Genomic DNA, 288,358 nt, shown 5'->3' on the forward strand with positions numbered 1-288,358 from the left:
AGCGCTCCAAGCGGCAGGTAAGGTGAACGTCAGACGCGTCGTAAGCATGTTTGTTTGAATCCATTTCCTACGTAATTTCCGAATTATTTGAGTTAGTTTCTTGCCTCCAAGAGTTTGTGTAGTATCAGAAGGCATATATGTTTCTAAAAATGATTCTAAAATAAGCGCAAGTGTGGACAAAAACCATGAATAGAGTGGCAAGCTACAATACATTCGTGAAGAAACACTTGTGACATTGGACAGAATTGCAGCTTACCACGTTGATATCAAAAGAATATAAACACACAGATTCACATGTAAGAAGCACAGACATGTACCTCTACATGCAAAAGCGATGGACAGCTCGTTTATCGTTCTGTAGGCCTACTATTGTCGCCTGTTGCCACAAGTACGACCTTCATCTTTATATTGTTCTAAGTGGGACAAGCAACTAACAAATAGTGGGAGAAATATGTTGAAAACATTATAATGAGCTGATTACATTACATTTCACGAAAAACCAAATATTTGAATAATTTTCATACAATCTGTCTGTAGGCACTTTCCTTGTCCCATAATAGTTTCGCTCGAAGTCTAGCGATCTGCACATTCTGACACTTCACACGCTTTTGTAAGACACGAACAGCTGCACTTAATCTACCCAGTTCATCGTCAAAGTAGGTCTGTGTTGACTATTCTCACGAATCTGGCACTAATACATGGCGAGTTGAACTGGCTGCTTCTGTGTCATAGGACAGTTTTATAGCTCTAGATTGACTGTCAAATCTTTGTGGCAGTTTCCTCTTCATCGTCAGTTGAGGTGGCTTATTTGGAATGTCAAACAGTGTGGGTACTGCATTCCACACGAGTTTGTTATTGTCTGCGTTCATGAACTGGTTTTGTTCGAAATGTAGCGAACAAAACCTAGTATTATTATACAGGTAAACCGGGTCTTTCTTCATAAGGTCTTCTCGTCTGCTATTAACTAGCCATTTTTTGCTCCTAAAACGAAACATTCATCATTTATACACATACATTTGCAAGTGAATCCTGACGATACAGTTTAGTAACATGATGGTATATACCTCTCAGGATCCTTAGGAAACCTAAAAAAAGACAGCTGCCGTGTCTTCTGCCTATTGCTGCTGCAATTTATTGCGCTACAAACGCTCCCGATGGTAAAAACCATTGTATAAATCAAAATAAACAATCACTATTCGCTTTGACGATCGCGCCGAACTCACAGTTCAACCTACCGGCCGCTTGGAGCGCTGCTGGCGCTGAAGGCAACAAAATCGAGGCGAAGTGTCGCGACTGTTATGTTAGACTGTGGTTAGACTGTGAAATATACTGCGCAAGCATCGATTGTTACAAGATCTTTGGTACAACCACAAATTATATTAACTTTGATTTACTGTTGACATAATTTGACGTTTTGGTATGCACAGTGGTATAACACATTGAAAATTTGTGTTTGTTGTTTGTAGGGATATAGTTACAACAGTCGTGATGGGAGCATTTACAAGTAGACAACATGCAGGCGTTGAAGAAGTTGATATTGTATCGAATCACGCATATAAATACCCACCTAGATCAGGTGAAGTGAAAAATTACTTATCGTGGTGAATGTGTACGAAACATCCACAAATAATCTGTTTGCGCTAACTTGTTGTCATGTTCATGTGCAGTAGCAGGAGTTATTGTTAAAAGCAGCTGTTAAGGTTTGAATCGCAAGTAGACAAATTATAGTGTAGACATGTTACGCTGTAGATTCAGAATGTGCATATACTACGTTGATGATTACTACCAGAGTCCCGAAAACTTCGAATAATGTTACCCTTATTGCCTTATATTTGGATGTATGGTCACGTTGCAGTTATCTCCAACTTTCCACTGTTTCAAGTAATTCTTTTCGATGCCGTATCGTTGACAGTACCATGTACTCCCTTATGCATCTTTCCCAGTATGGTGACGTTAAATTTGAATTCCTGTAGAGTTTGTCACGTGAACTTTGTTACTTGCACTTTGGCTTCAATTCAATGATTTGTTTTCAGCTAGGTGAATTTTTCTGCAAAAGAAACGATTTTCTCTGGTATGCCACCATTGTTTTATTAGAGTTCCACAAGAGGAACTGGCACGTTGTGCACTATTTCCGTCGGCATATTTTCATAACTGTTTTATTCTAAACTACACTTAATAAACTAATTTGAAACAGGATTCGTAAAACCATGACCAATAAAATCCTGAGTATTTTAGTTCATAAAGTTGTTATTTGCCTTCTCCACACTTTCCTTATTTATACAGTGGTAAATTAATATGACGCAATCGTTTTCACAGTGGGCTAATCCTTGAAATTATTCTGAAGGTGTTAACGAATTGAAACACTGTAGTGTTGTATTATGTTCAAAGTTAAATGAATTTGTTAGTTTATGAAGATATTCAAACGTACAATGTAAATACTTTGACTTCATTGTGGTTGAATCAAGAAGATAACAGATCCTTGCCCATTACAGAATCCATCGGTTGACATGAGTCCTTGAACAGCCACCTTGTTACACAAAATCCGTTGCAATAAGTTGTTGTTATGCTCACTGGGTATGGAGCCCAGTCAACACAGAATATAGAAGTACTCAGGAGGGAGTAAGGGAGAAATAAACAACAACAGTGACAATTTTCTCATTAGAAATATATTTGATCTAGATAACTAATGGGACACCCAGGAGCATTTAGGAGTTTCTGACAGACACACACTTTACAAATATATCTCCTCAGCCTCAAAATAATCAAATTAATAAAAAAAAGTCTATTAAAATCAAATTACATACCTACCATCCATGAAAAAACAGTATTCATAAATAAACCAAATATTCCGTCAGTACTTCCTCCGAAACAAGCACTTGTACTTATCCCCCCCCCCTCCCCCCCCCCAAAAAAAATGAAAATCTTCTTCTCCAGTAAAAAGCAATAACCAGAAAATATGTAAAAAACATAAAACTTCCTACTTCATAACTTTCCAACCAATAAATAACTGAATGATCAGTCACTTCCTTTGTAGTGGACACAAAACTACACAGATGAGAAGAAACAAAAACAATAAGTCAGATTGACAATAATGGGGGTTACCTTCCCAGATTTATGCAATCCAGTTCCCTGCCTACCATCAATCACCATGGTTTGTCCCTCTGATAGTGCAATACAAAACTGTCACTGATACAGGAAGGACCCACTATAGTAATTTCCATAGGATCTCTACATTTTTGACATTTAGCACATCCCACAAGTACAGCATACTTCTGAAGGGAAGTTATGATGCTACGCATATCACACATCTGCTCTATATCGAACAAGGTGGAGTGGTGGTTAGCAAATGACTTGAATTTGGGAGAACAGTGGTTCAAATCCCGTCTGGCCATCCAGTTTTAGGTTTTCCCTGATTTCCCTAAATTGCTCCAGGAAGATGCTGGGATGGTTCCTTTGAGAAAGGCACTGGGAATTTCCCTTCCCATCCTTTTGTAATCTGAGCTTGTGCTCCTTCTAAAATGACAGCATTCCTGATGGGACGTTAAACTCTGATCACCCTTCCTTCTCCCCCATCAACATATGGCTGTTAAATTTCACTGCTGGATCCACCACACAACCAGCACTCACAATAATGTTTTACAAATAACAACAGGGTCATGATTCTTCTGAAAAGCTTGGAATTCTTAGAGAATTAAATTTTATCTGGACAAATCATGGAAATGTTAGGGAATTTCAGGAATTTGATAAAATCACAGGGAATTCTGCATTTTTAATCTAGCATTGAAATTGGATTGTATTGAGTTTTATAAATCATCAGTTGTAAAAATATTTATTATCTTGAAGTGTGTTAATTATATGAACATAATTCCACATAAATTGTCAGTGTTTAAAAACTGCAGTCAAACTACTGCTTGTGGCTGGTATGTAGCTCAGCTGAGAGAAAAGAAAGGTCATCATTGTGGTATGATTCCCACCCCCTCCCAGCTCACCATTAATTAATCAGGATCTTCTTGACACAAGCTTCCTACTCTCAAGTGGTTTTCTTAGGGATATTCTCTCTCTCTCTCTCTCTCTCTCTCTCTCTCTCTCCCTCTCCCCGCCCCCCTCTCTCTCCCCCCCTCCCTCTCCCTCCATCCCTCCCCCCCCCCCCCCCCCCCCCGCTTCAGGTTTGAGTAGCCATCCTGAATAACTTCACTGACATCCAAATTTATCACGAGAGTACCACTTCAAGCCATGCACCCATGTCGAACCATCTTCTTCTCACATAGAAACTTACAAATACTGTCCATATATGATGTCATTGGCAACAGTATCGTTGTCATGGGCCAAAGCTGACTATCAATTTTGAAAGCTTCAAGTGACTCCTTGTTATTGTTGTTGAGCCATGTGTTGTCTTACTCTGCCATTAGCTATCAGTTTATCAGAAAAAGCTTTAATCGAGCATAGCAGATTTCTGGTTATGTTATTATTACACTTCAGTGTCTTGATGTCTCCTTGGTACAGAAGCTTTGAAACGCTGTCACCGATGTGGTGTACATTTGCAAAGTATTTTTCTTTGCCTTTGCCACTTTTCGGTCAACAGAAGCGTCCGATCCCACGCGTCGGCTTTGACCCGTGACGTAAGGGTGTTGTCGTGTGTGACGTCATGACGGCGCTGAGTTTGGTTTGAGTGTGGCTGTCTCCAGTTCTGTTTTATCTTATTTTATTTACTTTTCTGATCTGTTCGTTCTACCTCGTGAGATTTTTTTTTTTTTAATTTAAAAACACTTATTACTTATTTTAATTATCTGTTTCCTCCAATTTCTGTTTTAGTTTATTATATTTATCTTTCTGATCTGTTCGTTCTATCCCATGAGATTTTTTTTTTAAACACAAAAAACACTAATCAGCTACTGAAGCATCTTTATCTTCTATGGGTTGCAGGGGTTACGACCCCTGGGGAGGTGGGTGGGTCAAAGCAGACGGGTGGGATCGGACGCTTCCGTATTTCCTCACTTTTTATGCAAGTCCCATGTTGTTACCAAATGACTCCATTGCTCTGAAGCTTGACATAGCTTTTGTAATCCAGGTGGCAGACTAATAAATATGAAAGTCATAGAAATAACCGTATTAAAAAGAAAAAAGTTAAGACAAAAACAAGGCATCCCTCTCAAGCACTTATTTGAGTTTAACTTTATAGAAAATGTGCAATGGAGATGGCTACACTTCTAGAACTTGTTTTCCCTGCACTGTTCAAACAGTGATATAAGTGTCAGTTCATGCTAGAATTGTGAAGTATGTTCATTGTTAGACATGAGATTTCGTTAAGCTAAACAACTTTTCTGCTGAAATTGCCATGTGAGTTTGTGTACTTCAGTTAAAGTAGCTTTGTGAATGGACATTCCAGTGGGTGATAGAAGCCAGAAATCAGTCAAACATAGCTCTTTTTCAGTTTCTACATGCTTGTTTTGTTCTTACATGCCGAGACTTTATAATTGAGTTGACTTCTACAAGGTAGAGGGAAAGAGCATGACACAAGATGATTTATATCGATTGCATGAACATGTGGCATGCTGTGTACTAGCTAGCAACTCTATTGCCTACCACTAATTTGTGTCAGTCATGAAGCTATTACATTGTAGGTAGAGGCTTCTACGTATAAAGCATTGAACTTGTGTTTGGGATAAGTATCTGTTTGCATTTCTGGTTAAGATTTCCATGATTTTTGTAAATCAGTGAAGGTGAAAGCTGGCATAGTTCCTTTGGCAAGACTGCTTTACTATCTTTGTCCATCTAAGGAAGTGTTCCATTTGTAAAATTGATGGGCCGTAAACTCCGACACACCTTCCTTCCTTACTCTGCCAAAACTAACATATATTGCAATAGCTATGTGAAACTTAACTAGCCCATTTCACTCTGAATGCCCAGAAGGCTATGGCTGATGAGAGTCAGGTAGACACAACAGACATTATGTACGGAACTTTGTCGTTTAGTGTACAAGAACAAGTGCACTTTCCTTGCACATACTTACAACTGTGTTTCTGCTGGAAAGCGAAGTATGAATTTATCATTGCACATATACTACAGTGGGCATTGACACATCAGCAGTCATTTTAACAATATCACAAACTGTTACAGTTACTAACAGAAAAATGCCTTAATCCTCTGTCATCAGACAAGACTTTTTGTGTGAGTGCTTATAAAAAGGAAATAAAATCAAACAAATGAGCTGATTGAGAATAAGAGGCTACTCATGTTACATGCCTTAATTTTACTTCTCCATTATTACCCTCAAATGTTTAAGGAGACATCACAGTAAATTCGTAAACAGTCCTGTAGTTTGTTCTTGCCCTAAACTTTCCAACCTAACAGTTTGTTTGTATGTAATGTGTTTATTCTCACTGGAAAGTTGACTTCATATATTGTTTTCAGAATTAGTTGTTTCTAATGAGCAATGTTTTGTAGGTAATTATTTTGGCAGTCACTTCATAATGGGTGGAGAAAGATTTGACACTCCTCAGCCAGAAGCTTATCTGTTTGGAGAAAATGCGGATTTGAATTTCCTTGGCAGCAAACCAACACCTGTAAGTAGGCCACTGTGTTTGGCAATCTCATACTTTTGTCAACTATTACTTTTTGCATGAGTGCTTATAACAAAGAAATAAAATGAAATAAATGATTTATTTGCTAAAATAGCCTGAAAAAATTGTTTTTAATGGTATTGATAACAATACTTGTTCTATTCTTGTTTGGGCAACATCATATGTGTTGTAGTATTAATTGCACTGTAGTATATTGCCCATTAACAGAAATATTTGCTTTGTAGTTTCCATATCCACCTCCACAAGCCAATGAACCAACAAAAACTCTGAAGTGCTTGGTGAACATCCGCAAAGAATCTCTTCGATTTGTACGTTCTCCAGAAAGTATTGGTAAATGTGGGGATGTAGATATTGAAGCAGCAAAATCATCCCTTTTCAACATAGAATTTACTTTTGATTGTGATACAAGGTGTGCCATAACTATCTACTACTTCTGTACAGAAGAAGTAACACCAAATGGCATAGTGTGAGTACTTTGAGTATTTTGTCTTTCGTAATTAGGTACCCCTAACATTTATGTATGGCACATGCCAACAGAATTTTGTAATACATACTCATATTTTTCTGTACCAGCATTCCGTAATGAAAAAAAATTACTAACAAAACAGCTAGATCTAAATGTGCATAAAATTTATTTTATCACTGTACTGTCATATCAACATTGTTTATTGGTCAACATAAGTTGTTGTCAAGAAACAGTAAGGTGAAAATGTGAAAGAAAACAAACAATATTCAACAATAGCATTGAACACACATTGTAAGAAGTGAAAAGCACTATCAGAATCAGGTTATACCATAAATTGGCATACAAACAGATGGTCAGTAGAACACCATAGTGAATGACTGATGAATTAAACTAGCACACAAACAACATTTGGTTGGCCTTTTTACTATTTCAGGTGATCACGTGAGTGATCACATACTAGGGACAAAATGTGGCTGCTTTGGTATCAGCTGCAGAATGAAGGCAACCCCTACACAGCACCAGACGTGCCTTGTTGAGATGAGATGTACTCTTTTATATTGTTGGTGGCTTTTATCACATGCTGCCCCATGCCTCCCTCCTCCAGAAAAGTTGAATCAGCATGAGTGGTGATAGTCGGGAAGTGATCACGGTGCCACAGAGGTGCCCAAGTTGTTGCTGGGATATTGATCACAAAATGAGGAGATTTTTAAAATGGTCTGTTTTGGTGTCTGTGCACATGATTACATTGTTGCTGGGACGAGATCACAGCTTAGAGCCAATAGCTGCAAGAGCTGTATCTTCTACAGCAGAGGGTGAAGGCTGTTGCATTTCTCTTTACAGTGCACATTTGATTTGTGCTCTGGTGTTGATGAGACCTGGGTAAAAAAAGCTTTTCTTAATGAACATTGTTTCATCAATGAAGAAGAGTCTCTTGTTGAGGGAGAAAAATTCAGTTATTTTTTCCCCTTGGCAGTTAAATAGCAACCAAGATAAAAAAAATAAAATAAAGAGGTACTATGTAGTTCCTTGTAAATATTGTTTGACATGTTGGTATGTATATATTTTTCGTCCAAATAAATGTTGATGTTTTGAAATATTTGGACAGCATTTTTCATAGTCTTTCATTTCTCATTATAACCCTATGACTGACAGTGTCTGAAATTGAAATTGGGCCAAATGTCGAGAATGGCTAAAGAAATCTGATGAGGCCAGATCAAATGATCTGGAGCCATCAACATTGGATCACCGTGTGGATGCAGAGAAGACAAACAATGAGGAAAAGGACAATTGGAGATGGCACTGCAGATAAAAAAACTCTAACAAGTAATCTAGAGAAAGAGAGAGAGAGAGAGAGAGAGAGAGAGACAACATGATACATAGTGAAAAATAAGACCAACAACCAATGGTGCATTGTGACAGTGAGGCAGTAGCAAAGCGAGTATACCACTGAGTTCCTTACGTGCTGCACAATGGAACTTCTAAGGCAGCCGCGAGCTCCAGGTGGCTGGCAGAATGGCGTGTGACACTTCAGCTGCGTATGCTAGCACTCACAGATGTAACATCTCCACTAAGCACCATAGGTTCAATTCCATGCTGCCTGGTGAGGTTTGAAAGTCTCGGGTTAGCATATTAGATCCCTCCCCCTTGAAATGAACATGTAAGGCCAGAACATCCTGGATGATCTTTTGGAAGGTGAACTAGTGTGTACTTGGTGCCTTGGCACATAAACCTACTTGCTGGGTTGGTGTTCCAGCACTTACTCCCAGCAGCTGGTGTTAGAGACTGGAAACACCTGGCATCGTGCTGGGACACAACAATGTGGGCATCATCGGCTGTAGCTTATGAGAACACAGAAACCTCTGTGCCTATGTCCAATGAAACTGCCTCTGGTTTCCTTGGGTGCAGGTTGTATCTGGGAGTTTGTGGGACTGGCAGTGATAGGCTTTCTACTTCAAGGTGTACCACTGGTGCCACTGCAGTTGTAGGCACAGACACGGTTTGTACATGATGCTCCAAACCCTTTGGTGTGTCGACTCAACGTGAAGAGCTGCTTGTGAGTATTTATCACCATTGCTGGTGCCCCTATGTCCTTTGCTCTGTACAAATGTGCCTGACTGCTGTTTCTAGTGGTATCGGTCCAAGTGCCGAATTGGGCTTGCCTGGAGCTGTGGGGCCAGGAGATGAATTAGCATTTGCAGTTGTCTCCCGTAGAAGAGCTCCATCAAGCTATAATCCTTGATAGGGGTGGTCCTGTAGGTGTTCAGGAACAGTGTGAGTGTGGCTGTTGCAATGGTGGCTCCCACTGCATTCAAAGTTTGCTGTTCAAACATTTCACTATCCACTGCACAGCACCATTGGAGAATGGGTGAAATGGTGTTCTATGAAGGTGTTTTATATCATTTGATGTGCAGAATTATGTGAAAGCTTTTGCCATGAATGGGGGCCTATTGTCCGATATTGTATTTAGGGAAGCCCTTTGATGGCTAGAATCTGGACTAGGGTATATATTGTGGCTTTTGTTGTGGAGGGCATTGTGCTTACCACATTTGAATATTTAGAATAGATGGCGATGACTATTAGCCACATAGAGCCCAGAAGTGTACAGTGCTTCCATAAATGATAACAGGATTTTGGAAATATCTAATTTTTATTATTTTTTTCTTAACATATTTCAAAAAAATTGTGAATATCAGTGTTACAATTTTAAGGCCCTTAATACTGTATGCTTGAATTTAGGGTTACCAAAGGGGAGGTCATTTCTGGAACCAGTCCATGCCAAATGAGTATAGCAAAGCATATCTAATGCAAACTAGACAGACATGATCAACTGTCTTGATGAGGCATTATTTGTGTCAACTGTTATTTCAAACATATTTTGTTCTCTTCACAATAAAATTTTATCGGTGACCTACATTGATTTTGCTTCCGTGCATAATTTGGCCGTTACATTTGCAGTTGCTCTTATCATCATGATATCAGCTTGCATGTAAAATTTTGTTTCTGTTCATGAGAATAATGATTTTACCAACACGTGTGAACTTCTGTATTGCCTTAAACTGATACTGGCTGAGATGGCACAGTGCTTACAACACTGTACCTGCATTTGAGCGAAGTGGGGACCATCTAGTTATAGGTTTCCTGTTGTTTCCCTAAGTCACATAAAGGTAATGCTGGGGTGGATCCTTTCGAAAGAACATAATCAGTCTCCTTCCGCATTCTTATCCAATCTTAACTTTTCGCCTGCCTCTAATAAATCAATCGTTGAAGGCACTTTAATACCTGGTCTTCCTTCCTACTTAAAGATAGTCACCCCTGCATTTTATACAAATGCTCTAGAATGGTCTTATCACAATGACTCGCTCCTAGCACATGTTTTCAGAGTTTGTAGATGTATGTTTAAGAGTATATAAACATAACTGTGGGGTGATACTGATTTGTCGTAACTTTCAGCTATTGCACCTGAAACATATTTATCACGTGTCAAACACTTGCAAAGGAGCATGCTTACTGGGAAGCAGTTCTTCATACCAATATAGAATGACAAGTTTGTTTGAATTATAATATTGGACCATGTTAAATGAAATTAAATGTTTAAATTTTTTTAAAAAATGTAATTCATTTGTAGATAGTACACTGTTATTTTTACATTTTGTGTCAGCTCAGTATGTTTGGAAGAGCTATGATTTTTCATACTTATTGAAGTGAAAAAAAATTAGTAAACATAAATGTCTGATATTATTTTTCCAGTTTTCATCCTCGGAACCCAGGAATGAATTCAGAAACATTTCATTACAAACGTGGAAGCAACCAATTGTTCAGCCAAGCAACTCATGTATTTGACCCCAGCTGTTATTCGGATGAAGAACTTACATACAACACTGACAAAGAAATTATTCCAATTGCAATTCATTGTGTCGCAGAAGATGGGAGTGATGGTAATTACATAATACTTAACAAAATGTTATTTTAATATTGTAGGGAAGTTGACGTAGAAATGAAATACTTTAGGACTAAAGGCGACCACTCACTGAAAAGCAGAAGCATCAAATTGTTGACAGGCACATGAAAAAGATAGAAAACATGCTAGCTTTTGGAGTTATCCTTTGACTGGCTGGAGCAAAGCAGACACACATACGCATGCATGCGCACACACACAGATATGCTTCTACATGCTGCCAGCTAAATTAATGGTGCCAATGCTACTTTGTAGCAGGTGGACTGGTTGTGGTGAGAGTAGAGTAGAGTTGGGGGGGGGGGTGGTTATAGGGACAGGGAAATGGGAGGCAGACAGATGGACTGGGGTTGGACGGCTATTGGCTCGAAGGGAGACATCCAGGAGGATTGCGGGAGGGAGGGGAATAGATATATGGGCTGGCATAATCTTAGCAGCCAGTAGTAAGTGGCACATGCTGAAGGCAGTGTGGGGATATGAATTGGGAGGGGGTGACCGGACAGAGGAAGGGGAAACTGTAGGGTGGAGGGTGTGGAGACAGCGGGTTACCCAAGATCGATGCCAGTACGATTATGGGAGTGGAGGATGTCTGCACAGTTTAGAGAGGCTAGTTGCGGAGGGGATCTAGATGGCTTGGGTTGTGAAGCAGCCATTGAAACTGAGCATTTTGTGCCACAACATGGTCAGCTTTATTCTTGGGAAAAAAAATTGTTGTTTTATTAGTGTGAAACTGTCATTATTGGTTTTAGTAGTGTTACAGATGTATTTACTCAGTGGCATTTGTTGTTGTACTTGTTCCTAGATATGATAAGCAGACATCCATTTTGACACACTCCTCTTTCTAAGACAACATTTTGTGTGTAGCATTTCTTGTTTGTAGTTATTATGTCATCTAATTAACAACAATGGGCTTTCCTTCTGGTTTAGAAACATACAGGCTCATAAATTTATGTATTATCAATGTGGAAAGGAACTAAAAACTGTGCAGTACATGGGAATGAAAGCAGTGCTTTATATGAGTGGAGAAATTTTCTATTTCATCCCCTTATAAATTTCAATACAGGAATGAAATACAAGAAGATCAATAACTATGTAATTGGGCCTGGTACAGCTATCCCTCAACTCTAAGCCTGGTTTGAGTACTGCAATAAACTGCTATTCTTTGTATGGCAAAAAAAGATCTCAGGTAATAGTTCAAAGTGGCCTTAGTTTCACATGCCTTCCGCAACTAATCACACATCATGATTTTGTTTACTTTTCTATGACAACATCACAGTTACAGATGACTATGGCTTTTAAGCAGTCTTTTTAAGCAGTCTTTTGCACCTCATACTTGAAAGCTGATACTCTAATTTCAGAGATCTTGTTTCACCAAATGGAGTATAGCCATGGTCCTATTGTAGGCAGTATGCCCTTGCCTTCTGAACTTTGAACTGACTTACCAGTTAGTTATAGAGAACTTCCAATTTAATGTAAATAATAGTGCAAGTTGAAATTTACCAGAAGTGAAGGAAGCAATTATTGACAGAAAAAATTGTAGGACCAACTGTGGATTGAAACCTGGACTTCAGGATTCATAGTCTGGCAGTTATCCATTATTGTTTTAAGAGTTCAGTACCTTTAAGGAAAATTTGGATGAAAGTCTTAGTTATTTTCCATTTTTTGTTTTTTTGTTTTAATGAGTAGGAGCAGGAATAGGAGGAGGAGCAGGAGGAGAAGATGAATAAGAAGAAGAAGGCTATAGTAACTCCAAGCTCAAGTCTATATTTAATGCATCACGTCCATTGTATTTGTAAAATTACTAACATTTCACAATCATGAAAATCAAAAGTTAATATTAACAATATTATGAGAAGGAGAGTTGCTACTCACCATATAGTGGAGATTCACCCAACAGATAAAGACTTGCAAACAATACACAATATATATGACTACGGTCAAATCAGCTTAATGTGACTTTATCCAAACAGACTCTGTTGGTGCATAGGAACAAGGGCTTTCACTATTTCAGTGTGGATCTCAAAGTTTCAGATCCACAACTGACCTATTTTTATGACTGGCATCTGCTGTCAAGGAGACTTTCATACTTTGTCAGCACATGATAGTGGTCTTCCTTGACATACGAAATGCACACAATACAGCGCTGTGTCACCATCTCTTAATTATGTTACCTGGATGGGGCTTCTGAGGCAGTCTACCAATTTTTATTAAAAAATCCTGTACATAGTAGGAGCTTGTACAGGATTCTTAGGGTTCAGTCTTGAGCACTACTCTCTTCGCACTACTCTCTTCGCACTACTCTCTTCGCACTACTCTCTTCGCGTTTACCGTAAATCAAATTGGTGCCATTGCAGAACCAGATTTATTGCTGGAGTTGTCTGTCACTAACTCAGCAGAATGTCGTCTTCATGCAACCCTTCAGAAGACATGGGTATGGGTCAGTGATGATGAGTATAGTTTTTTGTCCACAAAATTTACAGCTACATCTCATGAGTACTCTGCAAGTCACACTTAAGTGCTTGGCCAAGGTTTCGTAGAACTTTTTAAGACTATATCTTTGCCACTCCACTCGTGAATAGCACCTGTAAAAATAAACACCAAAATCTTTATTTAATATCCAGGATGGAAAGTAATTATTTGTGACTCTTTTTGTTGTGCTTATGTGCGACACAACATCTCCACTATATGATAAGTAGCAACTTTTCGCAATATAGTTAAATATTTTATGTAGAAACAAAGATTTATCATATTTTATTATAATGGTCATTTCTCCCTATATAGGTGGGAGTCTACAAATTATCGTTGCATTCAGAGGAGAAAGTTGGGTGACTGATGTTTTGTGGAAAGATCTCACCGCAACGAAAAACACCTTTGTTTTTTGCCAACTTTCTTATCATGTCCACGACACTCTCTCCCCTAATACAAAATGAGCAACCACTCTTTGAACTTTTTCAACGTCCTCTGTTAATCGTATTTGGTAAGGATCGTCCATCACTCAGCAGTATTCTAGAAGAGGGTGGATGAGTTTAGTGTTGACAGTATCTTTAGTAGATTTGTTGGATTTTCTAAGCATTCTACAGTAAAACAACAGTTTTTGATTCACCTTGCCCACAACATTTTCTGTGTGATGGTTCCAATTTAAGTTTTTCATAATCGTAATTTCTAAGTACTTGGTTGAATCAACAACCTTTAAATTTATGTGATTTAAAGGATTTTGTTATTTACTATGTTGAGGAGCTCACACTTTTTTTGTTGTTTATTATCAGTGTGCCACTTTTCGTATCATAAAGGTATCTTGACTAAATAATTTTGCTTAATTTTGATCTTCTGATGACTTTACTAGAGGGTAAACAAAAGCACATCTGCAAACAATCTAAGAGGTCTGCTCAGATTGTCTCCTGAATTGTTTATATAGATTAGAACCAGCAGAGAGCCCATAACATTTATTTGGGGAACTCCAGATATCACTTCTGTTTACTAGATGACTTATTGTCCGTTACTGCAGACTGTGGCCTTACTGACAAGAAATCCAACCCTACACCTGGGACAATTCACCATAGCCACACAATTTGATTAGAAGCTGGTTGTGAGGAATGAAGCCAAAAACATTCTGGGAATCTAGAAGTACAGAATCAACTTGAGATACCCTGTTGATAACATTTATTACTTCTTGTGAATGAAGAGCCAGTTATGTTTCACAAGAATAATGTTTTATGAATCTGCTCTGACTGTATGTCAATAGATCATTTTCTTTGAAGTATTTCATAATGTTCAAACACAGTATATGTTCCAAAATCCTACTGCAAATTGAAGTCAGTTATATGAATCTATAATTCAGCACATTATTTCTATTTTCTTCCAAGTGCATCAATACGACCTGTGCAACTACTCAGTTTTTAGGTGTAGAGCTTTTGTTGAGCAAGTGGTTATGTGTTACTGCTAAAAATGGAGCTATATCATTAGCATACTGCAGAAAGGACTTAATTGGCATACAGTCTGGATGTTATGGTATTTAGTCTCACTATGACTATCTTGTGGCCACTAATCCCTGCATCCATTATGACTCTTTACTCATGATTGCTTGTTGTTAACAGGCTAAATATCTCATTACCATCATTTACGCTTTCTGTGGGATCCTGAACTAATGGCTCAGAATAATGTTCATATCATTTCAGATGATGTTTTATTCCTACCATCTACATGCATTTTCACCAACATACCAAGGGTGGATTGAAGCTGTTAGCAACTGTCACTGCATGTTTCGGTACCTATTTGAAATAAGACTCAATTTTCTTTGAATATTTCAATTACAACAACATCTAGTTGGGAGGCTTGGTGAAAGGAACTCCCAGTCATGCACTTCTACAGACCTCAGTCCACCCACCCACAGGATGACCAATGTGTATAAATTAAACTCCCTATGGCTCCTTAGAAATGCTTTTAGGGAGCAGCCTGCACATGTTCTAGTAAAATTTTTCCGGTAACGTACAGGTCAGCAGCGCCTTCTCTTTTAGGTGTACTAGACCCTGTGCACCAGAGTTGAGTCCACCTATCGACTGCAGCTTTCCACATGAGTCTCCTTGTGGAAGCTGGTATTCCACTAGTAAAGAGACACTTCCAACAACTCTTAAATTATGTACACTTTTCTGGATCCTCAACATCTTTATTTGTTTGAATCTTTTGAAAACAGTGAGAACAGTAACAATAATAGTAAAAGACATTCATCGGGAGCTCTTTTTCCTCTCACAATAACTGGTCTCTCTACCACACCAATGGAGCTCTCATCATGGTGTATTTCTCAACATGTAATATGAGTGGGCCTCCAGCATGGCATTAAGGTCCACATAAATCCTAATAATCATCACTATAGTTTCTGTTGAGTCCTCTGTGGCTGTGCAATATTTAGCCTGATATATAGTGCTCTCTCCAAGGATGATGAGAAAGTCAGCTATGCATTTATTGATACAAATGTTTGTGAACAACACTCCCTTTTCACGGTATGCAGTGTGCACAGTGAAATTAGTGATAGCACAAAGCGCTCTTACACACATAAAACTTCAGCCTGTCGAAAACATTCTCCAGTGCACTGACTCTCTTAGTAGTTTGAAGGAGATTGAAAATTACTCTCTTATTCATCTATTGGTGTCCACCATTTCCAAACTTTTATATGACCTTGACAGTGCTGGAACCTCCATGGTATTCCTCTGGACACTGGACCATATAGGCATTTCTGACAATGGTTGTTCGTGTACATTAGGTAAGGAAGCGTCCTTGATGGACCTTTTGCCAACAAATCCCAAAAGCCAACTTATGGACACGTATCAGACAGTGTATCTTACAAAAATGGGAAAAATAATGGGTGATCAACATCTGACTCAAAAAACTTCTAATGATAAAAGCTTCTGTCATTGAAATGGAAGATGGTACTTTTCTCCCCTCAAACAGAAGATGTGAAATCCCTATTGATTATACTTACCTCACATATGACTCCATTCTGTGGCGAGAGAACCTTCCTCAGCACACCTGAGGAGTGACACTGATGGTCATCACATTGCATACCCATATGCAGACTCACCTGAGGTACAGCGTATTTTATATCTTTATGAGATACTACTACAGGTCCTAGTTGATAGTGTGGGAAAGTAGATATTACTCCTTGATTTAATACTCTCATTTTTATAGTTGACTTATGGGGTGGAGTTGGGAAGGGGATCACTCCTGCTGCTTGTTTTAGCCCGTGGATGGTCCCGAAATAACTCTACCCAGGCCCAGACATAAACTCCATATCTTACCTCCAAATACTTGAAATTTATTTATCCCTTATTTGTCCTTATCACTGATAATACACTTGGTCACTGTCCTCACCCATCCAGCCCTTTCCCTGTTCCCATTCCAGCATTACACAGCTGTCATTCCACCACCACACCCATTCTTTTTGTTTCTCTTCTTTTCCACTACTATTCCCCTCCCCCTCCCCACCTCTCTGCTGCCCACAGCCTAAACTGCAGCACTTCGCTGTCTGCCATCCCCACCATACTATCCCTCCTCCTCCATGCTCCAGCATCCTCCTTACCCCCACCCAGTCACCACTCCCATCATGCACTGGTGCTGCTGCTTGCAGTGTGGTTTTTAGTTGCCTGAGACTGCAGTCGTGTGTGTGAGTTGCATTTGCTTGAGAGAGAGAGAGAGAGAGAGAGAGAGAGAGAGAGAGAGAGTATTGTTGACAAAGGCCTTAATGGCTGAAAGCTATAATTGTGAGTGTTGTCTTTTTGTTGTGCCTATCTGCGACTCAGCATCTCCGCTATATGATGAGTAGCAACTTTGCTTCTCATAAAATTGTTACGAGGGCAGTTCAATAAGTAATGCAACACATTTGTTTTCTGAAACAGGGGTTGTTTTATTCAGCATTGAAATACACCAGGTTATTCCCCAATCTTTTAGCTACACAACACTATTTTTCAACGTAATCTCCATTCAATGCTACGGCCTTACGCCACCTTGAAATGAGGGCCTGTATGCCTGCACGGTACCATTCCACTAGTCGATGTCGGAGCCAACGTCGTACTGCATCAATAACTTCTTCATCATCCGCGTAGTTCGTCCCACGGATTGCGTCCTTCATTGGGCCAAACATATGGAAATCCGACGGTGCGAGATCGGGGCTGTAGGGTGCATGAGGAAGAACAGTCCACTGAAGTTTTGTGAGCTCCTCTCGGGTGCGAAGACTTGTGTGAGGTCTTGCATTGTCATGAAGAAGGAGAAGTTCGTTCTGATTTTTGTGCCTACGAACACGCTGAAGTCGTTTCTTCAATTTCTGAAGAGTAGCACAATACACTTCAGAGTTGATCGTTTGACCATGGGGAAGGACATCGAACAGAATAACCCCTTCAGCGTCCCAGAAGACTGTAACCATGACTTTACCGGCTGAGGGTATGGCTTTAAACTTTTTCTTGGTAGGGGAGTGGGTGTGGCGCCACTCCATTGATTGCCCTTTTTGTTTCAGGTTCGAAGTGATGAACCCATGTTTCATTGCCTGTAACAATCTTTGACAAGAAATTGTCACCCTCAGCCACATGACGAGCAAGCAATTCCGCACAGATGGTTCTCCTTTGATCTTTATGGTGTTTGGTTAGACAACGAGGGACCCAGCGGGAACAAACCTTTGAATATCCCAACTGGTGAACAATTGTGACAGCACTACCAACAGAGATGTTAAGTTGAGCACTGAGTTGTTTGATGGTGATCCGTCGATCATCTCGAACGAGTGTGTTCGCACGCTCCGCCATTGCAGGAGTCACAGCTGTGCACGGCCGGTCTTGCTTGACCTTGCGGCGATGATGACACATGCTTTGCCCAACAACTCACCGTGCTTTTGTCCACTGCCAGATCACCGTAGACATTCTGCAAGCGCCTATGAATATCTGAGATGCCCTGGTTTTCTGCCAAAAGAAACTCGATCACTGCCCGTTGTTTGCAACGCACATCCGTTACAGACGCCATTTTAACAGCTCTGTACAACGCTGCCACCTGTCGGAAGTCAATGAAACTATACGAGACGAAGCGGGAATGTTTGAAAATATTCCACAAGAAATTTCCGGATTTTTCAACCAAAATTGGCCGAGAAAAAAAATGTGTTGCATTACTTATTGAACTGCCCTCGTACATTCCATCCTGGATTTTCCATTTTTTTGAAGAACTTGTTCTATTCTTTTGGTGTCCTTTCCAGGTATCGCTACAGAGAGGGTAGTGGTGGGGTACATATTCCACACCAGCTCTTACGCTAGATTAATCTTTATCTTCTCTACCTTCATCTGTGCATGTCTTATGTCCTATTTATCAGTACCCTCAATCCACTGTTCTCAGTAAGTCATTTCTTGTAACAGTGTCACAACTCTAGACACAACTGTCTCTACACTTCTCATAAAACTCTTTTATTGGTTAATTGATTACGAGGATAAAAAGACTAATAGGTTGAGTCTTGAAAAACCCCAATCATTGTCATCGTCATCATCATCATCATCACTATGCAGATGACAGCAATAATTATGCATGTAGTGATTTCCATCCTGCTCATGACACTGCAGTATACAGAGAAATGCATACGCTGGACTGTTGGACAATTTAGATGTTGTTTTGCTAGTGCATACCTTCTGTCTACTCCAGCTAACAGTCTTAAGTTAGTACATTTGACAGGTGATATAGTTTTAAAGGTGTTACGTGTTTGTGGTTGAGCAGCACAGTTCCTGTTTTGTCTCGCATGGAAACAGTATTGGCCAGGTTTTACCTTTTGATGTGATTACAATAAAAGTTGAAATATCAGGTTTTCCTGAAAGAACAAAAAATGCTTGTTCACTGTCTTTGTACTTCTTATATAAGAAGCACAACAGTTGACAAATGTAGATGGTGTGGACGATTTTTGGGAGCTAATGATTTGCTACTTTTCTCATAAAAGTAGTAATTTAGGAACTTAATCTCTTCTCCAATTTTTAGTCTGGTTGTACGATTTATAGGTCTGTTTTGCTGGTCATAAAGTTTTGCTTATCACCTTGAAAAAATGAAGTTATGCAATTAATTTTTTGTTTTTGCTGGTATATAGTGAAATTTCTGTGACACAGTAGCATAGCATGCTACTAGAGGAACCAGAAAATAAAAATAAAAAAAGCCTTATCCAAAAAAGGAGTTGTGACAGTATTGGTTTCCTTAACAAACTGGAAACTATTTAATTACCATTTTTAACAGTCAAGACAGTAATAGTGATAGAGTACCTCTTGGGGAAGGGGGATACAACAACAACATGTATAATGATTACTAGTTACTCTAGTTATGGAATGTAAATATCTTTAAGATTGCTAGGCATACTCAAAGCAAACACTGAACTACGTTAATGTCAGCAAGAAACTGCAAGTTCTTGGGAGTTTAAAAGAAGCAGACTGAGATGCTATCAGTGGGAAGAATGATTGATTCATACTCACACTGGCAGGGATAAAAATGGTGTATCTGACTATATGAACTCACTGTTGCGTTAGAGCAAAATTACTCTTTTCAAAATGTGTATATTATTATTTTCTTCTTAGCACTTATAATTTTAATATGTTGTATTTTGATAGATGTGGAGTTCCAATGCCATTTTAGTAAGTTGAAGGGAATCATTCCAAATATTCACTAAGAGTTGTGTCCCTTCTGTGACATTTGTATTTCAGATGATAGCCAGGAATGTTATGTTATTGCACCCTGACTAACATTTCTCCTAAAATTTTATTTTACAGAACCGCATCAATCACACACGACAATAGCTGTTGTAGATCACCATTCAGATGGCACATACGTTTTGAAAGCACTCAAGCAAAAGCTGTATGTTGATGGCCTATGTTACCTATTGCAAGAAATATATGGAATTGAAAACAAAAATAATGACACTGCAAAGGTCTGTATCATTGTTCACTGCTCAACTACAAGAATAAAATTATCTTTTTAAGATTATATACAAAGTGTGAAAAGAGGTTTTGATTTGAAAATTATACACACAGTTCATTATATCATATTTAATGTACATCAAAGAAATAAGTTTATTGCAAATACGTGATAAGATTAACAACTAGCAAATAGTAGTAAGTAGTTTACTAATAGCAGTTAATAGTGGATGCTATGGAATGCTACAATTAGACTTTTAATAAAATCTGCAATAGGAAGTATTTATGTCACTCTTTAGAAGGCAATAGATAATTCTTTTTATGTTAAGCTTTTTTTTGGGGGGGGGCGGGGATTGGGGGGGGGGGGCACTTAATACACTGTAATTTCATGTAAGTGGCACTTTCTTCTTTCAGGCAGCTGGAGATGAAGACACAGAAGATAATGGATCTGAATGTGTAATATGTATGTGTGATGTTAGAGACACTTTAATCTTACCTTGTAGACATTTATGTCTTTGTAACTCTTGTGCAGATTCTCTTCGCTATCAGGTAAGTGCCGTCATACTTTAAATCAAGCCCAGAACTCATGAGATATTCCCTTCCAGCGAGTGCTTCCCTCTTCAAGTGTACTCGTGGTCTTGCCACAGCCATACTGGCCAACTACAAGGATGACTGTTAGATGTACTTGCACAAATATATGTTGGTCCAAAAAAATATTGTGTTGTAAGAGCGAAGTTTGCGAGTTTCGGTTACCGATATTTTGGCATGACCAAAACTGCAACATCTCTTTCTATTATCAATAGCATGAATGGGTCATTTTGTAAACTACACACTTCTTGAAGCTCACTTTTAACAATTCCAAGACTGGTTTTCATTGAATTGTTAACGAAAATGATACCCTGCTGTAGAAATTTAAAATGTTTAAAGTGACTATGAAACTCATTGGAGACATCATCAATAATGAAAGTAAATCTTGAAACTTTTCTTCCGTGTGTTCTCATTTCAGTTCAGAGTAACTCGGAAAATTGCAAATATTTTCCTTGTTTAGTTGCAAATTAAATTGTGTAAGTTTCCATTAATATCTATAAACATATCAGAAACAGTGCTTTCCTTTCCTCTGCAAATGCAAATTCAAATTATTAGATGACTTGTAAAATCTGTTAAAAATGCTAAGTTAATAAAAGAAAAGTGAAATCTGCTGCTTATTTTCAAATTTCTTAGTATCTGATTTTACTTCTTCATTCAAAAACTAGAAAATCTCTTTTCTCTAAGTGTAAATAGTGAGCTGAACATGTTTGCACGGTCAACCAACAAACTTTTGAATGACGAAGTATGTCTCTATAATCTGCGCCAACTTCTTTCACAAATTGTTTAAATTTTTGTTGAGATAGTGATTGATTTTCTTCGCATATTGTATTGGTAATTTTTGACACTTCATTCACTGCGGCAAGTGTTCAGACACTTTTTGCACATAGTGTGCCCAGATGAATAATGTATTGAAAAGTTAAACAATTTATTCAGTTTTTTCTTAATTTACCAGTGAATCGTCTTAACTATGACCACAGCTGGTGCAGCATTGGCACAAATTGCAGAGCATTTTTTAAAACTACCAATTTTGTTAACAAATTTTGTAACAGTGTTAAAATTTCCAATTCACTGTATGAAATACTACAACCAGCCACAAGTGTTTTTTAAATGATTTTATTGTACTGTCAGTACACTATATGATCAAAAACATCTAGACACTCCCAAAAACATAAGTTTTTCATATTAGGTGCATTGTGCTGCCACTTACTGCCAGGTACTCCATATCAGTGACCTCAGTAGTCATTAGTAATCATGAGAGAGCAGAATGGGGCACTCTGTGGAACTCACAGACTTCAAACATGGTCAGGTGACTGGGTGTCACTTGTCATATGTCTATACGCGAGATTTCCACACTCCTAGACATCCCTACGTCCACTGTTTCTGATGTGATAGTGAAGTGGAAATGTGAAGGGACACATACAGCACAAAAGTGTACAGGCTGACCTCGTCTGTTGACTGACAGAGACCACCAACAATTGAAGAGTGTCGTAATGTGTAATAGGCAGACATCTATCTAGACCATCACACAGGAATTCCAAAATTGCACCAGGATTCACTGCAAGTACTATGACAATTAGGTGGGAAGTGAGAAAACTTGGATTTCATGGTCGAGCTGCTACTCATAAGCCACACATCACGCCGGTAAAGGCCAAACGATGTCTCACTTGGTGTAAGGAGCATAAACATTGGATGATTGAACAGTGGAAGAACATTGTGTGGAGTGACAAATCACAGTAAACAATGTGTCAATCCGATGGCAGGGTGTGGGTATGATGAATGCCCGGTGAACGTCATCTGCTAGTGTGTGTAGTGCCAACAATAAAATTCGGAGGTGGTGGTGTTATGGTGTGGACGTGTTTTTCATGGAGGGGGCTTCCACCCCATGTTGTTTTGCGTGTCACTATCACAGCACAGGCCTACATTGATATTTGAAGCACCTTTTTGCTTCCCACTGTTGAAGAGCTCTTTGGGGATGACGGTGGTATCTTTCAACACGACTGAGTACCTTTTTATAATGCACGGCCTGTGGCAGAGTGGCTGTATGACAGTAACATCCCTGTAATGCACTGGCCTGCACAGAGTCCTAACCTGGATCCTAAGAACACCTTTGGTATTTTTTGGAATGCTGACTTCGTGCCAGGCCTCACCGACCGGCATTGATACCTCTCCTCAGTACAGCACTCCATGAAGAATGGGCTGCCATTCCGCAAGAAACCTTCCAGCACCTTTTTGAACGTATGCTTGTGAGAGTGGAAGCTGTCATCAGGGATAAGGGTGGGCCAATACCATATTGAATTCCAGCATTAGCAGTGGAGGGCGCCACAAACTTGTAAGCAATTTTCAGCCAGGTGTCCGGATACGTTTGATCACATAGTGTAGTTTTGGGCCTGAACCCATCATCAGATGGTAATGTTGACTTCACTGCAAGTTTTACAACTGTGTCTTCATAAAAAGCTCTCATTTATGTATTATAAGACAGAGGTTTGACTTTCTTTTACAATCAGTCAGCTGAACTAAATCCAAGATGGATCAAAAACTTTCCAAACCTGTTGTACTTGGCAACATAATGAAAGTGAGTAATTCTTCATGTACAGGAAAGTCGTCCATTATTTAGTGAATAACAATTAGTAGTTATGTAGGATCTGCTTGATCATTACTCTTGTTTGTGCACGAAGAATAGTGCCAACAGTTTTCAATTAAATTATTTAGTTGCTCTTTTATGCTGTGTCCTATATCAAGAATTTTTTACTCTGTTACGTGAAAAGGCAGCTGTTTTATAGTTGACATCATAACCAAATGCTTTTGCCATTTCTGCTGCTCATGCACGATTAAGCCATTGCTGAAACATTTCTTGAGCTTGCTAATTTGAAGCATACCGCATAAAATGCAGTTAAAACTCCCTTGGTTCATTCAGCTCTTGTATCTCTATTTTTATGTTATCCATTAAAATGCAAAATTTGTTTTGAGAGTGATCCGTGTATTACTTCATGGACTGGAGAGAGATGTCCAGCAAGGTTACTACATTTGTTTTGACAGAAGCATTTTTTGTGTGTTAAACATGTTTTTTTTTTTCTGGGAAGTGTGTACAAACAAGTACCTAATTTCCCACTCCTCATTGGAAACATGGCAATCAGTATTCTTCCTTTTCGACTTACTTAAGAACCACAATAGAAAAATAACCACAGCTATAACCAGAATTGAAACCAGATCGATAGGCACAGTAGTAACCATAGTATCAACCTGGGCAACAGCACAACAATAAGGAGAGTAAATGTGAATAAAACATTGAGAGAAACAGTGATGCCTCTTCAGAGTTGGACAGCAAGTGAAGGTATTTGATCCCACAGTTTGAGGAAGCAGTTGAAGAGATACTGCCCCAATCGATTGCTGATAACAAAACTAGCAGAAAGTTGTGGCCAGGCAGTGACAACATCATGCCACTAGAGGTGGAGGGGGAAGTTTCTCTGGAGAGGAATGGCTCATGAGTCACACTTTGCCAGATCTGCTTTAAACTGAAGACCCCTGAAGTACTTGTCATGATTTTCCTTGTTGTTTGAAGTAAACATTGAATTGCCTGATAAAGAATCTATTATTTGTGTAAAATATGTTCAGTAAGCGTGTTCAGCCTTCGTACTATTTGGAGGTAAATGGATTTACCACTGCCACATATTTTCCACAGTTACTAATTGCTTGGAATTATCTGTATACCTCAAATTGAAAAAAATCTGTACAGGAATGTCATCTGTATTCTTGGAATAGTGCTACCGTGGATGGAGCTTTTGTAGTATGCATTTCTACCACTAATGTGTGACAGACAACTCATTGAGAATTCAGTCTGCCTATGGTATAACCCGAGATTTTTGTCTGCCCGTAGTGAATTTTTGACTGCAGTTCTTTTGTCCCACATGGGACAATGATACAGAAATTTTTATGACATTGGAAACTGTTTATAAGGATTACACTTCGGGAAAGCTGATGTGTACAAGTACTTTTCTTGTTTTAAAAATTGTTGACATATTGACTGATGGTAAACCTCATTTTGCACGTCCGTCATCATTCCGGACAGACAAAAATGTTGAGAATATTTCTGAACTTCTGATTGAAGACATATGACAGGAAGTTCAATGTGAAGTGAAATAAATTGAATTGCCTTGCAGCTCAATTTACTGAATTTTTATCAGAAGATTCAGTTTGAAAATGCTTGCTGCCAAATATGTGTCCAGGTTCTGATTGAACATTAAAAAGGGGATTAATTGGAAGTATGCTATGTTTTGATATAACAGTCCAAACTGAATGATTTGCCCAAAAAATTCTTGTCAAATGAAGTGGAACTTCAAGATTTGATTGCATCAGGTAAGAGTTACGTGAATGTAATATATGAAAATAAATTCAGCTCTTCAATCACCACTTTTAGAAGTGGCACAATTTGCAGAAGATGAAAATTGAATATCTGAAACTGCTTTGCTGTCATTGTTACACATCAGACCTTAACCAAATGTTTTAGCCCAAATGAACATCATTTTTCAAGCATCAGTTGTTTTACACGAATAGTATCTGGAAATCCACTGTTTGTATGTGGTCAACACTATATAGTGAAGTTATCCATAGTTTAGTAATGGTTTCAAAAGAAAGTGACTAGTTTTGTGATGGATGTTGGTGAACTTGCGTGGAGGGGGTGATTGTTCTAGAAGATGTAGTAAAAAAAAAATCTTATTAATGTGAATTAATGTGTGTGAGACTTCTTGGATACATCCAGTTACATAATATGCATTATGGAAAAAAGTGTGAAGCGATTTCACCTGTGCTCCAACATTTAGGGAACTGGGAGTAGCCATAAAACTTCTGAATGAGGAAAGAGAGATCCCTATTCCTGTGCACAAAATTAGTATTTTGTCACTAATGTTTTGCCATCTGTACAGATTACAGGGTTGTTGCCAGTCAGTTAGGTTTTGCTAATTCAATGAATATATCAACATTTCTGTATCTCTTTCCTCCGAATAAAGTTAGAAGGCACAACAAAAAGACTACCAAACAAAGCTTCAAAGGTTTTGACCATACAGGCCTTCATCAGAACACACACACACACACACACACACACACACACACACACACACACACACACACACACACGCACAGAGGCTGTAGTCGTGCGTGTGTGTGTGTGTGTGTGTGTGTGTGTGTGTGTGTGTGTGTGTATGCTGTCTGTTCTGATGAAGCCCTGTTTGGTCAAAAGCTTTGTTTGATAGTCTTTTTGTTGTGCCTATCTGCGTCTCTACTATATGGTGAGTAGCAATGATCCTTTGCATAATATAATCATTATTCCATCCTGGATTTCCCATTGTTTAATAAAGATAAAATTTACTTTTCCTCAGTTAAGTAAAGAAAATGAATAACTTACTAATCATTGCAATAGTTCTTATTTTCCGTACTCCACACAGAAGTGAATTGAATTGTCCATTTTTACCAACATTTTGAAGGCATGTAGCAATGTGACAACCAATCACTACTCAAATTCAGTAAGATGTTGGCATGTAGTGAATAGTTATTGTTGGAACTGAAAAATGGCAGCGAAGCGCACAACCAGAATCAATAGTAAAATTTTTACATGTCAGCCAGCTGGAAGGGGTACTGAGATAATGGTTCACAGAACTCCAGATTTAGGAGTTCATGTGAATGTACTGAATGAAATTCAGTATCATATTTTCACTCTGAGTCCAGATGATGGAAATGTCACCAGATGTGGGGCAGGTAATCCCTGCTCTGCAGGAAAGCTGTCTTTAAAAGTGGCCAATCAGAAGCCATAAGGGAGAGGTGTCATAGTTCCCATCACAAAGATCCAGATTGCATTTGTTGCTAGCCTTCAGAATTGTTTTTGGTGATGAGGAGCTGATTGAATTGAATATGGAGGCATTATTTTCTGTTCTTTGGAAGAACTTCTCTGCTGCAAACAGTCATTAGCTTAAGGAGTGTTAAAATGGAGGTAAGTGGCACAGGAGTGATTTACAAGGTGTGCATCAGCAGCAGCAGTAGAGACACACCCTCCTATGGACCTTGCCGTTGTTGGGAAGGCTTGTGTGCTTCAGTGATACAGATAGCGGTACTGTGGATGCAACCACAACGTGGGGGTATCTGTTGAGAGACCAGACAAACTTGTGGTTCCTGAAGAGGAGTAGCAGCCTTTTCAGTTGTTCCAGGGGCAACAGTCTGGACGACTGTCTGATTTGGCCTTGTAACATCAACCAAAATGGCCTTGCTGTGCTGGTACTGCGAACAACAGAAAGCAAGGAGAAATTACAGCCGTAATTTTTCCTGAGACGTGCAGCTTTACTGTATGTTTAAATGATGATGGAATCCTCTTGGGTAAAATATTCTGGAGGTAAAATAATCCCCCATTTGGATCTCTGGGCGGGAACTACTCAGGAGGACATCATTATCAGCAGAAACAAAACTGACGTTCTACGGATCGGAATGTGGAATGTCAGATCCCTTAATCGAGCAGGTAGGTTAGAAAATTTAAAAAGGGAAATCGATATGTAACTGTTAGATATAGTGGGAATTAGTGAAGCTCAGTGGCAGGAGGAACAAGACTTCTGGTTGGGTGAATAAAGGGTTATAAATACAAAATCAAATCAGGGTAATGCAGCAGTAGGTTTAATAATGAATAAGATAGAAATGTGGATAAGCTACTATGAACAGCTTAGTGAATGCATTATTGTAACCAAGATAGACAGAAAGCACAAGTTTACATGCCAACTAGCTCCATACACGATGAAGAGATTGAAGAAATGTATGATGCGATAAAATCAATTTTTCAAATAGTTAAGGGAGATGAAAATTTAATAGTCATGGGGGATTGGAAATAGATTGTAGGAAAAGGAAGAGAAGGAAAAGTAGTAAGTGAATAAGGACTGAGGGTAATGAATGAAAGAGGAAGCTGCCTGATAGAATTTTGCACAGAGCATAACTGATCATAGCTAGCACTCAGTTTAAGAATCATGAAAGAAGGTTGTATACATGGAAGAGGCCTGGAGACACTGGAGAGTTTCAGATTGATTATATAATGGTAAGACAGATTTAGGAACCAGGTTTTAAATTGTAAGACATTTCCAGGGGCAGATGTGGACTCTGACTACAATGTATTGGTTATGAACTGTAGACTAAAACTGAAGAAACTGCAAAAAGGTAGGAATTTAAGGATATGGGACCTGGATAAACTGAAAGAACCGGACACTGTAGAGAGTTTCAGAGGGAGCATTAGGGAATGATTGACAAGAACAGGAGAAATAGATACAGTAGAAGGAGAATGGGTAGCTTTGAAAGATGAAATAGTGAAGGTAGCAGAGGATCAAGTATGTAAAAAGATGAGGGCTAGTAGAAATCCATGGGTAACAGAAAAGAGATTGAATTTAATTGATGAAAGGTGAAAATATAAAAACGCATTAAATGAAGCAGGCAAAAAGGAATACAAATGTCTCAAAAACGAGATCGGCAGGAAGTGCAAAATGGTTAAGCAGGGATGGCTAGAGGACAAATGTAAGGATGTAGAAACATGTATCACTAGGGGTAAGATTGATACTGCCTTCAGGAAAATTAGAGAGACCTTTGTAGAAAAGAGAACCACCTGTATGAATATCAAGAGCTCAGATGGAAAACCAGTCCTAAGCAAAGAAGGGAAAGCAGAAAGGTGGAAGGAGTAGGTAGAGGGTCTTTACAAGGGTGATGTGCTTGAGGGTAGTATTATGGAAATGGAAGAGGATGTAGATGAAGATGAAATGGGAGATATGGTACTGTGTGAAGAATTTGACAGAGCACTGAAAGACCTAAGTTGAAACAAGTCCTCAGGAGTTGACAACATTCCTTTAGAACTATTGATAGCCCAACCCCAAAGAAAGCAGGTGCTAACAAGTGTTAAAATTATTGAACTATCAGTTTAATAGGTTACAGTTGCAAAATACTAACACTAATTCTTTACAGACGAATGAAAAAACTGGTAAAAACCGACCTCGGGGAAGATCAGTTTGGATTCTGTAGAAATGTGGGAACATGCGAGGCAATATTGACCGTATGACTTCTCATAGGAGATATATTAAGGAAGGGCAAACCTGCATTTCTAGCATTTGTAGACTTAGATAAAGCTTTTGATAATGTTGACTGGAATACTCTCTTTCAAATTCTAAAGCTGGCAGGGATAAAATACTGGGAGCAAAAGGCTATTTACAATTTGTACAGAAACCAGATGGCAGTTATAAGAGTTGAGGGGCATGAAAGGAAAGTAGTGATTGGGAAAGGAGTGAGACAGGGTTGTAGCCCGTCTCCGATATTATTGTCTGTATATTGAGCAAGCAGTAAAGGAAACAAAAGAAAAATTTGAAGTAGGAATTAAAATCCATGGAGAAGAAATAAAAACTTTGCGGTTTGCAGATGACATTGTAATTTTGTCAGAGACAGCAAAGGACCTGGGGGAGCATCTAAATGGAATGGACAATGTCTTGGATGCAGGATATAAGATGAACATCAACAGTAGCAAAACAAGGATAATGGAAAGTAGTCGAATTAAATCAGGTGATGTTGGTATTAGATTAGGAAATGAGACACTTAAAGTATTAAATGAGTTTTGTTATTTGGGGAGCAAAATAACTGATGATGGTCGGAGCAGAAGGATATAAAATGTAGGCTGGCTATGGCAAGAAAAGTGTTTCTGAAGAATAGAAACTTTTTAACATCAAGTATAGATCTAAGTGTCAGGAAGTCTTTTCTGGAAGTATTTGTATGGAGTGTAGCTATGTATGGAAGTGAAACATGGACGATAAATAGTTTGGACAAGAAGAGAATAGAGGCTTTCGAAATGTGGTGCTACAGTAGAGTGCTGAAGATTAGATGGGTAGATCACTTAACTAATGAGGAGGTACAGAATAGGATTGGGGAGAAGAGGAATTTGTGGCACAACTTGACTTGAAGAAGGGATTGGCTGATAGGACATGTTCTGAGGAATCGAAGTATCACCAAGTTAGTATTGGAGGGCGGCATGAAGAGTAAAAATCACAAAGGGAGACCAAGAGATGAATACACTAAACAGATTCAGAAGGATGTAGGTTGCAGTAATTATTCGAAGATAAGAGGCTTGCACAGGATAGAGTGGCATGGAGAGCTGCATCAAACCAGTCTCTGGACCGAAGACAACGATAACAGCAATAAGTGACACAGTAGTGATTTGCAAGGTGTGTAGCAGCAGCAGCAGCAGCAGCAGTGGTAGAGGCACAAATTTCAGACAGCAGAAATTGTATTTAGTGTTCTTAATGTATAAACAAAGTTTTATGGTAAATTTGTATGTTTGTCAGTTACCTCGCCTCCTCCGTCCCCCTCCTTCCTTCTCTTCTGGCAATATTTGGTATTTTCTGTCTGGTACTCCATATATATGAAATATGTGTGAAATTTATCTTTCCATTTTCATTTCTCATTTATAATATGTTGTGGGGTCTTGCCCACTCCTCACTAATAGGGTGCCTAAGGGATGCAGTGTTCTCAATATGTTATACAACAATTCAAACAAATAACATTAGTAGCTTTATTTCTAGAAAGCCAATTGGTTACAGCAAATGTCACTAACGAGAGGTGATATGAAAACACTAAAGTTCTTGCTATACACAAAGTCCTAGTAAGGATCACGACAATCTGATAGCGTACCACTAATGTCCATTGCAGATTTGACTGATCTGAGCGGCCGAGGCTGGCAGGAACGGTGCTTTTATTCACGCCTTTCAGATGTCGCTCCTGGCGCTGTGTGGTCCAATTTCGCACACCATTGGCCAACGTTTTCTCACTGCCTTCTCTAGTCTTCCATTTGTCTTCACTCCGGCGCTTGTGGCTATGCCAGAACATTTGTGGTTTTTTGTTTGTCTCTTATTTCCTCTGGCTTCTTCCAAACTACATTTTTCTCCTCCTTTATTGCTCTTCTTTATCTTACCTATGCTTTCAATCGTAATTTCTCTGATTTGTTGCTTCTCCTCTGTTCCATTTTATGTTCCTCAGTGTTTGAAACATCATTTTTCTTCTCCTCATGAACTACCTGAAATCTGATTGACCAGAGGGCTAAGACTTCCCTGCTTAGTCTCTAAATTGTTACATCTTCTCTCAAATGTTGTTCCCTGTTGCCAGAAAAAGAAATCTTTGTTTCTAAAACCCGGCATTTTTGTTATTTTTTATCATACTTGTATTTAATAAGTAGAAGATTTCTTCCATTTTTTTCCCAGATGATCCTTTTCTTTAAAAATGATTCATGCAACAAAAAAATGAATGAGAGGGAAAGTTGGTGATAGTGGCACACGAGATGCAATATGTTAATAACATCAAGGCAAGAAATTGCAATGTCATATTGTATAGCTCAGACTAATTGATGCCTTCTTGTCCTGTCATATTTAATTACCTGATGTCATTTTGTTTTTGCTGAAGAGAGAATAAATTTCACAGCATCTTCAGGCATGTTCCTTTCTCTAAGATTTCCAGAGAAAGCTCTTGTTGTTCCAGGAACATGTCACAGTATTAATTTGTTTTAGTGCCAGGTGTCTTTGTGAAATGTGCAACAATGAGCATGATTTGTGAGTACACCATCTTATTTATGTACATATCTAATAAAGGATAAGACGGGCAATGGAAAAATCAAATACTGCAAGAAGTAGTGCTTTCAATGTGTCTCATAAAGTAGATGTCAGTATAGCTAATTTTATCTGTGTTTCTTTAAAAACATACATGATATGTTTCAGGCAAACAATTGTCCAATATGTCGAGCACCTTTTCGTGCACTGTTACAAATCAGAGCTCTGCAGAAATCTTGTACTGTGCCACAGCCAGCAGCTATTCTTCCACCAGAGGTTGGTAATTGGTCCTAACTTTCACTGTTGTGCAATATCCACTGTAGACAGTTGATCAGTAGTGGTGATTGATATTGGAAACTGATTACAGAACTGTGTGTATGTTAGTTTTAGCAAGGAGGAAAATTAATAAGCTAACTAGTTTATTAGCTCAGTTTGTTTACAAGGCATATTAATGTAAGTTTTCATATTACAAAAGGTACTACTGCCCCAAAGAATTTTCTTGTTAGATATACCACTTTAGAAATTTTCAGGGCTTCACAAGACATGATGTGTTTATTGCAAGTTTCCTACATTTGTGAAGGACAGCTACATGTTGTAAAAGATCCCAGTGATGTCACTACCTTATTCTAAAACTGAAATTTGAAGTGTCTGTATGTTTTAATTCATGCTACATTTCACAAAATAACAAGTAAATACAATTGACTTGTTGAATTATTGCAACTACTTATCAGTTTTGATGTTACAGGGGAGTTGTGAGAACATACCAGCTGGATATGATGCTGTTTCTTTAATAGAAGCCTTAAATGGACCTCCTATTTTACGAGCTCTCCCAATAGCACCTGTTATGGATCTGGCAGAAACTCCTGACCAGGAAGTAGCTGTTCAAGCAGCAGAGGTTCTTAACAGGTATGAAGCGTAACATGTCAAACTTTATTTTTTAAATTGAATCCTATTGCTTCAAGTTCTCTGTGTTCAATGAAGAGAACAGCTACCATTGTCTTCTTTATGGATTGAAATGTTTAGACTGTGACATACAATTATTGTTCTGTGAATGGTTGGTGTGCTGTGCAGATGTAAGGTGAACGTCTTCTAGTCCCATTTCAGGACCTGGTTGAGACTTGAGTATTGTGGTGGGAGAGAGAGGTTGGTGAGCGTCAAAGTGCAGCATAATGTGTGTGGCTCAAGCTCACTGTGAATGAGACTTCCGTGTTCACTGTGGCACTGGGGAAGGATGGGTCGCAGGCGGGCCATGCAGTACTGCAAGCCAGCAGTGAACTTGGGGATCACATCATCTGTGGGCAGCAAGCAACTGGCTGTAAACAAGATTGGCAGCTGATGTCTCAAGATCGGCCTTGTAAGTGACGCGGAGGCTGAGAAGTACCAGTGGCAGGGCAGCGGTCCTCCTGCTGTGGCAGGCGAGGACAGCTTTTAGGGTGTGATGTAGTTGTTTCAACATCCATTGGTGGCTGGATTGCGGCTTGATGTCAGGTGCAGGTCAGTCCTGCACAGATCTGTCAGTGCACAAAAAAGGGCTGATGTAAATTGGTGCCTGCGGTCCATAGTGATGTGGAATCGGAAGCCGAAGTGGGCAATTCATGTGGAGACAAATGTGACCGATACTGTGGTGGCGGTAACATTGGGTATTTGCATTGCTCTGCCAGTGGGTGATCCTGTCCACTGTGCTAAGAAGGTAGCGGCAGCCATCAGATGAAGTTAGGGAGCTAACAATATCCACATGAACGTGGGTGAAGCGATGTCCAACACCTGGGAAAGCCGTGATGGTGTCGTGTACATGGTGATCAATCTTGGCGCACTCACAGGCAGGCAAGTACTGGGCAGTACATCTGAATACTTGGCCACACGAAGCACTGCATTACTAGAGTGGTGGTTGCTCGCATGCTGGTATGCAACAGGCTATGTAAGCGGTTGAATGCGGCGTTGTGGAAGGCAGCGGATAGGAAGGGGCATGATGAGCTCCTGGATACTATGCACGAGATATTGCTGTCTGAGCCAGAAGCCAGTGAGTGCTGAATGCAGAGTCTGCAGATGGTGCCCTTGTGGATTTGGGCACGTTCTTGGTTGTGGGAAGTGCCTCATAGTCCGTTGGTGAAGCATTGGCACAGGTGCAAATGAGATAGTCAGCAGTGACATTGTCAGTTCCAGTGATGTGACATGTCAGTTGTAAATTCTGATGTAAATGACAGCGGCCGGAACTGATGTCTGGAGTGCCAGGCAGGGTCTTTCATAAGGGCAAACGTTATTAGTTTGAGGTTGGTGAAGACCATGAGATGATGGACCTCCACCAGCAGCTGAATGTATGTGATAGACTCGTAGACGGCGAGGAGCTCTCTGTTGTATGTGCTCCAGCATTATTGAGGAGGAGAGAATTTGCTGGAGAAGAAAGCGAGTTGCTTCCAAGTGTTGCCCACTTACTGTTTCACGACAGTGCCAATGGCCGTCTGGCTGGCATTGACCACGACAGCAAGCGGAACAGTTGGATGGGGGTGGGCAAGCAACGTGATGTCTGCTAAGTCGTGCTTGGTGGCCAAGAAGCTGTCTTCCATTTGCAGCGTCCTTGGCACCAGCTTGTTCTCTTTTGTTTTCATACTGCAAAGGGCAGCAGTGAGCAGCATATTTGTCTCAGTGTGATTCCTTAGATGGTGGCGGGAAAAGTTTGACATGCTGAGGAAATGGCATAGGTCCTTGAATGTCTTTGGATGTGGAAAATTGAGTATAGCTTGTATATTGCTGGGCAAGGGACGTGAATTGGTGACAGAGACGGTGTGGCCCACGAATTCCTCCTCGCTGACGCCGAGCATGCATTTTGCTGCGTTGACAATGATGCCTGCATCCTGGAGGTATTCAAAATTACTGCAGAGAGGCTTGTGGTGTTTCTCTGGTGTTGCGGAAAAAATGAGTATGTTGTCCAGGTATGCGATACAGCAGCTCAAGCCTTGCAGGATGTTGCCCAAGAACTGCTGCCATATTTGGGCAGCATTACAGAGGCTAGAGTTCATAAATGAGCTGTCGTGGAGTCCGAATGTCATGATGATGGCTGTCATCTGGATGTTCTCGGATGCGACTGGAATCTGGGTGAAAGCCTTGATGCAGTCTGTCATGCTGAAAATTGTAGCTCCAGCCAGAGCATTTTTGCAGCTGCAGAGAAATGGCAACAGGTACCAGTCACGGATAGTGCATGCATTTAGCTATCCGGTAATACCCACATGGGCACCAGGAGCCATCCTTTTTCTTGGCAAGGGGATAGAAAGATGTCCGTTTGCTCTTCGGTGGATGACGTATGCCCGCAGTGAGCAGCTAGTCAAATTCGGCCTAGGTGATCTTCAGTATATGCGGCACCAGGATACATGGTCGGCAGAAGACCATGATCTCGGGGTGGTATTGATAAAGTGTACAGTTCAATGGCAGACCTCGTGAGGCATGCTGGATGGGCATTTGAGAGAAGGGAATTGCACCAGGAGGTTGGAATATGGGCCAAAATACGCCACGTGCTTCACATTGAAGAGAACAGGGAAACGAGTGGTGCACTTTGTTGATCTCCCAGTGTCACTGTCAATCAGGTGTCAGCCGGCAATGTTAGGGAGTCAGTGATAGTGTTTGATGAAGTACACTCCAATAATGGGAGTGACACTGGTGACTGGTGACGGTGAAGTTCCAGGGCATTTCCTGTTGCAAGTCAAGATCGAGGACGTGATGATGAATGCTGTACCTAGTGACGGTGGAATTACTTGATGCCATCAGGAGAATTGCTAAGGCAGCACCAGTGTTCCACATGAGATGATATAGAAAGATAGACAACTCAGAGCCAGTGTCTATGAGGAATGGCATGGAGGAATCGGCGTTGCAGACGAACAGGCACTGGGAGACGAAGCAGCAGCCAGGCACATGTAATCCCAGTGGTTGGTGGCATTTTGGTGCCGAGAGCAGGGTTCTCTGCAGTTCATGGCATCTGAACCGAAGCACTTGTGATACCTGCAGATGTCGACCCTGTTGTGTGGGGCAGCGGCAGGGAGGCTGGATCTGTAACATTGGTATTGGTCATTGCGCTGAAGGCTGGGCTGAATGGGCTGCAGCAGTCAGAGTCGAGTCGGGCCACGGTCGCTTGCAACGTTGCCACATCAGCACTGAGGCACGCGAGCATGTCATTTACTCCCAGCTGCAGAGCGTTGTGCTGTGGCCGGTGGGGAGACGCGGGGCCGGCGATGTAATTGGTGGCGCATCAAGTGGCGAGGGTAAGCACATGGCAGGGTGGATGGCAAGGTGATGACCACCAGTTTGTACTGAGTGGGGATGAGGTTGGTGCACAGTGGCGGTTTTTGCAGGTAGGGAGGCCAGCATCTCGTGCCCACTGTTGGCGAGGCTGGCAGTATCAATAAGGGAAAGATCAGCGTGTGATGCCACTGTTGTCAGTATTGGGGCTGGGAGGCAAGCCATCCAGATGTTATAAAGAAAACCATCTGAGACCATGTGTGGCTCCATTGACAGCAGAGGCTAGGGTCAGTGCTGGCAGCGAGGCGGAGTCAAGCATAAGGGGCAGGGCCACTGGCACTCGCTTTGCCCCGAGTTGTGCACAGGTCAGCATTACAGTAGTCCAGTTCTGCAAGGTGCATCAGCAATAATGTCATGTGGTGCTGTGGCAACAGCTGCATGTGGTGGGCTGTCGGTTGGGCAGGTGACGGTAGCCATTGGTTGCTAGATTGCACGAGAGGTGGAAAAACATGCATAAAGGAATGAGTTCGTGTTGCAAAGCACGCTAGCGTCCATAGCATGATAATAGAAGATGCTGGGTGTACACATGCAGGAGTCAGAGCATGCACCTAACATGGCAAGGTAGCCCGTAATGTGACGAAATACAATATTAAGTTGACTGAGTACATCGTCAAGTCACCAGTGTAGGAATGTTCCATACTTTATTGAACTAAGTAATACACAAAGCTAAAAACACATAAAGGTCAGGTCTGCACATGGCTGTAGTAACGCAAACGACCTCAAGTTCAAAATGTAATCAGTCACTTACTCGAGACATGAATGCACTAACCGGGCATGGCACAGCAGAAGTGGTGGAGTCGGAGAAATTGTTGCGTCATTCCACTGTTGGTGGCATGATATCTGCCTTTACAACACCCGCACTAAGACAACGGAAGCGAAATTTATATTCTGTACAGGAGTGTGACACAAAAACACAATGTGCTCGGTGATTGTGTGCCAAGTGTAAAGACGGCGTGTTGCGGGTACCTTGCAGCGCCACGAAGGCACCGGCATCAGGTGCATTGCCACGTGACCAGCTCCTCACTGCATCGGCGTGCAGTAGCAACTACATCGGACGCTATGAGGGACAGACAAAGGCTGCTAAAACTTGGTCGGCGGAAGCCTCACTAGCTTCAGCTGTTGTTCTGCACCTTTAGTAAGCAATAAAATGGTGAAGTGCCCTGTCACACAGCAAGATCGTCAGCCGTGAACAGAAGTACTGCGTGAGGGTTGAAACTCGCAGTCGTACCAGATGGCTGTAGCGAGGCGGAGCATATGAAACTGCTAACACAGCTGTGTGGTGAAAGGCCAGCACACTGTTGTTAGACACATTTGTAAACCTTTTTAAATTAGTTTCGTTTGTGAAATGCATTTCAACTAATGAGCACTCACTATGTGAAAGTATTCAGTTTGAGAGCCCTATTCAATGATAGTCAGTGTCATGTTTCCATTTTATAAACATCCTCTCATGTCAGTAGGGTCCCAACAGTGTGAAGATAACGAGCCAGTTCATTCTCAGACTTTTACTTAAAATGCACTTCACCTGAGGAAGTCTGTTTTGTAAAAGTGAGTTACAAATAATAAAATGTTCTGGGTTATTATACCATGGTCGAATGGATTTCACCTGTATGGACGGTGAAATCCATTCAAACACGGCATAACAGCCCAGTACATTTTGTTAATTGTGACATTTCTGGCCGTGAAAGTTTACGTTTTACAAAATGTGAGTTAACACAAGCTAGGCGGCACTCACTGTTTTTCATTTACAAGGGATATGTTTAGGAAGCTTCTTGGAAACAGTCAAAATTCCAAAGCAAAGTCCAGTCCACATTGTACCATAGTTCCACTAATGACTAACAGAGCCCACAACATTAACACCTGTACCAAACAAATAGCACACTTGCTGCACAGATCACAGGTTGCATCAACAACTAAGTCAGACTGGCACATGCTGCCTTATGCGCACAATTCTAGTGTGGTCTTGTCAGTGAGCACTCCTGATGACAAAGCACCATCTGATTATGGCTCCATAGTGGTTGACCAGGTACTCAGTTTACATAGTAACATTAGATGGGGACCTACAACCCAGTCTCCCTCAACAGCAGCCACCAGGGGAGAAGAAGGTAGGTGATGTGTAGTCCAGAGGAGCCATTACCGGTGGTTAAGGCGGCAGATCAGTTACCTTGGGCATCGGTGTAGATACCGTAGCAGAATGACACTCATTGGGAGTTGCACGAGTCATCCTGGGATGGAAGAGTATGGAAAACAAGCAGTTGCTGACCAGGATGGCAGAGGCGAAATTGATGTCAATGTATGACGATACAGGATCCCTCCCTAATTGATCTTCACCAGTAATGACTGTGTTCTTAAGAAATGTTATGAAATTTAATTGATCTGTTAAATAAAAGTGACATCTGGCAAATAATGTTAAACAAAGAGAAATAAACCCAGTTCCTCATAAATGTAACGGGTACAAAATCTGTTGTATGTAATTTTTGAATACCTAAAAAAAAGGCTATTCCCAGAATTTACTAAGTAGTATTCTCATGTACTCTCGCTTGAACTAACATATTTATTGACGCTCATCAGCTCAAGCAGGCAAATTACCAAAGTGGCTCTGGAGTACTCCAGTGTAAGAAGTTTTTATATATAAACAAACTTTGTTCAGTGTGAACCTGTCGTCTACTCAGATTAGTCAAAGCTAATTGCCTTAGTAACAATCACTTTAGGGTACCCATATTTTACAAGCACTTTGAATGAAATACAGTGAAACCTCTATATAACGTTTTTCAAGGGACCACAAATTCTGAACACTGTATAGAGGAAAACACTATAAAGAGGAAGGCTTCCAAATAATAATTATAGGGCATTACTGAAGATCAGGATACCACTAATCAGCTTTGACAAATGGTGCCATAGATGACGTTTTAAATTTTCACAACATATGATATTCATTGCAAGTGATCAATGTATCAACTGATTAGTTTTTTTAATTAAAATATGGGGCTCGGTAGGTGGATGGGTGAAAGTAAATGGATCAGTTTGTACAGTAAAAAGTTATAACAGATTCTTAAGATTGACATCATTCTCCAAAGCTGACAGGTGGTATCCCATTCTTCAGTTGACCCAATTATAGAATATGAGCCAAATTTTGTTTATGATATACTGAACATATTACATAAAAACACAGTAAATGGGACAGATTAAAAAAGAATTAGTTACAAAAAAATTACTTCAATAATTAAATTATCAAATGGAACTTAAATTTGCACAAAACTCTAGGAACCTAAGCAATCTGAAAATAATGTACCTATGATTTTTTAAAATATTCAAGCAGGCTTGCTTGTTTTCTGTTTCTCCTAGACTCTATGGCAATCATTTCTTGCTCCAAATGAGCAAGTTGAACTACTGTTCTGTCCTCAAGTCTGTGGGCTATCATGTACCTCCTGAATGTTTCAAAGGCTTCAGCTGCCTTAGTATATGAGGGCACAGGGTCATCTTCCTTGTCACTGTCACTTTCACTACCACTATTACTCTACAAGCTTCTCTCTGCAGTCAGCTCCTCAATACTTTGTACTCCTGTGGTTGCCACGTTGTCATCCACAGCCACAAAGTCCTCAAAAGTGACAGAATCACCGCCTATTAATTGGTGAAACTCTTGCAAATCACTTGCAACTTCTTCCACAGGAGCTGCCATCTCATTATCACAGAATCCTGCTTTTGTGAAACAGTTTTTAATAGTTTCAGCACTTACTTCCCTCCACGAGTACATAATTAAATTTATTGCCTGTAAAATGTTCAGTTTCAGTTGTGAGCTTTGCTGGCTTCCTGGTTTTCTTTGGTCCATCAAATTCAAGGCCTTTTTTACAAGGGCTGTCCTATATTTAACCTTAAGGGCGTGTATTATGCCCAAGTCCAAAGGTTGCAGATGGCTGGTGCAGTTGAGTGGCAGGAAAATTACTTTAACATTTCTCAGAAAGGGTACGTCTGGTGGATGTGCCGCACATCTATCCACAAACAGCAGCACTTTTCTTGCAGCACTCCCCATTTTGGCGTCAAATTCTCTTAGAAAACATAAAAATATTTCACTCGTCATCCATGCCTTGGCATTTTTTGTATATTTGCATGGAAACGTGGAAATGTTTTTGAAGCACCTCAGATTTTTTGGCTTCCCGATAAACAAAGGTTTCAGTTTTTCACTGCCATCAGCGTTTGTACACAACAAAACGGTAAGATGTTCCTTGCTCTTCTTACCGCCATGGCAATTTTCCCCATGAAAAGTAAATGTCTTATCCGGCATTAAATTGAAAAACATGCCGGTTTCGTCAGCGTTATAAATGTCACGCAGTTTGAAGCCCTGTATCAGATTAGGGAGAGTCTGTATCCACTGAGCTACAGTTGGTTCGTCCACACTTTTACTTTCTCCACATTCCGATTTGTACACAACACCATGATGCTGTCGAAATTCATCAATCCATCCATTGGACGCCTTAAAATTGTCCATTCCTAACTGAAGTGATATTTGAAGCACCTTCTCCTTCAAAATAGTTCCATTTATAGGAATGTTTGCAGCACGTGCTTGCTGAAACCAAGTTAATAAAACTTTCTCCATTTCGTCGTAAGTCGATTGTTTCAAACGCGTACGTTTCGAATTTCCACAATTCTCAAACCCTTCCATTATCGACGATCTGTTTTTCATAATAGTGTTGAGTGTTGAAGGGGCCAGTCCCAATTGCTTCGCTAGCTCCACGTGACTCGCGCCAGGAGATGCCTCCACTTTTTTAATAATAGAAACCTTGTCTTCCAGAGAAATATTCTTCCGCTTTTCACCCATGTCTACTGATGAAAGCTTTAAAAAAAACATTATATCGCAGACACACACTTACTAGGCACACGAACTGTTTGCTGCTCAGCTCAGACAACACGCTACTAAGTACTAATACAAAGCTTCAACTGAAATGGCGCCAAAAAGATCGCAAGCAGAATGTGCGTCACATGTCATGTGACCGGGTTTTGCCGCTGACATATGAAATACGCTGAGCGCGGGCTTTCCGAGCCAGTGCAAACTGTGAAACCACGTAACGGAAAACGATGTGTCTACATCCAGTCACTTAAACATTATAAAGAGGGAAATAATTGACCAGGGTTCCAAAAATATGAGCGTTACATGGAGGAAACTGTAATATAGAGGAAACGCAGTAAAGAGGAAAATTTAACATTGTTTATATGGGCTTTTAGTCGGGTCCGAAAAAAAAACGGACGTAACATTGAGGAAAACATTATACGGAGGAACGTTATAAAGAGGTTTCACTGTATTGTAGAATCCACTGTCTCATGCACATTTTTAATTAGAGCACGTGTTTTGATCAGTCAGGATCAGCTTGAGATCTGAAACAAAGTAATACTGAGTATGTACTATCTAATATTTTACAATAAATAGAAAAAAAGAATTGTACATAAATGTTGAATTTACCTAAGCAGTTGTGTCAGTTACCCGTCTTCTCCATTCTAAACCTGTAATTTTAATATTTTAAATAAAAATATTTATACAATGTTGTTATTTATACATTCTGGCAGAGTAAGACCTTATGGTTTTATACTTTCAAAATTTGACACTTTTGGTAACGTGAGATACTAATTCAGGTTTCACTACTTTATTTCTACTTTTATAATCTATTGTTCTATCCCATTTTATAGTTTTGCTCATCCATTGGTGTATGCTTCTGGTATTTTAACAGGATGCTTTCTTATGTAATTGACTTTTTGCAATTTTAGTATAGACTTTATGTTGTTTACCGAGCGAGGTGGCGCAGTGGTTAGACACTGGACTCGCATTCGGGAGGACGACGGTTCAATCCCGCGTCCGGCCATCCTGATTTAGGTTTTCCGTGATTTGCCTAAAATCACTCCAGGCAAATGCCGGGATGGTTCCTCTGAAAGGGCACGGCCGACTTCCTTCCCCATCGTTCCCTCATCCGATGAGACCGATGACCACGCTGTCTGGTCTCCTTCCGCAAAAACCAACCAACCTTATGTTGTTAAACCCATAATATCCCTGCCATTATACCTCCCTCCCCCCAACCTTCTTTCCCAGCTTGCAATCCCCCTCACTCCATTTTATAAATTAACTATTTTATGCTGTTTTACATTTTGCATGCCCATAGTTCTACACTATTAGTATTGTAACAAGAATGTTTACATAATTATATGTTCTGTAATTTTAGCAAGAGTCCTTGTTAGTGATCAAAATATGTAATCTAATTAAAAATGTGCAATTGAAACTGAGCAATAAATGAGAATTATCTTAAATATCAATACAGTTGCTGACTCTCACAAGACAAATATGATGGCTGTAACAAGAAGTGTTGCTAATCTGATTTTTACTGAAAGAGACTGCTAAAAATTTAAGCTTCTTCTGAGTCGGACCCCAATGCCTTGAGACAGTGGCTGTGGCTGTGTATGAGTGAATTGTGCTAATGTGTGTGTGTGTGTGTGTGTGTGTTTGTTTATATTGTGCCTGTCTGTGACTCAGTGCTTCCTCTATGTTGTGGATAGCTATCTATCCTTTTCATATTGTTGTTATTCCATCCTGGACTTTTCATTCTTTGTTTTAATCCAGATTTATGTATAAGGAGATAATAAAACAATGAAATAGATTCTTTCTTATTGCTGTAGGAAGTCAGGAATGTGTTACACATAATAATGTTAAAAGAATTTAACATAGAGAGATACCATTGTCACTGCAAAAGTGTTGCTCATTGAATTTAGTTTTATTTCAGTTTTTGATAAAGAACTGCAAGAATTATTTAAATGATTTGGTAACAAAGTGTCACATCCCAAGCTTGAGTTTTGACACATATTGAGTGACAGCCTTTTCGTGTTCAAGGCAATTCAGTTGGCTGACCTGAGTGAGAGGGAGACTTTACTGTCTGATGTAAATTCCATGAGAGGATACATTTGACTGGAGGATGAAAAAGAGAATAAGTAGTCAAAAGGTGCAATGAACCTTTAAGTTTATTCTGAATCTTGACTCACAGAGTAACTTTCACGACTGAGGTGCCGCCACTCTAAGGACAAGTCCTTACAAAGAGACAGTGAATGCTTATCACTGTTCCATCTGCTAACTGAAATCCTCGTGTAAATCTAAGATCAATAGAGCTCTGCAGCTATCTGATTCCAGCCTGTAATTCCGGCTACTACTGTCTGACTGCTGATTTGTATAATAACTGAATTTCCCTTCATGCTAGGTCTGCAAGTTTTATTTTGCTTCCCCTTTGACCGTGCCTGTCCCTGACACCCTGACGTGATGTAATATCAAAGGGCTTCATATTGTCTTGCCAACGGCCTTGCCACAGTGGTAACACCGGTTCCCGTCAGATCACCAAAGTTAAGCACTGTCGAGCTGGGCTAGCACTTGGATGGGTGGCCATCCGGTCTGCCGAGCGCTGTTTGCAAGCTGGGTGCACTCAGCCCTTGTGAGGCAAATTGGGGAGCTGCTTGATTGAAAAGTAGCGGATCCGGTCTCGGAAACTGACATACAGCCGGGAGCGCAGTGTGCTGACCACATGCCCCTCCGTATCCGCATCCAGTGACGCCTATGAGCTGAGGATGACATGGCGGCCAGTCAGTATCTTTGGGCCTTCATGGCCTGTTCGGGAGGAGTTTAGTTTTAGTTCATATTGTCTTACTGAGTGACTTGATTAGTTATTTGTCTGAAATGTGTCAGAGGCTGAGTAGAGGGTATAGGAAGTTCTAAATGGCTCTGGAATATGCCCTAAGGTCACATTGGCTTTTCATGACGTAGTGTAGTCCCTGCCACAAGCCCCTCTCTGTTTCTCTCTTACAGCTTTTGCTTTCTGTCTAACAATTATTACCCTTTTATTGCCTGTGGACCTTGCTTTGTAATTTTGTCACCATATTTATCCTGTACTATCCAGATACTTCGCCTGATAGATTCTGCCACCATATTAATTCATTTATCATCTGAGGACTTCACGTCACAAGTCTTGTTGAAAAACTTATTTTTATAAGCCTTCCCCACATTGGCCTCCTGCTTGTTTAGCTGACACTAATGACCTTCGTGCTGTCTTCTGCCATGCCAAAACTTCGTCTTTATTTTGCCAAGTGGGCACAACATAAGTTACGTGAAGTGGATAACAATGCACCATGCATATGTATTCAGCAAAACAAAACTTGGTTTTATGTAACAGAGAATTTCAGAAAAGTGTATTTGTGAGAGTAGAGATCTCAGACATTCTCATTAGGAATGGATTTTTATGTCATAAAAAACTTTAAAATATTTTATTTTTTAGGCAGGAAAAATTTAAAAAGTGTGTATAAAATGCAAAAAGATTTTGTTTCACATTACATGATAACAGTCTTGCGTATTTCATCAAAGCAATGTCACTGGGACACACATTTTCAATTTCATCATCATCTACTTCCACTTCCAAAACCTTGACAATTTTATGAATAGTATGAAATCCACTATTTGTTTTTCAAGCAAATTTTTAAATTTCTGTTTAATAGCTAATGCTTTTGGACCTTTGATTGAATTAATTTTTTCTCAATGTCATGCAATCCATTATGTCTCAATTAACAAGTTGGTTGACGTTTCTAATTTTTTTGATAGAGTGAAACAAAAACTCAAATTTCCGGATATGTAAGGCAATTCATTTTTTAGTGTACTATTGTTGAGTAAGTTCCAAAGAATTTCAGTCAAAGAAGCATCATATTTATTTATTCATTCATCATCAATTTAAAATTTTCAGAATTTAATGCATAATACAGTACACCGCTGCTTCCCTCCATGTTCCCCCAATGAGCAATTATGGGTCTAGGTGGAAGTTCAAGATCCAGATTTTTGCCTCTGAACAAATCAGTTTTTGTTGGTGCTTTCACAGACAGCTTTTGCCATTCGAGATCAATTTGTCCACTTTATGATCTGCTCACATATTCTGTATAAACCATTTACTATACAAATTACGCACGTCACGTGTGAGAAGCTTACAGAAAAGCATCGGCTGCCTTCTTTACGTATGGAGCAGCATCCATAAGTAAAACACTATCAAATTTCACCCCATTCGGCCATAACAACGGCAGACATTCATTGAATAAGTGAGCCATTGTTACGTTATTGGCTGCTGATATTTCTTTACATCGTAATAGAAAACACGGCATAGGAACTATTTATTAACACACCTACCACAATATTTCCCACTTTCCTGGTCTGATGATTTGTCAGTGCTTACCCATTTTGTTTTACATTCTGCTCTTACCTTTCTTAGCTTTTCTTCGTAACAGGCACATATAATTTTCATAATGTTGATTCTTGTGTTGTTTCAAAATTTTTTTTTATTTTGTAAGAAGTGTGCTGTTTCGGTAATTTCTGCCTATCTTACAGATTTTTTTTTTTATAAAAAAAGAAAATTACATAAAAATGTGTTCCCTAGTCATAATATTCAACGAAAGAAACTTACGTTGTTAGCTGTGACAAACAGCGAGTCATCATCAGAACCTGGTAGCCCACATGTACAGTTCAGTTGGAAATTTGTGATAAGTTCCTATGAGATCAAACTCTTGAGGTCATCGGTCCCTACGCTTACACACTACTTAATCTAACTTGAACTAACTTATGCTAAGGACAACACACATGCACCCATGCCAGAGGGAGGACTTGAATCTCCAACAGGGGGAGCTGCGCAAACTGTAGCAAGATGTCTCAGACTGCACGGCTACCATGCCCAGTGGCAGTTCAGTAATGCGATCTTTATTAACTAGAAGTTGTAAATTTCTTTTATTATCACGACTGGTTTCGGGCTCTCATAAGCCCATCCTCAGGTGTTGCAACTGTGCTGTGGCCCCCGAGCACACAGTGCGTGAAGTACACGTTCACCATGGTGCTCAGGGGCCACGGCACAATTGCGACACCTGAGGATGCACTTATGAGAGCCTGAAACCGGTTGTGATAATAAAAGAAATTTACAACTGAAGCGGTATTTTCAAACTCTACTACAATGCTCAGTTGCGGATGTTCTTCCAACAGGATTGTTTGATCTTTATTAAATTACGTTTTCCTCTTACAAGTGGTCGTTAGTCTGAAGATGCTGTAAAAATGCATATGCCCCCTTGATGGTTGAAGTGTTAGTGGTCGACAGTGTAGAACAAATGGGATGCGTTCTTGTAGCCACTGTTTGAATCTTGTAGTTTTTGCATATGGTGCACAGTTCAGATACATGCTCAATATTGAAGTCAGTTCACTGAGTAATCCTGTCTTTCTCACACTATTATTAGTTCAGAATAAGATGAACATCAACTCTGGTACGCAGTTTGGAGCAGTGGCTGAATGCTTAAATCAGTTCATGCAATAAGTCTGTCTTTCTACAGTTCTTGCTTTCGTATTACTCCACAGTATGTTAGTTCACAATGAGAGACACATCAACACATTGGAATTTTAACCTGGCAGTCCACATTGTGCTTCAGAATCAGTGCTGCTAATAGATGGACATCTGCAATATTCATTGTATCAGCTCTTATAGTATTGCATGGAAAATTAACTCAGGATGAGTTAAATCCACTTTGCTCATTGTTTTCACAGTCCACAATATACCAAAAACAATCTACACACTGTAATCTTACCCTCCCACACATCACTGTTAAAATTCTCTGTCTTTGCTGCACAAATTTTGAAAGCTTCAAGAGGCGTAAGATATGCAAAAGATAAACTTTTTATTTATCTTCATTATCTCATTGTTGTTGGCTCCAAGTCTTGCGTCTAGGGTACATTCTCGAGGCTGTAATTTTTATAACATTGCTGGTTCTTGTTGAACTGAATATCTGATGAAGATTTGCCTGTTGCTATGAATATCTTTTTATTTTATCCCATTCTTTTATATCACACCGACTTTACCATTCCACTTCAGAACATTCACATTGTTGTTGACAAGATTAGAAATTCATCTACTTCCATCAGAGGCATGCCCACTACTACTAACGTTCTGTGCTACTCACAATATTCCAAAGAGTTTACAAAGCAAAAGAGTTTACAAACATTCTTAACAAAAGAAGAATCTTCACAAAAATATGTCATTATTTTATAAATGAGTCCAGAAATAAATTTAATAATTATTGTCAGATTGTGCAATTTATAATATGAATTTTAAATGTGCCAGAAATTTTGTAATTTCAAATATTTTTGAAAGAAGAGTAATTTTAACCGCATATACAGATTAGTAAATAACGACTGTAACAAATTAATTTTCTTTTTTATACATTTTAACCCAAAATATAATATATCCTATACAAAATCATATGAATTTCATTCAGTTAAACAGCCAAGAATGCTCACATATATCAGAATCAATAGTATACATGGTGTCAGTTATTTCTGTAAAAAAAAAGGGGGGGGGGGAGGTAATATTAGAGGAGGGTGACACATTACAATATCCCCCTCACAAAATTTGGAAACAGAATGTTTACAATATTTTGTGACAGACCATAAGGTTTGCCAAAAGGTGTACAAAATGATGCATAGGATAGCAGATGGATGTATAGAAGTATCTGATACATAACATATTACAGATAACATGAAAAAAATATCCACTATACAAATCAGAATATATACATATATCAGAATATGTCATTCAGATTTGTTGAACATACTGTCACAAGACAATAATACAAGGTCAAAACTACAACATTACACCACTTAACTATAGAAATAATTACAGAGACAATGTAAATTACTAGAACTTATAAATGTTAAGTTACGATCTATACAATCACACCTTAAAAATCACCAAAAGCAAAGAGAAAAAATTTCAGGGCCTAAGTGTATGATGAGTGAGCCAACTTGAAAAACTCATGATGCTGGGTACATACCAGAAGAATATACTCAATAATGAGTAGGATTCAATCAGCTACATAAATCATAGTATCTAGGGATATGTTGACCCATGAAGGAACAAACTAAGTTTATGATGTGGGGATCGACCCATGAATCCAACCCACAAACGAGCAAAAACATGTTTTGGCACAACAAAATGAATAAAGTTCATAATCAATAAGTTCAATTATATGCAACGAGTAATCGTGAGAAGCATCGAGCTCCAATCAATGGCTGTACGTTCTCCTTGAGTACACACACACAGTTGCGATGCCCAGGTGTACCCAGTACAGAGTTAAGCATGAGTCTGTCCACAACTCAAGATCTTTGACGAATGACACAATGTAGTAACTTGAGATCCAAAATCAATGTATGAAAGCAGAGATGACTACATCATGTTATATTGTTTATACTATAGATGTCTTCCACACTAGTTCCTAACTGACCTTACAACTAACCTATGTACATTAAGACCTAGAAGATTCATTTACAATTCATAAAAAACAATTACATATTGATTTAAAGTTCCATGTTGTTGTTGTTGTTGTTGTTGTTGTTGTGGTCTTCAGTCCTGAGACTGGTTTGATGCAGCTCTCCATGCTACTCTATCCTGTGCAAGCTTCTTCATCTCCCAGTACCTACTGCAACCTACATCCTTCTGAATCTGCTTAGTGTATTCATCTCTTGGTCTCCCTCTACGATTTTTACTCTCCACGCTGCCCTCCAATGCTAAATTTGTGATCCCTTGATGCCTCAGAACATGTCCTACCAACCGATCCATTCTTCTAGTCAAGTTGTGCCACAAACTTCTCTTCTCCCCAATCCTATTCAATACCTCCTCATTAGTTACGTGATCTACCCATCTTATCTTCAGCATTCTTCTGTAGCACCACATTTCGAAAGCTTCTATTCTCTTCTTGTCCAAACTGGTTATCGTCCATGTTTCACTTCCATACATGGCTACACTCCATACAAATACTTTCAGAAATGACTTCCTGACACTTAAATCTATACTCGATGTTAACAAATTTCTCTTCTTCAGAAACGATTTCCTTGCCATTGCCAGTCTACATTTTATATCCTCTCTACTTCGACCATCATCAGTTATTTTACTCCCTAAATAGCAAAACTCCTTTACTACTTTAATTGTCTCATTTCCTAATCTAATCCCCTCAGCATCACCCGATTTAATTTGACTACATTCCATTATCCTTGTTTTGCTTTTGTTGATGTTCATCTTATATCCTCCTTTCAAGACACTGTCCATTCCGTTCAACTGCTCTTCCAAGTCCTTTGCTGTCTCTGACAGAATTACAATGTCATCGGCGAACCTCAAAGTTTTTACTTCTTCTCCATGAATTTTAATACCTACTCCGAATTTTTCTTTTGTTTCCTTTACTGCTTGCTCAATATACAGATTGAATAACATCGGGGAGAGGCTACAACCCTGTCTCACTCCCTTCCCTACCACTGCTTCACTTTCATGTCCCTCAGCTCTTATAACTGCCATCTGGTTTCTGTACAAATTGTAAATAGCCTTTCGCTCCTTGTATTTTATCCCTGCCACCTTCAGAATTTGAAAGAGAGTATTTCAGTCAACATTGTCAAAAGCTTTCTCTAAGTCTACAAATGCTAGAAACGTAGGTTTGCCTTTTCTTAATCTTTCTTCTAAGATAAGTCGTAAGGTTAGTATTGCCTCACGTGTTCCAACATTTCTACGGAATCCAAACTGATCTTCCCCGAGGTCGGCTTCTACCAGTTTTTCCATTCGTCTGTAAAGAATTCGCGTTAGCATTTTGCAGCTGTGACTTATTAAACTGATAGTTCGGTAATTTTCACATCTGTCAACACCTGCTTTCTTTGGTATTGGAATTATTATATTCTTCTTGAAGTCTGTGGGTATTTCGCCTGTCTCATACATCTTGCTCACCAGATGGTAGAGTTTTGTCATGACTGGTTCTCCCAAGGCCATCAGTAGGTCTAATTGAATGTTGTCTACTCCTGGGGCCTTGTTTCGACTCAGGTCTTTCAGTGCTCTGTCAAACTCTTCACGCAGTATCTTATCTCCCATTTCATCTTCATCTACATCCTCTTCCATTTCCATAATATTGTCCTCAAGTACATCGCCCTTGTAAAAACACTCTATATACTCCTTCCACCTTTCTGCCTTCCCTTCTTTGCTTAGAACTGTGTTTCCATCTAAGCTCTTGATATTCATACAAGTGGTTCTCTTTTCTCCAAAGGTCTCTTTAATTTTCCTGTAGGCAGTATCTATCTTACCCCTAGTGAGACAAGCCTCTACATCCTTACATTTGTCCTCTAGCCATCCCTGCTTAGCCATTTTGCACTTCCTGTCGATCTCATTTTTGAGATGTTTGTATTCCTTTTTGCCTGCTTCATTTACTGCATTTTTATATTTTCTCCTTTCATCAATTAAATTCAATATTTCTTCTGTTACCCAAGGATTTCTATTAGCCCCCGTCTTTTTACCTACTTGATCCTCTGCTGCCTTCACTACTTCATCCCTCAGAGCTACCCATTCTTCTTCTACTGTATTTCTTTCCCCCATTCCTGTCAATTGTTCCCTTATGCTCTCCCTGAAACTCTCTACAACCTCTCATTCTTTCAGTTTATCCAGGTCCCATATCCTTAAATTCCCACCTTTTTGCAGTTTCTTTAGTTTCAATCTGCAGTTCATAACCAATAGATTGTGGTCAGAGTCCACATCTGCCCCTGGAAATGTCTTACAGTTTAAAACCTGGTTCCTAAATCTCTGTCTTACCATTATATAATCTATCTGATACCTTTTAGTATCTCCAGGATTCTTCCAGGTATACAACCTTCTTTTATGATTCTTGAACCAAGTGTTAGCTATGATTAAGTTATGCTCTGTGCAAAATTCTACAAGGCGGCTTCCTCTTTATTTCTTCCCCCCAATCCATATTCACCTACTATGTTTCCTTCTCTCCCTTTTCCTACTGACGAATTCCAGTCACCTATGACTGTTAAATTTTCGTCTCCCTTCACTACCTGAATAATTTCTTTTATCTCGTCATACATTTCATCAATTTCTTCATTATCTGCAGAGCTAGTTGGCATATAAACTTGTACTACAGTAGTAGGCATGGGCTTTGTGTCTATCGTGGCCACAATAATGCGTTCACTATGCTGTTTGTAGTAGCTAACCCGAACTCCTATTTTTTTATTCATTATTAAACCTACTCCTGCATTACCCCTATTTGATTTTGTATTTATAACCCTGTAATCACCTGACCAAAAGTCTTGTTCCTCCTGCCACCGAACTTCACTAATTCCCACTATATCTAACTTTAACCTATCCATTTCCCTTTTTAAATTTTCTAACCTACCTCCCCGATTAAGGGATCTGACATTCCACGCTCCGATCCGTAGAACGCCAGTTTTCTTTCTCTCGATAACGACGTCCTCCTGAGTAGTCTCCGCCCGGAGATCCGAATGGGGGACTATTTTACCTCCGGAATATTTTACCCAAGAGGACGCCATCATCATTTAATCATACAGTAAAGCTGCATGTCCTCGGGAAAAATTACGGCTGTAGTTTCCCCTTGCTTTCCATAATGTTTAGGAAAGTCAATCCCCCCAACATGCATTTATGCTGAATAACACTGTCTTTAGTAGTCTTGGTTAATAGTTCACAAATATCAGTCTCAACACAGATCCAGTCAACAGATGCTTAAGTACATTACCCAGCACCCACAATCTCTTGCAAGTTGACCAGCAGGGTACAGCCATACAGCAGTGTGGGGTGTGGATCTGTCCACATCTTTCAGTTTTTTCCTTGGAGTTCTCATCACACGCTCCAACGGATAGGTAACTTCCTGTCTAGCATTCACATCAAATTCTGAAACATTGTTTTGTGTACTAAATATGCTGTTCGATACCTCCTTCATATCACACGAGATGTGTTCGCCTTGGTAACTTTGAAAGTCAGATATATGGGATTTACGTCAGTTGAGATTAAAAAGTGTTCACATATGAAACATTAATAAACAGAGTTAAATGCAATGAAAAGAATGGAATAATAAGGTAATACACTGATGTGCTCAGATATTATTCCTAATCTTTGCAGTACAAGTTATGAATATTGTCCCATTTCAAAATTGTAAACGGATCTACTCATTTAGTCTCATGGCATATATATATTAGATTCTAAAGCACAAATTATTATAGAACATAATTATATAGTGTACCACAGGCTTTAACTCAGTCAACAGATAAGACAGAACTACAAAATTCACGTCATCTTACCTACTAAACTCCAGACAAATGAAACACAGTTATACTAGTATAGTCATATGAATCTACAGATATATTAAACTCAGTCAATGTATAAGACAGAACCCTTGAAATTACAGCATCTTACATACTAAACTTGTACTAAATGATCTTACATACCATCTTCATGGCAAACAAAACACAATTATATAGTCTTAAAAATCTACAAACATAGTGAATATTTTGTTCTAGACTAGGTATCATTATGCATCCATGTTCAAAGGTTTTCCCTTCTATACTAAACGTTAAAAGTACCAGAGATTTTACCAATTGCCTGTAGCTCCTCTTATCTTTACACCTACGACAGGCATTTCCACAAAATTCTTACTATATTTAACCTTGTCTCTAAATTGTTCAGATGTGCCACAAATCAGACTACCTGTATAATCAAACAGTTCCCTTCCCACTAATCAATCTTAATTTTAATGTAAGGACACCCAAAATGTGAATCATCATGTCTGTTATTAGACACTTCATGTAAAACATCATTTGTAGATTCATCAAATGCTACATCCACACTGTCCTTGCAGGGTTTTATCAACTTTAGTGGTATAATAGCATTACTTTGGTTGCATATGTTCTCAGGGAAAGATTGAACATACTGAATGGGTTCCACAGCCCAACTAACATCATTTATTACAGGAGGAACACACGCATGCAGAGTGTGCTGGAGTCACTCGGTGTGGTGCCAGTACGGCCCCCAATCCAGGGTTTTAACCATATGCCACCCTGGTTACTGGAGAGGCCCAGGGTGATCTTAGATTTGGTGCTATTGAGGAGAGAAAGCTCTCCTGCTTCCATTTTTAATGTGGTATCTTCTGACTATCTGTCTTGAGTACCACAACCATGTAGCTGTTTTTATGGGTGGGTCTAAGCAGGGGAACTCTGTTGGTTGCTGTGTCATCTTCCCGGATCGTGTCCTCAAGGTTAGACTGCCTTTAGAATTTACTGTCTTCAACGCAGAATTATATGCGATCTTACGGGCACTGGAGCAAATGAAATGTTCTCCCAGTGTTAGATTTCTCATCTGTTCAGATTCTCTGAGCACCTTTCACACTCTCCAACGTTTGTACCCAGCAGATAAAGTAACCCAGAATATGCGGGATACCCGCCTCCAACTACAATGACTGAGGAAGGAGATGTCTTTATGCTGGGTACCAGGGCACATGGAAATTGCGGGGAATGAAAGGGCAGATCGAGCAGCCAAGGAGGCATTTTGTGACCCTCAGGTATTTCGGTGTGCTATCCCCCTGTATGCTCTTACCTCGCTGTTGAGTTAAAGTCCTGTGTCAATGGGGAGGCGAGTGGCTAAAAGTGACCAACAACAAGCTCTGTGTTGATAAACCCACAACTAGTCCGTGCAGTACTTCCTTACTCATCTTTGCATATGCTGCAGCCCTGTGACACATGGATTCTTACTCCAACGAGAGGACCTTCCAATGTGTGGTGCTTGTGGCATACAGATCCCGGTGTGCCACATTTCATTGGACTGCAGTTTATTTGCTGACCAGTGGACTATGGCGGATTTGCCGTCTTATTTTATGTAATGATCTAGTGAATGTGGTTCGAGTTTTAAAGTTCTATTAATTGTCCAATATTTTTAACAATATTTTAGGGAGATTTTTTAAACGTGTCAGCAGGGTGCCTCATCCAAGTTTTTTGTAAGTGGTCAGCCAATTATATTTCCCTGTGCTTTTCTTTTAGCTCATCTGTGTTTTGTTCTCCTTGTGTTTTAATTTCTTGATTAGTTATCTTCCCTCCTAACTGGTTGTACTGCTTATGAGAGTGCATGTGAGATAGAGTGACTGTGAGGTCATTTCTGAGTGCATGTGTGTACAACAATTTTAGTTCATCTCCACATTTGTTTGTTTTAATAAGTGTAAGGGCGCTGATGACCCCGCCGTTGGGTGCCCAAAAAAAAAAAAAAACACACACACACACACACACACACACACACACACACCTGGCAGGATTCCTTGGAATTGTACTAGCTCGCATGTTGGCTCTGTACCAATGTTATGTGGTAGAGGGTGCTTCATAGCGATATTACATAGCAGAGGGTGCTTCATACTAATGTTGTGTGGTAGATGGTGCATCCATAAATGTTGCGTGGCAGAGGTTGTTTCGTACTGATGTTGCATGGGAGAGCACGCTTCGTACCAAGGTTGCATGGCAGAGGATGCAGTGTACCAAAGTTACATGGCAGACGATGCTTTGTACCAATGTATTGTGATAGAGGTTGCTTCATAGCTATGCTATGTTGCAGAAAGTGCTTTGTACAAATTCTGAGTGACGGAGAGTGCTTCCTGCCAATTTTGTGTGGCAGAGGGTGCTTTGTAATGATATTTTATATGTAGCATGCTTCATACCAACATTGCATGACAGAGCATGCTTTGTACTAATGTTGTGTGGTAGAGGGTGCTTCATACTGATGTTTTGTAGTAGAGGATGCATACTACTAATGTACATGGCAAAAGGTGCTTCCTTATGATGGTATGTTGGGAAATGTGGGAAGAAGCCACACAGAAAATGTAGCTTGCGCAAGACTGTCTCTGGAGACAGTCAGGTGGACCAGGGGCACAGTAGCTCACACCTCACATCATTGCCATGAGATTTCACTCCAAATGTGGAAGAGATAACATTCTTTCCTTCGGAGAACTAATTTGGCCTGTGTTGCTTAAATCATTCAAGTTAAATAAAGGTTGCGGAAGTTGTTCTCTGAATTTTTATCATAACTACACTGTGGCTCGCCAACAAAATTACCACTATGCCAGACAAGTCATCTGAGCGTAGATACTTTATCCTATCTGTGTGAAGCTGGACTGAGTTGCTGGTAAAATTTTAAACAGAACTTACATGTCAGCTAGTAGATAATGCGCTAACCCTCACAGTGAATGAAACCTAGTGACACTGCCTCAGAAATAGATACAGACTGTTGAGGAAACCTTGTGCAAAGTGGAGTACAATGGTATCTGTAAGGCAAAAATGTTGCAAAACAAGCTCAGCATGAAACTTCCTGGCAGATTAAAACTGTGTGCCCGACCGAGACTCGAACTCGGGACCTTTGCCTTTCGCGGGCAAGTGCTCTACCAACTGAGCTACCGAAGCACGACTCACGCCCGGTACTCACAGCTTTACTTCTGCCAGTACCTCAGGCACACAGTTTTAATCTGCCAGGAAGTTTCATATCAGCGCACACTCCGCTGCAGAGTGAAAATCTCATTCTGGAAACATCCCCCAGGCTGTGGCTAAGCCATGTCTCCGCAATATCCTTTCTTTCAGGAGTGCTAGTTCTGCAAGGTTCGCAGGAGAGCTTCTGTAAAGTTTGGAAGGTAGGAGACGAGGTACTGGCAGAAGTAAAGCTGTGAGTACCGGGCGTGAGTCGTGCTTCGGTAGCTCAGTTGGTAGAGCACTTGCCCGCGAAAGGCAAAGGTCCCGAGTTTGAGTCTCGGTCGGGCACACAGTTTTAATCTGCCAGGAAGTTTCATATCAGCGCACACTCCGCTGCAGAGTGAAAATCTCATTCTGGAAGCTCAGCATGATAACTGACTAAAAAGGCCTTGTGAAATTTGTGTGTACTATGTCAAGTCAGCAAAATCACAAGGTTAAAATGTAGTCACAATGCAAGAAAGTCACAAAGGTGCAAGAAATACTGATTTAATAATATCTTTATTGTGCTGTAAAATATAGTAAAAGTCATTTGATCTTTTCCAGGTCCATTTGTTGTTTGACTTTTTCATGGGTTACATGTGTGGTGGTGAGGGTGGAGTTGTATTTAATTCTTATGTGATTATTCTTCTAGCACGTCTTGTATATCATTTCTAGTATCAGATCCAAAATATCCTACAGAAAAGTATTTTTTGATCTTTTTCCTTAATTTTACATTAAAATTATCTATTATGCTGTAATGTAGTTTACTTCTGTGTAATGTATTGTGTTTCCAAATGATCTATTTAGTTTTAAAAATGTTCTAGTTATTTATCAATTCTTCAGTCTCAGTAATTTGATTTTTAATCTTCTTGTTAACAATTGACTATAGCCTTGAATATTTTTCTTATCCCATATACCAGGCGTAACAGACTTTCCATAGTGCAGCTGTATATTTTGGTCTACTTTCTTTTCTCATATTTCTGATCAGTCAGTTAATATTCTTCTGTGAAAGATAATGTAGACAGTCTGGAAGATGTCTAAACTACTTAAAATATGAATTGGGATGGAGCTCATTTATACACTCCTGGAAATGGAAAAAAGAACACATTGACACCGGTGTGTCAGACCCACCATACTTGTTCCGGACACTGCGAGAGGGCTGTACAAGCAATGATCACACGCACAGCACAGCGGACACACCAGGAACTGCGGTGTTGGCCGTCGAATGGCGCTAGCTGCGCAGCATTTGTGCACCGCCACCGTCAGTGTCAGCCAGTTTGCCGTGGCATATGGAGCTCCATCGCAGTCTTTAACACTGGTAGCATGCCGCGACAGCGTGGACGTGAACCGTATGTGCAGTTGACGGACTTTGAGCGAGGGCGTATAGTGGGCATGCGGGAGGCCGGGTGGACGTACCACCGAATTGCTCAACACGTGGGGCGTGAGGTCTCCACAGTACATCGATGTTGTCGCCAGTGGTCGGCGGAAGGTGCACGTGCCCGTCGACCTGGGACCGGACCGCAGTGACGCACGGATGCACGCCAAGACCGTAGGATCCTACGCAGTGCCGTAGGGGACCGCACCGCCACTTCCAGGCAAATTAGGGACAATGTTGCTCCTGGGGTATCGGCGAGGACCATTCGCAACCGTCTCCATGAAGCTGGGCTATGGTCCCGCACACCGTTAGGCCGTCTTCCGCTCACGCCCCAACATCGTGCAGCCCGCCTCCAGTGGTGTCGCGACAGGCGTGAATGGAGGGACGAATGGAGACGTGTCGTCTTCAGCGATGAGAGTCGCTTCTGCCTTGGTGCCAATTATGGTCGTATGCGTGTTTGGCGCCGTGCAGGTGAGCGCCACAATCAGGACTGCATACGACCGAGGCACACAGGGCCAACACCTGGCATCATGGTGTGGGGAGCGATCTCCTACACTGGCCGTACACCACTGGTGATCGTCGAGGGGACACTGAATAGTGCACGGTACATCCAAACTGTCATCGAACCCATCGTTCTACCATTCCTAGACCGGCAAGGGAACCTGCTGTTCCAACAGGACAATGCACGTCCGCATGTATCCCGTGCCACCCAATGTGCTCTAGAAGGTGTAAGTCAACTACCCTGGCCAGCAAGATCTCCAGATCTGTCCCCCATTGAGCATGTTTGGGACTGGATGAAGCGTCGTCTCACGCGGTCTGCACGTCCAGCACGAACTCTGGTCCAACTGAGGCGCCAGGTGGAAATGGCATGGCAAGCCGTTCCACAGGACTACATCCAGCATCTCTACGATCGTCTCCATGGGAGAATAGCAGCCTGCATTGCTGCGAAAGGTGGATATACACTGTACTAGTGCCGACATTGTGCATGCTCTGTTGCCTGTGTCTATGTGCCTGTGGTTCTGTCAGTGTGATCATGTGATGTATCTGACCCCAGGAATGTGTCAATAAAGTTTCCCCTTCCTGGGACAATGAATTCACGGTGTTCTTATTTCAATTTCCAGGAGTGTATAAGTTCACTAAAGGAAAGTTGTACTAGGTCAGCATTATGTGGACCAACTTGAACTGTTGGGACCCAAATGGCTAGGAACACCAGCCAGTACCTGTACTACCATTACCATAGCTTCACTGAACATGTTATGGAAACTCAAACAGTATCAATTTCTGTCAGATGTGCAGATCGAAAGAATCTCATTTTAGAGCTACGTCCATAGAATCTTGTGTCCCATGACTGTGCTTTTTATCTGTTTGTGAAGTCATGGTAAATGCCTTTCTCACTCTGTGGCAACATTTACTAATTGGCATGCCAATACCATTGGTGGAGAATAATGTCAAACTATCAGTTGTTTTTGTTTTTTCTAGATTTGGAACTTCTACTTTATTAAGCTGATGGATGTATCCCTTTTTGTGCCCAATGATAACTCGTGCTATTTTCTTCATGGTAACTGGGCCTGCAACTGCTTTTAGCAAAGTATTTTTGTTCATAGTGTCACATAACTTTTCATTCTTAACTGTCTTTACTGTAAAAGAAAAAATGAATGCCTAATCAGTTATTATTTTCTTACTTATATTTTTCCAGATCTAGTCAGGAGCAGATACAGTGCACAAAACAAATTCTGGAACACGAAGAAAAGAGTCCTAGAGACCGTACTAGCCGTGAAGGTTCTGTTTCATGTACAACTCCAGAAGTAAGTATCTTTATCTTAATATTGGAATGTAAAACTGGCATCTTATTAATGTAGAATTTATTGATATGAAAGAGATGCTGTGTTGCAGAGAGGCACTACAAAAAGACTAACAATTATAGCTTATGGCCATTAAGTCTTTCGTCAACGACACACACACACACACACACACACACACACACACACACACACACACAAACTGCGGTATCCCCACCCTCCCCATCTCTCCACTGCCTTCAGTCTAACCTGCAGCACTTCGCTGTCTGCCACCCCCACCATACTATCCCTCCCCTTCCCCACTCCAGCCTCCTCCTTACCCCCATCCTCTCGCCACTCCCATCATGCACTGGTGCTGCTGCTCGCAGTGTGGTTTCAGTTGCCCGAGGCTGCATTCATGTGTGTGAGTTACATTTGCTTGAGTGTGTGTGTGTGTGTGTGTGTGTGTGTGTGTGTGTGTGTGTGTGTGTCTTGTTAACGAAGGCCTTAACAGCCAAAAGCTATAATTGTGAGAATCTTTTTGTTGTGCCTATCTGCGAATCAGCATCTTTCCTTCTCATAATATTGTTACATTCCTTCCTTCGATTTTCCATTGTTTGGTGATTAATATGAAAGTGATTCAGCAGCGAATAAACTACATAACAACACTTGGTAATACATTGGAAAGAAGAAAACATAAAAACAAACTACTAAAGTGCACACTATACATACATAAATCAAAAGTACATATTTACCAGTCACAGCAATTGGAATGGTTATATTGGTGACGAGATAAATACAAACAAGCTGTCTCTAGTATACACTTTAGTGTAAAACTTAAGGATGAAAGTAACATTCGCATGTTATGTCACTACCAAGAAAAATAGCTCTGTGAAACTTGGGCCATATGTAAAATATATAGTACAGGAGGTAACTGAAAGAAACATGCAATGAGATGAACACAAGTGACACTTTTATACAAAGACAGTAATTAAATTGAAGTCACTGTGATTTATGATGGTCCCCTGGACATTACAAAAGACGGGATCTGGTTCTTAATAAGGTGTGTGATCACCACAGATGGCACTACATGCTGGGCAATGTGCTCCCATTCTTGCCGCAAGGATTTTAAGGAGTTCTTTCAGTAGTTCATTACATACACCTACCAGTGCAGTTGACAACTGCTGGATGTCCGTTAATGCATGCAGGTGTGCTGCAATACATCTCCCCGTGTCATTGCACATGTGCTCTGTGAGATCTAAGTTGGGGGCAGGGATGAGTAGGGGCAGTGGGACAGGCAGAGCAGTTCATTTGCCAAATGTCTTCCTCGTTCCAAGAACTGCTTCACCTGCCATTGTCCTTCATAGAAATGTAGACAGGGCCAAATACACCACCGAAAAGATGCATGTGGGGAAGGAGTACAGTGTCCCAATAATGTTGGCTTGTGAGTGTATCGTGTTCAAAGATTTGCGATGGTATGAAGAACATAGGGACTGGATAAACAAGGACTGGGATTGTGTGCTTTTCTCAGATGAGAACAAGTTGTCTGCATAGTGATTCTAGCTGTACCCTTGTATGATGAGAGGTGGGAACATGTGATGCACCCAGAAACAATGACACTGTAGTCTTTCCCCACATGTCTCTCTTCAGGAGTGTATTCGGCCTGACTTTGCAACTACATTGAACAATGGAGGTGGAGGAGCAATTGGAATGACAGGATATTTGGCAAATGGACTGCCTCCCCTCCCCCTCCTACTTGAATCTTGAATCCCATCAGCACATGTGAGATGTCTCAGTCTCAGGACTGAAGACGACAACAACAACAATAAAAATGTGGTATAATTTATCTGTTTGGTGTTGTTTTTATTATTAGATGATTTTGAGAGAATTTTGATGTCTAACTGTGTGAAAATTTGGAAAAAAGATGAGAAGAAGAAAATGCAAGTGAACGATTTTAGTTAAACTGTGCAATACAAAAATTACATAAAGCAACTAAAGATAATCAAAAAGAGGTGAGTTTGGTACTGTTTCAAATGTAATACATATCGTTAGGGAAGAAAGAATACCCCATCCCTGACAGATTGTTGATTTTGCATCTTTCAGTCAGGTGATGTCCTTGACTTCAGCGCATCTGCTCTTACCACTATAATGCCAGATTTTTTTAATTATTGACAAATAAAATTAACTAAAACAATACTGTGCTTGTGGCACAGTGAAAAAATAGATGGAAATATTGCGTAAGTGCAAAAGAATGAAGTACTGCACAACTAGATTGTTTTGGATGTAGTAAACAATACCGTGTAAATTCAAAAGCACACACAGCCACGGCACATTGTTATTGCTTACAGTGTATCTTCCAGTCTTTGAAAGTGGTTCCTTGGTACTATCTTCAATACATGAAAATGGACAGCATTTTGCAAGATGATCCCTTCTCTGAGGAAAAAATAGTTTTTCAGCTGAACTTAGCACATGAAAGCGAAGAATCCTTCTTGTGAGTGATTGACAGTGGTAAGAAAATTGTTTTGTTATTTACCTCACATTAACAGCAGTCTTCTAAAACTCTAAAATTTATTAGTACCACTGCCACAGCTGCTATATCGTAATGCTACACTTCACTTATTGTGCGCTTCAGTCCTTTCTGCTAAAGATGTTTTGAATACCCACTTTATTATATGTTTTGATGTAAATCCAGAATGAACATCAGGTGATAACAGTAGTAACAGTGAAGTCACATGCACAGAAGAAGAATTAATTTCATATGTGGGTTCTCAGTCACTTTTCCTGAGCCATCTAATGACACAGGTAATTTTTATTGTGACTGTTAGTGATATTAATGATATTGTAATCATTGTTATCATAAAGACATGAATTTGAAATTCAACTTTGGTCTTCTGAAGTTGATTTACAGATATTTGTTGTCTAGAAACTTTGCTGACTGTGTCCAAGAATGGTTAGAATTGTAAAGCAGTCACAGTTGCTACTGCAGACAATAGTACTTTTTCACATTTATTGCCACATGATTGATTTTTTACCAGACATTTTCATATAACTTACCAGAAGTTGACGGAAGCAAGGATGTTGAAAGTAGAGTCCGAGAATCTTGTGGTGACTCAAGCAGTGACAGGAAAAGGAAATCTAAAGCCTGCCGTGAAGTCTGAAAGAAAAATGGCAAAAGTACTCTGAGAATATGCGGACAAGCATATTTTGGATATAAAAGAAGTCGAAGTGTCGAAATTACTCATAATAGTCCAAGAGAGCCATGAAATTTAGGCCCGATGTGTACTTCAAAGAAGTGTCAGAAATCTGTTCAAAAGAAGTGTTATCAAATTTCTGTTGGTGACAGATAGGCAATTTTTAACACTTTCTGGGAAGTGATGTCATGGAATCAGAGGAAGATTTATGTAATCAATTTTGTGGACATAATTCCAACCAAACATTCAGGGAAGATCACTGATGAATCCAAGAGAATTGGCACGCTGGTTTATTATGTGAGGAATGATACAGGAAAACATCAAGTATGCAAAAAAAAATGTTTCTCAATACTCTTGGCTTTAAAGAATGGACAGTGAAATACTGGCTGGATAATTCCACACAAAAGATGAGCCCTGATTCAGATACAAAGCAAAGAACAGCTGTATAGACTCTACACTGAAAAATGTATTAAGAAACGGGTTTCATTGCTAAGTTAGGCTACTTCTAATTTGATTTTTGGAGAGGGTAACCGTAGCTTATTTTCCCCCAAGAAATCGAAGACTCATGGAAGCAGCCATACAATGGAAAAAGCAGGCAAGGGAAGAAAGATACCCAGGCCGTGAACAGTCTACACCATGGGCTTACAGGCTGTGAAAGTAGTACCACTTTTACAGGCTAGTGAGTTTATTATAAAACAAAATTGGCTGTCCATAACTATACACTGTATAATTTAGGAAATCATGATGTCGTGTGTCACTGGTTTGATGAAAAACAAGGTGAATTGGTTGGATCAAGTTGTACCCCATGTATCATGGATGTACTGTTCAAAACGATTAAGGAAAATCTTCTCCCATACATTCTATATTCTGACGTCTGCACATTTCAGAGTAGAAATGTGATTTCATTAAATGTCCTTTTAACGTTAGTAATTGATTCTGGAGTATTTATTACACAAAAATTTTTGGAAAAAGATCCTACTCAGATGGAACAGTTCCATCGAGTGCAAGCTCAAAGGACATGAAGTTACAATTCCTAGCCAATATGCCTTGATATCCAAAGAGGCAAGAAGAAAGCCACGACCTTATGAAGTCTTTTACTCCTTTTTCACTAACTGTGGAGAAAAACGTTTGTGGTTGTATGTCTCATTTAGGCCTGGAAGAGATGCAAAGAATGAGCCAACAGTTACAGACCTTAGGGCAATACAGTACTGTCCAAATGCTATTATTTGCTACAAGTCCACTTTCGACAAAGTGTGGCAAGAAATACCAAGATGTTAGAGAAAAATTTCTGGAGAATTTTGCTTCCCAAAACAATACCAAGAAAAACTGAAAATCAAGAAAGACAAATGGGATCATTTACAACTTAAAGTCATTGTTCTTAAGGATTGTCATTACTATTATGACAACATTCCAGATGAATGATTGTCATCTTGGATGTTACTGTTTCAGGAGTGACAGTGCAATGTAGTTCTTTGTTAGGCAGTTTTTTCCTTGAAGAAATCTGCATAAATTATCAGACCTGTGTGAACCGTGTGTATATTTGAAATTCTTTCTGTGAAGTCTTTCCAAATTGGTGTTGTTACCGCTTTTTCAGCACCAAAAGCAACATAAATGCGGTAAGTTGTACAGGAGACGGGCAAACAAATACCCCGTGAAATAATATTGTGTGTCACTTTGTGTTACAACCTAGAATATCATTATAGTGCAACAACGCAGATTTTGTGTCCTTATGAAATGTATCAGGTATTCTAGACTGTTTTGTGTGTCCCCTGTAAAATTTGTGTTTTGCTACTTATGCGGTATTGTTTCTTCACCAATGATATTCAAAAAAGGATTTAGTCAGAATTTTATTTTTATCACCTGCAGCTTCATGTGATATTGGGAAATCACTAAGTGGTTTAATGTGTTTAGAAACCTGCCAGACAAAATTCTACAAATTTATTTGTGGCAGGATTCCCACTATTTAAATACTCACTTTAATTCCTGTCTAACAACGGAAAAATGCTAGCTGTTACACTCTCAAGTTCTTTGATGTGACCTTTCAAGTCAGTTTTTTTTTTATATAACCTTAATCTCAAGTAGGTAAAATAATTATCTTACTGCCTGTAATTGTTTAGGACATTGTTAAAAAAAATAAGCAAATGCATCTTTTGAAAAGAGAAAAGGCAACTTTCTAGTCAAGGAAAATATTCCAAGACAAAATCCAGCTAATTCAGAGAAGAAGTATGGTGATACGTAAAGTAAGAGTGCTTAATTTTATTACTGTTCCAAGCAAATTAATTTTTGTTTCATTAATAGACAATAAATCATTCCTCTCATTGATTATACCTATTTTCTTGTATAGTTCCGTATGTCAGTCTTGCTAGCCAGAGAGGATGAAAATCATAAAGAACAATCGAAATCGCCACTTCTTGTCCGGCACAGTGTGCGTCCTCACAGTAGAGAAAAGAACTCTACAAGACCTCGTGACACAGTCAGACTGGTTAATGAAAAGACAGTGGATCAAACTGAGGAAGTAAGTGCTTCTGTTCTTTTAAACCTAAAGTGTAGACTTAATGTTTACTTTTTGGGCTGTTGTAAGAATTTTAGATGTATTAAGTATCTACATTCCAGATGTGTTTTTGATTGATAATTTATGCTAAGAACCACATATTCCTCTCTTGTTTGACTCTGCCCTTACATTATATTACTGCCACTAATAAAACAATTAAATCAAATACCTATTCCATAACAGCAAACATAAGTGGCTATTAGATGAGGTTCAGGGACCACTGAGGTCATCACAAGTTCCATTTGATTAAGAACAGGGTACCCTTATGTGCACTCCAAACATTATCTGAAAAGACTAGCTAATTTTTGTATTACATGCCGGCTCATAATTGAAATATTTAAAGGATTAAAGTTTCAAATAGAAATTAAAAATGGCAAGCATGTAAAATGTAAAGTTGTAATGTAATACAGAGAACTGATTTAGATCATTTTGATTTGCATTTTTTTTTTATTATTATGGAGTTGTGCTTTCTGTTAAGTTATTTCTCATTAACGTAATTGATACAAATGAGGAGCATATACTTACCTATTCCTGCAGATGGAACAACTGGAGGTGGACTGACAAACATTTAGAACAGCAGACACGCAGTTTTGTCTTTTTGAACATTTAAAGTTTTTATATATTCAGAAAACATTTTTAAATATGTCATAGCAAGCCTAAAACAACAGTTCTGTAGGTTTCACTTCTGGAGGAGGTCCAGTGGTGGTTACAACATATGTAGAATATTAGTTCAGTTCCAGGAAAATCCTTTAATACAGAATACTTATCTTTGAGACACTGGAAACTCCAAGTAGGAATATCAACAATGTAGAAAAAGATATACTGCTACTTACCGTAAAGAATACACGTCAAGTTGCAGACACACACACACACACACACACACACACACACACACACACACAAAAAGCAAGCACACACAAAAAGCAAGCACACCTTAATGCACACACGATTGCAAACTCCAGCATCTCAGGCCAGAAAGCAATGTCGCATGATATGCAGTCAGCTATCTGGAGGAGGTGGGGAAGGGATAGTAGTGTACAGGTGGGGGAAGAGAGATGGACGCTGTCTTGTGGTGTTTGCTGCTTGCGTCCCACGTCATCTCGCATTCCGGCCCGAGATGCTGGAGTTGGCGGCCATGTGTGTGTGAGGTGTGCTTGCTTTTTTGTGTGTGTGTGGTCGCGCACACATGTGCACACACACTGTGAATGTTGTATGTGTATCCTCGATTTACTGATGAAGGCGGTGGCCGAAAGCTATATGTGGGTGTCATTTAATTTTGCCTGTCTTCAACTTGACGTGTCTTCTTTACGGTAAGTAGCAATCTGTCCTGTACTACATACTTATCTTTAGTAGAAACCTGTGTCCATAAGATGGACGATATACATTACGATCACAGAACACAGTGATAACTGTTATTGTACTGTAGAATTCTGTAATGTAACATCGTGACAGTTTTTGTCTTGTACTGAATGTCAGCCAATTGTCACTTTCATGTAACTATGAACTTTGGTACACGGCTCTGGCTAATGACACTAGCTTGCTGCAAGATCTGAACTACAATGATGCCAGAGTAGGCTGTCAGAGAGTGGACCGAGTTGTGCAGACTTGCAGCAGCAGCAACATAGGGAAACTCATGAGGGCCTGTCTTTGTCAACGTCTTGCATTCATGGCTGTGTCCGACAGTGACTGTGTTCTGTTGTGGGGTACCAACTTTAACATGGGACCTCACTCTTCTCACAACACCTTACTCCCCCTCCCCCATACCTTGTACTATCATCATGTAGTCCTGGGTCATGTGACAATGCGAGGGATGGAGATTGGGGGGGGGGGGGGGGGGAGGCCTGAATGTGCACATTGATGAGGAGATAGGGACAGTAGTGATGGCCAATGGCAGCTCCCTGTCAGCACCCCGATACCCACCTGTGAGTGACCAGGAACACCAGCCAAAAAACCGGTCACAGGGTGCACACTAGCATGCAGACTCTGTGGTTGGAAGGACAGCAGTCTAAATCCAGGAGTGTCTTGATGGCTATCTGGATGCACTGCCTCCGCTGATGTCAGCTCCAGCTGCAGCAGCTGCGGCAAACTGGCAACGGCGGCTCCATTGGCATCACACTGGACAGCAGAGATGATTGTTATTGCAGACTCCAGTGGCGTGCTGTATCTGTGGACAAGCAGATTGTCGCAGAATCATAATTGTGCCACAGATGATTAGGGTGACACTGGTGCAGCCTAGAAGAACATTGTATGACATAAGATGAACAATCTGATACTCGTGTGATGACACCATGCTTCCAACACTGTCCCTTGCCAAAACCTTTGAAGAAAACTGTGTTCTACAGTCAGTACTTTGTCTGACTTGGAAGAATGAACATGTTTCCATAGTGGCCACATGAGATGCAACAGGGTACAGTGATGATAACCATGTAATAATTCTGCTGACGATTTCCCATCATGCAGCAAGGAGTGATAGAAAGAAAGAAAACTTTTAGATTTGCTCCCTTGTGTGGAAGGGAAAGAGTTTCTCCATGTAACTTTTGAATATTCAAGCATATCAGTCAGCTTCGCCATTAGACCGAGGGTGAAACGCCACTGTCGGTACAAAACTCTTGAAAATTGGCTTATGTGAACTGTGGTCCATTGTCAGATACAAGGAACTTGAGAAGACCTTTGAGGCAAAAGGGAGAGAGGGGGGGGGAGAGGGAGAGAGAGAGAGAGAGAGAGCCATTACTGTACCAGCAGTAGAGGTTGGAGAGGTGAGCCAAAATGGAGTGTAATTTATTTATATTGGTTTTACTCCCCGTCATAGTAAAATCAGGATAACCATGCTTCTGCACATGTTAGTGGACTACTTTTCCTTTGCAGTGTCTTCGGTGCTAGAGGCTGGAAGAAACCTGGAATAATCTCTGATTTTATGTATTGACCAACAATATTTCTTCTTTCAGCACCAATCTGTATAAGCTTCTTTACATAATTAGCTAATTTCATCAGATATGTATATTACAATCATATCACTAATTGTTGCAAGAGATATCTTGTACAATGAGAATACTTTTTGACAAGCAAAATAACCAAGAATGTAAGATAGAATGATGGTTGTAAATCTTATTGTGTTTTTATTTCTGTAACATCGCTATTGTTTTTTAAAGAAATTTCTTATAGCCGGGATTGAGCTCAAAATTATTTTTTATTGATCAGTTTCAACAGGTAATACTATCATCTTCAGATCTTCAAAAACTTTTTTGGTTGTGTATCATCTTCCATTGTGCGTTAATTACTCATGCCATGTTAGCATTTTTGGAGGCAGTATGTTGCACAGAGCACACAGATGTGGTTGCAGATAGCACACAGGTTTGTCAAAAATAAAATTACAATCAAGTTTCTCGCAAGTATGTCTATATATGTAGCATTCCTTTGACACTTGTCAGTTGTTAAAATCCACAATATATAGTGAAAATGCATATTAACACAAATTTTTACATTGACATTGTAATTGTAAACTGTCGAAGCTGCATTGGTAAAGTACCGGAACTTCAAGCGCTGATAGAAAGCACCGAAGCTGAAATTGTTATAGGTACAGAAAGCTGGCTGAAGCCAGAGATAAATTCTGCCGAAATTTTTACAAAGGCACAGACGGTGTTTAGAAAGGATAGATTGCATGCAACCGGTGGTGGCGTGTTTGTCGCTGTTAGTAGTAGTTTATCCTGTAGTGAAGTTAGAAGTGGATAGTTCCTGTGAATTATTATGGGTGGAGGTTACACTCAACAACCGAGCTAGGTTAATAATTGGCTTCTTTTACCAACCTCCCGACTCAGCAGCATTAGTGGCAGAACAACTGAGAGAAAATTTGGAATACATTTCACATAAATTTTCTCAGCATGTTATAGTCTTAGGTGGAGATTTCAATTTACCAGATATAGACTGGGACACTCAGATGTTTAGGACGGGTGGTAGGGACGGAGCATCAAGTGACATTATACTGAGTGCACTATCCGAAATTTACCTCGAGCAATTAAACAGAGAGCCGACTCGTGGAGATAACATCTTGGATGTGCTGATAACAAACAGAACCGAACTTTTCATCTCTGTAAGTGCAGAACAGGGAATCGGTGATCATAAGGCCGTTGCAGCATCCCTGAATATGGAAGTTAATAGGAATATAAAAAAAGGAGAAAGGTTTATCTGTTTAGCAAGAGTAATAGAAGGCAGATTTCAGACTACCTAACAGATCAAAACGAAAATTTCTGTTCCGACACTGACAATGTTGAATGTTTATGGAAAAAGTTTAAGGCAATCATAAAATGCGTTTTAGACAGGTACGTGCCGAGTAAAACTGTGCGGGGCGGGAAAAACCCACCGTGGTTCAACACGTGTCCAAGCCACGATTTTTAAGAACAAGCAGCCCACAACAGGTGGAAGCACTAAACTCGTCATCCTGCCTTCCAGAAATGCTGTGTCGATATACTTTGCACCTACACATTATAATAAACCATTTCTCCAACAATATGCCACCTGAAACTTATCTACTAATAAAGATGTCTATTAAATGTCACTAACATCTTTCATTGTTTATTAGGGCCAGGGGTGTTACCCATCATTTTCTGTAAAATGATTTGTTACTTCTCATATCCTCCAATTGATATGTAAGAGTTCATGAAAGTTACTTTCTTAAAATAACTCGTAACAACTTTTTGATTCTTTTCGTGCTGCTTAACATAATAAATAAATGTTAGCACTTTTTTCCTAGTAATCCTTACATACTTTCAACTAGAAAGAAAAAAAAAAAACTTACATTACAGTATAAGAAAAAGAAACAAGAGCTAAGATCTCCTTTCAGTTAGCAACTCCTGCTAATCTCTATTCCTCTCTCCAGTTTGATGATTTGCTCTACAGAGTGCATGTATGTGATTAACCTTATTTTAACCTCTATTAATTTCAGTGTTTCTTTTATAAGTTTTACTTATTTTTATTTAGCACTTATTGTTAATTATTTGTGTAAAATCTCAACTTTACTTTACAAATTATGATAAGATGAATCATTCGCCTTATGCATTTAAACAGTTAATCGGTACCATTTCCACTTGTTAAGTAATTGTTCCATCAATAACATTGCAGTATACGAGAGAACACACATGAGAGAAAAAAAAAATCTTCTTTTTAGTTTTGTACCGCATATAGAATTATCTGTGTTGCATTTTTATGTTTAATGAGTTAATCACTGACGTATTGCATAAGCCATGTCTACTTCTTTTAAACGAGGCTTGCTCCATTGTATCTGGGCAGATACGTGCTCTGAGGGAGTCATAAGCCCATTTTATCAGTAGCAAAGTGCTGACACTTGCTTTTTATGTTCGTGCAGACATGGACACATCTCTTTCACTATAAAGGTAATTCTCCCAATACTGTACTAGTTCCGAGAACTCTTCCCAAATGGGAAACGAAATTCACTGCTGTTCCTTATTCCAGTAAGAACTTGTTAGAGTCCTTCTTCCATAGGATGGTACTTCTCAACCATTTACAATCCTTAAAGTGGTATAGCTGGAGTCATGAATGATAGAAGTTGAGTTTAGGCATGTTCTGCGCACCTATGTCATGCATTCTCTGACAACCAATAAGCATTCAGTACTGTTCTCAGCACTCTGCTGGGAATGTCGTAGCCAATGTGAGCATTAAATGTGACTGTAGTGAGTTGTTTAGTGAAAGTTTAATCCATTTGTTGTGAGCTGTCATGGCTGATGGTGGCAGTAAGTGACAAATTCTGCACTAGCAAGCAAGAGACATAATTTTCAGTATACACATCATTCTTCACGTGCAACACACTTGTACGCACTTACCACAACTGTCGCCTGGAATCAGCACCAATGCGATCCCTGTCTTCGTCTCGAGCTGTGCAAACCGCCATCATTTGTGGATCAGACGATAGTGTTTGTCTCAAAATCTACCTCCTTAACATCCCTTCTATGAGTCCACCTAACTTAGATATAGGTACTCCCTTTCCTGTGTCCAACTAACCTTTTAATCCAACATACAATTTATATGAGGCACACTACACCAATTACAAAAATTTTTTTTCCTTTTCCTTCCGTATTTACATAATTTGAAGAAATTTCTCCTTGTAGGTATGACTTCACCTGATCTATTGAACCTCTTTAAAACCAACATTGTCCTCTCTCTTTTGTACTAGGAAAGCTCCTACCAATGTTGCTCTGTTAATGTTCTGGGTGGATAGTCGTACCATTTTATGTTAATTTTCCGATTTTTTTGTCACACTCTCATTGTACTCCTTGACAAACTGCAACCATTTTGCCTGGATGTTAACATGTAATAACTAAATTTAGGGAATGGGTGTAATTCCCTTCCGTTTCCCTGTTGACATTGCTGACATGCCAAACATTACATTGCTATGATTTATTGCAACTTTCATGCCTTAAAAATCCTAGAATGGTACCTAAAGATTTGAATGGGTGTAATTTGAGCTACTATGGTGTGTGTGTGTGTGTGTGTGTGTGTGTGTGTGTGTGTGTGTGTGTTTTATTCCTTATGCCTTCATGTAAGGACAGGTAGTGAAACTGAACTGAGAAAGGTTTCTGCAATAGAAACTGTTGAATATGGTCAGAGGTATAATAGAGCCAGTAGTCTTGTTGGAGAAGAAAGAAAGAAAAAGAATGATTAGAAGTGTTAGGACTAGAAAAAGATGGGAAACAGTCCCCAGAGACTCATTCCCATACGTCTCCACACACCAGGATTCCCTTCCTGAAAGGTTCTTTGCCGAGGAGACAGAGGATGAAGATGTTTGGCATAGCCTACAGAAGAGACTTCCTGACTTCACCCATGAAGATGCCAGAATTGGTCCTGACATCCCCCTATTGACAGAGTATCAACATAAAAGGAAATGTTCTTGCTAATAGAATATGGTTGGTGTAGTTGTATGCTTACCACCATAAATATTTTTTTGCAGCAGATAAGATCATCTAGGGGTCTAGAGTTACCTGATTACTTACAGTACTTAACCTCCTCCACAAAAATGGTTACAAACCCAATCATAATATCTGTAACAGGAAATGAAAAGTATCAAATTTATGTGTTATAAAATATTATAATTATATTATATGATATTATGTTATGATGTTATGTTGTTGTTGTTGTTGTTGTTGTTGTTGTAGTCTTCAGTTCTGAGACTGGTTTGATTCAGCTCTCCATGCTACTCTATCCTGTGCAATCTTCTTCATCTCCCAGTGCCTACTGCAGCCTCTGTTATATTATTATAAAATATCTTATGCCATTTACTATGTTTCCATCCAAGAACCTAGTCAAGTCATTTTCTCATAAAATTATTTTCAGGGCTCTGTATTTATTGACCCATCATGTAGTATTTAACTGCGTGAAAGTAATTTAATTCCTCGTTTTCACAATGAACTTGATGCTCCACTTGATGACTGCAGCATGAATTAACTTATTACATTGTAAACACCAATAAATTACTAGCTATTTGTAATCAAAGATAGATAATTAAAAATAAATAATGTTTACTCACTAATTAATGAAATTTTACTTTTGTGATTGTGTGTAATAGTCTTTGACAGAATAATCACTTTTGTGATTCTAATTCTCTGCACGTTACATATGGTTTATCTTCCCAGTGTAGTAGGGAAGTTTATTCATGGACGATAGACAAGGCAAGAGTACAGGAAAGTGCAAAAGGGAAAACGAGCTGCGTACTCGGAACCTGGCAGTCATCAACCCATTGAATCTGCGTAATTTGCAGAGTCCCCTGAGGGTTTAAATCTTTTTACCATATCAATATTATATAAACATTTCTCTTGACTCTTCTGGGATCTAGGAGAAACAAAGCTTTACAATGGGTTGTGCCAATTATTTTATATGGTCCATTGTAATGTGGGAAGAACTTGCTGGTTTCCTTTTTCGAGTTGGAATTAGGATGATACTCCCTGACTAATACCAGGTCATCAATGTCAAATACAGGCATAATTGCCCCCCTGTAATGTTTTTGCACTCCAGAGTTCTGTCTGCTTGCTCTGATGTTCTTGCACAAGATTCTGTACGTTGTCAGGTTTTATGTCTTGGTTCTTTAATAGTGGTTCCTCAACAAATATCCTGTTAATTATTTCTACCATAGACAAATTTGGTAATTCATTCAAGATTACCTGAAATTTCTGAATCAACTGTGCCCATGTAGTGTGTTTCATTGAGCAATATGTTCAACGTAATCTCCCTATTTCCTATTTACAATCCTTACAATGCTAATGTTTCTCTCAAAATCTAACTCCCTAACATGATATAGGTTACCATTCTGTGGGTCGACCTAATGCTCTCACAGGGGTCTGATTGTGGATGATGTTTTGAAATGATTGTGTGCGTAATGGCTTCCCAAGCCATTAATTCCTTGATGTTATTACTAGCATACTGTGATTCATTATCTTTTAACACCCTGTTAATTTTGCCTATTTCTATAAAATAAACTCTCAAACAGTTTATAACAGCAGCTGTATTTTATAGGGTAAAGTTTTGTGTAGTTTGACCAACATTCCATTAATACAAGAATATAAGTAGCCCCCAACCTCTACCTTTTGGCAAAGTCTGTGACGGATAGGTCATGTAATGCCTTCGGTATAGTTTGATATAATTGATGTAACACATAACTGTCGTCTTCCTTTATCTTTTGACGCGCTTCACATGTTCTTATCACACTTGTAATCTTCCTACTTAGATTTTTAAGGTAGTAAGAATTTTTCATATGTGTAATGCATTTATGAACGTCAAAATGGTCATAAGCTTGGGAGATGCACAGTTTCTAGTGTACTGAATTTTCATTTGATTCCCAAAATAAGGCATCTTCTTATATAATTCACAAGTGCTTTTCATTAGAAGGAAACAAAGCTCGCTCACATAACTGTAGTTTTTCCCCATAATAGTTATCTGTATGGAGGTCATGTTTTGCTTTTGAAGCTAACTTCCTTACTCCATTGTTAGTGAAACTAATCAATAGAAAATTTATAGCAAAAACAATTCCTGATCCTTTTGTCCCCTTAATTTCATTCATTACTAACGAGTCTTGTTTTGTGACACTTTTATATAGTTTACCTCTGTATGAAATCTTGTAAGAATAAAGCCCATCACATTGATCTACTGTGCAGCAGTTGGCTTTCCATAAGAAGTGCTTGTGCTTGATGTTTGTTACAGTTAATTAACTTTGTCCCCAGTGTTGTGACAGTGCCACGAGATTTAAAAGTGCCTCTATGTCAGTACGCGAACACGGCGATAGAGGCGCTCCGCAGCTCGGCCGGGCGCGGGAGCGCCACCTGGCTATGAACGGCGCCGGCCGCATGTCACGGCATGGCAGTTGAGTGACAGATACAGAGTTGGTAGCATGTAACCCGCTATTGTTTCTACGTTTGTATATCCACGCAATTTATTAGTGATTAAAGGTTATAACACTTTTTGGCGACGAGGTCGGATTTTTTTTTCCTGCGTTGTGGAATTGTGTGTTCGTGTCGGGGCAGACATGGAACAGCTTCTGCAAGCGTTCATTGAACAACAAACACAGCTGACAGCTGCTATTCAGGCATAGTCGACGTCGCTTACTCATCGTCTGTCTTCCTCTTCTCCGCCTCCGTTCCCTCCTTACGACGAGGCCGCTGAAGACTGGGAGGATTATGAGAAGCGTTTGCGGCAACACTTCTTGGCTTTCGGCATTGTCGACACTCCTATGTGTAAGTCGTTATTTCTATCTTGGATTTCCCCACGGATCTATCAGCTGCTATCTCAGTTAGCTCCTCTGCGGGAACCTGCCTCTCTGTCCTTCCAAGAAATGTGTGAATTATTGTCTAATTAGTACCGAAAAAACACCCACGTCGTTGCCGCCCGCGTGGCGTGCTACCGGTGTCGTAAACAGCCCCATCAATCTTACCGGGCTTGGGCGGCGGAGCTACACGGTTTGAGTAGGAAATGTCAGTTTGTCATGGACACTCATCATGAGTCTTATGCTGATTCCATGGTTAGGGACGCTATTCTACAGCTTGCTCCTGATAAAGAAGTTCGGCAACGTGCCTTACAACTGCCAAACCGTCGGTGTCGGAAGTTCTCAGCATCGCTCAATCTTTTGAAGTGTCTCACGCTGCTGGTGCGCAAATAGACGCGTGGTGTGATGTAGGCGCTGTACAGACCACTTTCGACGCGGACAATTTGCCTGTTTCACAGGGGAACGACGATGTGGCGGCGGTTCACTCGCGTCAACAACGTCGCGTTGGGCCGCCACGCTCGCAGCGAAAACAGCAACCACAGAAGCAGGTTTGTTCCGCACTTCCTTCTTGTCCACGTTGTTTCGTACAGCATGACAGGGCCGCGTGTCCAAAACGTTGGGCCACGTGTAATTCATGTAGGAAAAAAGGCCACATTGCTTCTGTGTGTCAGTCCCCTAAAGTTCCTGTCGACGAGGACGAGGCATCGGACATGGATGTTAACTGTGTGCTTTCTCAAACAAATAAGTTGTTTGTTACTGTTCGTGTTCTGGATAAAGACATTCGCATGCAAGTGGACACTGGCTCTGCAGTAACTCTCATTAATTCTTGCACATATTTGGAGTTGGGCTCCCCTCCCTTGTCTCCAGTTACGCGAAATCTGCGAACTTATAATAAGCAGAAAATTCCTATCGTTGGCCAGTTTGATGCTTCCACTGCCTACAAGTCTGTTGTTAGGCCCCTCATGTTTTATGTGGTGGATCATGCAGGCACTGGAAACCTGTTCGGTTATTATGCTTTCCAGTTGTTCGGGTTCTCCATTGATGATGATGTGCACCTCATATCTGAGGATATTCCATATCAACAGCTGGATGGATTGTGTTCTGAATTCTCGTCTGTGTTCTCTGCTGGTCTGGGTCGTGCCAAGGATTTTGAAGCCCACATTACTCTTAAACCTACAGCTCGCCCTAAGTTTTTCCGGGCACGCCCTATTCCGATGGCGTTGCGTGCACCTGTCAAGGCTGAGATAGACAGGTTAACAGCTTCAGGGATTCTCCTTCCTGTTACCTCCAGCGAATGGGCATCGCCAATCGTGGTGGTTTCTAAACCAAATGGGAGTCTGCAATTGTGTGGTGATTTTAAAGCCACTGTCAACGCTCAGAGCCTCATTGACAGTTATCCTCTTCCCCGTCCTGAGGAGTTATTTACCAAGCTCGCTGGGGGCCAGTTGTTTTCCAAACTTAATTTATCGGAGGCGTACCATCAGTTGCCGTTGGATGCGTCTTCCAAGGAATTTCTCGTCATCAACACTCCTTGTGGGTTATATCAGTACCAGTGGTTACCATTTGGCGTCGCTAGCGCGCTGGCCATTTTTCAGCGGTTTTTGGAACAGCTCACGGCTTCCGTTCCCGGCTGCATCAACTTCCTGGATGACATTGTTGTCACGGGGGCGTCCACTGAGGAGCACCTTCGCAATTTGCGTTCACTGTTTCGGGTTCTGCATTCGGCTGGGTTGAAGTGCAATCTGGACAAGTCACAGTTCTTCCAACCCTCCGTTGTGTATCTTGGTTTCCACTTGTCCCGTGAGGGTATACGTCCTCTACGACAGCACGTTGCGGCCATTACCGCTCTACCCCGGCCGTCTACGGTCAAAGAACTTCAGGCGTTTCTAGGCAAGATTGCTTATTATCACACATTCATTCCATCCGCGGCGGCGGTGGCTCATCCTCTGCATCAGCTGTTATGCAAAAACGTTCCTTTCTGTTGGTCCGATGAGTGTGAGCAGGCTTTTGTCCGCCTGAAGGCTCATTTGCAGTCGGCGCCTTGTCTTGCCACATTCCGTCCAGGTCAGCACTTGGTTCTGGCGACTGACGCATCACAGTATGGCCTAGGGGCTGTTCTCGCCCATCGGTATGAGGATGGGTCGGAACGACCCATTGCCTATGCTTCCAAGACCCTCAACGATGCCCAATGGCATTACTCTCAAATAGAAAAGGAGGCGCTCGCTATCATTTATGCTCTAAAGAAGTTCAACGTTTTTTTGTATGTTTCTAAGTTTCACCTCATCACCGACCACAAGCCGCTGGTCTCTCTGTTCAGCCCCTCGGCATCGCTTCCGGATAAGGCAGCTCACCACCTGCAACGTTGGGCCTTATACTTGTCTCGTTTTCACTATGAGATTCACTATCGCCCCACGGCCCAGCACGCCAACGCTGACGCGTTGTCGCGTTTGCCGATTGGCCCCGACCTGGTTTTCGATCGAGATGAAGTACTCTGTTTCCACATCGATGAGGAAGAACGTCGTGTGGTCGAGGGTTTTCCACTTACAGGTTCGCAGGTCGCGTCGGCTACTGCGTGGGACCCGGTCCTGCGTCAGGTGATCGGTTTTGTTCAACAGGGTTGGCCGGACAGGACCAAGATCCGGGCATCGGATCCCCTTCGCAACTACCATGCCTTGCGCCTTCGTCTGTCTGTTCGTGAGGGTGTTGTTCTTCTGGCCACGGATGGCGCATCTCCACGGGTCATGGTGCCAGCCTCTCTTCGCACAGATGTTCTCAAACTATTGCATGAAGGCCATTGGGGGATTTCTCGGACTAAGTCCCTGGCCCGCAGGCACATTTATTGGCCCGGTATTGATTCGGACATCGCCCACATGGTCGCTGCGTGTGGTCAGTGTGCTCAACAACTGGCTGCACCCTGTACAATGCCCTCTCCGTGGCCTGATCTGGCACAGCCATGGGAACGTTTGCACGCTGACTTTTCCGGCCCCTTCCTCGGCACTTATTGGCTACTGTTGATTGATGCCTTCTCGAAGTTTCTGTTTGTTGTTCGATGTCCGTCACCCACCACTGCGGCGACGATGCTGGCTTTGTCCAAAATCTTTGCGCTAGAAGGTCTTCCATCCACGATTGTCACGGACAATGGCCCTCAGTTCTCTTCGCAGGCCTTCCGTGATTTTTGTACTGGACAAGGGATTCATCATGTTACAGCACCGCCCTTCCATCTGCAATCGAATGGGGAGGTCGAGCGCCTTGTCCGCACTTTCAAAAGCCAGATGAAAAAATTCCTTAGTGATTTTTCCACAGATGACGCTCTGTTGCAATTTCTGAGTTCTTATCGCTTCACGCCTCTGGGTGATTGCAGCCCTGCTGAACTCTTGCATGGCCACCAACCGCGCACTCTACTGCACCTGCTTCACCCTGTCAGGCCTTGTACTGTGTCCCCTAGCGCGGGAAAATACTCGGTGGGTGCCGACGTGTGGGCACGAGGGTATGGATCTTGCCCTAAATGGCTTCCAGGGGTGGTCCGGGCTCTTTGCGGCCGCCGACTTTGTGACATACGTACGGACAACGGCATGGTTGTTCGCCATTACGACCAGATGCGCCCACAAGTGGTGGCTACGCCGGTGCCACCGCCCCTTCTTTCGCCTCCACCAGCCCGAGAAGCCAGTCCTGTCGCTGCTGCCGATCTTCCGTGCGTGTTGCTGCAGCCGACTTGGCTACCGCTTCCGAGTACGCCGGAACCGACCCCAGTCACGACGCCGCCTTCTCCGGGACCCATCTCGCTGGAGCACACCCCCAGGTCCACGACACCTATGGATGCTGCTCCGGAGTTTTCACCCATCATCTTGTTCAGGAGGCACGTTCCACACGCAAGCTTCTGTCCTGGACATTTTCGACCATACTCTTGTGTTTCTCCGCGAGATCTTCTCGGGGCCTCCCAAGAGGCCATGGATGTCTCCGCACTGTCCGTGTCTCCAAGGAAGTGAATGTTTTTTTTCAAGGGGGGAAAAGTGTTGTGACAGTGCCATGAGATTTAAAAGTGCCACTACGTCAGTACGCGAACACGGCGATAGAGGCGCTCCACAGCTCGGCCGAGCGCGGGAGCGCCACCTGGCTATGAACAGCGCCGGCCGCATGTCACAGCATGGCAGTTGAGTGACAGATACGGAGTTGGTAGCATGTAACCCGCTATTGTTTCTACGTTTGTATATCCACGCAATTCATTAGTGATTAAAGGTTATAACACCCAGACTTTTAAGTGTGAATTTTTTATTTTCCACACAATAGCCAATAACTGTTATCGGTTGCTGTATAAGTTAGTTCATGTTTATTTAAACTTTTGGTTGCAAAAGCGATTGTGTTGTGTTCTCCTAGTTCTGGGTCCTATTTGCCTTGAAATAATTTGCATGCTATCCCATTTATAGACTGGTTGTGAACTTGAGTGTTTCCTGCATTTCTGGGTATTTTGGTATGGGTACAGCTACCGAAGCTTGTTTAACATTCTGAAATACCTCTTATGTCCCCTCATCCCATGTCCATTTCGATCTTTGTTTTAAAAGGGATAATAATTGTGGATCATTAATGGGTTGACCTCTTATGAAATGCCTATAGAATTCCTCTAGCCTGAGAAATTTCTCAGTTCAGGACAATCTATGATGGCTCTTATACTTTCAGGATCAGGCCCCAACCCTTGTATTCCTACAATATGGACAAAAAAATTTCTGTTTGTCCTGGCCAAAGTATGATTTTGATAATTTAATTGTGAAGCCAATTTTGTAAAATTTATGCAATGTTTTGGTTAGTAAAGAGCAGTGCTCTCCTCATGTTTTCTAAAAAATCAAAATGTCATCCACATACAAGCGCCAGGTCGTTCTACCAGAAATTTCTCTAGTGCTTGTGTGAGTACCACTACTGAGATGTACAAACCAAAGAGAAGTATTAAAAAATGGTACAGTTTACCCTCAAATAAAAGCATGGTACATGATGTAGAGTATTCATGAAGACATACCTGCCAATGTTGGGTTATCAGATCCATCTAGCTAAAATATTTAGCTTACTCAAATCTCAACAACAATTCTCAGATGCAGACCATTGTATTTCTTTCAGTTTCTACATGGTTATTAAGGGTATGAGTGTCGGATTCAAGTCACATGCCTCCAGAAAATTTTCTCACATCTAGTAGAGGATTGTTGCATATGCTTACATTATGTTCTATGATTCCATTCTCAACCATTTTCTGGATTTCTCCCTGCACTGCAGATCTAAGCTTAATGGTGCTGGATAAGGTTTACAAACAAAGGTGTATTATCTTTTACTTTAAATTTACAGATATACTGACTAATTACTCTGGTCTTATCAAAAAATATGTCTCTCTATTGTAGTAAAATATCATGCAGTTCCTGTTTTTGTTTAGTCATTAGACTATTTGACTAACAAGCTTTTATCTTAGGGTGTTCCAGGCTATCATCAACGTTCTCGTATCTAGCCGTTGCTAGTAACTGAGCATTATTCACTGATAAATTTGGCTTAATTGTTAGCTATTGGTCTTGAAGGACACCCTATATATGGAAACTCCACTTGTCCAGTACAGCTCATTAGTTTTGAAACTTAACAATACTTTGTGAGTAAGTAACCAATCTATCCAAAGTAGTATATGCAGATTTATATTAGGTACCACTAATATGATTTACAAAAACTTAAAATTATTTATTGTTTGTTCTGGATTTTTACTAGGAAACCTTGGGATATTAGTGAAACTTCACTTCCAGAATGTATATAAATATCTGTGTTACACCAAATACATTTCAGACTACTATTGTTTTAATTTGCTCTTCATATTTTATTTCGCCTTTTTCCAGTGACCACTTGCGTCCCACAACAGTATGGATAAATGCAATTAGCCTCCCCACAGGCCTAAGGCTGCATTGTAACTTCTTGGATCCTGATTCTTACACCAGGATGTTCCGTGTTTTCTGAATCTGGAATAGGATAGGATCCATTTGAGGAAACCTGATTTTGAAAAAACATACTAAAGGATACATGGTTCTCTAGGTTATTTGTTGTATTGGATATAAATACCTGTGAATAATTATTTGGTTGGCCATTTCTTGTTTTGTTCCCTCAATTATTATTCCTTTTATCTGCAAGACAGAAGTTACTCTCTTTTCTCTGTTGAAATTTTTATGGGTGGCGATCACCGTAATTGTTTTCTTTGGGCAGTTCCCCACCTCCTCACCCGGTCACCCCCCCCCCACCCCCACCCCCCCGGTCCCCATTCTTTATTAGGTATATCCAGGCCTCCTATAAAGGCTCATAGATCGTCAGTAGTGGTCCAGCTCCAGTATCATGTTTCTTTCCTCACATAGTAAAATAGTCTCCTAACGAGGGCCTTCGCCAAAATGTGTTTCAATGGGTTATCTAAATATTTGTATTTAGTTAAGTGCCATTCAGTGTATTACTTGCAACTATCCTATGTACCGTTATAGTATTTGGGATCAAGTAATCGTACAGCCAAATTCTCCTTTGTACTAGGTGAACAGTATTTCCTTTTGAATTTTTTCTGAAAATTGTTCAGAGATTTAAACTCTTCTGAATGAGTGGTTCCCCATTCTGCTGTGTCACCTACCAAGTAACTGAGTGCTAAATCTATTTTTTTAAGAATATTCACACCTCTTTAGTAAAGATATAGTGAACACTCTTAAGAAATAGGTGAGATGTACATCACCGTCTGGTTTACATTTAGGAATCTGTTTGGACAAGTTCATCCCATTTCCATGTTGAAATTCCTCTATTAAGTCTTGTGCTAATCCATTACTCTTTTTTTAATCTGCCTTCTGCTTAATTCTTGTTTTGCTTTCTTCATTTCCACCCAGAGTTTTTGAAATTCCCCTTCATTTTTAACTGACTCTCCTGCAGAATTACGAGTACCTACAGTTGAGTCATTTCTCTCTTGCACCTTCTGCTCAACTAGGTCATGTATTTGTTGCTTCAAACTAGTAAAAGTAGAATGGGCACTAATTGTTACCTTCGAATTCCTATTCTCCTCTATACATTCAGCCTTATTGGGACGTCTGAGATTTACTCTTTACTATTGTTAAATTTCAGCTCACTTAATTCTTTTATTATTGCAAGTTTCTGTTCACCTCTCTAAATTGCTCATTAACTTCATTTTGCACTAGATCACATTGATTGTTGACCTCTGTTTGTAATTCCTGAGTAGAGATGCTATGCTTGTTTGTAAACTTTTTCACTCTTGTCGAAGCTGGAGTGACAGCGATTTGTAGCGAGGCGGTACTTTAGGACTCTATCAGTGAGTCATAACAAAGTTGTGACATTTGGAGGTTGTATGAACTGCTGTCATTGCTCTTCCAAGTCATGGACTGATCAGGCTTGTTCTGATTTTGGATCTGTCATTGTAGTCAAGAATAATTGTTAACTGATTGACTATATATAATTTCCACTCTTCATTTACGAACAGGGTTTTTTAATAGCACCTGCACTGCAAATTATTGGTGGCTGTTGACTCTCATTGTGAAGGACAACGGCGTATAGCTCTAATTTCTTCTCACTAAATTTCTTAAAATCTTCTTATTATTGTTCTGTAGGGGCCACTATTTTGCATCCTGTCACTGCTGCCAAAGTAGAGTGTATGATTGTTACTCAGCCCTGTCACGAAACTGAGCCAAAGTGGAGTGTAATTTATTTATTTTGGTTTTACTCCATTGTGTAACATTCTCCATGGTTGCCCATTTCATACAATTCACTACTATCCAGACATGCTAGTAAAATCCAAATAACTGCGCTTCTGCTCTTGCTAGTGGATTACTACTCCTCAACAGCATCTTCAGTGCTAGAGGCTGGAAGAAAGCTGGAATCCTCCTGGATTTTACATATTGACCAACAATATTTCTTCTTTCAACACTAATCTAATTAAGCTTCTTTATACATTGAAGTAACTGTCATTAGATATGGATATTATGACCGTATCACAGATTTTTGAACACAAATATCTTGTACAACAAGAATACTTTTTGACAAGCAGAGCAACCAAGAAAGTAAGATGCAACCAAGAAAGTAAGACACAGTGATAGTTTAAAAATTTCACTTGTTTTCGCTTCTATGATGTTATTGTTTTTGTTGTGAGAGAAATTGACGGAGTCTCAAAATCAACCGTCGTTGTGGCCACTATACTTTGAGACTCTACAATTGACAGAATTGTTTTCGGATCCGGGTCTGGCAATTTAGGATAGCAGTGCTTATGTGTGCATGTGATAAATTTTGCGTGGTTGCATCACGTAACTTAATATCACTATAATTCTCTTCACAAGAACACTTAAAATTTCTTGTTAGCTCTTGAAATTCAGCTATCCATTGTTTTAATGATTGGTCTTGCCACAGTGACATGAAACTGCATCTTGTAATGCTCATTGATTTCACAATCAACATCTTCCAAAGTCAGGAAACAATTTGAGAGACAGGCGGTACACATTGGCTCTGACAGTGAACAGAAAGAATGCATTGCATGTTACACTTTTATTTCTGTAAGTAGTGAAATGAACTTCCAGTTGAGCATGATGTTCCAACCAATCCTCTTCTATGCTGCTAAACTGGTGAAACTCGAGTGCAGCATCTGGCTGTGGTGCTGCTTGTTTCAACAGTAAGTTTGTCATCTGTTGAACACTTAGAGCAGTCGTACAGTCTGCTGTGCCTGAAACTGAACAGTTTGCCTTAGTGGTAGTTCATTTGAGGGCTTAGATATGGTCAAGCACTTTATACTAAATAGAATACACAAAAACATTACTGCCACTATGACTAGCAGTACACCGAGCACTTCCACACAGGCAGACTGAACATATATGAGAACGTACGTGTTGCCATTTATATATATATATATTGTAGCAAGACAACAATTCAATAAGTTTGACATCTGGAGGAAGTCAAGTGGGGTGTACAACATGTATAGAATATTAATTCAGTTTCAGGAAAACTCTTTAATACAGAATACTTATCTTTAGTAGAAATCCAAGTCCATATGAGGGTCAATATACAATTACAATCACAGTACACGTTAGTAACTGTTCTTACACTGAATAATACTGTCATGTAATGCTGCAACAGTTTTTGTCTTGTACTGAATGACAGTCAAATACTACTTTTATTTAACTATAAACTTCGGTACACAGTTCTGACTAATGACACTAGCTCACTACTGGATGTGAACTACGATGACCCTGCTACCAGAGCAGGCTATCAAAGAGGAGGGGCCGACGTGTGCTGTGCTCTGACATAAGATAAGTAGACTTCCAGCAGTGGAGACATGCAGAACCTCACGAGGGTGTGTCTTCGTCGATGTCTCTCATTCGTGGCTGTTTCTGACAGCGACTGTCCTTAGCTTGTGGTTCCGTAGTGAAGGACCTCACTCTTCAGATGACACCACAAATGTAGGAGACAAATATGCTGGGGAAAAGCATATGTTACTCTAAACACTGGATAAACAGAAAAACAAGGTGCATGAATATAAGTAACAGCCAAAAAACAGAGGAATTTAAATTCCAGAGTGCAGATTGCTGATTAAGATCTGCAAGAATTGAACTAACATTTGAAAGATGTTACTTCTGCAGTCAGAGAATACTACCACTCCCTAAGTCAGTGTTTTAGGTGGGAAAAATTTTGGGGTCTTAGTGTGCCACTTAGGGGACTGTGCACAACCACAATTTAAGAGCAACAATCTGAAATCTTCACCACATAGTTTCTCTCTCTCTATCTCTCTCTCTCTCTCTCTCTCTCTCTCTCTCTCTCTCTCTCTCTCTCCATAATTTTCCCCATGTTGTTGTTGTGGTCTTCAGTCCTGATTCTGGTTTGATGCAGCTCTCCATGCTATTCTATCCTGTGCAAGCTTCATCATCTCCCAGTACCTACTGCAGCCTACATCCTTCTGAATCTGCTTAGTGTATTCATCTCTTGGTCTCCATCTATGGTTTTTACTCTCCACACTGCCCTCCAGTACTAAATTAGTGATCCCTTGATGCCTCGGAACATGTCCTACCAACCGATCCCTTCTTCTAGTCAAGTTGTGCCACAAACTCCTCTTCTCCCCAATTCTGTTCAATACCTCCTCATTAGTTATGTGATCTACCCATCTAATCTTCAGCATTCTTCTGTAGCACCACATTTTGAAAGCTTCTATTCTCTTATTGTCTAAACTATTTATCGTCCATGTTTCACTTCCATACACGGCTACACTCCATACAAATACTTTTACAAATGACTTCCTGACACTTAGATCAATACTCGATGTTAACAAATTTCTCTTCTTCAGAAACGCTTTCCTTCCCATTGCCAGTCTACATTTTATATCCTCTCTACTTCGACCATCATCAGTTACTTTGCTCCCCAAATAGCAAAACTCCTTTACTACTTTAAGTGTCTCATTTCCTAATCTAATTCCATCAGCATCACCAGATTTAATTCAACTACATTCCATTATCCTCGTTTTGCTTTTGTTGATGTTCGTCTTATATCCTCCTTTCAAGACACTGTCCATTCCGTTCAACTACTCTTCCAAGTTCTTTGCTGTCTCTGACAGAATTACGATGTCATTGGCGAACCTCATAGTTTTTATTTCTTCTCCATTGATTTTAATGCCTACTCCAAACTTTTCTTTTGTTTCCTTTACTGCTTGCTCAATATACAGATTGAATAGTATCAGGGAGAGGCTACAACCCTGTCTCACTCCCTTCCCAACAAATACTTCCCTTTCATGTCCCTCGACTCTTATCACTGCCATCTGGTTTCTGTACAAATTGTAAATAGCCTTTCACTCCCTGTATTTTACCCCTGCCACCTTCAGAATTTGAAAGAGTGTATTGCAGTCAGCATTGTCAAAAGCCTTCTCTCAGTCTACAAATGCTAGGAATGTAGGTTTGCCTTTCCTTACTCTATTTTCTAAGATAAGTCATAGGTTCAGTATTGCCTCACGTGTTCTAACATTTCTACGGAATCCAAACTGATCTTCCCCGAGGTCGGCTTCAACCAGTTTTTCCAAGCGTCTGTAAAGAATTCGCGTTAGTATTTTGCAGCTGTGACTTATTAAACTGATAGTTCGGTAAGTTTCACATCTATCAACACCCGCTTTCTTTGGGATTGGAATAATTATATTCTTCTTGAAGTCTGAGGGTATTTCGCCTGTCTCATACATCTTGCTCACCAGATGGTAGTTTTTTGTCAGGACTGGCTCTCCCAAGGCCGTCAGTAGTTCTAATGGAATGTTGTCTACTTCCGGGGCCTTGTTCCGACTTAGGTATTTCAGTGCTCTGCCAAATTCTTCACGCAGTATCATATCTATCATTTCATCTTCATCTACATCCTCTTCCATTTCCATAATATTGTCCTCAAGAACACCGCCCCTGTATAGACCCTCAATATACTCCTTCCACCTTTCTGCTTTCCCTTCATTGCTTAGAACTGGGTTTCCATCTGAGCTCTTGATATTAATGCAAGTGGTTCTCTTTTCTCCAAAGGTCTCTTTAATTTTCCTGTAGGCAGTATCTATCTTACCCCTAGTGATGCGCCTCTACATTCTTACATTTGTCTTCTAGCCATGCCTGCTTAGCCATTTTGCACTTCCTGTCGATCTCATTTTTTAGACGTTTGTATTCCTTTTTGCCTGCTTCATTTACTGCATTTTTGTATTTTCTCCTTTCATCAATTATATTCAGTATCTCTTCTGCTACCCAAGGATTTCTACTAGCCCTCGTCTTTTTACCTACTTGATCCTCTGCTGCCTTCACTACTTCATCCCTCAAAGCTACCCATTCTTCTTCTACTGTATTTCTTTCCCTAATTCCTGTCAATTGTTCCCTTATGCTCTCCCTGAAACTATGTACAACCTCTGGTTCTTTCAGTTTATCCAGATCCCATCTTCTTAAATTCTCACCTTTTTGCAGTTTCTTCAGTTTTAATCTACAGTTCATAATCAATAGATTGTGGTCAGAGTCCACATCTGACCCTCGATATGTCTTACAGTTTAAAACCTGGTTCCTAAATTTCTGTCTTACCATTATATAATCTATCTGAAACCTTCTAGTATCTTCAGGGTTCTTCCATGTATACAAACTTCTTTCATGATTCTTGATTAAGTTATGCTCTGTGCAAAATTCTACCAGGCAGCTTCCTCTTTCATTTCTTAGCCCTAATCCATATTCACCTGCTACGTATCCTTCTCTTCCTTTTCCGACTGTTGAATTCCAGTCACCCATGACTATTAAATTTTCATCTCCCTTCACTACCTGAATAATTTCTTTTATCTCATCATACATTTCATCAATTTCTCCATCATCTGCAGAGCCAGTTGGCATATAAACTTGTACTACTGTATAGGCGTGGGATTCATGTCTATCTTGGCCACAATAATGCATTCACTATGCTGTTTGTAGTAGCTTACCTGCAATCGTATTTTTTTATTCATTATTAAACCTACTCCTGCCATACCCCTATTTGATTTTGTATTTATAACCCTGTATTCACCTGACCAAAAGTCTTGTTCCTCCTGCCACCGAACTTCACTAATTCCCACTATATCTTAGTTTAACCTATCGATTTCCCTTTTTAAATTTTCTAACCTACCTGACTGATTAAGGGATTTGACATTTCACGCTCCGATCCATACTACGCCAGTTTTCTTTCTCCTGATAATGACATCCTCTTGAGTAGTCCCCGCCCAGATATCTGAATGGGGGACTATTTTACCTCCGGAATATTTTACCCAAGAGGATGCCATCACCATTTAATCATACAGTAAAGCTGCATGCCCTCGGGAAAAATTACAGCTGTAGTTTCCCCTTGCTTTCAGCCGTTCGCAGTATCACAACAGGAAGGCCGTTTTGGTTAGCGTTACAAGGCCAGATCAGTCAATCATCCAGACTGTTGCCCCTGCAACTACTGAAAAGGCTGCTGCCCTCTTCAGGAACCACACGTTTGTCTGGCCTCTCAACAGATACCTCTCCGTTGTGGTAGCACCTACGGTATGGCTATGTGTATCGTTGAAGCACGCAAGCCTCCCCACCAACGGCAAGGTCCATGGTTCGTGTAAAGATAAAAATTATGTGATTTGATGCCACAACTTACACATATTAAATCCAAACCTCACCATAGTGCTAAACTAACAGCTACAAGACACATCATGCCACAATTGTTGAAGATACAAATCTTCTTATTTCTTTTCATGCACCTTGTCTTGTAATTTCTGAAATTCAGACTATAGAAAAAAGATACTTTAACATGAATGAGTAACTGCCATTATTTCCAATTTGCTCCTATTCTTCTTTGGCAATTTACATATTGCTAATTCAGATGACAAAACTGTTCACTGACTTGTAGAGCAGCTGCATGCACTCCACTACTTTGTTCAGAGTAACAAGAGGTTGTTCTTTATCCCCCCCCTCCCCCCCCTCTCTCTCTGTAAACCAAAATAATTCTCACAGAACACAGAAATTCATGTGACTGACAGTATACAGGGTATCCCAAAATGTTGGACTTGCGACTTACACAGGGTGTCCAAAATAATAATAATAATAATAATCAGCATACTTTAGTGACAACTTCTTTACAGCAAAACAAGGAAAAAAGTCTAGTAAACAAGGACAGGAAAGTGCATAACTTAAGACATATGAGCATTTGTTTGTCTTTGATACTATGGCACACATCTCTTCCACTCTTTACTTTTCCTATTTTGGGAGGAGGTAGTAGGGACCAAAACAAGCAAAAAATATCTAGTAAACATAGGCTGTAAAATGCATACCTTAGCAGGTATGTATTTCACATTACCGAAGATGAACAAGTGCTCATAGCTCTTACAGTACGCATTTTAGACCCCATGTTTACAAGGCATTTTTTCCTTTTTTGGTCAACACTTCCTCCTCCCAAAATATGGAAAGTGAAAACCTTAACTTAGTGGAGATCTGCTTCATAGTATTGAAAATGAACAGATGCTCATACGTCATAAGATATACATTTTAGAGCCCGTGTTTACTAGGCTTTTTTATTTATTCCTGTATAAGGAACGTGTTCCTAAAGTTTTTGGCACCCTGTGTAAGCCACAAGAAGTCCAACATTTTGGAGAGGAGTGAAACCTGGGTGTGCCCCTCTTTCAGCTACTTTCACCACACATTGAATGGAATGCAAAATTAAACATTACATGAATCTCTTACCACAATGACTTACTGAGAACTGGCAGGCACAATGTTTTACCCAGAAGAAGTGGCAGCACAGAAGCTGACAGTGCCAGGCTCTTGTTGGTGTATTTGTGGCGGGAGTAGTTCAGCTCGCTAGCTGTAAAATGGAAACTGCTTTAAATGAGACTGTAGTGACTTGATCCTTTTTAATTTCTAATTCATCAGAGTATCTGAAGTGTGGCCTTTACCGGGATTTTTATTTTTGTTTGTTTGTACTTTGCAGAATGTTGATGATGATAGTGAAGCAGAGAAGCTTTCACCTTTACTTGAAGTGGCAGGTGTTGTGAGTCCACCAACTACTGTTTCAATAATTGGAAATAATTTGGATGATGAAGATGAAGAAGAAGAAGAAGATGAGGAGGAAGAAGAGGAAGTCATTCATGTTGACAGTCTGCGAACTAAGGATGATCTAGCTACAACGAATGACATGCCAACAAGTAACTATTTTGAGATAATGTCAATTATCACACCTTTCAAGTAATTTAAGAAAGAAATAAGTTGATTTGTGTTGTGATAGTTCTTAGTTTATTTTGTTTAATATTAACAAGCGTTGAATATGTGTGTGTTTGTGTGTGTGTGTGTTTCCTTTACTGAAGATGGTTTCATGGCCAAAAGCTAAATGCATATCAGTCGTTTCATTGTTCCTGTCTGCAACTCAGTGTATCATTTTTATGGCGAGTAATGATCTATCTTTTTCCTTATATTGTTACTGAACATATATACAATATAGCCCCGCTTTTACGTTCCCGGACTTAACGTTTTCTCGCGGTTTACGTCATTTTTTATCACTCCTGTCCAATTTCCTGTCCACAGTGTTTGTTTGAACTCAAATTTGCATCAACATATTTATAATTTTCCCAAGATTACCGCATTACGAAAAAATATTCGTCGAGGAAAAAAAAAATGATGCTGGCATGTTGTTCGTCCAGTAGTGTTTAAAATATTACATGGTTAAGTTTCTTGACTCCAGGGCACTCTGCTCAACAGATTTGAACAAGTAAATGTGTAAAAGTTACAACAATTTGTGCTGTATCTCCCGCTACTGCCAAGCACTACTTGGTGTGATGGCTGATGGGGATAACTAGGCTCATTCGAATAAAGATATCATGACCATTCACAATCATTTCCAAACATTCTACTGCGCAAATGCAGTTTCATGATTGTAGCGAACATTGTGACACCTTTGTTGAACCATATTTAATGTGTTTCGATGCTTGGCCTCTTGTAGTGCTAGTTGACACCGTCATTCGCTTTGCATTGCTCAAATGTTTTTAGTTTAAACACAACACTGGTTACGTTTTTTCCATGCTGAACAAAATGTGTTTCAAGAATTTATTCTCATTGTCAATTTTCTACGTAACTGGGGAGTTACAATACGTGACGGCTGTCAACCTCAAAAACACAATTACAGTGCATGAGAGGCAGAATAACATGTACTCAAGTACCACACAAAATATTTATGTACATATTTGCACTTGACAATGAGAAAAAATTGTGAAACGTGTCATTAAACATTAAAAAATACGTAACTACTGCAGTATTTCATTATTTAAATAATGAATGACAGCTGCAGGCTTTCCAAAGCCGTCGATTATGACGTTTGAAATTAAGTCAGACGTTTCTACTTCCCAGACAGTTACCAATTCCATTTGCATCAATGGTTTTCATTAGATGATAAACATTTATTAGATAATAAAAAAGTCTCTGACAAGACTTTTGATGCCTGTTATGTACATATATCATACACAAAGTGCGAAAATGCGAGGGGTAATCCTATACATAGTGTAAAAGTGGGATTTCACTGTATCTTGCTACTTGTTTTGGTTGTTCTTTGTACTTTGATAATCTTTGGTGCCACAACTGCATCATGGTCACTTATATTAGTTTGCACATGGACATCCTCAAAGAGGTCGTGTCTACTTGTTGTTCCGAACTACATGTTGAAGGTAGTTTTGGGAGAAGGCATTTAGTAATGTTTTGGAGGATGCCGTGTCGTGGTCTCCACTAACAAATTGGTTTTTGGATGATTGCAGTCCCCACCAGTGATTGCAGTATAATTGGGGAACTTATGTTCGAAAGAACTGATGTTTCCTCTGAAGTTTTCAGTTACATCAGGAGGTGATTTTGGTGGTCGATATAAGGATCCAATTACCATTTTACACCCACCTCTAACATTGAGTCTTGCCCACACAATCTCACATGGAGCTTCAATTTCTGTCTCAGTGGATCTGAGTTTCTTGTCTACTGTGATAAATGCACCATGTCCATTTCCTGCTAGCCATCCTTTTCGTAAACACTTAAATTTTCTCTAAAAATCTCACTGTTATCAGTTTCAGTTTCAACCATCTTTCTGTACCTAGCTTATGTGAGCGTCACTGCTTTTCAGAGTGCTTCAAACTCTGTCACTTTGTTGTGAATGCTTCAGCAGTTAACTACTAGGATTTTAATACTCTTGCCTCTAGGAATCATTTTTTTGGACCTTACACTGATACTTCTGGCTTTCCTACAGCTGTCAGGTACCTGGGTGGCAGCCTCTGATATGTTGTGTGCACCTGACCCATTTAGGGAAACTCTACAGCTCTCAGCACTATGGCACAAGTCCAAGAAGTCTCGGTGTTGCTGCTCACGGAACCCTTGAAATCTCTTGTTCAGTCCTTGCACTCGACTCAGAAACACAGGACTACAATCAGATCTGGGGACAATGGTGCAAATTGTGAACTTTGTTGAAACTCCATGTGCAAGGTTTATCAGCTGTCTCTGCCATGCTGGAGTGATCCATGTATGACCTCAGAGTCCAGATGACAGGCATAATTTGTTCCAGTGTTCATCATAACCAGCAGTGTTGCACCGTGTTCCCTCAGTGGCTGCCGAAATAGCTTCTTCAGCATGAATGAGGTCTCCAAGCATACACACTGAGTACACCCGTTGTCCCTTCCTGTCTCTTGCTGCCTTTGCCCTAAGGGGTACTATTATTCATTGTTTGAGCTGCCAACGATTAGTAGGTCCCTATTCTTTTGCGTTTCCTTCATCTTGGCATGAGACTAAGCAGGTTTCCCCAAAACAGGTGAAGTGATCTCTCTCGCTCAGTTTCTGTTTCAGTGAAAGACATCACCTTGAAATTGTTGCTTTTTGGGGGATCCATATAACAACCTGAGTCCTCCCTGGTGCTTGTCTAACCTGTACAGGACGACGAGATTTACCATTGACATGCCACTTGCAGTCAAGTGGATGAGTAATGACAGGTCCCATACTTCCCCCAGAGGAGACAGAATCCACAGGAGAGAATAATCTTTGGTATTACAGGTACATGATTCTCAGGAGCTCTTCCAACACAGCGATTCGCAGCAGCTACCAATAGTTTGACAGTAGTCAGGACAACTTCCAGCTGCTTATGAATATCAGCTTGACTAACCCCATGTTCAAGAACAGCATTCACATTGTGGCAGTATTGTGACTGCTGCAGTGTTTTAAAGGGCAGTGAACATTAAACTAAGCCTGCTGACTATGTTTTAATCAGTTGAGCTAAAAAATTACTAATTCCTCATAAGAATTGAAGCAAAAAAACACAAAACAAGATTTCTATTAAGACAGCAGAAAAACATATGGTAAAAATTACTGGTTTCCTATAACTTTCTGAAGTTAACTTGAAAATTTATGATAAATATAGATAGTACATGCTCCTCTTGAAAAGGAAAGTTAATGTAATGCAATATGCTCATTACAATATCTGATACAGTAACTAAACCACAAATCTCAGTTTAATACTACAGATTAGTTTATGCACAGGACAATGATAACCTGTGAAAATACTCAAAAGTATTTGTGTATTTGCATTCATATATGCCAAAATTCATGATGATCTATTCTTTGGCAGTAATTATCATTTACAGATGCTGATTTGCTATGAAATAAATTATTTACAACTTCTGTAACTTAAAAAAAATTATGAAAATTTTCAAAAATATAGTTTTGAGTCCAAAAATTCTCAGAAATAACCTATTTCTCATGTAGTTATAGAATGAAATTAGCAAATGATTGTTTTCAATGAGGGTAGGCCTACTGTTCTCAAAAATTGTAAAAGAACACAAATAAGTTTTAGCCTACAGTTGACAATAACAGTACAAGTTTAAGACAGTATTCACAAATGTTTGAAATTTCACAGTTTATCACTTTACAAACAACTATTGATACAAATAATGAAAAAGTGCGTAGAAGTGACACAAACAATAAAATATGTGAATTTAGAATTTCAAATCAGTTCACAAATCTGGCACACATGATCTCATACAAAGAAAAATTCCAAAGTTGGTTTTTACATGTAAATAAAAAGGCAAATTGAACGAATTTTTTACTTACAGTTAATTGATTCTGTGACAACTTATACTCAGACGTGCCAGAGGTGAACACTTGGGTGTCATTTTACCTCAGTCAAAATTATGAAAATGTGCAGAACCAACAAAGGACATCTTTTGCCTGGAGCAGCTAGTAGTGCAAAATGCTGGTTAACTTAGGGTATACGCTGATTTGTAGCAGCGAAGAAAAAAAAAATGATATTACAGGAAGTTCATGACATAAGTTTCCCTTTAAATTTATTGAAAAATAAATGTCACTGTGGCAAAGTGTTCATCATACATTGTTCATTACACAAGAACAATTTATGTTACTAACGTTTGTTTGAATAACAATAATGGAACTTCCTTAATGGAGCAATAGGTAAAATAAGGGTAAGTCAGCCTCTGACCTATAGTGGACCGATGGCTGAGACATGTAACAGGAAATAGTATTCACCAAGCTTTCAAGCTCTTGCTCTTTTCCTGGCAAAAGTACGGAATTTCACACACACAACAACACACATGCCCAAAAGTACACTGATACTTGTCGATACTTGGTTATTGAAGGCAGTTGCCTGAGCTGACAGAGGAGGGGAGAGGGTAGGGAAGGCCATAAGAAGGAGTAGTGAGAAAGATGCAGGTGTTTGCAGAGATGACTTCGTGGCCATGCAACAAGACAAAAGGAGTTCAGAGGGTGGAGTGAAAAAAGTTAAAGAAAGAGGAAGAGGAAGAGGGGGAAAGGAGTGGGGAGGTGAAGAAAGTGAAAGTGTACTCCTTTCATCTTGTTGTTCACTGCAGACTTATCTGTGCAAAGACCTGCCTTTTTCCCATTACCCTTTCTTTTGTCCTTCCCCCCCCCCTACCCCCCCCCTACCCCCTCCCACCATCAACTCAGGCAATTGCTTTCAGTAATCGAAAATCAATCCTCAGTCTCACTGTGACCATGGACGTGCGCATTTGGCTGTCTGTGTGGTTGTATGTGTGAATGTGTGTACTGTTGCTAGAGAAAGAGCAAAATCTCAAAAGCCAGTGTGAATGCTGTTTCCTGTTACATGTGTCTATACTGCTCATATCAGTCTGCTATATGTAGGTGGTTACCTCACTGTAAAAAATTATAAATCATAATATAATAAATAAATTTGTATGCAGATGCTCCATATTAAATTTAAAAAAAAGTGGTTACATGTGTGAATGCGTGTACTTTTTATTGAGAAAGGGCAAGAGATTGAAAGCTAGTGTGAGTGCTGTTTCCAGTTATGTGTGTCTATGCTCAATGCATCTGTCTGCTATGGTTGAGTAGTATTCTTTCCCTTATTTTAAGTAATGTTCCTATGGTGACTATCACTCTAGAAATTATAAATCATAATGTAATTAATAAATTTGTAGACACCTGCTGCATATTAAAGAAATAAAAAAAAAATATTTTACTGCTTTATCATCTATTTTGTAACAAATTTAATGAATACAATTCCCAAAAATTAAAGTAGGATGGAAGTAAAGAAAAAGAGGAAAGAAAATTGAAATTCGTATATGATCTGGATCAAAACATGCCCCACAGTGTGAAAGCCTGGAGCTTTACGCACTATGCTGCCATGCTTTTTCTATATTCAGTGGTATTTCAGTGAGTTTTAAACTGATGTCATCCAACTTCTGAGGATGCTGTCTCCTGAACAAAGTCCCACCAGGCAAATGATTTTGGAGTGAAGAAACCTAGCACCTTAAAACTCATCGTCATTCAGTTTGACTATTGTGCCTTTCCCTTGTCAGAGCTTTTTTGTTAGCCTTGAAATCGAATTGGGGGAGACATTAGCTGTGAAGTTCTCACAAAGTTGTTATTCCTTTGTACTGTCCATAATGTCACAGAATTTTCTGCCCAAAACCACATTTATCCATATCTTTAATAGTGTGTGTATTGTGTGCACTTTCCTGTTTTTCTTTTAAATACCGAAACATGGCTGTACTGAGTCATGTGACCTAGTTAGTTCCTGCAGCTGCTGGCTCTAGGGTTTGCTTTGCTGCATTATACTTTTTATGGCATAATAACAAAATTACTCACATTTAATTTTTATGTTTATAAATAAGATGGTGTAACATTATTTGTAATTGAAGTACTGTAGTGAATTACGTAAACAAAACATCTTAACTTCTGCAATCCTGCATCATCTTGAACCCTTTGTCATAGTTCTTGTTTCATCACTGGGATCTGTTTCTCTTGTATTTTCCATCTATTTATTTTCACATTTAATTCTCCTGTCAACACAAAACATCACTTACATTTCTTTTTAACCTTCTGTCCTTCCCTCCCAACATTACAAATTTGAGTCCTTTTTGTATATAATATTTAGATTATCAGTTTGTTTGAAATTAATTCCATTGCTGGTTTTTCATATTCGTTTCCTCTTTCATGACCAGTGCCATATCATTCTCATGAGAGTCACTAATTATTATACACCTCCCAGTTCAGAAGACTCACCTTCATCCTATCAAAACTCTAGTCCCATACACTCTTCCCAAACTCCTGCCTGCCACTTTGTATCCCTCCTAATGGAATTACCATAAAATTTGGGAATGAAAAGTTGTGGTAAAATGTAAGTAATTTGGGAATAAATATAACAATTCACAGAATATTAGAAATATTGAGTCATCTAGAGAACTGAAAACTTTGGTGGACAAATTCTTTTTTTAAGTTAGCATACGCACACAAGCATGTTCATGTACACTGTGTGTGTGTGTGTGTGTGTGTGTGTGTGTGTGTGTGTGTGTACTGTAGCTTGAAAAGGATTCATCTGAAAGATAGCAGAGTTTTCAGTCATATTTGTGTGTGTATCAAAAATTCTGCGCCTTTACTATTCAGTGAGTTGTCACTTTACTCTAAAAGTATACAGTTTACCATAAAAATTTGTAGTCACTGGATGCTACCCATTCTTTAACAAAGATTTTGACTTTTTTGATTCCATCAGTCCATATCCCTAACTACTCTAGTATTACATAATGACACAATTTTTTTTCCAGGTCTTATTTAACTCCATATTTCTTTAGCAGAATTCTTTCCCCATGGTATTAAGTTCCTGCATCACATCTCTGAGAGAGAGAGAGAGAGAGAGAGAGAGAGAGAGAGAGAGAGATATCCTTGTTCTCCAGCAGCTGAAATAACATTCTGAATGCCATATGAGGGAACACTATGAGCCTAGTTATTTCTTACTCTTCCCTGAGGGGACAACTATGCATAAAAAGATGCATCACTCTATCCATCATCCCACAATCTCCTGATTTCTATCTTACTGCTCTCTTCTGCCTCTCACATCCCCAGAAACTTTCTTCACCCTTCATAAGATGCATTATTACTGAAAACTGTCATCAGATTCTCTCAACACTGGTGTTGGCGTATGCCCAAAAGAACCTAATTACTGAAGAAGTCGGCCTCAAAAGGCATGCTCTGGGCTAGACTTGTTAAGAATGTGCTTTCTGTTGTTCTTTGCCTTCAGTGCAAGTATTTCTTCATTATTCATCCTACAGAGCATAGCCAACCAATAACACACATTAAACAATATCTCAAACAGTTTTGACCTACCTCCATCACTTGTACCCCCCCCCCCCCCCCCCCTATAATGACTCCTTTTCTTACTAGGCTAATTACTGTTTAGCTCTACAGGGCCTTTGTACTGAAATGTTTCCCCACACCACCTAGTATTGTCTTTCTATGTGTGTGAGTAACTGTATGTTCACTGTTGTGGGTAAATACATACAGCGTACACAGGGCGGTGTGTGAAACTGATAGCAATTACACGCTTCCGCTGTTGTAGAAATCTGCTCCAGATGCTGCAGATACCGTGTTGAGCTGAAAGTGGTAACCAAAGTACCGAGAAATATTCTTCAGGGTTCTGTTGCATAGCAATCAGATTGCTTTCAGTTCTGAGAAATGTCCAGTTACTATTGTGGATTTGAATGATCCATGGAGTGACTTCTTTTCTGAAGAAAACATCGAACTATTTCACTAGAACTGAACGCTCCTGTCGGAACTGTTCTCAGCTGGTGTTTATTAGTAAATCACAACAGCAGTATATCGCTGGGTGTATAATAAGACGTACCTTCTTGAAATGAACAATATTTTATTGCTCTATTAACTGATTTCCTTCCATATGCACTTATATTTTACAATGTGAATCAAAAACTCGCAATGGCGTCGATTTTTTACATCACAAGAATGGCTCTCCTCCCCTAAAAATTACTCTTAACAAGAACGAAAAAACTCTATATCCTAAGAATAATTATGTGAGCGCTGACCGCCACAGAGTAATAAACAATATCTTTGTCTCTCTCTCTCGCACTGTCACAGCAAGTTACGCTGCATGATACATCATATATGCCCCTCTTGTGGACGAATGTTTTTGGGCAAAAACAAACACGAGCGTTCACACAACACTATATCGGTGATTGTTTATGACGCTATATTAATGTCCACTAGAGTATTAATGTCCACTGTATTTCTTATGATATTTTGGTATTAGTGAATGACTATCTAAATGTAAATTATAGATTTGGGTGCATATACTGCTGACAAAGCCTGTGCTGAATTCCTGATGCAGCATATATGCATCGCTTACATGCTTGCTTTTATTCATTTGTCGAGGATGGCATGAGATGTGATCAGAAACCTTTTTCATCATCACTCAAAGCTTCTGTCACTCGCCTTGGGATGTCTCAAACGGATAATCTAGCCATTCGGCCAAGCCCCACAAAGGAAAACCAAGGAAAACCTCGGGGTAGATTTACAATCCTCGTATTTCTCATTTGCAAAAAAAATTAATTGAATTACAATGGAAAATAAAAAAAATATTTACAATATGGATTTTTTTTTGAATGAATTTAAACACTGTTCACAAAAGAAACACAACACTGTTAATCTTCTGTGTCTTGAGGTGAACCGTCGACGCGTTGGTTTACGTCCATCTACGATTCCCTTCTATCTGTCATCTCCGGGTAACTGATGGAATTCTATTCCCATTTCACCGTCTCCTCGTGGGTGTTATGGTTTTCCGCATATGGTTAACATGAAAATAAGAGTCAGTGTAAGTTCCGTGGAAAAGGTATTTGATCTATGCTGAGCTGAAATAGAATCTAATCTAAAGTTCTTTCTAATTCTCTGTCCTGAATTCGAAATATTCGAAAGTCGTAAGGTGTTCTTCATTTCTATCAACAACCCTAGAATGCATTATACACAAATCCAACTGGTGCTGCCGTGTCAACTTATGCTCGTCATCTTTCAGATGGACTTTAACACTTGTTGATGTGCTTATAACTGAAAGGCATTCGCTCAGTTGGTGACTTCGCGAGCAACAATTGACATAACATAATTTACATACACAGGTATGTTACAACAATAGTACAATTATAAAGACAATGTTCATCACAAAAGATTGAAACAAAGTAATAGGTGTCCTTTTAAAACTGAGAACGGGTTACCCCTTCCGAACAGCATGACTTCAGCTCAGCAAGTAAAAAGGCAAATACAAACGTACACTGACATTGTTAAATTGACATAAGGAAAAATATCTTGCCATAGACCAGATTCATTTGAGTCACTAACCCATGGTCATTATGCATTGTGAAACCTGATTGAAGTTACTATCTACTAAAATAAAAAAAAATTTAAAAGAAATCATTGATACTATAGCTAAATTCTCTGCATACTGAAAAGAAAACTTATCTTTACAGTGGAAAACCAATACATAATGTCTGCATATCTCTCGTACACTATGCCTGAAAAGAAAAACTAACTACTAAATTGCAAAAAAAAAAAAAAAACTATCGTAAGTATGATTCATAGGTTTAATGAAAATTCTCAAATTAATATTATTTGATAAGAATAGTATTTTCAATCTTCAGAATCGTCAGTCATCATGAAATTGCTTTAACAAGTGATGAGGATACATTCCTTTCACCTTTCCATTCTTCACATCCTTCAAAACATGAGTTCCTGGATGGGGTATTTTGGTAATCACAAATGGTCCTTGATACAATAATTGCCATTTTGTGTTCTTCCTATGTATAAGTGAAGCCTTAGGATGAGTTTTTACTAAAACTTGGTCTTTCACTTTATATGTTTTTATTTTTCCAAGTCGATTGTCAAAATATATTTTCCTTTTTCTTGCCTTGTCCATTATATTGAGTAAGGATTGTCGTACTTTATTTTGTAGGTCTATTTTGTTAATAGCTACTTTAGGAATTGGTCGAATCCGGTCATTCTGTTCCTGTTTTCCAAACATCAGTTCGTATTGGGTGTATTCTGTCGTAGTATGTGGCATATTGTTTACAATTTCCTGAAAATCGTGAAGATAATCGATCCATTTGGGTTGCTGGTTGTGGCAATATGTTCTCATGAACCGGTTTAATTCACAAAAAATTTGTTCCACGGGATTCGCCGAAGGGTGGTACACTAATGTTAGAATTTGTTTTATACCACAACTGGCTAATGTTTGCCTCCAACGAAATCCAGTGAACATTGACCCATTGTCAGAAAGAATAGCCTCTGGTTTGCCTACCTTGACTATATAATCCTTGACCAGCTTCTTGGCTATGGATGCAGCAGTAGCTGATTTTAATGGATAAAGTTTGACATACTTAGTGAATATATCAAGAAAAGCTACAATATATTTGCATCCTCCCCTTGATGATGGTAGAGGACCACAGACGTCGACCGAAATGATTGACAGCGGTTTAGTGGGTATAATAGGATGTAGGAAATCTTTCACACAAAAATTTCCTGGTTTGGCTAGCTGACAAATTTTACATTTCCTTAACTGTCTGTGCACTTTCCTGCAAATGTTTGGGAAGTAGCAATATGCTTGAATCTTCCGAGCACACTTTAATAGTCCAAAATGTCCCCAAGTGATGTGCGTGTGCAAAATTAAGTCATTCTCATTCTTCTCGGGAATACACACCTTCCAATTATCTGAATCAAGATGCCCTTTGAAAAATAAGACGTCGTCCTCAACTTTGTACAGTCTCTTCAGATCATCGTTTCCAGGCTTTGCTAAAGTTTCCTTTATTGAATGCCAACGAGGATCTTCATTCTGTAGTTTTTCCATGTTCTTACACATGTCAAGAAAATGTTTCCTATATATTCTATCAGTCATTATAAGAACATTAAATTCGGACGGATTGCCCGTGATGTTGATAGTTGACAAATCTCCATCTGGCATTCTAGACAGTGCATCAGCGATGAAATTATCCTCTCCGCTTAGGTATTTAATTTCAAATTGAAACTCTTGGAGTGAGAGTGTCCATCTTGCTAATCTTGGATGTAATAATTTACATGTTTGCAAAAAACTTAACGCTTTGTGGTCACAGTATACTGTTGTCTTCGCTCCATATAAGTAATAGTAAAATTTATTAAATGACCAGACTACGACCAATGCTTCCCTTTCGGTAGTCGTATATGTTCATTCACAAGCAGTTAAGAGTCGGCTAGCAAAAGCTATTGGACAGAAAGTTGATTTCCTATCTATCATCTTTACTTGGAAGAGGCATGAACCTATTCCAATTTCTGAAGCATCTGCCATTAAACCGAATTCTTGGCTCATATCTGGATGATATAATATTTGTGAATTGACTAAGGCATGTTTTATTGCTTCAAATGCATTCTGACATTGTTGCTTCCACACCCACGGAGTATTTTTGCGCAACAAGCTGTACAACGGTTCTGCATTAACAGAGTGGTCGTGAATGAAACACCTGAAAAAAGAGACAACTCCGAGGAAGCCCTTTAACTGCCTTTTTGTTGTTGGAACTGCAAAGTTTTTGATTGCCTTTAGTTTCTCGGAGTCCGGTAAGATGCCTTTTCCATTTATAAGATGACCCAAAAATTTGATTTTATCTCGAGCAAAATGGGACTTTTGCAGATTTGCGGTTATGCCTGCTTCCTTGAAACGTTCTAACACTCTTCTCAATAAATCAACATGCTCCTTCCATGTGCTCGTAGCTATGAGCATGTCGTCCACAAATAAAGTTAAATTGCTTTGAAGTGCAGGTCCCAATGCATGATCTAGAGCATTTATAAAAACTCCTGAGCTCACGTTTAGCCCGAAAGGTAAAACCTTAAATTGATAGCTTCTACCTGCATGTACAAATGCGGTGTACTTTTTTGATGGTTTGTCTAGAGCCACCTTCCAAAATGAACTTCTCAAATCAATATTTGTTAAGTATTTCATCCCCTCGAACTTTTGAATTAGCTCATCGATATTTTCTGGATGAGTTCGCACGGGCACGATAATCTTATTTATCTGCCATGCGTCTACCATGAGACGAACTTTTCCTCCCTTTTTCGAGACAACATGAAGCAGACTACAGTATGGACTCGTCGAAGGTTCGATCAGATCCCATTCAAGCATCTGGTGGATTTCCGCATCAACTGCCTTTCGTTGGTGCCACGGTACTGGATAAAAAATATGGCAGAAAACTTGGTGTGGTATCACATCTAAATGGCATGTGTATCCCTTGATTACACCAGGTCTTTCTTGAAAGACTTCATGATATTCCTGTAGAAGATCATATTATTGCTTTCTTTGGTGTTGTTGCAAATATTCAGGTTCTTGCACCTTTTCATATACCATATCTTCAGGGTTTAAAACTGGTTGCAAGTAATTAATTTGGTAATACCGTACAGGTTTGCTATGTATCCACTTTATTTGCAGCTTTCGTCCCTGACAATACTTTCCATGGGTACTATATTCCCTGAGAAGATTCAGTTGATGTTTCTGATCCATTATTGTAAAACTGGCACGGCCTAGAGAAAAATTGATATGCCAATTTCTCTCTCTAAATTCATCTATACCCGGGATACAGTCCTCAACCAATTTTTCTATTACAAGGAACGTGCAATTTATAGCTACATTTCCTATATCTAACTGGAGTTGAGTCTGCGCTTTAACCTGAAAAGACTTATGACCAGTAGGACCTACAATTCTACAACATTGAACAGGAAAAATCGGTGGATTTGCTTTCTGAAGTATTCTTTGAAATAACTTCTCAGAAACGACATTTACTGCTGCTCCTGTATCTAAAGTAACTTGCACGGTAATGCCTTCAATCGCCGCCTGAATTTTCGCAACAGGTACAGTGATATGTTCCTCTTGACAAGGCATCATATCCTGCTGAAGTTCTTCTGTTAATAATCTGCCATCATTGTATCGAAAAAAATTGACGCTTGAATTTTCGCCCCTGAAAACTTCCTCGATTGCACCGTCGGGGCTTCTGACAGTCGAGTTTAATTTGACGATTGTCTATTATTAGTAGATGTCTGCCCCGTTACGTCGGTTATTATTGGTAGTTGATTTCTCCATTCATTTGCATTATCATTTGGTACCCAACCTGAAGTTTGTGGTTGGTTGTGATATTCTTGGATTGGTTGCTGATATCGGCGTTTTTGCTGATAATTCCCTTCTTGATAGTATCCTTTCCTCTTCTTATTACTCTTCCTCCATTTCCGTGTATATGTTTGTTCACATTGTTGGTCATGATTACACTGGTCGGGATTTTCGTTACCAAATTTCACGTTTTTCTGGAAATAATTCACCTGTGGGTTTGGTGAATTGTGTGCAAAAGGTTTGTTTCCATACTGTTTGTTGTTACTATTGTATTTGTTAGGTTGGCAACTTGGTTGGTTATAGCGCACACGTGATTCTTCGAACAGAATGTCTATTGAATCCAATGTGGCTAGAAAATCTTCCACATGTTGTTCAGGCACATGTAGAAGTTTTTCCTTAACTTCAAGTGGAAGTTTGCCCTTTAATATTCGAATGATATCCTGCGTCGAGATTGGTTCATTCCAGTATTTACTTTTATTTATATACTTCTCGAAATACTTTCTTAAAGATCCATTTTTGAAAGAAAAAGGTTGTGGGTCAAAAACTTCCTTACGTAGTCTTTCTTGCACTCCCTTATTCCAGTATTTGTGCAAGAAAGCGCGTTCAAATTGGTCATAATCTTGACACCAATCGGATGCTTCTGACGCCCACATCGATCCATCTCCATGTATGAATCCTGCAACGTACATAATTTTTTGTTGCTCAGTCCACATTCGCGGCAATATCCCTTTAAATTGCTTGATAAATACCACGGGATTGATCGACTTCCTTTCGGGAATAAATATCTGGAATTGACGATATTTAAGCATTTTTTCTTCATTCATAGTCACAGGTGTATTCTGGTGGCTACTACGCGGTGAATGATTATCTCGATAATTTGTTTCTGGTTGATTACCTAAATATGCACCAATACATCGATATTGTTGCATGGATTCGGTTTCACTGGTTTCATCAGGATTAATGTCCGCTTTTGATAAACTGCAAGTAGTATGTGCCCCTCTAGTATTAATTAGACCCTGCTGGCATGCTTTTAATGTATTTTCTATCTTTGCTTTCCAAGCAGGAAATTCATCTCCTATGTTCTCCTTAATCTCTTTAACTTCTGCTTTAAGTTGTTCTTGTGCAGCTTCGTTGTTAACTTGCACGTTAGAAACTGTTTCTTTCAAGGTTTTGTCAACATAATTTCACACTGTCTCGGTTTGCTCTTTCGCCCAATCTTCAATGTCCTTAGAGAATGCTATCTTATGTTCATTGAAAAGTTTCTCTATGTGTTTCTCGCCTTCGAGACTGAGAGTGTCTATCCTCCGAGTAAGCTCAATGACAGCTTGCTCGTTATCGTGCTTAATTGTATTCACATCTTGTGCAATAGTGTTCTGTACATGAATAACTTCTTGCACTTGATGATTTAGTGTATCTTGACGACATAAGATGTCTTTGTATTTGTTTGTTAATTCCTGATACTGTTGTTCTTGTGTAACTATGAGTTGTGCCTGACTGGTAATCAAGTGACTCTGCTTTGTTTCCAAACTCTGGAATTTTTCAGTAATCTTATCATTTATTTCTTTTCGTTTATTAGATTGCTCCTGAGCCAAATTAAATTGCGCACTCTCCAATGCCTGGAATCTACGATTCATGTCGTTTGCAAACGTGGATTGTGCCGTTGCAAGATTAGATTGCGTGGTTTCCAATGCTTTAGTCCCTTGTGTTATGACAGTCAAACTTGACATCAGCTGGGATAACAAATCGGTATTCTCAGCAATTGGCGATTGCACTGAGCTTAATGAGGATTGTACCGACACAATTTTCGGTACAGTCATTTCGTTTTCGCACGCGTCTGTGTCAGAGATGAAATTCATGTTGTTTGTTGGTTGCTGCTATGGTTGATGCATATTTCTCTGGACTTCTTTCTACATATGAATGTCGGAACTAGCAACCGTTTGTGTCGACGGCGTGAGCGCATTAATTATTGCTGGTTGCTCAGCCGTAATCGACATATCGCTAACTACGGCGGTATTAAATTCTGTGGCACTAGTTGACGATGCATTCACACTATTTAATTCATTTTGTGGCATTGTAATGCGAGCTTGCTTATTGGCTTTGAACATAGATCTAGTTATCACCATGTAAATGAGCAATTGACAGTTTCTCCTCTAAATAAGTCCTACAAAAGTGACTATTAAACTTTTACACACGCAAAAAACGTTAATGTCCTAGTGCTGTTAATGTACACTTTACAATGTGACACAAAAACAGTGCACAGATAACACATAACATGTTGTCTTACTATATCTACTGAAATACTGGAATTCTAGTAAAAGTAATATAGCAACTCTATTTATACTTAGAAAATTTCTACATGAAGGGTCACTACAATGCATAAATGCTCAAGAAAGCTAGTAATTCAAATGTTCTGGCCTTTTTGAAGTTTCTGCTCAGCTGCTGGGACGGCGCACTCGTTCTCTTCACAAGATACTCCCGCACGTTCAGTTAGCATGAAACATACAAAGGACCATAACGTAGTTACTCTATAAAACTAGACATATATACACACCATGAAACATTAATTACTAAATTACTAACATATTTATATTGCAGGTTCACTATGAGTGTTGTATCAGGATCGTGTCCTGTCTAACGGTAGACATCTATAATGACTCCTTTTCTTACTAGGCTAATTACTGTTTAGCTCTACAGGGCCTTTATACTGAAATGTTTCCCTACACCACCTAGTATTGTCTTTCTATGTGTGTGAGTAACTGTATGTTCACTGTTGTGGGTAAATACATACAGCGTACACAGGGCGGTGTGTGAAACTGATAGCAATTACACGCTTCCGCTGTTGTAGAAATCTGCTCCAGATGCTGCAGATACCGTGTTGAGCTGAAAGTGGTAACCAAAGTACGGAGAAATATTCTTCAGGGTTCTGTTGCATAGCAATCAGATTGCTTTCAGTTCTGAGAAATGTCCAGTTACTATTGTGGATTTGAGTGATCCATGGAGTGACTTCTTTTCTGAAGAAAACATCGAACTATTTCACTAGAACTGAACGCTCCTGTCGGAACTGTTCTCAGCTTGTGTTTATTAGTAAATCACAACAGCAGTATATCGCTGGGTGTATAATAAGACGTACCTTCTTGAAATGAACAATATTTTATTGCTCTATTAACTGATTTCCTTCCATATGCACTTATATTTTACAATGTGAATCAAAAACTCGCAATGGCGTCGATTTTTTACATCACAAGAATGGCTCTCCTCCCCTAAAAATTACTCTTAACAAGAACAAAAAAACTCTATATCCTAAGAATAATTATGTGAGCGCTGACCGCCACAGAGTAATAAACAATATCTTTGTCTCTCTCTCTCTCGCACTGTCACAGCAAGTTACGCTGCATGATACATCATACCCCCCCCCCCCCATCCCACACACACACACACACACACACACACACACACACACACACACACACTCATTGCACTTATCATCTAGGAATTCCTCACCTCCAACCTGTTGTCACCCTCCTTTCTCACATCACTTCCTAGTGATCCCAAGATCACAGTCATTGAATTCACAGCAATCTTTCCACATAGTGCGCTTCACTACCATCACACCATCATGAACCATAGTGATTATGTGACCAGTGGTCTCCACTAGCTTTCCAGAAATCTCTGCTTACAAATATTACCATTGTGATCCTATCCTAAAAATTGAGCATAACTCTGTAGCTTCTCAGAATATTGTTTTCGTCCCCTGACCCTGTCTCCATCCTAACATCAGCAGCACCTCTCCCACCCCATACAACAGCCATTTACCTGCTGCCCCAGCCCCAACTTCACTATATCTCTACTGATCCACCTTATGTATGATTTGTGTGTGTGTGTGTGTGTGTGGTGTGTGTGTGTGTGTGTGTGTGTAAGACTACATCAGGTACCACTGTCATTACTGTTTTTTCTGTTCCATTCACAAATAGTGCATGAGAAGAACGAATGTCAGTAAAACTCTAGGTGTGAACTTGGATTTCTACAATTTTCCCATGATGGTCACACCACAAAATGTATACAGGAGAAAATAATATGTCACCTGACTGTTTTTGGAACATAACCCTCCTGGGGTTTTAAAGGATATCTCTTCATGATGTACAACACCTCTCTTGAAGCATCATTAATGGACTATGAGGAACAACTTTGTGTCAATCTCACACTTCACTAATTTCCACTATTAAACGTGGCAAGTGATATTTAATGAGGATTTTATATTACTATCTCTGTCGTTTATGAATTACATTTCATTGTAGTTGTTCTAGCGAATCTCAGTCTGGTATTTGCTTTTTCTACAGTAACTTAAAATGACTCTGTATCCATTCTCCAAAATATTTTGTGAAGTTGATACTGTTTTCTGTGCTTAATCAAGAAACATGTATCAAGAAGTGATTGGTCTTTCCACGTATTTATGATTTTTAAAGTGGGAGTTTGTGTGCCCATTCAATAGAGCAGTCCCAGATTAGTTTAATCTGATATTCATTTTACTGATATGTATTGAAGGGACAGTAAAATTCAAAGAAAAACCAGTATTCTGGCATCAAAAGCACTGTCCTGGCCTGCGCTGACTTCTGCAGTCAAGCTTGCAGCCCTACTGAATTGCTGCTGGAGCACTGGTTATTCTTCATGTTTTACTGTTAATACATATCGATGAAATGAATTTCAGACTAGATTAATTTGGAAGTTTTCTATCAAATGGGCATGTAAAATTCCAATTTAAAAATTATTTTGTTTGTAATGGGAAACAAAATGACACTATCTGTTGACTCTGGGCGTCACATGGAGAGGTGATGAGCAATATTTGTTTGAGCTGACTCCAACTACAAAATGCGAAACCAAAATTGTAAATATCTGCTGAAATACTTGAGAAAATGTGCTTGATGACTCGCAGGATAGACATCCAGTATATATCATGAACAATAACAACACTGTTTCTCTCATTTGCTATAGTCTCAATTTATATCTTTATTCTGCACTGTTAAGAACATGTTGACCATTGTCTCAAACAAATTGTCCGCAATCACCCTTCTGAAATCTAAGACATTAATCACTTCCTGTACTGTCTTTCCAATTTTTTTGTCCCGTTGCCACCAGATTCCTTGCTTGCCAGTGTAAATTCTATGTCCCTGTACAGCCATGCTCCCACTCCCGTGAAATTGCTACCATGGGATATTATGTGGACCATTGGCCTCCAGGCACCAAAACTACCACCTCCCCCCTAATGCTTTTGAATAGCAACACATTGACTCATAAGCATGTCACCTTTGAAAGCCAAATCATCAAACAAATCCTTGGAGCAACGTTTGTTATCCTACCCAGATACCTACACTCATCGTCCAAAGCAGTGTTATTTGGTTCCATAAAGCTGCAGGAATTCATATCTAACCAAACTTCATCTTCTGCTCATATTTTGGCAGTAAATTGTTCAGCCATCTTTGGAGCTAGCTGTAAAGTCTGATGGTAAAATACTCCCATTTACCTTATATACTGGAGTGTGAGCCGATCATGCATATGTACAGGGAAAATCATAGTGGAAGAAATGGCACGAGGGCTACAGATATATGCTACAAAGGTACCCTCTGTGTAGGATGTTGTGTCACAAATTCTGGTCAATAGAGGGGCAGCACCATTCCTGTGACAGGTAACTATTCACAGTGTTGGATTCCACACTTTATTGTGGTTGAACCCATCATCACCATTAATTGAATCAACCATAAAATGATTTCCATTGGCTTCCTTGAATCCCAGAAGATCCTTATGTGGATGATCCTTATCGATAACCTAGATGCGAGTCCTGTCCCGTAACATTTTTCTGCTACCCCCTATTGCATTCTGGTAACAGTTAAAGATATACTAGTATGGCAGCAGCTGCACCTTATTCTGATTGTGCTGCAATTACTGTGCAAGTTTCTATGTGGACATGATGACTAACCGACTCTCTACCCACACGTATGAGCGTCACCCAGCCTTTAAACCACAAAATCAACCATCTAGTTTCTGAATCAGCTGAACACCATACCACCAATACCTTTAAGAGTTGCCACGGTATCCATGCTATTTGGATTCCTCCATCACCCTCTTCCTCACATGTGAACACTTTGTACTCCCACTTCCCTGGAATCTCCCTCCCTCCCTCCTTCCCTCCCTCGTCTCTCCTCCTCCCTCCCCCCCCCTCCACTCTCATATGAATAACCTTTACTTAAATCAACTGATAGTGAGTGGTTGTCTGTCCTTTCTTTTTTTCATAAATGTATGTATCACAGTTTCTGGAGCTGAAGTATAAGGAGTAATCAAAAAAGTTCCAGTTTGAGGGCAATGCTGTAGCATATGTGTGTGCGGTAAATGCAGAACTGTGAACTTTGGTGACATTATTACCAAATGTGCTCAAAACAGAACCAACATTTTGTTTTCTTGTTTTGGCTGCCAAAGAACAAACACCACTAGGTATCCATCAGAGAATGAAGAATGCGTGTGGAACAACATGTGTCGAAAACCACCATTGTGGAATGGTGTGCCAAGTTCTATGCTGGTCGCGATTTGACAGAAAACACTCACCTGTCACAAATGTCATAACGCAGAAGTTACACCAACGCAAGAGGGAGACACTTGTGTGCCGTCCTATAGTTCTCATCTTTACCCATGTGATTAACATGCATTCAGGCCCCTAAAAAAGACCTTGGTAGGTCAGTGATTCCTGACGGACAAGGATGTGCAGCAGGCTGTTACAGACTTCTACACGCAGCAAGACACGGTGTTTTACCAAATTGGTATCTTCAACAAGGTTTGTTGGTGGGATGTTTGCTTCAGTGTTCACAGTGATTGTGTCTGGTTGGTCATGTGGATTCTGGACTGTAAGGCCTTCAAACAGAAATTTTTTGATTGCCTCTTATAATTAAGACATTCTTAAAACTTAAATTGCTGGCTTCTGTATCTTTAATTGTGGTTTCAGGTGTGGGAGTTTGAAACTTTGTATGTCGCTGATAGAATATCTTCTGTAATTCTTTCAGATTCCTGGAACTTCAATTTACCTGAGTCATCATTTATGATATATGCATAGGAAGTACACACAATAGTTTGTTTCAGTAATAGTACAGTCTTGCAGCACTGTGACTATATTCGCATGAGTTTCTCCAGATAAATTGTAGTTGTGAAAATAACTATCTGGAAATATGATATGTTATCAGAATGATAACATTCATGACTAGATGTTCTTGTCTCACAGTGACATTTCTTGTTTGGTTGTTCGTATGGTGTAATTTTTTATGTACTCTTATTTTGGCATTGTAGCGTAAGTGGAAGTTTATATGTGCAATTCAGTGCTTTATTTAGGAAAGGTATATTAAGCCATTAAAATATTTTTATCCAGGGAAATTTTTTAGGAGGCAGGTGTCTTTAAATATGGTGAGATGGTGGTAGTCTCTATGTATAAAGCATAAGAACACAGTACTTGTCTGTAATGGAAGTTGATTTTAGTTTTTTGACATAACAGTGCAATCTATGGATTAAAAATTTAATGAGAAATATGATATGTCAAAATACAGCTCTTCCTTTATTGTAAGACTGTGCTATTGTATCACTAAAATAACAGGTTCTGGAGTATGGCGTGCTGTGCAATCCACGCTGTCCAATATCTGAAGCCCATGTAAATTTTCTTTTATTTATATAACTAAAAGGGATTCTTTGTGGTTGCAAAATTTTCTTAAACAAATAATATAATTGGTCATAGTACTGACCGTTTTTCTTAGCGACAACTTTCAAGAAATATATGGTATTGATGAATAAATATATAAATCAACAAAAAAGCTTAAAAATTAATAAGAGGCTGCAGTTGTATGTTTAGATTTTAGGCATCAGTTTTTTTCATTTGTTCTCATATCTATGCCACATTTAACAGTTTTCTTGTTTGAATGGCGAGTGTTAAATATTTGTTCAAATGTTCTGAATCTGTATTCAACTTGCATACGTGTTAAAGGTTTTGTAAGTGATGCTGCTCTGCCCACTGATATGGATGGATGTGTAGTTGCTGGTACTGGTGGTGGTGGTGGTGGTGGTGGTGAAGATTCAGACTATTACACACCAGAAGACCCAGCAACAACAATACTCAGTCCTTTGCATTCAGAAAAGGTAAGCCATCTTATACAGAGCAACAGCGTTGCTAGAGTGGGAAAGGGGGAAGGGAGATTGAATGTAATTGGTTTCACAGTACAATGACTTGAATTTACAAATTTATGTACATGAAATGTAAAACTGGTAACTGTGTAGTACTGTAACAATAATAATGTACCTTGCATAACTGCTAGTTGATTCTGTATTTGCTGTTTTTATGTAATTTTTGTACACATGTATTTCTTTGGGGAATGTAGTAACGATACTTGGTGATTTTGAAAACAGCCTCTTAGACAGGGTTGGTTATCTTTCAGATTCACATAAAAATTTTACTATCACTATTTAGAGGTATAACAGGTTTTGAGGGCCATATAATAATTTGTTGTGCTTTTGTGTTTGTGGCTGTACACACGGTTTGCCTACCCTGAAGTAGAAGTAACCTTCATCAGTGATACATATCGCCTCTGTGGTTTACTGGTAGGGATCTAGCGCTACTGATACAGACATTCTGGCTTACATTCCTGATAATTACCTTTTGCTTGTAGTGGAACAGAGTACACTGAGCCTTGGGAGCCTAAATAAGAAGCTTAAATGACCTTTGTCTGTAGTGGAACAGAATACACTCAGTCTTTGAGCCCAAATGAGAAGCTTAAATAAGTAGCAATTATCTCATTGATCTAGCAGCTATTCACGGTAATTATTTATACAATCTTTTCAAGGTTGCCTTATCAGTTTCTCTCTCTCTCTCTCTCTCTCTCTCTCTCTCTCTCTCTCTCTCTCTCACACACACACACACACACAAACAAACACATTGTAACATGCCTTTTGTACATGCATGATCTTAATCTTTCCCAGTGAATCAGTTATTTGTGTTGCTCGGAGATGTCCAGCCAGATACAGTTGTTTACATAAATGACTTCACTCAGTTAGACAGCTGAAATGCAAGTTCATTAGTTACACTGAAGGCAACGCCTCTTTGTTTAAATGCTCTTATCCACTGCTCAGTGGTAATCCTAACAAGAATCAGCACATGAACAGGCACTGCCGTTATACGTGCCCACTGTGCTGGAACATACACTCCTGGAAATGGAAAAAAAGAACACATTGACACCGGTGTGTCAGACCCACCATACTTGCTCCGGACACTGCGAGAGGGCTGTACAAGCAATGATCACACGCACGGCACAGCGGACACACCAGGAACCGCGGTGTTGGCCGTCGAATGGCGCTAGCTGCGCAGCATTTGTGCACCGCCGCCGTCAGTGTCAGCCAGTTTGCCGTGGCATACGGAGCTCCATCGCAGTCTTTAACACTGGTAGCATGCCGCGACAGCGTGGACGTGAACCGTATGTGCAGTTGACGGACTTTGAGCGAAGGCGTATAGTGGGCATGCGGGAGGCCGGGTGGACGTACCGCCGAATTGCTCAACACGTGGGGCGTGAGGTCTCCACAGTACATCGATGTTGTCGCCAGTGGTCGGCGGAAGGTGCACGTGCCCGTCGACCTGGGACCGGACCGCAGCGACACACGGATGCACGCCAAGACCGTAGGATCCTACGCAGTGCCGTAGGGGACCGCACCGCCACTTCCCAGCAAATTAGGGACACTGTTGCTCCTGGGGTATCGGCGAGGACCATTCGCAACCGTCTCCATGAAGCTGGGCTACGGTCCCGCACACCGTTAGGCCGTCTTCCGCTCACGCCCCAACATCGTGCAGCCCGCCTCCAGTGGTGTCGCGACGGGCGTGAATGGAGGGACGAATGGAGACGTGTCGTCTTCGGCGATGAGAGTCGCTTCTGCCTTGGTGCCAATGATGGTCGTATGCGTGTTTGGCGCCGTGCAGGTGAGCGCCACAATCAGGACTGCGTACGACCGAGGCACACAGGGCCAACACCCGGCATCATGGTGTGGGGAGCGATCTCCTACACTGGCCGTACACCACTGGTGATCGTCGAGGGGACACTGAATAGTGCACGGTACATCCAAACCGTCATCGAACCCATCGTTCTACCATTCCTAGACCGGCAAGGGAACTTGCTGTTCCAACAGGACAATGCACGTCCGCATGTATCCCGTGAAACCCAACGTGCTCTAGAAGGTGTTAGTCAACTACCCTGGCCAGCAAGATCTCCAGATCTGTCCCCCATTGAGCATGTTTGGGACTGGATGAAGCGTCGTCTCACGCGGTCTGCACGTCCAGCACGAACGCTGGTCCAACTGAGGCGCCAGGTGGAAATGGCATGGCAAGCCGTTCCACAGGACTACATCCAGCATCTCTACGATCGTCTCCATGGGAGAATAGCAGCCTGCATTGCTGCGAAAGGTGGATATACACTGTACTAGTGCCGACATTGTGCATGCTCTGTTGCCTGTGTCTATGTGCCTGTGGTTCTGTCAGTGTGATCATGTGATGTATCTGACCACAGGAATGTGTCAATAAAGTTTCCCCTTCCTGGGACAATGAATTCACGGTGTTCTTATTTCAATTTCCAGGAGTGTATGTTGTGGAAGTGTGTGTGTGTGTGTGTGTGTGTGTGTGTGTGTGTGTGCGTGTGTGAGCGCGTTCATGCACACAAACACACAACATACACACACAGAGAGTAATTGAGTACTTTGACTACCAACAATTAACTGAAATACAATTTTGATGTCAAATAATTCCACACACTTTCACCAGCTTGTAGTCATTCACAAATTTTATCTTTAAAATGCTATTACCCAACTTCACATCAAAGTGTGAGTGATTTATTTATTTACAGGTGCTCCTTTCCAATTACTGTCATTTGTTTATACTTGGACCTTTCAGTTACTATCATTTCTTTGCTGTAACTGTTTATGTCAGGCCTCCCCTCATCATTATGTGAGAAACTTATTTCAGTAAAGGCACTCCACACTGCTAGTGACAGTTGCTCATTGTTTCTGAGAGCAAGTGAAAATATTTTTCTCGTGGATGTGAAGCCTTGCTGACTGTGATTCCAAAGTTTAGTTTAAATGATTGTGGGCAGAATACTACTATCTGAAGTAAATTGCAACTTACTAAAAATAAATGAGTTAGCTATACTGTAAAGAGACCTTTCACAAGTGGATTTTTTCTTCATAGATGTGTTTACATGCCATTCACGAAATTTGATTATCGTTTAATTAAACTGAAGTTAGATTTCATATCTGGCACAACATAGTTAAGGCTAACCCTGTGTTCTAACAGTGTATATTTGGAATGTTTTAAATTATTTCAAGAGAAGTATCAGATCACTGTTATGCAATTGTACATTGTTAAGTGGATGACAGTCTAACTATAGACCCACATTTTGTGTATAACTCATGATCCTACCAGAATGTCGTTGGTGCTCTGCAGCTTGGAGAAAAAGTACAAAAATGTCATATTAATAATTATATAGTTGACATAAACTGCTTTTTGGTGGTAGTTTTTCATTGGCAGTATCTTGTATACACTACTATTTTGTGTATGCCAAATATGATGTGTCACCGTAAGCATATAATAATATGATTAAAGTAAGCGTATTCATGCAATCAGTACAAGGAATTTTTATGAGAATATGTAGTTGTCATTGGCAATTGCTGTACATCAATTGCCATTGGCAACTACATATCCTCATAAAAATGTTTTCTTGATTGCAGGCCTGTTAAAAAAATTCTGGAACTTTGTCCACAAATTTTTGCTGCACGTACCTTTTACTGATTGTGCATGGTCTCCTTTGAAAAACACCCATCCACAATTGATACATCACTCCCAATGCCATTTTCACTTCCAGAAGCAGTCTTGGTATGGCCCTTGCTGGATCGCGTGAAATGCTGTCTGTGAATTTTCTTTTATCTGATCTATCGTTGCAAATCTTTCTCCTTTCAACAGAGTTTTCAAAAAGTATGAAGGGTGAGGTAGCACAATGATTTTGTTTTTTGTGCAGTCATCACACACCAACAGGGATGAATGTATGGGTGCGTCCTGAATTGTCTCGCAATGTTTGTGGCCGTTTCCTTCTCGCGTTTTCACACAGGTGTCACAACACTTTGCATTAGTACCATTCCTTAACAGTTTGTGCCTGTGGCACAATTCATGATAATCTAGTCCTTCAAAGTCAAAGAAAACAATCAGCACAGCTTTAACATTTTACCTCATCTGACAAGCTTTTTTTGGTCTTGGAGAGCCTTACCTGACCCATTGTGAAGATTGAACCTCGGTCTCAACATCATAACCATAGGCTTATGTCTCATCACCAGTTATGATTCTCTTAAGGAACATCTCACTCTCATTTGCATGATCCAAAAGCCCTTCACAGATTGTGAGGCAAAGGTCTTTTTGGTCTTGACTCGTGAGTTATGGGAAAAACTTGGCATGCACAATTTCATTGACATTGCTGACATGAGCCTCATCAGTAGACGTCGAAGGGCATCCTGAGCAATGATCATCTTTAACTTCTGTCTGGCCATTCTTAAACTATGTGAACCACTCATGACACTGAATACAGCTTAAGCGTTTATCACTGTAGGCTTCCTGCATCATTTAAAGTGTCTCTGTAAATGTTTTCTTCAGTTTCACGCAAAACGTAATGCAGACGTATTGCTCCTTTAGCTCTGCCATCTCGAAATTTGCAAACTGTGTGCCTATTGAATCGATACAGTTGGGAAAACTGTCACCTTGTAACTGCTTGATTGATCCTTTATATTCACCCTTTTTTGCATAAAAGCATCATCAGTGGTTTAATGAAAAATTTGCAAGTAATCAGTTTTGTAATTAAATGTTAATGGGCATATCCATCATCAATTTAGTACTTATACAGGAAACTTAGTTTTGCTGCTCCTATTTTTACTCTCTTTCTGTTCTAATCCTGTTTCCACAGAGAAAGTCAACTTAACTATTCATATATACATGCCAGTTGTGATTGTTTTTATGTGAGAGGAGGTGCAATGTATTCATCATAATTTGATGTCTTCTGCTGTGGTAGTCCTGTTGTTGAATTATTTTATTAATGGCATGCTGCTGAGTGTCCAAGATTTTTTTTTATGCTTCAACAGTCTGCTATGTATTTTACCAGTCTAAACAGAGTAGGATTGTCTCTGTGTGTCTAATAATTGTGTCCTTATTTCTATTGGGTTATAACTGCATACCTGCAACACACACACACACACACACACACACACACACACACACTCACACACAAAAGCACAACTCACCTACACATGATCACTGTCTCTGACCACAGAGACCAGACATCTGGTCCTCGGTCCGGCCTCAGTGGCCAGAGACAGTGGTCATCTGTGTATGAGTTGTGCTTGTGTGTCTGTGTATGTGTTATCTGCTTTAGAAGAAAGCCTTTTGGCTGGAAGCTCACATATTTAGGAGTCTTTTTGTTGTGCCGTGACTCAATATCTCCTCTGTATGGTGAGTATCCTTTTCAAAAAATTGTCATTATTCCATTCTGGATTTTCCATTGTTTGATTCCACAGATCCAGTTAATATTAATTAAACTGTGTAAATAATCCATGAAAAGGCATTTTTTTCTTTTATTACACAAAATCTGTATTCTTTTTATTGTTAATGATATGAGTAAAGCCAATAAGCAACAACAACAAAGTATGTGCAGTGAGTAGCAACATAAAAACAAAGTTGAACACTGTGGCTTGACTTTTGAACATGTGCAGTGCACAAATATAGCACATCCACACTGTGCACATCAATACCCTCTACGTTCCCATTCTCTCCTCCCTCCACTCTGTTCCTTCTCCTCCTCCTCTCTTCCCCCCATACTCTCTCCCTATTGCTGTTCCCCCTTCCCCATCTTTCCTCCATCTCTACCACCCCCCGCCCCCGCAACACACACATAGGCGAACGAACATGCGTGCGTGCACGAGCGCGCGCGCGCGCGCGCGCACACACGCGCGCGCGCGCGCGCGCACACACGCGCGCGCGCGCGCACACGCACACGCACACGCACACACACACACACACACACACACACACACACACACACACACAGAGTGAGAGAGATGCGCGGGGGGGGGGGGGGGGGAGGTGGGAGACCTATTTTCATTCAACACTGTGAAAAGACTTGTATTAATTGGTATGAGCTGTTGTCTTGTACTGCCTTGATAAACATGGAAAAAATGAAGGACAAGAACAGCAAAAAGGAGGGGAGTGAGGGATAGCAAAGAGAACATAGACGTCTTGCCAGTGGTGCAGGTGTGGGTAGTTGCAGCTGTTTAAAAGTTTAGCTACACTGTTTGGATTCGTGTTTATGTTGATATCTATTTCTCAACATTTTCTCCATATGATGAGGGTTAGTCTTTGTTCAAACCAGTATCTGTATTCTTCTTAGGATTTTCAGTTATTGCATGTATATTGTTAATGCTTCTTGTGAGAAGGTTTTACAGTGGCAAACTGTAGAGGGAAAGCTATTGTTACTAACCCTTTTTAATGTACGATTAAGAAGACATGTGCATGTGAAGAAAACTTTATCTTTGTACATTAAAAAAATAAGTTTTTTTACCATACGATAAGATTTATAAATATTGGTGATGATCTCTTATGGTTTTTCATAGTTGGTGAAATACCTATTTTTACTATATGATAAAAATTGTAAATATTGGTACAGTCCACTGCTGGTTTTTCACAGTTGGTGAAATACATCCATGTTCAGACACAAACAGCCTATCACTTCTACTCATATTATTTAGTATTGTTGTGGACCACCTAACAACCATCATTAAAACTTCTAGGTACACTTACTCAATGCAGGGTCATCAGACTACTGGCCTGAGACGAACCTGCCAAATGTCAGTTGTTAACAGGGTGAGAAGTATGTGCAGATTTCTGCTTGATTAATGATTATTTTATTCCTCCTAATGTTTGTTTTCCTGTATGTTGATGCACACATGCTTTCCCAGTGAAATATTTCTGTGTGCTCCTCATTTTAATGCTGAACCTCAAAATATGTCCTGAATGTAAACTGATATGTTGCTTACAGCATGGTGTGTGTGTGTGTATCTTTTTTTCACAACTGTGTTTTTGTTTCCTTTTCTGTCACAGACTGATGCAATCCATTCCCAATCATGTCATTCTGGAAAGCTAACACAAATACATAGTAATGAATTACAGTTCCTTATTTTTCCTAAAAATGTAGTGGATCCACACTACTCTTTTATTACCAGATGATTTTTTTAAATTTAATGACTGATATTCAGCTGAAATATGTTATTGTGTAGTTCAAGATGTTGTTTCTTTGGATCAATTTTTGCATTTCGAACTATCAACAGCATAAACTTGTTTCTATGTTACTTCTTAAAGGTCATGAAATGTAGACACTGGATCCACTACAATATCTTGCACTGTTGCATCATATCCATTCCCTCGGACTTCATCCTGGCTGACATGTACAAGCATGAGCTACATATATCTGGGTGTGTGTAATATGCTATTTGAAATGTTTGAGTTGTTTTTGGCTAGTTTGTCACTTGTTTGCATATGCATGATTTCATGCTGTGGCGCAAATGAGAAACATTATGAAAGTGAAGAAAACAGTAAGGTGTGAGAAGGGGACAGAAGGGTGCAGACAGAAGGAGAACAAATAAAAATGAAAAAGTATATGTTGTTCTCACTGTCTTGTTGGTGGGCTAATCTTATTAATGCTGGAGAGCAATTCAAATACTCATGTGTCTCAACATAATTCAGTGTATTGTAAAATACATTGCTTTCATATTAGGATTAAATATCATGTATAATAATACTCTTTGGAACCATTGTGTTATAAATTTTCTTTGTTATCAGTTTCAAAAACCAAGAGTAGACAAAAATGAAATAATTTTGTGATCTCTCAATTTTTTTGGCACACGTAATTAAAGGTGCACTTCCAGGTATTCTACATTTACATCTGCATGACTACTCTGCAGTTCACATTTAAGTGCTTGGCAGAGGGTTCTTAGAATCACTTTCAGACCATTTCTTGACCTTATCACTCTCAAACCCCACATGGGGAAAATGAATGTCTAAATCTTTCCATGCAAGCTCTGCTTTCTCTTATTTTATCACTATGGTCATTTCTTCCTGTGTAATATGAGTCAGCAAAATATTTTGGCATTTTTAGGATGAAGTTGGTGAACAAAATTTTGTGCAGAGATCTCGCCGCAGTGAAACTCTCTTGTCATGTCCGTGATGCTCTGTCCCCTATTTCATAATAACGCAAAACAAGCTGCCCTTCTTTGAGCTTTTTCAGTGTCTTTCATCAATTCTGTCTGGCAAGAACCACATACTGCACAGCTATATTCCAGAAGAGGATGGACAAATATAGATTTGTTGCATCTTCTAACTGTTCTGCCAATAAAAGGCAGTTGTTGATTCCTCTTCCCCTTAACATTTTCTGTGTGATGGTTCCAATAAAAGTTGTTTGTAAGTGTAATCCACAGTTATTTAGGTGCATTGAATACCTTTAAATTTGTGTGATTTACAGGATAACCAAAATTTAAAAGAATTATTTTTAGTAAGCATGTGGAGGACCTCACACATTTTATTGTTCTAGGCCAATTGCCACTTCTTGCACCATTTAGATATCAGTTTGTTATCATATTGATATTCTGATGAGTTTACTAGGTAGTAAATGACAGCATCATCTGCAGACAATCTAAGAGGGCTTCTCGATCATCTCCTAAATTGTTTGAATAGATTAAGAACAGCAGTGGGACTATAAGACTTCCTTGGGGGACCTCAGCCATCACTTCTGTTTCACTCTTACTGTGAATTGGGACCTTTCTGAAAGGAAATCATGAATACAGTCGTACAACTGAGGAAATACTCCATAGGAACACAATTTGATCAGAATACGCATGTGAAGAATGGTATCAAAATACTTCTGGAAATCTATAAGTATGGAATCTACTTGAGATTTCCTGTTGATTGCACTCATTACTTCTTCCAAGGTTCTCAAGTGTACTGCTGGATCAAATTGTTGAATGTCCACAATATTTCAGCAAATAACTTTTCTGCTGTAGAAGCAGAGCATACACCTGGAAAGCCTCAGATCACATACTCATTACTTTGTGTGGGTATTTCATAATGTTTAAACACAGTATGTATTCCAAAACTCTACTGCAAACTGATGTCAGTAATATGGGTCTATAATTCAATGGACTAATTCTGCTTTCTTTCTTGTCTATTGGTGTGACCTCTGCAATCTCCCAGTCTTTAGATACAAATCTGCCCTCAAGTGATTGGTTAATATGATTGCTAAGTATGGAGTTATTGTAACAGCATCCTCTGAAAGGAACCTGACTGATTTACAAACTATACTAAAGGCCTTTATTAAGGGATTTATGCTGCTTTGCTAAATCAATTACTCGTGTTGACAGCTGTCTTGGTTCAAATTCTGGAATATTTACTGCATCTTCTTTGATGAAGAAATTTCAGTAAGTCGTGTTCAGTAACTTCCTTTTAGTTGCATTTTTGCTAATAACATTATGACTGCTATGTTCAGAGAAGGTATTGATTGTGTCTTGTCACTGGTATATTTCACATACGATTAGAATCTCTTTGGATTTTCCATCAGATTTTGAGACTGAGTTTCATTGTGGAAACCATTAAAAGCATCTCACATTCAAGTCGATCCTTTATTTTTAGCTTAAAACATTTCTACTTTTGGAGATTTCTCTTTCCCTTAAATCTGGCCTGCTTTATTTGCTCTCTCTTCAACAGTGTCCTGACCTGTTTTGTGTACTGTGGGGGATCTGTTCCATCTCATATTAATTTACTTGGTATAACTCTTTCAATCACCATCGATACTTTCTCGTTGAATTTGAGCCACATTTGGCCAGAGCTCACATAATTAATTTGGTAGGAGTGGAGTCTGTCCCTTAGAAAGACAACAAGAAAATTTTTATGGGCTTTCTTAAATGGATATATTTTACATTTATTTTTGATGTGATCCATCAGTTTTTCTCTGCATGATTGATTAATATTGTGCTTTCAGGTATTCAGCTGAGTTTTGAAAAATGGAACCAGCTAGACTGAACACCCAAAAGAAACCTATTGTTTTTGATATATTTGGATTTTATGGTATTCAGTCATGCTGCAACGACCTTGTGGTCACTAATCCTTATATCCATCACAGCACTCAGGACCGTTTTAGGCTAAGCATTCTAGTTTAGCACAACCGTTTACACTTTGTGTGGGCTCCTTAGCTAATTGCTCAAAATAGTTTTCAGAGAAAGCATTTAGTACAAGTTCAGATGATGTTTTGTGCCCACCACCTGCTTTAAACATGTATTTTTGCAAACATATCAAGGGTAGATTGAATCCACACCAACTATAATTTTATGAGTTGGGTACCTATTTGTGGGGCGGCAGGGGGGGGGGGGGACCCGCAGTTTCGCTTGAACCCTTCAGCAACCATATCATTGAGTCCAGGGAACGTTAAATGGAATTAATTGTCAAGTGTAACCTCCACCCTTACTAAATCATAGCAGCTATCTACTTCAATCAAACTACAAAATAAACTGCTTCTCATAGCAAAAAAACTCACCACCACCAACTGAATTTATTCTGTCCTTTCTGACACCATCAGGTTCTATGTAAAAACTTCAGCTTAATTTATCGCCATGTGTTTCCTAGATCTGCCCTTGTCCTGTGTGTTACCTGCTCCCTTCGAACCCCTGTTTGTACTTTTCTGATTCTCTCTAACCTAAAAAAGCTGTCCACTCCACTCCACTCAGGTCCCATTACCTGTGTAACCACTTTTTTTGTGTAATGGACACCAAACCTATTAAGCAGATCCCTACTCTTCTGCACCCTATGGCAAAAGTTAAGAAATCTACAGCCTACATGGTCACAGAACTGTCTGAGCTACAGATTCAGACCCTCCACTTAGCTCTATACCAGTGATCCACATTTGGTCCTCTCAATGATGCTACAGATGGTGAGCTTCACCTTCATCTTGCAAGCAACACTGGCTGTGTAAAGTGATCCAGAAGCAACACACATCAGGAATACTGACATAAGCCACCACCTTCAGCTGGCTGCACCCCGTGCTCTTTATAGTCTCAGGAGAGACCAATTACACATCTAGCACAAAACACTCCTCTTCTCCTGGTGTGTGTACTGAGTTCCCACTGAATTTCTTTCCTCATTGGTAGCCATACACCTTCGGAACTACAGCATGTGCATAACATTGAAGCCCCAACTACCAATAATCCCACACTCTGTGAATGCCCAGACTTTGCAGGTGAAGAGACTTCCTCGGAAGCAGGAGAAGCAACTGCAACTGGCTGAGGATATTTATCAGCCAGTTACTGCCTGAAACTTGTTTGTCAAACAAACCAGGAGGGCTTTTTGATTGGACCCCATAAAGTCTTTTGTTACCTGTCGTACCATGAAATGACCCTGCATTTGACCACAGGTGACCCATTAACCTCAATGTGGACTGTAACCAGGCTGATGACAATAGTTGACTATTTGGAAAATGTGTGGGACCTATTGGACGTCCCTTGGATACTCATGTCTGGCTCCCCTCAGTGGTGCCCATTGGCAGCAGCCTCAAAACTGCTTGACTGAAGCCAGCATCGTCTAAAGCTGTAAACCAAGAGTCTCCAACCTAGCTTGCATCCAAATGCAGCATTCACATTCCCTATCCATACTGAAGACAGTGAACTGTACAGTAAACACACACACACACACACACACACACACACACACACGATAAATTTAGGCCTAAACCACGAAAACATATCGAAATCACTAAATAATTAACTAACTTCTACTTGGAAGCTCATAATATAATACCCAAATAAATTATCTATTTAACTGGTGCTTTATAAATATTAGCTGCCACCAAACTGGCATTATTGCTTCTATTTTATGCCCAATATTAGAACAACTGATCCCTTCGTCTTACTAAGGTGCTATGAGTTATGTTGTTATTTGCACCTGTTGCCTGGACTCTTAACCATACTGAACTACTGTTGGTCTTGCACTACTATTGATAGATGAGTTTTACCCTCAACTCCCATTACAGCCATTTAGCTCTCTTGTTTTTCAAAACCGGCACTGATATTCTGTGAAGCACACACTCTTTGCCACTTCCCAACTCAGGTGTGTGATGGCCAGTGAGATCTTACTGAAATAATTGCTGGACCACAAGCCGTATTTAAATAGACACCTGTACCCCTAGTCGTTAGGTTTTCCAACATATTTATTTCAATAGACTCCTTAATTATGCTGTCCAGAAACCTGACATTTTCACCATGATACTGATGTCGTATTTCATTTCATGATTATATTTGAGGCAGTGCTTTGCGACAACTGATTACTTCGTTCTTTTAGTCGGGTTTGTCGCTGATGTTCCTTGCACCTGTCTTCGACTGTTCTAATGGTCTGCCCATGTGAGACTCCCAAATTTGCATGGAATGCGGTACACAACTGGCTTTCAGAGGCCTACATTATCTTTAAAATTACAAAGACAGCTTTTATTTATGTACACAGGAATAAAATACAATGGATACCATGTTTCCATATGAGTCAACCAATCTTCCTGGGTAGTGGACCAGTTTAAGGTAGATAACTGATTATTGTCTTCTTTTCCTGCATCTTAGTCTCAGCCACTTTTCTAGGTGTTCTTAATTTTGACTGCAAAATCAGCCCAATTTGATGACGTGGATACCAATTCCGTTGAAACACTATTCGCAGGTGTTGTAATTCTTTGTGGATCTCTCCCTGTCTGTAAGTCTGCAGATCAAACTCTTTAACATCAGATTCCTTTATGATGGATGATGATGGCCCAAAGCATACAGAGAGAGATCAGTGTGTGTGGGATTCCAATATACTCTGTGTTTCTGAGATCCATCTGGTGATTTCATAACTAACACATTGAGGAAAGGTAGCTGGCTCTCTTTTTCCAGTTCCATTATGAATTTTGTGTTTGGATGGATAGAGTTTAAATGCTCCATGAACTCTTCAAATTTTTCTGTTCTATACAGATCTCTGGGACAGCCTGTTATGGAAATAATACACACATTGAACTCTGTCTGCATATCATGGGTCACCACCACCATCACAACCATCACAAAAGAATTCAGTGCTAAAGAGGAGTATTAAGAAATGGTAGAAGAGTGCTTGTTTTTACAGTGAGCAACTGTAGTATCCTCCATTGCCATTAGTGTTTGGTTTTTCAGTTTCTATGGCTTCTGCATGCAACATAAGAGAATTAAAATGGACTTGTAATGAAACAATCTGTTTCCCACTTAAGGTTTCTTCATCTGTGCATTTATTTATTTATTTTTTAATCCAATCCTTACTGATGAACGCAGTCAGATAGTGGTTAATCATGTGGAAACATCTTTTGCAGCCTATCAATCAACAGAGAAGCAGGAGAAAGCCATAATGTTTTTATCCAGACCTGATATATGCTTAGATTCTATTATTAATAGCAACAACTTGTAGATTCTATATGTTATAAGTTTGTAGGCAAGTCTGTTTCAATGAATAAAGTGTCACATTTAGGAAGTACTGTTTCTAGTACAGTGACTCAAAAATATGCAGTACTCCTATGTTTGGAAATATGGGTTCTTCAGAGTAGGAGAGTGCAAATAGTTTGGAGTGACTGAGATTTTTGGGAGTGGTAGCGAAGGATGGCAAGTCACTCAAGCCATGTTAAGAGGAACACATCCTGTCTGAACTGGGAATGCGAAAGGTGGCGGGAAGTAGAAGTCAAAAAATAGTACTTCAGTAAGAAGTGTGTCATATTCAGTTTAAATGTGATAGAAGGAAGAGATAGTATGGGGAGTAAAGATGAAAAGTGGAGAAATTTAACAAGTAAGGTGTAATAGATTGAAGAAGGGGGAGATGGATGGTAGTACCTAAACATTTTTTAAAAAGTGGAATAATATCATAAAGTGGAAAACAAAAAATAAAAAGTAACACCAGTGGAGATAGAAAACGAAAGAGGATAGGCTGACATAAGATGAGTGTGGAGGGCTTCGCTTCACTGGAATTAAGAAAAGCTGGTGCCATGTAGAAAGATCCAAGTAGACCTTGTGGTGTGGCAGGCACTAAAGTCTTGTGAGCTGTGCTGCAGAACATAATCAGCAGATAGGTGGTGGATATTCCTTAAAAATAAAATAAATAAAAAAATAAAAACAGTTTATACATTTCTGTTCACACTTTCTGTTATTTAGTGGTGCTCATTCATACATAGAAAGCTTTGCAATAAATATTTCAGTTGGTAAAAGCCAAGAGTTGATACAAATGGAACTCTCCCTCTAATGTTGTATATCTTGGCAGATGTGTGGCTGGATTAGGTAGTAGTGGATGAAGGCATGAGGCAGATTTTACAACATGAATATTTGAGAGTGTAGAAACTTCAGGGAAGTGGTCTGAAAATCTCATATAATTCAGCAAACATGTAGGGAATGTTAGCTAGATTATGGGATCTAATGCTGGGTGGTATCAGGAGAAAATTTAGGACGGACAATCTCGTTTCAGGACTTGCCTTGAGAATGCTGTAGCTCTTGCTCAGTGATCTGTTAAAGTCACAAGGCCTGGATGGTAATGGATAGTGAAGGAGTTGGTTTCAAGTTGTTTTTGAAAATAGAAACCCCACTGCCAGGATGTGTAAGGTAAGGAGATTATTAATATGATTTCATTTTGGATGGTCGATATTATAGTTAGTTGTAAGTTTGGGGAGGTTATCAATCTGTGTGGAGCGAATTCATTTTCCATAGATACTTAACCGAAAGGAAAAGAAACATTTGCTGTGGGTGTGGCAGTTTTCAGAGTGGAAAATTGTTGCTTATACAGCCATGGATCCTTTTCACTACAGATGTGTTGTGTAAACTGTTCTCGGTGCACGTGTCAGATTAATTCTCTATGAAAATCCAAGTAAAGAAACATTTTTCTTCTTTGATTGTCAACTGCTTTCATGATGAAGACAATGTAAGACATCATGAAAATCTTGAATTTTGGTAGAGAATTGACACTAGAAGTGCACCAAGAATAGTTTGTGATATTGGTGCTTCTTGCTTGATTTTAATTAGGCAGAAGTATGAATATGAGCTGTACTGAGTTTGAGGCAAATGTCAGGGAGGTAGTTTGGTATCTGGAAAATGACCCAGTACATTTCAACTGAGAGAGAGAGCCTAACTCTTGCAGGAAGTGAAGCTGTTAGTCTACATTGTGAGTCCAGACCAAAAAGATATGTGGGCGAATCAGGAAGTCATTGCCCATTATTTTTTAGCCGTATTATGGTTGTAAATGCAAAGTCAACATATCTGTTTCCAATGGTGGACCATTCTTGGACCAACGAGCCTTATTGGCTGGTAGCTCCATGGCACCGTGCTGCTGTCAGATGTTGAAGATAACAGTTTTACTTCACTCATCCATGACATATGAGCAATGAAGTTTGATTAGCTTTCCCAGGATCAAGGGGCAAGCACCCATAGAAATCCACAGGCAAATGTAGCACACATATGGGGGAAAATGTCGCGCTTTGAGAAATGTGAGGCGGTGGTGTTGTGATTTCATAAAAGGCTGTGAAGACTTGCATGATAATGAGCATTTTGAGAAGTCTTGTATGTCACTGACAGATGAAAACATTTCCCACGTAGATGCAATGGTGGGAGCAAATTGGTGTATGTACCTCAGGGGCACTTCCCGGGCACTCGATATTTCATCTGGGAGTGTTTATGACATCGTTCATGGGTCCTTAGGGTACCAGGAGCTTTCAGTCAGTGGGTGTTAAAGAATTTGGATTATGTGATGAAAGGCAAGCAAAAGAGTGCTTCATTGAACCAACTGCTGCAGTATGACGAGGGAGGTGACAGTTCTCTGGACTGTATTGTTACAGGTGATGAGACGTGAATACTGCATTTGGCTCCAAAATCAAAGCAGAGAGCATCCTGTGGAAACATCTGGGTTCACCTGTGACAAGAAAATTCTGTTCAGTACCCTCTGTTGGGAAAATGATGCTAATGGTCCTGTGGGATTGCATGTACTTCTTGTGGTGGACTTCATGCCACTAGGTGCAACCATCAATGCAGACAGTTATCGTTCCACACTGTCACATCTGTGGACTGCCATCAGGAAGAAGTGCTGAGGGATTCTTGATGTGGACAGCATGATCATCCTCCACGACAATGTGAGCCCACATGCGGCAATCAGAACTGCCGATAAAGAATGTTTTTCCACTTAATCCACAAAGAATGGCACAGCACAGGGCCTGTAGTGGTTTCCATAGCTGTCCAACTTACTTGTTTGTAGGTCTGGTTTTCAAATTTGAAGAAGTTATGATCAAGGACTAAGTTGCCTTATGTAACAATGTACAGGATTTTGACAACTTTCAATTAGACATTGAGAAAAATTGTGTTTGAGAACAAAGGAGGCAGGTGTGCGTAGTTTGTGAAGGGTGCAAATAAATTTTAGCTCTTCCAGAAAGGGGTAGTGGTTCTGTAGGATGGGAGGGTACCAGTGGTAGGTTGGAGGTATCATCTACCTATATGCTAGATACTGAGCTGTGATCACAAAACACAGAACTTTGATCTGTTCAAGTCTAGCAATTATATTTAAAATTACTTTGAAAACTAAGGTATGTCAAAGATACCTAAACCCAAACTCATAAACTGTCTAGAGGACAGTGTAACATAAGACCCCAAGTGCCCCTACTCACCAGGAACACCTAAATCAAAAGAAACATGCAAAGGGAAAACATTTATTTGACGTAAGAATGTCATTTTCAAAAAAGAATCCACCAAGGTTGCTTTATACAGGGTGGTGCAGAAAGAATGTGTGGATTTCAAACTTGTGTAATTGGCTCTATTTTGATCACATACAAAATTTACTCACATCACTACAACTAGTAATGTATACAATTTATGAATTATCATGTTTCTTGAAGTCTTAAAGATGTCAAGCACATAGCAGCCTTCTTCGTAAGTACACATTATAACTCTTCTATCCAAGTTCGCCATCACTTTCGTCAACATGTCATGTAAACATCAGCAATTTCGTAACATATTGCAACTTTCAGGTCATTGAGTGTACGAGTTTTGTTACAATAGACTTTACTTTTTAGGTAATCCTATAAGAAGATGACACAAATCAACAATTGTGCTGGCCAGTAGACGTCATATTGGGGAAACATTTCTCAAACAATTGCGATGGAATCATTAGCTGTGTGGACTGTGGCTCCTTCTACCATGTTCATCTCCAAAGCGTCAAGTTTGGTCACACGAAATTCGAAATTGCGTAGCATTGCAACATAACATGCAGCATTCACTGTTACATGAACATCACCTTCTTCAAAAAAAGTAAGCCCACTGATTCCCATTTTGGACACTCCCCACCACACTTGTCACTTTTGCACTGTGCAGTAGTTTTTGATGCACTTCTTGTGGACTGTCTGCAGCCCAACAGTGACAGTTTTGTTTGTTTACGTAACTGTCTAAATGAAAGTGCCCTTCATTGCTCATCATCAACATGTCATCAGCAGCAAGAACATCAAGCATTCTCCCACAAAATTACCTCTGTTCATCATAATCATGGCCGTGAATCATCTGTATGATTGTAATTTTGTAAGGATGAAAATGTAACTCATCCTTCGGGTTCCACTGTAATGAATGAATGACAAGACAAGCCCAGAGTTGGGGTACACCACATAGTGGAGTGGTGAGGACTTTGAAGAACAGATGTTCTTACTCCATCAACATTTTTCTGTGTTCACACTGTGTGAGAATGACCAGGCAACATCTAATTCATGAATGACCCAGTTGTGAGGAAAAAGAGGCAACCGAACGCAGTATTGTCTTGCAATCAAATATCGAACAATTTCTGAAACATTGATGTATGCACATTAAAGCCATTCAACTGTGATCACAGAGTCATTAGTTTTGAAGAAATGTTCAACAGTGAAAATGTGATGATGCACAGTCCACTGTTCCTTTGCAATTGAAACTGGACACTCTAACTTACAAAACAACAGACACCCATCCCGCCATTCCACTCCCATCATCAATACTTACAAATTCTGGGTATGCCAATATGCTGTTTGTGTGCAGTGGAAACACTGATCACTGATGCTAATAATAGAGAATATGGTAGCCAATTTTCTAACTGCAGAGTACTAGATTCGGGAGTGTTTACTCATTTTTTTCACTAAACTACATAAGACCATTGTGGTGCCCAGCAGTCATATTTCATCTCAATGTGGAAATGAACAGAGATTGGATGAAGTACAAGACATTATTCAGTTGCTAGAATTAGTCCTTAAAGAAGCAGAGTTCCTATGCACATCTGTGTTCCATGTACAAGAATATGGCAGACGTTACATATGTACAGCATTTACGCTTATCATTTAGAGTGGATAGAGCTTGGAGAAGGAGAAGGTAGGCAACTGCTATTTTGTTCTTAGTTAATTGCAAATGGCTAACTAATCCCAATAATACTGTTTACTGATGAAACCATTTACACTCCTGATGGTATCAATGACACTCATAACTCACTTTTGTGGTCAGTGAAAATCCACATGCCTTTTGACTACATATTTTCAAGTATGCTGCTCTGTAAATTCATGATGTGATATGATGGACAGTTAGGTGATTGGGGCTGTTGTGTTGCCACATCATCTTACAGTGCTCATTTATCCAAACTTTCTTAAAAACAAGCCTCCAGCATTGTTTGAATAGATTCCTTTGGCTGCAAGGATGGGTATGTTCTTCCAGTATGATGGGACCCTGCCGATTCTAGTTTCAGGCAACACAAACTTTCCACAAATGATGAGTTGGGAAAAATGGTCTCTTTTCATGGCCACCCAGGTCTCAGAACCTGCTCGTTCGGATTTTTGCCTCTGTGGAAAGCAAATTCCATAAAGAAAAGGTAAACACGAGAGACATATTGATAACATAGATTATGAATAGTGCTGCCCTCAAAAAAGAATGCCAAGACAATCTCAGAAAATAATTCGAAGGTGCTTTGAAGTAGGAGGTGAAATTTATGTGACTCATTGTAGATCTTAACCATTTGCCTTTACTTAACACCTTCTGTATTTGTTTGGGTTAAATTCTAACAACTCTATCTTTGACCAGCAAAAACTGAACGCATGCTGTACAAGGTAAACATTAATAAAACTGACAAACCAGGCACAGATTCCAACTGTAAACGGGTAAAAAAAAGGTGCTATGAACATATGTCCAGAAATGCATTGTAGCCGTGGTAGATGGCAATGACAAATGAAAGTTTCTCTGACCACGTACGGTGTGTTCCTTGTGTGTTGCAGGCTCTGTGGATGATGCAGCGTATGGTAAGCAGCAGAATGATTAGCTATTCATGTTGAAATGAGCTGAGATGGTGTTCATATAGGGCCAAGCAGTTGGAAATAGCCTAGAGACAGAACCCAGTCCTCCAAGTCTGGTGTTCACACAGTCCGCTGCCTCCTTGCACAATCATTTGTATGAAAGGAGCCATGACACACAAATGACCAAAAAGGGCTTGAAATGTTGTGTGATGCAGTTGGTATCTGAGGGTACTTGTTTCGGTATAGCCGTGCTGCCCCTCTACCGTTTCCATCTGCTTGGCTATATACAGGCAGCATTTCAGCTTGTTCCCGACATGAAAACTGGACCATACTACTGCTTATAGTACACTGTGTCAATCACACAGTCTGCTACACACATGGAACACACCACATATGGTCAGAGGAACTTTCATTCATCAGCATCATCTACCGTGGCAACGATGCATTTCTGGACACATGTTCATGTTATCTTTTTCCTCCATTTCCAGCCAGTATTCCATTCCTGCAGTTTGTCAGTTTTATTAATTTTCACCAGGTATAGAATGTTTTATTCAAATTATTCAATACTACCACCTCCTAAAATATTTAGGCCTATTGTTTTTCCGGAAACATCCTATATACAGCACTGAAAATGACATTCCTGCAAGCTAAAATGTTTTCATCTCTCTCTGAGTGAGGAAAAGGAAACTAACCTCGAATAGAACAGAACTTTGTCACTGAAGATAACCTCATATGTACGGTAGCCACTGCTCTGGTTAACGTTTTCTTAGAGACAGAATTAAATATACCCAGTGAACTTAACTCAGCCACAAAACAGTTTAATTGCAGCTGCATTTTAAATGAGTCAGTAAAACACCTTCACATTCTAATCTATGACCTAAGCAGTGAACTCAACTAATGGCAGAATAAGACTGACCAGATGCTGAACTTCAGAGGTAGAGCGAAAAAAAAAAGACACCTAGGAGTGGGTTTGCTAATGTGAATGTCTTCTGAATTAAACAACACTTATTTGTATAACTTGCTGCTGAAACTCCCCAAAATCTAGACTACATACACCATAGAAAATGTATTCTACTAGCAACAAATGGGTGTACAGCAACAGGAGCTGTAGTCTTCCATAGTAGACCACTATCATTTATTTATGTTAATCAGCCACATGACTATGACTAAGTCCAAGCAGTTGTAACATTGAGACAGATATATAGATTCAATAGCTTGTTTATAGTTGCTCTGTATGCAGTGCCCCATGAAAAACTACAGATAGCCTTTTGAGATTATTTTAAGGGTACTGGACCTTTCACCATCATGAGAGATGTTGATATATGATATTTGGAGATACAGCAACAAACACAAGTGAGAAAACTTCAGTAGCATTTGTATCATGACAAAATAATCAAGTTACAGAATAAAACACTAACTGTACTCAGTTTATTTGTTACTGGTCAATTTCAGCAAAGTTACTTAACTTTTGTCTGTGAGTGATGTTCAGTAGCATTATTTTCAGAATATTATTGATGATATATGACAGGAGTGTTTTTTAACAACATCAACTGAATATAATATTAACATTAAATATACCCTTTGTTTTGTTCCATGTCTACTTATGCATTTACTCCTACAACTCAAGTGTCACAAGGCATTTCATTCTTTTAATAATTTCACACACACGTGTACATGGAATCTGTGAACTTGCTGTCTCTTCATACTTAAGGTGACATTTACCACATGTCCAGTCTGTAAATGATGAACTTCTGCATGCCACAGTACCAGCGGCCACTCGGCCATTGTGTTTCTTCACATTCTTCTTTCAGTTTATTATATTCCTGCAATTGAAGTTCAAGGATATGGTTGGCTGCATTGAAGCTGGAGACAGGCAAGTGTTCATTCCACATTGTGTCCTTTACAGAGTGATAAGCAGTAGCATCAGCTAATATTCATCATTCTGGAAAGAATAAAATGCTTCACGTTTGTTGAGTGATGCTCTACATAAATGTCTACATTTTGAACTTAACACTCGATACCTGTGGAGGCAAATGACCCATAACATGATGCATATTTTGTTACACTAATATACAAGATGACTACTGCTCAAAATTAACGTAAGTTTGAGCCCTATCCAAAGGCCTCATCTTTAGCCCTACACCCAAATTTAAACATACTGGACTTGTCAAAGACCTGTTCGCCTTCTCCCAATCCCTGCATTGGAAGCATTTCTTTGGCACCAGTCCATCCAACCAAAACCAATCTAATTCCAATATTGAACCCTACCTCTCCCAGCTCATACCTCAATCCAACCATGATCCCCCCCCCCCCCCTTCCACCTAATCACCCACTGATCACCTTTCAGGAATTCCTTACCTCTAGCTTAGCCTCAACATCCTTCCCAAGATCACTTCCTTAGAACACCAACCTTTCAGAAGCCTCACCATCCTTCCCCAGGGCCCTTCCTCAGAACTGTTCAGCAGAAGAAAGAGTAGCTATACACAACCTCGAAACAAATCCTGACCTAATCACCCCATCGGCAGACAAAGGTTCCACCACTGTTATGAATCACAGTGACTATTTGGCAGAAAGCCTCTGCCAGTTATCTGGCTCCTCCACTTACAAACTCTGCCAGAGTGATCCTATCCCAAAAGTCCAAAACATCCACCAGTCCCTATTTAAAGCCATAGGCCCTTCCAGAACCTCTCCCCTCACCCCCCATGACACCCCACACAATCTTCTACATGCTCCCCAAAATCCACAAACTCAGCAGTCCTTGATGCCCATTGTGGCTGGTTGTTGTGTCTCACTGAAAGAATTTTGGCCCTCGTTGACCAATACCTCCAACCAATTGACTGTAATGTAGCTTCCCACATCAAAAGATACCACTTCCTACTCTTCACCATGCTCATTCCTTTACATTCTGGACTCGCATTCGGGAGGACGACGGTTCAATCCCGCGTCCGGCCATCCTGATTTAGGTTTTCCGTGATTTCCCTAAACCGCTCCAGGCAAATGCCGGGATGGTTCCTTTCAAAGGGCACGGCTGACTTCCTTCCCTGTCCTTCCCTAATCAGATGAGACTGATGACCTCGCTGTCTGGTCTCCTTCCCCAAAACCAACCAACCTTTACATTCTGGAGTCCTACTCATAACTGTTGATGCCACCTCCCTGTACCCCAATGTCCTTCATGCCCGTGGTCTTGCTGCTATTGAACACTACCTTTCCCAATGTCCTTCACACTCCAAACCCACGACCTTATTCCTCAAACACCTTACTAACTTTATCCTAACCCACAATTACTTCTTTGAAGGGAAGGTATACAACACTTCTATGCCAACCTGTTTGTGGACCATCTAGAGGATATTTTCCTAGGCTCCAAAAAGTGAAATCCCTAGTCTGGTTCAGGTTCAGTGATAATAACCTCATCATCTGAACTCAGGAGCAAGACATGCTTTCTTCATCCCTTCACAACATCAACACCTTCTCTCCTATCTGCTTCAGTTGGTTCTCCTCAACCCAATGTTCCACCTTCCTAGATGTTGACTTCCTCTCATCTGATGGCTCCGTCCACACTTTTGTCCACATTAAACCCATTAACCACCAACAGTACCTGCACTTTTGACAGCTGTCATCCCTTTCACACCAAAAGTCCTTCCCATACAGCCTGGTCACCTGGGGACAGCACTCCATACAAATACTTTCAGAAACGACTTCCTAACACGTAAATCTATACTCAATGTTAACAAAATTCTCTTCTTCAGAAATGCTTTCCTTGTCATTGCCAGTATACATGTTATATCCTCTCTACTTCGACCATCATCAGTTATTTTCCTCCCCAAATAGCAAAACTCATTTTCTACTTTAAGCGTCTCATTTCCTAATCTAATTCCCGCAGCATCACTCGATTTAAGTCGACTACATTCCATTATCCTCGTTTTGCTTTTGTTGATGTTCATCTTAAATCCTTCTTTCAAGACACTGTCTATTCGTTCAGTTGCTCTTCCAGGTCCTTTACTGTCTCTGACAGAATTACAATGTCATCGGCGAACCTCAAAGTTTTTATTCCTTCTCCATGGATTTTAATTCCTACTCCGAATTTTTCTTTTGTTTCCTTTACTGCTTGCTCAATATACAGATTGAATAACATCAGGGATAGGCTACAACCCTGTCTCACTCCCTTCCCAACCACTGCTTCCCTTTCATGCCCCTCGACTCTTACAAATTGTAAATAGCCTTTCGCTCCCTGTATTTTATCCCTGCCACCTTCAGAATTTGAAAGAGAGTACTCCAGTCGACATTGTCAAAAGCTTTCTCTAAGTCCACAAATGATAGAAATGTAGGTTTGTCTTTCCTTAATCTATTTTCTAAGATAAGTCGTAGGGTCAGTATTGCCTCACGTGTTCCAACATTTCTACAGGATCCAAACTGATCTTCCTCGAGGTCGGCTTCTACCAGTTTTTCCATTCATCTGTAAAGAATTCATGCTAGCATTTTGCATCCATGGCTTATTAGACTGATAGTTCGGTAATTTACACATCTGTCAACACCTGCTTTCTTTGGGATTGGAATTATTATATTCTTCTTGAAGTCTGAGGGTATTTTGCCTGTATCATACATCTTGCTCACTAGATGGTAGAGTTTTGTTAGGCCTGGCTCTCCCAAGGCTTTCAGTAGTTCTAATGGAATGTTGCCTACTCCCGGGGCCTTTCTTCGACTTAGGTCTTTCAGTGCTCTGTCAAACTCTTCACACAGTATCATATCTCCTATTTCTTCTTCACCTACATTATCTTCCATTTCTATAATATTGTACTCCAAAACATCACCCTTGTATAGACCCTCTATGTACTCCTTCCACCTTTCTACTTTCCCTTCTTTGCTTAGAACAGGGTTTCCATCTGAGCTCTTGATATTAATGCAAGTGGTTCTCTTTTCTCCAAAGGTCTCTTTAATTTTCCTGTAGGCAGTATCTATCTTACCCCTAGTGATGCGCCTCTACATTCTTACATTTGTCCTCTAGCCATCCCTGCTTAGCCATTTAGCTCTTCCTGTCTATCTCATTTTTGGGATGTTTGTTTTCCTTTTTGCCTGCTTCATTTACTACATTTTTATGTTTCCTCCTTTCATCAATTAAATTCAGTAAATCTTCTGTTACCGAAGGACTTCTACTACCCCTCAACTTTTAACCTACTTGATCCTCTACTACCTTAACTGTTTCATCTTTCAAAGCTACCCATTCTTCTTCTACTGTATTTCTTTCCCCCATTCTTGTCAATTGTTCCCTAATGCTCTCCCTGAAGCTCTCTACAACTTCTGGTTCTTTCAGTTTATCCAGGTCCTGTCTCCTCAAATTCTCACCTTTTTGCAATTTCTTCAGTTTTAATCTACAGTTCATAACCAGTAGATTGCGGTCAGAGTCCACATCTGCCCCTGAAAATGTCTTACAATTTAAAACCTGGTTCCTGATCTCTGTCTTATCATTATATAATCTATCTGAGACCTTCCAGTATCTCCAGGCTTCTTCCACATATACAGCCTTCTTTTATGATTCTTGAACCAAGTGTTAGCTTTGATTAAGTTACGCTGTGTGCAAAATTCTACCAGGTGGCTTCCTTTTTCATTCCTTACTCCCATTCCATATTCACCTACTACATTTCCCTCTCTTCCTTTTCCTACTATCAAGTTCCAGTCACTCATGACTATTAAATTTTCGTCTCCCTTCACTATCTGAATAATTTCTTTTATCTCATCATACATTTCATCAATCTCTTCATCACCTGCGGAGATAGTTGGCATATAAACTTGTACTACTGTGGTAAGGCGTGGGCTTCGTATCTATCTTGGCCACAATAATGTGTTCACTATGCTGTTTGTAGTAGCTTACCTGCATTCCTATTCATTATTATTTTGTATTTATAACCCTGTATTCACCTGACCAGAAGTCTTGTTCCTCCTGCCACCGAACTTCACTAATTCCCACTATATCTAACTCTAACCTATCCATTTCCCATTTTAAATTTTCTAACCTACCTGCCCAATTAAGCGATCTGACATTCCACGATCCGTTCCATAGAACGCCAGGTTTCTTTCTCCTGATAACTATGTCCTCTTGAGTGGTCCCCGCCCAGAGATCCGAATGGGGGACTATTTTACCTCCCGTATATTTTACCCAAGAGGATGCCATCATCATTTAACCATATAGTAAAGCTACATGCCCTTGGGAAAAATCACGGCTTTCAGCCGTTCACAGTACCAGCACAGCAAGGCTGTTTTGGATAGTGTTACAAGGCCAGATCAGTCAATCATCCAGACTGTTGCCCCTGCAACTACTGAAAAGGCTGCTGCCCCTCTTCAGGATATCAACATAGTGTTATAAAATGTAACTCAGCCAAATTTTTTACTCCTTCCTCCTCTAATTTTTTCATTTCCTCACAACATGTTTTGAGTGAACTAATATATTATCAGATTACTGATGTACATCTTAAGCAGGGTAAATCATTTAAGTATTTGGACATAATAAAGAACATTATGAAACAAAATCTTAATGTAAAATCAGTCTTAGGAAAAGTGAATAAGAGACATAGATTTGTTGGAAGGGTACTGGGAAAATGTAGTGCAATATGATGTGTCTGTAAAAGTAGTGCATAAAAAAAGCTAGTGTGACCAATTCTAAAGTATTAGTATAGTGGTTGGAGTCCTTGTCAAGTATGCATGACAACAGTTATTGAATGGATCCAGAGCTGCACAGCTAGGCTTGTACATCCCACATGAAAGTGTAACAGAAATGCGTGAGGAACTTCAGTGGGAATCCTTAGAAGCAAGGCAGCATTGTCCTCACAAAACCTGTTGCTCAAATTTAGGGAACATGTATTGAAAGGAGACTTTGCAACAGTAATATACCTTGTGTAGGGATCAATATCTTATGGTAAGGGCTATTAAGACAAGTACATAGGCAGAGTTGTTGTTCTCTCCCTCGATACATAATGGAATAGAAAATACAAGTGATAATACTGGTGTATTCCATGCCATGCACTGCACTGTGGTTTATGGAGCATATTTGTAGATCAACATATAACTGGAGCAGATTGTTAAAAAGATAACTGAAGTGGTAGCTGGCGTACAGTTACATACTGCCAAGTACCCAGAATGGCTTCAAAAATGGAGGGGAAGTTATGATTATCAAGTAATATCAGCAACTAACACCTTTGTCATTTTCATTCAGCACAGCTTCCTTCTTCTTCGATATTTCAGCTACATATAATAATGTAGAAATTGTTATAGATCTCACAGGCAGTCATTCTAAAATAAATCAATTCCTCTTGTCAGAGCTATTTGTAAGATGTTCACATATATTAGTTCTTTGCATAAACCATTTTTGTGGGTATTGTAAAATAGGCTGGAAGAAAGATAGGGTTTAGTGATGCTGATATTAGAGATGGAAGGCAAGCTTAGTGTAAACAAGGCTTAGAAGAAATTGCCAGTTTGCTTTTCAAAGGAACCATTTCGACATGCCTTTAGGGATTTAGAGAAACTGTGATAAACCTAAATCTGGATGGCCATGTGGGTAATTGAATCCCATTCGTTCTCAATGGAGGTCCAGTGCCTTAACCACTGTGCCACCACACACACTGCATGAGTCATGATAATGTCACAAGTGTGTATGATGAAATGAAATGTCATGTGGCGAGTGCCTCCCAGCGAGTAGACCTGATCGCCTGGTGCAAGCCTTTTGAGGTGACACCACTTCAGCGAAATGCGCGTCGATGAGGCTGAAATGATGACGATGAAGATGATGTGATTGTACACATTTTGCTTTGCAAAAATTTCTCAGATTTCTTCAATGTTATGTCCAAGTTATCATTTGAGATTAAGCATAATGTTACAATCCATTTATAACATATAGGGAAAAATATAGATTGTTACTCACCATAAAGATGACACATTGACCTGCAGACAGGTGCAACGAAAAGACAGTTACACATTTAGCTTTCAGAGGAAGCCATCTTTAGGAAATGTCGCGCGCACACACACACACACACACACACACACACACACACACACACACACACACACACACACATTCATTCGTACAAGGAAGCACAACTCACCACACACATCTCTAGCAGCTCGGATCAGAATGCAGCTGTCATGCTTAATGGAAGCAGCATTCTGGAGGGGTATAGAAGGGAAAGGATAGCAGGGTATGGGTGGACAGAGAGAAGAGCACTGTTTGGCAGAGTGTACAAGGGATAGAAGGAGCCATAACCAGACTGCCAGCAGGCGCAGCATTGGGAGACTGTGGAGCAGAGAGTTGGGGGAGCGATGGGTTGGGAATGGGAAGCAGAAAAGGAGATGAGTGGGGAAGGGGCAATATGGGCAGTTGCGTTGGTTAGGGCAGTACACAAAGAGGGTGACGGGACAGGAATAGGGAGAAGGTGATAGGATCAAGGGAGTGAAGACCGTGTTTAGATTGTGGGGTCAGTAGGTTACCATAGGTTGAGACAGGCATAATTTCAGGAGTGGAGAATGTGTTGTGCAGATAACTCCCATATAAGCAGTTGAGAAAAGCTGGTGTTGTGTGTGTGGTGGGGATCCAGATGGCCTGGGTTTTGAAGCAACCACTGAAATCAGGCTTGCTACTCAGCTGTATATTGTGCCAAAGGGTGGTCTACTTTGCTCTTGTCTACAGTTTTACAGTGACAGTTGATCATGGTGGACAGCTGGTTGGTACTCATATCAATGTAAAAAGCTGTGCAGTGATTGCAGCAGAGCTGCAGGGATACAATCTATGTGGAAAGGGATTCGTATTACGAGTGGCATAGGGATGGACTGGATGTTGTGGAGGTTGGGTGGGCAATAAAACTCCACTTTTGGAGGGGTGGGAAGGATCCTGGATAGGATGTGCCTCATTTCAGGGCTTGATGATAGGTAATCGAAGCCCTGATATAGAATGTGGTTGATATGTTCCAGTTAAGAGCAAAGTAAACCATCCTGTGGAACAACATGGAGCTACACATAGTGTGCTTTATTTCAGTGGCTGTTTCAAAACCTTAAGCCATGTGGATCCTCCCCTCCACAACCAGCTTTTCTGAATTGTGAAGATGGAAGTTATCCTGAAAACACATTATCCACTTCTGAAATTCTTCTGGCCTCAACCTGTGATAATCTACTATCCCCACATCCTCCAAACAACAGTTTCTGCCCTCTCTATTGTATCATCGCCTCCCTATTCTCGTTCCCTCACCCACTTTGTGTGCTGCCACTGCCAATGCACCCATCCATCTTTCCCTTTCATCACTCCTCTCCTTTTCCACTCCCCCCTCCCTCCTCTCTCTCCCTGCCCCACAGCCTCCTGATGTTGCGCCGTTTGGCAGACTGGTCGTACCTTCTTCTAGTACCTGCACTATCCGCAAGACAGCAGTGTTCTCTCCAACATCCTGTGAGCTGCTATCCCTTCCCCTTTCCTGCCTCTTCCAGATTGCTTCTTCCATTCAATGTAACTGTTGCATTCTGGTCTGAACTGCTGGAGATGCGTGTGGTGAGGCATGCTTGCTTGTGTGAATGAATGTGTGTGTTTCCTTTTCTGAAGAAGGCAGTTTTCAAAAGCTAAATGCGTAACTTTCTCTTCATTGTGCATGTCTGCAAGTTGACATGTTGTCTTTACAATGAGTAGCAGTCCATCTTTTTCCTTATATTGTTGTAATTCCAAACCTGGAGTTTCCACTGCTCAGTCTTTTTGTAAGCCATTAGATTCTTAGTGGTAAGATTTCAGTATGGTATTTAATTTCTGGCAGAATGTAAATACTGCAGGTGCTTCACTATCTAGTGAGTTGTTACCTTTACCCCTAAAGTAGTTAAGGATTTCATATACAAATTAACCTCGCACTGTTTTCAGTCCATCTATCATTACTCCCAGAAGCAGTGTTAGAGCATATTTGTGGAGTCTGAAATGAAGAAAATATGTGATGACACATTGAAAGCTTTGAGGATGAGTTTATTTGGTTCATATTGCATAGGATTTTTACGGCTACGGTTTAGATCCCAATCCAAGTTTGCTGTCCACATACGTAGGGTATGTAGAACCCATACAACAATGAATTGCTAAAATAAAACAGACAGAATATCTAGTTAACGTGGCTGCGCTTTGCAGGGAGAATTTAACATTTTTTTCTTCTTTTTATTTAAAAAAAATTCAATTTTTAACTACAAATTAGATTTCATCCATCAAAGCTTGAAAAACTTGCAAGATACCAGATTAAATATGCTGTTATACATGAAACAGTTAAATGAATCAATTTTTAAACTGCCATGACATTCCTGAGTCATAGTCATTGCCATTTCAGTTCCTGGAATGGGAAGAAATTTCCTAGGAGTTACAGTTTTGTGCTGTTGTTTACAGTGTGTAAAAAATTTTCAGATAATATAATAATAAAATATTAATTTCATTGCTGATATTTTTTTGCTCTGAAATATTGGGCTTGAGGATGAAGAGAGATTGATACTGCTTTTATAAATGATAGGTTTTAATTGGATAAGTATTAATGTAACACTTAACTGTTTGTCTGTAAAACATGCAGTGCAAAATAAATACCCACAGTAACAAGCTGTTCAAAAGAAAGAACAAACTACCAAAATAAAAGAACTAAATAGTATTGTTCTTGAAATAAGTGATTTCCATTTGTTAAGAAAGAACCTCTTGCCTGAGCAGTTTTGAGCCTGTTGTCATCAGCATGTGTGTTGGGTGCTTGCCAACTCAATCATTGTTTTATGTTAAATATATTGTGATTTACTTTAAGCAGGATAACTATTATAGCTATGTGCAAGAGCAGATGGGAGTTAAAAGGACTGTTTTACAAATACTGGGAACTGCAACCATTACAATATTTCCAAACTCGTGATATTCTCATTGTTTATGTGTGGAATTTAGTCTCAACTATAAAAAATATATATATAAAATTTCTCATAAATAATTGAATTTTAATCAGTTTTTTTATTGCTTTAACTGTCTGCAAAATTATTCATTCCATTCTTTCCAATCTATTGTATTGCATTGTTTTGTGAATCACATGAAATGGTGATACTTTCCCTCCTTATTAAAGCCACAGACACGAATGTCCCGATTGTGTATACAGCTTGTGACATTTTAACGTGATTCTTATTATATATAATCAACATCCATGATAAAAACAGTCTGTTTTATGCATATGGATTTTTGAATTGTGCTATATTATCAACTTAACCTTTAAAAGTTTTCTATGTCATCTGTGAGCTAAGAAAGAGTGTGTTATTTGTTGTTTAACTATTTATGTGGAAATGGGGTCTAGCTTAGCAGTTGCCTGAATGAGTTGTGGAATATTAAACGAAAATCACAACCAGTTTGTTGGTTAATAATGTCAAGTCAACAATTCTTAATCTGACGCATGGATTACATTGTCTGACTGGCCTTATTGGCTTACAGGTCTTTTTATATGTAATTCCATTTAAGCAGCTTACAAAAGAATATTTGGTATTACTTGCAGTGATGTTTTACTTTTAGGGCACTCAGTAACAGTTTGCATATTCATAGTAATTATTAATTTCTATGATATGTATTTTTTTGTGCTATACTGAGTTTCGAATTATACCTTGTAGATATTTTGAAAATGTGGGTTAATGAAAGTAATTATTTGCCCTTTTTTCTTGTAAACATTAATGTATGCACCTGAATTTGGAATTTGCTTTAAGCTGAGATTATTATCTACTGAACTTTGAATTAAAAGCTTTATTGTGAATGTTGTCTCATCTTCCCAAGCATGCTTATTTAGCTGCATGTGACAAACCTGTACTGTTGTTTAGCTGTCATATGTGTAAGAGTATTATGTAGTATTAATCCATCAAGTAATACCATTATATCTGTCATTTCATGAAGGCAGATACATTGATGACATATACGAGAAATTGGAATGTTATGGTCACTTGCAGTAGCTTCGTGTTTTTGTTTGAGAGGCATATTATGATGGAGTGATGTTTCTCAATTGCCTTTACTATCTCTGATGGTATTCTGACTCAGTTGACCCTGTAGTCATCTTAATAGAACTGTGAACTGCTATGGAAATATGCAAAGTTCTTATTCAGCAATGATTTTATTTCATGTACTGTTCACATAAATATTTTAAAAACCTTAATAATGAACGATCAAATACACAAGGAAGAGTATGCAAACTTTTATACGTAATATCATTTATCTGTAGTGCTTTTGGGGGGAGGGGGGGGGGGACCACAGATAACCTAATTCTGATGACTAAATGAAGATTTGAACCTTGACCCCTTCTGTATGAATCCAGTGTCTTACTATCTGCAACAGCTCACTCGAGATGAGGTTGCACAAAATAATGTGGCTCATATCAGCGCAGCACAGTAGGGGAAGGGATAATGGTGGTAGGGAGGTGAACGGCCATGCGTGGCAGGGGAGATAGTAATCTACCCCCTTCTTCCTACTTCCATCTGTAGTCCACAGTACACAGTGTCTTTTGTGAAGATTTGAGAGGAGCGAAGATTACAATAAACTTTCTAGTTTTCTTAGCTTGTCATGTTGAGTTAGCTCCAGTTCTTCATGTCTAGGGGTCTGATTCTTGAATCTGAAAAATGTCACATCAGGTCCTAACAGTTTGTGTTGAACTAAATGAATCTGAAGATTGTTGTTGCAGAATATTTTTTTATATAAATATATTTTCTCATATTTTAGTATATAATACACTATTTTGATGTTTCACATTAACAAACCTGAAATTACGTTTTTCGCACAAAAATGCAAAAATACATCCATCACACTCTGTGCCAATAACAATATTCCAAAGGGTTTACCATTTTTCTTAACAAATGAATTTGTATTAGCTTCAGTTACGTTATTAATTTTGTTTATTGTTTCATAAATGAATCCAAAAATAAAGATAGTAAACAGTACAGCATTGTAAAGTAATACCTTTTCATAAATTTAGCTCGGAATATAACACACTGTGTATAAAGTTGTATGAAAGTTTTCAGAAAAGCAATTGAGATACTATTGATCTGTCCAATATTTGAAAAATAATACTGGTTTCGACAACTACTGTTAAGGAAAAGTAGTACTAGAGGAGGATGTCGCCTTACAAGATGTAGTTACAACAGCTGAAGCCTTTGCCCAAAGTGTATCTCATAAGTTGTAAGCTACAGTTATATGGTCTGTAAACAGTGGTATTAAATTTTAAGTTAGTACAACCAACAATTTGACAAACACAAAATTTCAAAACAGCACATTAAGAGACCCTCTGGTAAATTTGAGTATTGATTTCTGTTCCAGCCACCTGATACAAAAAAGACAATAATTCAGTCGAACTGAAGTATTGCTTTATGGATGTATTTGAAGTTTTAGCTCATTGATTTCCATGAAAAATTTACAGCAGTTGTCTCTTCAAGCTAATCTGCCATTTTACTCCTTGACTTGAACATCAAAAGAGCACTTGGTATAAAACCAAATTTTTCTCCTGAAGAATAATTTACTTATTTTCAAGATGCAACTAAATTTCTTGTATTCTGCACAACTACAACAGTCTGAAAAGCTTGTAAGTGTGTTGCAGGGTAGATCGTGCTGAGAAATAATTGTAAAGAAAAAGTTTGATTTGTTGTGCCGACTCTGAGTTAGATTGAAGTCAGTCGATCAGGTTGTTATGCCTGCAAATTGAAGCGGCCCGCCAGATGCAATTAGTTTCAGTTGTTCTCATTGTGTAGATGATAGCCTTCAGCTCGGATTCGATCCTTACTATCGTTCCATGTCAGATTTTTTTATTGCTCTCTTGTTTGATTTTAGGAAACAAAGCAAGGAATATGTTTAGTGATGCTGTCTCCGGCAAGCAGTTTGAATTTGTGTGTGCAACAGCCTGATTGATTAACTGGAATGGTAATTAACTCTTAAATAGCATATCGTACCTTTTTCTTAACAGTTATTTCTCAGCACAACCTGCCCCACAGCACACTTACAAGCTTTTCACACTGTTTCTGACCACCAGGTACATTCACATGATATATGATTTTTACCTATATATACTCCAGTGAGGAGTTGTTTTGAAAGTGGCACTCTTATGTTTTCCCTTGATCCAGCTGACTACTCATTGCATCCAATGTGAGACTCGTGAATACGATGTGTGATTGGAAAGTTTTAAGAATGGGCTTGTAATTGTACAATAGTGATACTTACATGCTACTGTGATGCGTCTCCTTCAAAATAGTCCCCTTCTGATTGAACACACTGACTTCAATGGTGTCTCCACTTTTGGAAACATTCCTGGAATTTTTTTCCTGAAGTTTGTTAAGGATGCTCTCCATATTTGCCTGGATGTCTTCAATCGAGTCAAATTGCTTTTCTTTCAGTGAAAATTTCAGTTTAGGAAACAGCTAGAAGTCCACAGGGGCCAAATCATGGGAATATGGCGGTTGTGGAAGCACAGGAATTTCTAATTTAGTCAAAAATTCAATGATGGAGAAGGTACGATGACCCGGAGCATTGTCATGGTGTAGTATCCAACTCCTGTCTTTCTACAGTGCAGGCCTTTAGGCCTTTTCTTCTGCACATTTTTGCGCAAATGCTCAAGGACACATTTGTAGTATTCCTGGTTAATTGTCTGTCCTCCATGGCCAAATTCAGGATGCACAATACCGGTAGAATAAAAAAAAAAAAAAATCACCAAAATTGTCTTCACCTTCGACCGACTTTGCCGTGCTTTTCTCGGTCGTGGTGAACCTGGAGCCTTCCACTGCGAAGACTGCACTTCGGTTTCAGGATCATATCCATATACCCACTATTCATCACCTGTAATTACCCTATTTAACAAATCTGGGCCATTTTTAGACCAATTGATCAGTTCTTGGCACACTAAAAGTCGGTATTGTCTCTGGTCACGTGACAACACTTCTGGAATGAATTTTGTGGACACTCGACGTATGTTCAGATCTTCAGTTAAAATTGCCTGAATTGCATAGAAACTTAAATTAAGTTCATCAGTCATCTTCCTAATTGTAAGTCTACAATCAGAGCACACTAAGTCACAAAGTTTCACAACATTTTCATTCATTTTAGAGGTGGAAGGACAGCCGGACTGTGGTTCATCTTCAAATGATTCACGACCATTTTTAAATCTGTGAACCAGACAGACACATTTCACTGGCTCTTACAATTATCTCCAAAAGCTGTTTTTAATAGTTCATAAGTCTCAGAAGCTGATTTCTCAGTTTTAAAACAAAATTTCACACAAACTCGTTGCTCCGTTTTTACGTCCATTTTCACACAGACAGCCCTAACAGACCAGCACTCAACCAGCTGCCACAATGAAGTGAATAAAGGAAATGCAGTTTCCTGTCGGAGGGCATTCAAGGATAAGGCAATGGCTCACTCCCCACTCTCCGTGTACCTGCCCACCAAACCAGTAAACAGTAGCGGATCCATTCTTAAAACTTTCCAATCACACCTCGTATATCTTTGATCAACATCAATCAGCCTTCTTTATGGTAATTTCTCACCTTATTACCTCATATATCTAAATATTCAACTAACACCTTCGTGTTTCTAATGATCTTCTCTGCCTGGTAAATTATATAAAGTGTGATTTATATGAACATTTAAATATACAAATAGGATAGCATTATCTTAAGAATAACCATTGTTAGCTGCTCCAAGCAGAAGACATAATTTGTTGGTGTTCCACAATTTTCGCAGTTTTTGCCTGACTCTCCATTGTTCATCTTCGGTGTGCCAGTGTAGAAGTTGTCACAGATGCAGCTAAGAAAAATAATAATAATAAAAAAGAACCATGCAATTCACTAATTCAGTTACATATTTAAGCAGACTTCTGAATTTTCCTTTGTGTGAAACAGTGTGTGCCAGATTTGGGTGGTGATTTGAAATTACTGGATTCTAGTATTTTACCCTTTGTTCATTTGTATTATACATTTGCAAGTGCTGAGATACTCTCATACTATTATTGTTAATTGTCAGCCTAAACTTAAATTGTGCTCTATTAGAAATCTTTGACAGCAGTAGGCTTATCCTCATTCACAAACAGATGTTCCCCAATTTCTGTGTATAATTATGTGGGAAATAGGTATGTCTTTGAGAATTTTCTGATGCGTACAAAAGTATATTTTTGGAAATATTTGTCAGTTATTAGTATTGTGGGTAAATTATTTTGTAGAAAGTAATGTTTTTAGCTCAACAGATAAAAAAGAAAATCAGCAGGTGTACTTTAAAATTATTTGTTTGTTTGTTGTTGTTGTTGTTGTTGTTGTTGTTGTTGTCTTCAGTCCTGAGACTGGTTTGATGCAGCTCTCCATGCTACTCATCTCCCATTACTTAGTGCAACGTACATCCTTCTGAATCTGCTTAGTGTATTCATCTCTTGGTCTCCCTCTACGATTTTTACCCTCCACGCTGCCCTCCAATCCTAAATTTGTGACCCCTTGATGCCTCAGAACATGTCCTACCAACCGGTCCCTTCTTCTTGTCAAGTTGTGCCACAAGCTCCTCTTCTCCCCAGTTCTATTCAATACCTCCTCATTAGTTATGTGATCTACCCATCTAATCTTCAGCATTCTTCTGTAGCACCACATTTCGAAAGCTACTATTCTCTTCTTGTCCATGTTTCACTTCCATACATGGCTACACTCCATACAAATACTTTCAGAAACGACTTCCTGACACTTAAATCTTTACGCAGTGTTAACAAATTTCTCTTCTTCAGAAATGCTTTCCTTGCCATTGCCAGTCTACATTTTATATCCTCTGTACTTCACCTATCATCAGTTATTTTGCTCCCCAAATAGCAGAACTCCTTTACAACTTTAAGTGTCTCATTTCCTAATCTAATTCCCTCAGCATCACCCGACTTAATTCGACTACATTCCATTATCTTCCATTCCGTTCAACTGCTCTTCCAAGTCCTTTGCTGTCGCTGACAGAATTACAATGTCATCGGCGAACATCAACGTTTTTATTTCTTCTCAATGGACTTTAATACCTACTCCAAATTTTTCTTTTGTTTCCTTTACTGCTTGCTCAATATACAGATTGAATAACATCGGGGACAGGCTACAACCCTGTCTCACTCCCTTCCCAACCACTGCTTCCCTTTCATGCCCCTCGACTCTTATAACTGCCATCTGGTTTCTGTACAAATTGTAAATGGCGTTCCGCTCCCTGTATTTTACCCCTGCCACCTTTAGAATTTGAAAGAGAGTATTCCAGCCAACATTGTCAAAAGCTTTCTCTAAGTCTACAAATGCTAGAAATGTAGGTTTGCCTTTACTTAATCTAGCTTCTAAGATAAGTCGTAGAGTCAGTATTGCCTCATGTGCTCCAATATTTCTACGGAATCCAAACTGATCTTCGCCGAGGTCAGCTTCTACCAGTTTTTCCATTTGTCTGTAAAGAATTCGCGTTAGTATTTTGCAGTTGTGACTTATTAAACTGATAGTTCGGTAATTTTCACATCTGTTAACACCTGCTTTCTTTGGTATTGGAATTATTATATTCTTCTTGAAGTCTGTGGGTATTTCGCCTGTCTCATACATCTTGCTCACCAGATGGTAGAGTTTTGTCAGGACTGGCTCTCCCAAGGCTGTCAGTAGTTCGAATGGAATGTTGTCTACTCCCGGGGCCTTGTTTCGACTCAGGTCTTTCAGTGCTCTATCAAACTCTTCACGCAGTATCGTATCTCCCATTACATCTTCATCTACATCCTCTTCCATTTCCATAATATTGTCCTCAAGTACATCGCCCTTGTATAGACCCTCTATATATGCCTTCCACCTTTCTGCTTTCCCTTCTTTTCTTAGAACTGGGTTTCCATCTGAGCTCTTGATATTCATACAAGTGGCTCTCTTTTCTCCAAAGGCCTCTTTAATTTTCCTGTAGGCAGTATCTATCTTACCCCTCGTGAGATAAGCCTCTACATCCTTACATTTGCCCTATAGCCATCCCTGCTTAGCCATTTTGCACTTTCTGTCGATCACATTTTTGAGACGTTTGTATTGCCTTTTGCCTTCTTCATTTACTGTGTTTTTATATTTTCTCTTTTCATCAATTAAATTCAATATTTCTTCTGTTACCCAAGGATTTCTACTAGCCCTCGTCTTTTTACCTACTTGATCCTCTGCTGCCTTCACTACTTCATCCCTCAGAGCTACCCATTCTTCTTCTACTGTATTTCTTTCCCCCATTCCTGTCAATTGTTCCCTTATGCTCTCTCTGAAACACTGTACAACGTCTGGTTTAGTCAGTTTATCCAGGTCCCATCTCCTTAAATTCTCACCTTTTTGCAGTTTCTTCAGTTTTAATCTACAGTTCATAACCAATAGATTGTGGTCAAAGTCCACATCTGCCCCTGGACATGTCTTACAATTTAAAACCTGCTTCCTAAATCTCTGTCTTACCATTATATAATCTATCTGACACTTTCTAGTATCTCCAGGCTTCTTCCATGTATACAACCTTCTTTTATGATTCTTGAACCAAGTGTTAGCTACGATTAAGTTACGCTCTGTGCAAAATTCTACCAGACGGCTTCCTCTTTCATTTCTCTCCCCCAATCCATATTCACACACTATGTTTCCATCTCTCCCTTTTCCTACTCTCGAATTCCAGTCAACCATGACTATTAAATTTTTGTCTCCCTTCACTACCTGAATAATTTCTTTTATCTCATCATACATTTCATCAATTTCTTCATCTGCAGAGCTAGTTGGCATATAAACTTGTACTACTGTAGTAGGCATGGGCTTCGTGTCTATCTTGGCCACAATAATGCGTTCACTATGCTGTTTGTAGTAGCTGACCCACACTCCTATTTTTTTATTCATTATTAAACCTACTCCTGCATTACCCCTATTTGATTTTGTATTTATAACCCTGTATTCACCTGACCAAAAGTCTTGTTCCTCCTGCCACCGAACTTCACTAATTCCCACTATATCTAACTTTAACCTATCCATTTCCCTTTTTAAATTTTCTAACCTACCTGCCCTTTTAAGGAATCTGACATTCCACACTCCGATACGTAGAACGCCAGTTTTCTTTCTCCCGATAACGACGTCCTCTTGAGTAGTCCCCGCCCGGAGATCCGAATGGGGGACTATTTTACCTCCGGAATATTTTACGCAAGAGGACACCATCATCATTTAACCATACAGTAAAGCTGCATGCCCTCGGGAAAAATTACGGCTGTAGTTTCCCCTTGCTTTCAGCCGTTCGCAGTACCAGCACAGCAAGGCCGTTTTGGTTAGTGTTGAAAGGCCAGATCAGTCAATCATCCAGACTGTTGCCCCTGCAACTACTGAAAAGGCTGCTGCCCCTCTTCAGGAACCACACATTTGTCTGGCCTCTCAACAGATACCCCTCCATTGTGGTTGCACCTACGGTACGGCCATCTGTATCGCTGCGGCACGCAAGCCTCCCCACCAAGGGCAAGGTCCATGGTTCATGGGGGTAGGATTATTTGTTTACTGTCCCATAAAACATTGCACTAGCTTCAATGTAGCCCCACAGTGAATGCTGTTCTCGAATGGAGAAAGTATGGAACCTGTCACCAATCATCCAATTGACTGTGTGTGTTAAATCCAGCCTAGTTGTCAAATATGGGGTGTCTAGGAAACCTTTCTCAGATTGCTAGACAACATTCAAACAAATCGTGTTAATGTGTTTTATTACAAACTGAAAAAATACAATACCTAACTTTGTGTTACACAGATGTGTTGCAAGCAAAGTGCGACAGACAAAATAAGAAATCTCTTCAGTATAAAATATCTCAAGTCCGTGTTACATAGACAGTACAAGTAAGTGATTAGAGTTGACGGTTCTAACCAAGTTGCTGGTCTTGAAGCTTCTGTAGAACTGGTGTGTGACCAGTGGGGTGTGGCGCTTATGTCCTCTCAACTAGGGTTGCTGCTGTCGTCTTCTCACGGGCCTCTCTGCTCTATCATTCCCGACTGGCGTGCTGGCGCTTGACTTTACGCCATAACAGTGAGTCTCATGTAAGTGGTAGGGCTAGGTGCTTTGAACAGAGAAGGTGGTGACCAACGAGAATTCGGGGCGTTATACCAATCCCCCAAACCAGCAAGTCTTAGATGCTGTCCTTCTCTGAAACTGAGCCAGTGGGATTCACTTCCTATGTTGGGAAACCTGGTGCATCCCGTGTAAAGAGGAAACACCAGGAGCACTCTCAGTCCAATATGGGTAATGGCAGCTGTAGGAGACCTAGATGTATTAGCGTCAGATCCAAAGGAGCGCCCTCCAAGGGTGAGAGCATTAAAATCGTAGTAGTTACTGCCGAAGCATTCAGAAGAAAGTGCTAATGAAGATAGTTACAGGAAGCTGGTTAAAACCTGAAGTTGATAACTGTGAGATATTTGGGTAAAACTGAAGCCTTTGTTGAAAAGATAGCCTAATAGGGAATGGAGGTGGTTTCTTTGTCAGAGTAGACAAGAAATTCGAACCCACTGAGATAGAAACTGGAACTCCATGTGAGAATTCGGCAAATTTTAGTGTCAGGGGGCATACAATTGTAACTGGATCCTTCTGTCACTAACCAGAATCTCTTCCTGGTGTAACCAAAAACTTTAGAGAAAACCTCAGTTCACTAGTGTGTAGAATCCCCCATCATACTGTAATCATCAGTGGATTCTTTAGTCATCCAACAATCACTTGGAAAAATTACACCTTTGTTAGTGGTGGACATGATGAAACAACCAGTGAAACATTGCTAAATGCCTTCTCTGAAAACTAATTAGAGCAGATAACTTGGAACCCAGCTCAAGATGGAAAAATATTAGAGTTACCAGCAACAAAGAGACCTGATATCTTTGAGGATGTCCACGTCAAAACTGGTACCAGTGACCATGAGACAGATGTAGCAGCAATGATCATCAAAGTAGAAAGGACACCTAAAACTAATAGAAAGACTTATATGCAAACTAGATTTTAAAAAAGCAGCAGTGTCATACCTCAATGAGTAGCTTAAAACTTTCAGCACAGGACAGTAGCATCTAAAGAAACTATAGCTTAAGTTTAAAAAAATAGTTTACTGTGCTCTGGATAGACATGTATGCATTGTCCTTGCTCCAGATAGATATTCTAATGTTTTTCGGATGACACGAGGCAGTATGGTACTGAGGTGCAAGACTCACATGTCTCTCACACTTGACTTACATATTGTGTGCAGACAATTCTCTTCTCTGGGTAATCAGCTACATCGATCTCCCAAAAGCTTCTTCTCCGAAGACTATAGCGGATTACAGGAATTTATTAAGCTACTTTTCTATTCTTGAAATAAATGTGTGTACTCATGGCACACTTTGAGTTCATTGTAGGTATATTTCATCTCTCAACACAAAGCAACATTTACTCTTTTTCACATAAGTAAGTAAACTCTGACAAGCCAACTGGTGTCTTTAAACATCAGACTCGATAAAACACAAGTTCAGTATCATAGTAACAATCCAATAATTTATGGACATCACATGTGTCCTGCCTCATGCAGAGCTAAGATGTGACAAAAAGTAAATAAAATAAAATAAAAGTCTAGTCTCAAGCGAGTCCAATACATGAATGTGCATAGAAATCTATATTCAATTGTTCATTAGTCTTTTTTACAATCACCACAGACACTATCACATCAAAGAATACTACATAATTATTACCTGAGTTTTCATCACGTCTTCTGTGGCGCTGGCGGGAAACTCCTGTCGTCATCAGTGACTCGTCCTTCTTACAGTCTTCTAATAACAAACTTCCGACCTGCACATAGAAACAGGTGGATCGGTAGAAACAGTCTCACTCTCCCACACTCGCACCTAAAATATCGGGTGTTCGTGATGGTTCAAGGTCGAGTGTTTCTAGAATTTACACTGAAATTCTTGAGGCACTACATATCCCTCCCCTTAGTTCAAACCCACTACATTTTATACATATTCATTATGTACAATAATATCCCACAAGATAATTCTTTATCTTTTAACAGTTATCTCTTTCTACTAGTAACTGTGCATATTTTACCACAATTATAAAACTTGAACCTTTCAATCCATGTTGGAATTAGCTCTTTTCAATCTCCAAAAATTCATGAGTACCAAATTTTTGTTTTCTATTCATCTTCCAATCTTAAATGGCAGGTGTACATAACTCATGAATTCTCTACTGCTTTGTTCTTACTTCCTGTACTACTTTTCCTACGTATGTACTTATTCATTACTTATTGTAATCTGGAGGTGCTCTGGATAGAATAAAAGTGTTCGCTTCTTCTGAACTTGTAAATATAAAATTTAAAAATGCTATTGCTGCATAGAATTCAAACCTACCAGACTCATCCCTTGAAACATGTGACGTGTCATCATACTGCCCTTGCTCCCTTTAGGAACAGTACCTATATCTTACATGGGCTGATCCTAGGAGTACCCTTTCTCCTTCCGTTTTGGTAGGTATGCCCCTTTCTTATTCCTATCCTCCTATGGTACAGGTCAATCCCCTTCTTGGTGCCCCTGTCCACGCAGTATAGGTCAGCCTTTCATAGTTCTGCCTATCCGCCCTTTTTCTCATCCAATAAATGTCGAGTGCACCCTCTGTATCCTTCTTGAGTAGACCTCCTGGTTCATTGCCCTTGCATACATCTTTATCAATAATATTCTTAAATATTCTCTTGTAAAATTACAACTCTACTTTACACCTTAACTCCACTTTCCAATACTTCCCCTAATACCGTAGAGTCCTCTGTTCACTCCTCACCCCTACTATATAGACAGATACCATGCCCACACATAGTAGATGCTATGTCTACCTGTATTTACCAACTCCCAGTAGATACTTTGCATTTTCTCAAAGGATTAGCACAGCACGTGCATTGATGTTAATCTCATGTCTTTATATACATGTAAATATATATTTGAGAGCAACAGAAAAAAAAGGCCACACCCGATGCAGAACCGTCACATATCAACAATATAATATGTGCATATGTACATATATCTTTATCCCCTATATCCCTTGGCAGTTCTGACATCACTTCAGGTTTCTAATTTGTAATTCTCCTGTTTGTGTTTAAGTATATCTTTGATGCATGGAGATGTGTGTTTGTGTATTCTGATTCTTCGGCCTACTTATATGAAATAAGTTGAAGGTTATTGGAACTCACGGAAAATAAGGAGGACTTCAGTGATGGAAGTATATGCGTATGGAAAGAGGGAAAGATAGACCGGTACTCAGATGAGAAGGAAAAACTAGAAATGGTTGCTAAGATCGAAGAAGAGAAAGAAGATAGCCCCAAACACAGGAAAACCCTTCCCACCCCCCTTCCCCAGGATCCCTACTTCGCCAGTACTTGAGTGAGAAGCCAGAGGAGGTATGATGTTAAACGTCTCCTACAGAACAGACATTCTCACCTTCACCTTTGAAGCCCCCAAAGAAAAAATCTTAGCAACACCTGTGGAATGGCAAATGGTGAAGAATCAGTTACACTTGTCTGCAAGGGTTGTCTGACAGGTGGGGTGTGTGATTAGTGTTAGTCATGCTTGTACTTACTCTACCCACCCGTTCCAAAAGCGATACAAACCCTCCCATTTACATTATATCTTACAAAGGGTTAAAATTATGTATCATGTTATCACAATTATGTAATGATTCATATAAAATTCCATTTTCTATTAATTTAATATGCCTCGATTCCTCTCCAAGAATAGCTTAGCCCAAATTAAGACCTAACTATGCGCTGATGCTGGGATTAGAGACCACCGCTGCCTAGAGCGGAGCGTGTAGGCAACTTAAATACTTATCGGCCACTAACAACTGAGTACTGAGAACCCAGACTGTTCTGGATGTAATTGCAGATATATCAAATCGGAATCCAACTGCTTCTAAGGAGCGTATTATAAAAACAGTAATAGGTGCTTCAATCCTGACTCAATATAACAACAAAATTTATTGAGTTAATGACTAGTGTGGAACAGAAGCCCACATAAACCATTTGAGACCACAAATAGTGATATTATCACTTATTGCTGTTACTATAAGAAGCAGTATGGCCTTGATATCAGTGATATGCAATAGCCATTGCTTGTCAGCCAAGTAAAGACAAGGATGTAGAAGCAAGAGAAAACTGATCAACTTATATGGCCAACTTATATGGCTTTCTAAAGGTGGGTAATAGGATAGTATAAGAATTTGAGAATAGATTACAGAATAGTTTTAAGATTTGAAGGGCATTCAGTGCAGGACAAATAGTAAAGAACAAACATCGAAAACAACTAGGGATCCAACGGTAGTCACTCTGCCCATTAACACATAATGTTAACGTCCCTGGGAGACAGATGTGACTGCCCCCGGATCCCATGGATCTGATATTAACCTCACTTGAGCAAGTGCAAACCAGTACTTCTCGTTGTATGAAAGTCTGCCCACGACAAAACAATCACCACTTTACTAGGTAACACAACATCAGATAAAGTTATTCTGTTTTCTACTTTGTCATGGACAAATTTGAGTTCCTCGCACAAGTCATATATAACCTTGTTAATATCATTAGGTTTGGAAAAAACAAGAGGCGTAACATTTCCGGAGATTATACTCTTGGAAATTTCTCGATCTATAATTAGCTCAAAGGGTGCCCTCCAGACTACTTACATTTATAATGTCCAAGTTGACTATTTTTTTCTTTGAAATTTTGTTCTACATTATTTACTCACAAACTGACAGCTTGTGTAGTAACAGCTTGTATACTAACGAGTGGAATTTTCGATTGAATAATTGGTATTAATTCCTTAGGCTGGTCTGTGCTCTCTTTCAAGATATTCATTTCCTGTCTTACGGAATTAAATTTAATATTACATACATTTTCACAAGATTCTAATTTTTCATTAAGCTCGGGTTCCTTATTATTACTTTTGGCGTCAAATTCTAGTTTCTTTGTAAAATTCTGAAACCGCTCATTCTGTCTATAGTTAAATGCAGTAAATAGTTGATTAACTTGAGTATTGAAAGAACTAGTGAGTTCACTTTTTAAATCTAACTTCAGATCTTCTACCTTATTATTTAAAGAGTCAAATTCAGTCTTTAATTTAACTATATTTGCAGCCTGACTGTTCAAGGTTTCACTTTGAGCATTTAATTTTTCACTTAGTGTGGCTGAATCAGACTTCTGGTCATCCAACTTAGCACTTTGGTCATCTAATCTAGCATTTAACTGAGTATTTACCGAGTCTAGCTTTAGACTTAGTCCTTTGGTTAAATTTGCCACTTCAGCCCAGTCTGGTGTGTCCCTATCCACTTCCATGGCCATGGCTGGTCCTGAAGTTTGTTGCTGTTCTTGATCCATAATTTTATTGATCTGAGACCTAGTAATCATCTAAAAGAAAATTCACCACCAAGTACAGTAACTATAATAACAGTTTATCATTCAACCGTCCCCTCAACTTTTACCAAATAATTATTGGTTCTCACTCACCCGGCATAGAGTTCTAACTGTGTTGGTAAGCGAATGTATAATCAGCGCCGGTGAACAGTACTGGCACAGGTGGCGTCGAACGTCAATTTCAGCATAGTCGTCAGCGAGCGGACTCGGAGTCAGCACCGGTGAGCAGCACCTGGTGCAGACGGCGACGGTGGCTAGTTACTGTGTCAGCGTCAGCACGATGTGCGTGTGTGAAGACTGCTTACTCTCCACACCCAATCTTCTTAGTCAAAAAATTGAGGTCTTCTTTCCAGATTTCTCAGCTATTACTTTCTCAAGTCTTTTACTGCGTTGCACTCGCAACTTTCTTCCATTGGTTTATTGGAGTCAATACGACTATTGGAAACAGTTCTCGTATCTTGTTAGGCCTGGTTGCTATGGCAACACCTAATATCTTCTTTCCATTTTTGTCTTGAAATTCCCGTTTTCTTTGGGTCCTGTCACAGTCGCCACATTCTGACGTTTTTTGGACGACATGAGACAGTGTGGTACTGAGGTGCAAGACTCACACGTCTCTCGCAGTTGAATTACATATTGTGTGCAGTCGATTCTCTTCTCTGGGCAATCAGCTGTGTCGATCTCCCAAAGCTTCTTCTCCAAAGACTATAGCGGATTACAGGAATTTATTAAGATACTTTTCTGTTCTTGAAATAAATTTGTGTACTCATGGAACACTTTCAGTTCATTCTAGGTATATTTTCATCTCTCAACACAAAGCAACATTTTTTCACATAAATAAGTAAACTCTGACAAGCCAACTGGTGTCTCTAAACATCAGACTCGATAAAACACAAGTTCAATATCATAGTAACAATCCAATAATTTATGGACATCACATGCGTTCTGCCTCATGCAGAGCTAAGACGTGAAAAAAAAAAAAAAAAAAAAGTCTCTAGTCTCAAGCGAGTCCAATACATGAATGTGCTTAGAAATCTATATTCAGTTGTTCATTAGTCTTTTTTACAATCACCATACACACTAACACGTCAAAGAATGCTACATAATTATTCCCTGAGTTTTAATCATGTTTTCTGTGGCACTGGCGGGAAACTCCTATCTTTGTGAGTGACTCATCCTCCTCACAGTCTTCTAATAACAACCTCCGACCTGCACATATAAACAGGTGGATCAGCAGAAACGTTCTCACTCTCGCACACTCGTACCTAAAATATCGAGTGTTCGAGAAGGTTGAAGGCCGAGTGTTACTAGAATTTACACCAAAATTCTTGAGGCACTACAGTATGTACACAGTAGAACAGTTCATAGTGGGAGGGATCATCCATGGTATACAATCACTGGAAAAAAAAAAAAAAAAAAAAAAAAAAAAAAAAAAAAAAACAAACCTTCTGAAGAAGCAGAGACTGCTGCATAATAGGTTTAAAACAAAGCATAGGGGTATGGACAGACAAAAGCTGAATGAAACACATTTGGCCATCAAGAAAGCAAAGTGCGCAGCCTTCAGTGACTACTTAGCAGGATATTGTCAGATGATCTATCACGAAATCCAAAGAAATTTTGGTTATACGTAAAGGCTGTTAGTGGCACCTAAATTAGCATCCATTCACTCATGGATGAGACAGGAACTGAAAGTGAGTGTAGCAGAAGAAAAGCAGAAATGCTTTCAAATGTTCCTTTACAAAGCAAAACTCAGGACTGTTGCCCCAATTTAATTCTCATTGCACTGAAAAGATGACTGAAATGGAAATTAATAACATTGGTGTTGAGAAACAGCAAAAATTGTCAAAATTGATCAAAGCTCCAGGGCCCGATGGAATCTCTGTCAGATTCTGTGCTGAATTTGCAACTGAATTACCTCCTCTTCTAACTGTATTCTGTCATAGATACCGCAATCAAAAAATTGTTCTGTCACAGATACCTCGAACAAAAAATCGTGCCCATTACTTGGAAAAAAGGACAGGTCACACCCATCTTCAAGAAGAATAGTAGAAGTCATCCTCAAAACTACCATTCAATATCCTTGACTTCAATTAGTTGTAGAACGTAGAAGATATTCGGAGCTCAAATATAAAGATGTATCTTGAATAAAATTACCTCCTGCATGCCAACCAACATGGATTTCAAAGGCATCGATCATGTGCAACCCAATTCACAATTTTCTCACATGACCAAGGCAGTGAGGTAGATGCAGTATTTACGAATTTCCAAAAAATGTTTGACTCAGTACCAGTTCTTTGCTTATTATCAAAAGGACGTTCGTATGGAGTATCAAGCGAAATTGTTGACTAGAATGTGAATTTTTTGATAGGGTGGATGCAGGAAGTTATCTCGGATGGAGGGTCGTCAAAAGATGTAGAAGTAATTTTGGGTGTGTCTTCGGACCCTTGTTCATTTTCATGTTACTCACTACACAGACAATATTAAAAGTAACATCAAACCTTGCACAAGTGATCCAGTTATATATAGTGAAGTACTGTCTGAAATAAACTGCATAAATATTCAGTCAGGTATTGATAAGATTGCAAAGTGATCCAAAGATTGACAACTTGCTTTAAATATCCAAATATTTAAAATTGTGCACTTCACAAAATGAAATAGAAGTAGTATCTGATGGCTATAATATCAGTGAGTCACAATTGGGCTCGGCCAACTCATACAAATACCTAGGTGTAACACTTTGTAGGGATATGAAATTGAATGATCACATAAAGTATCGCTCAACCGAATTTTGTTGTTGAACTAGATTAGAATGGTAGGCATGTTTGTCAGTACACAGAATCAAAACAAACTGATTCTTCAGGAAGAAAAAAAACATTTGACCTTGCCATGGTTACATGTATTGATTGCTGACGGCTTTAGAAAAAAAGTAGGGTGATTATCGGATCATCCGAAGGCAATCGATGGCTGATTCCAAAAAATCAGCCCAAGTAATACATGATGACCTACAGGTAAAATACGGAATGAAGGTCCATATTTCGACAGTTAAATGTCACTTAGCAGTTGGAGAACTGAAAGGCAGGTGACCTTCTCAGATACCTACAAAAAGTGTGAAAAATAGGAAGGCCAGACTACAGTTTGCTAAGAAGTATGTGTCCTGGACCACTGAAGAGTGGTCAAAACTTCTGTAGAATGATGAAAGCAAGTTTCATCTCTTCTCCTCAGACAGGATACAATATGTTCAACAGCAAAAAAATCCAGAGGAATAACAGAAAGTAATAAGTACCCACCATGAAGAACGGAGGAGGTGCAATACTGTGGGGCTTTTATTCAAGAAGTGGTGTAGGACCTCTCGTTGAAATCCATCGGATAATGTATATTCTGAACTATGATGAAATATTAATGTTAATAGTCCATATGGGAAAGACTAAATATGCCTCGTGACTGGCAATTCCAGCATCACAATGATCGGAAGCATTCTTGTCACAATGTGAAAATGGTTCTGTAGCAGCACAAGTAAAGGTATTCAAATGGCCAAGCTAAAGTCCAAACTTAAAATCCCATAGAACATATTTGGGGCAAGATGGAGAGACATGTTTGCCAACAAAACTGCACTAATAAGGAGGCTTTCTACAAAGAACTGTGTGAGCAATGGAAGAAGATTCCTCGGGTGCAAGTGGCAAAACTCGTGGATTCTATACCATCCAAGTGTGCTGCAGTAATACACACAAAGGGCTGTGCAACCAACTCTTAAGCTGAGAACATGATGGGTCAAGACTTCATTATTCTTTTACTTCTGTTTAGTTTTAAGACTATTTAAGTGGTGTTTTATGCAAAGATCAGTATTGTATAAAGGATGTAAGAGAATAAAGTACACATTATAGAGATTTGGTAATTAAGTTCTTTCATTTAAATTTTCTGCCAAAGAATTTGTTTTCCAATCACCTCGGAAGACCATAACGTGTCCCTCCTCTCAAGAATCAGGTGAACATTCAAATGGCAGATATTGAGATAACCAATCATGAAACTGAAAAGCAGCTACAATCGCTTAGTAGTGGAAAGGCGTCAGGACCAGATGAGATACCAATAAGATTCTATAAAGATTATGCAAAAGAACTTGCTCCCCTTCTAGCAGTAATTTATCATAGATCGCTTGAGCAACGAAAGGTACCTAATGACTGGAAAAAAGCACAGGTCATTCCCGCTTTTAAGAAAGGCCGTAGGACAGATTCACACAATTACAGACCTATATCATTGGCTAAGGAAGATGTTTTATGCTCAAGAATTATGACATTCTTGGAAAATGAACATATCTTTAAAAATCAACATGCATTCTGAAAACAGAGATCCTGCAAAACTCAGCTCACTCTGTTCCTCCATGAGATCCACAGCACAGTGGACAATGGTGCTCAGGTTGATGCTGTGTTCCTTGACTTCAATAAGGCATTTGACAATGTCCCGCATTGCCGTTTAATGAAAAAAATATGAGCTTACAGAGTATTGTAGCAGACATGTGATTGGATTCAAGACTTTCTTGCAGACAGAACTCAACGCGTTGTTCTTAACGGAACTACATTTACAGATGTAAAGGTAATATCCAGAGTGCCACAGGGAAGTATGATTGAACTGTTGCTGTTTATAATATATATAAATGATCTAATAGAAAGCACTGGATGCTCTTTAAGGATTCGCAGATGATGCAGTTGTTTATACCAAAGTAGCAACGCCAGAAGATAGTAAGAATTGCAGAACGACCTCCAGAGAAGTGATGGATGGTGCAGACACTGACAGTTGACCCAGAATGTAAATAAATGTAACATGTTACACATACATAGGAAAAGTGTGCAACTACACTATTGATGACAAACAGTTGGAGTCAGCGTCTGCCATAAAATATCCAGACATAACTATCCAGACCGACCTTAAGTGGAATAACCATATAAAACAGATAGTGGGAAAAGCAGGCACCAGACTCAGATTCAGCGGAAGAATCTTAAGGAAATGTAACTCATCCACGAAAGAAGTGGCTTATAAGGTGCTTGTTCACCCTATTCTTGAGTATTGTTCATCTGTCTGGGATCCCTATCAGGTGGACTGATATAGGAGACAGAGAAGATCCAAAAAAGAGCGACGCATTTCGTCACTGGATCATTTAGTTGGCGAGAGAGCGCTACGGAGATGCTAAACAAACTCCATTGGCAGACATTACAAGAGAGGTGTTGTGCATCACAGAGAGGTTTACTTTTGAAGTTTCGGGACAGCACTTTTCAGGAGGAGTGAGACAACATATTACTTCCCCCAACATACATCTCGCGTATTGACCACAAGGAGAAAATTTGAGAAATTAGAGCCAATACGGAGGCTTACCGACAGTCATTCTTCCCACACACTATTCGTGAGTGGAACAGGGTTGGAGGAATCAGATAGTGGTAACGATAGTACCATCCATCACACACCATGAGGTGGCTTGCCGAGTATGATGTGGATGTAGATTTCATTATCTCTACAAAATACTTTTCAGCAGTAATGTATGCCCAGTCATGGGTAAAGCAGCTGGCAGACTTCATGAAAGAAATGTAATCATTCTACAAAGTAAATTGCTTGCCTATCACTTGTACAACACATCCTAGAATATTTCTCAAGTGTGTGGATCCTGTGCCAAATTGAACTAACGGGAGATATTGAATGTGTACAGAGAATGGCAATATGAATGGTCAAAGATTTTTTTGACCCATGGGAGAGGATCAGAAAGATAGTGAAGAAAAATTGAGCTGGCATATTTCTGAAGATGATGGAAACTATCCCAAGAAAGCCTACTTACGAAGTTTCAAGAACAGCCAGTAAATAAGGACTATAAGAATATACTACAAGCCTCTATGTGCCACTCCCGTAGGAATTGCAAGGACAAAATGAGATTAATTATGCACAGCAGAATTTAAACAATCATTCTTCCCATGCTCCATATGTGAATGGGATGGCCCAAAAAACCTAATAAATGGTACAATGTAATGTGCCCCCTGCCATGCACTTCACTGTGGTTTGCAGTGTTGATGTACAGAGGAACAAAAAAAATTGACATACCTGTAGCCTAATTTGTGTAGCAAGCATTTAATGATGAAATCCCTCCTTCAAATGACATAATTTCCTTGATTAATTGAACTAGTGACTTTAATGTCAGGCACTGTTTATATGTCATACAGAAATTATATATTAGTCTGCTGACAGCCTGCTTATCAAAATTACCGAAATACAAAATTTTTTTTTCTCTCTTCTGCATCCTTCCTGAAGTAGAGAAGCCTTGCTAATTACCTATAACAGTGTCTTCTCCTTCATTTTTTATTCTGTGTATTGTGTGATTAGAAATACCAGTCACTGCTGCAGTCCTCTGTAGTACACTTGTTTATTGGACTTTGACTCTCTCATTTGTCTCTTCTGACATAAATGTTATGATACTGCACAAAATCTCCCATCAATGAAATGAAAAACTTTCCTTCTATCTGCAGTGCACGGAGAGTCCGATGCCATAGTGTGTAGATCAGAGTTATCAACGCGAATGTTTGAAGTACATTGGTCAGCAAACCATTGACATTTAGGTAGCCAGTACTAGCAGGTGAAGTGCACAACTCAGCTGATGACACACTTATAAGGCAGTCACTCTTTTACAATAGGAATGGACTCGCCCAGTAGCCACAAAGAGAATGCATTTCTTTGCAGGAGCCATATTATCATGTGCAACATCTACACAAGAATTTTGCAAGTTGCTGTAAAGCATTCTGGAGTGTCGTTACAAACTGGTGGAAAAGAAAAGAAGATGAAGTATTTGAATGTTTACTGGTGACAATATGTTTATGCTAGTATCTTACAGGAGAAGCTGAAGTCTGCTACACACAACACACCCATTTAGATGCAGGCACAGATACAAGGAGTGGGAAAGGGGGGGGGGGGGGGGGTGATGACACCCTGACAGGCACCCACAGAATAGGTTACTAATAGTGCTTATATTTTTACATATATCAATTTCCAAGTGTCTCTGATAACATTCAGAAAATAAAGTAGCACAAAAACTGTCTCAAATATGGCAAGGAATGCCAGCAGTTAAAAAAACTGAATAACATCCTTTTTGCACAAGGACCAGCTATGTGCATGAACTTGTGGCCTGACTGCCTGCAGAGAATATTGTAGCCAGATAGAGACCATTAACAGGCCGCTGGTGTATCTGCTGCAAATAACAAACCCAACACTATTCTTTTGTCCACAGATACACCCAGTAAAACAGGAAGAGACTGAAGAAATAAAGAAAGGAGGAAAGTGTCCAGTAAGGAAAAAGAAGGGGGGAGGGGGGACCTACAGAAAGACTGAATTTCTCAAACAGAAATGTAAAGGACACAAGCAGGATTTCCTCACTTTCACACTCGCATAACCGTAGTCTACAAATGTGTATTCACAATCACACTGCTAAGTGAAATCGTGATAATGGTGATTGTACACATCAGTGATATTATATAGATTAGACTGTTGTTGAAGAATGTGAATGTTTGTTGCTATTGTAGTGTTTAGAGTAAATGAGTGACAAGAACTTCTCAAGTTTTCAGACAATTACTTTTGAAATGATATATTTTTATGAACTGCAATTTCTTGAAAGTTATAGCAAAGCAATGCACTGAACACTAATAATAATAATAATAATAATAATAATAATAATTTTTATTATTATTATATTTGAAGCATTTCATTGCATCTAAGATCGGAGTTGTATGTTAAAAGTAATGGTGACGTCAAATTACATTTGAGGGAGAGGGCAGAGGAGGAGGAAAACGTGAGAAACTGTGACATCCCACCCCAGAATCCAAATCTTAATTGGCAACTGTTTTGAAGAGCTTTCTCTTACTAGTTGTGGGGCACTCTAAAGTATCATTTCCAGAAATATTTTGGTCACATAAAAAGGTGGTAAATTGTCTTAGCCATTTCAAATCATGTGGAAGGACATAGTGTTAGTGAGGCTCTGCTTCACAGAATCACATAAATTACATATCTAGATGCAACATTTCAAAGCGGTATGAAATGCAATGTGCACATAAGGTCAATTGTAGGAAAGGCGAATAGTTGACTTCAGTTTATTGGGAGAACTTCTAGGAAAGTATGTGTCAGCTATAAAGGAGACCATGCATAGAATATGATTGCAACCAATTCTTGAATATTGCAAGAGGTCGGGATCGCCAGCAGGTTGGATTAAAGGAAGACACCGAAACAATACAGACACTTGTTGTTAGGTTTGTTACTAGTAGGTTTATCAATACATGGTATTATGGGGATGCTTTAATAACTCAGGTGGGAATCACTGGAGGGAAGATGACATGCTTTTTGCAAAACATGATAAAGAAAGTTTAGGGAACAAGCATTTGCGACAGATGTGGAATGATTCTACTGCCACCAACATACATGTCATGCAACAACAACAACAAAGCAAGACAAATCATGTGTCATGCAGCATATGGACAGTCATTTTTCCATCACTTCAGTTGTGAGTGGAACAGGAAAGGGAATGACTAGCAGTGTTACAAGATTCCTTCTACCATGTACCATATGGTGGCTTGCGGAATTTGTATGTAAATTTAAATCTAGATCATTAGAAAACTTAAAAATAAGAAAATTGTATTTACACATATCAGGCATGTAACATAATAATTTCCAAGGAATTGAAAAATTCATTTTTTCAGATCATAACAGATATACCAAGTGTGAAAATTACCGAACTATCAGTTTAATAAGTCACGGTTGCAAAATACTAACACGAATTCTTTACAGACAAATAGAAAAACTGGTAGTTAAGCTGACCTGACCTCAGGGAAGATCAGTTTGAGTTCTGTACAAATGTTGGAACTCACAAGGCAATACTGACCCTATGACATACCTTAGAAGATAGGTTAAGGAAAGGCAAAACTACATTTCTAGCATTTGTAGACTTAGAGTAAGCTTTTGACAATGTTGACTGGAATACTCTCTTTCAGATTCTGAAGGTGGCAGGGGTAAAATACAAGGAGCAAAAGGCTATTTACAATTTGTACAGAAACCAGATGGCAGTTATAAGAGCTGAGGGACATGAAAGTGAAGCAGTGGTTGGGAAGGGAGTGAGACAGGGTTGTAGCCTCTCCCTGATGCTATTCAATCTGTATATTGAGCAAGCAGTAAAGGAAACAAAAGAAAAATTTGGAGTAGGAATTAAAATCCATGGAGAAGAAATAAAAAAATTGAGGTTTGCCAGTGACATTGTAATTCTAAAAACTTTGAGGTTTGACAATGACATTGTAATTCTATCAGACAGCAAAGGACCTGGAAGAGCAGCTGAACAGAATGGACAGTGTCTTGAAAGGAGAATAGAAGGATATAAGAAGAACATCAACAAAAGCAAAATGAGGATAATGGAATGTAGTCGAATTAAATCAGGTGATGTTGAGGGTATTAGATTAGGAAATGAGACACTTAAAGTTTTAAATGAGTTTTGTTATTTGGGGAGCAAAATAACTGATTATGGTTGGAGCAGGAAGGATATAAAATGTAGACTGGCTATGGCAAGGAAAGCGTTTCAGACGAAGAGAAATTTCTTAACATCAAGTATAGATTTAAGTGTCGGGAAGTATTTGCATGGAGTGTAGCCATGTGTAGAAGTGAAACATGGACGATAAACAGTTCAGACAAGAAGAGAATAGAACCTTTCGAAATGTAGTGCTACAGAAGAATGCTCAAGATTAGGTGGATATATCACTTAACTTATGAGGAAGTACGAGGTGCATTCAAGTTCTAAGGCCTCCGATTTTTTTTCTCCAGACTGGAAAGAGATAGAAACATGCGCATTGTTTTAAAATGAGGCCGCGTTCATTGTCAATACGTCCCAGAGATGGCAGCACCGTACGGCAGATGGAATTTTACCGCCAGCGGCGAGAATGAGAACTGTTTTAAATACTTAAAATGGCGACGTTTTCCTTACTTGAACATTCGTTTTCTGAATTTGCATGGTGTGAAACCAATTGAAATTCATCGACAGTTGAAGGAGACATGTGGTGATGGAGTTATGGATGTGTCGAAAGTGCGTTCGTGGGTGCAACGGTTTAATGAAGGCAGAACATCGTGTGACAACAAACCAAAACAACCTCGGGCTCGCACAAGCCGGTCTGACGACATGATCAAGAAAGTGGAGAGAATTGTTTTGGGGGATCGCCGAATGACTGTTGAACAGATCGCCTCCAGAGTTGGCATTTCTGTGGGTTCTGTGCACGCAATCCTGCATGACGACCTGAAAATGCGAAAAGTGTCATCCAGGTGAGTGCCACAAATGCTGACGGACGACCACACGGCTGCCCGTGTGGCATGTTGCCAAGCAATGTTGACGTGCAACGACAGCACGAATAGGACTTTCTTTTCGTCGGTTGTGACAATGGATGAGACATGGATGCCATTTTTCAATCCAGAAACAAAGCGCCAGTCAGCTCAATGGAAGCACACAGATTCACCGCCACCAAAAAAATTTTGGGTAACCGCCAGTGCTGAAAAAATGATGGTGTCCATGTTCTGGGACAGTGAGGGGCGTAATCCTTAACCATTGCGTTGCAAAGGGCACTACGGTAACAGGTGCATCCTACAAAAATGTTTTGAAGAACAAATTCCTTTCTGCACTGCAACAAAAATGTCCGGGAAGGGCTGCGCGTGTGCTGTGTCACCAAGACAACGCACCCGCACATCGAGCTAACGTTAGGCAACAGTTTCTTCGTGATAACAACTTTGAAGTGATTCCTCATGCTCCCTACTCACCTGACCTGGCTCCTAGTGACTTTTGGCTTTTTCCAACAATGAAAGACACTCTCCGTGGCCGCACATTCACCAGCCGTGCTGCTATTGCCTCAGCGATTTTCCAGTGGCCAAAACAGACTCCTAAAGAAGCCTTTGCCGCTGCCATGGAATCATGGCATCAGCGTTGTGAAAAATGTGTACGTCTGCAGGGCGATTACGTCGAGAAGTAACGTCAGTTTCATCGATTTCGGGTGAGTAGTTAATTAGAAAAAAAATCGGAGGCCTTAGAACTTGAATGCACCTTGTACTGAATAGAATTGGGGAGAAGAGGAATTTGTGGCACAACTTGACAAGAAGAAGGGATCGCTTGGTAGAACACATTGTGAGGCATGAAGGTGTCACCAATTTAGTACTGGAGGGAAGTGTGGAGGGTAAAAATAATAGAGGGAGACCAAAAGATGAATACACTAAGCAGATTCAGAAGGATGTAAATTGCAGTAGTTATTTGGAGGTGGAGAGTCTTACACAGGGTAGAGTAGCATGGAAAGCTGCATCAAACCAGTCTCAGGACTGAAAACAACAACAACAACAACAACAACAACAGATATACTAGAAAACTCCTGCTAACTAGAGTAGTGGCCAAGTGTAACCAGAGTGGTGGCCAAGTGTTCTAAAGCCTATGTTATGATAACAGTCAACATTCATTTATATAGGTTAGAACTGCCCTCTTAGAGTATCTTGTGCATAAAAATGCACTGCTTTGTACATAGTGAGCTGTCAAATCCAAAATTTCACATAATGTTGTTATAGAAATGGTAAGCATGAAATTATTTGCCAAGAGAGGGGTCTTCATAATCATAAATCAAGTTTGCAATCCACTGTGTGTGTGTGTGTGTGTGTGTGTGTGTGTGTGTGTGTGTGTGTGTGTGTGTGTGTGTGCGCGCGCGCGCGCGCAGGAAAATTACTTTCACACAATGTACTTGGTGTGGACAATTTCCTTACTTTTTTTTCTCCTCTAATGAATACTGTCTGATGCAGTGTCAATGCTTACCACTGTAGGAAGAAAATAAGTGAGCCCTTGATGAAGAGAAGGAGAGAGTAAGTTTTCAGCAATAACTGCATGACACTTTTAGATGGTTTTTCATCTTCACATTCCCCTACAAAAGATATACTTATTTTAGCTGCTGTTGGTAAACAGGGGAGGGGGGGGGGGCAGTGTCTGCAGTAAACATGAACCATTTGTTTTAGTTAAAAGTTTGTGGGCACATATGCTGATCACTTTAAAATTTATTTAATTTAAAGTAACAATATATAAATTTCACTTCCCAAAGAATAAAAAATATTGCAAGAAGTATGATCTGAAACTATGTGCCATGGAAGTTGACAGTGACCTAAATACCTTGTACAATATGGTTACCTCCCCAGATAGCAGGGGCCTCTTCTCCTTGGGTATATCTGCAATTGATCAAAATCAATAATACTCCAACATCTTGGAAATCATAAAATTATAGGCCTGAGGTGTAAAAATGAAATTTCCTATCTTCATAAACGCACGCAATTCCATCAAGTCTAAATCATTTCTGCATCCTATATCTGACTCTGATTTTGCACAGTTAATTAGTTAGTTACTTGTTCCATACATAAAATTCACAAAACATGTTATGATGTGAAATGTGTCAACAGAACAAATTTAGAAGACTTATATACAACTTACAATTAAAACAAAATTACAAAATATTTATATGGCTACATGCTTACTATTGACAGATTTTTTATGATTAATGATCCCCAATTAAGAAGTCCCCTGTGACAAATAAGAAGCTGTCAGGAAGAAACATATTTATCTACATTTGAAAACACTTCTGCTATCTGTCACACACAGTTTATTTCCATTGGGAGATTGCCAGAGAGTGCTGCAGCTGCATACTTCACTTCTCTCTGTGCCAAAGTTAGATTCATTAGGCCATTTTTCTGTATATTGCTATACTTGTGATTATCACTGTTACTCTCAAACTCAGATGGATTGTTGCTAACATATTTCATGAATGAATCAATATACTGTGAGGCTATGGTTAGCTTTCCCAGCTGCTTAAAGAGATACCTACAAGATGTATATATGTGAACTCTGCACATAATTCTAATTTCTTTCTTCTCTGCAGGGGATACTTTTCATCCAACAAGGATTTGCCCCAGTACATTATCTCATAAGACATCAATGAATGAAAATATGCAAAATACGCTAACTTATACTAACTTCTATATCTCCAAAGCTGGCAATTATTCTTATGTCAAAAGTAACCAAACCTAAATGTTTCAGCAGGTCTGCTATACAATTTTTCCAGTTTAAGTTTTCATCAATAGGCACACCTAAGAACATACGATTTGCTATCTGCTTTATTATTTCCTGTTGGTATGCAAGAATAATAAGGAGTGGGATATTTTTGACAACACCAAACTGGATGAACTGCGTCTTTTCAAAGTTTAAAGCTAATCTATTTGTGCAAAACCAATCAGTAACCATTACATAAGTGACTAAAAGTATTACATATTATAGGTTCCTAACTTTTTAGTGTCTTTGGGATATATAAACCACCCCATATTAACTTTTACTTTTTAGTCACGATGATCTTATTTCAGATTGGGATCTGAGATTACTTTTAAAATGTAATTGTTAAAAACATCTGCTACACATTCACGGTCTTTTACAATGTTCACCATTCTCTTAACAGAAGCAGGGTCATCTTCTATGGCTTCTTTCCCTGTCTCTCTCTCTGTTAACAGTATTCATAATGATGTTATTTTACTATCTGATCTCTCAGTTTCAGACAAGATGGGCATGTTCTCAGTTTTTTTTACAACTTCTCTTAGCATGTTACAGTACTGTTTGTAATAAGAAAGTATTTGTGGGTCATTACTTGTTATTTCTGTTTTGTACAAGTCCTTTTTTATGTCGTGAAGAGACACTGACACCTGTAGTGATCCAAGGTTTCTTTAATGTCTTGTCATTATTACATTTAATTATCTTTTTAGGAAAATTTCTTTCAAAAACGGATATAAACTGATTAAGAAATGTATTAATATTAGAGTTAACATTTCGTTCATATTAAATTTCACCTCAGTCAACATTTTAAATCTTAAGTGATTTTGTCATTAATCAGCCTCTTAGAGTTTTCAAATTGAACACGGGGTTAACTGTACATTGTGATCTGGCAGCCCATTTACCACTGGGCAGGCTTGTGTCTCTTTAAATTCTGGTTGTTGAATGAGTACATTACCTGTATTACCATCTTGAGCAACTCAGGTGGGGAAGTTTACAACTGATACCAAATTATAAGTGGCTAAAAATACCTCTAAATCACTTGCCTTGCCAGATTCTACAAGGAATTTACATTAAAATCACGACAAACCAATAATCCCTTCATTCTGCATGACAGAGACCAGCAAAATTTTTCATGAAAATTCCCCACAGTGGAAAAATGTATACTATAATAATTACAAATATTACATTTCCCACCAGCAACTCACAAACACATTTTTATGTATCCTGATCTATACATAATTTACTTGTTTCTACATTTTTGTATTCATATTTCATTTTTGTGAATGTGACAATTCCTTTATCCAGACTGGTTTACATATTATGCTTACATAAAGATTTTTTTTATCTCTGTGGTTATATAGTGTTCAATCAGACAAATGACATCCGTTTCCTTCTAGCCAGTAAGATCTTGCAGACAAATTAACAACTTCTTTACTTTATTTTTACATCCTGCTAGTATTCTGATGACACAAAGTTAATTTCATTTCTTTGTTCATTATTATAAAGTGGACTTGGAGTCTCTGTCAATTTCATTTGCTTCAATGTAGTCTGTCTGAATTTGTCCTAAAGTCAGTGTCTCACCTGATCCCATTAAGCATAGAAACTTGCCTTTGTGTGTTGGTGGCCCCTCTTATGTTTTCTGCTAACAAATCCGCTAACTTGTCCTAACCTCTGAGAAGTGTATCAGCATCTTCCTATAGCAGCTAACAGAATAGCACTACCCAGCAGCAGAACTATTCATCTTCTATTCTGTTTTTCCACCCAACTTATCTGTAAGTTCCTTACCATTATCTGCTGCACCTTAGCTTACTCTACCTATAGTAGCAAGCAAAATGTATTGATAAACTGAATTTCAAATTTGTTCTCAGAATTTTCCCCTGAACGCCCTTTGCTTGGAACCTTTTCCTTTCCCCTTGCCTCTGCATACTTCAGTTTTTGCAATTTCTAACTCTGCCTGAAGGGCACAAATCTTCGCCTCCTGTTTCTTGATTTTCTGGTATTTCTGGCCTAACCTACAATTCCACGGAAGAGTGACACTGATTACCCCATTCTCTTTCCCCTCTGCAATCACCTCAGTGAAACCGTAACTTACAGTTTTCGCAAAATGCTCCCTGTTTAGCTAACATGCAGCAACGTCTGCACAACACATAGATGATTGATCTCAAGGCTAAATACAATGAAGAAAATGAAAAAGAAATTTATGTTAGACTTTTTGTATGAGTATCATGTGTAAATGTACATCTAAAATTACAACTGTAGATGCAATATGAAAAATACATTTTTACACCAATTTACCTTGTTTCACATGACACTAACACTTACATTAACGTAATTACTCTCGTATTATGGAAACCTATTGACTCCAACCCTTTCAGAGGAGTTATTTTAGAGTGCCTATGGCTAGTAATACCAAAGCTAGCTGAAATCAATAGGTTGCAGGATCTGGCCTCTCCTTGTTACTGATAAAGTAGTGTTGAAGAATTTTAGTGTTATGACTCTGGTAAAAACTATGAATTACCGAATTTCTTACGTATCCAATGTTTCCTTTGTGAATGATGATTAGAGTTCCTGCAGTCATTTACCTGAAAATTGAAAAGTAGCTAGCACTAGTAGTAGGAAAAAGTTTTCAGACCTCTGCGGTGTTTCCAACATGTACCAACTATTTTCTGTCCAGCTTAATTTTATGTATTTTCATAGGAGTATGTGAGTAACCATATACAGTGGACACTTTCTAAAAACCGGTATTACACTATGTTTCGATGTAACAGGTTGTGAAAAGCACATGTTTTCAGACCCGACTTATCTGCTTTTCTTCTTTTGTAAATATGGAACACATGACCACTCGTTTGCTTTTCATGGTGTGTAAAACTTGTAATAACATGGAAAAATACTTACACAAGTTCTTAATTTGATTACATGTTGGCAAGAATATTTGTGTAAAAAATGTTGATGAAATATAATTGCTATCGAAGTGACCAGACAGATGTCAGCAGTAGATGATGCATGAGATATTACTCATTATGTCCTTTTTTGTAAATACATTAACCTTCAGGCAACAAGCAAAAACAAAGTTGGGTTCAACAGTTGTGGTAAACAAAGTAGGCATGCAACTAGACATTTTCTATTAAAATATGCCATTAGAGTTATTGTTTCTTTAATCCGTATCTTTCCTTTCTTCTGTGTGCTCCTCTTTCAACCCTACATGTTTCATTGCCCCTAACATATTCACTTGATTAGGCATACACTTCCCTCAATCCTCTGATATGTTCCTTTTCTTGTGGCATATGCCTCACACAGAATTCTCACTTATTATCATAACTGACAAATGTTCTCTCATCTGTTTCCTCCGATCATTGTGTTATATTGTATGCCTTCCAGGCATTCTCACAATTGTTTAAAATACTATCTAACCAATGTATTGGCCAAATATTTGGTGGTATGCAATAGTAGACCTGAGAATGGACGATTTCTTTTTTCATGAGACTGCAGCAACAGTTAACTGATAACTAGGGTTTCAAGGTGATGCTTTGAAGTGAAATGGTACAACTAAGTTTCATTTTCATGCCTTGGGTATACAAATCTTTATCTTGGTCAGCCTGTACTTACTCACCCAAAGTAAAAATTGTTGCAAGATTTCACTTGGAATGCATCAAGTAATTGTTTGAAAGATTCCATTATGGTGCCGTTTAGAAAGTTGGAAGAAAATCACTATCACAAAACATCCCAACAAGACTCAAATAATACTAGTGCGTGTAAAACTTAAGGATGATGAAAGTAACTTTCACATGATGTGTCACTACCAAGTAACATAGCTCGATTAAACTTGTATCATACATAGAAAGAACTTCTACAGTGTATTGCAGAAGGTAACTGAAAGAAATATGGTGTGAGATGAACATAAATGACACCTTTATTCAAAGAGAATTATTACACTTAAGTCACCACATTTTATGATGGTCCTCTGGACATTACGAAAGGTAGGACATGTTTCCTTATAGATTGTGTGATGCATCCTCTGCAACTTGCAACCATAAAGTTGATAAGGAGTTCATATGGCAGGTCGTTCCATTCCTCCACCAGCATTGTTGATAACTGCTGGATGATCAGTGGTGCATGTGTGTGTACGTGATACAATTGTCTCCCCAGTGCAGCTCTCTTGCGCTTGATGGAATTTAAGTCTGGGGAATGGGCAGACCAGACCATTTCCTGAATATCCTCTCATTTCAAGAGCTCCTCCACCTGCACTGGTCAATGCTGTAATGCTTTGTCATCCATAAAAATGAAGTCAGGGCGGAATGCACCCCTGAAAAGACGCAGTTGGGGAAATAATACAGTGTCACAGTAACTTTGACCAGTGAGTGTACTGTGTTCAAAGATTTCGAGATCAGTAGTTCCAAGCAACCTAATGCCCCCCCCCCCGCCCCCTCGCCCCCCTCCCCCCCCCCCCTCCCCACACACCATAACATACGGTTCGCCAAAATGATAAGTGTTCAACAAGATTTCTTTCTGGGTTCATTTTGTGTTCCCACCTCTTGCCATATAAGGTTATATCTAGCACTGTCAAGCCTAATATGATCATTCTGGTGGTACCTCTTTTTGATTACCTGCATTAATCATTTTGCTTTCTCTTCACAACCATTCAGCTCTTTTGGCTTCCTAGCTTTCATATTGCCTCTTGAGATAGAAATCTGTACTTCTGAAACCTCACATTTTAGTGTGCAATCTTGCTTATTGCTGTCATTAATAGATTGTCTCTCATGAAGCTTCATCATTTGCATATGCTGCTGTAATATTGATATGTTTGTATTTGAAAGTAGAATGACAGTGTAAATGTTCTTGGTGCATAATGGAAAATTGTGAGATATGGTTATGACAAGGATATATTGTTACCATACAGCAGAGCTGAATTTGCAGAAAGGGAAGGGCAGTCAAATAAGTAAGCTTTCGGCCAAAAAGGGCTTCATCAGAATTAGACACCATAGAGATACACATATACACTCCTCATGCAAACACAACTCGCAAGCGCGCGCGCCCCCCCCCCCCCCCCACACACACACACACGTGCGTGTTTGTGTGTGTGTGTTTGTACATTGTCTGGCTATTTTGGCCGAAAGCTTACTTCTTTGACAGTTTTTTTATTGTGCCTGTCTCCGACTCGGCACCTCCCTATATGGTGAATAACGATCTATCCACACACACACACACACACGTGCGTGTTTGTGTGTGTGTGTTTGTACATTGTCTGGCTATTTTGGCCGAAAGCTTACTTCTTTGACAGTTTTTTTATTGTGCCTGTCTCCGACTCGGCACCTCCCTATATGGTGAATAACGATCTATCATTTTCATAATATTGTCAGCATTCCATCCTGGATTTCCCATTGTTAGAAATGTGAGATATGTATGCAGGTGGAAATGTAATATTGCAAATTTGTTTATAGAGAACACAAGTGGAGTTATATGCTTTTTTGTAGCTTGTAAAAGTGCTCTATGGAACTTCAAGTTTTGTAAAGTTCTGTGCTGCTTTCATTCTTAAGGCACTAAAATGATGCTATGGAATTAGTTTCTACAATGTATACCAATTCCATAATGTTCATTTTAGTTCTGTTTGTCGTTATGCTCTTGATAAATTATGACCCTGTTAGTACAGTTTAAGTTTACAATAGCATTGTCTCAAACATCTCTGCCTGTTGTCACATTTGTTCAGATGAAGCTATCCGACATTCATTTTCTAATTACTTTGGGGTATCATTAATTGTTAGATTGAGTAGTCTGAAGGCTGTGCATACATACGGGAAGTTGGGTACTAATCTACACTTTTTCCCTACTGTTATGCTTATGATATTTTACTGTGAAGTTTCTGGTATAAATCTGAACTGTTACACATTTCATAAATCGTAATAATAGTCCAGTCATTCATTCTTCATTCCACTTATTACTGAATTATAAAATATCCACAAAAAAATTACAGCCATCACATTGATGTTCACAAAAACATATTGTAAGTACTTTTTTGTTATTTTCTGTGACTAGGAACGACCACTGACAAACTCTGATGTAATATCATCTGTAGAGAGCACACCTGGACGTTGGACAGGCATTGGTATTTCACTTCCTGGTACGCCTATCAGTCACCTGAGTCACAGATCCAGTGGCGACAGCTACAGTTCCAGCAGCTCAACAAGGCAACTTCTGAATGGTGGTAACCATTGTAGCAGAGAAAAGCAAGACTCTTAGTTCATAAGTCTCTGTGTTAATGAACATTCCAACTTTTATGTTGTGTTTTAATAGTGAGGTCATCAAGTGTAAGATATTTCATGGAGTTACCCGAGGGAATATTTGAGTGGGCACTGCATTACACGCACAATTCTCGAGTAACTCTTCAAGAACACACTAACATTTGCTTCTGGTCAAATTTTCTGTTACACTTGTATTTTTTTCCCTCCTTTGTGTTAATGGGAATGAACATCGTGCCCATAGTTCTCTGTTGAGTAATTTGTTTCCATAAATAACATATTTCAGCTGCTTTAGTACTGGTTGAGGCTTCTAAACTAATTACCACACATTTAAAGATTGAGTAGCAATGAAGTTAAAACAAGGATATGTCAGTGATTCCATTCAGTGCAAAAGTAATGGTATGAGCTATGATTAATAAAAAAATTCAGAATATTGCCAGTCAAAGATAGTCCAAACTATTATCATAATGTAATCTGTATAAAGTAAGTGAATATGGTTTTTCTCTTCTTTTCCCATGACAGAGACCCATGTTTTTATCACGTTTTGGTATAGTAAACATTCATCTCTGCAGTAGTAAAAATTGTCAAAGATAATGTGTAATAGGATTGTTAATATTTGAACCCTATAGTTACTGGCAGTAATTTTCGCAGCCATCGTGTACAAGAGTTTAACATGTAATTGCAATTGCTCTAGCATCAGGACTATTTATAAAAATTTACTGAAATTTTCGGAATTATTAACAGTTAATCTTTATTGTGTTTAAAACAGACATGAACACTCAAAACAGACTTTGAATCTAGTGTCTTTAATGCTACCTTTGAACCAGAGTCCTACCTCTCGGTATCATCTTATGAGTTTCAAACTGTTTTGTTATGAGAGACAGCCTGAAATTAATTTATAAAGATCTTAACTGTGTCAGCACAGAAATCCCTATACTTACAAGAGGAGGCCATGACGTTGAGATCACAGATTTACTTGAAACTTTGTGTGCCTTTAGTAGGCCATTAAAATAACATAATATTTTGTGGCTTATGTACCTGTGTGTGGTCAACTGGTTAGCGCTCAAGCAGCGTAAGACAAACTTCTGTCAGGCAAAAAATGTATTTTTTTCATCACTGGTCATATATTTAGTTTACATGACGTTTGAGAGATAATATAATGAAAGATCACTTGTGTTTGTATGTATGAAGTTTCAATTTATGTTTTCCATGTCTGTGACAAATATCATCCAGCATCGTGTGATGTCGCAAGCACATCTGATGTGTAATTGTACATTACTCTTATGGTCTGGCACATTATGACTCACTATATTACTGATGGTGAATAACTTCAATTGCATCATTATTTATTGAGGTTTGACTTGGGCTTTCCAACCCTGTCTCTCATCCTCGAAAATTTAATTACAAATAGTAAATAGTTAAATAACATATGAAATTCACTACAACTTTATAAAAATGCATGTGGGTTTTTCTCATTATATTACCTCTCAAATATCATGTAAATTACATAATGTGATAAGTGGTGAAAAAATATAGATTAGCAAGTAAATGCTACAGAGATTTGAACTGCCGCCTCTTCCTCAACTCACTTCCCACTCGCAAACACTAATTGCTTGACCACAGTGACATTTTATGACTGGCACCTTCGCACCAATACATCACTTATGTAATAGACACGTAAAATTTCTCGTTATTTTCGCAGAATTTCCAGAGTAGTGCACCTAATTACTTGCACAGTTTTAATATCCCCGTAAAGGTGTAAAAAGTTTGAACTAAATCTGTGATTCCAGTGTCGTGGCCTTCCCTTGTTAGTTAAAGTAAACAGATGGCAGAGCAATATTGTTTTATCTGTGTCATTGCAACTGGCGAGTGTATAGTTAGGTCACTGCCATACTTCCCGCCTTGAAGGATAAGTTAATAATAATAAAACTGGTAGCAATTTTTGAAAGATTCAGAAATGTACATTCCAATTGCCTTATTAGAAATAAGTGTGGGAATAAATGCTGTGCTATGTAGTCACAGGGAATGACGGGCTGTCCACATTTGTATGTGCTTGCCTGTATCTTCGAATGCTAATATAGTTTCAGTGATCAATTAATCAAAATTCATTTAGATTGAAGAGCAAATGTGATTTTGGAAAACGCTTATCACTACTCTTGTAATGTTAAGTTACTGTCATGTAAACTTGATTTTACTTTACATATCGAGGTGTTCTGATTTCGTACACAAACACATTCCATAAATGTATTCCAGCTAACTTCTCTCATGCTTATATTTAAGACCATATTGGATATAAATCTCCATAATACAGTATTAGTTTATACATCCAGAGGTTAAGTGCAAGTAATCCTTAAATATCATTTTTCATTTTAGTGTATGTGTACATACAGAATTTACAAACTAAAAAACCTGTATGCTGTAAAAGAAAGGAAAAGAAACCAAACAATGCCATTGACAAATGAAATAAATGAAGTTTTATTTTGAGTGTATAATTGACTTGAATGGCATTCTTCTCCACAAGATACTTTCTCAATACCCTTTTTGGCATTGGATCAAAGATTCTGAACTTTGTAGATAATTGTTGTGTAAATTGAAGATTAATACTGTTATAATAAAGCACGGTTATGGTACACACATAACTGAATAAAATGAATAGTTTTTGTCTTATTCAACTAATATTTTCCTGTAGTAGATAATAATGTTTTCTCCCACCTCATGTCGTACGTATTATAAGACAGTATCATGACAAATGTTCCAGTGTTTAATCAATTCAGTTCAAACATAATGAGTTGATAATGGATCAGATTTCAGTTTTGCTGAATGACTACAACCAATATGGAGCTCCTAATAAATCTACAAGAATGCTGCCAGTATATCTGACACAGGGTGTCCAGGTCTCTCTCTCTCTCTCTCTCTCTCTCTCTCTCTCTCTGCTCTCTCTCTCTCTCTGTGTGTGTGTGTGTGTGTGTGTGTGTGTGTGTGTGTGTGTGTGTTGCCTTCTCCTTCATCTTAAGGCCAGTTCGCTATAAAATGTTTAGCAGCTCTCAAGATCTTTATTTACTTTTTACGCCAGAATTTCAACAAGTGCCCCACTCATCAGTCATAGAACATATTCAAATTCTGTCAATGTGTGGGTCAACACTGCAGCATCAACAGTTCTGATAGTTGCATTGACTGACTTGTGCACGAAGGGTAGCAATATCATGACTGGTGTACACACAAACCTTGACTCAACTCCACAAAAAGAAGTATAATGGCATGACATTGGGAGAGTGTGGGGGCTATGAGATAGGACCATCACAAACTGCCCATCTCTCAGGAAAAGTCATCCGGCACATTCCACGCATTCAGACTCCAATGGTGGGATGCACCATCATGTTGGACGATGATCGGGGCTGCAGCTCTTTGATCTTTAGCAACAGGAAATGTTCGAGGATGTCCAGGTAAATATTTTTCATTGTGGTCTTCTATGCAAAGAAAAATGGACCTATCACCCCATCTGCATCAGCTTACGCAAAACATTGATGTTTGAACTATTGTGGATGTGTTCTTGTGTGTGTCGTGTGGAAAATCCCAAATCCTAATGTTGTTGTGATTCACATGTCCAGAAATGTGAAACATTGCTTCATCTGAAAACTGACACTTTCTCAAGTTGTCAGCATCTGTTGATAATGATCATTTGACTGAAATGCTTGGACCATTGGCACTTTGTATTTAAAATGATGTAACTGCTTATGTAACACCTTATGGACAGCTGATATTGCTTTCTGCAATCCACTTGATGCACAACGAATTGGCTCCTGGGAGACACACTAAATTGCAGCGTGCTCTTGAGACACACATGCGGACATCCACTTTGAGGAAGATCTTTGACAGTGTCTATCTCCTTAAAGTTTTTGAATCTGCAACAAAGGACAAAGGGGGAAAATTGAGAGCTGCTAAACATTTTACAAAACAACACGATCCTGTCTCTAATAATTTCCAAGTTACGATTTTTTTGCCAAGGAAAGTGTAGGAGTAGTTTAGAGCATTCAGTGTGAAAGAAATAGTCCTAAACAAAGTGTAAACTGAGCCTAAAATATAAAATACACCTAGGAGGGTAAACACGGAAACAGCATGGTGGTGGGGAGAGGGAGGGGAGTTATAGGTTTGGGCAAGGGATGGAGAGAGAGAGAGCACAGAGGCAAGTACAGTATAGGGACTGGCAGATACTATTGCTGGAGGTTTGCAGGATTGAATGTTATGTCAAGGGAGTTACAGCCTGCACAGCTGTATTGTCAATGTTGCATTTGACCACAATTTTACAGTTTGGTGCTTTCATTACTTTAGAGTGACACGTGATTCATGATAGCACTCTGCCAAAAAGCTGCAGAGTGACAGCAGCAAATGTGGTGTGTTACCTGGTGGCTTTCTCAAGTGTCATTTGTCTGTAACTACAAAATTATGATTACTGTATACATTTAATTATGAAAAGTAGATGCATACTGATGGTTCCCATGCTCAAAGAGGTGTACTGAGAAAAATTCAATGAAGACTGCTTCCAGCAGCATCCAGCTCCCTTTATGGCTCTCATTAACTATATGGTGACCACTCATTAACAAAATAGATAAGCACTATAACAATATTAGGAAAAGGATAGATTGCTACTCACTGTAAAGATGACACATTGAGTTGCATCGGTCTCATCAGATTAGGGAAGGAAATCGGCCATGCCCTATCGAAGGAACCATCCTGGCATTTGCCTGAAGCAATGTGGGGAAATCACGAAAACCTAAATCAGGATGGCCGGATGGGGATTGAGCCCTTGTCCTCCCGAATACCAGTGCGCCACCTCGCTTGGTATTCAGTTGCAGACAGGCACAACAAAAAGTATTTTTGTTCTGCTTGTTTATAACCCAATGGATCATCTTTACAGTGAACAGCAATCTATCCTTTTCCTAATACTGATGATAATTGATGATATTTCAATGTGGAGTTTCCATTGTTTAAAATATTATTAAATATTTCATATATGGATGTTGATAAATTTGTAATAATGTCTTTTCTCTTTTATTTTTTTGTCTCCTCCCACCCCTGTCAGTTGTATTCTAGCAGTTTTACTGCCTTGTCCACCCATGGAAGTTGCTACATACATTGTAAAAATTCAAGAAACAAATGTACTAAATTTAACATAACATCGAGCTATTTACACACACATTACGACATATTACTTCCTCTTTAAACCATCTTTACTCTTCAGCCTCTTCTATCATCTCTAAACTAAAGCTGACACAATGCTTATCAGTAAAATTTACTTGACCTTCTACTTTCTCTGTTGCCTCTGTGCACGAAACACTCTGTGGCAAAGCTCCATATTGCGGTTTTTACATGTCGAACAGGTGTTAACTGCCATGTGCTACAGTGGAGGTCCACATTGCCAGACACAGAATGTGCTGAGCATGATACCAGCTGTGTCCACAGCATCTATGCATATTCTCAGTGAAAAGCTGTACGAACTAGCCAGCTGCTCCGAAACACATACTATTTAGTTTTAAGAAAACTAATTCTTTTGTATTTCACAGCCTGATATCTTTGCTCTGTTAGAGGTCTGAATTTCTTTTTGTTATTTGTCATAGATATTATGTTGTATCAGTCTTAAGTAACATATTGCATGAAATTTCAAGAGTTTGTAATAGTAAAAACACATTGTGTAGACCTTGTGATTGGTTCATTATAGGTCATACATTGCTCTGTATGAAATGTAGCCAATGTATCAAAATTGTATTTAAAATTGAGAGGAGAGTGAGATCTCCAGTTCTTGAGGTATTGAAGTTTGTATCTAATGAACAGGTCATGTGCAACGCCCTGGTCTACTCCTCCAAATCAACCTAACGCAACCCACTCTTCTGAGATCCAAACAACATGTATAGTCACTTAGGTTGAAGTATGAATACTAGTAGTAAATTGCTCTAATACCATAAAAAGAGGTAGGAGACTGATAATGGAAGGTAGTGGAATATGACCATTTCCATTTCTACCTACGTCAACATCAAGTAATCTATCTGATCGGAAAGTGTTCAGTATCCTAATGAAATTACAGACTGGATGAAGCAACAATGCTTCACATAAGAGTGAATAGGCAGAACTGAAGGTGAACTCTGAAAAAGACAAAATCATCAAGTGTGCCATCAGGCTGCCAATTAGACATAGAATAACCTAACATGACAGAGAACATCATTAGTTCATAATACACTCCTGGAAATTGAAATAAGAACACCGTGAATTCATTGTCCCAGGAAGGGGAAACTTTATTGACACATTCCTGGGGTCAGATACATCACATGATCACACTGACAGAACCACAGGCACATAGACACAGGCAACAGAGCATGCACAATGTCGGCACTAGTACAGTGTATATCCCCCTTTCGCAGCAATGCAGGCTGCTATTCTCCCATGGAGACGATCGTAGAGATGCTGGATGTAGTCCTGTGGAACGGCTTGCCATGCCATTTCCACCTGGCGCCTCAGTTGGACCAGCGTTCGTGCTGGACGTGCAGACCGCGTGAGACGACGCTTCATCCAGTCCCAAACATGCTCAATGGGGGACAGATCCGGAGATCTTGCTGGCCAGGGTAGTTGACTTACACCTTCTAGAGCACGTTGGGTGGCACGGGATACATGCGGACGTGCATTGTCCTGTTGGAACAGCAAGTTCCCTTGCCGGTCTAGGAATGGTAGAACGATGGGTTCGATGACGGTTTGGATGTACCGTGCACTATTCAGTGTCCCCTCGACGATCACCAGTGGTGTACAGCCAGTGTAGGAGATCGCTCCCCACACCATGATGCCGGGTGTTGGCCCTGTGTGCCTCGGTCGTATGCAGTCCTGATTGTGGCGCTCACCTGCAGGGCGCCAAACACGCATACGACCATCATTGGCACCAAGGCAGAAGCGACTCTCATCGCTGAAGACGACACGTCTCCATTCGTCCCTCCATTCACGCCTGTCGCGACACCACTGGAGGCGGGCTGCACGATGTTGGGGCGTGAGCGGAAGACGGCCTAACGGTGTGCGGGACCGTAGCCCAGCTTCATGGAGACGGTTGCGAATGGTCCTCGCCGATACCCCAGGAGCAACAGTGTCCCTAATTTGCTGGGAAGTGGCGATGCGGTCCCCTACGGCACTGCGTAGGATCCTACGGTCTTGGCATGCATCCGTGCGTCGCTGCGGTCCAGTCCCAGGTCGACGGGCACGTGCACCTTCCGCCGACCACTGGCGACAACATCGATGTACTGTGGAGACCTCACGCCCCACGTGTTGAGCAATTCGGCGGTACGTCCACCCGGCCTCCCGCATGCCCACTATACGCCCTCGCTCAAAGTCCGTCAACTGCACATACGGTTCACATCCACGCTGTCGCGGCATGCTACCAGTGTTAAAGACTGCGATGGAGCTCCGTATGCCACGGCAAACTGGCTGACACTGACGGCGGCGGTGCACAAATGCTGCGCAGCTAGCGCCATTCGACGGCCAACACCGTGGTTCCTGGTGTGTCCGCTGTGCCGTGAGTGTGATCATTGCTTGTACAGCCCTCTCGCAGTGTCCGGAGCAAGTATGGTGGGTCTGACACACCGGTGTCAATGTGTTCTTTTTTCCATTTCCAGGAGTGTATTATACTGTGGCTCCCAGTGGTCTTATATACGCAATATTAAGAAAACGTAACAGTAAAATCAAGACTTGAACAGCTCCAAATGGCCTTGTACTTGGAATACATGCAAATGTTAATAACTAAAACAAGTGCAGAGAAAATATCAAACAGAGGCCGAAGCGGCCTTTCTACATACATAAATGCTGATCTTAGTAGCTATAAAAATGACTGGAGCTTGAAGTGGCCTAGTTTTATATGAAGTAAATGCTGACCTTAATAGCTAAAAGGTGACAAAATCTTCTTTGAGGCTCATAGTGGCCTGGTTGTTCCATGAAATAAATGCTGATCTTAATAGCAAATGTGACAGGAAACATTTTTGTGGCTCAAGGTGGCATAGTTTTACATAGAATAAAAATCAAAGCTGAGAAAGTATCATAAAATATCATTTACTTATAACTTTATATGGCACTCAGAGGCCTTTGCATAATTCATAATAAGAATACATAACTCTGAACACTTTTAAAAGAACAAAGTGCATAAATAGCAGTATTACATAAAAGTGCGGCTCTGCATGGCCTGTATGAATACCTATTAGACAAATAGAAACAGAATCAAAGTATGGTACCATGTGAGAAAAGACACAATATTTATAGGTTGTGTAGCACCCTCAGGGCATCATAAAACTTAATCTGTTAAATGACCTATATCTCTAACACTGTGCATATCTACAGGGAATGATATGGGAATGATTGATAAGGACAGTGTGCTTTATCTGTAAAGAAAACGATTAACAGTCAATCGTGTTGCGTCAAGAACTGCTATGGCCACATCAAAGAAAAATTGTGATTATAGTACATGCAAGCATAAAGACACGAGTACTAAGACCAATATACCTTACTGACTAGATACATTTAACATTACACCGTAAATAAAGAGATAAATATACAAAGTTGAGGGCGAACTGCAGAAATAGTGTAACCTGTAAAAGTGACCTGAAAAAAGGCAGTCAATGCAACCTAACATAAGAAGGCAGTATCATATGCAATCTTATAAGGAATGGTGAAAAAAAAATGTTTTTAGGTGTAACGCTTCTGTGACAGTCTCCCACAAACATCTCCAATTCTGTGTCACCAGGTAAGACACATTTTCCTAGAAAGAAAACAAACAAAATATATATTAACATCATAGAATACCATTAAGAAAAATCATCAATATAATCCTCATTATGGAAGTGCAGCTCAAGGCATGAACACTTATTAAACATCAATGTTCCATCATTATTTAAAAAAAAAAAAACAAAATTGGTGCTGCTCAGAGCGTGAACACTCATTAAATATTTCAATAATACTCTTACATCTAAGACAAAATGCAGAGAAACAGCCGGCCGAAGTGGCCGTGCGGTTAAAGGCGCTGCAGTCTGGAACCGCAAGACCGCTACGGTCGCAGGTTCGAATCCTGCCTCGGGCATGGATGTTTGTGATGTCCTTAGGTTAGTTAGGTTTAACTAGTTCTAAGTTCTGGGGGACTAATAACCTCAGCAGTTGAGTCCCATAGTGCTCAGAGCCATTTGAGCAGAGAAACAAATATCCTTAATCCTAAATCTTTATAGGCAGTCTGCCTAATTTACCTAGTACACTAAGAGAAAACATTTATCAAAGGTGTGCCAGGAAAGAGTGTGAGAAGTGTCAGAGGTGTTTAGAATTCCATATAAGTTGCTTATGTCTTGTTTTCTGTGTACTGCATTTCCTGCACTTTCATGAGCTTCTATTTATGAGCATAATGTCTTGTTTGAATACACTGAGACTTTGGTACATTGGTTCTGCAAAATATACAAAATGGATGAGTGCATTTTGGATTTGGACATGTCTTACAGGGAACATTGATTTCTTAAATCTACATAGGTGAAAGCAAGTAAACTAGTGACATCATCAAGTAAAAGAGATATAGCAAATTAGAGCACAAGACTGAGCATAAATGATACATGGCAAAATTATAAAGTGCAAAGAGTGACTAACCTAACAAAAAATGCACCTAATGAAATGCTGAATAATCGAGGAAACGTGAAAACTAGGTACCAATAGAATTTGTACGATGAACATGGAAAATGCATCAGGTACAAAGATCTGTGTTGCATCATACTATAAATATATAAATCAGAATAAGCATATATAAAATCTGTTGTGGTCTTCAGTCTTGAGACTGGTTTGATGCAGCTCTCCATGCTACTCTATCCTGGGCAAGCTTCTGCACCTCCCAGTACCTACTGCAGCCTACATCCTTCTAAATCTGCTTAGTGTATTCATCTCTTGGTCTCCCTCTATGATTTTTAACCTCTACGCTGTCCTCCAGTACTAAATTGGTGATCCCTTGATGCCACAGAACATGTCCTACCAACTGATCCCTTCTTCTAGTCAAGTTGTGCCACAAGTCCTCCCCAATGCTATTCAATACTTCCTCATTAGTTATGTGATCTACCCATCTAATCTTCAGCATTCTTCTGTAGCACCACATTTCGAAAGCTTCTATTCTCTTCTTCCTGACACTTAGATCAATACTCTATGTTAACAAATTTCTCTTCTTCAGAAACGCTTTCCTTGCCATTGCCAGTCTACATTTTATATCCTCTCTACTTCAACCATCATCAGATAGTTTGCTCCACAAATAGCAAAACTCCTTTACTACTTTAAGTGTCTTATTTCCTAATCTAATTACCTCAGCATCACCCGACTTAATTCGACTACATTCCCTTATCCTCATTTTGCTTTTATTGATGTTCATCTTATACCCTCCTTTCAAGACACTGTCCATTCCATTCAACTGTTCTTCCAAGTCCTTTGCTGTCTCTGATAGAATTACAATGTCATCAGCGAACCTCAAAGTTTTTATTTCTTCTCCATGGATTTTAATACCTACTCCGAATTTTTCTTTTGTTTCCTTTACTGCTTGCTCAATATACAGATTGAATAGAATCGGGGTGAGGCTACAACCCTATCTCACTCCCTTCCCAACCACTGCTTCCCTTTCATGCCCCTCAACTCTTACAACTGCCATCTGCTTTCTGTACAAATTGTAAATAGCCTTTCGCTCCCTGTATTTTACCCCTGCCACCTTCAGAATTTGAAAGAGAGTATTCCAGTCAACATTGTCAAAAGCTTTCTCTAAGTCTACAAATTATAGAAACATAGATTTGCCTTTCCTTAATCTAGCTTCTAAGATAAGTCGTAGGGTCAGTATTGCCTCACATGTTCCAACATTTCTACGGAATCCAAACTGATCTTCTCCGAGGTCGGCTTCTACCAGTTTTTCCATTCGTCTGTAAAGAATTCGTGTTAGTATTTTGCAGCTGTGACTTATTAAACTGATAGTTCGGTAATTTTCACATCTGTCAACACCCGCTTTCTTTGGGATTGGAATTATTATATTCTTCTTGAAGTCTGAGGGTATTTCGCTTGTCTCATACATCTTGCTCACCAGATGGTAGAGTTTTGTCAGGACTGGCTCTCCCAAGGCTATCAGTAGTTCTAATGGAATGTTGTCTACTCCCGGGGCCTTGTTTCGACTCAGGTCTTTCAGTGCTCTGTCGAACTCTTCACGCAGTATCGTATCTCCCATTTCATCTTCATCTACATCCTCTTCCATTTCCATAATATTGTCCTCAAGAACATCGCCCTTGTATAAACCCTCTATATACTCCTTCCACCTTTCTGCTTTCCCTTCTTTGCTTAGAAATGGGTTTCCATCTGAGCTCTTGATATTCATGCAAGTGGTTCTCTTTTCTCCAAAGGTCTCTTTAATTTTTCTGTAGGCAGTATCTATCTTACCCCTCGTGAGATAAGCCTCTGCATCCTTACATTTGTCCTCTAGCCATCCCTGCATAGCCATTTTGCACTTCCTGTCGATCTCATATTTGAGACGTTTGTATTCCTTTTTGCCTGCTTCATTTACTGCATTTTTGTATTTTCTCCTTTCATCAATTAATTTCAGTATCTCTTCTGTTACCCATGGATTTCTACTAGCCCTCGTCTTTTTACCTACTTGATCCTCTGCTGCCTTCACTATTTCATCCCTCAAAGCTACCCATTCTTCTTCTACTGTATTTCTTTCCCCCATTCCTGTCAATTGTTCCCTTATGCTCTTCCTGAAACTCTGTACAACCTCTGGATCTTTCAGTTTATCCAGGTCCTATCTCCTTAAATTCCCACCTTTTTACAGTTTCTTCGGTTTTAATCTACAGTTCATAACCAATAGATTGTGGTCAGAGTCCACATCTGCCCCTGGAAATGTCTTACAATTTAAAACCTGGTTCCTAAATCTCTGTCTTACCATTATATAATCTGCCTGAAACCTTCTAGTATCTCCAGGGTTCTTCCATGTGTACAACCTTCTTTCATGAGTCTTGAACCAAGTGTTAGCTATGATTAAGTTATGCTCTGTGCAAAATTCTACCAGACGGCTTCCTCTTTCATTTCTTAGCCCCAATCCATATTCACCTACTATGTTTCCTTCTCTTCCTTTTCCTGTAGTCGAATTCCAGTCACCCATGACTATTAAATTTTCCTCTCCCTTCACTATCTGAACAATTTCTTTTATTTCATCATACATTTCTTCAATTTCTTCGTCATCTGCAGAGCTGGTTGGCATATAAACTTGTACTACTGTGGTAGGTATGGGCTTCGTGTCTATCTTGGCCACAATAATGCGTTCACTATGCTGTTTATAGCAGCTCACCTGCACTCCTATTTTCGTATTCATTATTAAAGCTACTCTTGAGTAGTCCCCGCACGGAGATCTGAATGGGGGACTATTTTACCTCCGGAATATTTTACCCAACAGGACGCCATCATCATTTAATCATACAGTAAAGCTGCATGCCCTCGGGAAAAATGACGGCTGTAGTTTCCCCTTGCTTTCAGCCGTTCGCAGTACCAAAACAGCAAGGCCGTTTTGGTTAGTGTTACAAGGCCAGATCAGTCAATCATCCAGACAGTTGCCCCTGCAACTACTGAGAAGGCTGCTGCCCCTCTTCAGGAACCACATGTTTTTCTGGCCTCTCAACAGATACCCCTCCGTTTTGGTTGCACCTACGGTACGGCCATCTGTATCGTTGAGGCCCGCAAGCCTCCCCACCAACGGCAAGGTCCATGGTTCATGGGGGGGATATAAAAGCTAGCAATATAAATACGCACATCTGTAAAAAATTTGGTAGTTAGCAGAGTTCCTGAAAAATAGGAAAAAATGTTTATACAAAGCTAAAAGGCGAAAAAAATAAATAGTTGTGGTATGTAATCATCAAAATTCCTTCTAGCTAATTGATATAAACCAAAACAAAAGTTATTTTATAAGTATTTGATGTTGCTAATGTGATGATTGCCTCGCGATTGTGAACCACATTGGGATGGGGAAGATTACGTATCCTACAAGGTCCAGAATACAAAAGTTCAAATTTACTGCATGACACTTTCCTCTGTTGGATAAGTAGTGAGTGTGTACCAATACCTTTTGTCCTATGCAAAATTTCTAGATACTCTCCTGTTTTTGTTGAAGTTTGCGGCCCTGTGCTACATGCTTTATATTGTTATCTGTGATGTCTATAATTTCATGGTGATGTAATCTTCTTGTAGTAGGAAAAGAAACAATGTCACGAATTTTATTAGGTGGACGAATACTTTTCAACACAAGATGCGGCAAGAGCATGGTGGAGTCGTTTGCTATTGAATTGATGATGTCCTGAAAATCTGAAATGTGCTTGTCCCAATCGATATGTATTTCTGACAGTAGATACAACAAAGTTTTCCAATCTCTTTCATGATGTGCTCTGATGGGCTGGAAGAAGCATGGTATCTGGAGATAAAAATGGTATAATATTTCTAACTTGCAATGTGCGGTTCCATGTTACTGATCGAAATTGCAGTCCATTGTCGGAGATTACTTTCTGAACATGTCCAACATGAGGCAAAAAATGTTTAGTAAAAGTGTTAGAAACAGTTGTAGCAGTGGCTTTTCGTAACGGAGTGAAAGATACAAATTCCGAAATTAGTTCTACAGCAATGAATATATAACAGAATCGTCTAGTAGTTCTTGGAATGGGTCCAAATAGATGTACAGCTGCCATCTGCCTTTTGCCTACTTCATTTTCTGCCTTTTTTATATTTCCTCCTGTCAGTTACATTCAATATCTCGTGTGTTATCCAAAGATTTCTACCTTTTTCCCCACTTTCACTCTCTGGTGTCTTCTATTTCACCTCTCAAAGCTATTCATTCGTCTTGCAGCAATTACTTTCCTCTGTTTCAGTCAGTCATCACGTAATGATGGCCTTTGAGATTCTTGATGACCTCCGTGTCTTCACTTAATCCAATTTTCTTCCTTTTTGCTATCTGCTTACTTGCTATCTGCAGTTCATAACCGATAAATTATCATTAGTCTACATCTGCCCTCGGAAATGTTTTACTGTTTAAAATCTGCTTTCAAAAACCTTTATCTTACCATTACATAAAGCATCAGAAATCTTCTAGTTTCTCCAGATCTATTCCATGTATACAACCTTCTTTCATGATTTTTAAACCAAGTGTTAGCAGTGATTGAATTATGCTCTGTGCAAAATACTGCCAGTTGGCTTCCCCTTCATTCCTTTCCCTGGGTCCGTGTTCTATTAGTACTGAAATCCAGTTCCTCATCACAGTTAAATTTTTTCTTCCCTTAACTATCTGAATAATTTTCTTGTCATACATTCTTTCAGTTTCTTCACCATCTGATGTGCTAGTAGGCATATAAACATTTACCACTGGGGTGGATGTTGGCTGTCTCTGTCTTGGCTATGATAATACTAAAGCAGTTTAAAGATGGAGTAGGGTACTGTGTACTACTTCATTCTTGATAACTAATCCTTGCAGATTGGTTAAAATACATGATTTTAATATAGCAATACTGAGGAGCAACTTTACATTTTCAATTATAATTAAATTCCTACTGTATAAAAGTTAATATTCTAATGTTATCGTAAACTGGATTTAGGTACTGCAAATTGATCTATTAAAAACTGTTATGAGAGTCAAAGCAAGTTGTTGTTCGAACCTATTGGTTTTCGAACCTATTGGTTTTCTAAATGCAGACTACATAATGAGATAGGGAACAATCATGAACAGTAATTCATTGAATATGGCGAGGGTAAAATTAGAAATGAATGATGAAATAAGTGAAAGAATGTCGTGAAAACAATAAAAATCTGGTATGTTTTCACCCAATTGTCGGTGCCGTTTGGGAGGACAGCAGTTAAATCCCAGTCTGGCGATCCACATTTAGGTTTTGTGTTGTTCCTGTTAATCATGTAAGCTAAAGACTTCCCAAACAGAAGCTTGTGCTCTGTGTCTAATGAGCTCATTGTCAGTTGTACGTTAAGGTATGCTCTTCCTGTCCTCCAAACTCACAAAGGATTGGTCTTTCTGAATCTGGGATCTAATTGACTTGCCCTTCTTTCCAGCCCTCACCAACATATCCCTCTTTCCTTCCTGATGAGCAAATGTATGTTCCTAAAGCTAGGACTCATGTTTCTATTTTTAAGTGTTTTGTTGGCAGAACTGGCACTCTGCCTCTTGAAGGTAAGTACTGACCAGCTATTGTCTTCTTCTTACTAATATTCTGCACATTTTCATTAATAATAAATGTCAGTTATATAAATTACTAGAATGAGAGATAACTAGAAAAACCAGAAAATACTAGGGACCCAAATTACTGTAATACTTAATTAAGATTTATAAGTAGCAAAGCATGATTTACAATTCAGGTGCCACATTTGATGGCATATGTAAGTGTATCTAAAGGTTAGCAAAGACACTGTTTTTTGTCAGCTGTAGTCCTATGCATACTTGTAGATTTGTTATAGTTATTTTTTGGATAGTATACTGCATCATAAGATATTCACCACCAGCACTGATCTCTGCACAATAAAAGATTATCTTAAAAATACACTCTCTACAACGGACGCAGCCAGGACATCAGTAAAATAGTAGTAGCACAACTGAGGTGCATAGAGCAAGCTAAGCAACAACCAACATGGTTGAGCCCTCAATATCGTATCAATCTTAATATAATTTTGAATTATTATGTCATTATACAATTCATTCATTCATTCATTACATCTACATTGATACTCTGCAAATCACACTTACATGATTCATCAAATCACTTTCTCAATAATTCTGTATTATTCCACTCTCAAACAGTGCACGGAAAAAGCAAACACCTTTATCTTTCTTTCCCGTATTATTTTATTATGATGATCATTTCTCTGTATGTAGGTTGGCATCAACAAAATGTTTTCGTATTCGGAGGAGAAATTTGGTGATTGAAATTTCATGAGAAGATCCCTGCAGTGAGAAACACCTTTGTTTTAATTATGTCCACCCCAAATCCCGTATCAGGTCCATGACACTTTCTCCCCTATTTCTCGATAATACAAAATATGCTGCTCTTCTTTGAATTTTCTCAATGTACTTCATTAATTTTGCCTGGTAAGGATCCCGCACCACACAAGAGTACTCCAAAAGAGGGCAGACAAGCATAGTGTAGGCCATCTCTTGAGTAGATTTGTTGCATCTTCTAAGTGTTCTGCCTGTAAATCACAGTCTTTGGTTAACCTTCCTGTCAACATTTTCGGTGTTCTTTCCAGTTCAAGTTGTTCATAATTGTAATTCTTAAGTATTTAGGTGAATTTGTGGCCTTTAAATTTGAGTGATTTATCGTGTACCTGAAGTTTAATGAATTCCTTTTAGCACTCTTGGATGACCTCATACTTCTCATTATTTAAAGGCAATTGCCAATTTTTGCACATACAGATATCTTTTCTAAATCTGTTCAGCAATTTGTTTTGATCTTCTGAGGACTTACTAGGTAATAAACGACAGCATCATCTACAAACCACCTAAGACGACTGCTCAGGTTGTCTCCTTAATTGTTATATACATGAGGAACAGCAGAGGGCCTATAACGCTACCTTGGGGAATGACAAAAATCACTTCTGTTTTACTCAATGCCTTTTCATCAATTAGTACAAACTCTGACCTATCTGACAGAAAATCACAAATCCAGTGGCATAACTGAGACAACATTCCATAAGCACACAATTTGATTACAACCTGCTTGCGAGGTGTAGTGTCAAAAGCCTTTCGGAAATCTAAAAATAAAAATCAATTTGAAATTCTTTTTGAATAGCACTTGACATACTGTGTGAGTAAAGCACTAGTTATATTCCACAAGAATGATGTTTTCTAAATCCATGTTGACTGTGTGTCAGTAGATCATTCTCTTCTAGGTAATTCACAAGGTTTGAACACAATATATGATCCAGAATTCTACTGCATGTCAATGTAAATAATATGGGCTTATAATTTAATGGATTACTCCCATTGCCTTTCTTGAATACTGGTGTTACCTGTGCAACTTTCCAGTCTTTGGGTACGCATCTTTTGTTGAGCAAGCAGTTGTATATGATTGTTAAGTATGGAGCAATTGCATCAGCATACTCTGAAAGGAATCTAATTGATGTACAGTCTGGACCGAAATACTTGCTTTTATTGAGTGATTTAAGTTGCTTCACTACTCCGATGTCATTTACTTCTAAGTTACTGATGTTGGCAGCTGTTCTTCATTCAAAATCTGGAATATTTAGTTTGTTGCCTATGGTGAAGGAATTTTGTAAAGCTGTGTTCAGTAACTCTGCTTTTGCGGCCTGTCATAGATAGTTGCCATCCCACAGACAAGGCATCGACTGTGTCTTGCTGCGAGCATACTTTCTGTAAGACTAGAATCTCTTTACACTTTCTGCTCATTTTCGATACAAAGTTTCATAGCGGAAATTATTACAAGCATCTCACATTGAAGTCCGTGCTGAATATCAAGCTTCTGTAGAAGATCACCAATCTTGGGGATTTTGCATTCGTTTAAATTTGGAATACCTTTATCATTGTTTCTGCGGCATTCTGACCTGTTTTGTGTACCAAGCGGGATCAGCTCCATTGTTCGTTAATTTATCTGGTATAAATCTCTCAATTGCTGTTGATACTATTTCTTCGAGTTACAGCCATATCTGGTCTACACTTGCATTGTTAATTGGGAAGGAGTGGAGATAGTCTCTCAGGAAGGTGTCAAGCGAATTTTTATGTGCCTTTTTCAATATGTATACTTTTTCATTTATTTTTGGAGGGTTTGGGAGTTATGGTATTCCGTCTCGCTATGACAACCCTGTGTTCACTAATCCCTGTATCCGTTTCGATGCTCGTTATTAGCTCATGATTACTTGTTGCTAAGAGATCAAGTGTGTTTTTGCAACTGTTTACTATTCATGGGGACTCATGAACTGCTCGAAATAATTTTACTATTTCAGAGAATGTATTTAGCACAATTTTGGATGATGTTCTATGTGTACTTCCAGATTTAAACGTGTATTTTCACCAATGTGTCAAGGATAAATTGAAGCCACCACCAACTATAATTGGATTTAAACATGTATTCTCGCCAATGTGTCAAGGGTAAATTGAAGTCACCACCGACTATATATAATTGTTTGAAATTAGACTCAAGTTTTCTTTGAACCTTTCAGCAAGAGCATCGTCTGAGTTGGGAGGACAGTAAAAGTATCCAATTGTTGGTAAGATTGTTGGTAAGAATGACCTCTACTCTTACTAACTCACAGGAACTACCTACTCCAATTTTGCTACAAAATAAACTTCTTGTGGCCTATCCTTTCTTAACACTGTTAGGGCCTTCACAAAAATATCAGCTGAACTTACCTCCAGCTTTAGCCAGTGCCAACGATTTGAACATGAGTACTTCCTATTAGCACTTGGAGCTTTGATACTTTCCCAACACAGCTCTGATGGTTTACAACTACTGTACTGATGGTTCCTAGATCTACGTTTTTCCTGAGTTCAACCTGAACTCTTTGAGACTGAAGCCCCCTTTTGTGTTCCCCAGGTCCTCTAACCAAAAAACAAGCTTTGTCCATGCCACACAGCCCTTTATCTCTGTAACCACCTCCTGGATAATTACTAGTTATTGTCATAAAATGGGATTAGACTCATGCATTTAATAACACTTGTTAATTTTAATTCACTGTAGAAAATAGTCATTTCTAATGTATTAAACTAAATATCTATCCACACTGTCAATGTGATATCTGAACCTACTTAGCTGCACATTGACAACTGATTTGTGGTGAAATCTTCCATTTCATCACTGATGGATTTAAATCTCTCTCTCTGATGTTTTAATTTCAGTCAACATTGAGAAGCTCAGTTCACACAAATATGTAGTTGAAAATGCTGATCACACATTAAGTGCTTTCTCAGATATAGCTGAGTATTCACAGCCTATTGACAACCAAATCCACAGGAACTTCAAAAATGTTGATTCCAATGCTCTGTCTGCTTTCAAATCTGTCAGTTCTGTTTGTAAGCCTAAATCTAAATTAATCGGAATATTTTTTGAATCCACGAATGGGTCACGAATCCAGTCCAAATCTTCAACATTTCCTCAAATTTTATTTCTTTATTTTTTTTTTTTTTTTAATTTTGCCACAAGAGTAATAAATGACCTTTAAGTCCATCAACACATTATTATTATCAGTAAGGGGCCATACCGCACATTATTATTATTATCAGTAAGGGGCCATACCGTTGGGAACATCTAACTTGATCCATTTTTAATTGTCTTTATCCACAAATTTAACTTATTAATAAACCCTTGAATATTATTGATACTAGTCAGAATATTTTTGGTTCTAATGAGAAAGATATGTCACATCATCATCAGCAAATAAATTCACATAGCCACGACTGTACTTACATATTTAAGTACCTCATCTTTAACTTCAAACATTCACATTAACACTTCCGAATAACCATCCTACGTCTGTATGTAGCAGAAGTGTACCGTGTTGTGATCCCATTTCTTCACATAGAACGTTATAAAGCCATAACATTCACTACTGGCCATTAAAATTGCTACACCAAGAAGAAATGCAGATGATAAACGGGTATTCACTGGACAAATATATTATACTAGAACTGACATGTGATTACATTTGCACACAATTTGGGTGCATAGAACATGAGAAATCAGTACCTAGAACAACCACCTCTGGCCGTAATAACGGCCTTGATACGCCTGGCCACAGAGCTTGGATGGCGTGTACAGGTACAGCTGCCCATGCAGCTTCAACATGATACCACAGTTCAACAAGAGTAGTGACTGGTGTATTGGGACGAGCCAGTTGCTCGGCCACCATTGACCAGACGTTTTCAATTGGTGAGAGATCTGGAGAATGTGCTGGCCAGGGCAGCAGTCGAACATTTTCTGTATCCAGAAAGGCCCGGACAGGACCTGCAACCTGCAGTCTTGTGACAGCCAGAGCGAGAGCACCAGCAGCAGCGAGTACTGTTTGTATAAAGCGTTTATTTTGCATTTTGTTTACGACCTTCCACTAAGGAAGGGATTCTATTTGTGTTTATCTGCTCTGCATAGAAACTAACAGTTCTTGATCGTTAGGAGAGAAATTTATTTTGTACTTATTTGCTGTGCTTAGCTTTTAAATAGTTTTTCTGGGAAAACCTAGCGTAGTTTTCGCGTCTCGTATTTCAGTGAGTGTTTCTTGATTATCAGAGTAGCTCATCAGAAGATTATCTTGGGAATTTGTCACCATATAGAGTAGGGTAAACATAGTCATGTGTAGGGACTGTGGTTGTTGTGAGCGGACGCAAGGAGAATTGGCCACTCTTCGGGGGCAGGTGGAGGCTTTGTCTGTTAGGCTCATCGAGCTCGAGGCACAGGCGTCGGCTCGTAGTGGCGTTGGGGCAACTGTGGTGAGACCTATGCCTACTTCGGTGGCCTTGGAATCACATGGAACCCCTGATGTCGCTGCGTCTTCCGGCAGTGAGCATCTTACCGGTCAGCCATCACTCCAGGGTGAATGGCGGACAGTGGTGGGCTCGCGCGTGCCTGGCCGAAAGGCGAAGGTGGGATCTGGCTGCGTGGCAGCTGCCTTACCCCTTTCCAACAGGTACGGGCTGCTTCCTAGTGGTGATGACATCGTTTCCGAGCCACCACAGGATGCCTCGCCTGTTGGGCCAGTGGCCGATTCTCCGGCAAGGTCCCGACAGTCACAGAGGGCGGGCCTATTAGTTATAGGGAGCTCCAACGTTAGGCGGGTTATGGAGCCCCTCAGGAAAATAGCGGGTAGGTCGGGGAAGAATGCCAGTGTGCACTCGGTGTGCTTGCCGGGGGGTCTCGTCCGTAATGTGGAGGAGGCCCTTCCGGCAGCTATTGAACGCACTGGGTGTGACCGGCTGCAGATAGTAGCACATGTCGGAACGAATGACGCCTGCCGCTTGGGTTCTGAGGCCATCCTTGGTTCCTTCCGGCGGCTGGCTGATTTGGTGAAGACAACCAGCATCGCACGCGGAGTGCAAGCTGAGCTTAATATCTGCAGCATAGTGCCCAGAGTCGATCGCGGTCCTCTGGTTTGGAGCCATGTGGAGGGTCTAAACCAGAGGCTCAGACGACTCTGCGACTATAATGGTTGCAAATTCATCGACCTCCGTTATTGGGTGGAGAACTGTAGGGCCCCCCTAGACAGGTCAGGCGTGCATTACACACCGGAAGCAGCTACTAGGGTAGCAGAGTACGTGTGGCATGCACACGGGGGTTTTTTAGGTTAGAGGGACCCCCCCTTGGGCGAAACGATAAAATACCTGACGGCTTACCAGAGAGAACATCATCATCGTTGATAAAGAACGTCCGTCCTCAGAGACCAAAAACAGGAAAAGTTAACGTAATATTGGTAAACTGCAGGAGTATCCAGGGCAAGGTTCCTGAATTAGTATTGCTTATTGAAGGAAATAGTGCGCATATAGTATTAGGAACGGAAAGTTGGTTAAAACCGGAAGTGAACAGTAACGAAATCCTAGACACAGAATGGAATATATACCGCAAGGATAGGATAAACGCCAATGGTGGAGGAGTATTTATAGCAGTAAAGAATTCAATAATATCCAGTGAAGTTATTAGCGAATGCGAATGTGAAATAATCTGGGTTAAGTTAAGTATCAAAGGTGGGTCAGATATGATAGTCGGATGCTTCTATAGACCACCTGCATCAGCAACCGTAGTAGTTGAGCGCCTCAGAGAGAACCTGCAGAACGTCGTGAAGAAGTTTCGTGATCATACTATTGTAATAGGGGGAGACTTCAATCTACCAGGTATAGAATGGGATAGTCACACAATCAGAACTGGAGCCAGGGACAGAGACTCTTGTGACATTATCCTGACTGCCTTGTCCGAGAATTACTTCGAGCAGATAGTTAGAGAACCAACTCGTGAAGCTAACGTTTTAGACCTCATAGCAACAAATAGACCGGAACTTTTCGACTCCGTGAATGTAGAAGAGGGTATCAGTGATCATAAGTCAGTGGTTGCAACAATGACTACAAGTGTAATAAGAAATGCCAAGAAAGGAAGGAAAATATATTTGCTTAACAAGAGTGATAGGGCACAAATCGCAGAATATCTGAGTGACCACCATCAAACGTTCATTTCTGAGGAAGAGGATGTGGAACAAAAATGGAAAAAATTCAGAAACATCGTCCAGTACGCCTTAGATAAGTTCGTACCGACTAAGGTCCAAAGCGAGGGGAAAGATCCACCGTGGTATAACAATCATGTACGAAAGGTACTACGGAAACAAAGAAAGCTTCATCATAGGTTTAAGAGTAGTCGAATCATAGCTGATAAGGAAAAGCTGAACGAAGCGAAAAAGAGCGTAAAGAGAGCAATGAGAGAAGCATTCAACGAATTCGAACATAAAACATTGGCAAACAATCTAAACAAGAACCCTAAAAAGTTTTGGTCATATGTAAAATCGGTAAGCGGATCTAAATCCCCTATTCAGTCACTCGTTGACCACGATGGCACCGAAACAGAGGACGACCGAAGAAAGGCAGAAATACTGAATTCAGTGTTCCGAAACTGTTTCACTGCGGAAAATCGTAACACGGTCCCTGACTTCAGCCGTCGCACGGACGCCAAAATGGAAAATATTGAAATAAACGATATCGGAATTGAAAAACAACTGCTATCACTTAGTAGCGGAAAAGCATCCGGACCAGACGAGATACCCGTAAGATTCTACAGTGATTATGCTAAAGAACTTGCCCCCTTTCTATCAGCAATTTATCGTAGATCTCTGGAAGAACGTAAAGTACCTAGCGACTGGAAGAAAGCGCAGGTCGTTCCCATTTTCAAGAAGGGTCATAAATCAGATGCGAATAATTATAAGCCCATTTCGCTTACGTCAATCTGTTGTAGAATAATGGAACATGTTTTATGTTCTCGTATTATGACGTTCTTAGATAATACAAATCTCCTTCATCATAACCAACATGGATTCCGCAAACAGAGATCATGTGAAACTCAGCTCGCCCTATTTGTCCAAGAAATTCACAGTGCCGTAGACACTGGCGAGCAGATTGATGCCGTATTCCTGGACTTCAGGAAGGCATTTGATACGGTTCCGCACTTACGTTTAGTGAAAAAAATACGAGCTTACGGAATATCGGACCAGGTTTGTGATTGGATTCAGGATTTCCTAGAAGAAAGAACACAACATGTCATTCTTAACGGTTCAAAATCTGCAGATGTAGAGGTAATTTCGGGAGTACCGCAAGGAAGCGTGATAGGACCTTTATTGTTTACAATATACATAAATGACTTAGTTGACAACATCGGTAGCTCCGTGAGGCTATTTGCAGATGACACGGTTGTCTACAAGAAAGTAGCAACATCAGAAGACTCGTACGTACTCCAAGAAGACCTGCAGAGGATTAATGAATGGTGCGACAGCTGGCAGCTTTCCCTAAACGTAGATAAATGTAATATAATGCGCATACATAGGGGCAGAAATCCATTCCAGTACGATTATGCCATAGGTGGTAAATCATTGGAAGCGGTAACGACCGTAAAATACTTAGGAGTTACTATCCGGAGCGATCTGAAGTGGAATGATCACATAAAACAAATAGTGAGAAAAGCAGGCGCCAGGTTGAGATTCATAGGAAGAATTCTAAGAAAATGTGACTCATCGACGAAAGAAGTAGCTTACAAAACGCTTGTTCGTCCGATTCTTGAGTATTGCTCATCAGTATGGGACCCTTACCAGGTTGGATTAATAGAAGAGATAGACATGATCCAGCGAAAAGCAGCGCGATTCGTCATGGGGACATTTAGTCAGCGCGAGAGCGTTACGGAGATGCTGAACAAGCTCCAGTGGCGGACACTTCAAGAAAGGCGTTACGCAATACGGAGAGGTTTATTATCGAAATTACGAGAGAGCACATTCCGGGAAGAGATGGGCAACATATTACTACCGCCCACATATATCTCGCGTAATGATCACAACGAAAAGATCCGAGAAATTAGAACAAATACGGAGACTTACAAGCAGTCGTTCTTCCCACGCACAATTCGTGAATGGAACAGGGAAGGGGGGATCAGATAGTGGTACAATAAGTACCCTCCGCCACACACCGTAAGGTGGCTCGCGGAGTATAGATGTAGATGTAGATGTATCCTGCTGAAATGTACGGTTTCGCAGGGATCGAATGAAGGGTAGAGCCACAGTTTGTAACACATCTGAAATGTAATGTCCACTGTTCAAAGTGCCATCAATGCAAACAAGAGGTGACCGAGACGTGTAACCAATGGCACCCCATACCATCACGCCGGGTGATACGCCAGTATGGCGATGACGGATACACGCTTCCAATGTGCATTCACCATGATGTCACCAAACACGGATGCAACCATCATGATGCTGTAAACAGAAACTGGATTCATCCGAGAAAATGAAGTTTTGCCATTCGTGCACCCAGGTTTGTCGTTGAGTACACCATCGCAGGGGCTCCTTCTGTGATGCTGCATCAAGTGTACCCACAGCCATGGTCTCCGAGCTGATAGTCCATGCTGCTGCAAACGTCGTCGAACTGTTCGTGCAGATGGTTGTTGCCTTGCAAACGTCCCCATCTGTTGACTCAGGGATCGGGACGTGGCTGCACTATCCGTTACAGCCATGCAGATAAGATGCCTGTCATCTCAACTACTAGTGATACGAGGCCATTGGGATCCAGCACGGTGTTCCGTATTACCCTCCTGAACCCACCGATTCCATATTCTGCTAATAGTCATTGGATCTCAACCAACACGAGCAGCAATGTCGCAATACGATAACCCGCAATCACGATAGCCTACAAGCTGACCTTTATCAAAGTCGGAAACGTGATGGTACGCATTTACCCTCCTTACACGAGGCATCACAACAACGTTTCACCAGGCAACGCCCATCAACTGCTGTTTGTATATGAGAAACTGGTTGGAAACTTTCCTCATATCAGCACATTGTAGGTGTCGCCACTGGCGCCAACCTTGTGTGAATGCTCTGAAAAGCTAATCATTTGCATATCACAGCATCTTCTTCCCGTAGGTTAAATTTCGCGTCTGTAGCACTTCACCCTCGTGGTGTAGCAATTTTAATGGCCAGTAGTGTATTTAGAGGCTGTGATTTGAGGAAGATTGTGGCTTTTGCTGTTTATGGTAAAGACTTATTAGCAACAATCGCTACAGTTACTGAGACAATGTTGCAACAATGGCTACACAGTTACTAAGACATTACTGAGACAATGTTGCAACAAGGGCTACATAGTTACTGAGACAATGTTCAGTTCGTAAGTTAGGGCTTACTTCACATATTTTACCCATGAATCCTTTCACTCTGCCTGTCATAGAAGAGGCTCTGTCTGTACCACCACTGACACAATCCTTCCACGTTAATTAATTACAGACCAAATATTCATTAGTTGAACGAAATATTTTTTTCGCAAGTTATTGGTTGTGATAATTCGTCGCAAGAAAATAAATTACTTGCAATTACATCCCCACTAACAAATTTTATAAAGGAAAGAAGTTGTGCATGACTGGCACTATCAGTAGGCTCGTCAATATAAATGAGAACTTACAACTGCTCTTTATGTTCTTCTTCAAAATGTCTTTGTTGTCATTAACTTCGAGCTGATTGTGTCAACAGGGGTTTTTTTGAAATTTTTGGAGCAGCTTCTGAACCAAGCACTATTTTTACCACTTTTTTACATGTGGACATTAACGATTCTGCTATTGTGTGTGGTTTTTTGGCCTTTACGATAAGTTCAGCTATCATACAGCTAGCTTCCTTTTTGTGAAACACGTATTGATGTAGCCATGAACATAACTCTTTTTTATTTAGTCACAACAACTGATGAAAATAATTCACATTTTTAGTAAACAGAGGGGTATGTTTTGTTGACAAATTTCATTTCAATTTACTCGGAAGCATAGCAGTGTTACCATGTTTTTCACAACACACTCAGGAGGACTGGGAATGTTGTCACGTCTAAAGACCCATAAGATAAATAATTATCACTACATTGTCTTTGAACTACTTTCTTTTTTTCTTTGCTTTTCTTCTTGGGATTAATGGTTCCACTACTTGCACGGGACCATGGCCACGAGCACAACCACTCCGTATGATGAACTTAGCCACATGTAGGAAAAAAAAAAAAATAATAATAATAATAGAAAATATTGGTGTAGCAATCACAATGTTCCCACTACTGGAGAGCACAGTAGTGATAAAACTGAAATACTCAAACAACGGAAACTCCAGGATGGAATAACATTGTTGAACTGAAATACTGTATTGTTGTCTGACAATGTGTGGATCCTTCGGCTGTAAACGAAAATAGCACTCAAAGTTTAAGAAACGACTACAAACTGGAGAAAATATCAACACAAGGCAATAAAAATAAGAGGTGGTCATTTTCGCTAATCCTTGGAAATTTAGGGAAGAAGCACATACAGTCAGTCATACACAGAAGATCCAGTGTTACAGAGTAGTCTTACCCTTGCAGGACAGCTGGTGCAGTGGTGCAGGTGAGAATACAATTAAGATAAGCGAAGTATAACAAGCATATTGAGTAAATAAATTACATGTAATTCCTATGAAAATATAACACTCATCAGCATGCATTAAATTATTAAAGAATAAACAAGCACCTTCTTATTTAAAATCAGTTGAAATAAATTACGTCTAATTTATTTAAAAACATAATAGTTCGTAGTATGTCTAAAATCAAAACCCTTAATTGCTTACACTAATATGTGAACGTAGACTCCTGTAGTCAACGGCAGGAGAAGGTACTACTCATACACGACTCAACTCCGCATGAGTCCGCTCGCAACTGCTAGAACGAATCTAATGTCAACAGTTGTGACTTCTTGCTCATCAGAGGCAATTTGTTGTTATGAAGCATTGTATAGTCTTCCTAAAGCCTTTGACATATTTTACTATTGGCAGACGCTTGTATGAGCACTTTTTTGGTATGTGGCGCAGTTTTTGCAACTTAACCCTTGCATGGTATCAGCTCTGGAAAAACATATTGTGTGCCTGAGTCCCTTTCAACCCCAAAGTGATTTTAGCAACTTTATGGCGATAAAATTTGAAATACGTCCACAAAAGTAATTATAATTTATTGAGAAAAATATGCACAATGTTGATATTACAACTGCGTAGTTTCTTAATATAATTGAGATGCATACATAGGTTGTAATTATTAACCCTACATTTGTTTGGAATATGAAAACATTTCATTTAGTTTGTTACGTTCCAAAAATTATTTTAACCCTTTCATGGATAAAATTCATTTTTTACAGATTTTTAAAATATTAAGGTGATAACATTTTCTTTTCAGTCCTATTATTATATTTTCACCACCAAAATATTTTTAAGTTCTCCATTTTTTCACAACAGGAAGTGGGACACATATGTCCCATGAACCAATGCGAGATACCTTTTCTGCTGACTGATTTTGTAATTTTATTTTTGTTAGCCATAAACTGGATTTTGTGGAGAATAAAATACCTACAAATTATACATGAATGTAATCTTTTTATTTGTGTAGAGCCAGTGTAAAAAATATTCATTACATTTCAGTTTTCATGATACATGACCAATACTTACAAAACTTTACATTCCATGAAACTAAGAAAAACATGGTGTGGCACAAAGTGGTACACCACAAGCAGTGCAATCAAATTTTGGTCTCAGAATGAGATTTTCACTCTGCAGCGGAGTGTGCGCTGATATGAAACTTCCTGGCAGATTAAAACTGTGTGCCGGACCGAGACTCGAACTCGGGACCTTTGTCTTTTGCGGGCAAGTGCTCTACCAACTGAGCTGCCCAAGCACAACTCACGCCCCATCCCCACAGCGTTACTTCTGCCAGTATCTCGTCTCCTACCTTCCAGACTTTACAGAAGCTCTTCTGCGAACCTTGCAGAACTAGCACTCCTGCCTTTGCAGTGCAGTCCCGATTTTTTCTCAGGTTCAGTACAGTCGTCCTTAGATGGCAGCACCGTGCAGAGCTGGGTAACATATATCCCGACACTCGAACTGGCGCTCAAAGTTAGTGGGACATATATGACCCATCAACCACGAAAGGGTTAACACAAAATATTCATAACCCACAAATCTACATCATACTCCGCAAGCCATCTAATGGTGTGTGGCGGAGGGTACTTTCGGTACCACTATCTGATCCCTCCAACCCTGTTCCACTCGTGAATAGAGCGTGGGAAGACTGAGTATCGGCAAGCCCCTCTACTGGCTCTAATCTCTCGAATTTTCTCCTCGTGGTCAATACGTGAGATGTATATGGGGGGAAGTGATGTGTTGTCTCACTCCTCCTGAAAATTGCTGTCCTGAAATTTCAATAGTAAATGTCTCCGTGATGCACAACACCTCTCTTGTACCGTCTGTCAATGGAGTTTGTTTAGCATCTCCGTAACGCTCTCTTGCCAGGTAAACGATCCTGTGATCCCAGACAGGTGAACAACACTCAAGAATCGGGCGAACAAGCGCCCTATTAGCCACTTCGTTCGTGGATGAGTTGCATTTCCTTAAGATTTTTCCGATGAATCTGAATCTGGTGTCTGTTTTTCCCCACTATCTGTTTCATATGGTCATTCCTATTAAGGTCGCTCTGGATAGTTTACGTCTAGATATTTTATGCCAGACGCTTTATCCAGCTGCTTGACATCGACAGTATAGCTGTACAGTAGTGGATTTCTTTTGCTATGTAATCGCAATGTGTAACATTTGTTTACGTTCAAGGTCAACTGCCGGAGTCTGCACGATTCATCAATTCTCCGTAGGTCGTTCTGCAAATTCTTGCTATCTTCTGGCGTTGCTACTTTGGTATATCCAACTGCATCATCTGCGTATAGCCTTAAAGATCATCCGACACTTTCTGTTAGATCATTTATATATTTTGTAAACAGCAGCGATCCTATCACACTTCCCTGTGGTACTCTGGATATTGCCTTTACATCTGTCGATTTAGTTCCCTTAAGAGCGACGTGTTAGAGTTCAATCTGCAAGAAAGTCTTGAATCCAATCGCAGGTCTGCTCCGATACTCCGTAAGCTCGTATTTCTTTCTCCATTAAACGGCAATGCAGGACGGTGTCAAATGCCTTACTGAAATCAAGGAACACGTCATCAACCTGAGCGCCGTTGTCCACTGCGCTGTGGATCCCATGGGGGAACAGAGCTGACCGAATTTCGCAGGAGCTCTGTTTGCGGAATCCGTGTTGATTTTTATGGAGGAGATGTTCATTTTCCAAAAGCGTCATAATTTTTGAACAAACATTTCCACAATTCTAAAACAGATTGAGGTCAACGATGTATGTCTATAACTGTATGGGTCTATCTTACGGCCGTTCTTAAAAACGGAAATGATCTGTGCTTTTTTTCCAGTCGTTAGGTACCTTTCGTTGCTCAAGAGATCTACAATAAATTACTGCTAGAAGGGGAGCAAATTCTTTCGTATAATCTATATAATCTTATAGGTATCTCATCTGGTGCTGAAACCTTTCCACTACTAAGCGATCGTAGCTGCTTTTCAGTTCCGCTATCGATTATCTCAATATCTGCCATTTCGATGTTGGTACTATGAAAGGAGGGACAATGTTACTATCTTCCGTTTAGGTGCTGGTGTGGTCGCTGAGAGAATGAATAGATGATTTTGACCCACTTTAATGTTGTGTGTAATCACTTACATGAAATTTTATTAGAAATACACACCTACTCGCTCTCTATGTCATATGACGAACAGTCATTACACAAAACACTTATCGTAGCATGTTCTTTAGACAAGTTTGTGACACCCATCACATCATTGATTCACTTCCTTGGCCTTGGGCAGGAGTCATTCCGACTTTTTAGATTTGGAACATCGACTTCCTGGTTATCGTGTTGTTTTTCCTTTAGAAGATCCTTGAAGCCTGAAGATATTGCTGAACGAATGCGTTGTGTTCTGCACTGGGGCGAGAGGATTCGTCATTCAATGTGATGTTTGACTAGTTCTTTCCTTGTTCTGTGAGGAATTCTCTTCTTGCGTTTTTACTTCTCATATCATGGAAAAATTTTACACTACTGAACGTAAGCACTGGGACAAGCTAAATCTAGTATATCAAAATATAGCGCAAGTTGCCACCTTGTTCCACGTTTCACTGAATAATGTTTAACCATCTCATCGACCCCTGACTTTGTTGTAGAACATTATTTCAACTTTTTTGTACTCATGCCCACTTACATCAAATGCTTGGTGTAGAGTGGACAACAAAATTATTTATTTTGTGCGGGAACATACGAAACCAACATTCTGTGCATAGCCAAAAGTGGTCGATAATGGATGCTACTGTGTTGATGGCAACATTTCGATTGTTATCTCTTTTCAGTTGGCCCAGTGTTCCCACAAGACTCAATTTGTTAGCAAAAAGTTCTTATTCCAAATCAAAACTTGTTACTAATGTATCAGTGGTAATTTTCCTGCCACTAGTTTATCGACTAAATCATGTACCAATCGCTTCCCTTGATTTATTTATCTTCCTTCAGCAGATTTCCCCGTATACACTTGTGCATTTATGACATAATTCGTCTCTCAATCTATAGCAGCCCACACTTATATCCCATACTTTCCAGGTTTCGAAGGAACACCTTCAATGGACCCCATCCCCTGAAAGTGCACAGATGCTCATCAACTTTAATGTAATGTCCAGGGATATAAGACGAAATGCATGCATCAACGATCATTTCAAACACAGCCCTCTATGGGCTTTTGATACAGAAGCAGGTTTTCTTTCTTCCCTTTTAAGTTTTATCATCGAAACCGAGGCACATCGAAATATCACAAGATTTTGGAAAGCTCATTGTGGCTCGAAAAACAGGTAAGCCATACTCTTCTGACCAAACTTAACTCAAAGCCTTCCCACATGCCTTATGCAAGCCAGCTACTAGCTATAGACCAAAGAATGCCTGCAGCTCTGTAGAATCAAGTTCAATCCAGCGTTCTAGACTTGGGTACAGATTATTGGTATGCATTACTATTACACTCTGCATGTGACTGGTGATAAAAAGCCTGAAACAATCTGCTCGTCTGTAATTGTGGTCAAAGGCGACGTGGAATATGTCCAGTTTCATTTATTACATTCCTTGAAACCTGCTTGTGCACACCGGTGGTACTGTGTTATACGTTATCTGTCCACTCCTTACCTGAACACCATTTTCTTTGTCACAGTCACTCACATCCACTTCATCTCCGACCTGTATATCTTCCTCTGGCATATCTCCATCAGTATCACTGTCATCCTCGTTTCCAAAAATTCACTATCACTCTTCTGTAAATTTGGCAAAGCCTGCTCGAGACTGTAGCCCCCTTACATGACGTATATCACCATCCATGACGAATAAACTATTACACGAAGACTTTCTTTCACAAAACTCAATTCCAAACTGAATTTGTCGTAAAATGCACATGAATGTATTTCCTATTCATTGTTTACAACAATGTATAAATGAATGTCGGTTTATAAGGTGCATTGTCGCCAAGATTTAGTTTCGTTACAAAACTTATAACTCTGAAAATCACATATGGTATACTTAGGTATTTTCTGACCCCACTGCAAAAATTTCAAACTGTGGCAAATATTTTACCCAGTTACACTATTTTATCAAAGTATCTGGACACCCCCAAAAACATACGTTTTTCATATTAGGTGCATTGTGCTGCTACCTACTGCCAGGTTCTCCACATCAGCGACATCAGTAGTCATTAGATCTTGTGAGAGAATGGGCACTCCGGAACTCACGGTCAGGTGGTTGGGTGTCACTTGTGTCATACGTCTGTATACCAGATATCCACACTCCGTAACATACCTAGGTCGACTGTTTGCGATGTGATTGTGAAGTGGAAATGTGAAGGGACACGTACAGCACAAAAGTGTAAGGCTGACAGACCGCCGACAGTAGAAGAGGGTCATAATGTGTTAATAGGCAGACATTTCTCCAGTCCATCGCATCGGAATTCCAGACTGCAACAGGATCCACTGCAAGTACTATGCTGCTTAGGCGGGGGGGGGGGGGGGGGGGGGGTGAGAAAACTGATTTCATGGTCGAGCTGCTGCTCATAAGCTACACATCACGCCAGTAAATGCCAAACGTGTCTCGTTTTGTATAGGGAGTATAAACATTGGACGATTGAACAGTGACAAAACATTGTGTGGAGTGACGAATAACAGTACACAATTTGACGATCTGATGGCAGGGTGTCAGTACGACGAATGCCCGCTGAACGCCATCTGCCAGCGTGTGTAGCGCCAATAGTAAAATTGGGAGACGGTGATGATATGGTGTGGTAGTGTTTTTCACGAAGGGGCTTGCACCCCTCGTTTTGCATGGCACTATCACAGCACATGCCTACATTGATGTTTTAAGCACCTTCTTGCTTCCCACTGTTGAAGAGCAATTCGGGGATGGTGATTGCATCTTTCAACACGATCCAGCACCTGTTCATAATGAACGGTCTGTGACGGAGTATTTACACAATACATCCCTGTAATGGACTGGCATGCACAGAGTCCTGACCTGAATCCTATAGAACACCTTTGGGATGTTTTGGAACGCAGACTTCGTGCCAGACCTCAGGGACCGACATCGATACCTCTACTCAATGCAGCACTCCGTGGAAGAATGGGCTGCCATTCCCCAAGAAACATTCCAGCACCTGACTGAACGTATCCCTGCGAGAGTGGAAGTTGTCATCAAGGCTAAGGATGGGCCAACACCATATTGAATTCCAGCATTACCGATGGAGGGCGCCACCAACTTAAGTAATTTTCAGTCAGGTGTCCCGATACTTTTGATTGCATATCCTATACTAAAAAGCCAGTGAATAGTATATCTATAAGATGAGTAGTCTACACCCATATTAAAAACTTTATTTGCAGTTAAATGAGCCTTGGGGTCTAAAAAGACCCAGAGAGCATGCTAGGGTTAACTTATTTTCGTTGTCTCCCATCCATGTTTTATTGCTGCAGTATTATTCTGCAGTAGCGGAATACTGTAAGTATCCTTTTTGTTAGAGTATCAATTCTTACCAGTCAAAATTACAAAAAATTTAACTGAACACTGAAAAATTCCTAGAATTCTAAAAATCGCGCGGGTTTTCCCCAGTATGAAAAAGTTCCCAGGTTTTTCCTGGATCCTATACACCCTGCAACAAGAATAGCCATGACAACCAGTTTTGCATCTGCATGTGAGCCAGTTCAGAATTAACACCTTGTGCTGGCAACTGAAGCATATTGGCTGGAATCAGGTGATTTTTGGATCTCAGCAACTCCATTCCTCAGGATTTTATTTTCGCTTAGCCACTATTGTACTGGGTGATACACAAGACTGCTGGCAAGCAGCATCTTCAGTTGGTGGCACAGAGAAGCAATGTTGGCAGTTCTGAATGTTGATTTGATGTAGCTTCTGTACTGAATGTGGTTCAGATGTTCTCCACTTGTTCACTGTACAGCGTTAAGGATCTTACCAAATTCACTACTACCTCTTTGACCACTTATGAATCTTTAAATATTTGTATGTTCAGTTGCAATTCAGTTTTTCTTCAGCATAGTGATGTGTGTCACTTTGCCTCAATTGTAAACAGCAGTAGTAGTAGCAGCAGCAGCTTCACAGCCATCAACAGCACGCAAAGACAGGCCACTTTCTTGTGCAGTGTGGCCCTGATGAGAATAAACTGATTTTCCCTCTCCCTCATTTCATCAATAGGCCTCCTAATGCATTAATTTGTTCGTCGAGATCTGTTTGGTGTGTGTGTGTGGGGGGGGGGGGGGGGGGGGAATAGTGCCATGCTGACAGCTACCAGCAACTTCCACACCTTGCCTGGAATCTGTCTGCTTTGGCAAATTTGTGCAGCAAAACCAATATTAAGCAGTCCTTGCTCTTTGAATTAGAGAGTAATTTCTCCTGAACATCACAACATTTTGTTATTTTATTTCCACACAGCTGTTTCTTCTGGGATCTTCACTCCCCTCTCCCCCCATAACTTTTTTGTTCATGTACTTTGACACAGTTCATGAACTTAACCATGGTTTTATCCTTCACTTCTTTCAAGAACATTCTTGAAGCCCACTCCAGGAGTGGGAGTCTTCCCAATGTACAGTACACCATCATAGGGATGGGCTATGATCGCGCTCGAGAAACGCGCGACGCGAAGGCAATTTCTCGAGAATTTCTCGGGTACGCTCGAGAAGTTGACAGTGCTGCGCTCTCTGAGAAATTGCGTAAACCTTCGGTACACGAAGCACTGAGCCGCAGCGGTCGTACTCGTCGTACGTACCTGCACGGGAAACTTTGAAATTCTATGATTGATATCAACTGTACTACCGTTATTAATGTTCACTGAAGTATTAGTATATGTCTCATAAGACAAAAATCATAGAATTGTTGTTTAAAACAAAGCACAGAATTCGCATAAAACAGAAGCTTTATTCTTACAAAATAAATTACCTTGTACATTCTGCATGTATGCATGCATGCTTAAACGTAAAAGAGAAGTGCTCTAGCCTTTTATGTACAGAAACTGCGTACATGCGTTTACTTACTGAAGAAAGAAAGGAAACAAAAGTTGTTCAGCAGAAGGCATTTTTACATCGCATTGCTACACTGCCGTCGATTTTTGTTTAGAAATATGATTTTATTAACCAATCGGCCTTTTAGTCTGCTTCTTTGTTTGTTTATAAGTAGTCCTGTTTTCGAAAATATTCTTTCACTGGGAACAAAAGTTGCAGGTATTGCAAGATATTTTTTGGCCACGACAGCTAGACCTGGGTAACTGTTTTCATTTTTTTTCCAGTAGTGTAAAGGATTATCCGCGCGTTGTAGGTACGGTTCTTCCAAATATCGTTGTACTTCCAGGTCTATGCTATCACAACCGCTTTTCATTAGATTTTTATTGGAAACTTCATCGAAAGAAGCCCATAAGGAACTACTGGCGTTTTGTACGACATGGTACTCGTGGTTAGTGTCGTTAGTAGCCGAATGAGTAGATCGTACGGTCTCTACCACGTTTGTGCACTCTGCAATTAGGCTTGCAGCGGCATGTTTTGAATGAATGGGATTCGTAAATGGTAACGTTTTGAATCTTGGGTCGAGAACTGTGGCAATGGCATGTACTTTGTTAAGCCTCACGGGCTCTTAGTGAGCTATGCAGACGTTGCTGTAGCTCTTGCGCTGTCGTGGTAGCCCACTTCCCATTGGATACGGTTATGATTAGCTGTCTGATTATTGGAATAGCTTTCGAAAGAGAGGTGTAGTTTTCAGTTGAGATTTCACTTGTTACCACTTCAAATGGCTCTAGTACACGTAAACATTCGCTCAAAATTCGCCACTCGTCAGCTGTGAGGTTCTCTACACCGGAATACAAAGTTGATAAACAGGCTGCAATGCATTCCTTTTGCTCCACTAGACGTTGTAGCATATAAAACGTACTGTTCCACCGGGTTTCGGTTTCCTGAATCAATTTATGAACAGGTTTTTTCATTAGATCCCGGATCTCATGGAGTTTTTCATTAGCATTGCAACTTGTTTTAAAATAGCTAACAATTTTTCTGGCCTTTTCCCGCATTATGCAGAGCTGACTGTTGCTGTTCAAAGAACTTTTCACAGCTAAATTGATAGTGTGTGCTAAACAACGCACATGTTGCATATCTACGTTACCACTGTGAATAAGTTGTACGGCCGCCGTCATGTTACTGGCGTTGTCAGTTGTGATGCTTACAACTTTGTTTTCAATGTTCCATTTTGAAATCACGTTATCTAACGCCTCACTAATATTTAGCGCTGTATGCTTTTCCGGGAAACGGAATGTCTCGAGAGCTAATGCTTTCAGGCACCAATTAGTGTTAATGAAATGACCAGTTACAGCAATATATGCCTCACTATTGAGTGAGGTCCAAATACCGGTCGTTAAAGAAACACAAGTAGAGTCTTCCACGGCCAAGTTTACAGCCTCTTTCTGTTTATGGTAATCGTCCATGAGGCGCAACTTTTTTCGATTTGGTATCGAGTATTGTGGGTCCAACAGTGAAACAAAACGTCGAAAACCAGTGTCCTCGACGATTGAAAAGCGGTTGAAAATCGTCTGTTATCATGGCCGCTAGTGCTTCATCTAGCTGTTGTTGCCGTTTACTTCCCTCTATGAAGAGAAACGCAAGATTTAGATCAGTGCTCCTGCGAGGGGATACGTTATGCTCAACAACTAGTCCAATAAAATTACATATCGTATCGTGCAAAAGCTAGGATAGTATAGGTTTGATTTTGGGGTATGTTGTGGATTATCGGAGTACGATTAAAAAATCAATTTTTTTAAGCGTGGCGGACCGCTTCGGACACTATCCGAACTTTTGCACGGAATTCACCTTTTGTACCACACGTACCTGGATATTTTGTCTGCCTCGCACTATTGGAAGAATGAGCCTCTGTATCCACGGACGTCGCTGTTTTATTGCTCGATAAGTTGTGCAGTTTAAGATGTCTAATCATGCCCGTTGTATTTTTTGATACATTACGGAGATTTTTACGACAAATGTTGCAAGTAACGTTATCTCCATCCTCCGTAAAGTATTGCCAGCACCATGACGTTCGTTTTCGAGTGTCCATATTGATTTGAATAACAACTTTACTCGAATGAAACCTGAGACATACTAGTGACGAGCACAGCGATCATGTTTGTCTAGCGGCGGCATTCAATTCATAAAACAACAGCGGCGGGGCGTATGTTGTCGCAGCCAACTGGCGCGTAGCGGCAAACGCCGCCGAGCCATTTCTCGTTAGCTTCTCGAGAACTGCTTGAGAACTACAGGCTCGAGAAATTCTCGGTGCGCTCGAGAAATTCTCGGTGCGCTCGAGAAATTCTCGGTGCGCTCGAGAAATTCTCGGTGCGCTCGAGTCGCCGCGCCTCGCCATCCCATCACTGCACCATCACACACTTCTCACTTGAACTCATTGTGTGACTATTTGATACATTTAAAATGAATTTACAGTCTAAGCAAATCTGGGGGTGAACACAACTGCTGGCACAGAAGATTACCACAGAGGACCAACCTTCCTCACCCCACCCATCAGGAGGGGGAGGTCAACGTCATCTTACCCTTCCACCAAAACAAGTATCAGCTACCAACCGCTCTGATATGATGACACTACTACAGCATGAAATTCAGCAAATGTGTGACAAAGTACTGTAAGGATGCAAGGGGAGAGGGGGGTGTAACAGGTCCAGAGATGGCTCATGAAATTGCACTAAGTTCAACACACCATACAGTTAGTCTGGTAAAAAACTCAGCGATACAATTTGAAGGAAATTTTATCCTCTTTACCTTAACAGATAGTCAACTGTGCCTAAAATTGCGTTGTTTCAGAGTTGTAGTCCCATTTTTCATGTATTTCTTTTTGACCCCTTTCCCAGCTGAAATTTTGGTCGGGCATTGAAAATTCAGTCGACACCCTAGAAAACTGTTATTTTACCTTTCTCAGTACCATTTGACTGGACTAAGTTGTGCAGGTCAGTCAGCCTGCACCCATGTTCTGTGAATTATGAATTGACAAGGATCACAAATCCCTTCTGGTGTTTAGAGAGTTATACTTAACCCAATGAAAGACCAGTTTAGACTGTTTGCTTTTTTCAAAATAAGATGAGAAAAAACAACAAAGCAAATCATCATGGATAACATTCTATAACACCAAAACTGCAGTTGCCTGCTTATTTTGCAAAATTGTTAGTTCAGGCCCATTCCCAACCATCCCCTAAAATTGTTACATTATATAGTGTCCACAATTTTGCATGATGGCAACTAGCCAGCAGACAAATGTGTTTGTTCTAAGATGAGTTATGTTGCAATATGTGGCATGTATTTACAGACATTTCTGTCATCCACTATTTGGTGTGGAACCAAAGTGTAACTTACCTGCACATCGATATGTCAGGTCATCCATGCACTGTTTTACTAAGTCATCGAATGATCTCTGGGTGCCATTTATGTAATAAATGTATGCACAGACAAAACAAAATCTCAAAGGTTCCCAGTTGCAAACACTTTTTCCAAGAGAAAGTACATTTTTTCCATGTCAAGTGACATTTTCCCTTTAAGCTGTAAATCTTACCAATTCTTTGAATGGTCAAGGTCTTGTACACCAGCTTCCCCGCACTTTAGGAAACGAACAACTAAAAAAACAATGTTTTGGGAAGATCTTTGATGCATGGCTACGTACGAACTGTTTATTTTTGTATTATGAAAGTATACATACAAATTCAACTAAATACAGCACAGCAGCTTCTGACTTCCAAAGCACTGAAAATGTAAACTCTGATGCAATTTTGTAAGCCAATCACACCTCATGTCACATGATCTCACAAGCCGATGACAGCAGATATTCAGAGCATAGGACATGTGATGTCAGCCAACAGCTGTATCATGTAAGTAGTGCAAACACACAAATGGAAAAGCTACAAGAAAAGCTAAGCTTTCACATATAATACTGGTAACAAAAATTTTATGATTTTTCTGGGGGTGTGAGTGATTAGGTAGGCTCCTATGTGGACAGCTTGAATTGCAGCAGATGAATGTTTCTTACAAGTATGATTACAAATATCACTGTTGTGCACTGAACATTTCACGAGTTACCTGGGGAATACATAGAAAAGCCAATTACATGTGAAATTGCTGAAGATCTCACCTCAGACTTACTGTTTGAGGGATAATTAAACTTTTTCCATCATTATTGTGTAATTTATAATCTATGATAGAACTAAAATAAATATGGAAACTAACCTTGAAGCATGGTCTTATTTAGCCATGTGTTATCCTGTAAGGTATATTGAACAAATGTGCCAGAAAAATTTTAAATAATGGGATATGGCTGGTCTTCTGGGCTCAAAATTTTTCTGAGTGACTGTCCCACAAAGTATGTTTTGAATGAGAGTCAAACACTCCATGATTTAAGAAATTCACTGCACCTTGTCACATGCAACAATTTACTTTGAATAAAAGGAGATTTACTGTAAAATTAACACATATACCACCATTCACAATATTTTCCTGCAATCTATTAAACAGCACATTTTTTGCAATGATTTTATTTTGGGTGTTATACTCTCTTGCTGCAGTATTATTCTGCAGCAGTGAGAAGTGAAATCTTCCATTAGAGTATCAGTTCTTGCTCAAAATTACAAAAATTGAACTGAAAACCAAAACAAAAAAATTCTCAGAATTCTAAAAATCCCCAGTTTGTAATAGGCATATACACATGAATTCTGCAACAAAATGTTTATTCAGAATTACTGGAAATGCAAATATTTTGCACTGTGATTGGCCACTTGGCTAAACAAGATGTTTAGCAGAATTATGGGAAATCATGTCTAGAAGTGTATGAGACTTATGTGATGAAAAAAACTTCCACCAGACTCCCAAGGGGCAAGTGCTCCCTCCTGTGGACACCTACTGACAAGTAAATGGCATCTAATTATACCCACTTTTTCTAGTGTTATCGATTTGTTTACATGGTAGCTCAACAGAATAATGACCCTCCATTTTGAAATTCTCTTACGTCTGCTTAGTTTCGTAGCTATAAATGGTACTCTACTGAGGAAGCAGTAAATGATCTTCCTAATGCAGATCTGATAGTACTGAACACTTAAAATTATATTGTTACAATTTTTCTGAGAATTTGCCACCTGACTGCATACATAATTAAATACTGCTGCAGAAATTTAAAACATTACACCATCTCAGAACCTCTTTAACAAATATCACAGGAATAAAACTAAATTCAAAGTGAGAAAACAAGTATGGAGTTCCATACAGTTAAATACTTGGCAAGTTTCAGTTAATCTAAATATATGATGATTTACCCATGACATTTTCAGACCCATTCAAAAATTGACATTTGTATAGATTTATAAATAAAAGCTTTTGGTTAAGGGTCCAAACACAATCAGTATAATAATACAACACGGATACAAACAGTTAACAGCAACAGCCTAGTTAATCTTACAGACTTATCAAAATAATTTGAGAAAACTAAAATTAGAACAAACAGAACGGCTATCCAGTACTCACCTACAGGATGTGAAAACTACCAGGGCACACATTCACAGGTAGAACAAAGCTTGCAATTTCCTTCCAAAGGAAATTGGAAGGATAGGAAATGGGGGCAGGAACCCACTTCGTATTGTGGTGCTCCGAACAAAAATTAATTACAGGCACCAGAAATAGTGATGGACATACTGAATGTGTGAAAAATGCTATCCACATTAGGGTAGCCCTTACTTTTCAGCAAGTTTTGTTACCATATCTTAAACCAATATGTGTAACACTTTAGCTCAACCAATGGCAATGCAACCCTTAAACATGGAGTTCTGAAATTTTCAATGGGAAGATCATTCAATTTTTTAAATAAATTTCATGTCATTACTTGTGCACCTTAGCAATGGAAATTAACAAACTTCCCATAAATTTAATTAGCATTATCTTCATTTCTGGTAGAACATGTATATACAAATTGAAGTCGCCTACTGTGGTTCTTTAGTATGATCAGGCTAACCTCAAGAAATACTGTAGGGATTTTAATGTTTTTTACCTTAATAAACCAATCCAAGAGTATTTCGTGCACATTGGCCAAACACTGATAACTGAAATCTTCTGCCACTGAAAACAATGTCGTTGCCATCTAGCAGTAAATGTGCCATGCAAGGGGGTGCAAGCTCCTTTGTGAGAAATACGACCACACCATAACACCACCGCCTCCGAATTTTGCTATTGGCGCTACACAAGCTGACAGATGACGTTCAGTAGGAATTCGCCATACCGACACCCTGCCATTTGATCGCCACATTGTGTACCGTGATTAGTCACTCCACAAAATGTTATGCCACAGTTCAACTGTCCAATGTTCATGCTCCTTACACCAATGAGGCATTGTTTGGCATTTAGAAACATGATGTTTAGCTTATAAGCAGCTGCTTGACCATGAAATCAAAAGTTTTCTCGCCTCCCGCCTAAGTGGCATAGTACTTTCAGTGGATCCTGGTGCAGTCTGGAATTCCGGTGTGACTGTCTGGAGAGAAGTCTGCCTATTACACATTATGACCCTTTTCAACTGTCGGTGGTCTGTCGGCCTGTACACTTTTGTGCTGTATGAAGGACATAAGACCACTGAACATTGCCAGTTTTTGCTTCCCTCGGATCAGAGATCACAGTTCATACCCCAGTTCACTGCAAATTTTTAGTTTTTCTAACTTTGAAGTATTGTAATTAATAACAAGAAGATAACCACACATGCGATGGAAGACTTTAAAACACAAAGGAATATAACATTTTTACCAAACAGTTTGAGAACAAATTGTAGCAAAATAGCCAGTCAAAAACATGGTTTTTGATTTCTTATGCAAAAAGTAAAATGTATTATTGGAAGCTCCTTCAGCAAGAAATGTAGTTTTGCTTTCTTTTTTACAATGAAATATGGAACAGGTGACAGTTGTGCCTCCTGAGTTCTGGCCATGCACTGTGTCAATTATTTTATTATACGAAAGTGATTCTGTTACAAAAATGTTCTATTTTTGTTAATAACTCAACACAGTGAACCTTAAACACTACCGCTACAACTGACCCGGCCATAGATACTTAAGTGCTACTTCTGCGAAATCAAGTCACGATGTTCACACATTTTTTAAAGAATCTCCTATTGCTTTGTTATGACAGTAGGAAATTACTCGGCAACAGTAGCAGGAAGTTTCACTCGTTTTATTTTTTACTCTTGATGTGTTGTTTTAGGGCACAAAAACAACTAGGATCATACACACCATGTCAGAACCTTAGAATACCAAGACAAAAAAGTTAAAACAACTACACCTTTAAGCCTACTACTACACCTTTAAGCCCAATCGACAGAAGGAAATACAGCGAAAAACAAGGACTTCTTTGCAGAGAAAGGTCCACAAGATATGCCGTAGAGACAACGGAGATCCTGAACTAAAGGTTAGATGTCCATCATATTGCTACAATAGGAAAAATAAAACATAGTCAACAGCCCATGGATCAGCCAATAACTTAAGATGACAAACATGTATAAGAACGTCGCCAGGAAATGGTGAACCATCAAGATTGATGACAATGAGCACAAAGTGGGGAGGGATCACCACTTACATGGCAATGGCTAAAACGACAGTGCCCAATACACAACCGAATTAAAATGATCTCTCAGCAAGTGGTGGTGGGCCAACCAATTGGGAGAGGTTTAATTCCCCACAGCTTGCTCCCACGAAGGAAGACCAATGTCAGCTGAAGGAGACAAAGAACTAGCGAGTCTATGTAGGACAACTGCAGCCTTGATGGCAGCAGCATCGATGTCCTTGTTTCCCATCAGACTGACATGACCAGGGAACCAAATAATCACAGTGGCTTCCTGAAGAGTGAGGAAATGGATCCATTGCACTAAGGGATGGACTGTGTACACCACACACAGGCTCTGCCGAGCACAGAATCTGAACAGATGTACTGCGTGACCTGATACTGGGCTAAGAGCTCTGCTGCTAATACTGAGCAGTGTTTCAGAAGCAGACCACGAAAATAGTCGGTGCCAATGATGAAGGCGCACCCGACACCATGGTCAGTCAGTCATCAGTGTACACAAGGGTATTTTTGCTAACAAATCACTCATGTGCACAGTTCTAGAATATTGCTCAAGTGTGTGGGACCTGTACCAGATTGGACTAACAGGGGATACTGAACATACATAGAGAAGGGCAGCACAAATGGTCACAGGTTTTATTTACTCCATGGGAGAGTTGCAGAGATACTGAAGGAAGTGAACTGAAAGATTCTTTAAGATAGTTATAAACTATCCCAAGAAAGAAGAATCAGCTTTAAATGATTATTCTAGGAATACACAACCCCTTACTTATCATTGACATAGGGCCCCCTTACTTATCATTGACATAGGGCTCATGATGATGAATTACTGCACACACACACACACACACACACACACACACACACACACACACACACAAAGGTATTCAACCATTCTTCCTGAACTCCATAAGTGAAAAGAACAGAAAGGATCTCTAATAACTGGTACAATCAGATGTACCCTCTGCCTTGCACCTCACGGTGGTAGGCAGAGTGTAGATGTAGATGTCCAATTCACAAGCCAAAAGCCAGAAGCTGACACTGCAAGAGAATTTAATATTTTTTAGGAGACTGCTCAAGTATATGAGCATGCCTTATTTGAATACATCAACAAAAACAGTTTTTCTAAAATTTTTCACCTTAGACTTTTCCAAAAAATCAGCTTATAACTTTAAAAAGTGATGTGGTGGTTTGCGTAAATTTATCTTAGCATTAAAATCAGAAATAGTTGACATCGGGAAGATAATACCACTTTTGAACAAAAGTGATGCATGGTACTTTTCCAAACTTCGAGGTTTAATTTGACACCAACAACTCATCACAAATAAGCTGTAAATGAAACCTTTGACTTGTGATTTCTATAATCCACTTTTTAATTATATGTATTCTATTAAATCCCCATAACCATCACAATAAATTTGAACAATAACCTTAGTGTTTGTACTCAGATACAAATAAAAGATTGCAAACAAAACATTTCAGGTTTCCAAAGATTTTAATCATTCAAAGATCATATAATTTGAGTTAAGCCATCTGTGCCAATTCTACTTGAACTTTCTTCCAAGCATCAAGTGGCCCATGTTCCGGGCGGTATTTCACATTACATCCATCACTGGCAAGCCTTCCTGCATCTCTAAGTTTCTCATAGACTTCACGCTCATATTTAGTGAAACCCCATTTCTTGGAAACATAGATCTGCAAAGTTAAAAGGCATTTAGAACAAGAAACACAGATTATGGTATTAACAAAATGTCAACGTATCACTGAAGTTGTTTTGTTTACCTTCTGGCGACCAGGGAATTTAAATTTGGCACGGCGGAGTGCCTCAATCACAGCAGCTCTGTGACGATCACTTGTCCTCACACTCATTATGGGCTGACCAATTCTTACACGAGCCACTGTGCCCTGAGGTTTTCCAAATGCACCACGCATTCCAGTCTGGAGCCTAAATACAGTTGTTCAATAGTTAGCACATTTAGAGCCTTCTACAACCCAAACAATGCAGTAAAATATAAGACTGCAAAATGTTATTGCCACCCTGCAAGTACGAACTGTAGTTGCCTCATTCACACAACTTCTTGTACGAGTCCATTTTGAAGTATGAATTCAGGACTGGCAGAAACAGCTATTTTGTAAAACTCCAGGGGAGTAAAGATATTATTGTGATTTCCAAGCTCTTTATCAACAAATACATTTATTTTTCACAATTTCTTACACTACTTCCAAAATGAGATTTCACCGTCACAGTAATGCTTTAAAATTTCACAGTACTTGTAAATAATATTTCACAGCACGTACAACTCTATGGATAACTTTCTTAGGTTTCCCAAAAATGCATCAGTGAGAAATATAACCACACAATACTCACTAAAGTTGCCAAACAATATATAAATGTTAAAAAATATGTCCCACTTCAAGAGTATGTAACTGCTCACATGAGAGTCCCAGCTTGCTACCATTTGTCAATTTAGTAGCCATTGATTGCAGCCTACATCCACCTCTACCACATTTAATCCAGTATGTCTCATTACTTGATGTTACATTGTTTTTGCCCTATTATTACACACCTCCTGCCCCATTAGAACTACTGTCACAAAAATTTGATTATGTAATTAAACCACTCTCCCCCTCCAAGAGTACATATCAAAACAGATTCTCTCCCATAGGTCTCAATTCTCTCTACACAATTTCAGCATTAAAACTGATACCTGCGTACACTTGCTGGATAAATGTCTTATTACGGTTAAAGCATAAGAGCTCGGAACATCAATAGCATTCAAATGTGTGTTCCACACATTTATTCTAATTTGTGGAATAGTTTTCTTAATTACGTACACTAGAGTGTTCAGTTGATTTTCCCTTTGCCCATTCCATTGCACACTTCAATATTAATATGTTTCAAAAGGTTCTTTTATTTTAATAAAGTAACACAGTGCAGCAAATACTGAGACAGTGCACCTCTTACATTTGAGACTAGGAGGTAGTATCAGGTTAGACAAACTGAGCAATTGTGTGATTCAGTTCAGATAAATACAGCGACCCTGAAATCATTTAACTCAAACTCTATTCAGTGTTGGAAAATAACATACGGATAATAAATGTAAGTGGAACAAAGCTCATGCAAGGGCAGGGGAGAGTGAAAAATAAGTACAGCAAGCTGCTACTCCTGACCTAATATGATCCAGCTTTGCACTTAGCTTGTGGTGTAGAACACAAAAACCAATTGAGATGAAGCTTTGCTAATGCCACAATCTCTCAAAATTTGTTGAAAAACACTTGGTTGTGATAAACTTACTCAAACGAATCTGATGTTAATTGGGAGGGGGTGACAGGGTGGGGGAAGGGGGGAACTTGCATGGAGAGTGCAGGGACAGTGGGTTACCTGAGACTGAGGTCAGGATGATTATGGGAGCATAGGAAATGCTGTATGGCCACATCATACGTTAAGTGACAGTGCTCAACAACTGGACATGCAAACTTCCAGCTACAAGCAGCAGCATCGAGCAATATGCACTGTCCCCTACGTGCAAAGCACGAACTCCCACTAAATGACAGCTACCAGAGCCATCCAGTTGTTTTACTAGTCAGCACCTATAAATTGTGGAATATTGTAACTCAGCAGTTAAGCAACAAAATAAACTTTACTTTGGAAAATAAGGTGATAAAGGAGCACTGACAAGAAATTTAGGAGGAATCTTCATTGGGAACATAAATATATCAAACTACAAAGGCCACCAGTAAAGTACTTCAAACATACACATATGAAGGGAGATACGTTTGACTATCTCATCAATGAATTAAAAATAAGTGATCAAGAACTTTCAACATAAATGCAGAAAATGAGTGACTAATGTAAATACATAAAACAAATCACTTTTGCCACAGGTTGTTCATGGTATGGAGGAATGACTGGCGTGTAATTTGAATCTTACATCCCGAGTTTGGCCCAACTACTTAAATTTTAAGTGACAAGTACAATCATTGGTTTTGTGTACTATGTTTTCCCAATAGCCTTTACACTGCATCTTAAAGTATATTTTTAGTGTATATGCTACACAGTATTCACACACATCAAATTTCTAATAAATCACACTGAACAATCATGAAATTTTACTGATGATTGTTGGGAATGTAATTCATCACCAGTCAATGTTCATGCCAAGTGTTTAAACTAATCTAAATGGTCAGCATAAATAAGACAAAATTTTTAAAAACAAAAAAATCAATCTTTTTCTTAAATCATTTCTCCAAAAGTGTGAAATAAAACTGATTAAAGAAACATTTGATGCACCTTATTTGATCTACATGATTTCAAGCATCATTCAAGAGACAATTTTTTTTTTTGCAAGTTATTTCACAAAATATTTGACAAATCTCTCATTTTTTATTTTCTAGTTTTATTCAAATACTATGATTTTACTGACCTCACTTGTGTTCCTAGAATCTTCCATTCTTGAAGTGTCCTAAATGTAAGTGTTAATTCAAAGGAAGACTTTGACAGGTATATTTGATGCCCAAAATAGTGAGGCCTTGAAGAGATGAATTTTTTGACACTTCATTTACATAGCTAGCAGTAGCTGTTTGTGAATTAATCAGTTTAGATCAAATGATAAAACCCACCCTCACAAATAAAACGTAAAACTAAATCTGTTGATGTCAGATAAAATTAGTGGCAACAAGTCTGGTAATCGAAGATTTCATCGCAGGGCTGTCAGTCAGACAGTGCACCAGAATATGGGCCACTGTCATTAGGTGATGTCAGATAAAATTAACGGCAACGAGTCTGGTAACCGAAGATTTTGTCGCAGGACAGTCAAACTCAGACAGTGCACCAGAATATGGACCACTGACAACTGGTCGCCACATCAACACTGAGGCGGGTCCTCACAGCACAAGAAGTAGCCGTGGGTCACCCAAGTGAGGCCAATACAGAGCCGACAGAACCACAGTTCCTGCAAGAGACCCACATGGTGGACTGCCACACATTCTATGTGCCATAGTCTCCTCAATGGCACATAGTTTGTTGTGCATACTGAGACTATGCCATTCTGTCACCAAAGCTGAAAAACCTGGCAGTGTAAAAACTGAAAAACCTGGCAGTGTAAAAACGAACGCATCTCAGTTGCTGGAATGCCAATCTCAATAAGCAGTTTCCATGTAGCCTGTTTGGCCAGCCTGTCAGCAAGTTCGTTGCCTGGGATTCCGACGCGTCCTGGGGTCCACACAAACACCACTGAATGACCTGACTGCTCCAGGGCATAGATGAATTTCTGCATGGTTGTTACCAAAGGATGAGGGTAGCACTGGTTGACAGTTTGTAGGCTGCTCAAGGAGTCAGTACACAGAAGAAATGACTCCCCAGAGCATGAACGGATGTGCTCAAAAGCACAAGATATAGCCACCAGCACTGCAGTGAAAACATTGCAGCCACTGGGCAAGGAATGCTGTTCAATATGTCCTCCATGGACATACGTGAAGTCGACGTGACCATCAGCCATCGAGCTGTCTGTACACCACTTCATGGCCTTGGTACATGTCAAGAATCAAGAGGAAGTGACAGTGGATAGCTGCGGGATGAATTGAGTCCTGTGGACCATGTGAAAAGTCCAGGCAAAGCCCAGCCTAAGTGTAAATGAATGGACCTCAAGTATAGGTAGTAAAGGCAAGGACACCAGTTCAGATAGTAGGGATCGGACAAAAACTGCAATTGTACGCCGTGACCTGGGTTGCTTATGTGGGAGATGAACTGCTGTGGATGGGAAAAGGAGACAGTAATTTGGATGTGCAGGTGCACTACAGACGTGTGCAACATGACTAGTGAACAGTTACGCACACCTGACCTGCAATGGAGGGACTTGTCCTAAAAGCTTCCGCCGCTAGTCTAACACCACAGTGGTGCACTGGGTCGAGTAAACACCACCGAGGGTGCCACCAAACCATAAACCACACTCCCATAGTCAAGGTGGGATTGATGAAGGGCTCTGTAGAGCTTCAGCAACATAGAGCAATCTGCCCCACTTGATGTTGCTCAGGCAGCAGAGGCATTGAGGTGCTGCCAGCACTTCTGCTTAAGCTGACAAGAGGTGGGGAAGCCAAGTCAATCATCCGTCGAAAACCAGTTCTAAGAATCGATATGTCTCCACTACAGTGAGGAGATCGTCAGTAAGGTAGTTCTGGTTCCGGATGAACAGTACAGTACAAGTGCCCAACACATGACTTAGCGGCCGAAAACAGGAAGCCGTCGGCTACAGTCTGCGCCTTGTGGATGGCTCCATGTACATGCCGCTCAGCAACACCAGTATTGGTAGAGCAGTACGAAATGCAGAAGTCGTCTGCATACAGAGAGGGTGAAAGACAGCCCTACAGCTGCTGCTAGACCATTAATGGCCACAAAAAATAGGGATACACTCAATACACAGCCCTGGAGGAACCCATTCTCCTGGATATGAGGGGACCTATGGGAGACACCAACTTAAACACGGGAACTACAAAGCAACAGGAAATTCTCAATAAAAATCAGGAGTGGGCCTCAGAGACCCCACTAGTGTAATGTGGCAAGGGTATGATGTCGCCAGGTGGTGTCATACGCTTTTCGTAATCAAAAAATATAGCAACAAGGTGTTGCTGTCCTGAAAAGGCTGTTCGGATGGCAGACTCGAGGACACAAGATTATCAGAGCGATGGAAAGATGCCATCACACCAAATCCAGTCAAAGATCCCGAGGAGATGTCGCTTTTAGTCAGATGAGAGGTGTTCAATCATCTAACTGGATCTGATCTGGTCCAGGAGCTGTATCGGGACAATGTGCAATAGCACTGAGGAGTTCCCAATCTGTAAATAGGGTGTTATAGGGTTCACTGTGGCGTGTAGTGAACGAAAGGACCTTCCTTGCCAGCTCGGCAATCACATTTGGGGCGGAAGATAACACGCCATTTATGGTAACACGGGGGCACCTGTTGGGGACTGGTACCCAAAAAGACATTTGATCTATGCCAAGACCTGGGAAGGTGACGTATGGCACGTGATGGTCGAGACTTACCTCTCCCAACACTCCTGTTTCCGTCTTTTGTTAATCTGGTGAACACCGGCACACAGCTGTTTAAAGGCTATGAGGTGCTCCAGAGAAGGGTGTTGCTTATGCCACTGTAGAGCTCGCCGACACTCCTGAATTGTCTCAGCGACTTCCAGCAACCACCAAGGGACTTTCTTAGGCCAGGGCACCTTAAAGAACGAGGGATAGCGTTTTCTGCTGCCAAAATGATCGTTGTAGTTACCCGCTCAACCACCACATTGATGTTACCACATAGGGGAGATTCAACGGTGACAGGTGAAAGCGACCCAGTCTGCTTTGTGTAAAGCTCATCTGGGCATGTATCTGTGGGCCTGACACCGGAGCAGTGACAGGACGATGAAGTGGTCACTACCACACAGATCGTCATGTGCTCACCAGTGGATAGATGGGTGAAGACCAGGACTGCAAGCTGAGAGATCAATGGCCAAATATGTGCCATGTGCCACACTGAAATGTGCGGGGGCAGCTGTATTTAAGAGGCAGAGGTGGAGTTGTAACAGTAAATCTGACATTACTGCCTCTGAAAGTAAGCACCATGCCACCCCACAAGGGGTCAACAGTGTTAAAAATCTCCCAAAAGTAGGAAAGGTTTAAGAGTTGCCATAGCTCAGCCAGGTGGTGGAAAAAACTGCCGCAATTCCACTGGAGGATGACATTATCGTGAGGCTGGGAAGGCATGAAGCACGCAAGGAGGCACGTTATGCCTCAGGATCACCTGCTGCCACCGATTGAGTATTTGTAGCCATTTCTATGGTGGATGAGGTATCAGTGAGAACCAGGTCCGCAGGGGACACTAAGATCTCCACCGTATCCTCAATTGCAGAGTGATAGGGAGTGGTTGTGTTGGGGCCACCAGAGGGTCCTGTTTCTTAGACTGCTGCTTAGTTTGCTTGCTCTCTCACTTCTTTAGGGGCTTGTTGGGAAGATTTATCCGAATCAGCTTCAAGCACGGAGGAAGACCATGAACCTCTTCGTCCAGCAGCTTTTGGCTCCTTTAGTCACTGTCGAATGTCCGCCATGGCATTAATGGGGACCCTGGGATAGGGGGGAAGGGGGGGAGGAGGCAAAGGGACCCCTCCACACAAAAGGAGGTTGTTGCTTCTCCAGCAGGGAGGAAAGGATCGATGTCCTGTGTTTGTGGGGCCTTGCTCTCGAACCAAGTGATTTGAGAGCAACAGAAGACGATTTGCCCCCTACCATCAAGGGGGTGGATGTCTTCTTGTGGCCCAGAGGGCTCACTGTTCGTGGCACAGAATGAGGATCCACTGGCACTTGGGACGGCGTTGGTGACTTGGCTGCCACTGGCACTTGGGACGGCGTTGGTGACTTGGCTGCAGCCTATGTCGGCGTCAACCGAATGGGGTATAATCTTCCGAATTTACCTTTAGCCTCTGTATAAATCAACCAGTCAAGGGTCTTGTACTCTATGATTTTCTGCTCCTTTTGGATACTGAGCAGTCTGGCATGCAGGGGGGAGTGATGCTCTCCAAAGTTGATGCCAGTGGGAGGAGGCGCACAGAGTACTTGGGTGCAGTGGACGCCTGCAGTGCTGGAAGTGCAGCGGGAAGACGTGCCCAAACATCCAGCACTCAAAGCACTGCATAGGGACTTATGGTTTGATATCACAGCGGTAAACCGTCACCTTGACCTTTTCAGGTAATGAATCACCCTCAAAGGCATAGATTAAGGCACCGGTAGCAACACTGGGGAGTTTACAGCTCAGGCATCAGCAGTGCAATCCGTATTGTCAGGGGGCTACCATAGGTATGTGTTGGCCCCACCACAACTTACTGGCTATCGTGTTGGATATTGGGCATAGAGAAATCCAATATTGTCATGGGGGCAAAAGATGACAGGAGACAATGGAAGAAGATAACTTACCCCAAAACGTGTCCTCGCCCAAATAGTTGAATCGCAGGTGGTGATGCAAAGACATGACAGAGATTTAAGAGATTGAATCCAAGGACACTGGATAACTCATGCACCATGTAAGGCATCCTTCCACATATGGCCCCCACTTCTGTAGAATTTCGAGTGGCAGGTCAAACCATTGAACGGGACCTGAACTCATAGCACCGAAAAGTGAGAGACTCCTCAGGCCTATTCTAACCTCCGGACCTGCATGGGGTACTGGACAGGTCTTGCATATTGGTCTGGGGTTGGGAGCGGCAAACAAATGGACTAACGATACGTAGGTGGGTGATGGAGCACTAGTTTATGAGGGGTGGGAAGGATATTTGATGGAATGTCCCTCATTTCAGGGCATGATAGGGTTGCCACAAGTTTAACCATCTGAAATTCCCTGATTTTCAGATAAGTTTTAGCATATTTCCCTGACAAATTTTGACAGTGATTGATTGAGAGGGTTTATGGGACCAAGATCAGTCCCATGATTCCATAGTTACAGAAGAAAGAGGGTCTGCTAAAAGTAGATGGATCCAGTCAGGGGAGTCAAACTATAAAGCAAGTAAAAACTCACACAGTAAAAGGCATAAAATGTTAGACCAAATCTAAAAACTGGAAAAAAGCTTTCCATGGAGGAGTGGTCATGGGGTCCCAAACAGAAAACGTGAAGAGGCCCCAACCACAACCAAATTACCCCTGCTCCAGGAGTACAGCAAAACCTTATACTTGGAATTAACCACTTTCACTTTCATGGAGGAAACTGAGGACCAGTTCAACCATCCATGAATTGTCTGCTAATATTTAAGGACTATACATAGGACGAAGGACCAGAAGAAGGGAACATTCCACCAATGTGGGATACAATCAGTCTGGCTACACAAGCATATTGTGGGGGTGATTTGTTGCACAGCAGGGGAAACAATGGGTGAGCCTGGTATGACCAATGCATAGATGGCATAAAGCAGTGCACTCCTCCCAAAAGTAGAAGGAAGAGCACCAAATTGTAATAGTCTCCTGCATTGTGTGGAGTTTATTACTGAGAGCAGTAGCACACCAGATGTCATTCCACTTTTGGGCAAAGAGATTAGACAGATCTACATATCCATAGCCAGAGTCATGAACAGGAATGGAGGGTGAGTATCAGCTTATCTAGCCAAACAGTCAGCCAGTTTATTCCCTGAGTTTATTCCATGAGTTGGGACCCAGAGAAAGACAAGTGAGCAGGCAGTACGGCCAGAGGAGGAGAGAAGGTCATGGATAGCAGAAACCAAAGAATGAAAAGAGTAACAGGCTACTCAATGGGTCAGTACATATTAAATGTGCAGCGACACCTGAGTAACAAAATGGAGGGCCCTGGTAACAGCTAGCAGTTCTACTGTAAACACACTACATGATTCCGGCAATAAATGGTGTTCGAATCCAGAAGGTGTGGAAGCATATCCCACTTTATCTTCTTAGAACCATCAGATAGTAGCACTCACTCGATGGATGGGATGTACAAGATGCTGGAAGACCATAGGTGCAACAGACCTTAGGTCCCAAGAAGAGGTGACTCCTAATCTGTGGTCTAGGCACCATCCAAGGGGGGGATGGTGTGAGGAACTACATGGGGAAAATTTCAGTGAACAGAGATGGAGATCCTGACGGGGGGAAGTGAGACATTCCAATTGACAATTCCACCTGCGGGCAGTGATCAGGAGGGAGATGTCCCTCACTTGCTAAGAGGACAGAACACGGGTTGGTCAGGGAATCTGAATATCAATTGCCTAAGAAACCAGGAGTTGGCTTCATCGTATTTGTAGAGGGGGAATCCCCACTTCCATGAGGACATTGTCAAGGGGATTGGTGCGAAAGGCACCAATAGCCAGATGTACCCCACAATGGTGAATAGGATCAAGTATTTTCGGAGTGGAAGGAGCTGCTGAGCCATAAATTGACTTCCATAATCCCCCATGAACCATGGACCTTGCCGTTGGTGGGGAGGCTTGCGTGCCTCAGCGATACAGATGGCCGTACCGTAGGTGCTACCACAACGGAGGGGTATCTGCTGAGAGGCCAGACAAACATGTGGTTCCTGAAGAGGGGCAGCAGCCTTTTCAGTAGTTGCAGGGGCAACAGTCTGGATGATTGACTGATCTGGCCTTGTAACATTAACCAAAACGGCCTTGCTGTGCTGGTACTGCGAACAGCTGAAAGCAAGGGGAAACTAAAGCCGTAATTTTTCCTGAGGACATGCAGCTTTACTGTATGATTAAATGATGATGGCGTCCTCTTGGGTAAAATATTCCAGAGGTAAAATAGTCCCCCATTCGGATCTCCGGGCGGGGACTACTCAAGAGGACGTCATTATCAGGAGAAATAAAACTGGCATTCTACGGATCGGAGCGTGGAATGTCAGATCCCTTAATCGGGCAGGTAGGTTAGAAAATTTAAAAAGGGAAATGGATAGGTTAAAGTTAGATATAGTGGGAATTAGTGAAGTTCGGTGGCAGGAGGAACAAGACTTTTGGTCAGGTGATTACAGGGTTATAAATACAAAATCAAATAGGGGTAATGCAGGAGTAGGTTTAATAATGAATAAAAAAAATAGGGGTGCAGGCTAGCTACTACAAACAGCATAGTGAACACATTATTGTGGCCAAGATAGACACAAAGCCCATGCCTACTACTGTAGTACAAGTTTATATGCCAACTAGCTCTGCAGGTGATTAAGAAATTGATGAAATGTATGACGAGATAAAAGAAATTATTCAGGTAGTGAAGGGAGACGAAAATTTAATAGTCATGGGTGACTGGAATTCGTCAGTAGGAAAAGGGAGAGAAGGAAACATAGTAGGTGAATATGGATTGGGGGGAAGAAATGAAAGAGGAAGCCGCCTTGTAGAATTTTGCACAGAGCATAACTTAATCATAGCTAACACTTGGTTCAAGAATCATAAAAGAAGGTTGTATACCTGGAAGAATCCTGGAGATACTAATAGGTATCAGATTATATAATGGTAAGACAGAGATTTAGGAACCAGGTTTTAAATTGTAAGACATTTCCAGGGGCAGATGTGGATTCTGACCACAATCTATTGGTTATGAACTGCAGATTGAAACTGAAGAAACTGCAAAAAGGTGGGAATTTAAGGAGATGGGATAAACTGAAAGAACCAGAGGTTGTAGAGAGTTTCAGGGATAGCATAAGGGAACAATTGACAGGAATGGGGGAAAGAAATACAGTAGAAGAAGAATGGGTAGCTCTGAGGGATGAAGTAGTGAAGGCAGCAGAGGATCAAGTAGGTAAAAAGATGAGGGCTAATAGAAATCCTTGGGTAACAGAAGAAATATTGAATTTAATTGATGAAAGGAGAAAATATAAAAATGCAGTAAATGAAGCAGGCAAAAGGGAATACAAACGTCTCAAAAATGAGATCGACAGAAAGTGCAAAATGGCTAAGCAGGGATGGCTAGAGGACAAATGTAAGGATGTAGAGGCTTGTCTCACTAGGGGTAAGATAGATACTGCCTACAGGAAAATTAAAGAGACCTTAGGAGAGAAGAGAACCACTTGTATGAATATCAAGAGCTCAGATGGCAACCCAGTTCTAAGCAAAGAAGGGAAGGCAGAAAGGTGGAAGGAGTATATAGAGGGTTTATACAAGGGCGATATACTTGAGGACAATATTATGGAAATGGAAGAGGATGTAGATGAAGATGAAATGGGAGATAAGATACTGCGTGAAGAGTTTGACAGAGCACTGAAAGACCTGAGTCGAAACAAGGCCCCGGGAGTAGACAACATTCCATTACAACTACTGATGGCCTTGGAGAGCCAGTCATGACAAAACTCTACTATCTGGTGAGCAAGATGTACGAGACAGGCGAAATACCCACAGACTTCAAGAAGAATATAATAATTCCAATACCAAAGAAAGCAGGTGTTGACAGATGTGAAAATTACCGAACTATCAGTTTAATAAGTCACAGCTGCAAAATACTAACGCGAATTCTTTACAGACGAATGGAAAAACTGGTAGAAGCGGACCTCGGGGAAGATCAGTTTGGATTCCGTAGAAATGTTGGAACACGTGAGGCAATACTAACCTTACGACTTATCTTAGAAGAAAGATTAAGAAAAGGCAAACCTACGTTTCTAGCATTTGTAGACTTAGAGAAAGCTTTTGACAACGTTAACTGGAATACTCTCTTTCAAATTCTGAAGGTGGCAGGGGTAAAATACAGGGAGCGAAAGGCTATTTACAATTTGTACAGAAACCAGATGGCAGTTATAAGAGTCGAGGGACATGAAAGGGAAGCAGTGGTTGGGAAAGGAGTGAGACAGGGTTGTAGCCTATCCCCGATGTTATTCAATCTGTATATTGAGCAAGCAGTAAAGGAAACAAAAGAAAAATTCAGAGTAGGTTTTAAAATTCATGGAGAAGAAGTAAAAACTTTGAGGTTCGCCGATGACATTGTAATTCTGTCAGAGACAGCAAAGGACTTGGAAGAGCAGTTGAACGGAATGGACAGTGTCTTGAAAGGAGGATATAAGATGAACATCAACAAAAGCAAAACGAGGATAATGGAATGTAGTCTAATTAAATCGGGTGACGCTGAGGGTATTAGATTAGGAAGTGAGACACTTAAAGTAGTAAAGGAGTTTTGCTATTTAGGGAGTAAAATAACTGATGATGGTCGAAGTAGAGAGGATATAAAATGTAGACTGGCAATGGCAAGGAAATCGTTTCTGAAGAAGAGAAATTTGTTAACATCGAGTATAGATTTAAGTGTCAGGAAGTCGTTTCTGAAAGTATTTGTATGGAGTGTAGCCATGTATGGAAGTGAAACATGGACGATAACCAGTTTGGACAAGAAGAGAATAGAAGCTTTCGAAATGTGGTGCTACAGAAGAATGCTGAAGATAAGGTGGGTAGATCACGTAACTAATGAGGAGGTATTCAATAGGATTGGGGAGAAGAGAAGTTTGTGGCACAACTTGACTAGAAGAAGGGATCGGTTGGTAGGACATGTTTTGAGGCATCAAGGGATCACAAATTTAGCATTGGAGGGCAGCGTGGAGGGTAAAAATCGTAGAGGGAGACCAAGAGATCAATACACTAAGCAGATTCAGAAGGATGTAGGTTGCACTAGGTACTGGGAGATGAAGAAGCTTGCACAGGATAGAGTAGCATGGAGAGCTGCATCAAACCAGTCTCAGGACTGAAGACTACAACAACAACAATCTAAGTTGGACAAGACCAAAGCATTCTGAAGATGGAGAAGAGTAGCATGGTCTGCACTCCAAGATGTGTGGGCCAGGAAGTGGAGAGCACTAAGCTTCTGCATGCATGTTGTCCTCAGGTGGTGAATATGGGGCAGCCATGTCAGCTTTTCATCAAAAAAGGCCCAAGAAACAGGACTGTGCTGCAACATCTAGGAGCAGGTTGCCTAAATAAAATTCTGGATCTGAGTATACTATGAATTGATGACAAAAATGCAAAACCTGTGTTTTGGAGGGAGAAAATTGGAAGCCTAGGGAGACAGCCCATGCAGAAGTCTGCCGAATGGCAGCTTGGAGCCAGCACTCAACAGACGCTACCGAATGGGAGATGCAGCATATGCAAAAATTTTAGACATACAATTCCGGGGTAACCTGAGGGCCCACAGAGGTTACAAGCACATTGATGAATATGAGGAAGAGTGTGACACTTAATACGGAACCCTGTGGGATACTGTTCTCCTGAATCCGAGGTATGCTAAGTGAATGCCAACTGAACTCTGAAGAGTCAATGGGATAAAAATTCGCGAATAAAAATTTGAATGGGCCCATGAAAGCCCCAGTCATGGAGGATAACTAATATGTGATGGTGCCAAGGCATGTCATATGCCTTACATAGGGCAAAGGAGACTGTTACAAGGTGCCGACAGTAAAAGCCTGTCGGATTGCAGTTTCAAATCTGAGTAAATGGTGAGTTGGCAATCGTCCTTCCCTGAAACCACACTGATGTGGTGACAAAAGGCCCCGAGATTCAAGAACCCAACAAAATCTGAAGCTAACCATCCTCTCAAGCAGTTTACCAAGTAAATTCATCGTGCTAATTCGGTAGTAGCAGTTGAGACATTGGGTTCTTCCCAGGCATAAGGACGGGGATAACTATAGTGTCTCATTATTGTGAGGGGAAGGCACCCGTGAGTCAAATGTGGTTGAAGACCCTGCATAGATATTGCCTATGTATAATGTACAAGTGTTAAATCTGATTGTGGACATAATCTTGGCCTGGGGCTGTGTCATCTGAAGTAAGAGCCTGCAAGATTTCCCATTCAGTGAAGGGTTTGTTATAGGATTCAGCTTGATGATGGTTGAAACAGGAGGGCCTGTTCAACTCTGTTTCTGTTGGAGGAAGATGGCAGGATAGGAAGAAGACACTGATGCTGCCGCAAAGTGTGTCACGAGGTGTTCCGCAAGGATCAATGGGTCAGTAGACAGAGCACCTTCGAGGATAAGACTCTTTACAGTTGACTGTTGCTGGTGGCCCAGAAGGCTACAGAGCTTGAACCAAACCTACAATGAAGAGCCATACATCCCCAGGAAGGAAAAATAGCTCTCCCAGCACTCACTTCTTCTCCACTCTACAAGGTAACGAACTTGGCCTGGAGATGTTTAAAAGGGAGGAAGTTGGTCTTTAAGGGTGTTGTTTAAATCACTGCAGTGCCCGTCGGCAGTCCTTGGTCCACTGTGGTACTGGTCGATGATGGACCTGTGAATGGAGGCAGCAGTGTCAGCAGCATGAAGAATAATGGCAGAGATGCCCTGCAGTACCGCATCAATGAAATTATTGTCACAAGGTGACCAATGTACGCAAGCCACGAAAGAAAAGGAGGAGATTGTGAGGTCGATAGTAGTAAAGGTGCCATGAGTGGCACTGAAGTGGGCAGGGGAACTGTCATTGAGGAGACAAATCAAAGTCTGTAATAAGTTGGTCAAGTAGAAGACACCTACCCGACAAAGTGGCACTCATGGGGTGGTATGCACTTAAGTCCCCAAGGAGGAGATATAAGGGTGCGAGTTGCTGTATTAAGGTAAACAGTTCAACATGAGGAAATGCCTACTAGAGGGAGGTAGACACTGAAAACCGTGATTGCCAGAGTCGTCTACACACTAACCACTATTACTTCCAAGGTGGTATGAAGGGGGATACAGTCACTAGTGAAACTGGTGTGAAAACCCCTCCAGACACTACCCCAGCCAACACAGTTCGAACAGAATGCCCAATAACATGAAATGTTAAGAGAGTGGTCATCACGAAAGAGATTCTTAAAGAGCAGGACAGAATAGAGTAGGAGGAAACTTTCTGTTGTATTACCAGGTGGCGGCGATAATATCCGTTGCAATTTTACAGGATTATCATGTGGTGAGAGTCCAGGTGAGACAAAGAAGCCGAAGGGAGGTCACCTCCCTTGGACAGTGGTAGTCACCAATGAGGATGTGGTGAAATCCATAAAAACTGAGTGATTCAGGATGAGGTGGAAGGGGCAAAGCCCTATGAGAAGCCTCATCCTTTGACTTGTGCTGCTGCTGCTCCTTCTCCCTCAGAGGGAGGGAGGAGGCATTATCAGTAAGGGAAAAGATTGCAATGATGTCAAAATCGGACAGAGAGCAAGTTTGATTTGGGGCCCTGAGCGCGGGTCTCTCCTTCAGCCCAAGGGTGCAAACTTCCTGTCCCCAGAATGCTGGGGAGGAGGAGGACGAGAAACAGTTACTGGAGGGGGAAGGACAGGAGCCACCAAGGTTGAGAAAAGGGAAGGGCAGTAGGAGGGGTAAGGGGAAGGGGATTAGGAGGGGAAAGTGTACCTAAGGCAAAGGTAGAGGTGAGAATTACAGGGTATGAGGTCTGTCAAATTTCTTCCAGGCCTCGAAGTAGCTGAGATGGTCAAGGTTCTTTATTTGTTGAAATTTTTTCCTTCATGCACACTGGACACATTGGTTAGTGGGGAGAATGGCGGCCACGAGTCACCACAGATGGGAAAGGCATCGCATCGTGAGGACATGTGGCAGAACTTGAGGCAATGGAAGCAGCGCATGGGGAGTGGAATGTATGGTTTCACATCGCATTTGACCACTATTACCTTTACCTTCTCAGGCAAGGTATACCTCAGATATGAAGAAAGTGCCAGTGTCTACACAATGGTCCCTAGGGCCTTTATGACACTCCTGACGAAATGAACACCACATCATTCCAATTAGCCTTATGTTCATCATCGAACTCGAGGAGGAGTCCCCATTGAAAATTACATACTGTGTCATACTGAGTGACTTGCGAGGAGCAATAGCTGCAGGCACAGAGGTAGGCTGGCTGAAGGTGTCTTTATAAGGAGAGAGCCACATGTCATCTTAATGATTCAGCTTCACCGAACTTGTCCTCGATATGTTCCACAAAGAAACGGGGTTTGGTGATGGTAAAAGTCCCCCTGCCGATCCTCGCACAGACGAGGAACTGCAGAAAGGGTTTCGTCCCAAGCCGGCATGTCTGTCCCTCCTCCCAGGGTGTATCCAAGAAGGGTAAGGCTCGAAAGGCAGAAACAGGAACTGAGACAGAACTACTTTAAGGAAAAGACGCAGCTGCATATGAGTGGCCAGAGAGTTTAACACATTTTCTGTGCCAAACTTCTGCCCTGGTACCATCCACTCTGAACAGGGGCTTGTCTTGTGGCACCACCCAGCCACAGCAATGGCTGGCTAGCAGGACAGTCTTAGCCAGTTCTGCTGCCTCGAAAAAATGGGCAACCCCTTCTATGCTTGCACAAAGCATTCACAGCACAGGTACCAGCTGTGTGATTCCTGTGGTATCAGGGGACTCAGCCAGATGGGTACATAAGAGCCCCACCACACAGACTGGCTACCGAGCTGGTGACCTAACAAGGAGGCAAAAGGGCTTTGGTGGGGTGAGAGAGGAAAGGAACCCACACCACAGACACTAAGGAGGGGGCCGTTCCCCATCTGGCACACACAGCAAACTTCATGAGGATAGCTAGGCCGACAAAGGACACCAAGAGAAGGAAAGGAAGGGGGCAAAGTCAAAGAAAGGAGAACAAGGAAGGAAAGGCTGCAATAGCTCAGGGACCCGAGCACACCACACACATACCCATAAAAGAGCTGTTGGCCCCCTGGAGGGGCAAATTTTGAGATCTCAAGCACACGTAAAGACATACATTGACAAAAATGCAAGGACTTCTGTGTTTCTAAACATGCGAGCAAAAATCTTGAGTACTAACATCAATATCTTTTGCCGTGAACTGTTTTTAGACGGAGAAAGCAAGCCAAATGATATGTTTCATGAAGACCACCGATATTTTATTTCAATAAAATGAAACATTTGGTGACAAAAATACGTATTTCATTGGAGTCACAAAACAAATTTAAAATACCTTATCTATTTCAGAAACAACCTTAGAAAAAAGTTGGCCGCTTCAAAGAAGTGTGTAAGGTAGGGAAGTTGTGTAACCCAACACCATAGGTGACTGCCAATAAAATATTGATTCTATTATATTCATTATTATCAGTTATTACCCACTGAGGTATGCTTGTTTTTTCTTCATGAAATATGTGAGTACATAGTGTACAAACTGCCAAAATTTTCTTCATCTTATCATCCTACATTTCTAATAAACAATCTACTTACAAAGTACCAAAACGTACTAGAATAAATAAAATGTCTATAAAATACCGCACTGTACAATGTTCTTGCTGTAAGACGGTCAGAATTCCTGAAATCCATTGCCAGTGGCCTCTGGCCTGCCAAAGAGCACTGCAGTCCTGAGTCCATGGATAAACCACGAAAATCTGTCGCATTACACCACACACAGACCTGGCCTGCAGGCAGATCAGTGAGACTGCATCCAATGGGCAGAGCCTGCACATTAGTCGGAAATGTTGGGCTTCAGATTAGCAGGCCCAATCTGTCAGATACATGGCCTGCGGTTTTGGCCCATCACGAAAGCCCACTGGTGTGGCTAGCCATCTACATGTCACAGACACCATGTTGATGAAATGAGACTGCAGTGATCAATCCATGCAACAGATAACTTGCTTGAATACTTTGAAAATCAATACTAATGAGGACAGGTAGCAACTCACCGTGAAGACGATCACTGAGCTGCAGACAGGCAAATAAAAGACAATCACACTCTCCCAACTAAATTTTTGGCCATGGTCTTTGTCAGAAAACAAGAGCACACACACATTCACACAATCATTCACAAGCAACTCATGCACACTGACATCTGTCTCCGGCCGCTGAGTCAACAGTCTGAGAATCAGATACAAACAAACCACCCCTCACACCTCCCTACCTCATCAGCAGCTGTTAGGTTTGCAGCACTGACTGCAAGCGAAGGGGAGTGGTATAGAAAGGGAAGAAGCAGTATGAATGAGGGAGCAGGGAAGCAGCTCACATACTCAGCTGCACCCAGCCAGTGACGATTCATGACATCTCAGTAAACAAATCATTTCAATCTAATGAGCCAAAAACATTTTCCAGTGGTTAGAAGTTGTTCTAGGAGGGAATCGACAAGCCACTGGTAGCATTTAGAGGCTGCTGTCCATTCAAACAGTACATCCCAAGCAAACTGCAAAATATGGGCTCAAGATACAGATTCTGTGTGACAGCAAATCATAAAGCCCAAATTTATACAGGAAATGAGAGTGGATTGGCACCAGAAAACATCAGGGAAGGAGAGTAGTTGCTGATCTTACCTCTGATTTGTGGGGTCAGAATGTAAAATGTGAATTTTTTTACATCATTCAATTTGTGACAGCTGCTTCAGAAAAGGAAACAATGTTAGGAACCACATGTTAAAATAAGCCAGAGCTTCCACAAAATATGACCAACAAGAAGGTTCACAGCTCTTCGTTTTACTTCGCAAATGACACTACAGTTGTCAATTATAAACCTAAGAGAAATAAGAATGTTGTACTAATGAGCACTCTCCACCATGGTGGGGGAATAAGTGACATGGCTGGCGAGAAGTCAAAAATGATTTTAGATTATAATTCAATCAAAGAGGCTGTAGACACCATCAACTAACAGGTACATAAACGTGAAAACAAAAAACCATTAGTTGGTCCATAATAGTTTTCTACACTATTCTTGATATTGCTGCTTATAATGCATATGTCTTGTGGACTTCGACTGACCCAAGTGGAATGAAAGAAAATTGACTAGATGGAGAACATTTTTGGAGGAACTTGGAAAGTCACTGGCTGCAAAGCACATTGCATCAAGGAAACATTTTCCAAGAACAGAAGATTCTCTGAGAATGATCAGGAGCATCCAAGACCCTGAAGGAGTGGCAGGTGTGGCTAAATCAGTAACTAGAAACCACTAAATGTGCACGTGCTATTAGGTCTCTCCTTCAAGCAATGACAATAAAACAAACGTTTTGTCAAAAGTGTAATAAATGTGTATGTAAATCACACATCGCCACTTGTGTCCAAACTGCAGTCAGTAAGAAGAAAGGAAAGTTAATATGGGCAGATAGATGGTTGAGAAAGACTTTTTGGTGGAAATGTTTGTTCCTAATATAAACTGCTTGAATAGTAAAATAATAAATTTTCTTTAGTGAAGTTCTGTTTATTATTATCATCATTACTTTTGCTATCATTGTTATCACTACAATCATTAACAACCTACTGTAATAACAATGTTCATCGATTACAACTGCACGAAAAATACGTTTGAGTAGAAGCTTTTTTCAGCACTATTATGTCTGATCATATTGACTCAAACAGGTACATTTGTGTAGCAAATGTGAACAGAACAGTCCACTATTGATTCTTTATATCTGTGTATGTGTATAGCTCATTGTAAACTGTTGCCAAAGCCAATTACAGACAATGCCTGTAACTAGTAACGGAAATACGGAAGCGTCCGATCCTGCCCGTCTGCTTTGACCCACGACGTCACAAATATGGCGGAAACGACCATAAACCATGATTCCAATATGGCGCATATAAAGTCGGTACGTACACATTATAAGAACGAAAATACATCGAAAAACACACACACACACACACACACACACACACACACACACACACACTTTCCACAAAAAGCCTAATGACACTAATGGGACAAGCGGGGGAAATGGGGTGTTTTTGGGTGGGGGCAAACTAAATATAAACAAATTTAGACACCCGCCCCCATAAAAACCACACAAAATGATGAAAAAATCCATCATCACAAAACTCCACAAATACCACTAAACACAATAATATCTGGAATCTGACACTTCCCTTGACCTATATAGCTCAACAGCAGCTCCCGACCCCATAAGTTAGGATCAAACACTTCCCTTGGCCTACATAGCTCAAAAACATCTCTCGATACCAATATCAACATACACAGCCACACAATGGGATCGAACACTTCCGTTGACCTGCGCACTGTTAATTTTATCCGTCATATCCATTCGTGAACATAAACAACAACAGATTAATTTTACTAAAATTACAACGCAATGTACAGCGAACAACACTAAATTAACCTTCACACAAAATCGTTAACTCACTGAAATGAATTACACTACAAACACAGCCGACACTCTAACAATTCTGGATAATGAGCAAAAGCAAACTGAGCCCATTACACCACACAAACAATAACCCTGAACATACTACCAGAGAGCACAACAAACCACAACACGCCGACATCTACAAACACGCCACACTCACAAACCTAACTCCGCGCCGTCATGACGTCACACACAACAACACCCTTACGTCACGGGTCAAAGCAGACGCGTGAGATCAGACGCTTCTGTCGACCCCTAGTAACTTAATAGTCTGTTTTTGTTCTTTGCACTGCGTGTGGCATGTTTAGTTGACGTACAGTGCCTAATTTGGTAGGGAAATTTCACAAGAAAGTGGCAAGACTAAAACCATACTCCTAAAAAAATACTGAATTTCAGATTTTCTTATTCAAGCATGTTAACCGAAGTGGTGGTGTTTGGTTTGTGGGGCATTTCAACTCCACGGTCATCAGCGCCTGTACAAAGTCCCAATTTTTACATAATCCAATCCAGCCAGTCACGAATGATGATGAAATGAGGAGGACAACACAAACACCCAGTCCCCGGGCAGGAATTTAAACAGAGACCCTATGATCCAGGGACAGCAACACTAGCCATGAGCTGTGGACCTTCACTAAGTAAAACTACAATGGAAAGTATTTCTAATGGACATAAATGACTCTTCAGTGGTTAATTATAAAGAGTGCTTGCAATGTTATGATACATATTGTTAAAGAGGCAAAAAAGTATAGCATTTCTGCCAAGTTCCCACATTGATAACAATGAATACATATGTAAGGAAATGCATGTTACACCAAATCTTCAACAGACAATGCACATACAGTGCTGTTTACTCACAACCTATTCCTTGTTAAAAGATGGCGAAAATCTGTCAAGACAAAAATTTTCAGTAAGTTTGAAAGTACAATGTGGCTTGGACATGCTTCTTGATCTTCATTTATGATATTTCTGTATTCTGCACCAAAAGTTATGACAGTAAGCTGAAGGATAATAGTTGCATTATGTGGGCTTATAAAATATCAAACTTATTTCGTGTTTCCAATGTAGACACTCACCCTAATTAAAATGACTAGTAGGAAATACGGAAGCGTCCGATCCCACCCGTCTGCTTTGACCCATGACGTCACAAATATGGCGGAAACAAAAACACACACACACACACACACACACACTTTCCACAAGAAGCCTAATGACACTAACGGGACAAGCGCGGGAAATGGGGTGTTTTGGGTGGGGGGCAAGCTAAATATAAACAAATTTAGACGCCTTGCGTAGCTACAACAACGCGTAAGTGAAGACAGCCATGCATGAATACCCACCCACCTCCCCAGGGGTCGTAACCCCTGCAACCCATAGAAGATAAAGATGCTTCAGTAGCTGATTAGTGTTTTTTGTCTTTTTAAAAAAAAATCTCACGGGATAGAACGAACAGATCAGAAAGAAATATAAGAAACTAAAACAGAAATTCGAGGAAACCGATAATTAAAATAAGTAATAAGTGTTTCTAAATTTAAAAAGAAATCTCACGAGATAGAACAGATCAGAAAAGTAAATAAAATAAGATAAAACAGAACTGGAGACAGCCACTCTCAAACCAAACTCCGCGCCGTCATGACGTCACACACGACAACACCCTTACGTCACGGGTCAAAGCCGACGCGTGGGATCGGACGCTTCTGTCGACCCGACTAGTACCTATACCAAGCTACAGACAGTGCTGAATGCTGGCAGTCATTCATGCAGATTCCTTAGGTACATTCTCTACAAACTTAAAATGGAAGCTCATAGTATCTTCCATACTGAAGAACCCACAATGGCTAGTTCAAGTAAACACTAGATAGCCTGCCTATTTAAGTTGCAAAGCAGAAGTAATCATTCACCAGACATTACCAATATTAACACCACAACAGTGAACTTACCTGTCAGCTCCAGCACACGATAACATTTTGTTTATACGAATTACATGGAAGGGGTGAAGCCGCATTCTGATGTGAAACTGGTCTTTACCACAGTTTTTCACCATGTACTGCAAAAGAAAGTTATGTTAACCACTAGGCATTTCTGCAAATGTAGTTGAATTGAAGCCCCGTTGTAAAATTCAGCAAACCTTATTTGCACAGATTCTACCAGCTTCAAGTGCCTCCGAGGACAGTTGCTCATATTCATCTGACACAAGATGCACACACAGTGGGAAGTCTTCAACTCTTGCTTTTTTCCTTCCCAAGTCAAATATTCTGATCTTGGGATCAGGAACACCTCTGCAAAACCTTGACTTTGGATACGGTTTATTTTTGCAGTAGCGATAGCTGTAATAAAGTCAAATTATTTGCATCATTAAAAGTACTAAAGAAAATTCATTATCATGTATCTGTAACTGTATTAAATCACTAAGAGATACATGTACCTCCAAGCAGAATGATAGGCAAGAAAGAGGAAGGTAGAGTTGCTAACATTAATCTTTCTTTCAAACTAGACTCTCAGATAGCTGGCAGGAGGAACTATTCCTGATTTTGAAAAGGCATTTACTCATTTCCAATTGCTATTAAAACAAAGCAAAGTATCTGTAGTGAACAATTTCCAAGTTCATCACACAATCTTTCACTCTGCTTGTTACATATGTTTTGTTTGTGAGTATGTAGACACACTGAATCATGTTCTGCCCACCAGAAAGTTACTATCAAAACAGGCCATCTGATTTCAATTAATTCAGCTACTCTGGCACCAGGCCAAGAACCAAGAAGTAGCTGGGAGGGAAAAGGAGGTTGGGTCCTCTATGTAACTTGTACGCTTACGACTAGTATTGGAAATTACACATTTTGGGAAAAAAAAGGATGAATCTGGCTTACCACTGCCATTTTCAAAACCCTATCTTCCTCCCAAATGGGCTAAACAAAATTCACAAATTTACTCACTCTGACAATTGCCTGAAAGACAAGCAACACTTGATTGTACAAGAAAGATAAATAAACTGTGTAAACTGAAGTAACTTCTCTTACACCATAAATTGTTTTCATGTAACTACTTCAAAATTACATTTTAATTTTGAATAACTTATCACAATTATAAATAGCTACACGATGAAAACACTGACATTAAATACAGACAAAATTATGGAAACAATGCACCCACAACTCTGGAAACACTACAGTGGCCAAAGGAATTATCCAATTCCACCCATCCGATATGACCCTAGGTGTAGTGGTAGCGATGCATATGACATCAATGCACTGTGGAGTTTATGAGTTTGTGTGTGTGTGTGTGTGTGTGTGTGTGTGTGTATAAACGCACACGGGCGTGCACTGGCTGAATGTCAAGTTATATTGGGTTCATCTGAGCTTGGATGCGTGAAGTAGTTCAGGATGTAAGGTTTAGAAGTGTTTTCAGTGAGTTATCAATTATTTTTTGTTTATTTGCTGGATATGACAATGGAATATAACAATGCAGTGTTGCAGTAGGAGATAGGACAGGGCATGTCTGTCATTAAAATCCTCCAGTTATTTGGACTGATCATTGAGACTGAAGTGTAGCACTTGTCGCAACATGAGGTTAAGCAGAGTTCCATCTTTTTTCTGGGTTTATATCCGAGTTGTGATGTTTTGTGTATTTATGGTGTATTGAATGTGCTTTAATTTATGTAGTGATATTTGATTTTTGAGCTGTATTGGTTTTATTTCTTATAGTTGCAGGTCTTGGTATTTTGGTATAAATAGCTGTGGTTCACATATATACATTTAACACAATTATAAAAACAATCCATTACTTAAATTCAGGAACTATACATAAAATGGACAAGCCTTCAACATGTATTTTGATGCGTATAGGGCTACTGTGCATAAATCATGAAAGAATGCAGGGATGGGGGGTTGTCCAATACATAGCTTCTACCACGGAACTGTACAGCTACATCTCATGCACCCCACTGGGTAACAGTCAATCAAAACAACCAATATGGTGTTACAAACCCAGGAACAGACCACCTGTCACACCACAAGTAAATCCCACAAGAACAAAAACTTATGGGGAGGACAGCTACCACATTTCTGTGCTCTGTGTAGCCTACCTAAACAATAAAAATCAGTGACTGGACAACGATAAGTAGATTAATTTGCCAGGTGCTATAAATCTGCATAGTATACCAAGGAGGCTTAACACAGTCATTCAACACCGTCCGACAATCCGTAAAGATATCAAGTTCCGTAATGATAAAGTTCCTATCTTAAAGCTTATATCTCACCCACTACTAAGCAAATTACAAAACACTAACAAAAGAGCTGCACATTGATACGTAACAAGTAAAATTTGAACAATGAAGGTATTGATGCTGTTACTGAAAGCCCTGCACTCTTGTTTAAAACCTGGAGGGGGAAAAAAAAGGCCACTGCAGAACACACAGAAGGACTTCAGTGTAAAAACGCAGCAAACATTATCTATCCACATTTTTAGCTAATAAACTGTGCCAGCTCAACAATGCAAACAGAACTATGTATTTTAGCACTGACTACGTTCATGTGCCAAACTAACAACACTTCCATCGCAATAACTCAACAGGAGGCTACTTAGCACTGACAGTTTGGCAAGTTCCATATAAAGGGGCCACACTACGATTACAACAGTTATACGTAAGGTAACGAAACTTAATAATAATTTAGCACCCTCGCAAGGCACGCTAAACTATCTTCAAATGACGCAATGATAAATAACTATTGTGTGGTTACGCTTTATTGTGCAACATGCCATCGACTAAGGTTAAAACATCATAGGACAATAAATTTGGTAAATCAGTAGTTATTTCTTAAACGGTCAGTAAAAAATTAGAACCTTTACGGTGATATTAAGATATAGATACTAATCCAACACAAGACTACAGTAATAATGACCATATCTTAGGCACTCACCATCTCGCTGGCCGCCGACCCATCTTGGTCTGAAAAACACAGAAAAAGGTTACTTTCTATCATTATAGCTAAAACTACAATAGGGGCACTGACCACAACATTTCTTTCATTTTTTAATAATACACAACAACGGATGCAAAACGATTACTGACATATCTTACCTCTTACAGCCACGCGTCCTACGGCCAAATGAACTAATGTGGGGATCAGAGATAACGGAGTTACGATCCAAATGGGTGGTACCAAAGATGATAAGAATTACGATGTTTCATTCACTCTGGCCGTTATATCACGTAAAAACATTCCACAATCCACTTCAAATCAAGACGTTTAAACTGGTCATCAACGGCTCATCAGGTCACGTTATGTCAAGCTTTCTCGGGGGAAAAGTTTTGATGGTATCGTTGTCTGCTATCATTGTAAGTTAACCATTTTTCGACATTCTCACCTATTTTATAGTAGTTTATATCATTCTGTCGAGTCTTCTTAATGTTTATTTTACTGATTTACTTTGTTTGCGTGAAAAAATACAAATTTTAATATTTTAGGGCGACTTGAATATTTTTCCCATTGAGCATCTTTCCAATAGTAACGACAGATACCTGGAAGCTTAAAGTGATTTGGGTTTTTCACTAACCTAGCAGAGCTAACTCCTACACGGCATACAAATGATAAGTTGATGAAGCAATTTTCATTAAATAACATTTTCAGATGAAGAAGTCAGCACTAATGTAGGAGAAAAATAAATTTGTTAACGCGTTATAAGTTACATAAGAAAAAACATAGTTTATAAGGTAAAAGGGTTCTATTTATTTCCTACCAACATTGTTATTTTGTTAGTATATATATAATCTCGCTAGCACATAAATAACGATGTTTTGAAATATTGATTCACTTCTCAGCACTATACCACACAAAACTGATCAAGAACATACGTACATTATGAAGTTGGATTTGGCTATTAATAAACTTTATCGTTGTTAGTTCCCAAATTCAGATACTACACTCTGACTTTTTGTGTTATGGATAGTGTCTAAGCGTTACAAGGCTTAAGGCAATTGACATGACATGACGTACCGGCCCGTGTCTGTTCTTTTAGTACACCGAGTTCAGCACTGTGACAGTAAATTATCTCCTCTGTGAGAAAACATTTTTCGTATTGTTTGCTCTCCGTTTTGTTTAACTTCTGCCACGGAGGAAGGTCAAGTGTATTGGTACTTAATGTTATCATGCTGAAATGTTTTAAGAAATCATTTTTCTGAGCTATAACAGTTTGGAGAGTGCTTTTCATAGCAACCCAAATGCAGTTTGCTTACTTACCACAGTGGAATTATAAACAATATGCAAGAAAAAGTGCCCGGAGACTAATGTTCCTGGCATCTCTTTCAGGAGGTAGTGTGATTAGTGCCAATCATTTGAACGAAACCTGAAAGTACTGCCGCCATCTACATGTAAACCCTCTGAGGTTTGTACTCAGTATACAAGTTGGGAAGCATAACGCCTGGATCTTCTATGCAAAGAGTAGTACCACATTGTATCATTTAGTCTGTGTGCAAATGAATGTGGTCAACACAGGGAAGAATCAAATTACTGATGGGTAGAGCGCCATTGAACAGGGGAAACTGCAAAGCAGTGTTGGACTAGTATATTGGACAGCAGTCCAAGAAATGAACCTGAGAAACTGTGTATATAGGTACATTGTTCTAGCAGTACAAACAAGATTCAAACAGGAGTTAAGGCTGTAGTAATTAGTGTTCCATCAACAGCGTGTGTGATACACAGAGTGCAGTGTAAGAGAAGCAGGATGGCACCCAGTGATAGTAGGCATGGTTGTAGAATCTGTTTTACATCGTGTCCACTCAGAGACTAAATATTAGCCATACCATTTCCACCGGGTGTTTACCAGATGGGGCTGAAATGAGTACACAGAACATATCCATAACGTGACTACAAAGAACATCACCAGAGTGAGATTTTCACTTTGCAGCAGAGTGTGCACTGATATGAAACTTCCTGGCAGATTAAAACTGTGTGCCGGGCCGAGACTCAAACACAGTTTTAATCTGCCAGGAAGTTTCAAAGAACATCACGTTGATAGCTTTATCATTGGGAGCAGTAGACAACGGAATCCTCAGAACAGTTCCTTGGGAGGAATTGTTAACCTTATGGAATGCGCGGCTACTGATGTCACATGGGCAATCGCTCGTTGTAAAATTTACAACATGGTCATTTGTCAGTAAAAACAAACTTCTCTTAAACAAACAATAATATTTACTGAAGAAAGGAGCTCATATTCACTATCAACATTTATAAGAAAAGCTTTTGCTCTTTTAGTCCTTTAAATAGCATTTTAGCCAGTTTTTCTGACATATGTTCTCTTTTGTAACACATTTTACAGACAATTTGTTTGTGATGTAATTACAGCAATGTTCAGAAAAATGAAAAAGTAGCCAATGGCCATCTTCTTGTAATTCTTGAACTGGAGTATCGGAGTATCAGGCACACATTTTAGCTACAATGTCAACTCCACCTTTTGTCATGTTGTACTCAATTATGTTTTCAGGTTTCTGTGGTTCTTCATCCACTGTCCCCATGTCAGGCACAGCAGACAAAAGTGTGATAGCACAGTTTTTATAAGGAACATTTGAAACTAAGGTCTCATCCTACTGAAATGCAAACATTGCACTTCCAGTTTCTTTTGATTTGTTTCGAAGAAATTCTGGGAGAATTTCATGTCTGTTCTTCATCATTGTACCAATGCAAGTGATAGTCTTCTGCAGCAAATATTCAGAAAGGAGGTAGGTTGTGTACCAATTGTCAGTTGTACAGTTCCTGTTAGAATTTTCTATAGGCACTACATATCTTTTCACTATGTCCTCAGGGATATTATATATTATGCGAGGTACCGGAGTGGAAAGTATTTGTACCACTTTAATTCTGGCGAATTCTGCATGAGAACTGGACATGCACTCGACCCCCTCCTTACCTACCACCTTATTGATTATGTGCACAACGGTAACGAAAGGAATTGATGGTGGACCCTGCAAGTTGGTAAAATAAGGAGTGCACACTCACAATAATTTAATAAAAATCATTATCTATTCAGTAAAGAAAAAGGGAATTTTATCATAATAAACGACAGGAAATGGGATTCTGCATCTCTCTATGAAATGATATGCAGATTAAATATTACAATGTGATTTATTATAAATCAGAACACTAAGGCGCTTGATTGTCAATACAAACAGTAGGCTAAAAGATAGGTTATACTGAACTATTATGAGAAAAAGAGTTGGCTCGAGAACAAAGGCCTCCTACTCACTGTGATGCAATAGATTGACGATAATGGTTGGAGGTTCCAATGAATCAAATATTACTCTCCCCAACTATAATGCAGTATAGCGATTAGTAGTGAGAGCTCAAATGGGATCACATGGAGAAACAAGCATGGTGGACTTGTAGCAAAGCGAGTGCACATGCTGCTGAGGACTTCAGTATAAAAATGATAGGTGTTACAATGCCGGAGCTGCAAAATACTTTACCAGCCGTGTAACCTGCAGTACGTCGTCGGTAGGAAGCGTTCTGATGATGTAGGCGCCGACTTCGGCTGTGCAGTAGCTCTGTTTCAACCCTTGGCCTCGAAGGCTGCCCGAGAATTTTAAGTTCTGCCCAGAAAGTGCGACTAAGTCGCAAGACCGTTCGACTCAGACGAAGATCAGATCCTGAAATGTTCTGCGCCCTCGAAAACCGTGAACCAGCATTCAGTGTTGATTCCAAAATTCCCCCACACTATATCAGAACACCATTTGTGCCAATAGCGACCATTCCCTACAATTTCGAGCAGGGCTTTTGGCTTCAACTGGCCTCAGTTTAAGTTGACCAATCATGCCTCCGCTATTTAGCTCAGGGCAGTGAACTCGCCGTTTGACCGGCTACAAAACCAACATGCCTAGAGCACCAGCCATCCGGCGCTAGACAGTTGTGCCCAGAAGCCATAAGTATTCTCAGAATCATGAAAACAATGCAGTTAGTCGGCGCCAGCAGTCTTCATTACAGATGCGCCGGAACGGTAAACACATAAACTGCAGCGACACTGAGACAGTTCACATGTCGTTTCGCCCAACCTACAATAGGTGAAACTCGACCAAGGTTAAATGTCCTACCAGTCACTCAAGCCCATTGATGTACGACCCTGTCAGTATTCATGGAAGTTCATCCCCCCAGCGGAAATGGTGTGTGCCGCATCCTCCGGTGCTCGCCTCGCACAAGCCACCCAGGGAAGTAACAGAGGAAACTAAAAGCAAAACCACATACAGTTCCCAACATGCACAGCAATCAAGTGAAAAGTATTTTGAGCTCTCAGTACAAATACTCTCATTAGAATAACCTTATTCAGCCTGTTACCACTGTGCAGTGACATAAAACATTAATAAAATTGATGAAAATGAGAGGTGACATGCAAAAGAGGGCATGGAACCTCTCAACCGGATTTTGTTCTTTGGAAACATTCCACAATAAACCTCCAGATTACTGCAATAAAATGTTTTTGCATCACACAGACAAAATATTTTTGTCCTATATTTAGCTGGTTGGCTGGGTATGTACTGAATACATCTACAGCGGTCTCCATAGGGGTGAAGCATTTTATCTATCATGGTGAATTCACCAGGCTCTAAGTTAGCAGCAAGAAGATTCAATACTGTACGAATTGCAACCAACTTATCACTTTTTCTCCTGTCATTCCTCGTTCCCATAACAACAAACTGCATGCAGCTTAGGAAAAACAGAAATCTATTTTAACGCATTGCATTCCTAAGCAGTAGCATTCCTGTTCCGTCTGCTGCCCAGAGTTCCAGTACATTAGCATGATGGATTTGTCTACTTCTTAAAAAAAAACCCAAACACAGCCATTAATTCATCACTTTATTACTTTTGTGCGAGAATTGATGTGTACCTCACAGTTTATTTATATAGGTATTTGTATAGTTTACGATTTCATCAATAAAGTCAAGTTCAGTTACTTTAAAAAAAAGCACTAACTTTATCAGTTATACCCATTACGTTTCTCTTCGATCGGGTGGAATTTGCACAATGTTTTTTTCTGTTGGTTTTTGATGTTTTAGCACACTCGCTTTTACACCAATGTGAAACTTTGTCTTTTTGGGATCATCACTATCCTCACCTTCAAGTTCACATTCACTACCTTGGTCCTATTCAGTGTTTTCACCTCTCAAATCTGCTTTACTTTCCTCCAAGTCTGAAAAGTCTGGATAGACTTTATCACCGTCTTCTTTGAGTAGTTTGCGAATTTCTTCATCTGATACAACCTTTGAATTGGAACAAAACATCAAAGAAGTGAAATGAATAAATACATTCAGATATCCGTTAAACCAAAGTAGCGTTTAACGTGCATCTATAAAAACTAAAAAAACAACAAGCAAGTATAGTTAACTCTTTAGTACACTTTCCTCTGGACACAGACAGCTTGAACAAAGCTTCCAACTGTTACACCAACAGGCGCGCGTTGTACTTTTTACAACATTCGACACGTCGTTACTTACAAGCCAGAAAACAAACTGAAAAAAACTAACCAAATGAACTGAAGACACTTTACCATTGTAGAGGAAACATCGACAATGGAATATATGGCAGCAATGGTGCAAAAACCCAAGGTTAAGGCATCGATCAGGCATAAAAACTGCTGCTGTTGTACATTTCACAACAGCGCGCCCGCTCAAGTGTTAAATAAAACATAAATTAGAGCTTTGAGTGGTATTAGTGCTAAATGGGCTAAGTGGCCTCAATATTTGAGTGGTATTGTGGCAAAAAAAAGATGGAGCAGCGAGGTGCATTGTTTGTTCTTTGGACAAACAGCTGTTTTCTCTGGTTTGATGTTTATACGTTGTTTTTCGTTTTTTTGTTTACAGCTGTACTTCCGACGTTAATCCAAGTAAAATACTTGTCTCTTAAGTATATGTGGGTTTGATTTCTGACCTACATAATTGGTGACCCCGAAAACAAGACCGGTTTACGTTGCAACAACATTTTTTTTCGGATTACATCAGTTAAACACGAAAGGCGCAAGTAATTTTTTTTCCTGCAGCTGCAAAAAGAAACTGAAGTTTTAGAACAGTCGACGCTCAGAGACGACAGCAAGACGCGCCGAAAATTTTCCGCATGCAGTTTCGTTCGTGCCAATTGCGCCGCGCCTACGGTTGTAGGCACCTCCATTTACGCCCTCACAAGCGGATATATGGTTCGCGATTTTGGAAAGCATTTTTGCACTACAACTAATCACAGAGGACCGTCAACAATTTATGCTGGCAGTTAGCAATTTGGACCAGAGAGCGATGACAATAGTTTCTGATGTGATTCTACACCCACCCTATCAACAAGCATACCTCGCCCTGAAGACTCCCCTAATCAGTCGCTGCATGAAGCTGCCCGAACAGGGACTTTCATAAGTGCTTTAACAGGAGAAACGTGGGGACAGAAACTCGTCGGAATTTTGGAGACATTTGCGAACAATAGTGGACTGTAGCATAATATCTAATGAGTTGCTGCTACATATCTGGTGACAACAGCTTCCATCTCAAGTACAGTTCACATTAATAATGTATGAAGGACAACCACTGGATAAATTCCTGCAAGTAGCTATTAGAGCATATGCCACATTGGAATCAGTCACTGTGACTTGCGTAGCAGCGACAAATACGAGCGTCACAACAGAAGGTGACAAACATGCATCGCAATTTTTGGTGGAGCCGATGCTGAGTTGTGCCGCTGCATCTTGTCGACAATCATTGGACATTGCTGGGAATCTTCGAGGGTTAAGGACCACAATGGGACGAATTGTCACGCAGTTAAAGAACTTGGAGTTACCGACAGACGCCGATAAGAGGACGCGGTCGCCTCATTCACTGATCTACAGCCATCAGACACCACTCAAGGTCAAACTACTGCCGATGATATCTGCCGGTATCACAGACAGTTCAGCACCTGTGCTACAAAGTGCACAAAACCATGTAAATACCCAAACGGTATGGGCAGTTTGAATTAGGCACCACGGACTGCGACACTCACAAACGGCGCCACCACCGTAAGAAGAGTCTAATTGCAGCAACGCACAGGTGGACTTACAGCAAAGGTAAAGATAAAGATAGCATGCTTACTACTTTTCCAATGAGTTGTGGTAGTTCAGAGGTCAGCATCCTTCCAGTCACAGGCACAGTTAAGATGACAATGTAGGATCCCTTACAGTTGTTAGCCGTGAAAAACTCCAGCAACAACATGTATGGGCGAAAATATATGATGATAGACATTGATTTTCCCACTCCATACAACTGGAGTTTTGTGGTGACAGACATTACGCAACCCATATTAGGTGCTGATTTTCTGTCGCACTTTGCACAGGTTGTAGACTTGGCAAATGCCTGCCTTATAAGTGAGACAGAATGTGACAGGGTAAAGATAATACAGAGAAGTTTTGTGGACAATATAACAGGAGTAATTAATGATGCAAGGAAACAGTCAATCCCGCATATGTTGGTGCAGCTGAGCAGTGTTAAGGGGAGTTAGAATGGAAAAAATTTCACATTTTCAGATTTTTATCTGTTATAAAATTTGCAATTTCCGAATAAAATGATTTTATACATATATAATTTTTTAAATATAATCTACACTGGTTGAAAATGTTAAAATTTTTATGTGCATTACTTCAAAATCTAATAAAATGGGTAATTTTTTTATATAGAAGGCTGTGGGCTGCTGTATTACGAAGGTCATGTCCAGAAGAGGAAGGGCACCAGGTTGATGAAGTTGAAACAAAGCTTGAGAGACAAGAAAGTTTCTGATGGTAAAACCATAAGAGGCTGGCTGACAGACAAAATGATTGATGAACTACAGCACAATTATGGGATAATCATTAGAAATAATATTAAGGATTTGTTGAAAATAAAGCATGCAATATGGGCTACCTTCTGCTGCAGACTGTCAACTGATGTAAAACCAGTACACCACCTTTGCCCTCGTGGACCTGAGTCAAGGTGCCATTATTGCAATGCCCAGTACTTAAACAGTTCATACAGCTGTAAACATTCCATCCCAGCAGTAGTCGTGGATATCATAAAACTTATTTACAGAGACCTGGCAAATCCTGAATTACTGAAGAAGTGTCTGCATGGTTAGACTCAAAATCCCAATGAGTCGTTCAATAATCTTATATGGACTCGCTTACCAAAAAGTGTTTTTGTTGGAATGAAGACACTAAAGTGGGGGGGGGGGGAAATCAGTGATGCTGTTATTGCTTTTAATGATGGCAACTTTGGTAGAGTGAAAGTGCTACAGCGTATGGGAATTAATCCTGGAGCAAACTGCATCAGAGAATTTGAACAGATGGACACAGTTCGCATTGATAAAGCAGAGTATGCAGAACAGTTGGCTACTAAGGAGTCCAGAAAGAAGAAGAGAAGAAAAAACTTGGAAAAAGCTGAAGAGGGTGAAATACGGTATGGTGCAGGGTGCTTCTGAGTGACTAAAAATAAAAAAAAGAAGCATATAATAAGTGAGTTACAGTCTTTTGAAACTTTAGATGCCATTCCTGAAAATTTGCTTTTTCTGTTGCATTTTTCCATAAATCTCAGAAACCACTTCGAGCAGAGTATTCAAATTTTCAGGGAGTAATAACATACATATCTTGAGTCTACTGAACTAAAAGAAGAACATAATGTTATGTATAATGAAAATTATTTAGGAGAACGCACAAAAAAGTACACAAAATTTTAACTATGTAATTTAAAAATTGTATTTCCGAAAGCAGTGGTTGAAATGCAAATACTGTAGATCAGTAGACTCAGAACATACAGTTTAATGACGTGTAAAAGTTTCACATCAATGGCTACAGTGGTTCCTGAAATACAGGGAAGACAAGTCACTAAACTTAACATTTCTCAGGAAAGGGCATTCCAACTCCCCTTAAGCATAATACAGTGTATCATATACACATGACATCATGTCCACCAGTTTCACAACGCGTCCGTAGAATAGCTCCAGAATGGTTGGTTGAGACTAAGGCGATATTTTAGGAAATGTTCTGTGCTGGTGTTATACAAAGGTCAGGCAGCCCATGGGCAGCCCCGTTACACCTAGTGCGCAAAAAGGACGGCAGATGGCGCCCCTGTGGCGATTACCGTAGGCTGAACGCAAGAACAGCCCCAGATACACTACTGACCATTAAAATTGCTACACCACGAAGATGACATGATACAGACGCGAAATTTAAACGCCAGGAAGAAGATGCTGTGATATACAAATGATTAGCTTTTCAGAGCATTCACACAATGTTGGCGCCGGTGGCGACACCTACAATGTGCTGACATGAGGAACGTTTCCAACCGATTTCTCATACGCAAACAGCAGTTGACCGGGGTTGCCTGGTGAAACGTTGTTGTGATGCCTCGTGTAAGGAGGATAAATGCGTACCATCACGTTTCCGACTTTGATAAAGGTCGGATTGTAGCCTATCGCGATTGCGGTTTATCGTACCGCGACATTGCTGCTCGCGTTGGTCGAGATCCAATGACTGTTAGCAGAATGTGGAATTGGTGGGTTCAGGAGGATAATACGGAATACCGTCTGGATCCCAACGGCCTCGTATCACTAGCAGCCGAGATGACAGGCATCTCATCCGCATGGCTGTAACGGATCGTGCAGCCACGTCTCGATCCCTGAGTCTTGAGATGGGGACGTTTGCAAGACACCAACCATCTGCACGAACAGTTCGATGATGTTTGCAGCAGCATGAACTATCAGCTAGGAGACCATGGCATGCTGCATCACAGACAGGAGCCCCTGCGATGGTGTACTCAACGACCACTAGTGCTGCTTGGTTTATGGACTGTGAATAAGGCCGAAATAGGTGCATCAGTGGCAGAGATAGTTTATGGAGAACCATTGAGAATTCCTGCAGCGGCACCACTACAACCACAAACGGAGCTACCACTGCTGGTACAGCGCTTTCGTGACCAAGTAGCAACGATGAGAGGGCCACTGGCATTGCGCCATGGTGAACATCTGGTCTTGGTACACAAAACTTTGGTGTACTGCTCACAAGTCATGTTGCGCACAGATGCCATATGGGCCCCCTTACAACCTCCTTATACTGGAACCTACCAAGTACTGTGAGGTAATGCTCAGACTATAGACATTTCGCAAAACGGAAAGTTTGTTAGTGTGTCCATTGAAAGTGTAAAACCAGCCTGGACCATACCATCACCAAAGCACGAAAGCACTCCTCCACTTCAGGATGATCGAGGGTCAGGCGATCGTACACCCAGTCAGACTGAAGAGGCAATGCCAAGATGCCAAAGGACTATAGAAGAACTAGTCATATCTGTGCTCATACCAACACATCAACACATCAACTGGTCATCCGTCCAAGAGCTGGACGACAAGACAAATTGAAGCACCCCTACATCCCAGGTGCTTCACACTTTAATGGGAGGGGGCTGGGTGGAAACAATAGACGGACCAGTGAAGTGCATTGTTTGTTCTTTGGACGAATAGCTAATTTCTCTGGTTTGATGTTTATTCAAAAAATGGTTCAAATGGCTCTGAGCACTATTGGACTTAACACCCGAGGTTATCAGTCCCCTAGAACTATGAACTACTTAAACCTAACTAAGGACATCGCACAGATCCATGCCCGAGGCAGGATTCGAACCTGCGAGCGTACCGGTCGCGCGGGTCGGACTGAAGCGCCTAGAACCGCTCGGCCACACCGGCCGCCGGCGATGTTTATTCTTTGTATTTCGTTTTTATTTACAGCTGTACTACTGACAATCTAAGTAAAATAAATGTCTCTAAGTATATGTGGGTTTGATTTCTGACCTACAGTATCAATAGTGAGAGCACATCCTGTGAAGTTAAAAAAATGACAAATCTTATGGGGCTGAAATGGAACAGTAAGAAACATGAAGTAAGATTATCTTCTTGATTCTGTTGCAGCCAGATTCAGGATGGGGTTGTGTAACTGCCTAGTTATTTAGGGTTTCAGATGATGAGAATATATCAACAGTGGCAAACAGGTTCATGATTGTATTTCCGTATCAAATTTGTATTGATATGATGAATACCGTGTTTGCCAGCCCCATGCACTGGAAAGGGCACTCACATGTCTATGTTGTGATAGTAGGAACGAAGTGTTTCCTGGTTTAGGAAAGTCTGGTTTCTGGAAAGACTTAGAGAAAATGTGCTCATGTCTGTGCAGGCAAAAATCAGTGGACTAATATGTAGGACATAATGTAATACTAGCAAAACATTTGGCTTGGCCTAGCATCCCCACTCTCTGGCATATCAAGAGGGTAGGCCAGCTCTATTGGGACCCTGAGTGCAGATATCCTTATTTGTCACCTTGTGAATGCGGGCAGAAGGCATATTCACATAACTCCAACACGAGGGTTAGGGTTAGTATTGTATCTCGTTTGTTGAAGGGGACAGGTTCAAACTAAGCAACATTGCCCTTACTCGATTTATGATGCATCTATTAACATGCCATGCTCCAAACCCCAAACATTTGCATCAAGTGGAATGTAGTAACATACCAAACTATGAAAGTGGAGAGGTAGGTTCTTCTGATGGTGTCCTTCTCAGATGCCCTCCTCTTCAGGTAGAGAGAAAGATTGCCGAAAATTAGACTACCTTCTGCCAAAAATTGCAAGAGATCAAAACTTGTGGACAACAGTTAACATGATAGCACTTCAAATATGTAAAAGCTGCTTAACTTTTCGTCTCTAAAATCAAGTGAACGCTCTGAATATCAAAATTACGTTAACAGATTACAAGAAACGTTTCCTTCATTGTAGATAATAGATAATGATGTTATTGTTGTTGTAGTCTTCAGTCCTGAGACTGGTTTGATGCAGCTCTCCATGCTACTCTATCCTGTGGAAGCTGCTTCATCTCCCAGTACGTACTGTAGCCGATATCCTTCTGGATCTGCTTAGTGTATTCATCTCTTGGTCTCCCTCTACAGTTTTTACACTCCACGCTGCCCTCCAATACTAAATTGGTGATCCCTTGATGCCCCAGAATATGTCCCACCAACCGATCCCTTCTTCTAGTCAAGTTGTGCCACAAACTCCTCTTCTCCCCAATTCTATTCAATACCTCCTCATTAGTTATGTGATCTACCCATATAATCTTCAGCACTCTTCTGTAGCACCACATTTCGAAAGCTTCTATTCTCTTCTGGTCCAAACTATTTATTGTCCATGTTTCACTTCCATACATGGCTACACTCCATACAAATACATTCAGAAACGACTTCCTGACACTTAAATCTATACTCGATGTTAACAAATTTCTCTTCTTCAGAAATGCTTTCCTTGGCAATGCCAGTCTACATTTTACATCCTCTCTTCTTCGACCATCATCAGTTACTTTGCTCCCCAAATAGCAAAATTCCTTTATTACTTTAAGTGTCTCATTTTCTAATCTAATTCCCTCAGCACCACCCATTTTAATTCGACTACATTCCATTATCCTCGTTTTGCTTTTGTTGATGTTCATCTTATATCCTCCTTTCAAGACACAGTCCATTCCGTTCAACTGCTCTTCCAGGTCCTTTGCTGTCTCTGACAGAATGACAGTGTCATTGGTGAACCTTAAAAATTTTTATTTCTTCTCCATGGATTTTAATACTTACTCCGAATTTTTCTTTTGTTTCCTTTACTGCTTGCTCAATGTACAGATTGAATAACATTGGGAAGAGGCTACAACCCTGTCTCACTCCGTTCCCAACCACTGCTACCCTTTCACTTCCCTCAACTCTTATAACTGCCATCTGGTTTCTGTACAAATTGTAAATAGCTTTTCGCTCCCTGTATTTTACCCCTGTCACCTTCACAATTTGAAAGAGAGTATTCCAATCAACATTGTCAAAAGCTTTCTCTAAGTCTACAAATGCCAGAAACGCAGGTTTGCCTTTTATTAATCTAGCTTCTAAGGTAAGTCATAGGGTCAGTATAGTCTCATGTGTTCCCACATTTCTACGGAATCCAAACTGATCTTCCCTGAGATCGGCTTCTACATTTTTCCATTTGTCTGTAAAGAATTCGGGTTAGTATTTTGCAGCCATGACTTATTAAACTGATAGTTCGGTAATTTTCACATCTGTCCACACCTGCTTTCTTTGGAATTGGAATCAATATATTCTTCTTGAAGTCTGAGGGTATTTCGGCTGTCTCATACATCTTGCTCACCAGATGGTAGAGTTTTGTCAGGACTGGCTCTCCCAAGGCTGTCAGTAGTTCTAATGGATTGTTATGTACTCCAGGGGGCCTTGTTTCGACTTAGGTCTTTCAGTGCTCTGTCAAACTCTTCATGCAGTATCAAATCTCCCATTTCATCTTCATCTATATCCTCTTCCATTTTCATAATATTGTCCTCAAGTAAATCGCCCTTGTATAGACCCTCTATATACTCCTTCCACCTTTCTGCTTTCCCTTCTTTGGTTAGAACTGGGTTTCCATCTGAGCTCTTGATATTCATACAAGTGGTTCTCTTCTCTCCAAAGGTCTCTTTAATTTTCCTGTAGGCAGTATCTGTCTTACCCCCAGTGAGATAAGCCTTTACATCTGTACCCCTAGTGAGATAAGCCTCTACATCCTTACATTTGTCCTCTAGCCATCCCTGCTTAGCCATTTTGCATTTCCTGTCGATCTCATTTTTGAGACGTTTGTATTTCTTTTTGCCTGCTTCATTTACTTCATTTTTATATTTTCTCATTTCTTCAATTAAATTCAATATTTCTTCTGTTACCCAAGGATTTCTACTAGTCCACGTCTTTTTACCTACTTGATCCTTTGCTGCCTACACTACTTCATCCCTCAAAGCTACCCATTCTTCTTCTACTGTATTTCTTTCCCCCATTCCTGCCATTTGTTCCTTTACGCTCTCCCTGAAACTCTGTACAACCTCTGGTTTAGTCAGTTTATCCAGGTCCCATCTCCTTAAATTCCTACCTTTTTGCAGTTTCTTCGGTTTTAATCTACAGTTCATAACCAATAGATTGTGGTCAGAGTCCAGATCTGCCCCTGGAAATGTCTTACAATTTAAAACCTGGTTCCTAAATTTCTGTCTTACCATTATATAATCTATCTGATACCTTCTAGTATCTCCAGGATTTTTCCATGTGTACAACCTTCTTTCATGATTCTTGAACCAAGTGTTAGCTATGATTAAGTAATGCTCTGTGCAAAATTCTATCAGGCAGCATTTCCTGTTTTAAATTTTCTAACCTTCCTGCCTGATTAAGGGATCTGACATCCCACGCTCCGATCTGTAGAACGCCAGTTTTCTTTCTCCTGATAACGACGTCCTCCAGAGCCCACAGATCCGAATGGGGTACTATTTTACCTCCTGAATGTTTTACCCAAGAGGATGCCATCATCATTTAACCATACAGTAAAACTGCATGCACTCCCCTTGCTTTCAGCCGTTCGCAGTACTAGCTAGCACAGCAAGGCTGTTTTGGTTAGTGTTACAAGGCCAGATCAGTCAGTCATCCAGACTGTTGCCCCTGCAAATACTGAAAAGGCTGCTGCCCCTCTTCAGGAACCACACGTTTGTCTGGCCTCTCAACAGATGCTCCTCCGTTGCAGTTGCACCCGCGGTAGGGCTATCTGTATCGCTGAGGCACACTAGCCTCCCCACCAACTATGGTTCACACTTGTGTGTATGTGTGTGTGTGTAAGTTTTACTTAATTAAATTTATGTGTCTATCATTATCTATTATCTATAATGAAGGAAACGTTTCATCTCTCAAAGGTTCCTGGGGATTCTAGGTCCAGCATTCATAAAATGTAACTGTTCTTCAGCAATTGTGGCAACTAAGCTTTGAACGGGATGAAATTCTTTCATCCAACCTGACTGATGAATGGAATGCTATTTGCGTCCAACTGCCTTCCCTAAATGGTATTTTGATTAGCAGGAAGATCATTCCTTGCCTCTAGTATGTTAAATTAGAAATTCATGGTTTCTGTGATGCTTCACAGTTGGCATATGATGCATGTGTACACATCAGATGTGTTCTTCCCAATAACAATGTGTTAGTCTCATTGGCTGCAGTCAAATCTAGGGTTGCCCCTGTAAAACAAGTCTCTTCCACGACTGGAATTATGTGGCGCTCTGCTTCTTGCTTGACTCATTCACAAGGTGGCCAAAACCTTAGACATCATAGATAGTGGCGACATTCACTTGTGGATGGACTTCACTATAGTTCTCTGTGGGCTGCACCATAGTCCTAGTGATTGGAAAACTTTTGTCGCCAACAGAGTCTCTGAAATTCAGGAACTGAGTTCAGTTGCCAACTGGAGACATGTCAAATCAGAGGATAGTCCTGCTAATCAGTTAACATGTGGTATTAATTCAGGTGCTTTGAGTTCACTTGTTCAGTGGTGGTCTGGCCCATCATGGCTATCCACTTGCGACCTTGATTGCAACACATGTACTTCACTTAGTGTAGAAGATGTGCCCAACAGAAGCTGTATACAAGTATCCTTGGTGTCGGTCATTAAACTTGATGATGAACTGCTGTGTAAATATTCATCATTCAAGAAAACTTACAGAGTTTTGGCCTATGCACTGCGGTTTGCTAATGATACTAGGCTTCAGCAATCAGACAGGATCATTGGGCCACACACTCAACAGGAATGCCGAAATGCTATCAAAAGCGCCTTTGGCACAGCTCAACATAGTGAATATGATAATGAAATCGCTTTGTTGAAGGCCAGTTCCCCTATTCCACACAATAGCAAATTAAGGACTTTGCACCTGTTTGTTGACGTCGAAGGTATTTTATGAGTGGGAGGGAGATTAATGAATGCTGATGTACCATATGTCGAGCGGCATCCTGTCATACCGCCTAAGCATCATTTTACAAAAATTCTCATAATATATGAAAATGAAAATCTGTTGCACACTGGGTCACAACTTTTGTTGGCTGTGTTGCATAGGAGGTTTTGGATCGCCAATGGAAGTAACACAGTCATCAGGAAATGTTTAAAATGTTTTAGGCTTAAGTCCAAGACAGCAGTTCTCATGGGTCAGCTACCTGCAACTAGAGTAAACCAGTATTGTCCATTCCAACACTGTGGAGAAGGTTATGCAGGCTCTATTGCTGCAAAGCATGGTGGAAGATAGAGTAAGGTTACCACCAGGGCTTATATTGCTTTATTCATTTGCATGGCAACCAAAGCCATGTACTTAGAATTAGTTAGTGACATGGTAACGAGTTCATTTTTGGTCACCCTCAGGAGATTCATTGCAAGAAGAAGAGAAGCTCACATGTACACTGACAATGGAACCACATTTGTAGGTGCAAACAATGAACTTAAACGTTTTTTCTTTAATGATGCTACTGTTGAAAGTGTGGTTAATTTTTCGACCTCAGAGGGAATAAGTTGGAGGTTCAGTCCACCTCGTGCCCCTCACTTTGGTGGACTCTGGGAGGCAGGAATAAAATGTATGAAGTCTCATCTCAAATTCGTCATCAGCAATGTGGTACTGACATTTGAAAAACTGACTATTGTGCTAATTCAGATAGAAGCATGCTTGAATTCAAGACCATTGTCTCTTCTCTCTGATGACCTAGATTCTCCTGCCGCTCTTACTCCTGGTCATTTCCTAATTGGACAGCCCCTTTGTGCTCATCCTTAACCCTCTGTCCTTGAGGTTCCTGAAACAGGTTGCACAGATGGCAACTTGTACAGCAGTTGCATCAGTCATTTTGGAAGAGGTGGTTCACAGAATACATACATGATCTGTAGCAACGCAGGAAATACACATCAGAAGCAGCATGGCAAACCCAGATCAGCGATCATGTGCTGGTCAAGGAGGATAACTTGCTTCCCTTGCTGTGGAGGCTGAGTGTCATTGACCAACTCTTTCCCGGTCCAGGTAAGTGGGTGCATGTGGCGATGGTGAAAACTACTAATGGGCAGATTAAGAGGCCTATAGCAAAATTGTGTCCCCAGCCTAAGCAGTGAATGAGTTAAGTCTTCCCTCAGATCTGTGTAATGGTACATGATACAGGCCCACTGCTAAATTACCGTTTACATGAACAATCTCTTACTTCATAAGGTCAGCTTCAGGAATGTTTTCTTGTGGACTGACTGCAGTTAGTACTGATTTTCATGTCTTTAAGTAGTATGATATTAATACTTTATTGTTTTGTGTCCTACATGTTGGTATCCATCGTGTTTCACATGCAGTGTGACAGTGGCATATTTGTGGTGTCGGCAACCCACATGTTAGTGTATGCTTGTTTTATGTGCACTGATAGTGTGTCCAGTTATATTTTTATTGTTTTGATTGGTTTGGATTTTTTATTGTTAAAATTATGGTTCTGTGTAAAATGAGAAGACTCATTTTAGAGTACAGCTGGACTCTGGAACTCACTCCAGCTTCCAAACTCGGCAGGTCAGACCGTCCAGTATAGTCTGCTCCATGTCGGGAGACCTTGTAACCTACATGTAGAAGTGGATCTCCCAGGTCCTTTGTGTGCACAGGTAAGATTAGCGCCGCTGTAACAACAGAGCAGATAGCTTCGAGACCCCGTAGCGGACGGGCGTGCATGTCTCTCAGCTAAGCCAGGGGCCATCGAAAGTGTCCTGTAGCCACCTTTCATTAGTCCGGTTGCCCATTTTCACTAGCATTTCTCTTTCTTTCCCTTGTTTCTCTTTTCTCATAACTTTCATAGTGGTGTGATTGAATGAATGTGATTGTGTTTTACGTTGCTAGATGGTGGCATAGTCTGCTGCAGAAAGTGTGCAATAGTCATACAGATTCAGCAGCAGTTGTACAGAATAGCCAACTCTCGTAGTGGTCATGTAGGCAAAGAGGTTTGAGCTACTTGTGAGAAATCCACCTGCATTAAGTTGGTGGAGGAAATGGCATGTTTGGGTTTCCCGGCCCACGCGGAGCGTGGAAGAGGCTGGAGAAGAAAAAGGGAGGCAGTCTGCCGCTGGTACGGGAAGCGTCCACAGCTGTGCTCCAGTCGAAGAAGGGTGAGTTAGACTGACCGTATGGCGCGTTGTTACTTGGCGAGAGGAGGGCTGATACGAACGAGACCACCACAAGATCTCATCAGATCATGATATTCCATTCAGGACGTTGCCTATCGATCAAAAACTGGCCGAAATAATATAAGACAGAATGATAATTTATAAGACAGTTCTCTCATGATGTTCCCAAAAGTGAAAACAGATAATTTTTCGTTAGCTGATGTAGAAAATACAAATGGTTTCACAATCGATTAAGTGGATCTACACCGAGTACCAAAAGGGAATAGGACTTTGATTAAGCAAAAATTAAAACTTAGCGGAATGGAACAATGGAGGTGGTACAGATGGATATTGGTAATGATTTAGTAACTTTATTAAACAACACGATAACTCAAATTAATAATATTGGTACAGTGATTGCCAACATTATGAACGCCAATATGGTGCAAATCAATAATAATGAGAAGCAGAACGAGACAGTAATGGCACAGATGGAAACTATCATGAATGCAAATATGACACAGCTAGAGACTAAAATAACATAAATGGAAACAAACATTACAAAAATGAAAAACGCATTTTATACTTAAATGAAAACTGATAATAACATAAATGGAAATAAACACTGCAAAAATGAAAAACGAATTTTATACTTAAACGAAAACTGAGTATATTAAAATAATAACCATGATATTCTATTCGAATACAAATCCATCAGGGAAATTTCTGCAAATTTGGCGATTTTGACTATAAAAGACAAGGCAAACTGAAGTCACCAAATTACTAAATAATGTAAAGGCTGAGAAATTAAAACTCAGTTAAAGGTTTCTGATTTCGAGGAAAGATGCGGTTCTGAAATTCAGAAGATGGAAGAAGAGGTAGGACATCTTACAGAAGGGAAGCTGCAGGTTATTGTACCCACAGATAGGACTGAAATTTCAGTTGAAACTCAGGCCAAATTGGAAGCCTTATGTAACATGGTAACAAGTACACAACAGAACATGGGTTCTTGCATACAACAGCAAGAAGCCACAAAAATTCGTAATGAGATAAAATTGTTGCATGTGCAGGTACAAAATCAGACACTGAATCGTTGCATGCCTTTAGTAACACAAAAATCTAACCTTTAAGTAAAGAGGACAAGTCTGACCTTCAGAAAAAACAGGGAGGTTGGCATTCAGCTGATTTCATTAAGAATTGCGAGCATGTGTTATCCGCAGAAATATTAGAAAACTGATTCGCTAGAAACAAATGCTACGCGATGAGGATGAAGTCAAATGTGAAGAATCTGACTTTAAGAGTAAGCTGCTGGAAGGGTTTTGGTCTGTCCAGCAACAGAACCTATTTCGGCCAGAGTTCATTATCACATGAAAACCAGAACATGGACAGGGATCCATGAAGGAGTATTGTGAATAGTAGTTTAAGAGAAGTAGAAATAGAAGATCGGAATCAGAGATGGCTTGCGAGTTCCGGAACCAGCTGCTAGATGATTCCAAGCGATATGCAGTAAGTAATGATCGCGATTTCGAAGGATTACTGGAAAAAGGGGAAAACAAAGATAGATGGAGCCAAAATCGAGACCAAAGGGGGTTCATGAATCAGAATGACTCTGAACGAGCTAATAGGAATCAGCTACAAATAAAAATGATGAAGAGGTAGAAGTAGAGGAGGTCGAGGAGGATATTCCCACGGGGGATGTGAAAATTTCATTGGTAACAGCATGCAAGATGCACTGGAAAACTTAGAGCAGCACAGGTTGAGTGCTGAACTTGTACAGAACGGAACAGAAGACCCAAACTGGCTAGCAGGCGATATAAGATGTACTGAGGATGAGAGAGTAGGGATGGAAGCATTAACCATAACTGCATAAGAAGTAATGTTGGGATAAAGATGGAGTGGAGAGAAGGAGAAACGATTATTAGTAAAGGACAGGAGATAGCACTAGGTCATGCAGAAGTTGGTGTACAACGTCGTAAAGCTAGTAGAGTTCGAGATCAGTGCACATAATTAGAGAGAGAAGTTATGGGGCATGTTGTCACACATGATGACAATAGAGACTGCAGATGGGGACAGGAAGTGAGCGGTACTGAGGAAAACCGAAAAATCGATCGACATGTCGACAAATTGCGACAAGGAGAAATCATAAGAGAAAAGGAAGGCAGTAAAGGGAAACATGATGCAGAGACGCATACACATTTAGAGATTATCCTTTCCGAACAATATACTCAACAACGAGAGTATCAGTCTGCCAGGAAACTGGCAAATTCTGTAGAAGAGATTAATTGTGTCCCCTACATGCAATTAATAGACAGCCATGCCAATTTCAATAGCGATGTACTCGTAGAGACAGCAGTCGTGCATAACCTAGAAAATGAGGGGTATGCTAGCACAGAAGATTAGGTATTCAACATTGTAGAAATTTATGCACCCTACATTATTTTCGTAGATATCCTAAACAAACTATAACATAAGCAGGAAGATTAGGGATAGTTGAGCAGATGCGATGATGGGTTCATTTTTCCTACCAAAGAAATCGATGGAACTGATTTGAGCCTAAGTGAATGTTTCAGAGAAGAGACATGGAAAGAAAAGTATGTAGATAATTATAAATTTATGTGATCAGAAAATACCATTAAAGATGAGGAAGGTGGGTATGATTTAGATTGATTGTTGGCAGAAGAAGATGAAGAAGTCTAACAGCAGAATTCTTAGCATGATTTCAAACTAAAGAAAATAAAACAGAAATCCTGCTGGAAAATGCTGATTTATGTAGTAGACAAGTAAGTTTCCCAGACTGTAGCGAAGGGGCATACCAAAAGGACACTGTACAGGAAGCTGCAGTCTTAGAATTTGTAGACACTGGGCAATGAGACACAGCGGAATAGGATGTAAGGTTGAAGTGGAGGAAGAAGCCACCAGATAAGATATGCAGTATATAGATGGAGCACATATCATGGCAAGACCGTGTAGTTGAAAAGGATTGTCATGTGAACGTGAAGAAGACAGGGAGGAGAACATTACTTGTAAACCGTTATTCACATCAAAGTTTATGGTCAGGAAATGTTTTTGCTTTTGGACACAGGAGTCAAAATAAGCGCAATTTTGAATGCTTTTTCAGAGATGATCTGGCACAAATCAGGAGTTTAAATAACACCAGTGGTGGGTGTTAGGGTTATAGGAACTACAGGAAAGAATACCAAACCTATAAAGTACCAAGTGTTATTAGATTTTAAGATACAAAGAGAGCTGTTTAGTTATGTATTTCTCGTGGTAACAGAAAAAGTGCCAAAATCATCCTAGGGAATGACTGATGGAAAAGACGAAAGATGTAATACACAGCGACCCAAAAGCTATCAAATATCATGTAGAAAGGAAGTCGCTGGACATTCTGTCATATTATTTATTAAGGAATATTATACTCGATGAAGAGAAGTAATCCAGACATGTGGTGAGTGCGTTGGCCCTCACAACAGATAGAGACAATGTCTGATTTTTATCACCTAGCACACAGGTACTGTGGGGCAAAGAAAAATACAGAAAAAAATCTGAATGTCTAACATTCAAAACATGGTCCATCAGGTTGCACAAAGGGTAGAATCATGTGACTTCTGCCTAATGTCAGAAGTGACAAATGCAACGATTCGAGGGCCAGTGCAGGTAATAAAAGCTAAAAAAGTATTAGAAAACGTGGCCTTGGACATTTTTGCTCCACAACCCAAGACAATGGAGAGTTTTGATTATCTATTTGTGGCTGTAGATATATTTTCCAAATATATAAAGTCGTGTCTGATAAGTAAACCAACATCAAAGGTGGTCTATGACGAAAGCAACCCAGCAGCATAGTACACACAGGAGATAAGACGACTGTGGGGTTCCTGTTCTAAAAGGAACCACAAACAGCGAGGAATGTATGTAGGTGATATCAAAGTGAATTATTAGCATGACGTAAAGACGAAATCTTTTCATTCTAAACACCTTTATGTTACGATTTTATTTGCTCCTCCAGAGTAGCTCTGTTAGTGAAAAGACAATATAGCCACATTTTATAGGCCAATCTTAAAAAAAAAATTATGGTTCATTTAATGATACAGCTACTGAAATGAATTATTGAACGTTAACACCAGTTCAGTGCATTCTTGGTCACTGTACATAACAATAACATTACATCAATAGCATGTGCGCTAAGAGTAATAAAAGTTCAGTTTACGTTTCCATCTTGCATCTGATTACACAAAGAAATAAAATTTCATTCACACAAGTAACTTTTCGGTAGAGCAACAAGTGAGTAAATTCATCTAAAGTTTGCTACAATCAGTTTCAAGATAGAGTTTCAAGGTGTTCGCAGTTTCTTCTGATCAATATACCAAAATTTGATCTTCAGAGCTGACAATGGATATTAACAAAATTAGTTAAATTTTTCCAGGGGATAATTCACAATAAATGATAAATGCTCTCATCGGGTCTGGCTGAGCTTGCCTGCTGTTATGACTGCTGATTAGAATCCAAAATGCACAGGTGAGTGTGTAAGGTAAGAAGTGTAACTGTGTATGAAAAGTAGGGCAGTGTTCTGCCTAGGATTCAATTCTCAATCAACTTTGTGTTTCGATGACAAAGTTCGATTAACCATATATTTTGTGCCTTATCCAAATTAAATATTTTCATTAATAAATATTTTCATTCCAATCCGAAACAAACGACAATATCGATAAAAAATAATTGATTGTCCTGTTAAAGCAGAGAAGAAAATACGAAACCAAACAGAACTGTTGCATCAGTCCTACAAATGACAGGACTTACTTTTTAAATTTTGTATGTTGCCCCAGCAAAAGAGAAATTTAGGCACCATTCAATTTTGTAAATGATGGCACTGTAAAACAGATTCCAAAATTGGTAAGTCCATTGAGAAAACCTGTAGAACTTTAGGAAATTAATCGTTCAGATAAGCTGTAAATATGATTTGGATTGATTGTTAAGAGAAGAAGATGAAAAAGCGCAAGAAATATACAGTCTAACAGCAGAATTCTTAGTATCAGTTCGAGCTAGAGAATACTGCAGATTTAGTAGAAGAGAAAGTTTCCGAAACTGTAGGCAAGGGGCATAAAGAAAAGGATGCTGCAGTATTAGAATACATAGATGTTGGGCTATGAGAGAAAGCAGACCAGCATGTAAGGTTGAAGTGGGGGAAGAAGCCACCAGATAAAAATTTCAGTATAAAGATGGGACAGACGTCATGGCAAGACCTTGCAATTCAAGAGGATTTATTATGAGAACATGAGTGGAAGGAGAAAACTAGGATGTAAACCGTTATTCACATTAAAATTTATTGACAGGAAATGTTTTTGCTCTTGGACACAGTAGCGCAAATAAGCTCCATTTTGAACACCTGTTTCGAAATGCTCAGGCACACACCAGGAGTTGAAATAATGCTGGTGGTGGGTGTTAAGGTTATAGGTGTTACTGGAAAGAGAAGAAAACCTATAACATACCAAATGTTGTTAGATTTTAAGACACAAAGAGAGCTGTTCTAATTATATATTTCTCGTTTCATCAGAATTAAGTGTCAAAATCGTCCTAGGGATTAACTAGTTGAAAATAAATGTGTGTGTGAAATCTTATGGGACTTAACTGCTAAGGTCATCAGTCCCTAAGCCTACACACTACTTAACCTAAATTATCCTAAGGACAGACACACACACCCATGCCCGAGGGAGGACTCGAACCTCCGCCGGGACCAGCCACACAGTCCATGACTGCAGCTCTTAGACTGCTCGGCTAATCCCGCGCAGCAACTTTTTGAAAACACTAAAGGTTATAATAGACTGTGTCATGCAGAAGGGAAGTAGCTAGACATTCTGTCTGAATCACTTAGCCTCATAAATTATTTATTAAGAAATATAATACTTGAAGAAGAGAAGTAGTTCAGAAATATGGTCAGTGCTATGGCCCTCACAGCAGATAAAGGCAATAACTGATTATTATCACTTCGCATATGGACATTGTGGGGCAAAGAAAAATATAGAAAAAAGTGCCTGAATGTCTAACTTCCTACAACATGGTCCATCAGATTGCACAAAGGGTAAAATCATGTGACTTCTGCCAAAAATCTAAAGTGGCAAATGCAACGATTCGAGGGCCAGTGCAGACAATAAAAGCTAAAGAAGTATCAGAAATCGTGGCCTTGGACATTTTCGGTCTCCTACCGAAGGCTATGAGAGGTTGTGTTCATTTATTTGTGGCCAAAGATATATTTTCCAAATATATAAAATTGTGTGTGTTGAGTAAAGCTACATCAAAGATGGCATATAAGGAAATCCTTAGACACTATTTTCACAATATAAGGAAACTAATGATGATATGCTCGGATAATTGAGAGCTATTTTGCTCAAAGCAATGGCGAGAAGGACAGGCCAAGCAACAAGTGGAAGTACTCCACTTCTCAACGTACCATCCATCAAGCAACTCACAGCATGGTACACACAGGAGATAAGACGACTGTGGGTCCTGTTCTAATAGGAACCAGAAACGGTGAGGAATGTATGTAGGTGATTTCAAAGAAATCATGAATTCGCTAATAACAGAGAACACTGGTTTCACTCTGGGAGAGGTGTTGAAAGAAATATGATCTAAGGTTTTAGTAAAGGAGCTACTACAATTTCCTCATCGAGATGATTTAGGAATCATTATGAAAAAGACACTGTTCAGAGAAAAGATGCAAAAGCAAGTTGAGTCAGGAATTCTTCATCACGACGAAAAAATTAAGATGTCAAAATTCATAGTAAGGGCTCTGGTACGTGTGAAAACGCATTAAAAGTCTATTGAAATTAACAATGAAATAAGGAAGTTTGAATTTGTATATAATGGACCATTTAAGAAAGTGGACACACCAAATATAAATGCATTCTGTCTGGAATACCCAATAACAGGCAGACACCTGTGTGTCAGAATATAGAGGGTAAATTTTTCCACAAACTCTAGGATATGGAACAAAAAAGGTTTAATGAACTTCTGCCGAGAAATGCATGTTTTCCAAGCTAGAGATCATCCATTCAATCATACTTTGTTTCAGAGACTGCAGTCACACTGTACCATGCAGCCACAGTTACAGTGTGCACGGTTTCCTCCAAGAGGGTGGCACTGTTCCCGATACGTCATGCCCTAGCGCCTTCTCCTGCCGTAGTAAATGATAATATTCTGTCACATCCACTTCTCTTGGTTACTCACCTTGTAGTGGATGAGATATAGCGTTGTAAACAATGGTTTCGAATTTGAATCGAGAGCTTCCTGACATGCTCTTTGCTTACAGAAAGGCAAAAGGCAATCGGCGATGGGCAGCAAGGTTCTATCAGAAGACCTATAACGTTGACACAACCACAGCATTCAAATTTTTGCAACAGTGCTTCGCCATTTATCTGAGACAGGGTTGTTTCAGGATGCAGGAAATCGTAAAGGACGTACTCGAAATGTTCTGACACCAGACTTGGAGGAAAATGTAATTAACACTGTGGAAGGTGACTGCTGTGTCAGTACAAGGCAGTTGGCCCGCCAGTACAGGATAAGGCAGACGACTATGTGAAACATTCTCCATGACAGTTATTACTACCCTTATCACTTACAGCGTGTGCAGGAAATTCTAGCAACACACTCTCCATATCTGGAGCAGTTTTGCCACTGATTTCCACCAGGGAACCACGATTCTGGGATTTGTATCACCCATTCTATTCATAGATGAGGCCATCTTAACGCAGAGTGGTACCTTCAACTTTCTTAACGGTCATTTGTGGGATAGTATGCAGAACGCCGATGGTTTGGTGACAGTGAATCATCAGCAGCAGTGCAGCAGGAATGAGAGAGCCGGGATAATTGATGACTGTATGTTGGGACCAGTCTTCCTTCCATATCGCCTAACAGGCTGGAACTATCAGCGTTTCTTACAGGTAACTTTGTTCCCCTGCTGGAAGAAGTGCCACTGATGATTCAAAGGGCTATGTGGCTCCTAGATGATGGTGCTCCAGCCCACTTCACCCGGATGAATCTCAAGCGTGTCTTCCCTGGTCAAAGGATTGGACGAGGGAGTCCAACTGCATGGCCTGCTTGTTCACCGAATTTCAACTCATGTGATCTCTGGTTATGGAGCCATCTCAAAAGTATAGCGTATGCAGATCCCATTCCAGATGTCGAGACACTGGAGCTGTGTATTCATGCTGGCTTTGACACTGTCATGTGGACATTTGAAGCAGAAAGTGCTATGGCATGTACACACATGTGTCGGTGCATGTGGAAACCATTTTCAACACACACTGTAACTGTGGCTGCTTGTACAGTATATATTAGACTGCTATCTCTGTAATAATGTATGATTGATTAATGGTCTCTTGCATGAAACCCATGCATTTCCAGGTATAAGTTCATTGGACCTTTTTTCCTTATCCTCTCATCAAGCAATCCCTAGAGTTTTTTACACAGTGGAAAAAATCATAACGTATTTGACCTAAAACACCATGAATGAAGGGATCAGGCAAATTAATGTAAATATAGTAAAATTAATAAAACATAGATGTTTCAAACAGTTAGAGGTTAGTATTAACAGGGAAGATTGAATTCTATACACATGTATTTAGTTTGTAGTCACTTAAACGTGCTGGTTTGATGCAGCTCTCTAAGCTACTCTATCCTCTGCAAGCTTCATTATCTCTGAGTAACTACTACACCCTACATCCTTCTGAATCTGCTTAGTTTATTCATCTCTTGGTCTCCCTCTACGATTTTTAACCTCAACGCTTCCTCCAATAATAAATTGGTGATCCTTTGATGCCTCAGAGCGTGTCCTACCAACCGATCCATTCTACTGTTCAAATTGCACTACAATTTCCTCTTCACCCCAATTCTGTTCAGTACATCCTCATTAGTTACGTGATTCACCCATCTAATTTTCAGAATTCTCCTGTAGCACCAAATTTTGAAAGGTTCTATTCTCTTCTTGTCCAAACTATTCATTGTTCAAGTTCCACTCCCATAGATAGCTACACTCCATACAAATACTTTCAGAAAGGACTTCCTGACACTTAAATCTATAATCGATGTCAACAAATTTCTCTTCTTCAGAAACGCTTTCCTTGCCATAGAAAGTCTCCATTTTATATCCTCTCTACACTATCAGTTATATTGCTTCACAGATAGCAAAACTAATCCACTACTTTAAGTGTCTCATTCCATAATTTAGTTCCCTCAGCATCACCTGATTTAATTTGACTACATTCCATTATATTCGTTTTGTTTTTGTTGACGTTCATCTTATATCCTCCTTTCAACTCTGTCCATTCCATTCAACTGCTCTTCCAGGTCCTTTGCTCTATCTGACAGAATTACAATGTCATCAGCAAAGCTCAAAGATTTTTTCCTTATGCATGAATTTTAATTCCTACTCCAAATTTTTCTTTTCTTTCCTTTACTTCTTGCTCAATATACAGACTGAATAACACTGGGGATAGGCTACAATCCTGTCTCACTCCCAATCAGTGCTTCTCTTTAACGTCCCTCAACTCTTTTAACTGCTATATGGTTTCTGCACAAATTGTAAATAGCCTTTCCCTCTCTGTATTTGACCCCTGCCACCTCCAGAATTTTAAAGAGAGTATTCCAGTCAAATATGGCGTTTCAGTCTTCGATCGCTATTCTTTATTCTCAATAACCGGTTTCGGGCTAGCTGCTCATCTTCAGATCATATGTTGTAGTTACAGAGTAACTTGTCCGTGCAGAACACACAGTTCACTGTGAGACAACCATGTCTTGTTTTGATAAAAGTATTCCAGTCAACATTGTCAAAAATCTTTCTCTAAGGCTACATACCTATTTTCTAAGATAAGTTGTAGGGTCAGTATTGCATCCCCTGCTCCAACAATTCTATGAAAGCGAAACTGATCTTCCCAGGGGCCAGCTTCTACCAGTTTTTCCATTTGTCTTTAAGGAAGCTGGGTTAATATTTTGCAACTGTGACTTATTAAACTGATAGTTCGTTATTTTTCATACCTGTCAACATGTGCTTTCCATCTTAGCTCTTAATATTCATACAGGTGATTCCCTTTTCTCTAAAGGTCTCTTTAATTTTCCAGTAGACTGTATCTATCTTACCCCTAGTGATATATGCTTCTACATCCCTACATTTGTCCTCTAGCCATCCCTGCTTAGCAATTTTGCACTTCCTTGTATTTCTTTCCCTGTTGTTATCAATCGTTTCCTAACGCTCTCTATGAAACTCTCTACAACCTGTGGTACTTTCAGTTTATCCAAGTCCTATCTCCTTAAATTCCTACCTTTTTGCAGTTTCTTCAGTTTTAATCTACAGTTCATAACCAATAAATTGTGGTCAGAGTCCACATCTGCCTCTGGAGATGTCTTACAATTTAAAACATGGTTCCTAAATCTCTGTCTTACTATTATATAATCTATCTGAAACCTTCTAGTGTCTCCAGGCCTCTTCCACACATACAACCTTCTTTCATGACTCGTAAACAAAGTATTGTTGTGCTCTATGCAAACTTCAACCAGGCAACTTCCTCTTTCATCCCTTACCCCACATTCACCTACTACTTTTCCTTCTCTTCCTTTTCTTAATGTTGAATTCCAGTTCCCCATGGCTATTAAATTTTCTGCTACCTTAACTATCTGAATAATTTCTTTCATCTTATCATACATTTCTTCAATCTCTTCATCGTCTGTGGAGCTAGTTGTAATATGAAGTTGTACTATTGTGGTAGGCATAGGGTTTGTGTCTATCTTGACTGTAATAATGCATTTACTCTGCTGTTCATAGTAGTTTATCCGTGTTCATATTTTTTTATTCATTATTAAACCTACTCCTGCAATACCCGTATTTGCTGTTTTATTTATACTCCTGTATTCACCTGACAAGAAGTCCTGTTCTTCCTGCTACCGAACTTCACTGATTCCCATGATATCTAACTTTAACCTACCCATTTCCTTTTTTTAAATATTCAAATGTACCTGCCCAATTAAGAGATCTGACATTTTTATAGGCACATTTGTAGAATGGGCTTGGACATATTGCAAAAACGTAGATATAAGTTGAGAATATAAATAAAGAATTACTTAGGATGTTAATTAATATAAGTGGTTGTATCGATAGTGGCGTGCAACAGCTGAAACATTACAATAATTACACGGTTCAGTTGTTTTGCAGAGAGGATGGCACTTCTCTTGTTATTGAAGCGGTCCAGATTGGATGTATATCTGTCATTGCTGCAGACAATTATTTGGTACACCGCCATTATTTTATCTTATTGAGAAGCATTTTTTTTGTTGCGTGTATAATGGGATCTTATCAGGTAAGCCACTGCCATTGAATATTTGTAGAGACCAAACAAAAAGACGAACCATTGGAATTGTTGATGAAACCTGGAATCTACACTGCATACTTGTATTCAAGATAAGACAATGCATTTTTACATTAGCGCACTGGTCCAAGTGCTTTCAGTTTTTTCAAGATTTACAATAACTGTAGCAGTCATTTTTACACAAGATCATGTATTCCATATTATTTTTATCATGCTGTTTATTACAACAATACACTCATACCATTCCACAAAATGGCCGAATTGTGTCATATGCAACACAAAATGGCACGCAGATATTAATGTTAATTATTTCACCATTGGACAAAACATTGACAGTGACTCCAGAGTGAAAGTCAATAGTAACTATTAATCAGCAGTTAACATGCCAAGTGACGGATATTTCGTAAATAGGCCAACTACTAGTCAAATAGCTAAATCCATCTCAGAGCCCGTTCTTGTCTGTGGAGTCATGTCAAACGACGTGGCGGGGACAAAGCAGTGTCAGTTGATAAATGCTGCCAGCATGTTTGGCGCTATTATCAAGCAGATGACTGAAAACAAAAATCACATGACATCAATACGAAATCAGATAACTGAAGACAAAAATCAAATGACTCAAAACAAAAAAGAAATTGCCGAACACATGTAGTTTTAAAAATGCGACATGACGATATTAAGGCTGTAATGACACTTTGTGTGAAGGATTAGACAAGATTAAAACGAGACTGAGAAGACAAGTGTCCGAACATGACTCAAAATTTTCCGAATTGAACTTACAGCAGGAAAAAACCACAAATGATGTAAAAGATATTCCAACTGTAGTCAAACATTTAAACGTGAAGCTGTTGCCACTCACGTCAAATATTATCCATTAGTTCATAACTCAACAAAAACACGTATTACTGTTTTTGAAGGTAAAGTTAACACTATGGATAAACAACTTACAGACAAACTGCAATGACACACTGACAACAATTTTGCCAACATAAATAAAGAATTTCATGATCAGGTTGATCAGAAAAACAAATATTTCGACCAATGTATAGAGGAAAAATTACCGACTGTTGTGCACAACACAGTAAACGAATTTGTCAAAAATAATAAACATGTCATATTTGATGCAGCTAATTCCAACGTAGCACAACAGAAACAACTAAATGATGACATACGACTGGAGTGTAGTAATGCTAATAATCAAAATGCTCGCTTTGATAGTGAAAACAGATACTTGTATGACAAGTATCCTCCATACACAACACACACCTCACAGCACCAACAGTACACACCCGCACACATGACACCTAATTACAATCGCGGCATTTATGGGCAGTATATTCCTTTCTGTTCACCAGCCCATCACTACAATAATTACATTTCAGCGCCAAAGAAGAAGAAGGTCTGATTAAACATTGGCAATTTCGACCTTTCATCCCAGAAAAAGTTACTGTACATCCTGTAATTTTTCTGAAAGCGTTTAGAAATCGTTCCCAGGAGTAAGGAGTGACTGAAAGAGAATTTCTGTTGTAGACTACATCCAGGGTGACGCAGCTGTCTGGGCATATAATGAAGCTGACAGATGGGTGACATATGAGCAACTTGAATGTGCTTTCTTGGCCAATTTTGGTCGCAGTCAGTACAACACCGACTAAGGGAACAGGTTGTAGAACCACAGCCTTTCAATGCTAAACATGGCAATTTGCGCCGATATTTTGAGAAGTATTTGAATGTGGGACACTTTCTTGGTGAACCTGTAGCTACGTGTGATATACTCTGTGCACTGAAAGCCAGTAGCCTTTTAACCCTCAAATGAAGTGGTGACTTCTTAGTATCATAAATGGTGTTGTGGGGTCCAAAAGGATACCACTCAATTTTATCCATTAAAATTAATTTACTTTACTTTCATTAGAAATATTTATTTATAAATTCCTTAATTGCCTATGTTACAACACAAAACTTCAGTTAAACTAAAAAAATCTCTATAAAAATCACAAAAGGAAAACAAATTTATGCAACACTACTTAACATTGAAATGAAATGCAATATAAAAATTCAAACTAGTTTATTATATCAGAAATAACACGAAACAGTAATAGATTGCTGTGAGATAAATATATAGTGTTGGAATAATTAGCTGCATGTAATGCACATCAAATATGAATTGATACCGATTTTTTCACAAATCGTCAATAATCATCAGCATTCTCCTCTCCACACTCTTCATAGACAACCGAACGACAGGTTTGGCAAACTGGGTGACTGTTGCAGATACCATACTGGTTGTCTTTTTCTCACTGGCACATTGACAAAGAGCACATCATTTCCTCTTTGAATCCAGAGTGGATATTTATGATTTTGGTAGAGGTTTCTTCAAAAGTCCTGAGATTGCTACTCTTAGTTCTTTTGGTAGTCTGCCATTCATCAGCCTCTCATTGAGATAGGGTTCAATAAGCTGCCTGGCAAGTGTCTTGATGAATTCAAACCAGGAAATAGATATGTACTTCTTTCAGGAGGTTTGTATTACATACGAGTTAACTCCGAGTATGTTCAGAACTGCATAAACTACAGCAAGAGGCCATCTGCGTGTTCGTCTGCCTGTGCTTTAGGTAGCACACTTCTGGTCAGGAGAGTCTACGCCACCTTTTGTGCTATTTCAAAAGGAAATTATTTCTAGTTTTCATGTTTTTGGATCTGTTCTTTTTGAATAATGCATACTGGAAATCAAAGTGACAGATTTTCTTTTTTTAGGGACATAAAAATCAATGTTCTCTCATTTGTGAAGCCATAAAGTGTTGAACCTTCCACATGCCTCGTAGATAGCTTGAATTCGGGTGGGATTTCCTTTTTGTTGTTCCTCAAAGTACCAACATAGGTCAACTTCCGTTTTTTCAACTAATTCAATAGAGCCAAAGTAGTTGTCAGCTGTAATGTTGCAGTTTGTACTGTAAATGAGCTTCGCTAGTCTCAGGACAAATTGAGTAGGTTTCTGAAATTTCTTTTCTTCTGGTGTCAAGCCAACGCCATCACTGTCTTTTCCAGTGTATAAATAGGCATTCAGAAGGTAATTTGTTTGAGCATCAGTTAAAATCATTATTTTCAGCCCATATTTTGCTGGTTTACTAGCCATATAAACCCTAAATGCGCATCTCCCACGAAAACTAACCAGCATTTCATCCACACATGCATGTGAACATATGTTATAAGATGCCTGAGAATTGTGAACCATTCTATCGAAAATCCAAGAAATCGCTGCCGCATTGTCATTTTTCTTCCTCTCATCTCTGCTAGTTATGTCATCAAATCTTAGGCAGTAAAGCAATATCAGCACTCTCTTCATGGATAGTGCGGCGCGGAAAATATCTCTTCCAGTGCCGTCTGTTGCAAACGTAGACTCCAGATTTCATTATTAGATTTGAAAATGGCACTGAAGTATAATAATCCAAATAGTGCCCTAAGTTCATTGACGTTCATGTCTCGTAGTTCTGTGCGCTGCTGATCAGAAAATTTTGATCGATATGAAGAAATTTCACATTGGCATGACTCACAATTTCTTCTAAGATATCTCTGGTAAACAAACACTCCCACGCTTCCAATGGACTGCATGAGTCTCCCAATCGGCTTGCACGGCCTTTCAGTGTAGGAATTTTTATTATAAAGTTGTGGGCTGGTGTTCTCACATTCCTTTGAGGTTCTAGAGTGGGCCACTTATACCTATTTCTGCCAAAGAAACTAGATGATTCCCTTCTATGTTTATTTCCCTCTAATTTATCTGATTCACTATAGTCACGACTTTGTTCTGAAGCAGTTTCATGTTCACTGTTGTAAGAAAGGATATTTTCATCGTCCATATCATTTGCCTCACTACCCTCTTCTCCCTCTTCTAGTTCTTCTAGCGTTTTTCTTACAAAGTCTGGAAAACTTGGATCGAGCACTGACATATGTGAATGAGAGCTCGAGGTCATAGTAACACTGAAAATAAATGAAAACACTCACTAAGCCTAAAAATAAAATGACATTTCGTTGATAAGTAAACTTTTGACGTAGGGCAAAAAGAAACACTTACTATGTCGTGGGGTCAATAATGGCACCACCCAAACTTTACAACTGTGCACTGAGAAAGAGAACAATTCGACAATGTTGCTAGTTCGTCAGGAGGTTCACTATCAACTGCTGAGAAGGTATGTAGAACAACCAACAATAGAATGACCAACAGAGGAAATGGCATGTGTGTACAGTTTGACTGGTATCAAAAAGGACGCCACAACTCCGTTTGAGGGTTAACATTAAAAAGACGTACTGCACATTCCAGACAATGATGCAGAATATTTTCTGACTGTGCTGGATTCTGTTGATATGTTATGCGAAAATCAACGTTCCGCACTGCAAACTAGCTGCCACATTGTTTACGATAGTGGCATGCGAAACACGCAGGCCAGCCATCTTAATCCTAGCGCCCCAGCTGCTGTCGGTTACATACAGCAGCAGAATCAACAGCTTCCTTCAGCAAACCAATACAAGTACCAGAATCTGCAGACACACCTCATTATGAACAATAATCGTAACACATCATACACAACAAGCGACAACCAACACAAGACGTGCCACAACAACAATAATGGAAATAACAGAAACGGAAACAACGAAAACTCGAACAAAAACAGAAACAATTATCAGCCTGTACAAAATCAACAGCAAAACTGTATCAGTAACTGTGGTAGTGCGTACCAAAATACGGGTCCACCACCTCAGTACAACATCAACACAGGTCCGTGGCAAATGCCACCACAGCCTGTACAAAATTAAAATTGGGCTTTACCCACCAATCAGCAGGTAAGTCAAGGTCCTCAAACATAAAAGCCACAACAGATGGAGAGTGGAATACACAATTCCCTAACGTAAACATAATACAAGTGTCAGGTGAAAATCCATCTCCACCAGTATCATCACCAGCACCAATTACGACGACGTCAAACTAAAGACAGTCATTACTGTGCCCCAGGTCGTGGCTGAAGAAGGTTTGGGAGGCGACTTAAGTAGCAAATCATTGCTTGATACACCCACTGATGAACAACACGATGATTATGTAGCAAATAGATTTAAGTAACTACCACTGCAATCATGATGAGAGCTTACCTGATGAGCTATTGCAGGTAAATACACAATATCGTTCATCTAGCAATGAAATAGATTTATCTACAACTACTGGTATAGTAGGAAGTATTCCAACCAGTGTTGTCTTGGACAGAGGAGCGCCTTTGTGTGTTTTGTCGTATGATTTCTATAAGTAAATGACTGAATTAGAACCCGTGCCAGTGTTCCCTGTTCAAAAGTGTAAGATATTACCTGCCGTAGGTAATAGGTCTAGTAGAGTTACGAAACACGTTTTTGTGACCATTAAGATACGTAATGGAACAGTACATGGCCATTCCTTGTGGTCCAGAATCTAGTTACTAATTGTATCACAGGTTTATATATGTTATGTGAGAAGAACAGCATTACTGACTTCTTGAAACGTGAATGTTTTCTTAGACATAAGGACACTGAAATTACGATTGAGTTGGGTACCAGGACCCTCAGACATGACAAGTATTGTACTGAGTACAAAATTCAATTTCTGCAAGAGCGCGACGAAGCAAAAATACAGATACTCGAACCTGATACAGAATATGATGATTTTAAAACACTGATTAGCCATAAATTTAGTGAAACCACTGCTATTACTTATGATGAATACAATGAGCTCTATCAAGTAATATCTAAGTATATACATGTCTTTACTAAAAGACCAGGTATCATTAAGACATATGTTTATAAAATTGAAGTCAAGCCTCACCAAATTTTCTATCACAAAATCTATAATATACCACCATCTCAACGACCTGCGGTACGGCAAGAACTTCAACAGATGTTAGAGTGGAAGATCATGGAACCTTCCACATCTCCCTACTATAATCCATTAATTGTCGTCAAGAAACCTAACAGAAATATTACAATGGTGTTGGATGCACGTGGCATAAATGAAATTATACTACCTGTTCGTACTAAACCAGAAAATTTAGAGGAACAATTACAGAAATTTTTAGATGTTAAGTTCTTTTCCACGATCGCCTTGACAAATTCGTTTTGGCAAGTAGCAACCAGTCGTAATTCCAGAGAATATACTGCTTTCACATTCGGGTGGCGAACTTATCATTTCTGTGTTCTCCCTTTCGGACTGATCGTCAGTACAGACATTTATTACTGCTTTGGATACTGTGCTTGGTGACGAGTTAGTTGAGACTGTTACACATTATGTCGATGTTCTTTTGATAGCTTATAAGACTTGGAATGAACATCTTGACACCCTTGAAAAGATTCTGGAGAAATTTGCACAAGCTGGTATAAGAGCTAACCTAAAGAAGTAAAAATCTGTTTGTAGTGTGATTAGGTGTCTTGGACACATAATTAATGCACAAGGTATATGCCCTGATCCAGATGACTTGGACGCCATTAGGAATTTTCCTAGTCCTCGCACTAAAAGCAACTGAAGTCATTTCTAGGACTCTTGTACGTTCTTTCGACGTTTCGCATCACAATAACTATTAAGCAGTATGCATCTCCTAGATTTACTTAAGAAGAATCAGGTATGGATCTGGTCTGAGCAGGTTTTGATAACATTAAGCATGCTCTGGTGAATGCAAACATTTTGGACCATCCAGACTTTAGTTTAGATTTTTGTATGACGTGTGACGCATCATGCATTGACTTGGGTTGTTGCCTATTTCAAGTAGTTAATGGTGGTGGTGGTGGTTAGTGTTTAACGTCCCGTCGACAACGAGGTCATTAGAGATGGAGCGCAAGCTCGGGTTAGGGAAGGAGTGGGAAGGAAATCAGCCGTGCCCTTTCAAAGGAACCATCCTGGCATTTGCCTGAAACGATTTAGGGAAATCACGGTAAACCTAAATCAGGATGGCCGGAGACGGGATTGAACCGTCGTCCTCCCGAATGCGAGTCCAGTGTGCTAACCACTGCGCCACCTCGCCCGGTTCAAGTAGTTAAGAATGGAGTAGAGGAACAGGTAAAAATCTTTGTATTTTCAACCCCTACTTTAAGTGAATGTGAACATACAAATTCAACCACTGAACTTGAAATTCTTTCTATTCTCTGGGCTCAAAAAGTTTAACTACTGTTTGTATTGTAAACACACGAAAATTTATACTGACCACCAAGCTCCGACATTTTTGTTAACATTTAAGTTAGTTCATCCTAGATTATCACGCTGGGCTTATCTCTGCAGAATTACTCATTTAAGATTGTATACATTAAAGGCAAAGAAAACATCACTGCTGATGCTTTGTGTCGTCTTCCACAAGGTATGAATGATTGTAACACTGATCTTGGAAATGTGAACGACTTTAGAATATTCCTAATGCAGGATAAACAATATTACATTGATTTGTGTAGAAATATGGCAGCTTTACAAAAGTCTGATCCGGAAAAAGGTAAGACCTTTAGTCATACATCAACCTCACCATTCACTATCTAGCCATTATCTGACATATAATGATGTGTTATTCTATCGTCATCATCCTGATGGTTCTAACTGGTGTGTATATATTCCCAAGGACTTTGAACACAACTTAATTGGGAACACACACTTAGTCTGAGGATATTTTGGAACGAAGAAATGCCTTGCAAAACTTAGTACATATTGTTATTTCGCTAATATGAGACGAAAACTTCAAAATGTGCTTAAAATATGCATATCTTGTCAGAAATCTAAACCTCAGAACCTGTCTTCAAAGACAGATCTACATTCCATACTACCCATTAAACTTGTGGAGACTGTAAGTATGAACATTAATGGTCCACATCCAACAAGTAGTGGTTCTTTAGCTCGAAGTTTAGCCCACAATCTAATCCTACTGCACGAATTTTCAGAGAACTGGACAGATTCATGAGGACATATGTACCTACACAGCATTCCCACTGTGTAAGTTATTTGTCACTATTGGAAGAAGTTCACAACAACCTCAATATATATGACACAACCCATACCCCTAAAGAGCTTATATTCGACCGCAAAGAATCAAATGAGTGGAGCAATCCGTTGCCAAAAATTTCATTTCAGCAGCTGTCGTGCGATGAAAAGGTGAGAAAAGTACTAACCACTCTGATGCAGCATGCTAATGCAAGAAACAGATACTACTCTAATACTATTAAGAGGAAGCAGGAATTCAAGGTAGGCATGCAAGTACAATTGCATACTCACCACAAATCCTCTGGACTAAAGAGGGACAATGCGAAGTGGCGTCTGCTGTACGACAGTCCATATGTAATTGTCAACATACAGCATCCCGGTGCATACCTGATGCTGAACCCGGAAACAAATAGAATCATTGGGATTTCCGCTCATCGGGACTTCAGAGTATTTCATTCTAAGCAGTAAACATATATCTATAAGTAATGAGTAAGTAAACTGCATATTTATAAAACACATGTACCTTACAGTGCTATTGAAAGGAAATTAGGTAGAATAAGAAATTTTATTCCAGCTGGTCCAGCCAGCAGCAGAAGAAGAAAGAAGACATTTCTACTTCGCTGAACATGCATAAACATCAGCCTAATTTTAACGCAAATGATGAAAATATTTTTGAGAAAATATAATTGAGTAACTGTAACGTCGGTCAATGACTATTCATGACTGGTTGTCGTGTACAAAATCAGATGAGAACCAAACACTATCACCTAGGAAAGGGTTAGATGCACTTCCCACTGCATAACACGTGTTTATGTGAAGCCAAGGCCATACACACACTCTACATACACTCGTAACGTGAGAATACTGTAGGTTTGTTTTTAGTGTTTTGCTTTAGATGTTTGTCCGTTAGTATATGTGTGTGCTTGGGCTTGTTTGCTGATGTATCCAGATGTTGTGTCTAATCTTTTCAATTTCAGGTGACATCATACGCTAATTCAAAATTTGGTTAAATTATCTGTAATGTTTGTAAGATTATGTAAATAATTGTATTGCATACAAAGCCAAAATATAATTTATTTATGTATAATTATCTGTATTGATGTAAACCATGCCTCCTGCAGAAGATTTAAGTAGGTCAGAGATGAGTGTCGCAGGTGTGACAAATGATAGCGACTCTTCACAGCAGAATAACCGTGATGACACAATGTTTGCAATTGACGAGACAGTGTCACACATCTCCTAGAGTGACACACCGCTCATGAATGAAACATTGGAGAGCGTTACAATAATGAATCTTGACAACACGTTACAAACACCCCTTGGGCACAACACCATCATTAACCTGGAAAGAACAGCTGACAGCAACCACAGTAGTTCAACTGACACACTGCTATGGCAGTTATTATCTAACATACACACGAAATTAGATAGAATAAACACAAAATTCAGTGATATGAAACAAGATATCAATACCAAAATTGATAGTTTGACACAGGATCTGAACACCGTCACACAAGATCTAAATATAATGAAACAAGGACAAAAACAAGTATTCAAGGATTTGCAAAACATGGTTTCACAAAATTTCAACGACTTAGCCAAAAATTTTCGCACTGAAATCGACGTAAAATTGAATGACATTAAAAAACAAGTAAGGTATGAAGTTAACAGTAACATTACAGATTTAAAACAGAGGGTAGAATCTTTTAACGACCATCATGATCTAGTAGAGCAACATATAAAGAAAATCACAGACGCGAACACAAATGTTGAAGCCACACGAAATCAGTTGTGTTCGACAGTAAGATAGGTAACTACTGTCGTTTACAGACTAAATAAAGACTATGAGGGTGAACCTCTAGCTGTAGAAGATCTTACTTTAAGGGTAGCAACATTAGAAGTTGACTCAGCGTGTGATAAAATGGAGAGAGAGAAGATCAATGAAAATCTAAGTGATACCATTAGTCAAACTGAAGCAGCTACATTAGATAAGAGTAATACACTTGCAGAGAAGTTGGTAACCAATTGTAAGTCATACACAGATGTAGTGCAAACTGCTATTCAGAAAAAAGAAAATGAAATAGCGAAAAAGGTAAACATTAACCTACAGGCAGACAGAAGATAGGATCTACAACCTTTTAGTAGAAAATATTACCGATTCTCGAAATATGCACGTAAATAATACACAGGTTACAGAGAGCAAACCACAACCTGTTGGTATTTATTCACAAATTGTCATGAGTCCTACAGCAGGTACCAGTGACAGTTGTAGAGTGCAAAATGTAAGCATGCCCACAACTCCAATACCTGAGTAATTACCAACCGGAATTATAGGTAACTACAATAACAACATAAATACGACAGAAAATGCCACGTGTCTATCAACTATTTTTTCAGACAAAGGTTTGCAGAGACATTGACAGTTCCCTACATTCACTACCGAAGGTAAAAGAATGAACTCAGAAGTATTTATCAGTGCTTTTCGTCATGTATTTCCACGCAATGGACGGAATCACAGAAAATGAAATTTGTCGTGGGATACAGGCAAGGTGAGGTTCTTTTATGGGCAACTGAAGTGGCCAAATGTTGCAGTACTTATATCCAATTTGGACGAGCTTCTCTCGATAAATGTTGGTCTGAGGCAGTGCACCATTCAATGGCAAACACGGTAGCCTGCTTGGATACTTTGAAAAATAGTTGAACAATACACCCTACCGGACGAACCCAATATCACAGGTAGACGTGTTAAAAATTTTGAAAAGTCTTTTACCATCGCACATTAGAGAAAAATTAGTCACAATGCCAGAGCATGATACTGAATAGTTTTTGTCAGTGCTTAATTCTATCGACTTAATCTATGAGGAAACACCTGTACCGAATAGAGCAACACAAAATCAGGAACAAACACGCAGCAAGGATGGCACACACATCAGCAAAGTTACACATCCAGAGGTAACGAGTACGGTATCGGGAATGGAAAAAACAAACGATTTAAAAGAAAATTTCAAAACAACAGGCATAATTTCAATGCATGGGCGAATTACAATCCACCACCACAAGGCCATAGGCTGGACACAAACAGAAACAGTCATCCGCAGCTGTGGGCGACGCTGTGCTTTTGGCAGCAAAATAACGGCACAGCAGCCAACGACACAAATTGGCGAAGTACCCACACAGTGCAACTAACTGAAATGATTTCAGGTAATGAATTAAGTCACACTACGCTGTGGGAAACACCAACCGATCGTAGTTAAGCCCCAGGCTATTGACCTCTCAGGCAGTGGGGGGCAATGCAAATTTGCAAACATGTTTCATAAGGTTTAACAAACAAGGTGGCATCAAGGATGATCTGCATCAGCATGAGTTAGCTACAACAAATAATATCAAGGAAGAACAAACGCATTTTTCTGTGAATTGCAGAAGAGAAGCAAATTTCCAACATTTCCTGTCTAAAATTGTAAGGTGCAAACTGCTACAGGCAGTAAGACTAAATTGGCTAGACATCAGGCACTTCTTCCATTACAAACTGAACATTTTACAGTGAAGTGCAATTTTCTTATAATTGACGAACTTATAGTTAATGGTCTTATTGGCATGGACACATTTAAAACACACAAAACCGATTGACATAGGTAACGGTAAATGCCACTTTTATGTAAAGGATCCGACTTTTTTCTGTTGATTTAGTCAAAACACGTGGTGATAGTAACAAAAACAAACCAGAGTCAAATGTAATAGTACAATGTTCCTGTCCAACTGTATATTTAACAAACAAATTTGATACTGCTACAGGCAGTAAGACTCAATTGGCTAGACATCAGGCACTTATTCCATTACAAACTGAACATTTTACAGTGAAGTGCAATTTTCTTATAATTGATGAACTTATAGTTAATGGTCTTATTGGCATGGACACATTTAAAACACACAAAACCGATTGACATAGGTAACGGTAAATGCCACTTTTATGTAAAGGATCCGACTTTTTTCTGTTGATTTAGTCAAAACACGTGGTGATAGTAACAAAAACAAACCAGAGTCAAATGTAATAGTACGATGTTCCTATCCAACTGTATATTTAACAAACAAATTTGATACTCCAGAATGAGATTTTCACTCTGCAGCGGAGTGAGCGCTGATATGAAACTTCCTGGCAAGTTTGGAAGGTAGGAGACGAGGTACTGGCAGAAGTAAAGCTGTGAGTACCGGGCGTGAGTCGTGCTTCGGTAGCTCAGTTGGTAGAGCACTTGCCCGCGAAAGGAAAAGGTCCCGAGTTCGAGTCTCGGTTGGGCACACAGCTTTAATCTGCCAGGAAGTTTCAAATTTGATACTGAACAAGAAGATAAGTTACGAAATGATAGACCAGAAACTAAGTGAATCAAAGATGCTAAATGATATGTAACGACAAGAACTTTCTAACTTGCTTAAGTATGAAAATGTTTTCCGCTAGGAGCCAGGAATAATCAAAGGCTGTGAAAATAAATTTGAAATCTATCCACATGAAACATTTTGTGTAATCTCATATCCCATTCCAGGGCGAAATGAGAGGCAGTAAGGGGAGAGATCACTCATATGGTTAAATGGGGAACTATACAACCTTCATTTTCACCCTATTGTAGTCTTATATTACCAGTATTATAGTAAGCCAGATGGGTCTGTAAAAGTAGTTCTCGATGCTAGGGGTATCAATAAGATTTTAGTACCAGTACGCATAATACCAGACAACTTGGACAGACAGCTTTTAAAGTTCTACTGTGAAAAATTCTTCAGTATACTCGACCTCAAGGCGTCCGACTGGAAAATAAAGTTCCACGATGAAAGTCAAAAATATAAAGCATTTGTTTGTGGTGGCAGATGTTACGAATTCTGTGTTCTACATTTGGCCTGATCATTAGCGCAGGAGCATTTATATCTGCACTGGGCAAGTGTTTAGACCCGATTTGCTTAGCAAAGTCACTGTTTATGTAGACAACATGCTAATAGCCACACCCACTTGGTTAGAAATATCTGGCTGATTGAACAGGTACTTCAATGATTTGCAGATTATGGAGTAACAGCCAATTTAAAAAAGTTAGTTTTGGTAAGGAGGAAGTCAAATTTCTTAGACATATTGTGTCAGAACAAGGTATATTACCGGATCCAAAAAAACTTGATGCCTTACGGAATTGACCAGCTCACATTAGTCAATGCAAACATTCTTAGCCACCCTGACATGTCCAAGGATTTCTGTCTATGCACAGATGCCTTATCTGAGAGGCTGGGGCCATGCTTGTTCCAGATGAAATAAGAAGAAGGTAAAGAAGTACCCAAACTCATCAGTTTTGCTAGTTGAACATTATCAGAAGCCGAAACATCTCACTCTGTGTCAAAATTGGAAAGTAGAGCTGTAATATGGGTATTTAAAAAGTTTGAATATTTTTTGTGGGATAAGAATACCAAAGTTTACTGTGACCATTAATCACTGTCATTTCTTTTAACATGTAAACTATTGCACCGTAGATTAGGTAGGTGGTGTCTATATTTACAAGAACTCAGTTTCGAAAATCATTTATATTAAAAGAAGTCGGAATGTTATTGTAGATGCCTTGTCTAAATTACCACAAGATTTAGAGGAATTTAGTGAAGTAACAGAAAACGTTATTAATGCAAGACACAACACAACAGTCTGATTACCATACGTTTTATAAACCAACTGAAAATTATACAACAGCAAGATCGCAGATGGAGTAAAGTAATGAAAAACCTTAAGCAAGATGAAGGTGAAAAGGTAGGTAAATTTTATCAGAAGTACAAGGGCGCTTTGTTTCATAGAAAAAATGAAAAAGCTGATCAATGGTGCTTGTGCACTCATGAAGATTATATCGACGAATTTATAAGACACACATGAAGTATGAGGACATAGAGGAGTAGGCTAATGTACTGAAAAAATTTTGTTATATTCCAAATTTGAGAAGCCAAGTCCTACATGTATTAAAATTAGTGTGTAATATGTCACAAATCAAAACAGTGCAATGTGTCAAAATATACTGAGATACACCCAATACTCACAAAAAATCCCTCTAGATATTGCATCCCTTGACATAGCTGGTCCGCATCCAAGAAATAAAGAAGTAGGAAAATACATAGTAGCACTATAAGATATTTTGTCGAATTATATCAAAATGTATGATACTAAAAATGCAATAGTCACTCATATTAGAAAAAGAACTGAGGAAGACTATTTGAAAAGAATAGGTAAACCGAAGGTACTACTGATGGATAATGCTTCATATTTCGTTGGGCAAAAGTGGAAACAATTTATGACCTCATAGGCCATAGAACATGTACTAGTATGCTTTTTTAACCCAGAAGCAAGCCCAGTAGAACGGGTATTTAAAGAATTTAACCGGTTTATTAGGACCTAAACCCCTTACAAACACACCAAATGGGAAGAATATGTAACTCCCTTCATGCAAGTTTTCAATCACCCTCCACATTCTTCAACAGGTTTCATACCTAATGAACTGATGTTCCGGACAAAACAAACGAATGAATGGGAGTTGCCCATACCAAAAGTACCCACTACGAAAATGTCACTACAAGGCAAAATCAAACAAGCCATGTTTACGCTAGAAAACAGTGAAGTGTATAGAAAGAAAATTTATGATAAGAAACTGAAACGTGTTACACAATTTTTTGAAGGGCAACTAGTCCTCTTACAGATGCACCCTAAATCGACAAAATTTGGCAAACTGAATAAGAAGTGGCAATTACTCTATTCAGGATCGTATATAATTTCCAAAATACCATACCCTGGGATGTACAGATTGGTCTATGAGAAAACAGGGAGAGATAAGGGTCTCAACCCTCACAAAGATATAAAAGCTTTTATAGAATGATGAAGCTAGGTAGCATTTTTTTCTTTGTATCACAAGGTAATTGTACATAGTGTACATAACTCTAAGTGTAATTTTTTTCTTCTGGATGGTAGTTTAAGATAAATTTATATGCATGTGTAATAGTAATTATTATCATTTGTACACATAAACATAAAATCAACATGAATGTGAAGTAATACACAGCTTCACACGAAGCAAAAGTATAAACAAAATTAGCTTATGGGTCAGCTGTGGGCGCTCAACAATACATGCTAACGTCAGCAGTAGAAGAGGAGGCATTGACCAGTGCGCATTCGGGACAGACCAGCAGAAGGCGTAACCAAATATGAGTGTGATATGTACAAGTATCTAATTTAAATACAAAGTAAACGGAAATACTAAGCAATTACATACACTGTCTAAGAACTAAGGAACCTATTGATTTATGAACACAGAGATTTAAATAAATACTAAGCTATTTACAACATATTTACAAGCAAAAGGAAGCATTATGAAAAAAATATAGGAGACATATAAGACAAGGAGAAACCACAAAATACCGTAAGAAATGTCAAATAATTTTCTTTGCAGGGTATATGATCACAATGGGTAACGGAATAAATGAATGTCTATGAATTTAAACAAAGTATCGAAATATCTGCGGATGGATGTAATGAGCAAACGTATCAGTAGCCACCGAGCTACGTAATGCAATTAGTTTTAAGTTCGTTTTAAGTTTTTTTTTCTTTCAGCGATCGGTGCATCGTCACGGCGCAGAAGAAGAGAATTACTTCGAGAGTAGCAGGTACCAAATGAAGAAATGGGCTTTACCTCGAGCAAACAATTTAGTAATATAGCTATTTATACAAAGATCATAAGGCAAATAAAAAACGAAAATATGTATTGTCACAGTATATCTTCGTGACATTTACTGCAGAGTACACATTAAGATTTAAGCATGTGATTTTACAAAAACCAATTAATTTTTATGGTGTCACATGAAAGGATAAATAATGACATTTCCGGGTTTTTGGGAAAGATAAGTCTATGATGGTTGCAACTTCTTCATATTTAACACTAAGCTACATGTGAATTGAGGTAAACAGCACTAGTGCATGAAGAAACAACATGATAGTACATGAATGATTAGTCAGTACACATCATTTTCACGAAATAAAAGTTCCTTAGCAACTCATCCATGATTGCACGAGTAACATTTCCTCATAGATGCTTGAACCAATAGATGAGTATTTCCTTTCTTCCCTCCCAAACAAAGGAGGTGGCGCCAAGTGTGGTTAGGGCAGCAATGCGTAATGTTTTAGTCCTATTTCGGATGTTTTTCTCCTTCCTCTACCTAAGGAAGAAATGAACTCCCATAAGTGATCAAAGCTTATCTATAAAATGAAGTATAAAGGTATCATATGCTTGTATTGTACCTTAATAATGTGTTATGTAATTAATTTGTATAGGTGAT

At 39.8% G+C, this 288,358-nt stretch overlaps 2 protein-coding genes, 1 non-coding gene and 1 pseudogene across 6 annotated transcripts; 2 read left to right on the top strand and 2 right to left on the bottom strand.

The window, feature by feature from the left end:
- The first annotated feature begins 1,375 nt into the window (after positions 1–1,375).
- On the top strand, positions 1,376–176,574 carry LOC126194876 (probable E3 ubiquitin-protein ligase MGRN1). Of its 4 annotated transcripts, none has more exons than XR_007538523.1 (14): positions 1,376–1,576; positions 6,445–6,563; positions 6,806–7,047; positions 10,795–10,982; positions 20,266–20,423; positions 20,824–20,958; positions 31,758–31,865; positions 32,335–32,495; positions 58,275–58,383; positions 63,892–64,062; positions 88,313–88,526; positions 109,797–109,948; positions 124,410–124,543; positions 173,719–173,851. XR_007538523.1 is itself a non-coding variant. In XM_049933234.1 (14 exons), the coding sequence occupies exons 1-13, from the start codon at positions 1,489–1,491 to the stop codon at positions 116,732–116,734; spliced, it is 1,914 nt and encodes a 637-aa protein (XP_049789191.1). In that variant the 5' UTR covers positions 1,376–1,488; the 3' UTR covers positions 116,735–116,738; positions 173,719–173,854. The 4 variants fall into 4 exon arrangements, 3 of the variants coding, with proteins under 3 accessions (XP_049789191.1, XP_049789199.1, XP_049789184.1); XM_049933234.1 differs by lacking the exon at positions 124,410–124,543 and adding an exon at positions 116,666–116,738 and having other exon boundaries at positions 173,719–173,854; XM_049933242.1 differs by lacking the exon at positions 124,410–124,543 and adding an exon at positions 116,666–116,745 and having other exon boundaries at positions 173,719–173,844.
- Positions 43,192–43,309, top strand: LOC126208000 (5S ribosomal RNA; annotated as a pseudogene).
- A 41,114-nt stretch (positions 176,575–217,688) lies between the features above and the next one.
- Positions 217,689–242,930, bottom strand: LOC126194900 (60S ribosomal protein L10). Its single transcript, XM_049933259.1, has 6 exons — positions 242,819–242,930; positions 242,658–242,686; positions 239,870–240,068; positions 239,682–239,788; positions 217,995–218,157; positions 217,689–217,907 (listed from the first exon to the last, which is right to left on the bottom strand). The coding sequence occupies exons 2-6, from the start codon at positions 242,678–242,680 to the stop codon at positions 217,737–217,739; spliced, it is 663 nt and encodes a 220-aa protein (XP_049789216.1). The 5' UTR covers positions 242,681–242,686; positions 242,819–242,930; the 3' UTR covers positions 217,689–217,736.
- A 36,086-nt stretch (positions 242,931–279,016) lies between these two features.
- Trnaa-cgc (transfer RNA alanine (anticodon CGC)) lies at positions 279,017–279,089 on the bottom strand. Its single transcript has one exon. It is a non-coding gene; the product is annotated as a tRNA-Ala (tRNA).
- Between the last annotated feature and the right edge of the window lie 9,269 nt (positions 279,090–288,358).

Source organism: Schistocerca nitens, chromosome 1 (genome assembly GCF_023898315.1).
Source record: "Schistocerca nitens isolate TAMUIC-IGC-003100 chromosome 1, iqSchNite1.1, whole genome shotgun sequence".
Taxonomy (NCBI): Eukaryota; Metazoa; Arthropoda; class Insecta; order Orthoptera; family Acrididae; genus Schistocerca; species Schistocerca nitens.

Bases quoted from the DNA above. Each gene is read 5' to 3' on its own strand.
- LOC126194876 (XM_049933227.1), top strand. From the start codon at position 1,489: ATGGGAGCATTTACAAGTAGACAACATGCAGGCGTTGAAGAAGTTGAT. The intron at 88,527-109,796 runs GTAACTATTTTG...TACGTGTTAAAG, and splicing joins AACGAATGACATGCCAACAA to GTTTTGTAAGTGATGCTGCT. The intron at 109,949-173,718 runs GTAAGCCATCTT...TTCTGTGACTAG, and splicing joins GTCCTTTGCATTCAGAAAAG to GAACGACCACTGACAAACTC.
- LOC126194900 (XM_049933259.1), bottom strand. From the start codon at position 242,680: ATGGGTCGGCGGCCAGCGAGATG. The intron at 239,789-239,869 runs GTTTGCTGAATT...TTTCTTTTGCAG, and splicing joins GTAGAATCTGTGCAAATAAG to TACATGGTGAAAAACTGTGG. The intron at 218,158-239,681 runs GTAAGTTCACTG...AACTGTATTTAG, and splicing joins TCGTGTGCTGGAGCTGACAG to GCTCCAGACTGGAATGCGTG.